This window comes from Falco rusticolus, chromosome 4 (genome assembly GCF_015220075.1).
Source record: "Falco rusticolus isolate bFalRus1 chromosome 4, bFalRus1.pri, whole genome shotgun sequence".
Classification (NCBI taxonomy): Eukaryota; Metazoa; Chordata; class Aves; order Falconiformes; family Falconidae; genus Falco; species Falco rusticolus.
In genome coordinates, this window is record NC_051190.1 from 74,021,023 (window position 1) to 74,309,380 (window position 288,358).

At 40.3% G+C, this 288,358-nt stretch overlaps 4 protein-coding genes and 1 long non-coding RNA gene across 14 annotated transcripts in view; 2 read left to right on the plus strand and 3 right to left on the minus strand.

Annotated features, from left to right (window-relative positions):
• The window catches only part of LOC119147779, a 4,985-nt gene extending 4,383 nt beyond the window's left edge, over positions 1-602 (minus strand). For both annotated transcript variants that reach the window (XR_005104148.1, XR_005104147.1), the window contains exon 1: positions 223-602. This is a non-coding gene — a long non-coding RNA (uncharacterized LOC119147779). The remainder of the gene's footprint in view (positions 1-222) is intronic.
• A 625-nt stretch (positions 603-1,227) lies between these two features.
• DBF4 (DBF4 zinc finger) lies at positions 1,228-17,755 on the plus strand. The gene is given in 14 exon segments (XM_037385733.1): positions 1,228-1,349; positions 1,519-1,611; positions 3,862-4,040; positions 5,919-6,113; positions 7,307-7,357; positions 7,932-8,001; positions 8,147-8,223; positions 9,739-9,769; positions 10,046-10,088; positions 11,867-11,998; positions 14,305-14,419; positions 15,246-15,370; positions 16,540-17,401; positions 17,403-17,755. Coding segments are annotated over 13 exon segments (2,064 nt in total). The 5' UTR covers positions 1,228-1,349; positions 1,519-1,565; the 3' UTR covers positions 17,541-17,755.
• Positions 17,756-28,317: 10,562 nt separating this feature from the next.
• Positions 28,318-163,398, plus strand: ADAM22 (ADAM metallopeptidase domain 22). Of its 9 annotated transcripts, none has more exons than XM_037385247.1 (33): positions 28,318-28,724; positions 28,856-29,016; positions 45,719-45,795; positions 90,648-90,714; positions 104,764-104,846; positions 109,387-109,450; positions 110,021-110,090; positions 115,277-115,347; positions 116,593-116,667; positions 118,202-118,273; positions 119,296-119,462; positions 121,392-121,476; positions 121,910-122,000; positions 123,791-123,842; positions 125,677-125,776; positions 129,488-129,559; positions 130,065-130,157; positions 132,290-132,370; positions 132,591-132,641; positions 132,936-132,999; positions 133,540-133,645; positions 134,749-134,865; positions 135,573-135,741; positions 136,667-136,775; positions 137,746-137,836; positions 139,147-139,164; positions 142,035-142,229; positions 145,085-145,185; positions 145,762-145,828; positions 148,959-149,069; positions 151,149-151,235; positions 159,051-159,174; positions 160,475-163,398. In XM_037385247.1, the coding sequence occupies exons 1-33, from the start codon at positions 28,667-28,669 to the stop codon at positions 160,493-160,495; spliced, it is 2,970 nt and encodes a 989-aa protein (XP_037241144.1). In that variant the 5' UTR covers positions 28,318-28,666; the 3' UTR covers positions 160,496-163,398. The 9 variants fall into 9 exon arrangements, with proteins under 9 accessions (XP_037241144.1, XP_037241147.1, XP_037241146.1 ...); XM_037385250.1 differs by having other exon boundaries at positions 142,035-142,142; XM_037385249.1 differs by lacking the exon at positions 151,149-151,235.
• A 7,778-nt stretch (positions 163,399-171,176) lies between these two features.
• SRI (sorcin) lies at positions 171,177-180,153 on the minus strand. The gene is made up of 8 exons (XM_037385550.1): positions 179,884-180,153; positions 178,645-178,728; positions 175,247-175,316; positions 174,494-174,537; positions 173,315-173,462; positions 173,042-173,155; positions 172,518-172,576; positions 171,177-171,873 (listed from the first exon to the last, which is right to left on the minus strand). Exons 1-8 carry the CDS (start codon positions 179,932-179,934, stop codon positions 171,847-171,849), a joined length of 597 nt encoding a protein of 198 aa, XP_037241447.1. The 5' UTR covers positions 179,935-180,153; the 3' UTR covers positions 171,177-171,846.
• Positions 180,154-197,530: 17,377 nt separating this feature from the next.
• Positions 197,531-218,237, minus strand: STEAP4 (STEAP4 metalloreductase). The gene is made up of 5 exons (XM_037385496.1): positions 217,988-218,237; positions 202,518-202,973; positions 200,612-201,139; positions 199,841-200,005; positions 197,531-198,813 (listed from the first exon to the last, which is right to left on the minus strand). The coding sequence occupies exons 2-5, from the start codon at positions 202,971-202,973 to the stop codon at positions 198,544-198,546; spliced, it is 1,419 nt and encodes a 472-aa protein (XP_037241393.1). The 5' UTR covers positions 217,988-218,237; the 3' UTR covers positions 197,531-198,543.
• Between the last annotated feature and the right edge of the window lie 70,121 nt (positions 218,238-288,358).

Below are 288,358 nucleotides of genomic sequence, written 5' to 3' on the forward strand. Positions count from 1 at the left end.
GAATAATTAATCTGGCCTTCCTCTTGCTTCTGTCACTCCTGTGAAAAAAATCCAGAGGTCTGTCTCCTGGTTGATCCAACATTCACAGCCTACTAGTGATGACCATATACCCTGGCAAGCTCCTCATGCAATAAACAGTGGCTAACTAGTATTAATGCTACCATTAAATATTAATTCCTTGAACAAATCCTGCTGTATGGTTGTATAGGCAAGGTTCCATACCTTAGGAACATGCAGTATCTAAACCCAAGGAGCTTACATACTCCTAGTATCTGCAACTAGCCAGGACAAAAGAAAAAAGAACAAAAACATTTCAGGACATAAAATCCCCAAATAAAGGCATAGCTTTAAAATGTAAAGGCACGTTGTGCATATGTAGGGTTGTAACTTTATTAGTTGACACTGAGCTAAGCTTTTTACTTGCTCTACAGGAACATTATTTTTTGCTATTTTCACTAAGTTTCAAACAAAATATAAGAAAGATTAAGCTGAATAAAACAAGATTTGCCTCTCAGATGCTAACAACTACTAATTGGGGGGTGGGGGTGGTTTCTTTTTAATGTACTTTAACCTACAAAATCACTTTAAATATACTTTTTATATATATAATGTATATATATATATATAAATACATATATTTTTATATATACAATTTTCCAGAATAGCATATATAATTTATAAGCAGCGACGGGGTCGTGATGGCCGGAGGCAAAGCCCTCCTCAGTAACAACGTGCAGCACCCTCGGCCAGGCCCGCAGCCACTTGTCACAGCCCACACGTCCCCGCACAGCTGGGTCCTGCGCCGGGCCCGCACCCCGGCCCGGGGGAGCCGTGCCCTCCCCGGCCGGCCCGCACCGCGCCTCTACGGGCGGCAGGGTGGCGCTGCCGGAGCTCACCGGACCAGGCGGCTGCCTAGGAGCGCCCCCGGGCCTGCCGGGAAGACCCTGCCCCGCGATTTCTGCCGGGAAGAGCGCCCACCGCTCCGCCGATCCCTGAGGCGACCCGAAGCGAAGCAGGGAGGCGGGGGGTAGCCCTACCCCCGCAGTAACGGCCGCCCGCCTCCCCTGCCGCCCTGCCCCTCGCGGGCGGAGTCCCGCCGCGGCCCGTCGTGCCTCCCCCTCCTTCCTTCCCTCCCTCCCTCCCTCCGCCTCCCTCCCTCCCCCCGCCTCCCCGCCGCGGCCCAGCATCCCTCAGCCCGCCCCCGGCGCGCGGCCCTAGCCAGCCCGCCCTCTCCCGCGTGCGCGCGCGCGGGGCCGACCGTTGGCGAGGCGCGGCCCGCGGCGGGGCAGCGGCCGCCGCTGGGTGCTCGGCGCGTGGAGGCGCGAGGCCTCGCGCTGGCGGGAAGCCGGGTGAGGCGGCGCGGCACCGGCGGGGACACGCTCCGGCTCCCGCTTCGGCGGCTGCGGCGGAGAGGGCCGGGGGCGCGGGTGGCCGGGCTGCGGCGGGAGGGGCGGGCTTGGAGCCGCTGGGGGAGGCGGGCTGGCGCGGGGAGCTTAGCGGCTCTGCTGCCCCCCGCAGGTGTGCCGGCGGCTGGAGAGCAGAGGAGGATGTGACTTCGCGGGAAGATGAAACCGAGCGCTGTGGAGACCACCGCCAAGGGAGCGCCTCCCCGTAAGCGGCGAGTCGCTGGGGGTGACCGGGGAGGGGGCGGGGGGAGCTGGTGCGCCCTGGCTCGGAGCTCGGGGTGGGGGGTTCCAGTCTGTTCGAAAGCCGGCGGGATCGCTTTCAGCGGCCGCCGCCGCCGCCTTCCCGGCTCTCGTGAGATGCCGGCGGCCCGCCGGGTGCTGAGCTGGGTCTGGTGGGCGAGAGCTCTTTGCGCCGGCTTTGTTAGTGGCGGACAGTCGAAACCACCTTTGCGTGGTTTGAGGAATTAAACGTAAAAGCGTGTACCTGAAAAGGCAGCTGGCGGACTTGCTGTCTGCTGCAAGCTGCTGGCAGTGCAGAGAAGCCAGGAGCAGAGCTGAAATGCGCTAGGCCGCTGCGCCGCCGGGCAGCTCTCTGCCGGTACCGGGGTGGCCCCGGGGTATTAAACCGCAGTCGCTTTGTGAGGGAGACTCTTCACTGTTACTGCGGTACTGCTGACTCGCTCCGATCTTTTTTATTATCCCTAAGAAGTTTAATATGTATTTTCCAATCGTAACTCCAGTATTTAGTGTGTTAGTTTTTGAGCTGGCCTGGCCATCACGTGTGCGTGCTGGATATAATACCATATTCGATCCCTGGTCATGTTCGGAATTTCACTTGCACACGTGCAATCAATCTTCTCTGTTCAGATTCTGAATCAGTTAACACTATCCTAAGATTCCCCATTTCCCTGTTTCTCTAATTATACAAATCTGACTGCTGTTCCTGCTTCACTTATATGTGTGTTCGGAATCCTGCAGCGTGAGTAGTGGTTCTGCTCCCTCTCCCATCTAAGACCATTTCAGGGAGGGACTGTTTTGCATGTTGGTTTTTTGTCTCCAGAAGAGGCCTGCTCACTGCCTGTAGCAGCTCTCATTGTTTCTTCTGAGCTTCTCCAGAAGAGAAGCAGCTAGAAGTAGGGCATCAGGCAGTGGGGAAGAAAAGACAGTGTAAAACTAATGATGTGCAAATCTTGGGTGGTCCTCTGTCATTGTAAATGGATTCCTGTGGAAGTATGTATGAACAGAGAAGGTACAATTACTGTCACCTAATAATGTTCAGGTTTTCAGCTGTGTTTAGCTACAGGGACTTCATGGGTTGTGTGTTGCTTCTGTGGATTTAGGACCCCTCAAAGTATTCCTCTTTCTTGTACTTGTGCAGCCTCCCCTAGAAATTACATCTTCATGTCAACAGTATTCTTTGGCAGCAAGCTACACAGGGTTGCCCTGTTGCACAGAGAATCAACTCCTGTTTTTCATTTTGTAGCTGACTCCTATACCTCTTCTACTGGAATAGGCTGTTTAGCCATTCTGTGTTCTTGATTTTGTATATCTGTATTATTCCTCTAAATCTCTTTTGCAGGTTGTATTTAAGCTGTGGCTGAGTACTGCATTTATGAAGTGGCATAAAAAGTTTACCCATTTTGTTTTCTGTTTCTTAGCAATTTCTTTTTTTTTTTTTTCTTTTCTGATTGCTGCTCAATATTGGGCTGATGTTCTTGTAGAACTTTACCACACTCCAAGATCTCCTGGAGAAGTGAGACTTATTTCTCACTCAGACTGAATTTTTTTTATTTGCTTATTAAAATGTCTAGCCTAACAGTTAGGTCACATGGATAGCTCTGCGTTGAGCATCAGGAAAGTTCATCAGCACAGTTTAATTGCTGTATGTGGTTTCTTAGTTTTAGAGTAAAATACACTGGGACAGAAAGAGTGTTCATAACTAGAAAAGTTTAGTTTTCCTGTGTCTCTGGTAGATGCTCAAAATTCAGATAAATAGTAGGATCTAGGTCTTGTATTCTTTGCTGTTTCAGTTACTTTTGACTGTTTTTTGTTATGGTGAGTCTATATTAATCCTTTCTGTTTCAGATGAATGAGACAGATTCTGTTCTAAAATAGTGTTCTTCTCAGTGACTGTGCAAGTAGCGTATGTAGTGTAGTAGATCGCAAATACTTGCCAGATGGGTGAGAAAATTGATGGTATTGTATAGCAACTGAAATAAAAAGTCCATTTTAGGATGTGATTTTAAGAAGACACCTTTAAGGGTTATATGTAGTATTATTATTAATGATATACTGGTTTTGACGTGTTTAGCATACAGCTATTTTTTCCAAATCCTATATTGCATGGAAGATTGCCCTGCCATATCCATAACTTAGGAATTTTCCTTTTTAAAAAGTAAAAACCAAACACAGTTCATAAAACACAGTTCTTTTAAATTCCCTTTTCTTTTTGCAGCAAATGGAATGCAAGCAAAACCAGAAAAGATAAGATCTTCTCTGAAGAATGTGAAAAAAGATATAGGAAAACCAGAAAAATATAAATACAAGCCTCTCACTGGGAAGGTGTTTTACCTCGATATTCCATCAAATGTGATCTCTGAAAAAATAGGAAGGGACCTCAAAGAGCTAGGAGGGGTAAGTTAATGAGCAGAGACCTTTATGAAACTAGAAGAAAACTGCGCATGTGGAATGCCTTTTCCATGTTTTTTTATAACTGCATTTTAATATTATTTGTATTTTATAAGTGATGGAATTCTCTTTTATGCTTGTCTTAAGCTAATTGTTTGTATTAAACATTATGAACAAATTATTTTGGTTTTTTTGCTAGAAGCTGCTTTGCGAATTGTAACGAAAGTGTTTAATATAAATGCTTGTTTTCATTTGATTATTAATTTGCTTAAAATTTTATCCAAATTAAGTTTTATTGTTTGAAATGATTTTTTTTCCTGCTGCTTCTGACTATATTGACATGTTTACACATTACTAACAAAAGTTGCTGAACTGAACCTGAAAGAGATTAGAGGAAGTGTTTTGCATATGCTTACTAGAAGTTGGTAACTTCAGTAAGTACTTTCTGCACAGAGTATGTTAATGAGTATTTTTAAATACTCTTATTTAAATAATAAATTCTGTAAGCATCTTAGTACTTCCCCCCCAATTCTCTCTCCTGTATGGAAGAAACACTAATACAAGCAAGTGCATGCTATGTTAGTAACACTCAAGCAATGCAATTGCTTAGTCCACTTTAAAGTTGAATATTTTGAATTAGTGTTGAGGAATCTTGCCAGTTAAATGTCCTGTAACCACAGAAGCAAAAGAGATCTGCTTAAATTGCTAGATAATACTGAACGTGGCTTTGGCAATACTACTTTGACCTCAGAGCTGCACTGAGCAGTTTTATGGAATTGAAACTTGTAAATCAAGATGCTGTCTGAAATTATAGTAGAGGCAAGGAATAGCGATAATGTGGTTTCAAGTTAAATGCATCTCCTTTACATTTAGCATTAAATAAGTGCATGCTATCATCTGTCTTTCTCCCTAAACCAGAATTTTAGAAATTCATATGTGAAAGGTAAGGTTGCAAATAAAAGACTGAAAAGGAAGGTTTTCTGTTTTATTCTGAGGAGTATATGCCTACCGAGGTGTTCAACACCCTCAAGTTCAGCTGCCATGTGTGTTTTGTTGTTTCTTGTGTGGAGTGCATGCAAAAGTGCCTATGTCCCCATTTCTGTAAAAGGTACATAAAGCGGAATTGGAAGGCACAATTTCAAGCTTGCTGCCTGTGTGATTTGTGCTTTCCATACTGATTAGTAGAGAAGAGGAAAACACTTCTAGCCAGTTTATGTAGCTTAAAAGTAACAAGGTAGATAGAGCTGATAATCACACAACGGTTGGTAGTAAAAGACTGAAGGAGCAAAGTGGAAGAGAATAAGCACAGCAAACCCACATATTCTAAGATTTCCATATTCAGCAAGACAAAAATCTACCTAAGTCTTCTACCTTTTTGAGAAGTATTACGAATACTGTAGGTGTGAAACGTAACTAACCTGAAGTTTTAATTGTTCTACTGGTTCTAAACTCAGTAAATTCATAGCTGCTTGCAAACTCTTAAGTTACATTTATATAAATGTGCCTTTAAGTTTGGCTGAGCAATTCTATGTAATTTCTGTTGCATATATAAACTCTGATTTAGCTTGAATTCTTCTGTTATTTCTCAATGCAGTGTTTGAATTTTTCCATTTGAAAAGTGTTACAGGTAGATAGTTCAAAGAATGACAATAATCAAAACAGAGCTTGATAAAGATTACAAGATTAAAAAATTGAAATTGGAATTTGTGACTAGGACTACAGCTCAATTGTAATAGTCATCCAGATCTTTAGAAAATATCTTCTCATTAATTCAATGGTTTTTAACTATTCTAGAAGCTTTGTCACTTTAAAGTATGCAATATAAAATTGAGTTACTGATTTATTGTCTTGAACTAATTATTTGCTTTATATCTTTATATTTAGAGAGTGGAGAGTTTCCTTAGTAAAGATATCAGCTATCTGGTGTCTAATAAAAAGGAGGCAAAATTTGCACCATCTCTTGGTCAGATTTCTCCTGTTCCTAGCCCAGAATCTGCACATAATGGAGGAAATAGTTCACCTCATCCTAGCAACCGAAAAGATCGACATGACAGAAGTTCATTTAAGATAGGAGATACAGTAAGTTTCTTAATAATAGAACTGCAAATCGGGTACAACCTGTGGGATATACTCTTATTTTTTTCCTATTTTGTTTCCTGAAGATGGCAATATATTCCTTGGGTGAATAAGGTGGTTTTAAACATTTATTTTTTTTAACAGGTCAAACATACTTTTAAACTAGTTCAGGCTAACTTGTTAAACCTAACTAACTTAAACTAATTAAGCAGTTTCAAAAAGTAATTAAAAAAGGAGCCTTTTCTGCAAATAAGCAGACTACACTAAAATCTGTTGTAATATAGTACATCTGACACAATTAAACATTGACATTGTTATGTTTGACAACTGAATCAATTATGGGTAGGCTTGCGGTGTCATCCAGTGAATGGTTCCTGTCTCTTTAGCAACACAGCCTATTAAAATCTGGCTGCTGTGATGCTGTTACTGCAGGTATCTACAGAAGCACTTTTTGATAGTAGTCCAAGGAAATAATTAAAATTGAACATTATGAATATTAAGTTTTTCTGAGCTCTTTCTTAGAGGATCATGTTAATTGCAATAGTTAATATTTGAATTCATGCAGGTTTACGTGAAGTTTCTTACATGGGCAAGTCTTACGCCCTTTCAAAATACAGTTAGAAACAATTAGCTGTACTAAATACACAGTGCTTATTTAGGAAGTTGACTGCAAGCCAGTCTGTGGGATGGTTTTAGTGTTACATTGGTGAGATCACCTGATTTTGGAAATAGCCTGGATAGGTAAAGACATGCTCATTATGAATAAATGGCATACAGTACAAAAGGAGATGCACTGGTGAGAGAAAAGATGGGGATAAGACCGAGGCTATGATTATATTCATGACTGTTAGCTTAATTTGGCACAGGTCTAGCTGGTGAAAACTCATGGTTTGCTGTGTGTCGCTGGCTGCTTGTTCTTACCATCTGTGTTGTTCCAGCACTAACACTGCTTCAGCCATGCAGTGACCTTCTTTGGCTGAAAATAAGCACTTGTTCTTTTTTTTGACTCTTTTTTTTCTTCCCCCAGACTGTATCAACCATAATCCTGTGAGGAAGATGTGAATTAATGAAAAATAGCAGTACAGTGAACAAAAGGAGATTATCATAGCTGAAATATGTATTTGTTAGCAAGTTGTAAATTGTCTTTTTTGAAATGAGTTCTTACCGGTTAAAAATGTGTTTCTGTTTTAATATAGGTAGGTATGAGCAGAGGAAAATCCTTAGTTGAAAAAGCAATCAAAGAGCAGGTAAGCCAAGTAATTAACAAATTTGTGCTTGAGAAACTTCAGGTTTGCTCTTCTGGAAAACAAGCAGTAGTAACAGTGATCTTGGAGTTCTAAGAGAGAAGTCCCTCATGGAATGCACAGGCAGAAGTGAAGGGATTGTCCTAAGTAAAACTGTTAGGTCATGCTTTCTGGGTGCTTCCTTAAGAGTTGAAAGTCTGTAGAGTCTTACGACTAGTATTATCATCTAGCTAGCATGTATATATATATGTGTGTGTATATATATATATATATAAAATAGCTAATGTTTGAGAAGTGTTCTTGAAGTTAAAGTGAATGTATAAATTCACTGTCTTAAAAATCTTTCTACAAAATGTGACAATAGAGAACAGTTTTGGCTTTTTGAAAGGTTAAATACAATCTTTTGATAGTGAAGTGCTGTGACACAGAGGAGAAGTCAGTTGAGGAGAGCAGTAGTCCTTTGGCAAGAAGCAAATCATCTGCACTTTGATCTCAGCTTTTCAAGTACATGTTGTAATTATTTGACATAATCAACTATATATTGTTTAATATTACTAATATAATTTATTGTTTGCAGGACTTAATCCCCTCTGGTAGTATACTGTCCAATGCTTTGAATTGGGGAGTGAAGATACTTCATATTGATGGTAAATATTGTTGTTTGATGAAGCCTAACCTGAACTTGCAATGTTCTTTTAATTATTTTGTTGAATTCAAAATACTAAAAATGACATATTACTTCAAGCATACAAAATAAACTCAGCTGAGTATAATTCTCCCTCTTTTTGCCAGATGTTAAAAATTACATTGAACAAAAGAAAAAGGAGCTCTACCTAATCAAAAGAGCAGGCAGTTCTTTTAAAGATGTGGTAAGTGGCTCTTTGCCATTTGTGAAAATGCAGTTTGTTTCATTAACTGGGAAAACACAGGTGTACGAAATACACTGCAAGGCTGTGAGCCTTACAGATTTTTTTTTAATAAAGTCTTGCTCATGTTCAGTTTTTCCCAGACCAGTGTGTTGTATGAATTAATTTCAAAAACATTTGAAAAATAGCAGTATTATTAACAAATAAATCCCATAGTAGCATTGATTAAATAATGTGTAGACCTTTACTCTTGCAAAGGATATCTAAGAATCAGAAGTACCCAACTGTCTGCAACTTCCATTCTGCCAGCTTCAAAAATAATAAGTAATAAATTTGTAGTTTGGTTTTAGTATAATGTAGATTGTGGTTAAATTCCCTTGTATAATTTTCCCTATGACACAGTGTTTAGAAACCCTTCCCTTTTGATGGACCATTTTGAAGAATCACAGTTACATTTCCTGAAGAAACTTGTGTAGAGAATCTGTCAGTTGCTCAAGTCAGCATCTTTTCGTTCCTAGTCTTTTAAAAGAAGTAGCATAAAGTATCTTTGAGCTATTCTGCCAATAATGCAGTCAGCATGTGAAAATCTTGATTTCTCCAGATTTCAGTGTCCCACTATCATACACTAAAACTTTTAGCTGTTTGTGTGCTCTGTCTGCACTTGCTTTGTAATATAAATTAAACATGTAAAGTTGTACAGTTATCTAGTCCAGGTGGGGATCTGTGATACGTAAATGGAAACATACCATCTAGTGTATGTTACGGGTTTTTTTGGAATGCAATATTGACTGATTATTGAGGCCACATGAAATCTCCTGCTAGATCATCTGTGTGTCAGTGTTTATGGATAGAAGGGTGTGTGTGTGTTTGCAAGTAGTCTAAGATACAAGTTTGTACCTTTACCAGAACCAATTACAGCTAAATGCTGATACTTGAATGTAAACTTTACTCTTTTCTGAAAACAAAATACTCCTTTTAATTTTAATCTTAATTGCTTTAAAAAACAAAACAAAACACAAAACCAACCTGTGTGAATACTTTCAAATGAGTAGATTTGTTTTAATTGGAAGATGTTTCTGTCTGCAGTTTTTGGTGGCAGTTTACAGCTTTAGTTAGCTAGCAGTGTTGTAAAAATGTTAACTGTATTTAAGAATCAGCTTTCAACCATGGCATGATATTTTGGGGGAGGAGAGAGGGTAAGGGTATAAATTTACCTTTGTGTGGTTTTCATTTGATTTTGGGTTTAGGAAAAATAAATGTCTCAAGGAGAACACTTTGTGTGTGTGTGTGTGGTGTAAAAATACATATATATGTATTTGGGAAACATGTCACCATACTTCTGAAGTACTAATGAGCTTAGTTTCCTGGAAAATTCATTGTGACTGTGTATGAAGTCATGATTAACACAGGCAGACCCTTGTAACTTAATTAGCTACAGCTAAATCTTTGAGTCAAGTGCAGAATAATATTCACAGAAATTTTATGCCTTCTCCTTTTTTTTTTTTTTTTTTTCAATAGGGGAAACAAATTGCTGCTCAAAAGTCAAGAAGTAAGTATTTCAGAATTTGTAGAGGTTTCTGTTTCGCTTTATTTTCTGAATGCTTAAAAATGTACTGCAGTTCTCATCTGTTCAAGTGTGCTGCTGCGTTCTAGTTTGTATGTTGAAGGAAAGCATGTAGAAAAACTATTGAAATCAAGAGTTTGTCAAAACATGTAGATAACAAGTTCTAAAATAATGTCTGTTCAGTTACTCCGCTACTGGAGCAGCTTGCTGAATGAAGAAAAGTATTTCTCTCAATTCCTTTTTCTTCCCCCCGTTGAGCAGGTAGACTGAAAAATCCATTTGTCAAGGTGGAAGACAGAAGTTGGTAAGTGTTGTCTTCATGCATCAGTAATATGGTTCTCAAACAGTTAGTAAGCCTTAAGGAAGTAGCCTTCAGATTTCAGTTCCCTTTTGGCTTCCTGACTTTAGATGCCAGCCATACTGTCCTGTTATTGTAAGACAGAATTTTCATGTCTGCATGCTCTGCATAGCTATTTGTGTTTAGCCACTGAATGAGATTGAGCAAGTAGTAGTATGGTAGGGAACATTTACGATAGGTAACGGAAGTGAAAAGTTAGTATGCATCTCCAGTTTGTAGATCATGAGAGTGGGTTTCTTTGGGTTACGTTCTGCCAAGAGCCATATGAATCAAAAGGAAACGTGGAAGCTTTGAACCTTGACATCTTTTCTTAGATCCATATCCTCTAGACCAAAACACCAGTTAAACTTTGTGCTAAATTCCAGTCCTGTAGTCTCAACTCAATAAAATTCATCTCCTGCAGAGATTGTTTAGGTGTAAGGAAAGGGAAGTTGTTATAGTTAAAATCATCCCTTGATTTAGGTTTATTTTCCTGTTCAATCATTTCTTTTTTTAAAAAAACCGAAATTATTTCAATATCCGCAGTAGCATGAAATCTGATACTTTCAGCCTTTAAAATTTTCATATCTTTCTGGTCCTGTAATCAATCAGACCTGGTTGTGTAAGGAGGTACCAGTTTGCCAGAAGTGAGAGAAGAATGAATTATAAAAAATGTGCAGTTCTGCACAGCATATTCTGTACTTTACATTCTGAACTAACTTCTGCTTTATGATGATCTTCATAAGCTCCAAATTCTTTGACCTGATTTCTTTGACACTTTCCTAAATTAAAAGAGAGATCTAAACCTGGTCTTATACTGTGAGCTGGTGTAGTAGGCATGAGGGGCATGAGAATAGGGGGAGAACTGGACAATCACAGTTCTAAGTACAAGAAATTGGTATATAAATATGTATGAGTTTGACTTCTGAATATAGCTGGGTACTAAACATCTGAAACACTTTTAAATGTTTATGTAACTTAATGTTTTTTAAATTTTTATGCAATGTAAGTAACAGTTTGGAAGCAGAACAAGATGCTTAGCTGTCCCTATTATGTTTTTCCAGACTTGCTCTTTTTCTTCCGCCTGGGTAGCTTGTAACAGCAATGTGGGGAAAAAAAATCAGACTGAACTCTGCCATCAGCATTTTGGTCACATGGTTCAGTATGTGAATTTTGGCATGTCCTATTTTAAACATTTTTAATATATTCAGATCACTGGTACAGTTGCTAGTTCTGAGTGCAGTGGTGTACAGGAGAATTACCTTTCTAGAAAATGAAAAGGTCAGATTTTATATTTTGAATGATGTATTGATTAAAATTTTTCAAAAAGGGAAAATGGTAAAATGGTAAAAAAACAATGCATTGGATGTTGGGAACTGCTGTAGCTACTTCCACAGGAACACAGTTGCACAATCATCCAAATTGTTAGTTTTATTGGTTACCCAACTCTCAAGTTGGGTAGACATAGATAGGCAAGTAAATAGGCACGAAAGCCATACCCCAGGGAATATGTGACACCTATGGAAACTCAAGGCAAATTTATTTTGAGAAAGTATCAAGTTTATAGGAAAGAAGGAATTACTTGTTCTAGGATATTTATCTGCTTAGCATTCTATGTACATTAAGAGAAATACTTCTTTTCAATATTTTTGACCTGATTGTAATTTGTGCTGTTAACTCCTTTTTTTTTCATTTCTTATGGTTCTAATGCATTGCTGATGGTTTCAATGTTTTGTCTAATACAGCCACTACCGACCATTTTATCTGCAGTTACCCAGTTTTCCAGTTCTGAACTACTGTGTCCCAAAACCGTATAGTCCATTTGAGGTGGATAGGAAGCATCCTGCTGGTCAAAAGCAAACTCAGTCTAAGCAAAGGTTTGTTGAAAACTTGTAATTGAGGAGTGGATAGAGGAGAGGGTGGTTCTCTAAATTAATCCTAAGTAATTGTTTCCTAAAATAAGTGCTCTGCTTCTAATTTTGTGTGATATTTAATACTAATAGCCATGTCTGAGCTGATGTGTTTGCCACACTGTAGCTGTTCGTGTCTGTCTATCTTTCTGTCCCCTCTTTACCTGTCTTTAGTCCTTTTTTTGGACATACAGATGCGTACATCCAAAAATGTGGCCTTGTCCTTTCAGTGTGGGTCAGCATAAGATATTTTTTTCCTTTCTGGCACTGGTTTCTTCTTTGTCCTCATCTTGGATGTCATCCAGTAAGTATTTGACAGGAAGTGGATTACTAAGTCATCTTTTGATACTTTTTGGTATAATGCTAAAGTAGGCAGAAAAAAAAAAAATAAACCAGTGACTCACAGTGCAAAATCATTGTTGATAAAAAGTGCATGTTGTTGATAAAGTCTAATTCATAGAAATTAGACTCTGCAAATATGGCTTCAACTCTTCAGAGATGAAAAGTGGATGCCAGCTGCCTAGTAGAATTGCAGTTGGTCTTACGGCAAGTGTTTATATGATAGATTTTGGTATTCAGGGTCTATTTGAGCACTCCAGGTGCAGTTAGAACTTTCAGTAAATCAATTTTACTATTTGAAACTACTTAGGGGAGTCTTAATTATCTGGTTTTTGGTGAATCACGCTATTGTTTTGAATTTCCTCTACCTAGCATATCTGGAGTATTAATGATTCTTTCATTGATTTCTAAAATTGATTCACATGAGAGGCTAAAGATATTTAGGTGAAAGTAAGCTTTGCTGTATGTGGAACTTTGAAGTGTTAAAAAAAGGGAGGAGAATATTCCTTTCGTTTATATGGATACAAGGAATATGATACATTAAAAAATTCACGAGTTACGTTTGAATAAATATTCCTATTTAATCTTTCAGGCTGGCACATGCCAAAGAGGGATTTAGGTGGGAGATTTTTTTCATATTCTGCACGTAAATGTGAGGTATGTCAGTTTCAGGAGAGAGTAGGGGGGAGTGCTCACTTGTTTTATTTTATCTGGGAGAAAACCATGTTGAGGTGAAGTTGTCAGTTCTGCTTGGTTCTGTGTTGGGTAAGACCTGTAGATGTTACTCAATCTTCAGATGCTGAATTCTGTTGCTTATATCCTGCTTTACTTGTTTGTTGTGATTTTTACAGTGGTAAAGAGGGAAGGTGGAAAGGCTGGTGTAATAGGTGCCACCTAACTGTGTACGTTTACTGTCCTGTGGAACCCAGCAAATGCTGGGGCAGGCATTACCAACTTAAGATTTATTGATTGAAAGCAGTATACCCTTACTATGCCGAGCAATACACTGCTATGCTTTGTAAGTTAGATTTTCAGGACAGGTTTTTTTGACGTAAAGTCCTGAGCTTACATCTCTGCACATGCTTGGTAAAGTCTGTCAGAATGATTTTTGGCTAGACAGGGAGATGGCACTATTCCTCTGGAGTAAAAGGGAAGTAGACACTGGTTTTGCTTTAGCACTAGTTGATCATCTTTAGGTGGTTTAATAGTGAATTGCAGGAAACAGTAGCTCTCCCCAGATGAGGACTTTGAAGGTTGTGGAGCAGCTATTGAAAACCTCTTCATGTTCTAATCTCCAGGAACACCTTTAGGTTCATTTCCTCATATTTCCACTTAGCCTGTGCCTATAAAAACAGGTCAAAACAGCATTTGGTCAGCATATTCAAAACCTGCCTATAACCAACAAATGTGACTGTTCTTTACTTTTACTGAAGAATGAGAGGTCATCTGTTAGACCAGGTGGTTTTGCTGCATGTTTTATTGGCATCAGAAATACTGACAGTGGATGCAATGTTAGAAGACTTTCCTTTTTTTTTTCTGGTTTGATTTTATCAAGTCTTTTCTTTTATCAGCTATGCCCAGAGATTTCCATATGTCCTTTGATTTGTCAAGTGAGGGTTTTTTGGTTAGCAATTTTGCATTATTTACTCTGAGTCAGTGATAGTAGTACATCTGTACTAACCTGTATGTTTTATGCTTACGTAGAGTTCTACAGGGTCTGGCTGTCTTTTTGCAGTAAATAATTTTCTTTTTTTTTATCAATATGTAATTTTTCTCTGTTTTTCCTAAGCATTGATTAACAATGTAAATAATTTGAGGGTAAATAAAGCTTTTGCTATTTTTTTTAAGTGAATAAGAATGAACGTACTGTGAGAGGCAAGTATAGAGCTCAGCTCCATATTTGATACTCATTAATATATCTTTTCTATTAACAGAAACAAAATAAATAGTGAGAAGGACTGTGGAACTCCTGTTCAGCTCCCTCAGAAGGACAAAAAAAAGAGAGGATATTGTGAATGTTGTGGGAAGAAATATGACGATCTGCAAATAGTATGTGAAATGTCAAGTATATGCTTTGATACAGTTATTAAAGAAATTTCTCCACCCTATGCATCCTGTAGTGGAGCCTCAGGAAGAATCTTAGTTTATTTGGCACAGTGGAAAGATGCAGCTTGAGCTGGATGCCTCTGGAGAGGGACCCTGAATAAAGAAATCCCTGGGCAATTATACCCTTACAGTCTTAGGTTTTCCTGCCCCTCGTGTGACGGTTCAGTCCAATAATATTAAGGTCTCGGGTCTCCTTGTTCTTCAGTGGGTCTTGTCATTGTGTCTCAGCAGACTGTTTCTTCCCTTATCTCTGAGGTGGCAGCTTCTGCTGATGGGGGGTAGTGGCCTTTCTTGATTCCTTATCTCCTGGCGCAAACCAGCTCTGGGCCTCCTTTTACTTAAATAGGCAGTTTCAGTGTATTAGGTGAAAGTTCACAGCTTGTGGCCTAAGGCTTCAGCAAATTTAGCTACTAATGCTAAGCAGTTAATTCCAGCTGGTTTCAGTCCAGTATTCCTTAACAGCAGTCATATTTCTTAAGTGTGGTATCAACAGTGGTTTCTACTTGCTAGTTTAATGTATTGTGTATCTTAAAAGATTTTTCTGAATATATCTCCTAAAAAGCAGCAAGTGGGTATTTTTTTCGCTTGTAGGTTTTAATTCTTGATTGCTGCTTCATTGTATGATACCTGAAGGCACTAAGTAGTTCATGTCTCAGAGACACTGGTAATAAATGAATGATATTTACTTACTCCTCTATATTGTACTGATGACTTGTATATTTATATCTGTAGTATTAGATTTGTTTTCTGTTTTTTCTTTTAATTCCAGCATCTTGAAAGTGAACAGCACCAAAATTTTGCGCACAGCACACAGTACCAAGTTGTTGATGACATAATCTCAAATTTTGTTTATGAGTTTGTTGAATACAAAGATGATGCCAAAAAAATGAGAAGGTAAGTTACATGTTCTAAAATTTAAATACTCTTGAGTTAAAACATTGAACATAAAGATACTTTGTTCTGAAATTGTGGATTTGGTACAGAATAAATTAATATTTTTTGCTCTGAAATCACTGAAATTTGCAATGCAGTTGTATCTGGGAATTCAGTTCTATAAAGCAGAAATTAGAAGTGCAGATGGCATCACAGGAAAATGAGAGTGAAAGGAATTGCCAAAATTTGTCCTGCCTATCTTTCTGCCTCAGAAAAGCAAGATCTGCTGTACTAAAATATTGGTGACAGGAGGACAGCAATGTCTGGACATCTTGCTCTACAAACTTTGTTGTCATTCTTAGTGGCCTAAGAACAGCAGATGGTAGCCTCCTCAGTCAGAATGACCTTACCAGTGGAAAAACTTTTCCTAGTCTAATCTAGGTCTTCCAATCTATACTAAGCTCTCATGGCTTCTATCCTGTCTGTGCTGGACAAAGAAAGCAGATTTTCCTTTCTTCATAGCTCAAAAGCTTAAATGGGAGAGAAAGACATGTTTTATGTCTTGGACTGTAGGCATCAGTATCTTCATTACTTGAAACAGTAACTCAATTCAAGATTGCTCTGATTTTTTGGAAATTATTTGGAAGATAAGGAATAAGTATTTTTTTTTTAAAAAAAAGACAAAGATATTCTTAGTGACATCAAAGGAAACGCAAAGAGTCATGCAACTGCTAGCCTAGTGAAGGCAGGCCTTTATTCCTTTTGTGATTTAAAAGTACTCAAGAGTGGTTAGGTTTGAAATACTGTGTCAAGAAAATCATATAACTATGCTAATTTTGTATGTATATATCATAGAATATTTGTAAGTATTTGTAGAAATTTTGCATTATGTTCATTAACTTTTGTTCTGTATACTACTGTGAAATTTTACTGAAATAATAGACTACTTTGTGTATTTTTAAAACAATTTTATGAGTTGCAGAAATCAATAAGAGAACATCAAATTCAAATATAAGGTGCTCTGTTCCTGTAGAAATAATGTGTTGCTACCCTAAATATATCTTCCCTTTAAAGTAAAAGCAAAAATTGCTTTGTCAGTTCAGTTGATTTTCTAGAATCACTTGCATATGGAATTGTTACCCATGTTTTTTTGAAGTGTTCGTTACTGATTTTAAACAATTTAATTGTAGGTCAAAATGTAGTACAGGATGTTTTTCTTCTATTACTGGAAAGATAACTAGACCGGATGAGCTGAAAGAACAACTGAAAAAGCAACGCATTTCATTGAAAAGTTACTTGTGGAAGGATACAGCAATGAGGGCGCTCAAACTGGATCACCAGCCTGCAGAAGTACAACTGAATTCTGTACCAATACCTACCCCTGTTTCTGGATCTGTCTGTTCAGTTCTTCATTGCCATCTGTCACAACCTTCAGAACTAAAAAGGAAGATCAGAAATAATGATGAAAATATTGAAACTGATTGCTCCTGTGCTGCAAACTTAAGAGAAAATGTGGTATCATCAAATTTCTTACAGCCACCCCCTCAGAAGGATAACAATGCATGCATGGAGAACTTGCCTCAAGCTTATGATCCATTCAGTAAAGAAATACTGGAACCAGAAGTAAATAAAAAGAATTTACAGTGTTTTCAGGAAGGCATGTGTACTTTATATTCTCAGACTCCAGTTACAGATTTTAGTGATAAAAACCTATCACAGCCAAAACGAAAATTAAATAATGCAGTAGTTCTACCAGCAAAGTGTTTGAAAAAAACAGATGCCAATCCTACGTTTGTCAAGAAGCATCGTGATTTATGTGATAATCATCAACAGATGCAGCACATTGTAGTTCTGGAGGCTGAGGTATCTGATACTGCTGTAAACAAAGAACTTAATGAATTGTCTGCCAGCTCTGCACACAGTTCACCGCCTGGAAAGCTGCACAGAAAAGTAAAGCTTTACTTGGGAAGAAACAAAAGAGAACTCCGGAAACAGGATATGGAGTTATGCTTAAAGTATACAGATGGACTGTCTGTTTCCGAAGACAAGTTCTTGTAGCTCACCAGTGCAGGCCCTACCAGTATCATTTCAGACAAGTGAAAGAAACTCAGAATTTGGAGGTTTTTCAGGTTACACTGTAAACATCAACTGGCATGAAAGCTATGTGGGGAGGGCAGAATATAAATGTTAGGTGGTTATTATTTTCCTCTTCATCCCCATTTGCTGGATTTTAATGCTGCTTTATTTAATATAATGATTTTTCAAATAAACTTGCAAATTTAAGATTTTATTCTTGGAGACTTTAATCGTTGTATTATATGTACAGATGGTTTGGCTTTCAGGTTTTTTAATGCAAAAACTTCTGTATATGTAAGTATGAAAAATAAAACTAAGGTGTTTTGTTTGGTTTTCTTAAAAGGTACTGCTTTATCACAGCTAGTAAAAGGCTCTGACTGCAAATTTGGGGGTAAATTAATTGCCAGGCAAAACGAATAAGTGTGATGTAGCTGCATTTGGATGGAATAATTTTCTAAAGTCATTTATTATGGTACATTCTAAATAACCACATTATAAATAACTGGATGTTCCATTGTAAATAAGGCAGTCCGTTACTTATGGACTACTGATGTTTTTGAGATTTGGTTGGTTCCCTTCCCATTCCTTCTGCTGCTGCTTTATTAGAGAATGCAAAACAAGATGTATGTAATCACAAAGAAATAGTATTAGGAAAGCATGTTATTTTTTTGCCTGCTCTGACATAATTTATTATTAGACTAAAACTAGCTGTGTTTTGTATTTCATCCAATAGGAAAGCAGTAATGTATACTTTTATTTTTCTTTTTTTTAAAAAAACAAACACAAAAGCAACATAGCAACAACGACAAAAAAACAAGCAATGGGTTTCTGATTGACTCTAGTAACTTGTTTAGTTTGGGGGTTTTTTTCTTTCAGAGTGACCAGTTGGTCTGACTAGCTTACAGGCACAGTGACAGACACAAGTGAGAACAGAGAAAGATTTGAAGTACTGACAAAGTTTTCCCAGAGCTGATGTCTTTCAGAACTTCTGTACTTGTAAATCAGTGCAGGGCGTGGGTATGGAATTACAGGAGGTAATTGCAAAGCTTTATTAGTAAATGTAAGTGCCTTAAGGTCATGTAAGAGTTTTAAACCAGCAGAAAATATTCCTTGCTTTTTGCATAACTTGTTTGCATTTTTATCTGTTGCCCATTTAATATTTGCAAACTTACTCTGTCAGTGTTAAAGTGCTTTCAGTCATTGCATACTGTTGTCTATCCTTATAGGATATTTTCTACAAGGAGTAGGTAAAGCTTGGTGTGCAGGAATGGGTGAAGAAAATGATACCAAATTACTATCCTTTAAAGAACATATGAATTGTAAGCTTAATGATGAAAGTAGCTGCCTAGGCTGTTGCTGTCACCCTGAAGGTGACATTCCTTATTCCACTGTTCCTGTACTTGCCTGTAGAGTCTGGTAAGAACTGCTTTTGGTCACTCTGTCTTACTGGTCACTTCTGGCTTGATTTATAGTTTCTTCTGGTCTGGATTCACATAAGAAAATTCTATAGAAAGCCATTACAAGAAATGAGCAAAATTAACATTTTAAAAAGGAGTTGATCTTGAATATATGTATCCATAGATATTTTTTGCCTGTATTTTACCAATATATAGTGTTTAAGGCATGAGGCTTTAAAGTAGAACATTGAAGCAATTATTTTGTTCTTCATTTTGAGTGATGCTTTAGTGATAAAAGGATTGCAGTCTGATTTGGTGAATGCAATCGTATTTTAGGAACAAGTGTTCATTTTTCTTGAGAATGTTTTTGGTTGGTTGGCATTTGGGTGAGGGTGGGGTTTTTTGTTTCTGGTTTTTTTTTTTGCTTTTGATTCAGCACTAAAGTTTTAAGCAAAACTTGCATTTTTTTCGCCTAACATCACAATAATCTGTCAGTACGTACCTGTTGCAGACATCTCCCTTGTCCCACCCAGAGACGCGTATTTTTCTTGGTGTGGTGGCCTCCATCCGACTGGAATGTATATGCGTGGCTATTTGTATATATAAAAAATACTACAGTAGTTAAGGGGAGAGGTAGTCAGTGTTAGTAAATTGACTTGTCAGATAATCACTGTGTATGTTTTGCAGATGATTTGATGCAATACTAGAACATGTTAGCTCAATGGGCACTACAAAGAGGAGATTTAAACACATGGGAATCTGGCTTTAGAATCTTAAGGGGAAAAAACTAAGAGGTTTGTCATTAAAATCGGAAGACTACATATGAAGACATTGCAATGCAGAACAAGATTGGAGAGTACACTGCTACACGTAGCAAAAAGCACTTCTAGTCCTAATGCAGGTGATGTTTACAGATGACTAGTCACATTAGTGCTTGCTGAGTCCCCATTGTGTGTAGTATAGTCAGTGTCACAAACCACATAAGCCCATTGAACTGTTTCTAAAACAGATTTATTATCTTTCAAGCTTGTTTAAAAAAAACCCTAGTTTTTACAAAAATCCAAAAGGAATGATACTACTATTTGAGAAAAATAAATATGAAAGGCTAGGTATTGGGACATTTATCCATCTCTCTTGCTTGCTCCCAGAGAAGAGAATGAATATTTTCAAAGTATGTCAGGGATGCTGAGAAATGCCAAAACAGTTCAGACAAACACTACCACAAGTACCTGTAGTCACTAGAATAAAGGTTTAGCATTAGAAGTGCATTGTATCTGTTAAGTACATCTTTTTGATCGTTACATACTATATAATTAGTTTGAATTCTTCATAGATGCATTGATTTCTTCTAATGCACTTCTGGATTTTCTTTCTGTGAATTTGAGAAGCTCGTGTAGGTAACATATTCTATTCAAAACCAGTTGTTAGTATACTAACACTTGCTTCCTTTTTGTGGTGGTTAGAGAAACTTGGAGCTATGTTCCTATACTCTGCAGCATGCCCTTACACACAGCATGGGATTCAAGATGTTAATGCATCCAAATCTTCAGTTACAAAAAAAGGTGAAAGCTTTAACCCTTGTTCTGAACTTGTGCTACTTCATTTTAAAGTCTGAATGAAAAAAAAAAAATCCTGTGGGCTTTTACATTATAAAAGTACTCTTAATAAAGTGCCTATTGTATAGTTTAATGATCTTCGTTGTTTCTCTTTTATAGGTGTGGCAAGCATGTTTCTGGAGAAGTGGACTATGTTATAATCTTCAAAATGCTGAAACAGAAGGTGCATGCACACTTACCATCACTGAAAGCCTGTGCAGACACTATTGGTTTGGTACCTCCGTGTAAAGGTGAGTTGTAACTTGTCTACTCAGACCCACTTTATTTCATTACCATGGGAGAGAGCAAAATTATTTTCAGTAAAGACTTTTAACATGGAAACTAGCTATACAATACAATGTTGAAGTAGTAAGATGCAGTGGGGTGGTAGTAACATCAAAAGAAATGCAGGTCTTGAAACCTGCTTTTAGAAATAAGGCATTAGAAGAACTAGTGTATTACGTTGGTTACACCCCCATAAGGTTAGGTGTAGTATCTTTGCAGTGGATGCCCAACCGCTGCATAAGGCTTTGCTCCACATTATGTGTTTTATCTAGAACAGAAATGTTTCTCTTCAGGTAAATTTATGGCATGGCTGAGGGGATAGAGTTTCCAAGGGTTGGGAATGCTTGTGTGCATGCGCACATGCGTATGTGGGTACATATAGATACTCATATGGGTGTATGGTGATAACGGACTCTGAAACCACGCACATCTAAGGAAGTTCTGCGATAATGTCAGAGTTGCCTGCACTCGGGTAAGCCCTATGCTCGGCAGCAGGATCTTCAAGCAATGATCTCTGTTGGCCAAGATCCGACTACAGAACACTGAACACGAAGCAACAGGTAGGTGACTGACAAGCTGGCCTCCCCCTTTGGAGTTGGGGGGGGACGACACTTGGTTACAACCGGAGGACCACTGAGCATGTTAACGTCGGTTCTGTCCTTCAGGGGCTGTCATTGTGCACTGAGGTGGTTGAATCCATGTTCCACCTCAAGCTTGCAACTTTGGTTACCCATTCATGCCATCATCATTCTGTGTTACCTGCCAGCCTGCATGGCTGCAAGGCATATGACTCCTTAGATGCACCTGTCGGGGGTGGGTGTGTGCCTTCACCCTGTGCTCAGAAGAGCCTTGGCTGTGAAGGACTCGGCTAATGTAACTGGTGAAGGTATCTATGAAGCTCTTGTGGTGGTCTCTTGAGTGCAAGAATGATGGGGGGAAAAATGGTGGCTGCTCTAACCGACGTTACAGTGGGGTATGTGGACAGAGGATAGAAATATGAATCGCCCTGTACTCCCCAGCTGGAGAATCTCTGTGAGCTATATGGCCCATGTGACCTCTGGGCCAGTGGCTGATGAGCACCAAGGGCTGATGAAGGCTGCCCATGCTGGGCTTTTTGATCACATTGATAGCTGATACCACAGTAGCATCAAGTCACAGGCTGTCTTGGTCTTACACTGAGTCTACCCAAAGGTGGAAGTCACTTCCTTGCCCAAGTTTCATTCTGTAGATGTTCTGTATCTGAGATTAAGACATGCAATTAGATTATTAAGAATTATGGGAAATTCCTGAAACAGTGAAGTGTAAAATAAAACTACAGTCAAATGTGAACGAGCATTCATATCATTCTTGTGTGACTAGTTTGGATGTTACTTGCATGACAGCAGGAGATGGAGTCCCCTTTATCCCTCTTGTTTTTTCTATTTTGTTTATCCCTCTTGTTTTTTCTATTTTGTGTCATCTCATGAAAATACATTTCTGAAAAAGAAGCTATTTTTTTCAATTGCTTGCTGCCACTCACATTTAGCTGTAACCTCTGTATGCCTCTAATCCCCTCTCTCAAAGACAACAGAGGGGAAATTTTAGCAGCCAATCAATCTAGAACAACTTTACAGCTTATTTACAGAGAATATACGTAAGTGGACTAGAAAACAAATGCCAAAATTGATTTCTTAGAATAACTAGTCTTCTGGACCATGTAAGGAGATTGTTTATGCTATTAAATGCAAGTGTAAGTAAAGGTAAATGCCATTAGTAATTCCAGCCAGTAATAATGTCACCTGACACCTGTAGCAGAGTGAGGGTAGGTGTGAAATGAGTTCGTTAACCAGATTAACATCTCTGAAGGATGTGAGATTAATATTTGGTGGGTTTACCATGTGTTCTGTAAATGTTACTGTTTGGTTTCTGATATTCAACAGTGTATCCACTTTAGAGAATGCAGCTATCCAAAATAAATGCTGAGCATCCCAGATATAGCACCATAAAAAGATTTGGGATGCAAAGCAGGTGTTTGGGTTGAGTCCAATTTCATGGGGATAAAGCAGCTGCAGATTTGGGTGGCTGTCAGATTTGATCAAATTTTTTTTTATTGTTTTTATTTTGAGCTGAGGGGGGATCTTACTTAAAGATCTAGTGTCTCGAATATTCTTTGATATGTGGAAATTTTGACTTTAGAACCCAGGCTTTCTCTGTGACCTTCAGAACAGCTGTGCAATGTGGTACTCCAGTAGAATAGAGGTTGAGAGCCACACCATGGAAGTAATTTGCCAAGTGATGGTAGTTGCTTGTGTGGTTCAAGCCACCAGCTAGAGTAGGAATTTGGAGGTGGGTCTCACATTATTTCAGGAACAGGCACACCATCCCCAGATGTCACTTGGGGTTCATCTTTCAAGTACAAGGTGTGCAAGCAGGGTACTTGAGCCTCAGAAGCTTCATGGCCCTTGGAAAACGACACTTTTCTGGCCACAGAGATGCATGAATCTCATCCTGTAACCTGCATTCAGATTGGTTTAGCTCAGTAGCTGTTTAGCTTGTTTCTGAGGATAATTTTAGCAAATAACTTGCCTGACATATTTTAGGGGTTACTACAGAAGATCTAACCTGGAGGCTCCTAAGTGAATGCAAGTTTTCTATGTTGTAAAACATGCATCAGATCTCTGAACGTTTTCTACTTTGCTGGTGCCCTGATTTCCAAACCACTTGCCATGAAGCCAAATGATTCTTTATTGAACAGAGATATAATAATATTTATCAAATGAAGATAAATAAAAACCTTAGCTTTCTTTACATCACCTGATTTTCTAAGAAACTCATGGTACTAAACTCTACTTGTAGTTACCCAGCCCAATCTCCTAATTCCCAGAGTGGTGAGCAGCAGTAACAAGATGTGCGAAAAGGATCCTGTGCAATGACTAGATGTGGGATGAAACCAGCACCAAAAAACTTGTATTTGTACACTCAGAATGAAAGAACTAGACAAAGTCTGAACCACTTTTATCCAAAACGGGCTGTTCATCGCTGCTTGTCCAGTTGTTTTTTCAGTCCATAAGAGCTTCCTGTCCCTCTAGATGCTGAGAATTTTGAAGGTAATTCCAAAGTACAGCCCAAGTAAAGACTTCAATGGACTAAATACTTGTTGAATGAAAGCGTATTTCTACTTATCAGCTTTGGATTTACTAGTTTTAATTCAGTTGACTTTTGTCTTACTTGCGCACTGTGCTGCCAGAACAGAAAGCACCAGCTTACCTTCCCTGTACTATCTATATGACATTTTACTGTGTTTCTATCCATTCATCACCATCTTGAATGATCCTAATCTTTCCGGGTTTTGTCACTGTCTTTCTCTGAGCCTTGCAATGTCCTCATAGGCAGTGGCCAGTGCAGTGCTCCAGATCAGACTGTACCTCCAATTTAATGTCGAAACGGATTCTGTGTGATAAGCTCTCTATTCAGATGACAATTGCATGTGCTTCCTGTTGCGAGGTGGTATTCATGCTCTGACCTGAGTAACCAGCAAGGTCAAATGTTTTTATGTACGTTAGTCAAAAAGGTCAGTGCTGTATCAGTCATGCAGTCAGAATGCACTGTTGACTGTAATTGGATGTGTAACTGGTACTGATACAAGCAAATCTAATTACCACGTATTCAGAATGTAAGTGTGGTTTTCACATGGAAACATTTAGGGTGGTACACTTACGGTAACAGGTGGCCAGATGAATAGAGACAATTACAAAATATTCATAGATCTGCCTCTTATCAGGAAAGTCTTACTATGCTTTTTATAAACTTTTATGACTGAATGTTGACCACTGAGAATGTGTTTGTTAAAAAGTGCCCTAGTTTGCAGTTACAATCTGGTATATTTGAGAAACCAAAAGTTGCAGTATGTTGGGAGGAGAGTTACATTTTCCACAGCATTATGTTGCTGTAACATTCTTTTAACTGGAGTCAGCGTTATTTTTCTGTCATGTCTATGCATACACAGGGCTCCACTGTGTATCCCTCAAAGCAGAAAATGTAGATTTCATTGGAATTATAAAAATACAAAGCAATTTATGTAGGTTTTTTAGCATTTAAAAATGTGTTACTCTTTCAGCATGTTAAAGTGGGCTAATTTCTTCAGAACTTTAGGCAGTTTAAAACTGTGAATCATGATAGCAGTCACTACTACTTACCATAGTGGTTACACCAAAGCTTCAGTTTTACAACCAGGAGATAAATTCCAATAAATTAGAAGTACAATGTCAACAGAGCTGTTTAGTCTGTGTATCTGCCTTATCTTCTGTGGAAAGGAGAGAAGTAACACTTGGATGTTAAAATTAAGTGTTCAATTATGACTTGTAAGTAATTATGCTTCAAAAATAATATTTGGAATACCTATGGTAAATCAAAATCTGAATATCTACTTATCGCATGTTTTTTTCCACTTTCTCTTGATCCTTTGAAATAATTGGCATATGCTTTTCAGGCTTCATTTTTCTGCCATTGTAGTTCAGGTACAGAATGTGCTTGTTATGTTTGGCAAGTCGTGAAGATGGGTTGCAACATAGGGTAGAGCTGTTCTTGCTCATTCAAAAGAGAATTGGCCTAAATTTTCAGTGTAATAAAATTCCAGAGACCGTTAACTGGCAAGAGAATGAACATGGGAAAGTTGGCCTTCGTTTGCAAACAACAATTTCTTTGGGCATCCCAATATAAGAAGGATATCAAATTATTAGAGTGTGTCCAGAGGAGCGTGATCAAGATGGTGAAAGGTCTTGAGGACAGGACTTACAAGGAGCAGCTGAGGTCACTTGGCTTGTTCATCTTGGAGAAGAGAAGGCTGAGGGGTGACCCTGTTGCAGTCTGCAGCTCCCTCAAGGTGTCTAGCAGAGGGGGAGGTGCTGATGACCTCTCTCTGGTGACCAGCGATAGGACATGAGGAAATGGGATGAAGCTGCATCAGGTGAAGTTCAGATGGGACATTAGGAAAAGGTTCTCCACTAAAAGGGTGGTCAGTCACTGGAACAGGCTCCTCAGGGAAGTGGTCTTGGCACCGAGCCTGTCAGAGTTCAAGGAGCAGCTGAGCCAGCGCTCTTAGTCATACGGTTGTTTTAGGTAGTCCTGCGAGGAGCAGGGAGTTGGACTCAGTTTCCTTATGGGTCCCTTCCAACTTGAGATATTCTATGATTTCCTGGAAGAAGAAGAAAACCTGCCCCCTGATGTGAAAAAGCTTATTGCTCAGAGGTAGACCATCTGCCACAGTCCTGAGCAATGTCAAGGAGCTTCCAGTGAAGTAAGAGCAGGAAGTGAGTATCTATGTTCTGTGCCTGATTTCCAAAATGAACCTGGAAAAGGGTTCATTTCATAATCAATAAATTAAAACATTATTTCTCTGAAGGATTAATCCCATCAAATCATGCATTTTTAACCACTGTGTACAATGAAAGGGGACTTCAGGCATGCTGATCAGGATTTCCTTCATTGTGATTCAGATCCTCCAATGTGATATAGAAAATTCCTGCAATTTATTTAAGCCTTCTCTTTTGAATTAATCTTCAATATTTATCATAGAAGTGCTTTCCTAGCCAAATGGGAGAAGGATATAAACAGGAGAGGTTTGCAAGGGGAGGGACATGAAAACTTTTTTCAGCTCTGTTTTGGCCAATTGCTTCTAGCGCACATACTTTTAAAAATGCCTTTATCTTTGCATTAGTTCGCTGTATTTCTAAAAAACGTTTTAAAAATTATTCTTAAAATTAGTGAAGGGTTTGATCAAAATAGAGTTGGCATACTAAAAAAGTCCCAGATCTATGAAGCTACTCTCATCGTACCTCACCACATCCCCTGAGCCTGGAGATGTGCATTTGTAGTTGTTGGCTTAAGGCAGCCGTGCCTTGGCTAGTGCATCTTCCATGTGTGATATCTACACCGAACCTAGATGATGGTAATGGCACGAAAAAGAAGAAATATATGAGGTACTGATCCAAGAAAAGAGTGTTTAACTGTACTGTGTATCTACTGCGTAACTGGTGTAATATATACCCAATGTCATGAATTCTCACAGGAATGCTGACAGAAGCAGCTGTGGAAGAGTGTGCCAGTGGGGACAGTTTGGTCTTACTGGGAATAACTGTAGAGGCTGGCTGCACCCTGAAACGTAAGGATTTACAAATTTTGAGAAAAAGGTTGAAACATCATATTGTAGTACTGATTTTTTAAATTATTATTTTTTTAATAAATAGCACTTTCTTGTTTTCTTTACCTATCCCACCCGTGGTTGTTCTGATACCCTGCAGCAGAGTTTTGTAAGCTAATAATCTGCTGTTTCAGCAACTGCTTGAGGATTTAATGGATACTTGGAGGTAATATTCCATCTTGCCTGTAGTGTATGACTGCAGTGTAAGCAGGGCAGCACAAAACTTATTAGCCACTTTCTCCTTGAAGTTGATACAGGCTTGCAGATGCAATACTGTGCTCCTACATTGTCTGTCTTACTCCCATTCTCTGCTTGTTGAACCATCATTTTGTCTGGTTTTATGTCGTGGAAACAAACTGTGAGAAACTGAGTTTCCTTCACCTGTCCTCTAACTGCTTCCCTTACTAAGATACTCTATGTAAGCAAGGTAAGACCTACAGAGAGATCAGGCCCGGAGCCCTGACCCTTCCCAGCAGTGGCTCCCTGGGAGCGTGGTCCCTGTGTGGGGGGAGCCCACTGAAGGCAGCCTGGCAGCCTGAAATGCGCGTAAGAGCAGAAATGGAGGTGCCAGGTGTCCGGGCTGTTGCCAGTGCAAGCAATGCCATTAATATTGATCTTCATAATGGTTTTAAGATTACGGCATCAAAAGGTTGCTGGTTGGCTTTTTTTCCCCCCTTCATTTACTCTTCCAAACTATAACGAGCAGCAGTTGCAGTGCCCTGTCCTGTGATGCCACCTCCTTCTTTATCGCTTACCACTGGGGCAAACCTTGCAGCGGGGGGTCTGACCCCGCAGCCTCTTGCCAGGGTCGGGAGGGAGCTGGGAGCTGCATCTGCCCCCGTTCTGCCCTGACACTCCTGCTGCCCTCCCGCCTCGCCCTCACCGTGCGCCATGGCATCCTCGGCTTCGGAAAACGCCGGGGAGCGGGGGGGCCTTAGACAACTGCCGCTCTTGTCCCGTTTTCAACACGAAACGTAGTTGGGAAAGGTGGGACGTGCGGGGTGCTGGCAGGCGGCACTGCTGCCCGCGGCCTCCCGGTAGGTGGGAGTGTGGAACCGGGCTGCGGCTGCGGCCAGCCCTGGGCCGCGGGAGAGCCCCGGGTGTGGGGCGGCATGGCGGGGACCCCCGGCACTTCTGCCGCTCGCTCCGGCCTCTGGCTCGGTCCGGGAGAGCGCGTTGTAGCGTGACGCGAATGACGCCGCGTCGCGATCCTTCCCGGCTCTGTCCCCAAGCGCCGCTCCAGTGGAGAAAGCGAGGAGGGGGTGGAAATTTAAGGAAAAAAAGGTCATAGAGAAGGAAAGGGAGGTTTCTCTGGAGAGGAACGAGCCGCGGAGGCGAGCGGGGCCGGCGGCGGGGCGGGGCGGGGGCGGGAGCGGAGACGCCCCGGGGCCCCGCCCGGCGGCACGGGCTGGCGGCGAGCGCGCGCCGTGCGGGGTTCCCCGGGCGGTGCGGCAGCGGGGCCGCCCCACGGGGTGGGGGCGTGGGGGGCAGCTGCGGGCGCTCTGCGGCGTTCCCCTGGCTGCGGGGCTTCCCCTCCGGTCCCGCGCCGGTCCCTCACGCCCTGGCAAACGACTACATTTCCCAGCACTTCCTTCTTCCGAGCGGGCTCTGCGGGGAGCATCGCCGGCTCTCGCCATCTCCTTCCCTCGCAGGGGGCTCGGCGCGGCGGCGGCGGCGGGGCGGAGCTCAGCTCGCAGTCCCGGCCCCGCGGCAGCCGCGGCCCCGCAGCGCTCCCCCCACCCGTGCAGGCGCGGAGCCGGCGGCGCACGGCGCGGCGAGCAGCGCCATGCGGGCTGCCGCCTGCCTCCTCTCCCTGGCGCTCTGCGCCCTGCCCGCTCCCCCAGGTGAGTCGCGGCCGCGGGGCAGCGCCGCCGCGCTCGGGGCGGGCAGGGGAGCGGGGATGCTTGCGGCGGAGCCCCGTGGAAGCGGCGGGGCCGGGGGCGCAGCGGGTGACGGGTGCCTCTCCCCTGCCCAGGAGGCGCCGGGCCGGCGGCAGCGACAGCGACGGCGGGGCGGCGGGGCGAGAGCCGCTTCGCGGAGCGAGAGAGCATCAGGCCCCTGCGGCTGGTCTCCGGCGGCGGCGCGCGGCGGCCGGCGCTGAGCACGCGGGTGCGGAGCGGCGCGGCGCGGACGCAGGTAGGCGCCGGGCGGGGGGAGCCGCGGCAGCCCCGGCACCTGTCGCCGCGGCCTGGCGGCCCCGCGGGGCGGCGAGGGGCCCCCCGGGCGGCAGCCGAGGCGGTAGTGCGGCGGCTCGCCCGCACCCCTCCCGCGGGTGGGCCCTCGCCGCGGTGGTTCGGGAGCGGTGCCCGGCGCGGGGCCGGTTTTCCCGGGGGAGCGCTGGGCATGCCCGTCCTGCGGCAGCAGCGCCGGGGCGGGCTGCGGCGGCCCCCGGGCCCGCCGGTCCCCTGCCCGGGCCCGCCGGTCCCCTGCCCGGCCGCCGGCCGGTGCTGCGGGCGGAGCGCGCTGCTCGCGGCTGCGGGGGCTGGGGGAGCCGCGGGGTGAAAGTTGCGGTGCCTTTGCGGCAGCTGGGGTTGGGTCGCTGCGGCTTCATTCCGGTTTCTGGCTTGAAGAGAGAGAGAGAGAGAGAGAGAGAGAGAGAGAGTGAGTGTGTGTGTGGGGGGGGGGGGGGGGGGGGGCCGGGGGGCGTTTTTAAAAATAGAGGCTGGAAATGGGAAGGGAATTGCTGGAAATAGAACGCGAGCTTGGCATCGCGGTGTGGCTGGGGTACCGCTGCCCAGGCGGGGTATGTTTCAGGTTTCCCTCACGTGAGGACCAATCCCTACAGCTTTTAACAAAGAGCCACCCCAGTTCCCTTTAAAACGCAGCGATTTCCATCTCAGTCACTGAGCAGCGTATCCGAGGTGGGCCATGGGTGTTAGACCTAGGACAAAACCACATCGAGTCTGTGCTGTTGTAGATGAAGAACGTAAAAAAATTGCGCCTTTGGGGAAACAGCTGACATCCAAGATGAGTTGCAGGCTTCCCTTTCCTCCTCTTCCAACTGACTGCTGTCCATTTAAGAAACAAAATAGCTGACAATATTGTCTCGGATTTCTTTTTATAATCCATAAAGTTTAAGCACTGATAGCTTGTATTCTTTTTGTGTCACTAAATAATAAAGGCTCTCGATAGTATATGTATTTGCCTCTGAATGTAACTTCACATAAAGATTTCTCAGATGTGAGGGCCATATTTACAGTGCAATAAAATAGGATTCTGCAAGTTCCAGATTGGATGCTTTGTTTAAAAAAAAAAAAAAAATCCTCTCAGCATTTTGAAGGCCCTTGAACACCCAGAAGTTCAAGTGCTTTGTGACATGTCCATTTAAAAAGTAGTAATGATTGCATTTGGATCTAATATTAAGATTCGAATACCGGTCTTACAGAACAGGTCATTAGTTAATGGGTTTTGCTTCTCTGAATGTCTCAACTTTTGTTCACCAAATCCTATGCTCATGAAGAATTTTCAAGTTATCCTCATTTAGTTGTTAGTATTAATGTTACTCCAACCAGAAAAAAAAGTGACACTACTGAGTTAAAAAATGGTTAAATGTTTACTTCACAACAGTCTTCAGGCTAAACTGAGCTTAAATTTGTAAAGCTGTGCATGCAACTACAACGTTTCCTCCTGATAACAAGGTTCCTTCTGCTGCTTAAAATATCGACAGTCTCTCTCCCATGGTATCTGATGGCTGTTACCCACAGAAGGATGCCGTCACTGGTAGTGATTTGGAGGAAGAAAATTACGAAGCAAAAGCTGGCCAAACCGTGTGGAGCTGTGCTGATTTTTTGTGTTCCTTGCATAGGGCAGAGTTACATCCTAATTGCAGGATACTGCATCCGTTTCCCAGAGATCTGAGTCAGCTCGGCAGTAGTGGACCAGCAGCACAGCTGCCTTTGCTTAACTGAAGTTTTGTAGAAGCTGCCTTTAGGAAGGTATTTTTGCAGTAACAGTGTGAAGTGTGCTGAGTAATCTAGTATACTGACTGCTCAAGTCTAACATCCCATAAAAAAACCAACACCCTTACCTCTGCCAGAATGCTTGTAAAAGTTATGGACTGAGTTAACTTTTATGGTTGATTTTGGGTGGCTGGTAAAAGTCACACGAAGTATAAAGATGCAGGGTGCTGGATTCTGCTCACACATGAAGAGGCACCCATGCCTGCCCTGAAGAGTTAACAGTCAAAGATCTGTGGCATCTAAAAGCACAGCAGATGTGCCCTCTCCATCAATAACATTTTCACGTGTCTTTGTTTTATGATTGAATATGCTCTGACTGCCTCCATGCCCTATTCTATCCATTGCTAGTAGTCTTTGGACAGCTGTGTTTCAGAGTTAGAAAAAACTGGTCTTGAACAGAGATTTCAAACCAAAGCTAATGGCCTTGTGGATTAGTTTAGGGAGGATGCTTCTTGGAGGAGGTTAAGGCATTCAAGAAGTATCTCTGATGGCTGAAGGACAAGCAGCTGTGTCTAGAAACGCAAAGATACCTGAATGGGATGGTGCAGTCAGAGGACTAGACAGTGAGGCTGTAGCTGTTGAATTAATGTAAAACAATGTAATTGTGTTTTGAATTGGATAAAGATAAAAGGAGAGAGAGAGATAAGCTGGAGAGAAGGAAGTCGCATTAAATCGGATTGGATTCCTTTAATTCCTTGATGAAAGCTTTAGTTGCAGAAAAGGGCAGAAGTTGTACAAGAGGGATGCAAGCCTGAGTTTGGAATTACACAAAGGGAAACTAAGATGGTCATTCAGGGTACAGCTGAAGGAAAGCGTTGCCTTTGCAGATCAGGAGTTTCAGAACAGGCTTAACGATGCAGGAGAGTATTATGAGAAAAGGAGGCGAAAGAAGGGAACCGAAGGCAGAACTGACTGGGAGGTAGGGTTTTTTCAGCATTTTTTGAGGTTCTTCTCTAGCAGCCTCCTTTGTTTTGGGGATTTTGGGGCCATTGCCATAACTATTAATGACTTCTCTCTTTGATCTATTAAATAGTAAAGGAAATAGTCTATGTACTCATGCTAGAAACCCAGAATATAATTGCTTGAGAAACAAAATCAGCATGTTCCCAGTTGTAGCAGTCCAAGATTGCTGGACTCTGGAGCAAAGCACGAGGCAAATGTTGTAGGCTATTATATGTTCATGTAATTAATGTTTTAATGTACAGTATGTAGTGGACATTGGAGAATTCACGTGACTTTGGGTTTCTGCTTTTAATTCCATTGCAGAATAGAGTCACTACCAGTATCCGTGACGTTCCTGTATCTCAGTTTCTCTGTTCCCCAGAGGGGGCCTATTAGCAGCTGCACAGCACTTAATCTAAAGAGTAATCAAGATATATCTGAGAATATGCTAATATTAATATTATCATTAATGCAACCCAGGATCTTAGCAATGGACACTTAATTTGCTGTTGCATAAATAAGCCTGTTAGATGATGAATGTCCTCTATGGCAAGGACATTTAGTGAAGGCTAAGCTAAGATTTTTGTGTTCAAAAGAAAGAAAGCTCCTACTGTGGACATCTGTAAGGAACCTCTTACCTCCACACCTTGAGACGTATTTTAATTTGGTATTTTAAGAAGAACATGGGAAATGACAAGTCTCTTAGTGATTTCCTTTAGTGAATACTGTGCAGGCATGTTCTTCATTAAAATGTGTGAATGTGTAAGCATTCGTCTGCACTGCCTGCATTTGTTCTTCCGCCTGTGAAGGAGACCAAAACAAAGCACAAAGTATGCCTTTACAAACTTGAGTTTGTACTCTATGTCAGCACCTGGTTTGGAGGACCTTTTTCTCTAACCATATTCAGTGGATCAAATGTTGTGGTTGCGAAGATGAGATTCATTTTTCGGCTGGACATTGGAGTACCAGACCTCTACATGCCTTCACCCAACAGATGCCTGCCTTTAACTTTTACATGTAACTTAATAGTGATCTTGCTCTCCTCAGCTGGACACTGCCAGTCAACACCAGCGGAGAAGGGTCCCAATTCTCCTTTGAGGCCAACATTTTGTGGTCATGCTAGTAAGTCTGCACACACAGTCTGAGGGACAATATTGTTCCTCTTGTGGCTTTCATTGCATTACTTGTTTTTGATCTGTTTAGGTGTTGCTATGGAAATTTGGGAGATTTGCTATGATTTTCAGTGGGAACAAGGTCCTGACTCAATGATCTACAGTGGACATGGATTCACTCATCTCTGCTGGCTATGAAAAACATTAATAGTATAGCGACTTCTGTTTCTCGGCCTGTTTTTCACTTGCTTGTCGCCAGTTACCACGAAGGTATGCTGGATTCCTTCCGAGTGAGTAGAAGGGCTGAGCTGGTTGTAGGGAGCTGGTGTGAAGGGGCTCCAGGACTGAACTGTCGGGAGACAGAAGTATGTGTTGTTTGTAGTCCGGAGTGACTCAGTAGTTTTCAGCAAAGTATTTATTTGTCTTCCACAGTCTGTATTTCCAAATTGTTTGCGACCAAATTCCATATTTTGATTTGGGAGCATGGCTTACAGATTTCTTAAGTAACTGCTTATTGCTAATAATCAGTTGCAGAGAAGCTCTGCTCTGTCATGCCGAGCTCGCATAGCTCTGCTTGAACTTGGAGTTGAAATCTACATTAGTTATTCATGTGTTGCCTGGTCTTTGCTATTGGATTCTCTGACTTCTTGGCTTCCTGCTCTAGTCTTCAAACAGGACGTCCCTGTTCTTTGCAGGTGCTTCTGAAACTGCTGACTTTATTTAAACAAATCTCACTTTCTGTTCTGATGCTGTCAGCTTCTGTTGGTATTGCAAGTTCCCATGTTGGGTAGCTCAAACAATTAGTCATTTTTTTTTGTTGAAAAATGAGTTCTAGCTGTTGAGGGGCTTATAGAACATCTCTAGAGTTTGGGACTGATGGATGGTGACTGTTGGAAAGAGAAGTGTCATAAGAAGTTGCGGAATTTTAAAAGTGCTTTTCTGCCCACTTAATCAAATGATTGCTGTGTCTTGGAGACGCTTAGGTGCAATTTTTGGTCAGCCTATCGCAAAACCAAAGGGAGAGGAGGCTAAACTGGGACTGAGGCCGTAGTGAGTAATAACACCAGTCTACTGCCAGATTTGGTTTTCTTCCTGCCATGTTGCCTCCCTCTTTCCTTAAGGTTTATAAGGCATTAGGCAAAAGGTGTGTGTACTTTACTGTGTGTTGAATGTATGCTGTTCTGCAGTATTAATGTAAGGATAAGATACTTCGGTCTAGCAATATTTTATGAATGTGTGAATGATAGTTAAAATACCAATACTCTTGATGCAGGTCCTGCCTTCCTGAAGAGGAATAAAAGTGCTGAAAGCCAAACCTTGCTATAGATTGCCATGTGATGCAAGGGTATTGAGTGCCCTTTGATTTCTGATGTAAGAGGGACTTTCAGATACACCTTTTTATAAAATATATGTATTCATAGTGTGTTCTAGTATTTTATAGGCAAAGAATATTTCAGATTTTTAATTTATCCTTCTTTGCAAGCTCATTTCAGGGAAAGTCTTCCCCTACTTGGTAATGAGATTTGTTATGACAGTAAATGTGTATGTCCGAAAAATCATCCAGCAAAAAACCTCTGGTAGCTGCAGCTTCTTCAGAGTTCATGTTGCAGAAATACCATATCAGGACTCAGATTTTGAGGGGTGATTAGGAGACATAGGTATCTTTTGAAAATCCTAGTCTGGGTAAAAGGACTGCATGGAAATCTTTGTTCTGTGATATCTTCTTATTGCTTTTGCTGTAGCAGAGCTGAAAAGAGAGATATTCCAAAAGCTATGGCTTAATCTCATAAAACAGGCTTATATACAGTCATGAAGGATCTTAAAGGCTCAGGTGTAACAATCCTTATAGAAAGTATTTTCCCCAACATTTACTTGTTGCCGTGATCATTGTAGGAACTGCAAAGCCTGATGGAGAAATCCTTTCCAGCTCTGGTAATCCATGTATCTGTATTCGCTGCTGATCTGTGTTGGTGCCCCTTAGTGCACTGAATATTCTTTGTGCCACTGTTTCACTGAGGATATTTGTTTTGGGACCCCTGTTGTGGCTAATGATCTGCTGTAACACATGAGTGATGCAGAAGTGTGTTGCATTCCAAGCGGCATCATGGTAAATCTTGCTGAGATTTACCCAAATTATGGAGGAACTACATTTGAAGTTGACATTCACTCTGAAATGTTTGCCACAAGAGCATTATGTATGTATGCGTTTTTCTGTTATGGTAGATCTGGTACTATATTATTCTTCTGGTACTCTGGGTCCCTTTTGTAGTCTTCTCAGTAATCATACCAGTCTTTAAGGGACTCAAGACTAACAATGTTTCTTAGGGCTCTGCTTGGTAAAACATTATTGAGTTCTCCTGTCAAACACTGCTTAAAGGTCAATCGAACTGTGTAAAACCTTCAAAAGCCTGATAAGGTGCAGCTCTCTAGATTGTGGGTCCTTCTGGCTAGTGCTGTCTCAGTGTTTTTCCCTCCCAGTTCAGCTCTGCTGAGGTTTGTGGTCCTTCCACTTACTATGGCTGCGTCCTGCCAGGTTTCTCCCCTGGAGAAGATGGGGATCCTTGTCATCACTCACATGGGTTTGAGACAAAGCCATTTCTCCTCCCTCGTAGATTGCCCTCCTGCTTTGGGGGAAGTAGCTCACCAGGCTTTTGTCGGATGATCTGGTTGCTAGCCCAGGCCCACGACTGCTCTTTGCATCTGGATAATGGTGGATGTGGAGCGTGAAGTCCAGTACTACCAGAGGATCAAGCCCACCGCTCTTGGACACAGGATTGTGCTGTCTTCCTATGCGATATCTCTTTCTCATTCATCTACTGATATGGTTCATTTTTTTGGTCCCTAAATAATCTTTTTTCAGTATTGTGTTTTCTAGAGATGGTGTAATTGTTGGCTTCTTTCATGTTAACTGAAACTACTATATTTACCGTCTCCAAAAGTCACAGCGGCTCCCATCCTCTCTCGTTTTGACTGATTTACTTTAAACTACATCAAATTTGCTATGATAGTCTGTGGAAAACTTTCAGACAAGAAAGCCTTCTGAGCCCTTGTAGTCGTCTTCCCTTTGGCTTGCCAGTGGCCTCCTGGGTGGTGTATGGATATGCTTTCTGAGGAGATGTCTTCTGGAGTTATAGAGGGCTGTCAGATGGTGTTTTGCTCTTCATAGCCTCAAATGCACCCTGGTAGTACTCCTCTGAAGCTGTTGCAATATTTGCATTCATCTGAAGAGGAGAAATCATTGCTGCAGGGATGAACCGTGCAGCGGCAGCTGTGCTGAGCCACAGCCAAGCATGGAACCATGTCTCTCTCCTCAGATGGAGGCATGTTCAATGCAGAGGAGAGCTTTGCGCACATCAGATTACATCTGTGCAAGCTTTTTAATGCTTTAGTGGGATGACTGTGTGAGGGAAGGCTCGTGTCTTTTCCCAGGAACTTTTATCATGTGAACGTTGAGCAGCAGAGGTGGCTGAAGAGCTGTATGTGAGTGCTGAGCGTGTGGACAGGTGGGTTCTGCCAGGCTGTGGTGTGCACTTCCATGGTGGGGGTTGGCTGGTTGGGTAAGTTCAAGTGGAAAACCCACGTCATCTGACATTAAAGATGTGGTTATGTAGACATCAAAGAAGTGGGAAATGATGTAGAGCTGTGTAACTGTTGAGTCGGTAGGAGTCCAGCCTGAAAACTGGATTCAGTTAAAAGAAAGTTAAGAAGCACAGCACTGCTGCAGGGCATTTGCCATCAGACAGTGGAATCTGGTGATTCGTCTGGTAATTTCACCAGCTCTTATTTGTCTACCTACACCAAATTCACTCTACAATCTCTCTCTCTCTCTCTTTTTTTTTTTTTTTTTAAATGAAATGAATGTTACCAGATCAGAAAACTGTAGCAATTGACCATGCTTTAGAAAAAGCATATCCCAGAATGTAGCATTAATACAAGCTTTAGAAAAGGTTTGTGTGGGTAATTGCCTTTTAATGGTGCTTTGATGCAGAAAGTGTATGAGTGTGGAGGCTACAGCCCTGACTTACAGCTCAAAAATTGGGCAGAAAAATAGCGGTGTGTAGGAACATAGTCTGTTCCAGAAATGTCTCCTTGGAGTATTTCAGCCCCTGAAATTCTGTGGGAATGAAAAACATTCATCAGCTGTTTCAGAAAATATACAGTGAAAATGTATATTCATTTTGATCTCCTAAGTTGTACGCAGAGGACAAGGAGTTTGGAACTGTGCTTTTCTCATACTTTTCAACTTTAAACAGGACTTTGATACTTGAATGTAGAGGGTGGGTCATACTTAAGAAGTGTTTTCTGTGGAGTTGATTGAGCAATGTAGTGGCACGCCTGAGAGTCTGCAAGTTTCGTCAAGCTCTTCGTAGCCTGTGGTGCTGACAGAACGTTAGTAAACTTTCTGCTGTTGCCCAACCATTTCTGGGAAGAGTTAGCCATGTTGGTAGGCTCTTGGTGTCAGAGTGCTTGTTACTTCCAGTGGGAAGAGCTAATCTTTTGGAAGCTTTCTTCTGTATACAAACTAAATGTAAGACCAGTTGAAAATGTTTGGAATATGTTGTGTTGCTGACAAATGTTGTATAAAGGAGCAAACTTAGTGTGCACTCTTTATATTATGTTTAAATGCTTTATTTGTAACGTAAAGGTAGTGTGAACTGGTTTTTTTTTTGCAGATTCCTTCAGTAGTAGAACTCTGTTCCTTTGTTTCTGAAGCCTACAAGAGATGCTGAAAAGCAGGCCTTTCTCGAAATGTTACTGATTCCTTTCAGAGCTTGGAAAACATGCAGCTAAAAGTGACCTCAAGGTGCCATCTGCTTCGGCGAGGGAAGTGCCTTGACTGTTAGATCCATGGAGCCTTCCTTCTTGCCGGAGTGGTGTCCTTGAGACAATAGTCCTTTGTGCAGCTGAATGACGCAGTGATCCAGATGGATTCATCCTCAAGTGCTGCCTGCACTTGCTGCCCTTATTGTGTGTTCCCTCCCCCTGCAGATGCGTTGCGCCTCGGTTGTTTGCCCCTCACGCTGCAGCTGTGCAAGAGTAGTGGCTCGTTTGGGTTCTGCCCGCTTGAAACTGCCAGGCATCCTTGGGACGGGGGATATTCCATTGACGAGAGATTTTCCTTGTTTGAATCCTTTCCCTCTGACCTCACGCTTCTTCACAAGGAAGAAGATTCACCTGCACAGTCCAGACCTGTAGCATCTAGTGAGATAGATGGGACACATTGCTCTACTGCTGCTATTTCTAGCACTGCTCTTCGTGTTGCATCTGACCCTTTGAAACCCATGCTTGCTGTGGGGGGCAATGGAAACTGCGGTGTCCCTGCGTCATGGAGCTGTCTGTGCTGCTCCCTGTCTGGTTTTAGAAGTGTGATCTTCAACAGTCATCACAGTTTTTGTATGAATTACGGTAGGAAAACGCTCTGACCTTTGCAAGTTTTCATTCATGACTTTCCTTTGTTGCGTATTTGTAACCCAGTACTTTATCAATTACCCTCGTAGTAACATACTTGGTCATACTTTTCCCAGATATTAGTCTTTGAGGAAGAAACTCGTCAAATGCATTTGAAAAACAAGAGGTTGAGCAGTCACCAGTTTTTCTGGGTTTGCCCAATAGCGATGTATTTAAGACCTCTTGCACATTAGTTAAATATGACCTTTTATACCTGAATCTTTGCTGCTTTTCTTTCAGAAAAAGGAAAAGGATCCAAAAAGGGAGTATGACTTCCCAAAGGTTCTTGTGGTTCCTCCATTCACTAGGATATGAAGACTTTCACAACAACAGAAGTTACAGTAATTGGTCTCATAGGAAATAAAAAATTATAACTAAAATTTTCTTGAAGTCAAATTAACATCACCCTCTATACTTAAAAGCACAGTGAGTGTAAGACCTGGTACCATGGGATTTTCCTGGTGCTGGAAACAAGTGTTAGGTTGCCTCTTGGGAAGCAGCATCTTGCCCATTTCAAGTACTTAAATTTGTCCTTTTAGATCTGTGAGATCAAATGGTAGTTTGTGCTAAATCTGCTGGCAGTGACAGCCTGATAGTTTTCCTGTCTTCATTGCTCCATCATTTAACCTTGGGTGAATTTTTGAGGGAGATGAAGTGGAGGCAAGGAAGGATAGCAAGAAGAGAAGTTTTCAAGGGAAAATAAGAATTATTTTTCCTTAGTCAGTTTATTGTAACTGTTCAAAGATGCTCATGGTTTTGGAGTGCCGGGTGGAGGTCTAGGGTGAGATGTGCGAGCAGATACAGCCTAGTCCATTGGAGCTTGGCATCACACCTCTGCAGAACCTCAGAAGGATCCCTGCTGCTACCCGGGCATTGGATCTGCTGTAGTGACACCTGCGTAATACATTGCATTGCTTTCTGCTCAGGGCTGCTTTATCTTGGTGCAGCTCCCCTCATCCATATTTTTCTGGGTACCTCTTTTACTTTACCATATTGAGTAAATTCAAACAGCCTCTGATTTCAAATCCATAAATAAATAATTTAAAAATATTTATTTTTTTTTACTATTGAGAAGAATAATTACTGGCATTTTAGAGGTACAAGTAGTCCTTGCTTCTGACTCTGATCTCATAGATACTATGATGTTTATGCGGAGAAAAGCTATTTTAGGTCATGTTTACGACTTTGTCAAGATCTTCAACTGCCGAGAGCTGGCAAAACCCCACCGAAGTGAACTGAGCCATGGCACCACACTCCGGCTGATGGTGTTTAACTCTCCCTCTGCCCCACCCTCATTTGGCATGGAGAACAGGTCTGTGATCCAGGATTCAAAAATGAACACGGACCTCCTAAAATCTTTTCTTATTTCTAGGCTTTCCTCAGAATAAATGACTTGTTTACTAAATGTACCGCAAAGATGCAGCTGTAAAAGCCTTTTCATCGAACCATGATTCTATTCTGCAGTTTTTTCATTAAATAACTTGCTCCGCTCCCCCCCCGGAAGCCCCATAGATATTTAGATTTACACAATGGCTAAAAAGAGAGAGCTTGTATGAAGAATGACAAATAATGATGATTAATATGTTAAATGAGTGCCTATAAATATTTTGAGAATGCTAGGGCAAGTAAAAATGAGATTTTGCAGTTCTTTAATATGCTGTGATATGTGAGTCCAGTTCAGTGACACTGACTGTTGATTAAAACTAGATGTTTGCAAATGGCAATAGAGAAGACCTGAGTAAATGACGTTGCATCTATAATTTATTGTGTATTTTTAAAAAAGATTATTTGGCTTGGAGATATTTATTTTTATTATTAGACCTAGTGCCTCTGAGCAAAGTTTTTATTTTTTTTCTTCCCATTACAAGTAGAAAAGTTTTTGAACACATTTCTTATTTTACATACCACAAGAATATACTGCGTAACTCTGGATTTATTACAACACAACTGAGGCTGAAAATAATCTTTTTGTAATGTGTGCATGTGCTTATTAGCACTATATTCCTTTACAGTAGCATAAATTTAAGTGCAACAATTATTTTCAAAACCACAGTTACCAATTCTTTTTAGATACATCTGCATAAAATGTTTAATTTTTCATTTAATATCATTGACGTATTTATTTTGATTTCCCATGGACTTACTCGTGTCCTTACTGAACTTCAGAGACAGTCATTTTACACACTTAAAGGGTTGTTAACAAGCTAATGGTTTCTGTTCTCCTATTAAAATGGGGTGGAGGGGACATTAAATTCATATGTAAGGAATCTCTTATTTTATAAATGTGACTGACTCCCAGAATGTCTGCTCTAAAACCTTGTTGTTCTTACAAGCTCTGAAGCATAGATTTTCTTTTTTTGCTGTAACATTCTGTATTATTTTCTCTCTTGATTCTCTTGATGCTTTTCCTTCAAGTCTACAAATTTGATCAGAATCTTCTAATTAGAAACCACAATGCTATAAATAGTAGTAAATGTAAACTTTTTTTACCTCGAAGGTCAAGTATATAAATAGGATTTTCTCATCAATTTTTTTAAAAAGGATGTTGTTCTCTTTTGATAGAAATTGTTGGTATCTCTTCCAGCAAAACTTACTAAGAAACATCTAAGTGCTTTATGAATGATACTTCAGAAGTAAGAAACATCTTTTATGAGGAATTGCACGTTATATCACAATATAGTTTGAATTCTCTTTTTCCTTATTTTAATGAGGAAAAAGATTAGTCATCATGTTAGTATGCTGCTTTCAACACCCAACTGATTATACACTATGTGAGGAAAATTTCTAAAATACTTCCTTTTAAAATTCTTGTTACTTTGATTATTAAAGAAAGTGTGAAGTCTGTAAATATTTCAGTGCTGGTTAAAATATTTGACCTATTTAAAATGAAAGTCTTCCAAACGTATTTAAGGTTGCCTACGGTACAGTGCTATGAGTCTTACCATTGACCTGCAATGATATGTGTTGGTCGCGGTTCATGTATGTGTGTTCCCTTTGCAGGTGCTTATTCTTCAGGGCCAGTTTCTGGAGAAAGCTGATCCCCAGCAATGGTGCTGAAGGGGCTGTATCAGAAATTATCGTTATTCTGTTGTGTTTCTTTGTAATAATAAATAGTCATACTTGCTTACTGATTGTCCATCTCCTCTGTTACTGCAGTGATCCCTGAGGCACGGAGCAGGTGATTTAAAATAATTGGAATTGCATCCCTCTTGGTTTGGCAGGAAGGTTTGCATTCCACTTTTGTTTTTCTGGGATTCAAGCTTTTAATATTTGTTTTAGATAAAATATCTTTGTGCTTAGTGATTTGAAATAATCCTTTTCACTCCATTTACTTTTGCTTCCTTTCAAACGTTCACTGAGATGCTTAAACTTCGCAAATTTTGACAGAAGTTGGCTCTCACATAGGGGCATTAGATGCATGGGATGCTTAGTGTTTTCTGTAGAAGAGGCTTGCAGGGTAATATGCTTTATGTGGTACTAGAAATTGCATCTGCAATACTGCAGCTAATTTCAGAGTTGTTATCAATATTTTCCTTTTTCAGTTGCATGACATTAAAATTTCAGGACTTTTTGATTGTGTCGGAGGCATGGCACTGCGCTCTTCCATTAAGTCGTTAGGTTCTCTTTTCCTGGCTCTTGTTCATGTTCTGCATTGAATGCATCCCTCCTGGTCTCCAAGAACTCCCTGTGACTCAGTTGTCAGCTGTTGATGTGTCATACCTATGGCTGTTGAAAAAGCCTCAAATTTTCTGAGAAGGTTCTTTGGTTTGAGAACTGAATGACATAATTGATTGTCTTGCTTCAGTGGTTCAGAGGAGCCTTTGCAGGTGTCTGTCTTGTCACTTCTACATGAATGAGGTGTTATAGGTGGAATAAAAGTACTTATTTCTTTGCTTTGGGCTCTTTTATTGACGAATGTCTGTAAGTGTAAGCTTACTTTTCAGCTGGCCGTTTAACCTATTCACTGAGCAGGCAGGCTTAAAAATAGTGTAGAGCCAAGACTTTTTAAAATACATTTCTTTATTTTGTGGTTCTTAATTAGATATTCAAGGGAATTGTTATCCTAAGAAAATGTACTGGCTTGCACTCTTAAGGTGCAGGTTTTTGTTAGGCTGAGTGAGATATTAGTTGTCATTGAACGGGGGAATCTCTCTTCCTCTTCATTCTCTCTTGCGCGTCACCTACAGCTTTGTTCTATTGCATCTATACAGTCACAGCATGAGTAGTTCATTTGGATCAGCTTATTTGTCCAACAGAAGATGGATCCACTCTATTAATGATTAATTTTCTGATGCTTATCGGACGTTCTAGGCAGTCACATGAGTCGACAAGGGAGAGCAGGTGGGAACACGTGGCCTGGATGGGGCAGAACTGCTCATTTTCAGCAACAGCCCACAGTATGCAGTGTTGTGGTGTTTTACAACCACGTATCGGAGTTGAAGGAAGGGCTGCAGTTTCTGGAAAGGGCTGAGTTTGTCTGGCTATCCAAAATGTGCATCTTGGTGTCTCAGTAGGTTTGAGATACAGTTGAGATATGCTTGATTGCCCTTGAGCTTAAATCTAAAGGTAAACTTCCTGGGTTTGCACCGCTTGTCTTGGAGGTGGTTACATCTCTGTAATGTTTTTCATCTTCATTTATTAATAAGCATTTTTTCCCTTAATTCCACGTTAACAGCTTCTGTCAGGGAACAACTGTGGTCCAGGGTCACCTCAGAAATACATTAGCCTTGTAGTTGTTTATCTTAGAGACATATTCAAGGAAGGAAATTTCCCAGACCAAATCAATATGATGCAATATCCCTAGCATTTAAAAACCAAACCAGACTGAAAAACCATAGTCATTTTTGCTTTTATAGTGAATGGGGTGAATACATTTTGATGACAAATGCTACATTTAGTATATGTACATTTAGAAATTTAAGTTAGGCTTTTTCTATTCTTTCTTACTGAAAAATTCTCTTTTGGTACCAGCATATGGTCATGTAGAAGGCTCAGTTATACTGTGTGCAGAGATCTAAAGATGGCATATGTAGCTGTGTTAACAAACAAAAATTAAAATGCTGTAGAATGTTCTTTACGTTTATTAATGTAATGATGAAAAGTGAACAACTGGGCTGCCATTACACCTTTGGTCAGAAATGGTTGTTGTGGTGCAGGTAGGCAAATGAAGGTTAGTCAAGGTCTGCAGACGTGCTGCAGTGGAACAAGGAAATGACAAAACCAGCATCAGCCCCTTGTACCTTACTTGATTCTCAGCCTGTCACATCCTTTTTGTGAGCAGCAGCCTAAAACTAGCAAGACAAGATGGAATTTTAAAATCATTCAAAGCAAACTCTGCGGCCTGAGAGTTGGGAAAGAAATGCAAATGCTAACATGATAATTTGTTGATTTTTTTTTTTTTTCTGTATTTGTGGCTGCGCTAACTGCTACAGGGCAAAACCAGCTAAATGATGGTCCTACATTTGGGTGTCCATATGTGCTGTGGGTATCCATCGTTGTAGATACCAGCTGGCTGTGTCATGGGTCACTTGGGACTAGCTTCTGTTTTATTTTTTATTTTTTATTTCTTTAGGCTTTTTTAGATAGTAAGTAGACTTTTAATATCAATGGTAATTAATCACTGGAATGATTTACCCAGTTAAGGTAAACTGTATGTTATATTAAGTTAGTTGGTCAAAGATTATATATTTGTTCAAAGGAGTTGCTCTTAAATGATCCAGAAATTACAAGAACCACTTAGCGAAGACCGGTGGCCTGTGCCACAAAGCAGGTTGTATGTAATGGGGATAGCTGGAAGGATGTCTGACTGTGTGAATTTTATCTACTGAGGGGGCTTCTAAGAAGCTTTCCAGCTAATACTGCAACCTTCTGAACTGTGATGTAAATATGTGGAATTCCTCATTATGCACATGTAGGTGTGCTGCAGTGGCACAGCTAGGCAGTTTTATAGAAGGCACTCAGCCTGAGCATCCTCTAATGAGAGAAGCTGCCTTCTGTTTTTTTTTTTCTAAAGGAATCGACTGTTTGTAAATATGTATTCATGGTTATTGTCTTTTTTACTTATTAATACTTATGCTTATAGATGTAGACATAAAAAAATTTCTGCTGTAGCACAACTAAGAATGTAATAAACAAAAAAGTCATGATTCCCTCAACTTTCTGTGTCCTTGCTGCTGTTCTTTTCCAGGGAAACTGGTATTGTCAACCCTTCTGGATTTAATGGCTATTGAAAGCCTGCCAGTAGTTTTAGAGAGAGGGAGAATTTGATGATTCACATTATCCCATCCTGTCCTGTGTTTCCCAGAGTTTTCAATAAATCATTTGTTACATTTGTACCAGTCTGTATTGTATTTATTTAGAGAAGTGTAGTTTAGAGTTGTAAGTGGTTCTTCAGTGTTTCCTCTTAGATTCCTCTGTCTACATGCTTCAAATCTTAATGTGCAGATTTCAATGGAAAGAAAATAAGAACAAAGTTGAAACTGATCCAAAATGTCTGAAAGTAGCTTTTCTTATTAATTAGTTAAATAACATGGCTGTTCCGTTTCTTGGGAGTTTTCAGGTCTGGAAACAACTGTTGCGTTTCCATTGGATAGCTGAGTGTTTTCTTCCACTGCTACTAGAATAAATGTTCTATTTCTGGCAGATCGAGTTACAAAGTTTTCCAGTGTTTGTCCTCTATAGGACTGAATGAAAGCAATTAACTCAGGGAAAATGTATGGCAAAAAGAAAGAAAGAAGGAAAGAAAGAGATGTTTCTCTAGCACCCATTTTTCATTGGTTTTAGTGACTGCTCAGGGGGCTCGTGTTTTGGGAGCCTTTTGGAAGAGATACGGGCTACAGGGTGGTGAGTCAGCTTTACAGAAGATGCAACTAATCAGATGTTAGACCCCTGCTATCACCTTGCTATATAGGCTTAAATTAGAGTCTGTCTGAATGAACAGTTTCTTTCAGGTAGTGCCAGTGAGATTTGTGAATGTATCCTGGTCTGACCAAACCAGTAGCATCGAGCTGTCTTTCACCGGTGTGTGTCCAGAGTCAGGTTAAGGAACCAGTAACGCATTAGCCGGGGGAATTCTTCCACTTAGGGTTTTGCCCAGAATGGAAGTTCAGAGAGCCATTGCCTATGGTGTGAATGGGCTGAGATGGGGGATTACTCCCAGTCATGGGCCACATTGTTGGGAATTCTTGAATAAGCCTTGTACATTCAGAAAACAGATCTTTATTTGTTATCATGGACTGCTTTGTCTGTTTCGGTGCAGTTTTATTTGGTTAATGGTATATTGTTCCTTAGTAAATGTATTTAATTTCTGCATTCATAAACCTGTACGATATGTTTTGTTGTGGCTGAATACTAATTCCAGTCTTTTCAATATTGCAGTCTACCCACATTGCTCGAGCCAGCTTCCAGGTTGATGCTTTTGGATCATCTTTCATCCTAGATGTGACGCTAAACCAGTAAGTAATGACTGTATGTTACTCCACATTGTTCAAGACCTGGTGGCTGTGAAATGTAATTTTCCAGTGGAGGCTTTAGAGGCTGTATTACAGCAGAAATGCTATTTCTAGGTATTGAGTTCATCTGTTAGTAGTATATTTTAAATTCTTTTGTTATTTTCTCAGGTACTCTTCTAGGCTTTGATACTCCTATTGTTACTACTCAGTAGCTATTGCAGTGTAAATAATGTTTCAGTCTTATAATACTTTCATTTGTCATCTTTCAGCTTACCATAAAGGCAAATGACTATACTCATGTAGAGACTTCCTGGATATTAAAAGATGGATTTGCTGAAAACTGGTAGCTATTAGCATTCTAATAACCTAGTGTAAAGTATTGGAGAGACAGCAATTGCACAACAGCTAATCCTCAAAAAAGAATGAGATGGATAGTTGGGAATGAAGTTTCTCCGGATGTGTTTACGGTCTTTTGGGAACAGAGGAGCATTATAAGGCAGTAGCACACTGTGAACTCCAGTCTACGAGGAAAGATTGAACGATAGTAGAGTTAAAGTGAAACCTGGTGTAGCTTTCAGTAAGGAGTTTTTGAAATAACCTATTAGCACAGGTGTTTTAAAATAGGAGTTGCTTTGTTTTTTTGCTCTGAAGTGAAAAGATAATAAATAATATAGTAAATAGAAATGCTTTGTTAAGTAATCTAGCTCCTAATAATTGATGTTGCATGGTTTAGTGTAAGAGTTTGTGCTCAATTGCTACAAGTTTTTCTGCTATAATGATGAACCTTTACCGTTTGCTATGGGAGACACTCAAATTTCAGTTTTTTTCACTTGCAAACACATTTTAAACACTGGCAATTTCTTTATGTGCACTGACGAGTTAAAAACCACATGTGAATCCTTGCTGGTTACAGATGACACAGGCACTGTGCTGCTGGAAGGAGAGGGAAAGAGGCTGGCTTAAAAGTATGATTTTATAACAAATGCATTTTAAAAGAATTCTAGAGGGAAATTTTTCTGCTGAAAAGCACCAAATCCTCCACATTGAAATGTTTGTTGGAAATAGCAATTTTGTATGCATGTTTATACCTTAGTGAGAGTACGTTGCACAAACCTATTTATACTTTGGCTGTCAGATCAGTGGTGTGGTCACAGTTTCTGAAAGATCAGGATTGTCCTTACAGTATGAATTTCAGGTCATCTTAAAAGTAAAGATGTTTATTAATGGTATATGAAAAGGATATGATTCTATGAGCTACAGCAGTTCTCTGTGGGTGCATTCTTTGTTTACACACATGTACATATGCACATAAACACACACACAAACACATAAGTTTAAAATTTGATTTGTTTTGAGCTGGATCCTATTTTTATGTAATTCTTTTATTGTCTTTGTTATTAGACCAGTATTGGTTTGAGTAAGACTATCAGAATGTATCCTTATTGTTCTTAAGAGTGCCATAACCCAACTTAAATATGAACTTTTCTTGAGGAGCTATGCTTTTTATGATGTGAAAAAAGTACTCTCACAAATTGTGGAAAATGAAAACAAGAAGGCAGCAAGGAAATCAAGATGCTTGGCTTCAATCATGGTATTTGAATCAAATTTAAACTACCTGTGAAATAGCATTTGCAGATCATCAAACAAAAAGAGGGGCAAGTATACCAGAGCAACATTTAAAATGTATTCATAATTATTATTATTCCTGTGAAAAAATCTGTTTCATTCTGTATATATTTTTCTTCTGTTGCAATTCTTACTATCCATATTATATTCTGTATGTATTTTTTAAGGTTCTTGAGAGAAAATCACTATTTTTTTTGAGAAGTGGTTTGCAAATTTAGCCCACAGTAGCTTTATAGTCGAAAAGTAGTTGAATTCTTGTAAGGAGCAAGGTTCAAGTTCTTCTCTGGAAAAAATACCAGCTTAATATTTATAACTGAACCCCTGCTAACACCAAAAGCGTGCTGAAGCAGGCCCCTGTGGTAAAATTAGCTCTTACGTGTAATACACATTTGAGGACTGTTAAAGGAGGTATGGGGGACAGAGCGGGGGAAAAAGTGATGTAAAATACATAGGAGACTGACAAAGGCAGCAAGAGGCTCTCCTTTCTGATAACCTTTCTGGAGTCTCCATGCTGTTTAAAGATTGATGTATACAGCTTGTACATCCAAAGATAAGTGAGGAGCATCTCTAGTTAGTGGTGGCCAGTCACAGTGAAAGTGTTCGTTCTTCCATATGGTTCCCCAATTTATGGAAGAAAAAAGTTAAAAATTATAGTAGCAAACAGAGAGCTTTAAAAAAAACCCAGAAACTAAAATATGCCTCTGCCCCCCTAATGTCTGTCTGCAAATAGATTTTCTTCTTTTGTTGTTTTCTTTGTGGGCATTGTTTTCTCTATTCCCTTCAAATCCATCTTTCTATCTGACAAACTGTTGCTCTGTTTCCTCAGCTGCATTTGCCTGTGCGTTGTTATACATCCCCCTGTTACCTACCTTTTTGTATTTTGTATTCTGTTGTGTTTGTGTATTTCCTATCTCTGTTCTTACTCAGCTTTCTGAAGAGTCACACACTGCTTTCTCTTCTTTTTCCATCAGGGATAATTGTCTCCTCTGCCATCATCATAGGTACCACTCAACTTTCTTGTTTTTCGTGCAACATTTTTCTTGACAACTCTTTGTACACTCACCTTTGAGGCTGGCAGAAATGTTTATGGTCTCCTACTTGTCTCTCTTCCCCCATTACCTGATACTCTCTGTTTTATCTCTCTGCTTCACTAAAGGAGATGCTACTGTTGAATCTGGGTGTTCGCTGAAGCAGCTTTCGTTTCCTAGTCCCTTCCTCTGCCAGCTCTCACAACAGTGGCTTGCAACCAGCAGCTGATCTCTGCAGTGGGACAAGCTAGGAAGGTACAGGAGGTGGGCAGGAAAATAAAAAAGCAGACCTTACACTGACCCTTCAGACATCAGCAAAACTGAGGCCCAGGAAGGGAACGTTCTGCCAGTCCTGGATGCGAGTGAGAGGAAGGAAAAAAAAGATTTCCAGCTGGCATTACAATTTAATTTAACACTGAAATCTGCATGCTTTCTTCTTGCTTGTTTTGGATCTCAACCAGTTTTGAGTGCGTATTTGTTCACATTAAATGCAGATGTGAGATACACTGAAACATTGCCTTGAATGATAATAAAAAAATAATAATAAGCTGATATAATTACAATGCAGTACAGTTTAGTTTCAGTTTTTGCAGTGATGGTGGTATTTTCTCTACATACCTCACCATTCGTTCTCTCTTCCTTTCTTCTGCGAGTTGCCATAGTGTCTCTACAATGAGGTTTTTTTTAAGAGAGTGTTTCTTTTAAAACTTTTTTTTTCCTGTTCAACTGGCAGAAGTATTTACAAAGGAGCTTGCAGATCAAATCAGTTGTATTTTTAAAAGGTTCAATCCCTGACGCAAAGGTTTGGGGTGTATTAGTTGCCTCAGTGTGTTTATGAATCCGTTGCCTTGGTGTCCTGCATCCAGTGGAGCTGTTTTCGGTGCCCATTTTCGTTATTGCCGCCTGCAGGATCAGCAAACCCAGGGCCTGATTGCTGGGCTGCACAGGCAGGTGCTGCTTGCAGCCTTCCCTCCTCCAGCATGTGTCCGGCTTTGGCCATGGAATTATAGAATTGTTTAGGTTGGAAAAGACCTTTTAAGATCATAGAGTCCAACTGTTAACCTCGCACTGCCCAACCTGGAACTTTGCAGGAGCTGTGTAGTAATCAAATATGCTTATTTGTTCGTTTTCTTAATTCCTTCCCCTTGAAGCTTTTAATGCTGAGATGGCATCTGTGGCTTAGCAAATGGCTGTTTCTTTTTTTGTGCAGAATATTTCTTCTTAAATGTAGCCACATGTCCATGTACACTCTCACCTTGGGCTGTAATTATGCAATTAAACAGCAGAGCTCACTAGGAACCTGTGGACCACGTGGATCTGTCTGAGGGGACCTGGGCCAGGGTGTGTTCATCTGCCTGTGAAACAGCAGAGAACTAATGGCGTGATGGCCCAAGGCAAGCTGTGATCATGGGGTTGGATCGGGCAGGAGCATGCTGCAAGTTGGTTAATTGGAAAAACTATGTTTGTCTGGAGCGTGGAAAGGCCCCGGCATGGGGTGACCACCTAAGGTTCACTTTGTGGTAGCCATGTTGGGCAAGAAGGATAATCAAACTGCGGCACTAAGTTGTCCTTCCTAGCTGCAGCATCATCCTTCATACGAGGGCTCTGGTGTCTCCTGTCATGGAGACGAGCAGAGAGCGTTTCCTGAGTCTGAGTCTGAATCGTGGTCACTTCTGAGGTGCAGGGTGGACACCAGCTGCCCTGCTCAGGAGACTCTTGGCCTTCAGAAAGCTCCTGGGAACACCTGGCCACCTGCGTGTGCCCTGGTCCATCATGCTGTAACAAGAGCAGCCCTCCCTGATCATGGCTTTTTTTAGTGAGGGTGAACACACTGATAGCCTGAGATCCTCAGGTTCGTGGTGATAGGGAAGTGCTCTGAAGGGTCACAAGCATAAATAAGTATTTCAAGCTTATATTCAGCACTTCAGGACTGCTCTGTCCTTCCTGGTGACAGTCACTAGGATGGAGCATAATTGCCACCTGCTTTCTCTTTTTGCAACACAAATTTAATTCCTTTGGTCCATGTGTTAGTGGAAAATAACCTACAAAGAAGTAGTAGGCTGGGCCAGGTGTGCTGGGAAACCCTACCCCTTCAGGAAGCTCACACATCTTCTGTTACTGTCAAGCACCTGACTGTGTCCCAGAAGAGTATCAACACTGTGTATAAATCGACGGTCACGACGATAAACTACCCTCACAAGGCTGAGAGATTTCAAATGAGGCAATTTTTATAAATTCTGCAATCACTTTATTCTCTATGTGGAAAATAAATGCCCTTTTCTTTTAGTTTATCAAAAGGTAGGCAAAACCAGAGAAGCTTCTTCAGAAAAGATTGATAGATATTTTGTATATTTCAGTCTTAATTTAAATTATTTCTGGTAAGTGCTACTAACAGGCAGGTTCCTGGCTCTCTAGGAATTGATTATTTTGCCTTGTCACTGAATGGGTTTTGCAGCTTCTGCTGAGAAGGATACAGACATTCCTCGTGCCTTGTGGGGAATTTTTATTAGGAATGTCTTTTAACTAGAGTTTTGTAGACCTTACAGAATCAGTTCATAAACTTCATCAAAAAATCCTGAAAACAGAACCAAAATAAAAGGCAGCTTGACAGACAAGTGCCAGGTTTTTAAGAGACAAACTGCTGAAACCTTGCCTGTAATTTCTCTTGGCAAATGGTCTCCAACACTAATATCAATGTGTCATGTAAGCTGTAAATGAAAAACATATTCCTAAATTTGCTCTAAATTGTAAACATTTGGCTGCATGGAATTCAGAAAGATTAGCTTCCTGATGTGGTTTAAAAAATGCAGTTACACCGTTTGTGACACTTAGAATTTCTGGTAAGTCTGTCTCCTGCGTTGCCCCGGGGGGTCTCGCACTCCACCTGGGCACCCACAGGATGGGTGTGCGGTTGCGGGCCTCTGTGTGATGTGACGTGACCTGATGGGTCGTGCTGCTGGGTGTGGGAGGACCCGTCTGCCTTTCCTGATCAAAAAGTACTCCGTGCTTTATATCTCCATTACTCTTGTAATGGCTCCTGGTAACAGCATGTGGTAAGTGATGGTCAGATCAAACCTGAGGAGGAGTGGTTCTTCCTTGAAGCTGTTTTGGGTCTCCCTAAAGTTCAACTCAATCCCTTATTAGGTATTATAATGAATACCTTGGCTGCACACAGTCCCAGTTGTTCTCATTAGCAGCTGGAATTTATTGGGATGGAGGGAATTCAGGCTCTGTTCGCTTTCCTTATTCATGCCCTATGTACCCAGGCTAAGGATCCCCATTTGGGTATGATCACATTTTGGTAATTGATTCTTACTTAAAATAATGCTGCTGCTTCCCCCCCCCCCCCCCCCCCCCCCCCCATATGAGAGTGCTCTGAAAATTTAATTATAATATACCAATTTACGGGTAGCACTATATAGACTGAGTTCAGCTTTCCTGAATGAGCTACTGAATCATGTTCTGCATTATTTCTGAATTATTTGTTAAGTCCTCTTTCTCATGTGCTCTGTGATCAGAACCCCAGCTGACCCAACAAGATTGTTCTTTCACAACCCCATTTTGCAAAGTCATTTCCTCCCTCTCCCAGTCTTTGATGGAAAAATTGGTATGGGCATAATGGCAAACCAGACTTAAGAAACACTTTCTCCCTGATACTATTGCTTAATTTCAGAGGTTGATTTTGCTCTTTGGGAGGCAGTTATTCTGCATCTCCATTTGTGTTAGCATGCTTTGCTAACACATACTTTGTACAAACTGTTTTTTAATGTTTTATAGGGTTTTTTTTTAATCTTTAAGGAAAAATGGCAGTTCTGTAGAGATTTCTGCCAACTAATTTCATTTGGCTGAAAGACAAAGAAAGGTAAGACAAGCATTTAAGGTTTTATTAGTCTATCACTAAACATATCCTAAGGCTAGGGAAGGTGCCTGGAATTATGCAGTTAGACCTACGTAGCATTATCACTAAGGGTTCCTGCCCTTTGTGGTTTGATATTTTTATTTTTTTTTAGTTTTGTGTTGAAGTATGGGAATGAAGAATTTGTCAAAATATGAATTGCTTAAATAGATAATTACCCTCAGTGATAAAAGTTTGAACATTGGTTTTAGACTAAAAAAGCCCTGTAGCATTGAGTTTTCCTCCCACCTTGGTATGTATAGCAAGCATATCAGCCTTCTTTTTGTTATATTAAATAGGTTCAGCTCCTGGATCTTTGATAAAATGGCATCTTTTAAGTCCTTTAATAATTTCTGTGCCTTTTTGCCAACCTCCCCGGTTTATCAGTATCCTTGCTGGATTGTAGATTCAGTACTGCGTTTTGACAGTGTCATATATAAAGGTAGCACAACTTCACCATTCTAATCAGTGCACGTGTTTATGTAGCTCCCAAGATTTTGTTCTCTTTTTCTTTCTTTTTTGTTCTTTTTCCTTCTTTTTTCTTCTATTTTTTAAAAAAACTTCCATCTTCCAAGCTTGGAATTGACTTTTTAGTAAATACAAACTTTTTTCTTTGATCTTACTGTATCATCACTATTACTATTATTGAATTTGTAATCCTGTACAAGAAAAATATCAGGTTACTTTGACAAGAAAAACTTTCCATAAGCCTGTGTTGATTATCTGTAAGTTTATTACCTTGCTTTAGTTTGTTTTGTGGAGTGTCCTATTATGCTTAAGACTTCTTTTGGAAAGGTTAAATTGCTTTTGGTAAGTCCATTACATTTTATTTCTTAATACTGTAATTTAGTTTTAGGTTAACACATTTCTGTTACAATTATTTCTCTATTATTGTCAATAGGTTTTTTTTTTTGTTGATTTAGCACCAACTACTGGTAAAAGCTGTTGAAATCAACATGTTTGCTACTGAATTAGGTTGGATGGGGATATGGAAGGTTTCAGTGGTGTCTGTGAAATGCTTCCAAGTGCTTAATAGGTGTTCTGGTTAAAATGAGAACAAAAAAGGTAATTTGTTTCATTCATCTATTATTTCCAAGTATGTCACTGTAAGGTAATCCTAAGCACCTGTGAGAGAATTCCCCTGATGTTTCTGAAACACTTAAAGCTCGATGGTTTGTGACTTCTGAGGAAAATAGCATTTGAAGATATATGCGTATACAAAATCTGTGCATCCCCTCTAAGCTACTTTCCTAGCTCATTAAAAAAAGTTTCTGGAAAGGTCAGTCCTTTGTTTTCCTCTGAATGGATGTGATAAAGAATATTTTACTGCTTTTAGGTAATTGCATTCATTGGAAAAAATATTTGTTGTTTTAGAGTAATTAAAACATATGGTATTATCAGCACTGAGTAAATTGCATTTCCATGGTCTGAATTTTTTTGACACGAAATTACAGAAAATGTATTACTGTGTATTTGCGTGTGTGTGTAGGAAAACAATTATCAATTATTCTGGCAAGATATTACCATTCTATTACTATATTTTTTTCTTTCTTGAACCTATTTTTTTGATTACCAGTTCACTTAGGAGCTATGTCTCTTACACACACATATACAGAGATACCTCATATGTACAGATCAATCGTGCTATATTTAGCATCTTCTTTAAAGTAAAATGGCTTAAACTAGAGAAAGAATCAAATGGCTTAACGTGTTTCAGTGGCTATGAATTTATCTTCTAAGTGCCCAGTATCTCCAAAATGGCAGTAACTTTAACAATCACATGACCTCTAGCCATTATGGAAGACTTTAAAATTAAAACTAATTGTATTTTTGGTTTAGTCTTTAGGAAGTAACTATGATAGTCAAAGTGTAATTTCTGGATTTGCTGTTGAAATGGAATTACATCCTCATATGCTAACATTAATTTGGGTACCAGAGCTTTTACTCGAATGTTTTGGATTGTATATACGTTACTGCCACTGCTGTAAACAATACAAACCAAACCATTGACCTTTCCAACAATTTCCATATTGGGTTGTGGTTTAACAGGTAGAATGGGATTTGTGTTTACAAAAGCAAGCAACAGCCATAGAAGTTGGTCTAATAGAAGCAGTTATCTTTCTGTCACTTAGATTGTCAGACCACTGTGGCTCCAACACTACGACTGTCTTATGAATTGTTACATATAAATACTAGTCAGAGTAAGACATATGAAGAGGGTAGTAAAGAGGAGAATGCTTGAACTGGAATGAGAATAGCAGGTATTTTCTATGCTGTCATTTATAGGGCATCTCCTCTGAGTCGGCAGCCTTCCTGCTGGTACAGTTCCCTTCATTTGCCTCTCTCTGTCTTGTCCAGCTGCTTTGCCCTGATTTTTACTTTCTCCTTGAGAACTCATTTGGCATCATGACCTTCTCTATGTGTGCATTAAAAATAGCACTTGCAGAAGCAAAGGAAGTGCTGCGGGCCTCTTCACTTGGGGCTCAGGTACTTTCCTCAGCAAAGCAGTGAAGTGAATTGGAATCCCCTTTTCTAGACAAGGAGTCAAGTGATGCACGGAGCTAGGATTGAAGATACAGAGAATGAAAATGGAAATTATTGGGCTTTCTGGGGGGAACTGGAGGACCTAATGGATGGCTGAATAACCATCAACGTACAAACTCACAGTCTTTAATTCCATGAGGTCTTTATGTGAGCACTAGGTTATTCAGCCCTCTTCTGCTCGGGATAGTAGTTCTACTTAAGAAATGTGGTTTCAGTCCAGAGACTGAATCAACAGGCAGCATTAAAAAAAAAGTTGTTAACATACAGAACGTCTTCGCAGGCAAATAACAGCGCTTGACTTGTGCACATGAACTCTATTGTATCAAAGCAATGTACTCATTTGCTTGCTTTGCAGTATGGATTACGGAGATAAGGTACTACCTGTGAAGTCTACAGTCATTCGTTTCTGTGGCATTGTGAGATTTATGTTGCATTTGTTTAATGTGTTTTCCTGGTAAGATTCAAGATGGGTGTGCTGATGTTTCCTCACTCAATGGCTGGAAACAGGCTTTTTTCAATAGACTTTATGGTGTGCAGTCTTTATTGTAATTGTTTTCATTTGGTTTGGGCCTGCTAGTGGCAAAACCTCATTTACAGACAAGTGCGTCATCTTAGTGCAGAAAATTTGTTTCCTCGAAGAAAACCACGAACAAACCAAATTCTGCACTTTCAGTTGGAAGGCTTTGCCCACATTGCTCCAGTTCTCTTCCTGGCTGCATTAGCATGAGAAGCACACCCAGTGTGATGAACCCTCCATATGGGGACACTTCTTTCCTCTTCCAAAACATGCACAAAAATCAGGTTTTCAAATCCTGGAGCACCAATTAGCACACGCAAATCTGGTAGGAAACTACTGATCCTGCCCATCACCCTGTTTCCCTTCTGGCAGGGGTGCCATGGCCAAGGCCGCCAGATGCACTGCTCACCTGTTGGGGTTCATTCATGCCTGTCCCACCCTGGGCCGAGTCAGGCTTGTTGCCTTTTGTCAGAGGGTATCCCCCATGGAGGATGGGTCAGAATTGTCGACAGGCGTGTTGGAAGTTAGTTTTGATAGGCAAGTTTCCTACTGGTGAACCTTTCACTTGCATATAACCCAAAGATACTGTTGTGTCGACACATCATAGGTCACGGTTGGCTTGGCTGTGTAGCCTGATCCTATATTGGTTCAAACAGCTGGACTCTTCCGATGCTTCCCAGGCCTTTGGACTTCACAGTCTGTGATTCACTGTTACTGTGATGCTTTAGTAATGCCCCATCAAATTTCCTGTTTTTTTCAATTATATGATAAAAAAATTTCCTTTGAAATATCTTATGATTTGAATGGAACTCAGTATGTCTTTCAAATTCTTCAAATATGTAATTGCTTCCTATTTAGTATTAGTTCTTTATTGTCCAAGTTCCATTAGAAACAGTAGTAGTTGAATGAAGCAATGAAAGATACCTTACTTATACTGCTTATCAAATAGGGCATTAAAATCTGTGGTTTATGGGAATGTGAAAATTTACTTTGCACCAATATATTAAGAAGTAGTGTAATGAAATGAACTGTCAGATAATCCTAACAGAAACACTGAGGCATGTAGCTGTTTTATGGTATGTTATTGAAAAGAACTCTTTTTTTTAATCCCTTTTCTGTTTCTTTTCAAGCATTTCAGTGAAGGAGGATGAAATGTACTTGTATTACCATAAAAATACAAAAAAAAAAAAAGTAGGCCAGAAAAGATCCCTTTATCAATTGACTGAAGAAGTGGTTGTATGATAATAGTTCTATTTCTTCAAAAAAATAAATGATGAAACAATGTTAGAGAGTATTTATCATGTATCTTATGTATCTTCATTCTGTTCCATTTACTTTATTTCTGCAATCTCAGAGGAAATAAAATGCTGTCATTTGGTGTGATACACAGTGAGATGAAGGAGAAGAATTATCTTGTACTTTTATTAAAGATGACCTTCAAAGAGATACTTCTTCTAAATTGGGCTTCTGCCCTTTTTTGAGATGTAAAAGGTCAAATGAAAAAAATCTCCACAATTTTTTGCTCCTGATACTTCTTCCCTTTTTTAAAGAAGTAAAACCACTTAAACCCCAGCTTTTTAAGAGCCAAATTTATTTTTATGCCATTGGTGTTTACCTCATATCAGATTTCCTTGTTCTTGCTGAAGAGTCTATTGTGGAGGGTATAAATGTACAGGAAGAGTTGCAAATGTGTGGGATGTACTCATCCCCTAAAGTAAACCCCCTCCTGATGACATAGTGAAGATTGGCCTAAATATCCAAGATGTGAGATTTGCCTCAGAAGAACAAAATGAAAGCATCCATGTCCAAAGGGCATGACAGGTTTTAAGCCCCTGGTTGCATGTTATCAAATATACTATAGTGACAGTTCTGAGACTCTGGAATGTTGTGGAGATTACTTAATACATCATTTCAAAAGAAAAAAAACCACCACCTTGTCTTGTTGAAGATTGTGAATATTTGCTATCTTTTGGTTCTCCTAAGCCAGTCAGCCAAAAATTTACATCTTACAGATTTTTCCCTCTACGAAGCAGTTCAGTTAGGGCAAAACTGTGCCTTTTCTCACTATAAACATGGTACTCATCGTGGCACCCATTCAGTCTTCCTTTCACAGACACAGCCTTGGCGGTGACAGTAGAATTATAATTGTCTCTCTGCTTGTTATTGCTCTTATAAGGAATCACACTTTCCACTTGGTCTGTCAAATTTTTATAGTAGTCAATGAAGTTACGCTGAGAGAAAAGGAGAAAAAATGAGCTTGATGTAATGTATGTATAATGGAGTTATGCATGTTTTCAGAGTAAAGTAAGGAAATCAGATGTATCTCCACTTCCTAAAGGGACAGCTATTTCTAAATGTCACTGAAGGTACAGAAAGCTTTTTGTTATGTTCATGCCACGTGTTTTAGCATCACCTCTGTTTTTACTTAATTGTCAGAAGCAAAGGAATTCTCCCAATGACTTTAGAGACAGGAATCCATCCCAAGGCTTCAGATTATCAATGCATTTCTGTGTATGTCAAGTGGCCAATTTGATTACAGAGGAAACTTCCTAGAAATTAGCCAAGGAATAAATGTGGTTTGTTTTACTTCACTCTGCAAAGTTACTCATCAGTAAGTGGAAATCACAAAACATGAAGCTGCAGAGAAACAGCAAGAGCAAGCTGAATATGATACTGTAAAGAGCTGCCAAGTCTAGCTAAAGAGATTGATATAAATACATTTCCAGTGTTAATGAAAAACGGTGGCTGGAGCTTTTCATTTATATATGCATAGCCTTTGCTTTGGTACAAAGTAAGAGGGTTTCTTTTGTCTTTCTCTTTTTGGAAGAATTGTTAAATCTTACATTACAATGTATTTTCTGGGTGAGCTTGCTGATCTTTAGCCTGTACTTATCCATAATCACTCTTTGATCTTAATTTCTTTTTTTGGTATAAGAGGATGTGTTTCCCTTTGGTGGTTTGCCAGAACATCACTGCTAATGGATTTCTGGTGTGCTAGAAATTTTACAATAGGAACAGATATAATAATGTTCTGATGGTTTGCAAATATGTGATATGTTGCCACTTGAATTAGGCAGCTACGCTTTTTGGGTCTTCCCTTTGCCTGTCTCCTTAGATAGACCGTGGGAATTCAAAAGGTGCAATTCATCACTTCTTACTGAATGTGCTTATTTTCCGGTTTTGGTGGTATGGTTGGGATAGTTTCGCAGCTGGGCATCTGAAAGACTGGAGCTGATACTAATGAATTCCTGCTGTTCCCTTGATGACCAGGTTCTTGCATGCGTGTTTATGGGTTTTGGGCTGTGAAGGTCATTTGAGTTCACCTTCATTGCAGTCCTGCTCTGTCTAGACAGCAGGAATGAAGCACTTTAGGTCCAAGCGTACAGGTTTGCTGGCTGATGCCATTTCAGCCCTTCCCATCAAAGTCTTATTTAAATTAGCCTGATAAGATCTTAATCATATTTGAATGCAGACCTTCAGATACTGAGTGTTGGATTTCACTGGTATAAAAACTGGAATATGACCTGTTTACCTGAAGGGCAAAAGATGAACCTTTCTTTATGATTATGCTTCTAACAAATGAACATTTCATGCTGAGGTCCTGTGTGGCTTGCTTACCCCAAGAGCTTGATGGATAAAGCTGCTGGTACCAGATTTCAAGGACATAGTACAGAAGGGGGTTGGTGATAGATGTGTGAAAAGAAACAAGATGATGTTGAGGTAGGGAGAGGTGGTAGCATTTTAATCTTTTGCAGTATTCATGCCAACACAAATATGGTGAGATAGTAAACTTGCTTTACTAAAAGTATATCTTTTGGGTTTGGGGCTGCATTATTTCAGTGCTGAGACACTTATTGTGAGCTTTCTGCTTACCTGATTTTCTGGAGAGGCTAAAGTATTTTCTTACAGCCTGAATACAAATTGGTGCTGAGACGTATTCTTCTACTTCCCTACCTGAGGTGTGTTGAACCACTTCAACAATTTTTTTCTCTTCCCTGGTAATCTACAAATATTTTACTTCTTGTCTTTTCTGGGACAAGAAGAAAATGCTCAGAAGGAGAGCATGACCCATATCCATGCCTTTCTTCTGTGGAAGCAGGTAGGGTTGTCCCCACTGCCCAGCCTCTCCTCCCTGCAGAAGCAGATGCAAAGTTGGGCTAGAGGGGGGTGGATTAGACCTCAGAGTTGTAAAGTGCACAGCAGCACCAAACTGCCATCTTGGGACCTCCTTTGTGTTGGCACCATGTACGCTGAGAACTGAAATATTGCCTGTGTAACAGTGGTGGGAACGGTGGGGAAGAAGGTGAAGACATGTAACTTTATATTTAGTCTTTGGGATTGCTTAATCTTTCTGGAATTTACACTTCTACATTTAATTTGCATTTTCAGAACTTGTTTCAAGAAGTGTTAGTTCCCTTGCAGGTACATACTAGCATATAGCATAGGAGAGTCTTACCTTTCATAATAGTTTCCAATAACCCAGTGCATAAATATCCCTGTGCCTGCGCAGGTTTGAGTGCTGTGTGATACATTGTGTGCTTTAAAACCAAATTTCCCTGAGGCACTGTTGCATTTCTTTTGAAGTGACATGTCAACTATTTAAATGTGACTTTTTTTCTTTGTAAACTTACTGAGGGTCTTATTCCTGGACTCATCATTGAAATAAAGTAATAGGAGTTTGTCATTAACTGACAAGTTTTATATTCTTTTCCTCTTTCCTTAAAATCTCACATGTTCACTAAAACGAAGTTTTCAGGTAAGTACAAACAAGGGAGAAAACTTCACTGAATGTCTCCTTAAGATGCAGTGCAATTTAAATTTGAAAGATCCTGAGCACTCGCTACTCCTATTGACTTTTTGGACTTTGTACAGAAACAGGTCTTCAAAAAAAGAAAAAAAACATAGAGCAAAATTTAGATAGTCTATTCATAGGTATTTATCTTTGATTTGTTGTGATAGCATTCATGTTGGTCCATGCTGTAATGCCAGTGGTTTAGACCAGTACAGTATACTAGCTAATGCTGTCAGAGTCCAGAGATGTGTGTTAGTTGACAGTTTTTCACAAATAGCACAATGAATTGCATTGCTAACTTCAGTAAGTTACTCTGTGCTTTTTAAAAAATAAACCTATATTTATACACACACATATACATACATATATATATGTATATATACACACAGAGGGATATTTCTGCCCTCCCTCTCTCTTTATAGATAGGTCTGCATTTAAGGCTTGTAATAAGTAATTCTTGCACAGCTCCTGTTCCTAATAGTAGCATAGAGAGACTGTTACAATAGAATTGTCTAGACATTGTCTGAGTGTGCAGACAATAGAGCAATGTAGGTAATGCAAATTCTGGACTTGGTTTCTCATATGGGAGATGTATTTGAACACCTACCTCCTAGCAGGATTCTTTCAAATTTTGGTCCCGCCCTGCGCCCCAAATGAGCAGATTGAACAAGAGGTACTTTGGCACTTCAGAGGAGTGACATCTTTACTACTTTTATTTCTTTTGCCAATAAATTCTGAAGGGTGGTTGCTTGTTTTGGAAACAAATACTCTGTTTTTATTTTGGTTTCAGTTCTTGAACCTTGATAATCATGCAGATAATTCATAAGAGCCACTCACATTTCTCATTGAATGAACACAAGAAAAACAAGGCAATTACTGCTTGGTTCTTGCAAAGTCTGTCATAAAAAAGGATTTGGCTTTAACTACATTGGTTTAGGACAGTATGACTGAGATTATTATGTGGTTGTTGGTTTGTGTTTTTTTTTATATTTTATTCTTTCTGCACCTCTTTCTGTTACGGAGAAATTAAAGCAACAACATGCAGACAACATGCTGACACTTTACTGTGCCAGCAGATATAATAAAAGAATCAAGCTGACCTTCAGCAAAGAAAAAAATGTGGACATTCTCAGTATTTTTTGTATATTGAAAGCAGCTTTAAGCTGTTTACAGAATCATTTGCAGGTTACTGTAAATCACCGTGAACATAATCCCTTCGCCCCATGTTGCTGGTAACATGAGTTCCTTCCTACTCGCACTGAGAGAAAGAAGACCACCATGGTGCTGCCTGATTGAGGGTGTGAGGCTCGGGGGAATGCCTGAGGAGTGAGCAAGGTCGTGAGTTGCTGTCCATACTGTTGGCCCACTAGTCCTTCAATATTTCTAGGCAGAAATCTAGTCATCTGTGTCACCCCAGCAGAGATGCTAATGGAGTAGCACGTGGGCTATGGCAAACTAAATTATGCTCCTGCACTTGTGCAACTACTGCCTTTCAGTTCTGCTTTGTCCAAACCTAACAGTTAGTTTTCAGTTATGCATTTCATATTTTCCCTATTTAGACTTGTGTATAGCATAAAGTAAATGTTGTATGTCAAATTTTGCCCTTGGATAAACATTAGTAGTTCTGGTTGACTTCAGCAGGAGCTGCAGGCAAACATCCTAAAAAAGAACTTGGCCTTCGGTCTAAAATCCCTTTCACTGCATCCTATATTCCAGGAATGCGTATCTCTCTTGTTTTCAAAGTACAGCAGTTACCAGCATTGTTAACAAGTCTCTTTCAGTTGTCCTTGGAAAGCCAAACAGAAGGAGCTAAATACTATATAGGAATAAGAGGCCAATGTTTGAGCACCTTTGAGGTTCCAAACTCTGAGATCAGCTGCCACCTAACCAAAGCATTTAGAATTGTGTAAGTGTGTGTAGACAATTAATACCCTAATCAGAACAGAATGATCTTAACAGCCATCTGTAGAAACTGCTATATATATGCTTACTGGGAGAGGGTAAGTGTTTTGTGTAGTTTTTAAAGCTGCATTTTTTTTTCATTGTTAATGTATGGTAACTATGTAGTCCCATTTTCCCTGGGGTTTCTGAATGTAGCTAACAATCTCTGCTGTGGATTACTGTTGTTACTTAAGGGAAGAGGCAAAATACCAAGATGGGGGAGGCACCTCAGCTGTCAGCAGGGGAGCTGGCAGAGGATCATGTCAGAAACCAAGAAACCTTTCTCCTCCTCTTAGACTATATGGCAGCCAAAATGTTCCAGGTCACTACAAAGGAGCCATGAGACAAACCAATTTAAATTGCCGTCAGAGGAGGGAATAATCAATACACAGAGAAACCACCTGGAGAAGCTAAAAGCCTGAAGCTGCATTCGGTATTTCACAACAGATACTGATAGTAATTTCTTGCTGTTGTAAATGGGTAAAGCCGGACTGCCTGCTTGATAGTAAACTGGGAATGGTGTTGTCAGCAAACTGAAGCTGGAGTAAGAAATGTTTCTGTGTTTCTACAAGTTTCCTCATTTAATGGGAGGGAGAATTCCCAGTACCTGATGCAGGACTTGGACCAAATTTGCCACCCCAGTGGCTGGCTGCAGAATTTGCTGTTCAGGCACGATGGTTGCTCAGTATGTATAGCAAATCAAAAGCTTTCCTAAAGGACAGTGTTCAGAGCATTGTCCTGTGATGCTGAGAAACCTGATTTTGAGGTTTCTTCTGGAAGTCAGCCTAAGTAGGGATTTTTAAAACAGGTCTGCTAGCTGCCTTGTTTCCTTAGGTGTTTATTATTGTGTGAGAGTTGATACTGGGTAGATAATAAATTGAGATAGAGAAATGCTTCAGTAATCTGTGGCAGCTGTTCAGCGATTAAGATGGTGTCAGCATCAGTCTGAAGAATAAGGATTTGCTGGTATAGTGACTAAGAATAGTTGCATTAAATTAGAGGGTGTGGACAGATAAACTCATAACAGAGTTTATGAATTACTGTTTTTTTCCCTTCTTTGCATTTCCTTACAGATACCTCAGAGATGCACTGAATTGTTATTAAAACCGTTATCCTGTTTAGCAATTTGCAAATAAATGGTCATTTATTTGCATAATGTATCCCAATTGTATAATGTAAACATCCCAATTTGTATAATGAATGGCTAATAAGATTATTTTAATGTAATATCAGGGTTGGTATTAGTGGTGTGCATGAATGCCACAGTTTGTACTTTCATTGACCCTTGGTATAATAAAAAATGAGATATTAAGGATTTTCTCAGGACAATTACAGAATCACAGAATGGTCAGGGTTGGAAGGGACCTCTACAGATCATCCAGTCCAACCCCTGCTAAAGCGGGTTCACCTAGAGCAAGTTGCACAGTCACATCCTGGTGGGTTTTTAATATCTCCGGAGAAGGAGACTCCACAACCTCTCTGGGCAGCCTGTTCCAGTGCTGCGTCACCTCCAAAGACATTTTTTCTCATACTCAGATGGAACTTCCTGTATTTCAGTTTGTGCCCATTGCCCCTTGTCCTCTTGCTAGGCACTACTGAAAAGAGTGTGGTCAGTTAGTCTGTTAACAAGGGTTTTCAAACAGAGTTTGTATTTCTGGTAAGGATCCATAGAAGCCTTTAATGCAAGACTCAGTGATCTTGTCCAGCCCCCTTTGCATAAAGGTAGTTTTATCCCTTAGTACAAGTTAAATGTCCTCAGGGTTACTTTTTTTTTTTTTAACTGCAAAATGTTTTAAAAAGTTTTTAAAAAATTTAAGTTTTTCAAAGACAAAAAAGATTTTAAACACAAAATGTAGATATGAAAAAACCAGCATTAAAATAATGCCAGCATCCCAAAAGCGTCAAGCTGAACATCCAGTAAGAAACCAGGAGAGCTTTAATGACCTTTGAAAAAATGTCACCTTTGTTTTTCAGCCAGTGACCAGTTCTGAATGAGCAGGATCTTAGAATTTTCAGCTGACTCTTCTCTTGTCCTTCAGTGAGGTTTGGTTGATCAAGTATCACACAGCTTTTGATCTTTTTCAGTATCAGTGCACCTGTGCTACAGAGGCAGCTGATGCTGCGGTGTTGATATTGTCATCGTTCTTTTCACGCTGGTATTGCTAGGTCTCAGAAAGCTTAGAAAATGATTGCTTGCTTTTTCTGTTCTTGCTTTTACTTGGTGCAAATATTTACTCGTTGCTGCTATTGCTTCTTCCATTGCATTCTTTCTACTCCTATATTGCTCCCATTGATAGACCTTTTCATTATTCAATTATTTTATTTTTTTCTTCCTCCCCTGTTGCTTTCCTGGTATCACTCTGAGCCTGGCTGTTTGCTGTTAAACCAGACACTGTTTTCTGTTTGTCAACAGTCAAATGCAACACTTTGAACAGTATAGCTGGAGAAGCTTTAAGTTTCAGCGTTTTTCAGGTGCTCTGTCTATCTGATAAATTTTTCTTGAGCTCCGTGATACTGAATGTGATGGGTCTCTGGGATTAGACACTTTTCAGCTTCAAGGAGAATACTTCATGCAGGAAAGTATGCCCTTTAGTCAGGTGGCCCTTTGAACTCTTCCAGTGTGAGTACTGCAGTTATTTGGCTTGACATCAAGAGCAGCGTGACATTGCTCTAACAGTCTCACAAGTGATTTTTTTCAACAGTACTCCTCCTCCTTCTCTTGGGACTTTGCCTGACTGTTGTCTTAGCTTGTGCGCTGCATTGTCTCCTCTCACATATGACTGTTTATGTCCAGGACATCAGGCCCAGTACATTTGTGTCCCTCAACTTCATGGCACATTAATTTCAAATTGCATTTGCACTTGAAAAGAATGAACTGTCTCCATGCTGGAGACACAGTGATCTGAGTAACCAAAGTTTTTTTTTCATCTTACCCTAACCTTTTGCTGAAAGTTTTAATGTGGTTCTCCTAATTTGTAAATTTGCCTCTTTTCCTTTTATTTTTAACATGTTATTCCTTTTCCTGGCATGAACTCATGGAGCTACTCCTCCAGCCATGTCTCTTCTTTCTCAGTGACTTTCTTCTCTGCTTTTTCTTCCCATTTAAAATCTTCTGTCTTCCACCAATTACCAAACGTGATTCATGAATTTGTTTTTAGTTATTGTTTTGGAGTATTTTTGTATATGTATATACAGTGTTGTCTTAGTGTGTTTTATAGTACTGTTCTCTCTTCTCTAAACAAGAATAATATTTTTTTCTTACCTCTTAGAACTATGCAGCTTTTAATGCTGGTTTTTTGGGTGTCTGTACTTCAGAGATCGTTACCAGCAGTACTTTCCTTCAGCAATCCAAAATTAATTTGCAGGTACCATGTGGTATCTGTGGCACTACAGGTGTATTGCACTCTCTACAGATATTAGTCCTGTACCATTACGCTAAAATACTGCGGATTGTATTTTTGTATTCAAAAAATAGTGATTTCAAGGTGACCATGTAGGTGTATTTATACACAAACATTGTTTTTTCTATTCTCTTGTGTCCTTAGTGTCTGTTAAGCTTAGAAGCCGCGTGGCATTTTCACTGCATGCTCTTGCACTGACTTCTGCTGCCTCCCACAGTTTGGGGGGTGCCTCTTTAAGAAGGGGGTGACTGAAAACTTTCTGCAATGCATAAACATCAAGTCATTATCTTGGCAGCAGCCCCAGCGATTTAATCCTCACCACTCTGTCTTGAATTGTCCCAGGGTCTTTGTCAGCAGCTTGATGTTGATGTGGGGGTTTCTTCCTCAGCAGTCTTGGGTTTATTTGGAGTTATTTTTATATACTTTCAAACTGTTAGAACACTCTTGTTGCTATATATGGGTTTATTTATACAGTGATTGCTTTGTTTTCTTATGCCTTTACCATTTAGGCTATTTGCCATACAGGTTCTACATATTACACTATACCTGAGAGAAGGACTACCTATCCCATGTTGAATTTTGAGGTATGTGGACTGCTGGCCCCCTGCTTTTTTTTTTTTCTTCTTCTTTTTTTCTTTCCCCTCTGCTTTCTTCCTTAGGAATAAACATTTACAGACATCATTTAATGTACTGTCTAAAATCAGTATGCAGCTAAACTCTAGAAAAATGTTTTGGATGAAAATTAACATATGTGTGCTTGAGTTAGTCTCTCTGGCCATGTGGAACGGTCTTCAAGTTCTGAGGTATACATAGTTTTTAGTGGAGCTCAATGCTGCTGCTTTTATAAATGGAAGATTATTAAAGTACTTCTAAGCTTGTCTTCTTCTGAACTTCTATTTACCGATGAAATAAAGAGTCAGGATCATTGTTGATTTTAGATGGGCCTCAGATACTTCTGATTCCTTCCCGTGTATCTTTTTTGTCTCAAGTGCCTGAGGAAGGCTTGGTGCTTGCCCCAGTTTGTGTACTGTATGTTTAGTGTGTGCGAGAGCTTCTTTCAGCTGCCTTGGCAGACCACCCACCCTCCATGTCTAGTGGTTGGTTGCAGTTGGAGGAAGAGCAAAGGTGATCCACTAGCTAGAAACACCCCATGGACTTTGCAGTCCCCTGGTCTACTATGTGCTTCACTTACAGTGTTGGGCAAATCGCTTCATCCATCGTAACTCAGCCCCCATCTGTCAAACAGGATAATAGTTGATCTGTAACTTGAAAGGGTGTTGTGGGCTTTAACATGTTAAAGTGTAAGGTGCTCGCCTAGTAGGTGAGCTCAGATCATGGGGGTTGAACGCAGAACTTCCAAACCAAAAGGCTGTAGCTATATATATATATATATATATGTATATATATATATATGTCCCTGGACCTATAGTGGTAGTAATTTGCTGTCTGAGTGGTGCACAGAGGGTTGTAATATGCACCCTCAGGAATGAGCTATCCTCAGGTACTTTGATGGTGCAAATGGGTGGGCATATGCCAAAGACAGCTAGTAAATTTAAATGAAAACAGGAGAAGGCTCAGATGTCTCGCATGCTGAAAAATCCACAAGAGAAGTGTTGTGGCTTTCAGCTCACTGCTTTTCCCATTTTCCCTTGGTGGGTTAGAGCTATTTTTAAACTCAGTATCTTTTAAATAATGCATAAGTTAACAATAGAGACTTACAGTGCTGGGAAAAAAACTTGAATGAGCTTAAAAAACTCAGAAAAAAACTCAGAAAATCCTACCCAGACTGCTTCCAGGAGGGTCTCTGGGAGGAACATTTGTCTGTTCAGTTTCCAGATGTCTTTTGTGAAATTCCTTTTTTAGAGCAAACCTCCTGTCTTTGAACTGAGATTTTTCATTTACAAAGTGCCTTTCCTCAAAAACCAGCTGAATAAACACTGTGATGAGAGAAGTACGTTGCTTTGTGGGCCATATGTTTTGACATAGAACGGCCCAGTTTGGCCGTGCAAGTACCTTAGCACCTTTATATGTCAGGAGAAAGAGCGTCAGGAAACCCCGTCTCCTCTGGGAGCAGTATGCATGAATGGTTCAGCTGAGCCGTGCAGCTGCAACTAATCCTGTTTTTCCAAGCAGTGCTAGATCTGTGCTCTGTGGCTGTCCTGTGCACAGGCAGCCAAGCCACCGCAGCTCATGTGTGCATATGAACGTACAAGACCTGAAGCGCTAAATGGCTGCCCCGGGAAAGGTGGTTGGCAGGGGTGGTTACAGCCGAACAGCTTTTGCAGCCTGTTGCCAGTGGCCGTGCTTTGTCTCTGTAGCTGGCACACATCCGTGGAGAAAGGAGCAAGGGAGAGTGGTGGCTGGGAACGCTGTCACCACCAGCCCAATTTATCTGACCCCTATTGCTCTGAGAAGAAAGAAGTTGCAGGGACCGAGCCTCTGGGCAGATTAATTATCCTGGCAGTCTGCAGATTTGTAACCTCTGTGGTCGTGAGGACAGTGTAAGCCACAGGAGCCTGCGCCTGCGTGTGAACCCTGCCAGCAGGCAGAAACTGCAGAACTGATTTTGGTTCTTCTTACATGCTAACCTCAAAGTGTTAACCTCAGCTGGGCCAGAGCTGGAGGATGACAGCCGCTCTACTGTGCTCAGCCAGTGGCACAAGCCATGGATTTAGAGATGGAGCAGGACTGCGAAATTAAGAATGTGCTGGGGATTTGGGTCTGCTGCGTTTTTCATGTCATCCAGATCCAGTTTTGCTAATGAGACCTCTAACTGAAGGAAAGGGAGAACGTCTGTTTTCAGTAATCTCTGTTTGCCTTTGTTTCCTAAAAAGTGAACTCTGATGATCTTAAGGGGAAAAGAGGGAGAAGCACAGAGTATTTAGGGATCTGGTATCAATCATGTAATTTTATTCCCTTTTGCTTGTGTCAAATGCTTTTATACCATCATGTAGACAGTAATAAATATTCATGTGGGTGGAAAGATAGCACCCCCCCAAGTACATTTGGAAATAATTTGCACTCTAGTTGTCTGAAAAATTACAGTTCCGTGCTGGTTTTCAGACACATTAATACTTTGTGAGATATTTTGGGTAAAATGGTTAGCTAATTGGAACTGTTTCATTGTAAAAATTCTCTTTTCTCTCTTGAAATTTCCAAGAATCTCTAATATGGAAGATTTTACTATTGATTGTCTTCAAAAGAGCAGAGTTACTGATAAGTGTCTGTTCTTAAGACATTAGTGTCTTAATATTAAATCAATAAAAAGTGTACGCAGTATGTTAGCCATAGTCCAGTAATTGTTGTAAGAGATAGAAGTAATCATCAGCCTGATACCAACACAGGAAATGCTTTTAAGAATAGTTGTAATCCATTTTTGTGTCACCACATTGAATTTTTAACTGGGGATTTGGGTTGTCGATTGACGGTGAAAATTTGTGATATCTGTTTAATCTAGAAAAAACTAAACATAGTGATGTGTGTAATCCATGTTGTTTTTCAGGATACTGCTCATGGTTTAGTGTCAAGGGGAGAACCGTAAGTTTTAGGATGAATTTCAGCGGATAGTTAGAGAACCTATTCTTTGGGTTACATATTAACAATGGGGAATAAGGGCTTTAGTTAAAAATCAGTGTGCCAATTACAGCGCACTTTGTGGAGGTTGTGAAGAAGGGACTGGTTTGACTTCATCCTGCGAAATATGTAGTACTCTGTTTTTGTAGTATTGCACGTATGCATCTCCTTTGGGTGCACGTATGCATCTCCTGTGAGCATGTGCCCATATATACCACGGTGTGTGCATGGGCACTTCAAACAGCGGCAGCCAGCATCGATAGGCTTTGCCTTTTACGGTCTCACAGGGGCACGTGTGCCTTGCCTTGCCTTGCCTTTCCACATGCTGCGGGCCTAAGGGCAGAAAAGGTGCAGTGTGCTTCCAGCTGCGCCCCTCATCCAGCCTTGGCAGGGGACCATATTTTAGGATGTCCATATGGTCTGCAGCTGTTCCCAGAACGTCTACTTTCCCTACCCCTCCCCTCCCCCTTTTCTTCTCATATTCGAGTCTTTCAGAGTCTTTCTCCCTCTTTAAGCCTGTCACCAGAGGTTAAGTGACATGCAGCAGTCTTCTGGCCTCTGCCCTATGGCCTGCATACAGAAGTGATGCTCCACTTTGACTTTTCCAGGTTGTCTGACTTCAAATGGAGCACTAAAGGTTGTTTAGGTGCACCACATCTCCATGTTGTACATTATTTGTAGTATTTTATTCATTTTTCAGACCCAGAAAGACACTTTAGACCAAACTCCAAGTTTACCTTGAGGAGGAATCCTTGCCCTCAGTTTCTAGTCCCAGAGTACAGGGCTGTGCGTGAAAACTGGAAGAGCATCGATGTCTTCAAACTTGGAGAGGTCTTTGTCTGCGAGGATGTTCCCCAAGAAGGAAAACTATCCCCAGGGTCTTTGTGAAGGCTTTCTTCGCTCTCTCCTCACTTCCCAGGCTTGGAGACCTTGCAGCCTCATGGCAGCATTGTCCGTTTTCAGGAAGCTTCTCTCTCTCTCCAGGGCATGGTGTATGGAACAAAACTGTATCTGAGCATAAGTGCGGTGGATGGTCGTATGCTGGTGCTTGAGCCTGTGCCCCAGCCCTACTTACTCTGCTAGGGGAGATTTCATGTGGCACCTCACACCTACTGGTTCTGGCTTTTTCAGTGGTGCTGCCGGCTAACGACTCTGAGCTGGAGGGATTTCTTTTACACACCTTTTCTGTATATACATACACTGTATTGCATAGCCATTCCTTTTTTTGCTTATGACGCGTTGTTAAAAATGTTAATTAGTCTAATTTAGATTAAAATAAAACCTGCTTTTGATGTATTTATTTTTTAAATGGAAAGTCTTCTCGTCCTTGAAGATTTTGTTGGTACAAATCCACCTCAGAGTCCAGGTCAGTTCTGGTCAGGTCATGGTAGAAATCTTCCATCTGTAAGATAAATGTCTGAAAGTATCAATTTTTTTCTGTTGAAATTCTGTCCAAATAATTTTTGAAGTTGCGTGAACTAACTGTATTGTGAACTTCTGAAGTAGGCTTGCCAGTGATAATCTGTGTTATCATCAAAACTAAAACAAGTAATTGCTGTAAAGATAAGATGTTTTTCTATCAGAAAAATAATGTGTATGTTTGCCAAAAATTTACCTAATTTATCAGTTTTCATGACAAAATAACAATAAAGAAGCTTGGAATTTTTTTTGGTGATAGTTTCTTTATTTTCTTGATGGATAAGAAACAGTAACAGTGGAGGAAAGGAAAACAAAAACATTCTTTAAAAATATTACAAAAGCTCTTGAAGTCTTGGCTTAAACCAATATAATTTATAACATTTTAAACATTTTCTAAAATTTTGATTTAACAAGCTAGTTTACACTTGTGCTTATTATTCTTTTGGTTGTAATCTTTGTCTGCAAGCCTTCCTTACTCTTCATGGATGAAATACTGCATGCTGTGTTTCACTATTTAGTGTGTTGCTATTACCCAGTCACTGACTTCTCTTCGGTCATGGTGTAGGGTTCTGTGCTGCGCAGCTCTGGAAAACGTGAATTTGACACAAGAGTGATATTGTGCTTTTGGAAATGATATTTTGCAAGTCTGGGATAGTAACTCTTGATTTTTTCCATGTCCTTTTATAAACCCATATCAATAGCACTGCTAAAATACGTACTTGTATCCTGACGAAGTTTCTGGGGCTCAAGTGGCCAAGTAGCAAAGAATAATTGCTTATTTTGAATTGTTTTCCAGTGCTTTACAACAAGTTGCTCATTCAGGAAAGATGAATCAGACTCTATTTTGGCGTGTTTCTCTTACTTGAGTATCTTTGAAGATTAAAAAAAGGAATTGCTTGGGGGAGAAAACTGATTTGGAAAAAAACGTTAATACACTCTTCCTCATTAGACTAAGGGGTCTGGTATTTGTGTGTTGAATTACCACCAGTGAACGGAAACTGTCCTGATAAAAGTGCAAAGCATGTGTGCTATTTGTGGTCCATTTACAGCATGACAAAGATGGCAACAAAGTAGAACTTTCTGAGCTTTCACTGTATGATACTTCCTGTGTCTTAAAATACACTGGGGAATGAAATGAAAGGATTTTAGGGATACAAAATTACAATACTGGACAGAACTATATCAACATGCTGCGGGCAGAAACATTTAAATACTTGGTTGGTATTTAGATGGGGGGGACAGGGATGGGGACAGGGATGGAGAATGATGCTCAGATATCCTAGGAGGCTTCCTTTGGCTTCAGGGCATAACTGGGTCATGGTGGCAGTGGGAGGAGCTGGGAATGGGGTGACTCCTGGGACACTTAATGAGTTTGTCCTTTGCTTCTTTCTTTTGCAATTTCAGTTTATTTGCAGTTTTAGACCTTTTATCACCTTTCTGAGGTGATGGTGTGATAGCATAAATAATACTGAGTTCTTTCGCCATCATTTCTGTTGAGTGTGAGGCTGGGGTCCTGCCTTGCTGCTGAAGGAGCAATTCCCGTGCTCTACTGCACACCAGTGCTTTTTAGTAGCAAATCTAAGTCTACATTTTCTGAGTAACTGTCACCTTCCATTTCATTTTCTGTGAATGAAGCTAAAGCACATACATAGATTCAGGCGGGCAAACCCGTCTATGCTTACAGTCCCATTCTTGTAATCTGAAATATGGCTGGCATGAGTAGTGTCTCATTTCAGAGGGCTTAGTTCTTTCAGGGGCTGAGTGCCCTTGATTTGCACTCATTTAAGTGGAAATTGGGCACCATCACTTTGTGCATGCTCAGATTGCAAGGACTGAAGTACAAACTTTGTATCTTAGAACAATATCATCATCCTGTGTATAAAGAAAATTTCTCTAGCGGCTCTTGATATCTGGAATAGCACTTCCATCTTCTGCTTTTCGGTTACCTCATTCCAAGATGAAAATATTTCCTCTCTTCACCTTGTTCCTAATGTGCACTTCCTGCTGATATTATATACTGATATTATATATTAATTCTGCAAATGCATTATTTAACTCTAAAGAGCATTTGAGGCTGCAAGCTGTTAAAAAGGGAAATAACTCAAGCATCCTTTCATAAACTAAGTGAGAATAGCTTCTGAAATAGCTAGTCTATTTTAAATTTGTTTAAATAACTGTTAATTTTATACTATTATGTATATGGATTAAGACTTTGTAGAGAATGTCTTGTTGCATTGTAGGAGTTTCCTAGTGTTTCTGATGTTAAATTCAGCTCTGTTTGAGGAGATTTTAAACTCAAATATTTCAATCCAAAATACAAATCCATATATATTTGGATAGTTTCTGTATTATTTTTCATGCTTTCTGCAATGAAAAGCTGTAGGGTGTATTGTACCAAAATAAAATGAGTTTTGCAAATGCTGGAATTATGCACGAGAAATTTGTCTATAGCCCAGAGATTGTGCATCTCAATGCAGAGAAAGCCATCTGTATTTAGAAAAGGGTTCTGCTCTGTTAGGATTTCTTTCCCTTTAAAATACTTCATAAGATAATGTAAGGTCAGTAGATTTTAATGATGACAGGCACTTCTTGTTATGAAGAATTGGTAGCAGGTCTTTGCTCTTTGTAAGCAAAAATACTAAGCTGTTGTGCAAAGCCTGAGCTCTGTGGAAGGTGATGGTGCAGGTGTTGGAAGAGCTGGAGTATACCTGTTCTGCAGTGGATCACTCATCATTGATTTTTTATTATTAATTTTTAATGTAATAAATTATTATTGATATAATTGGGTTTAACCATGTTTTCCCACAAGGTAAATTTCCATGAAACGGGCATATCTCAAGGGTTCCCTTTCACATTTTTATCCTCTTGTTTTGTTTTATTGCTTACATATTTTTGGCCAAAAATATCAGTCTTGAATGCTTGATCCATATTCTGTTGTTTAAATAGAAATGGACTGGTTTTTGAAAGTGCAGCCTATTAATACCCTCTGCTTTGTTAACAGATATAATGAATGCTTAGCAGCTTGGAATATCTCATGTGTAGGCTCTTGAGAGAAAATGTCAATTTGGGAATAAAGAGGGTAGAGAACTGATAGTATGTCCATGAGACTTATAAGTGAAACCTGTTGTACCTCAGATTTGCTGACGTTTTTCAGTTAGTCTTGTCTTTGTTTCCTTTGGTCCAATGAATCCCTTGTTTGGCACAGAGTGGAAATGATGGAATGGATGCCAGCCCAAGAATACTCTGAAAAGCAATGATTAGGGTACACATCTTATTATAGATACTGCAGTTATACTCCTTGATCTGAATCAAGCAAATCAAGGCTTTGAATGTGAGTGTACAGAGTTGTGCAAGTCTTTGGCTATATGGAGATGTGTTTTGAAAAAAAAAAAAAGATTTTGTTTAAACTGCTACATTTCTGATTAAAGTCTCACTGTGGAAAAGTTGGAAGAATTTTTTCAGTGAAAAGCCATTTGCTGGAAATTTATGACCAGCACTAGTTAAAAATATGTTTTTAGGGCGTCTGAGGTGTCACAGACATCTTTCTATCTGGTCTTATGCTCTGATTCTCTTAACTGCTATGCAGCGTAGTTGTTTCTACCTCTGCACATCACTGGTCTGAAAGCAAAACAAATGTAAATGGGAAATAGGCATTTTACTTTTGAATTATCTTTTCTGTAAGGCTATATATGTATTTCTGATTATGGCAATCAGTGTTTGAGTTTACATCACCTGTCCCCAAACACTGATAGCTATATGCAGAATCAATTAGCTTCTAAGAAAATATGCATCAATGTGTATGTATTTGTGATTTAAGAAACAGCTATATTTATTTTTCTAGCTTTCAGTGTAATACTCATCTCCAAATAATAAGATAGGGCTGCAGATTTCAGTCATACCAGCAGTGTTTAGCAGATGTACTGAAAATATTCCCATGAAAAAAAAAATTACAGGATTGATTAATTGGTAGTATCATTGTAAATACGTCTGCCTCTATTTCTGTGAGCAGGAAAAACAAATCTGGGTTAGATATATATATAAAAACATACATACATATATACATACATAGATATATATATATAAAACCCTGTAAGAGTCTTCTAACTTAAAAAACCATTAGCATCCTTGGAGGTTGGTTAGCTTTAATTTATAGTTTAGCTCAGCATTAAATTCAACAATACTGTGTGGTGGTTTTGGAAGGCTTTTTCTTGTTCTGCTAGCCACATTAGCCTCCCTGATGACGGCTCATCAAACACTGTAGAACTGGAGTCTTAAATCCAATTTTTATTGTAAGTAACGCATGACATGTTAGAAGGACTATTTTTAGAAGCATAAATAATTTAAAGTATTGAGCAAGATTCTAGAAGCATGTAGTAAGGAGGATAATAAGGTATCCTTATACATTTTTGTACTGAAAAAAAGACAATCTTGAATATGTGCTTGTCAGTGTGAGCTGTAGGTATAAACAGTGGTGCCATTTATCTAAATTAACATTTGCAAAACCACACATGATGCTCCTTAAGAACTGACAAGCACTGCTGTAAGTGAGAGGCTCTTGAGCCCTGCACTGAGGTACTGGTTTGTATTTCCAGGGGTGTTCTCATCAGGCAAGATGAACAGAGGCACCTAAATTAGGAGGCAGATCTTCCAGGATCTCTGTAGCCAGTAGGGAGAGCGTGGGCTGCAGCAGAAGGTGGTCGCGGGGCAGGAGGCTGGCAGGAGGGCGATGTCTTGCCTTCCTGAGCAACTGCTCTCTTCCTCTGCTGATTGTGTGGAGGGGAGCCCCTAGGGACCAGCCTCGCAGTTGGGTTTACCATTTCCCCATGGCTCAGCAGAGTGAAGAAGGCGGAGATGATTTCCTTGTCTCTTTAAAATGTCCTTCTATAACTGCTCAGCTGCAGAGGTTCCTCTAGGACACCAGGTTAGCTCAGGATGAGGACAAGTGAGGAGCTGGAACAGTTCTCTTGTTAAAACAGCGTCAGCACATCACTGAGATGCCAAGCAAAGATGACAGGAGATTTGAAAGTAGGTTTCTTGTAGAAACGCTTGGTCAAATTCAAACTTGTTGTTCATTGAATGAGAAATTTAATTAGAGGCAGCTCCACACTCAGACACAGATCGTAGCTAGAGCCATCTGTGTGTGACTATGTCCCTGGCGGATGGGATGGCTTTACAGATGCTGGGTGTGCTCCTAGCCGCAGACCCCATCAGCCAGTTGTGTTTTGCATCTCAGTTCTGGATGTGTGAGTGGACCAGTGGGTGGGCAAAACAACAGGAGTGCAAGAGGGGTGGTGGCACTCAGAAGTGATGCTGAGGTCTGTATTCCCTGTCCCTTTGCCTAGCAACAATGGCACTTTTGGCTATCAGAGGCCTTGTGGTGTAGTGCTGTGAAGAAGCCATTCAGGGTTACTGCGTCAAAGGCTCTGAGGGGGAATACGTTGCGCTCTTCAGGGCAGTGCTTTTGTTCTTTCAAGGCTTTCTACCACACTGCTATATAGCATTTAAAAGGGTCTGCAGCTGTTCTGCACCTTTAGATGTTCTTTTTTTTTTAATGAACAAACATCTGGCTATTCAGTTGCTTTATGAAAATTAACTCTAAAGAGACTTACCTTTTCACCTCAGTTACATTCAGCTGTTCAGAGCGACATGGACTTGGAGCTCTCTGGAGGAAAACAAGGCCCATGACAAAATGGCAGAATGTGTTACTGCTCACTTCTGCAGCTGCTAGAGTTGCTTTCATAGTTGCACCTTTTAATTCTTCTTGCACTGTTACTGCAGTGCTTTGCTGTGCCACATTCAAAACATAAATGTTCGATGCCAGATAGTTGCCAAATTGCAAAGAATACCATTGTTTGAGTCCTACAGATGTGAGATGGCTGGTGCTCAGCCTGACCTACAGAAAACACAACAATCTTGGAAATAAAACCTAGGACAGGTAAGTAACCTCTGAATGAAGAGGTTAGTCTTTTGAAAAGTGATAATTGGAGTTGGTGTGCTCAAGTCTGAAGATGCCTTTCCATCCTGAAGAGAGTACTTCAGGATAAAAATAGGTAAGATTAATAGATAATAATAAATAAGATACTTCTTAGAAATCTATTCTTATTTTATAAATGGGTATATAATGTTTCTATCTGTGGGCACATCGTGGCTGAAAGATGAGAGGCTACAGGAAAAGAAAAAATAGTCATAAGGATTTGCATTATGACAAAAATAAAATTTTGACTCTTTGCTGGCACCATAAGCCCACTTCAGAGAAATTGTTACGGCAAATGTTCTGGGGATGTAAGGAGATTGTGATTTAGATTTAAGACACTATGGAAAGAATGTAATATACTTGTGTGTCCTTTCATCCTGCCAGTTTTTCCATCCTGGATACGTATCTTCTGAAATTTAAACCATTGTTTAGGCAGCATGAGAAGTTGCAGGTAGTTTATTTTTGAGCATGGCTGAATAAAGTATGTCAAATTCTGAAAATCATAGAATGGTTTGGGTTGGAAGGGACCTTAAAGATCACCTAGTTCCACCGCCCCAGCCTTTGGCAGGGACACCTTCCACTAGACCAGGTTGCTCAAAGCCCCATCCAGCCTGGCCTTGAACACTTCCAGGGATGGGGCATCCACAGCTTCTCTGGGCAACCTGTGCCAGTGCCTCAGCACTCTCGTAGTAAAGAATTTCTTCCTAATATCTGGTGTAAATCTACCCTCTTTCAGTTTAAAGCCATTCCTCCTTGTCCTATCACTACATGCCTTTGTAAAAAGCCAGCTTTCTTGTAGGCCCCCTTTAGGTACTAGAAGGTCTCTGTGGAGCTTTCTCTTCTCCAGGCTGAACATCCTCAACTCTCTCAGCCTGTCCTCATAGGAGAGGTGCTCCAGCCCTCTGATCATCTTTGTGGCCCTCCTCTGGACTCACTCCAACCAGGTCTGTGTCCTGATGTTGGGGGCCCCAGAGCTGAACGCAGTACTCCAGGTGGAATCTCACAAGAGCAGAGTGAAACGTCTGTTAGGACATTTGACACATTAGTTGGCATGCAGGATAAAGCAATTCGGTCTGCATTTTGAGTCGAGAGAGAGCATGTAGTCTGCTGTTTTCTAATCGTAGGAATTTTGAGCTAGAATTCTCCAAACAGACAATTCTGCAAACAAGGCGGTGGATTTGTCCTGTTTGAAGAGAGGATGGACATAAAAAGTGAGAATAAAGGGACAGAAAAAGGTGTGGTGAAGGAGCATGAGAAGACAAATAAATTGGGTGTGTAATGCGTAGGGTATTGCTGACAGGTGCCTCCAAGGGATATAAAATATATCCTATATAAAAGCATATGGAAATATAGCATATAGAGGGTCTCTGTGTGTGTGTGTATTATATATATGTATGTAAGAAATGGATGGTAGCAGCAGAGCACCAGTCAAATGAGAACTTCTGCCAATGCTGTATGAGTGAACCAGCTACAAAGTTCAGGATTTTGTTTATAACTTTTTTTGCCAATCAGTGCACCAATTTAGGTGCATATATGAATGCTGTTAGTAGTGCCAGGGATTTCATCCTGTTCCTTTTTTTACTACTTAAAACCCAGCCATAGTTATGTCACTTGTCAGTGTAACTGTCCCTAGTACAGAGTTTGGTTGTCATCGAGGAATGTGAAGATGGAGAGTCTTGTATATAGAGGAGTGAAGCTACTGTTAGGGTAGGAGGGATGTGAAACCTATGACACTAAAAAGGGGAGATACTTGAACTTTGCAGGTGTTTTGCTGTAGGATTGTCAGTATGAGTTGAATCATAGCCTTATCCCTGCAGAAACAGATGGAAAACTGTCAAAGCTGCATTTTCAGACATGGATCTCCAGTTACAGATGTGGAGCAGCCTCTGCAATGTATGCAGCTAGCAGGGTGCTGCTGACCACTGTTGCTCTGTACAGCTGTTGTAAGTTACGTGATGTTTATATGAACCATATATTTAAAAGCAAGCCTGTGCTGATATGTGGAAAATAACTGGGATCCTATAAGCACAAATATATTTTGTCGCAGAGTTTCAAGAAATTACTTTGGACAGAAAGGTAATTTTAAAATATCAAATTACGGTATTCATTTTACCCTAAGGAGCAGTGACAGTGATTAAACACAAAAGAAACGAAACTGTGTCACATCAGTGGTTCATCTGTCCTGGCATTGGCAATGGGAGATGATGTGAAAGAGTACATGGGCTGGGCCACTTTCAGGATCCATTCCACTCACCGCCTCCCCTCAACATCCATGGCTCTTTGTTTAAGGATGCCAGACAGCAGGCACATCTCTGTGTATGCCTTTTAGTAACTGTTTATGAGCCTTTTGTCCATAGTAGCTTCAGTCCCTTTCTGGAATACCTTCTGATACTGTCTGCCTGTACAGCCTCCTGTGGCAACATGTTGCAGAGATACACAACTTGTTGCATGACATAGTGCTTTCTTTGATCTGTTTTAAATTATTTTCTAATTTCATCAAGTACTTCCTTATTTTCCTAATGTGGAGTTAGGTGAGTAACAGTTTTGCGTTAATTCTGTCTATGCCCACATGATATTGTGAACTTCTACCATATTCCCCCATCCTCACCCCATCATCTTTTTCTCCAAATTGAAGAGCCTTTTGAGTTTAGAGGGCATGATTTACTGGTAGGTAATACACAGGGAAGTGAAGGAACCTGCTGGGTCATCAGCAATTCCAGAGCCGTCTGGCAAGCCAGACAAATCTGACTTGGAATAGCATTAGGAAATGGATTTTTTTTGTCTCTCTGAAGCTAGCTGTTCTCTTGCAGTTGTATATGCTAAATGAAGATTGATGATTGTAAGTTTGGGGAGCTGTGATAATTCCTTGGACTGTGGTTAAGTGATTAGTGTTGTCTCAGAATCTGGCTCCTGAGGATTCTGTGGTTAAGGAAATCTTGTCTTCCCACTCTTCGTTAATTTTTAAGATGAGCCATGAATTTTATTTCACAGAGCTTTGTGTCATTTGTCATGTGTGGATATTCTGTGATATTTTCCTGCTAATGCAGACTGCTTCTTCAAGAGACTTCTTATCTCTCTTAACTGTGCATTTAAATTTGTTTGCATAGTTTCAGACTAAAACCCTGACTCACCCACAAATGCAGTGGAGACCTTTGACTGATGATCTACACAAAGTTCTGTGCTATTAAAATGGACATTCTTTATCAAAAAAGAGAAATGAAAGTGCTACAGCAGGTACCTGTAATTTCAGTTTCTTGCTCTTTAATTTACCTGCCATTGCAGATACTTTTCACCTCATGACTCATTTTTCCTTAGCCCCTCTACCGATATAACAAGGTTTTTGGCAGTCTTTGTAGTTTCAAGTTCATTTCCATCTTCTTGAAATTCTAGCAGATTTGCTCCATCAGAATAGTTTCCAGAAATTAATTAGTTTCTAGGTTTCTAAGGTTTACTATCTTTAGCATTAAAGCTATTTTCAGGTATACTCTTTTCTAAAGTTCACATGTTTTGGGGGGGAATTAATCTTCACCATTTTTTTTGATCTCATTTCTGAAACATCTCAGGTACTTGAACACTTGATGCATTCATTAGATTAACAATAAAAACAAACTTCTCCATAATTTTTCAATCCGTATATGCTAATACTCTTTAAATGCATAAAAGTGCATACTGTTTAGAAGAAATTATTCTTCTTGGTGATTACTAAATAAGAAATTCTTGGGGCATGAGCAACATTTCAAATTTCAGGATAAAATAAATGCAAGTTCTAACAGCAAGTAACCATGAGTGTAAGGGGGTGATTGTCCTAGGGTGCTTATAAAAGAAATGACAGCACAGCAGGGGAAAGCTTTGCTGTCATTAAGAATGCACATTTTGGGGTGGATGTGCTCAGTGTTAGTGCAAACTGTAAATGTAACCTTGACGAGATACTGACTTCTTTGCTCATCTTTCTTGGCATCATGCAGAAGCGGGAAGCAGCAACTTGGAAATACTTGTTTGTAAGAAGTGGTGATGGGCTGGGGAATAGAGGAGGAATAGGTATGTGTCCCGGGAGACCTGAGGACGGAGGAGGTGGATATGGGGATGGAGAGTTTGGGAGGAGATGATGAAACAGGCAGGAGCTGCAGCAGCTTTGCCCCCTTTGTATTCCTATTTTATACAGCTAAAGTTGTTTGTTTTTTTTTTTATTTTATTTGTCTAATCAGATGCTATTTGTTGCCAAAGTACTCTGGGAGTAAAGCAAGGCTGTGCTGGCAATGAGGTGGTTTGCTGGACAGTCCCAGTTTACCTGTTACTGGGCTGGGAAGTGCATATGTGCAAAGCTAGTGGTGATGCTGGGTCCCTTTGACAGCGATTTCCTGCATGGCTCTGGTCAAGCATCCCCCAACGTGGTGCGTTCACCATTTGTTCTAGTGACTGTCCGTTGTTCTTCGGGCAACCCATGAGCAGGACACTTGGGATCAACCCTGAAGAACTCTGAACGTTTATGAGTTGTCCTAACTGCAACACAGGGCAGGACGTATCTGAAATGTGTTGCGATGAAAAAGATACTGTGTTTCTACAATATATGGCTCTGTGAATTTACGGCTTTCTAGTACTGAGGAAAATGCGAACACCTACTTCCTGAGGGGCACTGTGTCGAGGACTCAGCATTTGTGGTTTGTGAGTACTTTCAGAGAGCATCGTGGAAGTGCCCATGAGTACAGAAATAATTTGTGTATTTGCTCCAGGGCAAAATGATGTATACAGTAACTAAAATTTGAGGGCAAATCTTGAAGAAAACTATCAAATAAAAATATTTAGTAATGTCCATTCACTGAATGGTAAAGGTATCCTGTGCAAAATGTATGTGCTTGTATTTAATAGCATAAAGTTATGTTTGGGCTACATTGAGATGGCTGGTATTTTATAACACTTCTTAATTTCACAGTTTTTCTCCTTTAATATCGTGTTTGCACACAGTACACAAATATGAGCAAAGAGTTGGGTTGAAATGTGCTTGAAACCACAAGTGAGTTTACTTGGGAAGTGATTTTTTCCATATAGTATAAAACAGCTTGACTAGATGAAGAGACACATTAACTAGGATTAGACCATACTAGTAGATTTGTGCAGGAAAACGTGTAGCCTGTGCCTCTTGTGTGCTTGCCTTTTCCTTTTATTATTAATTTACGATCTTCTCAAATACTAAAATTAACTGTATTTATCCTGACTTTAAAAGTAACAAGTGTACGAATGGCATTGAGGAAACTGCTTTGTAGTAGTGGTATGAACATGGTGTAAATATATCTGCTGAATTTAATAGGACTCCTGAAATTTCTGTAGGAAAAAGAAGTAATTTTGCCTGAAGATACACTGGTGTAAATTATTCATCAGCAAAAGCAGAGTGCAGTTTTATTGACACTTGCATTGCTGTCAGTCCTGTAAAGAAAACTAGATAAGGAGCCCAGTGAGTGAACCTTGCCCAGGCTGCTTTCAGTTCTGGTTAGGAAAAGAGAAGTTTAGAGCTAGAAAAATCCTGGTTCATTTTTCTGCCTGTCAAGAGTCTTGCAAACAGCTGCCGTCTACTCTTTATGCTTGTTAAAGTCTTCAGTTTATTCTTATGGCATCTTGAGTAGCACTGGCTCCCCTTGGATACTGGGAAGAATCTGTGTGTGAGCGCAGCTTCCTTGTTAGGGCAGTAGATTAAATATCCCTGTTGTCTAAAAGAGAGGACTGTAATCACCTTCCCTCCAGCGGCAGCAGGATGAATTAACTGATGTATTGAATTTATGCTCTTTGCAGTGGTTGTGACACAAAATGTTTTAAAATGCTTTATTTAAAAAAAAGCATCTTCCTCACATATCACATCAGATTTTATTTACTTATTTCAGTATTCGTATAGAAGAAATGTTAATATTGGTGCAAACAATAACAACAGTAATTTGATTATATTTAAGTTGTGATAAAGAAAGGATCTGAAATTGTGATTTCAGAGCTGTTTTTGGTTTGTCTGTTCTTACTTCATTGGGGTAGGGAGCTATATTCAGGTTTCATTAAAACAGTGAAAAGAAATGTGTGGTGATATGACTCAGTGAATGATTAGTTTGTAAATGTCTCTCTTCTTAGCTGCAGAACATTAATATAAACTCTTATTTTTTTCCCGCAGAAAATAGAGGCAGTATCTGTTAATCATTATGTGCCACGTTTATAGTAATTCCTCATAAAATTTCCCATATGGTCATTTAGATAGAGGAGAACAGACCGAATTACAGAGATTGAAAAGGATGGGCCAAGAAGTCCGTGATGTAACGGTAGATGGACAGTGGCACCATAGAATGCCTGCTGGCAGTGAGAGCTGGATGTACTTGGGGTACAGTTCACTTGCATAAGGTATGTCCAGCATCAGGATGTGACCACACCAGCACTGAAACTACTGCTGTTGCTTTACAGGTTTTTCCTTGCAGATTTTGTTGTGTCCTGTCTCCTTTTTTTATGCTAGTAGTAGGAACCATGTGCATAACAGAAATTTAGTGAAACTAAGCGAATGTCTTCAACCTGCTTAAACCTTTTTCCGTCAAGAAATGAAGCCAATCAGTAAATCAGATGCATCTTTTTGTAAGCCAGAGCTGTAAGACTTGATCTCTGATGCTAGAGGTGGAGGCCCTGTGCAGGGCTGCGGAGTTGCTCTGCAGTTTGGTGTCTGCACTGGGGTGCAGGGCAGTTGCTGTCGTGTCCTGCAGGCAAATTAGCTATTAAGGGATAAAGGGACTAAGTGCATTTTCAAGTCAGATGGCATTAGGGATCAACAGAGAACTCCTGGAGAGGAAAAAAATAAAAAAATGTTAGTATTTGGAATAAACTTAATCAGAGATTCAAGTTGTGTATCATTGTCTGTTACTGAAATGTGAAATTAAGCTTCAGGAAGCATTTGTGATAATCTCTTGAGGACTCAACCCATTCGTAAGTCCCTGATTTCTTTTTGGAGAAAGTCTTAAATAGTCAGTAGGAGTAGACACATTAAGAAATTACATTCTCCTCTGTCCCCTTCATGTTAGCAGCAACAAGAACAGAAAAGCACAGTAAGAATATTTTAAAAAGGGGAGAAGCTTCAGTTTGTGCAGACAAGAACTGGCTCTGTTTTTCTGAGTTGTTTTTTCCTTCCTCTAAGTAGGCACTGTGAAAACTGCTGCTGTATCAAAGAGAAGCTACCTAACTCTGATTGATTCGTCCATTTGGCTAACTTAACAGATAACAGTCATTAAATTAACTATCCACATAAAAAGGAATTCAGCAATTCTTTTGAGGGGAAGGAGGGGATGAAAGTTTTAGAGCTGTGGCTATTGAAGCGGGTAGATTCACGGAGTATGGAGATAGCTAATCCCTCCTGGAGTGCAAGGAAAGATCATGTATGAGCAGAGAGAAGTTGTTTGGGTAGGCACGAGGATAAAGGAGAATTAAAATGTCCTAGCTAGTCAGGTACAGAAATCTGCTGCTAAGTGGCTTTTTTCAGTTTGTCTTTCTGCATTTTTTAGTTAGCTCATGGCTGATACTGAAAATGTTTTATTACCATACTGTAATGCAAGGTAATGCTAATTGTCCCTTGTATTGTTCCTGACTGGCAGATAGAAACATGCCTTCTGTTCCCTCTCTAGTTTTCCACTTTCTTTGTGCTTGTTTCATGATAATAATCAACCTGCCTTCTCTTTCCTGGTGTATGGGCTGTTCTAAAACATTACCTCCCCTAATCACTGCTCCAGTATCTATTACCCCTGTTAATAAAAGGAGTCTTTCAGCACTTTTCTTAAAGCAACATGCTGGTAGTTTCCCATCTTCTACAATGATCTCCTTATATGAATCTGATTCCCTCCCTTTTCCCTTTTTTGAGGGGGGTAGATTCCACTTTTATAATTGAATTATAATTTAGACCTTTCCCAGGTTACTTGGTAGAGGATGTACACCACGGGGGAAAAATCTACTGCTTGATGGGAAGTTTCCTCATCCACATGTGCTTGGTACCCAAACAGAGCCTATTCTTTTTACCGCAGCCCTCTCAAGTGTGGTGTTGCAGGAGGCTCCCTTCTCACAGCTTGCTTCTGCAGCGTGGGTTAGCATTAGTTGTACAGTTGATATGGCATCTTTCTCTTATCAGTGTCTCCATCATTTCCCCGAATCCGTTGTTCTCTAGAATGTCTCCATATGTCTGTTGTCAATTTCCTACTGGCATTCGACCCATCCAGACCTTTCAGCTGCTTTCAGCTAACACTCTTGTCCTCCTTCTAAGTAATGCATCTCAGCTCAGATCTCTCATTTGATGTCCTTGTCTGGCATCGTATTTGGTCTGCAATTTCAGGTGTACATAATAGAGCTGTGGAGGCAGAAATGAGGGTAAACAGAGAAGAAATGATGAAGAATTCCCCCAGTGACAAAGGAGACACAGCAATGATACCAGGTTATCATGAAACCAGCCATTTCTGTCATTTGTAACACTGATATGCCAGCAAAGATGCATTTTAGTACTGTGATTATGAACTTCTTTTATTTCTACCATCATTAAGGTTTTAATTCTTCCTATGGCCTCTGAAGAGTTCCTTATAATTTCTGCTGGTTTTCTTCTATAACTTTTAGGCATGCCATCTTCACAGTCTCTTAAATGGAGCGTTAACTTTTGTTCAGAAGCTGGTGATGGGCATTTTCCTTCTTTTCCTGAAAATGAAAGTTTCTATTTCATTTCCAGGGATAATTCCCACTTTGTTATCCATTTCATATTCAAAAGTAAATCTGTTGGCTTTTAAAAAATCTTTAATGGCCTCTTTTTGATTCTTTCAAGTTGAAGTGCTTTATAATCTGGTTTTTCTTTCTGTTTCTTTAAACACTTGGCCTGTTCTGTCCTCTTTTCTCTTGCCACCTCATTTTCCCCCCTCTTTTTGCTTCCTAGAGCAGCATCTTTCTGCTGGGGAACCCATCTTTCCAAAGCTCATCTGTTTGCCTGGGTTCCCAATCCCGGCTTTGGTTTGGTAAACCTCATATGCAAATGTACAGTTAATTCAAGGTAGAATTTAATTGCCTATACATGTATGATTTTGGATAGTTTCCTTAGTTGGGGCCGCCTTCTGTATGAGAATTCCCTCAGCTGCCGCCTCCTGTGTATAATTGTTGTGACTGTTTGGGAGAGCTGGAAGAGCAGAGAGGAGCTTGCTCATTTTTTTTTGTTCTGGCTGTTATGCTATTGGGTCTGTATGGGATGGACTCATATGGTTGTGACTTAAGATAATGCTCCAAAAAATGCTGCTGCTGTAAACAAAACTACACTACTTGATTTCTGTACATTTTAAAAACAACAGACCTCTGAAAACAGAATTGCTATTATTAACATAGCTGGTTTTTCCTTGTAAAAGCCACAGATCACATGTGCTTCTTTCCTGTGAAGTGTTTTATTTTTAGGTCTTAACATATGCAGGTTTTTGCCGTGCATTTTCAAAGAATTTGTATCAATGCCTCAGCAAATGTTTCTGAAAATCTCATTCTTCAGTGTTGTCTTTTATAGTGTAGGTATTTTTTTACTGGAATTGTTTACATCCTTTGTGCTTCTAGGATTTTTTTCCTCACAATCTGTGTTGAATTTTTTTTTCACGTGCAGATTTTCTTTACAATTGATACCAAAACTACTACTTAAACTGACAAAGATGGGTTTTAAGAGAGATTGGCAGGCAAGCTAAATTATTCCAATTTTATGTCTACCATAGGAAAGGGCTGTACAATTTATGTTGAAATGCATGTTATTTTAATGCTGATTGCTCCGTGTCTTATGTTGCTTAAATAATTTTCATTGTGTTTCACAAGTGCTTCAGTATAGCTTTCTGTTTGTTTTAAAGTAATGGCTTTTATTAAAATGACACAGTTCTGTGCCTCACTGTTACTGAAGACAAAACATTATTCCACCTATAAGATGATTTCATGAGAGAAGCATATCTTTTGGCATAAGTTTCCAAGACCGCAAGTAACTGTGAGGCTGTAGCTTAGTTTATAATAGGGCTGATGGCATTATTTGATCTGCAAGTGTTGTGTTTTTTTATATTTTCCATGCAGTGAGTCATAATATTAGTACTACTAAAGCATAACATGGCATCATCTGTGGCTTTTTCTACTAATAAAATATTCCTAGACGTGTCCTACCTGCCATGTTACTTAGGTAGGCTCTAAAAATGTCTTTACATTTCAGACCTATCATCTGTTTGTACACTCTGGGCTTGGTCCCCAGAAGCTGTGCAGGCTGGCGACCCCATGGCGTTTCTCTTCCAGCCAGGCTCATATTGGGAATGGAGGCACCTGCAACAGACCTTGAGAGGCAGGGGGATGCCAGCAGCTCCCCAGCCATTTCCAGCCCTTCTGTCCCAAAAGCAGGGACTGAGCAGGACAGCGAAATGGATGGACCTGTTTAGGAATTGTTCTCTTGGCCTACTCTGAAAATAAATACAACTTGAACAACCTGGGTGTGTCCATCAGAGGGGTGGGTGGGTGGGAGAAGAGCAGCTGACTGACCACCAGCAACCCTAGAGCTGGATGCCAGGGGACCCTAAATAACCACCAGGAGAAACAGGACCCTGCCAGCGTGCAGGCAGAGCAGTCCAGGTCAGGTCAGAGAGGTGTGTGGCCAACTGCCCTATCCCAGTGGCCCAAGGCAGATGCTGAGATAGAAGCAGAAGAACAGAATAAGCATGTATGAGGCTTCCCCAGAGTCCTTTTCAAGCACTCCAAGATTTTCTCAGTCAGGTACAATTTCTGTGGATTCGGCAGCCCTCAATTATGTCCATAAACTTGTCCATTCCCAGCTTGAACCAGTACAGACCTCCAGCATCCATGCTTTCCTGTGGCAAGAGGTTCCACATTGTAACCAGGGGCTGTGCCAGAAAAGATCTCTTTTTATTAGTTTTGAGCTTACTGGCCTTTTCTATTACCTCCCTAGCTCTTGCATTGTACAAGGCAGAGAATGATCAATTTCTGTTTTCTTATGCCAGACGCAGTTTCCAGATCTTGGAGAACATAACGTGATCTTCCAGAACATAAAGATATTAACAGCAGTATCTTTTAAAAAGAAGTAATTTTGTCAGACCCATGTGAGAAGACCCTGTGCTTCTCCTTGTTAGCCCTGCAAATACAACTGTAAACCCTCTCTCTGAGTTAAGTTATTCTGTTCGATCTCTGTCTTTTGTACTGTATGATTACTTTAATATCTTAGATTTTATAATCTCTTGCATCTTCCTTGGCACAAAACCCTTTGTGGTCAGATAAGGATGACCTTAGATTAAATGAGTCCCCCAGAAATAACTGAGAGTAAACCTAGAGCCCTAAGCTATAGAACTGGCTTTAGTGAACATGTGGAAGCATAGAACTTTGCTGGAAAGTGTAGTGAAAGCCGAAAACTATGTATCTAAAGCAAGCTAAACTAAATACATTTTAAGAGAGCTTTTGTCTAAATTCCTGAATCTGGAAAATATTCAGACCTTATGGGAGTCTTTGAGCTTCCCCCAGGTGGATGAGTATCTTAAATATTTAATACTCACTTCTAAGATGAATTAGAGGATTGTAATCAGTAACTCAAACAGCATCTTCTAGTTGCCTTTCATAATGGGTTACTTGCCGGCTGCTGTGCAAAGCATCAATAAAGGTATATGGGCCTGACCAAAATTAAGGGGGTACTAGAGGTTGAATCTGGGGGCAGTTGGTCGTGCTGGTTCTGCGGTGGCCAGAGGAGTTGCTTGCTTTCTTTCTCCTCTATTGACAGCTGTTCAGGTATGTTCCCTCTCTTGCGTCAGTCCTGGAGCTTATTGTACCTCTTTACAAAGGACTTCAATTACCTAATGCAGCAAAACCGTGGGTTTGTTGAACCATTTCAGTGTACTCTGATGAGTGCCGATACTGACACCAGGAGTGTCTTGATGAGTGTTAGTTCTGACACTGAGAGTATTTCGATGAGTGCTTGTGTTGACACAAGATAGGTTCAGCACTTGCTGCTGAGGAGCCGCTGAGACCTCCTGCCTTCAGCAGCAACCAGCTGTGAACTCCCAGTGACTGAGGAGACACCACTCCATGGACAGTTGTCCCATGGGTGCTCCCGTTCAGAAACTTACTAGCATCCCTCTTTTTGTTGCCTCTGTTGCTTACACTTAGATAAAAAGTTGTTTGTTTTTTTTTCTAACATCAAGTTTTCATTGAGTCACTGACAGTCCGTGTACATTTGAGGTTCTGCCAGTGTCTTCTGTAACCTAATTAGCTACCTTTACATCTTGGTGTATGAACTCTGGTGCACTCATATCCCCTCACAACTCAATTTTTCGCTAGACTTCAGAAGCTTTCCATTCCCTGGTTATCCCCAGAGCCTCTCTGTGCTTCCAGGTAATTGAACTTTTTAGCAAAGCTGTCCAGTACCTGTCTTCAGTATTTGAAAAGAGGTCTCCTTTGGACAGTGGTATTAATCTTACCTCAGTTTGACTGGAAATACATCTTCTTTGATGTATTCTGGGATGACAGTTGTGTTTTTCAGGAAGACACCATATTGATCTGGCAAATCATTTTGCCAGAAACAAGTGCAGTCATGTCTCTCTCCTTTGTAAACCAGGCCCTCCAAAACAGCATAACAGAAATTCCCTCCAGCCCTTAAGTGCATAAATTTGCTGTTTGTACAATTGAATTTGATCCTGTTTCTAATATGAAGTCCTGAAGATCATCCAGCTCTTTCCTGTGGGAGTTTTTCAATATTCTTTTTTATTCCCCATGCTTTCCAATTAGCTTTATCAGCATATTTAACTAGACCGCTCCTAGCTTTTGTGCCTGGGTTATTAATGCAGATACCAAGCTGGCAGTTTGCAGGGCTGATACTGAAGGACCCGTGCTACCCACATCGTCCTGCTAGGGGCTTGCTCTGTGCCTATGTGAGCTAAAAAGTCTGTGGCCCTTCTGCCTGTTTAGCCAGGGCCAAGAGCAGCACCGGGTGGCTGCTGCCCTGGGTGCCACTCAGCTGTCCTTGCCCTCGACAGCACGTCAGTTCACCTCTAGCCTGGGTATTTTGTTGTTTGAAGGAGAAATGTTTGATTTTGCCTCTTTTGCTGAGAAGGTCCGTGCTCGTTGCCCTCTGTCCCATCAGTCAGAGTGCCTGTCGCCATGTTTTCTTTAACAATTCTAAATCTTTTCCAGTTTAATCACCTCTGAAGTGGGACAATAGCAAATCTTTATACAGATTTCATCTCAGTAAAATTTTACAGTCTTTGAAAATGTTGGGTGAAGTTTCTGATGGAGATCGTCTGCTTGCCTAGAGAGTAACTTACAAGAGAGAGGATTTGACTGGGTTTAGCGTTGATGTTTCTTAGTAAATACAGCATGCCTTTAGCTTATAAGCATTTGCCTCAGGTCTGATTGTTTTTTCAGTGTTTGTTCCAAAGCCTTGTGTCCTTTTGAGGCTGGGTTTGCTGTTGCCTGGAGCGTTTCCCTCTGGCATTGCTGCAGCTGCAGGGTCCCCAGGGTGGGCATGAGGGGGGGTGTGTGGAGGCCTGGCCTGGCAGCCCCAGGGCAGCCTGGTGCCCACCCGGACACCTGCACTGAGCCTGGGGTGCGGTGCAGCCCTCTGGCTGGTGGCTTTGCCAGCCGATTTAGTGTGGTCCAGGGCTCACCATATTGGCATTACAGGGTCATTTCACTGCTGTGCCATTGTGTCTTTGGGAGTCTGTCAGAGGCAGCTGCCATTTTCCCCTCAGATGCAGCCTGCCATGGGAGTGACTATGAGAGGCTTCTCATCATTTCTCATCCTTATGCTTTTTTTTTTTCTTTTTATGAAAGTTCACCTAACTTCCATACTGTTCACTTTTAGCAGCAAATAGAAGAGTCTCTTGAATTGAAATCATTGTCAGTGGCTGTTTGTGAACCCTCTGTGAAGAACCCACCCACTCACCCCTTGGTTTTCCTTGTCCTGCCTTCTGGTATTAAAAATCAATGTGTCCCATGCACTGTGTAACTGTTGGAAGCGGCTGTTTCAGTGATTTTTATGAACATTTTAGGAAAAGTATCCTGCAGGTTTTGCCCTTTTCAAATGTAAATGTTTAATCAGTGCTTGCTGTGAGGGAGTGCAAGAACACATGCACAAGGCTTATGGTTCTTTTTTTCTTCTTGCAGTGACCTGTTGTCTTCTGAGTATCTTGAGAGGCATATTGAGCAAGGTGGCAAGACAGTGGAAGTTAAAGTAAGAATTTCCTTCTTATGCTTTGCTTTTTTTAATTTGCTTTGCTTTTGATCTTAATGCAAACTCACTTATTTTTTTGAGAGATATCTGATTTTTTAGGTGATTTGTTTTACTTTTCTGAGGCAAGCATGTTTCACGTCTTCTAAGATTCCAGCTTTTTAAATAAGAAACTTTATTAGCAAATTAATACATTGATGTTTATATCAAAATTGTATCTATTAAAAATGTATACATGGTAGCTCTTTTTTCTAGTAAATAAAATTAACTTTTGATGCCTATTGAAGAAGATCGTTCTGGTTTGGTAGCTAGCATTTCCTCATTGTACTAAACCCCAAGTGTGTTGGTTTTAATGAGAATAGCAGGATTTATTGTATAATGTTTCCAAATATCTAGTCCATGTCTCAAATGGTGGATTTCTTTCTCTGGATATTTGTTGGCATGATGACGACAAGGTCCTCTTTGTTGCAGTTGTCTTCCGTGAAATGTCCCACTGCCTTTGCAGGAGTGTTTTGTTATTTGCGTGGAACATGGGAGAACTTTCTTGAGAACCTTCTGTTTGTTAGAACAGTATTTTGTAGATGTCAGGTATAAAATTGCTTTAGGTTACACAAAATGTGCATGAATGTAATATATGCTGTGCATAATAGAAACTCTTCGAATTCGCCTATCAGGCCAAATTTTGTTCAATGTTTACATTTTATTAAAAAAAATCCGAAAGTCTTTTACTAAATCTGAGATCACCTAAATACTCTGGAACAAATGCATTAACCCGTGTAATGTGAAAGCGGAAGTGGACAAAACAATCCTTTAGCCATTGAGTAGCTGAATCCTTCAGCCACTGAGTAGCTGAAGATATGTTTCCTTTGGTTTTATCCCTTTCTGGCATTTGCAAACTTGAAATCTGCTTTTTTTACTCTCTGATAATAGTCTGCATACATTATCAGACTGAGGCAAACACAGAGGTGTTCTATTAAATTGTAAAGACTAATTTCTCAGTCAGCTGTGCTCTGCAATCAAGAAGTCTTGACTCAGATTCAGAATATGACTCAAAGCAGGAATAAAGATAATAGCTGATATTAATAAGAACAAAACAATCCATTTGTCTGCATCAAGGTATATAAGCAAGTTAGCTAAGTTAATCTATCTGAGTCCCATCACTGAATTAGGACAAATCTGTTTCTGATGAGTAAGCCTTAATCAAGCAAGGAAATGTTTGACATCAGTGGCTCTTCTCTGTGAGTACTCTTGAATTGCATGGGGAAGAGACAGGAGGATCAGGCCTTTCAGAGGAAGGGTCATGAAGTGTCTTCTGGGCAAAACATCTCCCAGTCTCCAGGGTCCCAGAGATTATTTCCCCTTAAGTTAGTTGCTGTGCAGGGTCATGGTATACCTTCAGGATGGCTATCACTGCTTCAGTCGGTACTCTTTACATCTGCTTTAAGTAGAGAACTGGTGTTGCTGCGTTGACCCTTGATGCTTGAGATGAACTGAATTGGGAATGGAAGGGTCACAAGGATGCACTGCAAAGGCAGGGCATTGCTGCTCAGGTGATCTGTTTCCTTCTCCAGGCTGCTTTGCACCTTGTGCACTGAACCCAGGGGTGCAGGGGTGGCTGGGGTGCATGGGGGGCTCTTCTGCCCCCTCCTTACCCACCTCTCTGGGAGCTCGGCAGGCAGCAGGCCTATGGAAGCACGCCAAGAAGGTGGGATGTGTATTTTTTGCTTGTTTTGCTGCCTCTGAGTGCCTGGGATTGGAGGAGAGGGGAGCAGCTGCTGTGACACGTCTGGAAGGGCCCATTGGCCTCAGTCATGGGCACGTTTTCAGAAAAGTTCAGATATCAAAAGATTTTTGGAAGAATGCAGGCTGCTGAGTACATTTCGGTGCCAGACACTGAGTGAGGCTAATTTCAGTACCCAATAGCTGTTTAAAAATAAATCTGGTTCCCTCTAACCAGCCAGTATTTTTCAGAGCACCTGTAAATGCCCTGGAGAGCCCTGTTTGTTGAAGAGCCCAGCAGTATCTGTTTTGCATTTGAGAAACTGAACTCTGGTTTTATATCAAATGTTTTGAAAATATTACTGGGAATACAAGAATTTTTCATAATGGTGATTTAGTACCTTGAGTTTCTATGGAAATCATTCACAGTAACTGGTAAAACCACCTTGAAATCAGTACTTACAATACACACCAGGCAAAATATAATTATTACACTAAATTTTAGGGATTGTGCAGATTGCTCAGATACTTACTTAAAAATAGCTAGTAAAAGGGTGCAGTTTATAAATAAATCACAAAATATGCACTATGCTACACAGCATATTCCTTAGCAGAAGCAGGAGAAGAGGTATTTCAGAAAGGACCCAGGTTTCTGTCAGTTGCTTCAACATGCTGCTTTTCACCCACCTCTCTGCAATTTGTCTTTGGCTGTAGGCAGAAACAGAGGCGGCCTGGCAACACCTCTCTTGCTGCTTTGGTGGGAGAAAGTGAGAGAAAGAAAATGTCTATCTGCCATCCACTGCCAGCTGCAGGCTTTGAGCAAGCCTGTTTATACAGCAAAAGTGCCTCCTCTGTACTTGGCTGCCTCAGTGACGTAAGGAGAGGTGTATTTTAAAATCCATGTGTTTCCCCCTTGCATTTCCCAGTGCAGGAATACTGCACAAACATGCAAATTGGCAGTGCTGCAGTTGTGCCATCGGCAATATGGGAGAAGACAGGAGCTTTGACTTGCTGCAGGAATGCAGATATATGTACACTCAGCAGTTTAGGAGTGTTACAGGCATGAATGTGTCCGGGAAGCAGATGCCTGCCTTGGCTCATATGCAACGTGGAGTTGATAACTACTTTTGCCACTCCTCCCCCTCTCCATCCCCCCAGTAAAACTTCCTGTGCTGTAAAGTACATATGGATCTCCTGCCGTTAGTTAGGATGCTTCAGAGAGGAGAGGGGGGCAGGGAAAGGGAGGAAAAGGGAGAAACATTCAGATCATTAAAAACCACTTTGAAGGAGCAAAAGGATTTTTATATGGAGGAGAGTTCACAGTTTAACACAACTTTTTATTAGAAGAGAAATTTGAATGACATTTGATTGCTGCATAATTCGTTAATACATTGGACCGTTGTGAAGGTGGAACATTACACATGTTTTTGCAGGGTGCCAACATTTAGCAGCTGCAGAAGAGAGGCTTCTCTGTTATAAGTCCTTGTTGATTTGGCACAGTTAGGCAGCACCTAAGACATTCTTATTAAACCAGCAACAACATGCAGCACTTAAGAAAAACAAAAGGAGGCATATCTTTGAATCATTTCAGTGTTGTTGTTCCCCCCCCCAATCCTCCTTTAATTTAGATCATGCCTCTAACTGCTAGGAAAGCAGCAGTATTGGCCTAAATTCCCTCTGGTAGCAAAGAGAATAATCAATTAATAAGAAAGAGAAAAACCCTTCATGCATTGCCTTTTCCCGATTGTGTCAGTCCAGATCATCCTATGCTCACAGCACATAAATACTCAACTTGTGTATACTTAATGTTGCCGCAATATAGCTCTGTGTCCTTTTATCTTTCTTTCTTTTTGGGTTATCATTCTGTCACTGATGCTGTCAGTAAGATGAAAGGAAAAAAACAGCTGTAGTGCTCAGTAATTCACATTGCTGGGTTTTTCTCCCTCAGAAGGAACTGCTGATATCTATTCTGTGACATTTTCTCATATAAAGTGTTTCAGTTTTCCTCTTTGGAGAATGTAGAAATAAATGTTTCTGCCTGTATTCCCTCAAAACGCTGGACAATTCTATGGGTTCTTAGAAAATTCCTTTCTGAAAAAAAGTAGACAATGAAAATAATTTAGCTCCCAGTCAAAGAACTTGCACAGGTAGAGTTGTGGTAAACAAATGTAATAAAGTTTTGATGACATGTTTAAATATAACTAGAAGGAACTATATTTCATAGGCAACCCTAAGTTCTTAAGTTTGGTGGTATAAACACAATATGTGTATTATGGGCACAGTATTACAGCAAGAGTGCTCACAGCATAAAAGAACATTGCTTTTTGCTTCTACTTCACAGCATGTGCATAATCGTGACATCAAACAACACAGTTAAATTCTAGGTACTGTTTTTCTCCATTGTAGGTGTTGACAGAGAAACTTTGGCCAAACTTGCCCTGTGGCTTAAGATTGCCTTGTGGCTTTGTGTCGCCAGCTGTGCTGAGCCATATTGCTGGCCCCTGTGGTGCTCAGCCACTGCTGTGCGGCAGCGAGCGTGGGCAGGGCAGTGCCCAGTGCCCTCCTTCAGGCTGCCCGCAGCCGTCCTCCTGAGCTGGGGTGCCCTGGAGTGACCTTGTGCTCTGACGTCGTACTAGCAGAGGTGCTGTTATTGCAGTTAGGGGAATCAGGGTTGTGGGGAAAATGCATTTTAATCCTGCACAGCAAAGCAGAGCCCTTAGTTTGCAAAAATAGTCATTATTTCCCTTTGCTGTGTGCATTTGTTTGGCTAGTAGCATGCGCAAAATGCCTGTTACTGTAGCTTACAGCTGTCATAATGCCTGTGCACAAGAGGGGAAAATTACTTCATTGCCCTGCTGTGATTAAAGTCTTGGCTTGATGTGTATTTGAAGGGCTCTTTAAATGCCCTTTTAAAGGAATATAATATAGAAGGGAGAAAACCACTAAAATCTTGAAAGGCTAGAGAGGACCGGGGACCCCTGACATGATGGGTATTGCATTTTCTGTTAAGCTCCCTCCTTCAAATCTTGTCTGCTTGAGGAGGAGTTAGGGTACAGTCCCTTGACTGAGGGCAACATCTGTGTATGTCTTAGGGCCTGTATTTGATGAGACCTTACCCTAGAGTAACATTCCAACATTTTGCTGTATCACCACAGGTTTGATCTGTTCAATTGTAAGGCCACTATAATTTGCAGTGTGGCTAGTAAAAACACGGAGCCAGTGAGCAGGTAATTTTTATCATTGACTTACACGTTTCCAATTTTATAGCAAGGTGCTTCTACCAGCATCTTCCAGTTTTAAGGACATCCACTGTCAGAGCTCCGTAGAAGAATCTCTTAGTTTTTCTTCAGCTTTTGATAATTCACCATTTTGTAACCAGAGGAAGGTGTTTTGACTTGCCAGAAAAGCCTGTATGCTAAACAGGCGTTCCTGTGAGGGATTACATTTTCCTCCTGAAAACTGGAGCACCATTTTGGCTGGCAGGAAGGGGTGGGAGGGGAGTGCAGAGAGCCTCTGCCCTGGGACGCGGGAGCCTGGGGCTGGTGTGGAGCTGCGTGTGCATGTACCCAGAGCTTGCACAACCTGGTGATGAGCCCCTGGGTGAGAAAAGAAATTGGAAAGGAACAAATCATAAATAATGCAGGAATTATATATGACTATTTCTGGCAGGGCTTTTTCCACTGTGTCCGGAGACTACGGAAGCTGTTAGTACCAGAAAAATCACTCTCTTGCTTGTTTGAGAGAAAATTTTGCATAAGGGTTCCTGTTATGTCATCAGAGCTCCTCTCCTCCCTCAACAGAGCTCTGCTTGCCTCATGGCAAGTTATTAAAAATCTAGGCCATAATCTACTTTCTACTGATAGCAGTAAACTAGCCAAAGAAGAGCTGACAGGGAGTCTTTGAGTCTGACACAGTTTAGCAGGGGATTCCTGCAAGGTTGATCTTCAGACTGCTCTCATAAAATATTTTTATTAATGACTTAGGCTAAAAAAAAGAAGTGTGTGTATATTAATGAAATTTGCTAGCAGTACGAAACTGGAAAGCATTACAGTGCACAGAAGGATCAGATGGAAAACTGGCTATCTTTGACCGAAATGGGATGAAATCGGATAGAATAAATGGCAAATTCTTTCACTTAGGGACTAATCATAGGTGTTTTTGATGTATGATGGGAGTTCATCAATTGAAAGTTTCACAAGGGGAAGATCAGTGTGTAGTAGTGGAGCAGGGAATGACTGTATGGTTCATACCTTAGAGGATGCTGCCATCGCAAAGGGAACTGTGGTCTCAGAGTATACTGGTCAAATGGCTTCCTGTAGATTTTGGCTAGAATTAATGTTACTGTATGTGCCCTGATGCTTTCACAAAATTTTTAGATTTCTGTGTGTTTTCAGTTATTCTGGACATTTTTTTTTTTTTTTTGAGTCAGTGTCATGCTGCCACACTGAGTTGATAGGTATTGAGAAATATCTCACTTGCCTGTTTTAGCATTGTTTGAATTGTGAAGGTAATCTCTTTGGAGGTTAGTAAAACATAGTATCCTTTGGGGGGTACCAGGGCAAGATAATCAGCCATCACATATAATGCATTTGCCTTACCTAATGATCCTGCAGGCTGGCACTGTTAATACACATTTGCATTAATTTTTTTTTTTTTTTTTGTATCTGTTTATCTCCTTGCTATTACCAGCTTACTTTCTACATGCATCCTGCTACTGAGAAGGAGGAAATCAAAAGTGCAGCTTTCAGTATTAGGAGTCTTTCCCAGGCCATGTTTTTGAATATGCTATGCTAGAATGAATCTCAGATAGTGACTCATGTAGGATTTTGCAGGTTTAATTATCTTGTCTTCCTTTTCTTTGTGACAAAAAAAAAACCAAAACAAAAAACAAGTCCTGTGTTTTTTGGCTAGTCCTGGGAGGGGAAAAAATTGTCAGAAAGTGGAAACCATCAAAAGCTTAAAACATACATCCCATTGTGAATGTGAGTCCTAGTGATAAAGTCCTGATTCTGCTGTAGTGAGAAGCTGGGTAACTTTCAGAGGGAAGGCAGCAGTGCAGTGCTTGAATCTGCAGAAAAGTCCTACCAGACTTTGTGCACCTCATGAGTTACTTTCCATGAGCTACACACACAACATACATAGGCAGAGAGTGGCATCAGCCAAGTGTTCTGTAAACTCTGTGCAAGGACTGAGTATAGCTAAGAGAAACTAATTATTGCTGTAACACTAAAGAACATTAAATCCCTGTGTAGATGCTCTTATTAAAGAATAAAAGTATCATTTTGTGTTTAACTTAATCCCTTTGAAGGGCTGTGAAGCTAAGCAAATGGAAGCTGCTGACCTTCTGAAAGAGTGCTCCATGCAAGACTTCAGCGTACTTTAGCCTGACATCTTTTTTACTTGATCTTAACTTCTGTAAATAGTTTTGCTGAGACTCATCTGTTGTTTCTTATGGATACTGAGCCAGCACTGTATTATATACAGTAGGTTAATGTTTCTGGACACAGTCTCAAGCTCTGTGAATTCTCACTTAAAGAGAAGTTTCTGTCATTCAGAAATAATAAGCCAATAAGGAAATCTAATTTTTTCTCCATTTTACTCAGAACTTTATCTTCTGACTGACTGGTATCCACGTAGGCGCATGCCAACATCTCATCTTCTGTGTTGTGTTTATAGTAACCTTGTACATCATGTGCTTATAACTTGGCTTCAGACTCGGGCTAGGCTGATGAGCTGATGTGACAGATTAGTATGAGTAGATTATAAAGGATTTTCATATAGTCCTTTAAAATATTTATTCTCTTTTCCCTACATACAGGCAGCACTAATGGGGCAAAATGACTGTCATTAAAATTACTTGTATGCCGTGACTCAGACACACTAGGCACTGCTGCAGGAGCCAACTTAGAGACATCAGAATAGACAGGAAGAGGTAACCAGCCCTGTTCTCCTTTGCCTCATCTTTATCCAGCAACTGATAAATAAAATAATTTTCCCTAAGACCAAGGTGTAAGGCAAGGCAAGTCAAGAGCCTGTTTACCAAGCAGATGCCAAGGCAGCTCCCAGACCAGATGGTGTTGCGCTGGCATGAGCTTTCTTTCCACACCCTGCAGCTATGCTCATGCAGCATCATCTCTCGTAGCTACTGGGCAGTAAACACAAGCCTCATTTGGCCTCTGAACTGGGAAGCTGGGCTGATAGCACATGCCATCTGCTCCAAGCGCCTACCATGAGTCACCAATGGCAGTTGGAGTGAGTCTTCTGTGTGCAGGATCCTGTCACATACACATGTGTCTATGTTTTTTAAGAGTGCTGCCAACAGTCTTTAAACATGGGCATTTTGTGGAGAAGTCCTAGAAGTGGTGATGCTTTATGCTAATTTTGGAATCCATATTTCTGATTTCAGAATCTGAAATAGCATTATAACCTGATGTCACTACAGCATGTCAGCTCTCAGTTGTGTGAGTACGTGATAGCTGTCCCCCTAGAAAGGGCGAGCACCATTCACATTTTCAAAACACTTGGCTTTCATGAGTCTATAGTACACTGTAGCTACATCCAGAGACCTACTCTGCAAAGAGGTGATGCCAGGGTCCCTGGAATTGTTGCTGAGGTGTGTAAGGGCTGAGCCCAGGGCTCTGCTGCAGAACAGCACAGTCCTGCCAGCCAGGCCCCTGCCTTTGCTGAAGCACATGTCAATTAGAAGAGATTTTCTCTCGATGCAGTTGCACATGTGAAAGTGCCATTTTGACTTTTCTATTTACAAATAGAAACCCATCTGTAACGAGTCATTTTCTGCTGTAGAAGTCAGCAAGAGGGTGAGCATTTTCTTCTGTTCCTTTTTCTCATGCAGTCTTAGTTATCATTGGTTCAAAACTTGTGCAAGCATCAATAATTTGTAAACAGATCTAAGTGATTGCTAAGGAAACAGTATTAAAACTAGTGACCCCACAGTGGGTAGCGCTTTAAAAAGCTAATCATTATCTGGCACTTCACACAATGGTGGTGTGGTCATTAGCTGGCCTTCTGGGAGCTTTCTGCTGCAAGGAAAGAGGAACGGTGTTACTAGGATCTGAACTAGATGAGCAATCTTCTTATCCTTTGGTGTTAAAATAGGAATATGTTTCCTTGAGTGTTAAAATAGGAATATGTAGCTGCTGGAAGGAGGAAGTTGTTAGTTTTAGGGTCAGTGCTCGAGTGTAGCGTAAGTTTTAGTGGCTAGCACCAATCCTAATTGCAGAAAATTGCTTACTTGGAGATCTGATTTCGGGTGTTACTTGAAAGCAGATGAATGTGCATCCTTAATTTTCCTCCCCTGGGAAGGTCATAGTGTCTCCGAGGTGAATAACAAACACTGTCAGTGTATGGTCAGCAGATGATTTCTTCACTGAGACTGCAAAGAAGAGTGAACCGCCACCATCACTGACTGTTGTGGCTGTTTTCTTCCTTCACTTGTTTCCCCCCTTCATTGTGAGTATCAGTGTACATGTTTTTCGTCTCTTTTGTGTTTACTCAGCAGCTGGTGCCTCTCTTGGCAGGGACAAACTATCTTAAAGGACACAGGTGGAAACAGATTTTACTTGCATTGCTAACATCTCTGCCTTCTCATTTTTTAGTATCTTTGCCACTCTACCTGCCCAGATAGGCTGCAGGGAAACTTGGACTGACATATGCAAGAAGGGTTGCATGCTGGTTGGTGGGGAGCTGTAGCAGTTCACAGCGCAAGATACTCCTAATTCAGGATTTTTCTATAATTATCCAACTTAAACATCAAGATGAAGATTAAGTCATAAACTTACCAGTGTCATAATGTTTTGTTTTAACTGACCCTGGTGTCATTCTGATATTTTTTCTTTTTTGGTAGGATGTTACTGCATTTGTAGCTACCCAAATCAGTAGACTTCTTATTAAAGATTTGTATATTCTGTATTGCTCTTGGAAGTCACGGTAAGGCTGAGAGGTTTCATGACGGAAAGAGAGCTTACTGAACTGAAGAAACGAAAAAAAAGAATGCCATGGGCATTGGCAGAAAATTCGCCTTGCATCGTGCTAACCACAGCATGAGCAGTGGCTGTGTGCCTTGAGGAGACAAAAATATTGAACTTCTCTCTGCTATAGCATTAAGACTGCCTTTGGGTACGGCATGAGTGTATGTGTGTTGCAGGTCTGTGTCACAGACATTGTCACCAGGCTGACCTTGTCACATAGGAGATGTTATTTAGCCTAATTTTCTCCCATTGACTCGACATTGGCCAGGCTTGGTCTTAGAGCAGGAAGGGGTAAATGTGCTGCTCTCTCTGAGGCTGACATAGGTTAGAAAAGCTGTTTTATTTTCTCTTTATATTAACACCAAACCATTCCCCAGTAGCCCACAGAGGCCAGTGTGGAGGTTTGCTTTGTTGAGATGGTCCATTATTGTCTGCTTTTGACAGAGCAGAGTGGGACTCTAATAGCTACAGAAAGCCAGTAGCTTTTCAGAAAACACCCTTGATGCTCTGGATTGAACTGTTGTTGGTAACATGTGCTGATTTCAGCTCTTGGAAGAACTCTTAATTTTCATATATGACCAGAATATTTTTAGGAAAAAAAGATATATTTTTTTTTTTTTAGTTTCTGTCTCGCTGCTACAGATACCAATAGAGAAGAGAGACAAGCTTCAGTATTTCTAAGAGCAGAGTAAAAGAAGGTAAATGTGATGATCACGTTTAGTCTCTTGGTGGTCTTAGATCTCCCATATACTGCAATTCTTCCTGCAGTACAGTGTATTTGATTGCAGCACCTGCTATAAAAGAGCTTTAATACTGAGTAAAAGAGTCTCAGCACTGCAGGCAAGCAACAACAGGAACCTCTTGTCCAAAATTGCATGTTTGAAAAGAAAACACTGACCTGTAGAGCCCCTTCAGTTGTCCTGACTTTCAGTACAGAACCAGTTCTAGACTTTGTAGCTTTAAGTGCTTCTCTCTTCACAGGTTTTGTGGACTGTTAAAAACCAGACCCCCAAAAGTACAGTACAGAATTGGCACCCTCCCCACCACGTGCCACATGTTGCTGGCATGTTTTATCTGCTTGCAACACCATTAAGGGGTGCTAAGCAATCACTCCCAGAGCCGTCCAGTGGTACTGCCATCTGGTTTCACTGCAGCACCTCTTATTTCCTTGCTGAGATTATAACAATCCTCAGGACTTCATTTAGGAGCATCCTGACAACAGGATTTCTTACACTGGGAGAGTTCTTTCCAGAAAAACAACCATCATACCACTAGTGCATCAAGTACTTGAAAAAAGCGATTTTTATTTAAACCCCTTAAATTTTATTAACTGGTTTGAGGTGACTTACATTATGTTGATAGGAATATAAGTCTGTATGTAAAAAATATCCCCCCGATGTCAGCATGTAGAAGTAAATGTTTTATAGTGATAAGAATCAGTCCCCAAGACTAAGAAGATCAGTCATATTTCTGTCTCCACCAGAATTACTGTGAACTTCAGTAGATCAGTGAGTTAAGTAATTTGATTAAAGAGAGTAGAATTTGTGTGTCAGAGTTGTGTTTTTCCTAGGCAAGAATTTGAGCTCCTTTTCTTATATTTTTCTTTTCTAGATCTGTATGCATAAAAATTTGTTCATGGATTTGTTATGGAATAAATTAATTTGGAGCTACTATCATGAAGCATTTATTTGATTCTCATTAAGAAGATCAAAACACACTTTTGAGCCACAGGCTTGGATTCTTAGTATGAAAAAATGTTCCTTCTGGTTATAAAGACATGGTTTTGCAAACTAATGGAGCCTGAGATTCTACTTCTGGAACATATTAACTACATTTTCTGAGAAAAAAACCTAATTTGTCTAATTATTTCAAATTCCTTCCACAGCTAGAACTCTGTACAACTCCCTCCTGATAGTTTTTTCAATATTATTCCCATGTTAATTTACTTACTCCAGTTATATCTTTTACAGGAATACTACTGCAAAAGTTCTGTTTAGAGAATATTTTATTGCTTACAAGGTTTTAGCTCATCCATATAGTTTGATTGTTGGTTTTGTTACTAGATTACTGGAGTCTGTTTGTTTACTTTTTATTCAGGAAAGACCTGAAAGCCTTAAGTGGTACTGTGATCCTATAGTGGGGGACATCCTACAGACTGAAAGAAAAATCTCAATTGAAGAGATCTTAAAGTAACTAAGATATAGGAAGTAAGTAGGTATAAAAAAGGAGAAAAAAATAGAGACAATGAGCCAAGGTTTTGGGAAAAACAGGCTAAGAGGTAATCTGTCTAAAATCCCATGTAACTTAAGGTATTGGTGGCAAAAATGCATGAGTGCAAAGCAGAAACGCAAACCATCTCCTTTTCATTTGTATTCCATCTGAGTCCAAAATGCTTGGTGGTCCTGAGAAATGCTGGTCCAAAGGTGGTGGATCATACATCTTATGCCAGACACCCCACTGTAGCCTTGTGTGGAGGATCAGCCCTGGAGCTTCTCACAGACATGAGCCGCGTAAACATCAGCACAGCCTGCTTGAATATTATCTGCACGACACCGGTACCATTTTTGTGCAGACATCTTAGTAGAGAGGTCCCATGGTGGGTAGCACGAAGGTCCTCCTGAAGGTCAGTTCGGTGAAGGTGTTCTATATCTGTACTAGATACAGAGAGAAGACAACACCAAGGTGGAGAGCAGCAGGAGAGGTGGCTGCTGTCACTGCAGCAAGTGGAAGGAAGAAGTGGTATGTAGAAGACAAGACATAAAGAGACTGAAAGAAATTGGGCTGGGGTGGGGGTGAAAGTGACACTTAATGAAAGATATGGCACAGGGATTCTCCTCACAAGAGTGAAGCAACAAGCCTGCCAAATAATGCGAGGCTCGCAGCCTGTCCTATCAGGTGTTGCGTTTCTCTGTGGTGCTGCTGTTGCTGGTCATGGCAGCTGCGAGCTGCCCCCGGTGCGCCACACCAAGTGCTTTGGGTCCATGCATACAGGAATGCCCTAGAGAAGATTTTGAGGAGGAGCTAATGATTTTCAGTGGCCAGGTTGAGAAGCAACGGCAAGCACCCACACTCTGACAAGCAGGCTCCTGTCATCTCTTATGGAGAGCACATCAAAACAGAGGCACCCTTGTAGTTGCTTTCAAAAATAGTTTGCGTGCCTTGCAGAAAACAGAACAGGGCTTCCTGCTCAACCAACATATTTATGTGTTTTCTTACCTTTTGCCTGATGTTGATAATTTTTTTCATTTTTCATATTTGAAAAATAAAATAGAAAAGCATTTAATGTCAGATGTCTAAACTGACTGTGCTATGCATCATGCAAGTGACTACTGGCTTCTGAAAAAGCAGTAATTATACTGCCTTTCCTTCCCTGCAGTAAATGGACATAAATGTTCATATGACTGGGTACATTAGGCTAGGTGGATTATTCATACATGTGGTGGTAGAGAATAGAAATAGTAAAGTGTTGCTATTAGAAAAAAAAAAAAAAAGCAAGCACTGAAAATCATCTTCATAATCCTTTAACTAACAGTAGTGCAGTAATATAGCATAGCTGAATTTGGCAAGGCGTCAATAGGTAAGTTCCTCTGCAGGGTAGAGTGGCAGTGAGAATTTAAGAGATGCTTAAATTGTTTTTCTAATTTTGTGTACGAATATTGACAACGTACAGTACTGAATACATTCAGTGCATATGCAGTAGGGCTTACTTTGCTGTCAGTGTGACTTCTGTGAAACTAAGGGGGGATTTTTTGAGTAAAGTCTGCTGGATTTGATTTTAAAGGTGTATATTTTATTTGCAGAAGAGAAGAGGCAAATATTTGTTTTCATTGTATTGCTTTACTGCTTCGTTATACATAAAGTTTCCATTAGTTTTGGAGCACTAGTGAGCACTTCTGATTTGTTCTGTTTTAATCAGGTATTAGTATTATTATTTGATAAGCATACCTTTCTCCTCAGAAGCAGGGAATTGCCTTACCCTCCGAGCAGAGTTCATCTTGTCTGATGTAGCCATGTGCAGACCAGGTGTTGAGTCTAAGCCCCCTGTTTCCAGCTTTTTTCCTAGTCATTGAAGAAAGATTGGCACTTCTGGAGTCATTTGTCTCTGAAATCTGTCTTGGGATGCCAGGGATTTCACACTGAAAATACCTTCATTTGGTGTAGAAAGTTGAAATGATGATGTTTGTTTGGCTACCAAACCATGGCTAAAAGGAGGTGGGATGATAGTCAATTCTTGGTGCCATGTCAGTGGTTTTGCCATGTATTTATGAAAAATCAGTGTTTGATGGGATGGGCTGCGATACTGTGGGATGTCCTGTGGATTTACAATCTCAATTTCCAATTTCAGGGAGGAGAACATTGCTATTATCAGGGAGAAATTAGAGGAAATCCTGTATCATTTGTTGCCTTGTCAACATGCCATGGATTACAGTAAGTCTGCTGTTTTGTTTTTACTGGCCTTTGATTATTAGTCCTCTAAGCAAAATAAAGATTATAGTAAAATAAGTGCCATTTATTTTACTACTAGTTTTTCACCAATACTAAGTACTCAACAATCTTTAGAAAAGATGGTTCTAATTTGAACCTTGCAAAAGCCTTGTTTGCGTGTTTTCAGAACTTACTGACAAAGCATGCAAGTTTCTTTCCTTTTTTTTTTAACTGAGGACGTATGACAGTGGCCAGTTACTGTTTTAAGATAGTTTGTTATAAAGACGGAAGAGTAAAAGTAGCTGAAAACATCCTATTCTACAAGAATAAAAAACACCACCAGTATTGACATGATTGACATGAACCATTTGGAAATTATGTTCTTTTCTTGTTGCTACAATTCTGTATTTTATCTTTCTTTTCTACTCTCTTTACAAAGGAAAGTGTCGTTTTAGAGTTTCTCTTGTCCTATCCATTTTCTTCACAGAATTGCTGGCCTTAGGCTGTGTGCATGGGATAATACTTTTGATATAGTGAAATCTTGGAACATCTGCAACAAAGGATATAACATTGTGTAATAATAATTTTTTTAAAAAGTGCATTATTTTATTGACAATATAATTAAAGTTTCTGTCATCTGAACGTTATGTGGAACTGTGTGTTGACTGTACAGCTTTTGGACCTGTCTGCTTTTGGCACTACTGAAGGATGCTAGTCAGGTTTTCCGAGCAAGTAACTTCAGTGTCTATTGAATCTGGGAAGTAGGGGATCTCAGTGTTTTTGATACTGAGATCAGCTTGAAAAGTCATGGCAGCAAGTGTGCCTATGTGGAGATTACCTGAGCTTTGCCTTTTTCTGAGGAAGCAGAGCTTAGTTGGTGGAAATAATCTTCAGCTTACTGTCCATCTCCAACTATTCGGTAGTTTTGGTATCAGACACATAAGTATACATATTTAAGTAGTGTCTTTCTTTTTCATTTGCATATTCTTTGTTAGGAAGGGGGAGAATGCATGCAGAAGATTTGTCATCCTTGTGTTTGTCTGATTTACAGCTGTGTTTATCTCTTTTTATGATTAAGGTTGAGCAGCTGAAGAAACCTGAGCCCAGTTTCAATATGGACAGTGAGCCTAAAAATAGTAGCATCCTAATGCATCCTGAGCCACTGCATGGCTTCCATTAGCAGTGATCCATTAGGTCTTGGCCCCTGCTAAGTCCTAGGAGAAAAAGCAGGAAGGAAGGAGAGGATGCGTGTGTCCTTTCCCGCCCTCCCTTTGCGGGTTTGTTCATAAGACTGACCCTCCTGCTGCTCTGTATTATTAAATTGCCTGATACTCAAATTGGTCTCTTCTAACACAGTTAGGTGATGAAAGATGCATTTTTCCCCTGTATAATTCAGCTCTCCCTGAGAGGTATCATTTTTTCCCCCCTTTTTCTGATACAATAAAGTTTCAGCAGTTACCCTTCACACAAAATACAATATGAAGCTTACTATAGCAGGCCGGTAATTCCAGCATCCAGTATGATAAAGTAATGTTTTCCTGAGCTGTATTAAACTCACATTCTCTGCCACTGCATTGCCATCGTTACAACTAGCTCCTCCACAGTTGATTTTAAATGCTAAGTAATTACTAGAAACTTACACTGGCAATCAGAGCTCCTTAGCTCCCGCCACAGTTTGGAGCATCTCGCTGGGGTAAAGGAAGCTGGGGACCGTTATCTTCTTATAAGGTCTGCAGGGCAGGAGCTTTGCTTTCATGAATTTTAGGAGGTGTGTAAGACACAACAGATGCCTATAACAGAATAAAAAGCTTCATATTCCCAAAGTTCATGCTAATATCCTCTTACTTACCCCTAGATCTTGGCCAGTAACAGCAGAATTGTTCATATATGTGAGAAAATCTTGTGGGTTTTTTAATCATAAATTATGAGTCCTTCTGTTGGTAGTGTCTAAGTTGTGGACTTCCTTTTATGAGTTAAATTAATTGTATGACTGGCTGGCTGACAGAATAATCAAAATTATGAATTTCTTCTCTTAATCAATTTAGTAATGAAAAACGTATCTCTGCAACCTTAACTCCAAGTGAGCCGTTTATTTTGGTTGGGGTTTGTTTGTTTGTTTTCTGTGGGATATGCAATAACCACAGTTCCCTATGAGTTAACACAAAAAACTTTGACTGCAAAACGCAGTGGTTGCTGGGATGTGAATAACTGTGATCAGGCACGAGGTGGGCACCTGTGTTTCAAGACCAGTGGCACAGACACCAGGTTGGTCTATGATTTTGCTGCCCACTGGTGGTGAATATAAAAACCGCTCTTATTACTGCAAATCAGATTTTCACAACTTCTATTTGAATAATATGCACACTCAAAATCCAGGATTTTAATATGGCCCGTGTTTTGCTATTGCTTTATAACACATCCGTGAGCATGTGATTTGTTCACAGAGCACTGAACTATTGAAGTCAGTTGGAAAAGAGGCATGAGTGCTTTGAGCGGGCAAGTCAGATCTGTAGGTCAGCCGTGACTGTTATTCTTGACGCTATTGAGTGATTTGATCAGAGGTCAGTGCAGCTGGGTGCAACCATTGCATGAGAAGCCATTTGCTGATAGCGCTTCGTCTTGCAGATTGTGCTTAAGTAAAATTGCAGTTAGAGGGAAGGAAGTTTTGCCTGAAAAATTGCTGCAGGATGTTCCCAAATCTCATTTTATTCCCAGGTACAGAAGCTTTGGCAGGTGCTAGAATATTTATTTTAAGATGTGTAGGCAGTATTTATTTCAAAAGAGTAGGCACAGGTAATTTGAAAGGTGAGGCAGCTTTAAATTGTAGATATACTCATGATCACACTTGATATATGTTATACAGCCAGTAACTCTAGGTACTTCTGTGAATGTCAAATGGTTAACCCCAGAAGTGAATAGTATTAAGAGAAGTATGCTCATTAATTAATACCTGTAATTGTTTCCAAGCTTAAAATATGTTTATATTTATTAATAGTTACAAAAGGAATGACACTGTTTTACTGACTGCATCTGGTCCTGTGCAGAACCAAAATTAATATCGCTGTTAAAAAAAAAAAGCAAAAAAACTGCATAAGAAAAAAGAAAAGTATCTGGTTTTGTTCTTTATAATTCTGGTGGAGGGTTTTTGATGCCTAAAAGTTTGCTAAAGAGTAATCTAAATAAATAAATGATTTTGCTTTCATGCTGCTGTTGTCCTGTGTGCCAAGTTTGAACTTACAGTTTACATTTATGGTCAAGCTTAAAGCTTTTAGTAGTGCCTCTTTGAAAGGTACGTGCTGATACAGTCTAATCCCAACCATGCGTGCATGCCACTGCAGCGGAGACAAAATTATATTAAAAAATGCTGATTTGATTGAAGAACAGAATGGTAGTGATATAAGAAATGCTCTTTGGCTTTATGCTCTTGCAGGGTAATGTCTGTATCAACACTTTCTTCTAAGGTGCAATTCAACCACACTTGTGCATCCTGCATTATGTTAAAGACTAAACCTCAGTACACTCTTTACCTTAGTAAACTAGACGTAACACTTAATAGAAAACATCCTTACAGGAACAGACCACACCTTTGCTGTACCATTGAGTGGTAACGTAAAAGCATCTGATGTTACTGTCACAGACTATCTTCACCTATTTAGAGAGCCTTAACAGTTCAGTTTGTTCTTCATTTCAAGTTGAATTGTGTGTTGGAATTTAGTATGGAAAATTGGTGACTGTATGTGGGCAAGCAAAGTGACATTTTCTTAGATATGTGGCAGTGTGCTTATCATGAATGACCTTCAAATTTCTGTGGTTGAGGAGATTTTATGCCATTAAGAAAGAGACCATGAGTACTTTTCCACAACCATGGGAGAAGTTATAGTCCTCTGTATCTCTTTTCACCACAAACCACTGGAAGCCTTTCTGATGGGGTTTCCTGTCTCCTTATCGTGAACATCACATAATCTCCATATTGGTATGTTAATGTGTATACCCATTAATGTTTAATGGAAATACAAACTAACTCAATTCAAAAAGAAAAGCCATCTATCATAATTATTATTGCTGAAATGCCCAAAACAGCCCTCTATGCCCAAAAGAGTCAATTATGACCTTTGTAATCAAAAACATTAAAACCCAAGGATCAATTCAATTCAATAATATTTGTATTCGGGGGGAAAGCTGTATATGTTCCTAAAGACAGGTGCCTTAGTTACCTGTTGCAGGTAGCTCTCTCTTGCATGGCAGTGGGGGCTCTGAACTGGATTTTCAGGTGGATAAATTAGCCAATATTTGTGGCCTTCGCATGTGTTGTAGAGAAGCTTTGGGAAAGAAAGAAGAGTCTGTATCACCAGGGAGAGAACATCTTTCTAAAGTGAAGAAACAAAAGATTGACTCAGAATTATGTTCATTTCCTGAAACCATTTTTAACTGCTTCCTTTTCTAAATATTTAAATTTTTAAAATATATGAACTTCTTAAAATTACTTCCATGTTGCACTATATTTGTTTATTAAATCAGTATTTACATTTCCTGCTCTTGACAGTGGGATGTTCTTTGATGGAAATCATACTTACCTTATTGAGCCAGATGAAAACTACACTTCAGATGTAAGTAGAACTTAATTAGTGCTCCAGTGTTGTTTGTTGAATACAGACATTCATGGGCACAGGGTAGGCATAAGGCTCTGGGAGCTCATACGGGAGTCCCCATCATCACAGACAAAAATAGACCTCCAAAAATTAGATGGTGGTACGTGTGTACTGTGTAATGTGTAATGCTTGGATGTAGAGCGTTGCAGCACCAGAGGGTGATGAGGGTCCTTTGGCGCCAGCTGGAGAAGCCTCTCAGTGCCCTGTCCCCTTCTCCAGCACTTCCTGCTCTGGATTCGTTAACATCCCTCTCCTCCTGTTCCAGCCTTTACTCTAGTTCTGGAGCTCCCATGACTCTCATGAAAGTTCCCTGGGCAGCTCTCTTAGCTCTGAGTGTGCTCAGCCACTCAGATGATTAACTGTGGCATTAACAATCACATCACAGTTGGGAAGAGTGTAGAGTAATGGTGCCTTGCAGCTTGCATGTTCTCTAGTGTAGGTGCTGGATAACAAGGACCTTTAGAACTTTCTATTTAATGCCCATGAGATGGATTAGTTTATAATACATGCAATGATTTACTATTTCAGGATGACTTCCATTTCCACTCTGTTTACAAATCCAAGTTGTTTGAGTTTCCTTCGGATGATCTGCCATCTGGTATGGTTTTTTTTGATATTCATGACTTACTGACTTGTCTTAGTTTAAGGCCAAATTCGTTAAACATGTTTGATAGATAATATTCTGATAGTATACTGTTTATTTGTATATCTCTTCTTTTTCCTAATTAAATAAAAAAGCACTGAAAAAAAAAAAAGAATATGAAACACTGAAAGCACTGGAAAAGAACCTGAAGCACTGAAAAACCCCTGATTCAATGAATGACACCTCTCCTAGACCTTCATGTTCTGATGTATGTTTCTCTTAACAAGTCATGTGGTCTCTGGACTGCATTATATGCTAGTAGTTGTAGACAGGAAAGGACTGAGGTAGCCTAAAGATGTTGAGAATAAACCCCACGTTGCCAGTGGTTGACAACTCTTAGTGGATTTTTCCTACTTTGAGATAAAGGGTGAGTACCATGGTGTGAGCAGAAGACTAGGAGCCAAGAATTTGCCAAACACCATTGCTGTTCAGTGACTCTCTCATCTTCAGTCCATTAAGCATCTTTCACAGTACTGGCTGCAGTGTGGGTCATGTATTTCAGTACAAATTAATTTGGAGGCAGAAGCAGTTTCAAGTGCTTTGTAGTGATGAATCCCCATAAACAGTTTATATTGTGTGTGGATGGAGAAGAGGTTCTTTTAAAAAGATATTCTTCATCTTGGAAGTTGGCTTGATATTTAAAGCTAAAATTGCAGTATTCGTGGCATATCTGCATTCTGTCATGGATTTGCCAATTTTACAGATGTGTTTTCCTACTCTAGAAAATATATCTTGGATAAATAAAACTGTTCTTCATAGACACTGTCATTTTGGTAGAAACCACCTTGGATTTCTTCAGGAGAATTACAGACGTCTAATCATCTTGTTACAAACTGTTTGTCCTATGGTAATAGTTGGATCTGGGATCTTACGGTGCTGTGTACCGCACAAAGGTGGGCCCTTCCCTGCAAAACAGTGTGTGCAGGTTTGCTAGTTGTTAAGCAATTAGAATCATTCAGAGAGCTAATGAGAAAAAACAAGGGAAATTGCTACTGTTGGGGCACCTTGATTTCAGTTCTGAAGAAGGAATCTTTTAGTCTAAACAAAATTAGTATCCCAGCCTGGTGCCTTATGTCCTCTGCTGGTGATTGCCCAGGCGAGGTGGAGAAGGCATTGGGATGGAGGGGGTCAGGACAGAAGGTTCATGCAGTGTGAGATGTCAGCATCTGTATCATGAAGCTTCCTAGGTATGTGCACCTTAGACACATACCATGGTTACTCCCTGTACTTGTCAAGATGGTAGTGTAATGGCAACACTTTATTTAGCTTTAGGCCGAATAATAAAGTACATCTTTTATCACACTTTCTTGAGGATATGTCATTTGAAAGGTTGGAAATACTGCAACCACTGCTGAGTTTAATATGAATCTTCTGTCACAGGTTGTTAAAGTAGGAGACTGCTAGAACTGGTACTTAGTAGGTATCTATCAGGTTTCCTAATAGTGAAATTTTATGTTTTCAAGATTTTAGAAAAAAAATATTTTCTGCTTTTAAATGATGAAAAGCAGTTAATTGCAAATATAATCCACCAGTGTCACCTCCACCAAAGCTTCTTGGTTTTCAAAAAACCTGTCAAAATAGAGCTACAGGATTTTTTTTTTGTTTTGTTTTGTTGGGGTTTTTCCCCCCATAAAAATCCAGATACACTTGTGCAGTTTTGATTTTAATGTAGATAAGAAGTAAATAATTGCTGGCTTTGCTGTACAAGGCCCAGCATGTGACATAATGGAAGATGTTGCCATTGGATTGAATTAGAATCACCAGGTTGTAGAAAAAGTTAAAAGATTTAATTGTGGAGTGCTAGTCTTAATTATACAAGGTAAGATGCTAATCTTTTTTCGCTTTATGTTTTAGCATCCCCTGTATGGAGAAATAAACTTTAACTCACAGCCTGCTTTCCCACATGCCCATGCTTGTTATTGTAAGCCTGTTTGGAAAGGTTTTTCTGAGGTTTATAGTGAAAGTTTTGATAGATGTAATAGGTTATATCCTCATTAGGATTGCCAACATTTTTCTTTGTGATTATTCAATTTATCTCTGTCTTTAAGTCATCCTCCATGCATAGCTGCAGCTCCAGAGGATGAGGGCAGCCCACACCACCTTCTGCTCCCCCACCCTTCTCCCTGTGCCCACAGGTGCCCTATCGTTCATCCCTCAACCTGCTGCACACCCTGCCCCACCTTCTCTTTCGCTCCTTGCACATGCTGCCCCACCAGTGTTGCTGCTTGGTACTGCCTCTCCCTGCCAGTCTGGACAGTGCTGACTGTTGTCTTGACTTTTTGTTTTTTGTTTTCTTTAAACAAGATTTGCAGTTAATTGTATTTGCAGCTAATAATGTTATTGTGATTGATTTTTAAGTACTACAGCAGAATCATTATTATTAGTAGCGAGCACTGTGCTAGGTTATGTCATCAGTATTTCTTACATTCCTTATTACTCTCCTAATTTATCAATTTGCCCAGCCTGAGGAGATCTTCCTTGATGTCAAAATTTTCTTCTTTAAAAGAGTCTGTGTGTAAGCTAAGATTTCCACTCAGCACTGTGTTAGGAATGGACTGGATGTATCATTAACTCCAGTATTGATATTAGAAAGGAAAAAAAAAATCATGTAACAGGGATTATTACTCAATATCAGTGATAGTAAAAGCACACACATATACCACAGTTTGATAGCAACATACTTTTTACATTCTTTTAGTCTTTGGATATTAAAAAAAAAGAAAAAAAGAAAGCTATCCAGAAAAGAATTCATTGTACTGTACTTTGCAGTGGTCTGACAATGTAATGAGGACTTTAAATAAGGAAGGCTTGGATGAATGACTTGGCATGCTTAGAGCATTTGACTTCATAATTTAGTTAGACTATTTTTTCTCACAAACTGTATTGAAACGTACAGTGCCCTGACATGGTCTTAGATAACACTGCTATTGAAGGTGATGTTTTTTAAATAATGCATAACAAATGTCTTTTTGAGATTACTTGAAGATGTGTGTAGATGTGGCACCTAGGGACATGGTTCAGTGGGACTTGGTAGTGTTAGGTTTACGGCTGGGCTCAAGGATCTTAAAGTGCTTTTCTAGCCTAGATGATTCTATGAATACTCATTATACTTTTTCAAGGTAATATGTTCTCATCAAAATTCCCCCTAGGCTTTCTCAGCTGTCTACATTTCCTGTGATTTTGTTGGTCATGTTCTTTTGCCTGAGGGTCCCTGGCTGGAAATGCACCCTACATGAATTCATCAAGCTTGTGAATTATAGCACAGTGTTAATGTGTTACGTTAATGGCTGCATCATTTCCCTCTAGAGATGACTGACTTCCGATGGTGGGTAAAAGGGTCACATTTGCTGGTAAAGTTATCTGAGACCCTGTATACATATTATAAATTATTATTTTATTGATTGAAAAGTTGTATTTTTACCAGTTTCATTAGTTTCATTTAGGTGATATAACACCTAAAATGACTGGTTGAGAGCCAGTTGCATAGCATTAGAATACAGACTAAATTAATCAGCATATGTAAAGTATAATCAAAAGCAAATTTGTTAAAAAAATTTCAATATTTAGTTTCTCATCATTGTGAGCTCTAGAGATTGCAGGTATTTAAGCAATAAATAGGGAACCCTGGATTTGATTTGATTTGATTTATTTTAGGTCCTTTTTGTAAAGAAAATCCTCAAATGCACTGGTGTAACAATCAAAACATTTTTAAGCAAAGGGCCTATGGTTTTCCAGGCCCCTCCATAAAAAGATAATCCTCAGACTTCACATACCAAACTGACAGTATCTAAGTCCAAGATTTAACCATGAAAATACCAGTCAGTCATGCTTTGCTTTCCTGGTTTGTGTTACCAGTAACTAGCCACTCCTGGTTAAGATTAGCACTTATGTCTGGTAATGTTTTGTCAGATGGGCAATTCAGCTTTGTGTTTAAAAGTTTTGCTGATATGGCAGCCCTGTCAAATTCCTATCAGCATTGGTTTTAATCCTGTTGTTTGAACCTCATGCAGAAACTATAGAGTTAATGTACAGCGGGTGGGAGGTGGAGCTGTGAGAACTTACGTTGGCTCACCAGTGAAACTGAACTGTTCAGGATTTTGTAACACAACCAAAAGTTGTGCACAAAGGTATGTGAACTGGAAGTCCCTTAATTTACGCAGATCCTATAGTATTGTCTACTTCTCTGCAGGAATACTGAAAGCAATTTTCAGTTCCTGGAGACTGAAAGGATGTCCAAAGCTGCAGAAAGCACAAAGGAGGGAATGCAGTCAAGGGAAAAAGACATATTACAAAATAAGTAACTGCAAATGTTTAATTTAGGTGTCTCAAAAAAAGATCTTTTGTGGGGTTATGTGAATGGTAAACATGTTTATACAAGGTAAAGAAATTTATGTTGTATAGGAAAAAGTGAGGCAGGGACTATGGATCTAAAATTAAAGATGGAAAAATACTTCTTGGACATTTAAAAGGGTGAGAGCAAATAAAACTTCTTAGTTTATAATGTGTCCCTTTCCATGAGCAGCTAGTAATAGATTTGGTGGAAGGGATTTGGCAAAAGAATAAACTACTTGGTGCTTATGATTAGAGGTTTAAGAAATTAAAGACACAGTGGGATTAGCAGGGAGGAATATTGTATTGATAGCGAGCATTGCCAAAATCTCTTAAGGTTTTGCCCAACTCTAACATATTTTACTTTGTGAATATAATCGTCTTAAAGCATTAATTCTTCCTTCCATGCTCTTATTAATTTAGGTAGCTATTGCAAGAGCTGTGTGAATGTCTGCTGAATTCCCGAAAATGTGATTCACTCCATGGAAGTGCTGTGTTAATAATATTACATGCCCAGTGTTGGTGAAGTTTTGGCGTAGAACATCTGCTGCGCTTTCTGAAGCGTGACACCCACAGATCATCTGTTTCAGCAGACTGAGATTATCACTAATAAGAGTTTTTGATAAGAACCCTGTTACTGGGGAGCATCCGTAACGTTGCCTCCTTTCTAGCTGGAAACTTGAGAAAATGAGTTGTTAGTACACCTGATGTGCCAAAGAATGCCACGCTACTGTCACGCGGCATCAAGGTCACTAATGGTTGGGCTATATTCTTGTAAACATTCAATGTATTTGCCTGTGTTTTCTGCTTAGAGTTCTGGCAAATGAATACTACATCACAGAAGTTTGTTGTAAAGCCGAGACACAAAAGAAGTAAAAGGCAGGTATGTGCTAATATGCTTGTTCATAAGTACTATGCTGTCAGGTTTGTTTCGTGTCTGCTGAATTAATTTGTCCAGGTGGAGTCCTGCTGCTACTGCTGGTTTGGCACGAGCCCTTGGTGTCAATACAGCTGTTACAAAAAGAGGTATCTTAACGCTGACAAAACATTGTTGGGTTCTCCTGGACATTGCCTACCTGAAGAGTTATAAAATTGTTAAACACTGCTAAATTGCAAATGAAAAAGTAGCTAAAATGTTTTCTCTCATTTTGAATATAGAGTTTTATCAGAAACTCCCAATTAATGAACCGTTTATGGTTTGCAAAGTAGCTACTTTATCTCACTTGACTTTGATTTAAAATAAATACTTTAAACTGAGAGTTCATTAAAGTGGGGGAGCCACTAAGTGCAGATGTTTGTCTGTACCCTGGAAAGATTGCAGCAATTTTTTGCATTTTAGGAATGGAGTTCAAATGATGGTACAGGTTAAAACAGAGCCAGGTCAGGGGAACTGAACAGTGGAGGCAAAAATGAAATACTGAGAGCAGTGGGAGGGGGAAGATGGCTTTAACATCTCTTAACTAATGCACGCCTCTCAGAGGCACAAGATGAGTGAGAAAGATATAGGAGAAATTCTAGAAGTCATTCTTGAGGGTCTTATTTTATTATATCAGGTGGTTTGCTAGCTTTCTATAAACTACCCATTACTCTGCATTTTTAAGTCATAATGATGTAATAACTCTCCTGGAAAACCCAGGAAAACAAGGACACCATGAAGCAGCACAATCATAAATGTTTCTAAATGCAAAGTAAGCGTAACACAGAGGTGGATACCACATTCCCTGTATGAATTGAGCAGTGTGTGAATAAATAATAGAATTGTTACAGAGAATTTTCATAAAGAATGCAGGAGGGATCCCTTTCTCCATGGGGAAAAAAATAGCTGACACATGCAATTTTTAGAGCTATAGGCACCACTGAGTATTCTCTTTCTTTAAAAAAACCCTAAATTTGGGATTAGATGGGTTGAAAGACTTGATTTCAATGTTTAGGGTCATATGATGTCCTGGTGGAGGTGAGTTTTTCAAAATGATTCAACTAAGCACCAGAAGTTTCATCAATATCTGAGACCAGAATTAAGACAATAGAAAAATGTATGCAATGCAAGTTTGGTTTCTGAAGTAACCTCTAGTTGCCAGTTACACTGTCTGTACTTGTTAGACTCTCTTATATTTGTGTTCTCTTGTAGGTTCGTCAGATTCCACGTAAAGTTGAAGAGGAAACTAAATACATTGAGTTAATGATTGTAAATGATCACTTAATGGTAAGACTGATGCACTTCAACATCTTACAGAAGTTACCATTAACATCAAATTATCTTAATTGGTCCGTAAAGGATAACAATAGAGAACAATATATGGCCAGAATAAATTCAGTATGCCCTTAAGAGAAAAGATTACGGTCTCATTAATCATTGGTGAAGTTGCTTCTGAATTTTGGCAAGGTAATTTCACCAAGACTGCAACCAACTTGTGTATCAGAAAGAAGGGTCATAAATTAAAGCTTTGTGTTATAAAGTAACTAATGTCAGAGTGACTTAAGCTGATGATTTTCTTCCTGGCTTTCTTGAGCACTTATCTTTGTTATAGTCACTCAGCAATCAATAATGTAGTTATTGCAATTGTGCAGCAGCTGTTGACAATGGGGAGATTAATAGTGACTAGATTTTTTTGATACGTCCAAATCAATATAGAGAAAATTATTTTGTTAAGCTTGTATACTTTCTGTGGGAGAACATAAATAGGCTCTTTAATGCAGTGGAAAGAGACATAATAAAGATTAGCGTATTGAAGAAAAAACAGCTCGTTCAAATGGGAAAAGGGAGGAACAACCCCACGCACCAGTACAGGCCAGGGGTTGACCTGCTGAAAAGCAGCTCTGTGGAGAAGGACCTGGGAGCCGTGGTGGACAGCAAGGTGCCCATGAGCCAGCAGGGTGCCCTTGGGGCCAAGAAGGCCAGTGGGGTCCTGGGGTGCATGGGGAGGAGCGTGGCCACCAGGTCGAGGGAGGTGATCCTGCCCCTGTGCTCTGCCCTGGTGAGGCAGCACCTGGAGGGCTGAGGCCAGTGCTGGGCTGCCCAGTTCAAAAGGGACAGGGAACTGCTGGAGAGGGTCCAGCAGAGGGCTATGGAGAGGATTGAGGGATTGGAGAATCTCCCTTATGAGGGAAGACTGAGACCTGGGCCTGTTTAGCCTGGAGAACACTGAGAGGGGATCTGCCATTTTGAGCTTTACAGTCCTGTCCTGTTTTTTTTTACTAAGTGTAACTTTGTAATTTTTGGTATTCCCCCCCCCCCCCCCCCCCCATCCCCCCCCCCCCGATTCCTGCTTGAAAGCATGCCTTTCCCACTCCCTAGTTGCTGGGCACTTCTTGCCCACTAAAACATGGATGCGGGCGCTCTTGGGCTTACATCCCTAAAGGAGTCTCAACTATGGAAGTTGTGTTGCTAATTTCTGTGTTGGCATTTGGAATTAACTTTAAAATTGCCAATAATAAAGATAGTGAAGACAATAACATTATGTTCCTGTTCCTATAGTATTTTTTGAGTAAAGATATTCAAGTAATTTCCAAACAGGAATTAATGAATCCTCACAGCAGCTGTTGTAAAGTATACCAGTAATGTGCATTTCTGAGCGATTTTCTACTATCACTTGTTAACAACCCATTCAGCACAGGAGACCGAACCTTGTGCAGGGATTTTACTGTTGATGTAGTTGCTCTTTACTTTGTACCTTTTTGGAAATGGAGCTTCTTTTTTTGAAGCCTGTGTATGTAACTTCCCTGTGTTTGTTTCACAGTGTAAAAAGCACCGCTTGTCAGTTGGCCATACAAACAGCTATGCTAAATCAGTTGTGAACATGGCAGATTTAGTAAGTATCCCTCAAGTAAATGTTCTTTTACGTGTGAGATGATTCTCGTGCCAATAGATGCAGGAGTTGTCAGTTCATGGTATACCTAATCATAACATATGTGAAGATCACAAATTTTCATTTAGAACCACAGTCAGCCACATATAAAGCCTTTGTCTAACATAAAGCACTAGAGATTTCTTGTGGCTTCAAACATCCTGCTGGATCAATCCCTTGAGCCTGAGTTTTAAAGAACACCTTAGATGTGACAGTTTTAACATGAGACCCCTATGTTGACAACCTGAAACCCAGAGAACATTAGAATACACTAAAATTTCTCCAGAAACAGTGCATTTTAGTAAATAAGTTAGAATAGGGACATACAGATGGATTATGTGGATTATATTTGTGATTTACTGCTTGTGCTAAATTGGATGAGCTGCTGGCTCTTGCATCTCACCCCATAAAAGTATTACTAGGGAAAAAAAAAGAAAAAAGCGGTTCCCACTCATTCATAGTATTTGGTGTGGAGTATTAACCCCCAGCATTGAAAGGATGGCCCTTTTTTTTTGTGATTCAGCCTCCATAGGGTTAAATACTCCTGTAGAGATGTGTAACAATGAAAACTGTGGTTTTATAGATCACTACTGTAAGAGAGCCCTTGTGTATTGCTGGGGTGAGCTGGATGTTATAAAAGACCCATTAATTCCAAATCTTTGAACTATTTGGAATGGTTCTATAGTAATTTTTCAAAAATCCCATCTCTCTTCCATGCATCTCTGCCTGCATGCATCCTGCAAAAGATCTTTTTGCAGGCTGAGATAGCTGAATGAAGAACTAGACCTAAAATTTAGATTTTGCTTTTTTTCCTCATGTTTGTTGGTTGGTTTTAAGGGAGATAAAATCACCTCAGAGAACCTAAAGTGTGCTGGAACAAGCTAAATATTTAGTTATGTAAAAATGCAAGCTATTACAAAAAAGGGGTAAACCTTACATTTATTCTATTTGACATAATATATTTGTTCATTCTGTTAATGTGCTAGATATATAAAGAACAACTTAACACCAGGATAGTATTGGTTGCCATGGAAACCTGGGCTACTGATAACAAGTTCACCATATCTGAAAACCCCTTGGTGACCCTACGTGAGTTTATGAAATATAGGAGGGATTTTATCAGAGAGAAAAGTGACGCAGTTCACCTTTTTTCGTACGTAACCTCATGTGATGTTTTATTACTGGGTTTGTTTATTTATTTCCTTGGGGGTTGCTTGTCACAAGTGGCTGATGCATCTGCTTTCTGTTGAGTGTGTAACCTACAGTATTTCAGAAAATAATGTTTCTGATGGGGAGGTGGGAAAAAGTTAACACACAAAGTGCCTGCCACTGCAACTAGAGGTTTAACTCTTATTTTAATTTTTAATGCTAAGCCCAAACTGCATGTGCTGTAATCCTTGGTTATTCTGTGCAATTACCTACTCCTCAAGTGCAGCTACATAGAAGGTGATGCACGGTTGGTTCCACCTCAGAGGTTGGCTTCTTTGGCAGTAGAGCATGGACAGCTCCGTTGTGTTACTTAAAAGCAGAACACTGGTTTTGAAACCAGTGAGGTTTCCTGCTTAAAAAGCACCATGGCCTGCTTCACTTTGTTGAATGACTTGCATGCTGCAGGACTACTGAAGTGTTTCAGATCCTCAAAACAGTTTGTTTTCTGGAGAGATATGTGCTATAAGAAGAATAAGCTGGGAGGAATGTTATTTTCTCTAAATATCTTAATTGTTTTGGAAGTAAGATTGATAGAATATATCTATAAAAATAGAGGAGATGTTCATGGCTGAAATTGTTCTAAATGAGTCAGGCCAGTTGAACTGCTCTGTTGGAGTCCTTATTCCTCTCTGCTGACTGTTGTAGGAGCCTATATGAATAAACTTAATCTGAACACCTCACTTCCACATGACTCTGGTAGGGTGCCAGGATACCAACCCCAGTATCCACCCTCTAAGAATTTTTGTGCATGCTTAACTACTGTTGTTGACTTCTGCTATGAAGGGAAGTAGTAAGATCTGCTTGCAGATTTTGGTTTCTCCGTGTCTCAGTTCTTCATCTGTAAAATGAGAATCAGTTTTTTTCACGTCCTTCATGTATCTTCTCTAGTGATATTGTAAGGTCTTTGGGGGGAAGTCTTGTTCTTATGGATATTTGTGAATTGGCTAGGACAAAGAGGGTCTTACTTGCCCTGTGAGTGGGACTCTCGATACCACTGTAATTCTAGTTCCAGTGCTATCCACAACACCACTATCAATGGTGTCTGAGGTATTGCATTCATAGATTGTTTAGAAATATCAGTTTCTGAAATTGTGTCTGTGAGTGAGAGATAGCTCAGTTGGGAGGTGAGGCTGGCTGCTGTGATGGTACAGTGGTTACAAGTGAACTTCCACCTTCAGCACAGTTAGCCCGTTGTATTGTTTCTTGATGTTTTTCTGTTTTCCTTTGAAAAAAACAATTTGCGCAGCTTGAATAGATCAGTACTCTGAAGTGGAGCAGAGTATATTTTGTCTCCAGTAACTGGCAGTCATGCTGACATAGTCAACACCAAAGTGATGATTAGTTTTAGGCTCAGAGTGCATTTGTCCCTTGGATGAGATCAGCAGCAGCTCCAGGGAGTTTCGCCTGCCTCTGCATCAGAGAGCTATTAATCCATGCCCCTTTGAGTTTTAACACATCAGCATTATCAAACTAGACACATGTCTTTTTACTAGTCCCACATGCATTGGCAGCATGGTGGCCTCTCCTGTGCTCTGTCTGTAGCACATGCCAGAAGTCGCTTGCTGCCATATTACATCAACGAACAAAAGGCTAGTGAGATTTAGGTGGTTTGGCAAAATAGTCCCCTTCTTCTTATGATTTCTTCTATTAGGTAGTCTGAGAAGGAAGAGATAATTTGTCATGTGAGGTTTGTGAGTGGTTATCAGTCTTTCCCATTTTGTTTTTGCATAGTTTGTTGCGTAGTGGTGGCAACCAGCATTTACAAATGCCGGTTTCTCATGAGGAAGTCAGAAGGGTGAATACTGGCATGGATAGATGCAGAACTCATGGACTGAGCAGGGTAAACTTTCTTTTCTTTTCCTTTTTGTCAAAGGGGGAGTCGATTTCAGAGCAGTCGAAGTGGTGTAGCCCACACTGGTGGAATCTGCTCCTTGCTTAAAGGTGGAGGTGTGAACGAGGTAGGTGGGGATACTGGTATGAGCAAAAAGTGCTGGAAATTTATCTGTGCAGACATGTTTCTCAAAATACCTTGCTGCTTCTTCGCTGATGCAGGCTTTTAGTGCAGCTCTATAGAAGGGATGTTTCAATGAAGAGCGATGAGTGAACAAAGTCAGATATGGATTCAAATACACTTTTTAGCAGATTCTGCAATATCCTGTCATTCATACTTGCAGCCACAACAGCAAGAAAGAAACAGACTTGCTCCTAACTTGTCCATAAGCCAGCATTTAGTTTTCTTCACTTGTCCATTATCTATCTGCTCTGAAGTAAGAACTCTAACACAAGCATCTGATTTTGCCTTTTATTGCCTTGAAATGAGAAAAGCCTCACTTGTATCTGAAATACCTGTATGTAACTGATTACTCTTCCTACCTTGCTTGTTTCTTTCAGTTTGGAAAGCCAGACTTAATGGCAGTTACCCTGGCACAGACCTTGGCCCAAAACATTGGCATTTTCTCAGACAGAAGAAAACTTCTAAGTGGTAAGGTTGTTTGCTTTTTCACTCTGTCTCAAGAGAAAAATCTTAAAAAGTGGAGGATCTTATCAGTGTGTCTCTGATAGGTATTTTTTTCCCCATGTTTCTCACATGTTGGAATATTTTTATTTTTCTTGTGATAAATACCCTCCTGCCCATAACTGCTAGCAGCACTGGTGTCACCATTTCATTAAAAATAAATCATAAAGGTGTCTGCCACTTCCATTCATTTCAGGGAGATTGATGTCAAACCCACAGGCCGAATGGCTGCTTTCTTATGGCACAAAGGTAGAAACATGTTATTAGACCTGGGGTTGTCGAGGAGCTGCCTCAATCCCGTTACGCAGGATGGTTTTAACAAAAAAAAATTTTCCCTTCTTGCCTTGATTTAATTCCTCTTGCAGATTGCCGAAATTACCTGTATTTGCCTACTGCTAACATTTCTTTTATGTAACGTTGGCATTCAGCTTCTTAGTAACCCCTATTTACCTGCAATGTTTTAATTCAGACCTCTGCCCCGTCCCCCGCTCAGCAGGCACCTCACCCTCCCTGCTTCCATGTTATATGAAGTCCCAGCTTGATATGATTAAAATAATAATAAAGTTTTGAAACAATTTAGATGATGGAGTGCTTAGTTTTTGGATCATGTGTAGTTATGTGGCTTACATTAAAAAAATAAACTATTGAGTATTAGAACTCTGCTTAGGTGAACTTTGTTTTCAGGCATTGTAAAGACAGTATATAATGCAGAGATATAGCTACATGTAAAGGTTTTTGCAGTTTATGTAACTTTATTTTGAAAAATCTTCAGAAATGCAGGATGGATGCTCTATGCTACTGACATGTTCACTTTTCATGTTCCAGCTGCATACTATGAACCTGCTATAGGGGCATGGTAAAAGTGAAAATTGTCAATGGTGATTCTGCTTCCCTTTCCCATTGCTGAGGAGAGGAGCAGGACACTTTTGGTGGGGAGGGAGGAGAATGCAGCTATTGGACAGAGCCTCATTTCCTTTTTAATTGTACTTTTAAAATGGAAGCAAACTGATATTCATGTATTACAGTAAGGAAGATTGCAGAAAGAGAAAGTATACATACAAAGCATATGTACATAAATAGGCACAAGGCACATTTTTGAAAGCGGAGGGCTGTGACCAGAGCAAAGCAATCCCAGGCAGAAGGGAGGGCTGCCCTCTGCCTGCTGGGGAGTTGCATGGGGAAGGGAGGCAGGCAGGGAAGGGAGGGAGAGTGGAAGAAGCTGCTAGATTGTGCTGTACTGGCTTGTGTTTACTGACCATTTTATGTGGTTTTGTGTACGTTATTGTTGGTTTGGGTCGTCCGCCCCCCCCCAAGTGAAGATTTCCCCATTCACATTGGCATAACTGAAAGAGAACTAAAAAATTACAAGAAGGGTTACAATTACTCTTTTTTTTTTTTTTTTACTCTGAAAATTTGGGAATCAAATACCATGACACAGGAGAAGGCAGAAGAGCTGACTCATGATTTGCAGGTGCTGCAGGCTGACACTGCCATTTCCCCTAACTTCACTTTAAGAGGAGAGAAAAACAGGACATATTTTTCAAATCTCAGGATTGCATATCATGTATAATTTTTGAAAGAAAGTTTGTCGGCATGCCCTGATACACTTAAACTAAGGTGTGGAATAAACCAGCACATTCTCAACCTGTATTTAAATATGAAATGGAATTTACTATAGTGTGTTTTTTTGTGAAAAGAAATGTGTTATTTTGGACTCACAAAACTCATGATGTAATTTTTTTTATTGTTGTTGTCAGGTGAGTGTAAGTGTGAGGATACGTGGTCTGGATGCATAATGGGAGACATGGGGTAAGGCATTTCACTAGAAGAAAGTCATGTCCTTCATACAATGACATAAAGGAGAGGTGTGAAAACATTTGCCTTTTGTGCTTCAGCAGAATATTTTCTGTGAATCATTTCTCAGAAAGTAAGGTATTAGCTGTATAACATATATATAAAAGATACTTTCAAAGGAATGTGAGACTAAGTGAGTTAATGAAAGGATATGTGAGGATTTTTGGAGACTGTTCATTTAACTCACGAAGCACAGGGCTCAAAACCCAAGCTGGGTCATTGCAAAGAACAGAAGAATGCTTAGCTTCTTTTCTCCTGCAAGTTTTCTATTGAATTGTGGGAGCAAACAATGACACATCCTACTTCTTGAAATCCTATTATCAAATTACTTAAGTATGTCTTATTTTCAGTGTTTCTGTTGGATTCCTTTAATATATATCTATCATTTTTTACCCCTCAGTTTGTGTGATAGCGTTAGAAAAACTGCTCCCGTTGGAGGTTGAGGATGCTTATACCTACATGTAATGTCACTGGAGAGATTTAATTTAACGTCTAGTGAATCAGCAAGTTTTTCCTGGTAGATGAAATCTGATGCTTTCTAACATGTGCATTCAGACCTTAATTCTTCATATTGAAGGCCTGTCTTCTGTCATGTATATGAATTAAATGTAGTCTAGTTTTACGTATGGACAGTGCTCCAGATTTTTAAATTAATTTCAAACTGACCTGCAAATTTTCACATCTTTGTGGTCAGAACAACTTTGAAAAAAGAAACATATTTTATTCAAAGCTCTTTGGAAGTATGAGTATGTGCCTTTTTCACCTTGTCTACCTAAAAACATACTAGGTAGGATTTTTCTGATTTTTACTTTGTTAGAAAGCCGACTGAGAAGCATTCTTGATGCTTGTAAAAGGGATTACTTATCTAATGGTCTTTAAATACTTTATCTGAAGTCCAAACCTTTCAAGTAATTAGGTACACAAAAAAAGCTTGTATTTACCTAGCTTATTGATGAAGGTAGGTGAATCCCATATTCATTGTAGTCTTTAGACCTAAATCATAACAGTAGAGATGGAAAATGCCCATTTATGTTTTGCAAGCCATCACTCTTGGCAATGCAGGATTACTTTGTGTAGCACTTCTGCTAATATTTTGTTATTCAGTGATATGCTGATACAGGAAAGCCCTTGAGACTCCCCAATCTGCTTGAAGCATAAGTACTTTCATGACTAAGGACCTAAATATAAAGATGACTTAAGTTACTTTGGGAAAAATTCTTTCCCTGTGGAAAGGATCCATGCAAAGATTCTTTGAATGAAATTGTTTTTAGGTGGTGCACTTTGCCTTAGGTTGTCACTCTGAACTCGAAAAAAATTTGTTCAATAGGGCACATGAGAGAGGGAAGGCAAAATGTTAGCAGCATGTTTTATAGTGGTATAAATCTATTATATAAAAATTCTGTGGGCCAAGAGAGCAATTTCATCTAAGAAGGAAATGAACTATAAGCAATATTTGTCTCCTGCAGTATGTACGGGAAGAAATAAATGTATTTCTGATATCAGGCCTGTTAGTGGAACAGGTCGTGCTTTTGAGAACTACACACTGTGTACTCAGATTTCTGGTATTTGGCATGAAATAAGTTAGTAAAATATTTTAGACCTCTTACTTTTCATGAGCTCTGTGTCATTGTTGAAAGTTCATTGTCATTTACTAAAATACTTAACAAATTAGAGTTACAGGGAGATAGTCACTCTGATTCTGAACAGTGTGTTTTTGTACTTTTTGAAAAAAGAAAATACAGTGTAAAAAGCACTGTAGAAGTAATCCTGCCACCTTATCTCTGTGCAGGTATTATCTTCCAAGCAAGTTCTCCAAGTGTGATATTGAAGAGTATCACGAATTTTTAAACAACGGAGGTGGAGCATGCCTTTTCAATAAACCAACCAAAGTAAGCATTACTTTATTATTGAGTATTATTTCTATTGTATTTCTAATTTAGATGAAACTGAGAAGAATGGAAACGTTTGGAAAAGATAACGCCTGTAATTTTGATATTTCTGCTTCTCTCTAAGTTCTAAATTTTCTGGTGACATAGGAGTGAAGTAGCTGATTTTGGTTCATAGTGGTTTGGAAATTATATTTAAATAAATTTGTAATAAGTGGTTTTATGTCCAACAGTTCCCACAGGCTTTGATCTAGAACCATCCCTCATGCGATTTGTTTTGAATATTGTAAATACATTATGTTGCTGAACTTACTTGCTGAGGTTGCAAGTGTCTTGGTAAATTTTTGCACAGCTTGAATTCTAATTTGTTTGAACTGATGCCTTTTGGTACAAATCTCTGGAAGCTGAAGTAAGAATGCTTTTATTTCACATCTGTCCCAAGATGAAGGAAGGTAGGCTCCTAGAGCCTCTGCAAGGGGTGCACTGCCATGCAGCCCAGCAGCTTTGCAGGCACCAGCAGTTACAAGTGGTTGTGATATTCTCCCTGTTTGGAGAAGACAAAGTTTTTACAGTGGCTCTCAGAACAGAGTTGGAAAACTGGGACTAGTTTTTCTAAAGCCGGAAGAGACAGAGCGGTAGAGAAAGCCCCAAGGAGTAGGGGGACAGACATTAGGAGAGCCCATGGCTGCTGAGTGCCTGTCACACTCTCATTCCCCAGACGCTACCCACATCATCTCTGTCAAAAGGGTCTGTCATCCCCTGAACTGCATGTGCTGTGGGAGAAACGTGGCTGGAGAGAAGAGCTCGTCTTAGCCCTGTGTTAGCTCCTTCCACGCCAACACATGCTGCTCTGCACAGCCCTGCCTTGTGCTGGGTAGCCCCCTAGATGGGGAGGGCTGGTGGATCCCTGCGGGCCCCTGTCCACCTTGCTTCATCTAGCAGGGTGCGTTACCTCCCTAAAGGCTTGGAGGCAGGAGGGCTACAAAAGCATTGGGACCCACTTAAATGACTGACTAACCCCCTCCAAATTTGCCTCTAAAGTATGAAATCAGAGGTCTTGCTGTACAAGTCGTGCAAATCAGGAGAAGTAGGGAATATCTCTTGAGACAGTATTTGCCTTTTCTTTGCTTCTTTTGTCTCAGTGTTGGCCTGCTAAACGCTTGTATTGATGTGAAGGATGCAAAGAGTATGGAATGATTAACTGAGACATTTAAGGGAGATAAATACAAAACAAGGCTAAAGAAACTCATGCACTTCAACAATGGAGGATTTGCTGCAGGGTTTAGGTGTATTCCTGCTGCATTTACTGAAGCATGTGTTAAAATGTAAAATAATCCGGATAATGATTTTGACTCTTTACTATATATGTTTAATGTTACCGTCTATTTAAGGAGGAAGCAAAGGAAAGAGGCTAAGGCAGAAAGACAGTCCAATGTGGAAAAAAGACTTCATAGCTGAGGTGGTCACAGCTGTAAAAGAGAAAGTCAATTCTGGAGTGATGCATATTCCTCTGGAGCAGCTGAGGAAAAACTGCATCTTCCAACAACTACAGAATTTTAATAAATGTTAGAGAGGGGGGAAGAGAAGGCATCAAATCTGATTAAGCCGAATCTGCTTATTTCTCAAAGACCTCCTTTTCATGGAAGATTGTGTTATTGAAAGTGGAGAGAAAGCACTGTAATTCGTTAATAAGATGTAAGAATTTCATTCTTTAAAATGTATCTGCATCTTGGAAATTTGTTTTTTTACCAAGAAATATCAGTGGCTTTATTTCATTGCTGAGTGAATTGCTTCCACAGTGTAATGTGTCTTAGTTGGGCTTGTTTCGGTGATTAGGTTCGTTTGCATATCTGTCACTTGGAGAAAAAAAACAATTACACCCATCTCAGTCTAGATTGGCAGAAGTTACAGTTTTTACCAATGGCAGGTTGAAATGTGAAAGTTAGATGTGGAGGCCAGAGTGATTTAGACTTATTTATGTATTGTTGTTTGTGTTGGTTTAAAATTATTGTTAGTGGATGTCTGCCTAATTCACAAGGCTGTCAAACACATGTGTTTCCTAGCAAGGGCGGTGAAAAACAAACTTACTTGTGCTTTTCAAGAAATATGAGATAAAGGAAAACTAATGTGACAAGGTGCAGTGTTTGACAGTGCTTCACCATAAGATCAGCTGTGAACCCAAAAATTACATCAGTGACTGCTGGAGCAGACTGACCGTATGCTTTTTTCAAATGAATGGATTAATTGCATGATTTTGGGGGAAAAGTTATTGAATTTGCTTTTCATGATTTTTTTTTCTTCCATTTCGTATTTAACTGTCCCTATATATTGCAGCAGACGGACTCAATGTTTCAAGGCAGAACCCTGTGCTACTGCCATCTACTTGTCTGCATTGTGCAGGACACCTAGAGATACTGAAGAAGTTATCTGGAAAAATGTGTAGGAAACAAGCAGTTTTAACAACTCTTTAATAATTCTAGAAGACAACTGCTTGATTACATTTAATGTTAAATCCTATATATGCATTTCATGCTGCAGTCAAATTTCCATTTTAATAGGGGGATCTAATAATAGCAGGTCAGTCTGTGCCACAGCCCTCAGGCTGGTTTGTGGCACAGTGAAGTACATGGGGTGATGCTCCATCCTGTGGGCTACTGGTAGAAAGGCAGCAGCTGGAGAGAAATGTGCTCTACACCATAAGCAATGTCCTTGTGCAGATGGCTCGTAAGCAGAGTGGTTTCTGGAATGATCCTAGTTTAACTGGAGAACAATCCGCAAAACTTTAGTCTTGATGACACACCTATATGCTTTTCTCATTTATGTAATAAAAAGCTACTGTTAAGTTTTCTTGTGGCCAAAGGAAAAAGAATAGTTTATTTTTGAAGAATTACATTTAGAAATTTTAGGAAAACAATGAAACTGGAAAGAACAGAGTATAAATGTCCATTAGCAGAGAGCATCACGTGGTTCCTGTGTAAAAAATGGTAAATGAATCTTGCCTCTGGGAAATAAAAATACTACTGCAAATATACAAATTCAGACATTTTAAGTTACAGTTTAGTGGGGAGGCTGAAAGGAAAGGGAGGAAGCTCAGCAGCTATACTTTCTCACTTGCCTGTGACACACAGACTTATGGAAAACTGCTGAGAGTTCTCAACTGTGGTAGAGGAAGAGGGAAGGAAAAAGCATCTGACTACAACAAAAACTGACAAAGAAACCCAGCTTCTCCCTTTTCCCTGCATTTCTGAGCCACATGCTACCAAAGGGCAATTTTTTTTATGACTATTCCTTCTGAAGTTACAATGCAGGCTTCAACCTGGGGCAGAGCCTTCATCCCTTGAATTCTTGAACAGCAGCAATTGCAGCCCCTGTGATGATGGTGAAAATGTCATATTGGTTTAAATTTTTTTCCTTTATTGTCACACCTTTTGTTTTTTATTGTGTCTTCTGCTCTAACTGAATCTGCTGTAAAAATGGCCCTCATGCACAGATGCTGTGTGACTCGACAGTATTGCTGAATTAATTCACAGCATTGTTTGTTCTCTGCACATTTTGTTTGTGGTGTTCCTAGTCTGTTTATCCCTGAGTTGTGGGTACTGTTTTTCAGTTAATGCATTTGGAGTGCTAGCTAAAAAACCCACGCTGTACAGAGTAAATATGACAATGATTCCCTTAGGAGAGACATGCCCTTTGATTTCTGATTTTGCCCCACAGCTTCTGGATCCTCCAGAATGCGGCAATGGTTTTGTGGAAGATGGAGAAGAGTGTGACTGTGGGACGATAGCAGTAAGTGCAATATACTTAGAAACTAGATTCTCCAGGACTTGGTGCTGCCCATCACTGCCATTAAGATTAAGTGGGGGAAGACAGGCGATGCTAAGGTCCAGTGGCAAAAGTTTAATCATTTTTACCTTTGCCCATCATGTTTAACACAATGTGGGCCAGCTTTTTTATTCTATCACCACATAAATTCTGAAGAGTAATAGTAATAGCTACCTGTGCAGAATCAGGCCTTAAAAGATGTTGAAGTAGTTTCCTAGATGGCAACATGACTCTGGTCAATGCTAAAATGTCAGTATTTAATGATTGACACTGAAGTTAGAAAAATTATTTCCTATATTACGTAGGAAACAGCACCTTCATGCCCCACAGTGCATGCCAGTTTCTTTCTCCGGGTGCCTAAAAGCCTTGTTAAAGATCTGTTCAGGTAGCATGCTAAGATGAGATGTACTAAGAGAGCTTGGGGCTCCTCTTTTCCATGTATTCGATTACAAGTGTGTGTGTTCCTCAGGAGTGTGCCAGTGAAGGAGGAGAGTGCTGCAGTACTTGCACCCTGACGGCAGGCTCCCAGTGCAGCAATGGACTTTGCTGTCGGAAGTGCAGGGTAAGGGCTGTGACCTTCAATGCAGCATCCAGGTGGGAATCCATCCAGGTGGCTACAGGCACCACAGCACGTCTTTTTCCTTGCAGCCCTTGTGATTACTTTTCTGAAAGCTTACCTTTTAAAATTGGCTGAAAACTGGTTTGTCTGGGGCTATTCTCGGTCTTTTAGGCTTGGCTTCTGGGGGCAGGGACTGTGATCAAATGCAGAGGTGAATTAAAGCTTTCTGATTTCAGGCAAGTTTGAATCAGGTTGAAGTTCCACAAGGTTTCATTAGATGGCCTTGTTTAAACATGCACATCCTTAATCATGGGCTGCCCCCAATGCCTTGCATGTTGCACTCGATTTGCCCCATGAGACTGAACGCGGAAATCATACCACAGAGGGCCTGAGAGATGGGTATAGTAAAAAACCCACAAAATGCAGTTAGCAGAATTATTGAGAAGTGTTCATCTAGAAGACACCTGCCTTCACTTTTGGTTAGATCTGCCTATGTCTCCTTATGTTTGGACTGACTGAAATCCCATTGAGTAAAAGGAATCAAGCCCTGTGTAAACTGTAAGGCGTTCTTCCTGATATATCAGTAAATAGTGAAAGGAGGTTTAGCCAGATCTTGGCTGTAAAGGGAACCTAGCTAAATATGACTTCAAATAGTTGTTTATACTCATTTAGTAATAATGATAATTACCATCAATATTATTAAAACTGTTGTGTACTATGTGTGATATTTTTATCTTTGTCTGTGGGCATTTGAGGGTTTCATTTCCTTAGGAGGAACATTAGTAATAACTGCAGACCACATTCTTGACTTTGTACTCATCCTAATGTTAAAAAAAGAAAAAGCACAGATTATGCTGGAACAGATCACATTTCCCTAAGCAGATTCCTTTTTGCAGATTGCCAGTGTGGGTGAATTTTGTTCAAGTATCCAAGTCACATAGGCACCATATTAAAGACTATCAGAAAAAAATTAAGCTTCTGTGTACCTACATTATTTTTGCAAATGAGATAAGGGTTTATCTGCATACAGAGTGGTGAGGGTGAGCCAATGAAGAGAAAGGCAGAATTTTGCAAAACACATGTCCCTAGAAGGTGTTAATCAGGACAGATCAAAAGACCATATATAATAGTTTCCAAAGTTGGGGGTTACCTTCCCCTGTAATATCCTGCCTGAAAGCAGGAGTGAAGGAGGAATTGCAAGCAAAACATGGTGAATGTATATCCCAGCATCCTGTAGTGTCTCTGACAACATTCCTGTCTGTCTGCATTTTTCCAGAGACTGGTAGGAAAAAGATAAGCTGAAGGCCAAGAAAAAGTACCAGAGACTAGCTCTTCCACTGGCATGTGCCTGTTCACACCAGCTGTGGAGTTAGCAGTTGTCTCCCAAAAAATGTATGTGAATGCAGATCCAGAAAAAAAGTCAGAGAGCTGCAAAATGTATCACAGTCTTAAGAAACCTTTCAGGAAAAATAAGGGGTCTGTAGTACATCCATGACCAGCAGCACTAACAAGTGCTGGTAATGAGATGTCTTCCTGCTTTTACAGGTCTTGAGACAGCACTGAAATCTTTAACTGAAATGCTTCTGTTAGGTCACTGGTACATTTTCCATTGTCTGTTCACCTAAAAATGGTGTCAAACTGTACAGAATTCAGTTAATTTATTAATGGTTTCTGTTCTGCAACAGTAATGGGGCATTGTAGTAACCATAGTGTTTATACCTAGAGCTTTGCAGTGTTCTTCATCTCTAGGGAGATCAGGATCACTCTCCCTGTTTTGTGAAGAAGAGCTAAATGGTCACAAAAAGGCACAATGACCTGCTCAAGATAATGCTGCAAGCCACTGCAGTACTGGTTTGATAAACTCCAGGGGTCCTGTGTCCCAGGAGAGCACTTACCCTGCTCAGCCCTGCACTTGATGCACTTGGGAGGGGATGTCTCAGAGACTGATACCACTTGCACCAGTAAATGGCTGGTGGCTTGAGTGGTCCGGTGCTTGCACCAGGGAAAGTCTTCCCACTTCAGTCAGCACCTGAAGATTTCCCATTTTTTATTTTAGTTAAAACTCTAAGGAAGCGTTGAATTTAAGGCAGGACATGGAGAAACCAAGACTCTAATTTTCTGTCCTTTTTTTCCAGTTTGAACCTAAAGGAGTTTTGTGCCGAGAAGCGGTGAATGATTGTGATATTGCAGAGAACTGCACAGGAAATTCCAGTCAGGTGATTTTTGTTTCTTCTATCCAAGAGATTAAAAAAACCTACCTGTAGTCTCTCAGTCACTAGAGAGAATGTTACTGCTTTGTATGGTAAGATGTATAAAAATTACATTAAACCTTCTGCTACTGAAAAAAACAGTATGGTACTGAAATAATTTACCATATGACTTGTATACTTTCGCTTGTCTGCTCTATGATCTATTAGTTATTTTCTCTTTCTATAGTGTTCTCCCAATATTCATAAAATGGATGGATATTCATGTGATAACAAGCAGGTAATTAGCACTTCTATTTGTTTTACATTCTTTCTGCTTTTATAGATTGCTTTTTGTAGATTTTGGTTTAATTTAGATTTTATAGATCTTTGGAAGTCTCCTGGGACAGTTCTGCTAAGATTCTTGAGTTTTGGGTGCTAGTCATGTTTTGGAGCTAAGCATTTAAATGAACAGAAGGTAGAATCACATATTAGTTGCCTCAGTAGAAAGCATAGAACAAATCTGTATGTTAAACAAATACATATTTTGGAAAATCAAGTTATTTGAAACTTTTCTGTATCTCTTTCTTCCTAGGGTATTTGTTTTGGGGGAAGATGTAAAACCAGGGACCGGCAGTGTAAATATATCTGGGGTGAAAGTAAGTGAATGTTATTGTTTCTAAGTTGGTGGTTGTTCATGTGGCTCGAAAGATTGTCTTAGCTAAGAAAAATTATGGAAGAGGCATATTCAGAGCCATTAAAACCAGCTAAGACTGTATGTCACTCTTCGCTCTCTTCCCTTTTCATTTTGTCTTTCCATTCTCTTTTCCAGCTCTTTCTCTAGTGTTGGTTAACTTACTGGTGATTCTTCTGAAGTCTTAATTTTAAGTTCTTATTCACTACCACCTAGGGAGTATGTACTCATATTTATTGATTTATTTCAGTGGTTTCTGGACATTTTTGACCAATAAACCCTAGTCAATCTGAACAAAATTTTATAACAGTCTTGTGGTGCCAACATAAAACCTTTTGTTGAGAACACTGTGCAGAATTTCACAGGCCACCTATAGACCATGGTACTGCTGTTCACAGTACACAGGTTGGGGAGCTCTGCTTGGTTTGATTGTGCATCCCCAGTTCCCAGGTCCTGACCTTTAAAAGTCTTCATCATCTTAGAAGACATTTGTTTCTGTTTTTAGAAGTGACAGCTGCTGACAGGTTCTGCTATGAGAAGCTGAATATTGAAGGGACTGAGAAAGGAAACTGTGGAAGAGACAAGGACTCTTGGATACAGTGCAATAAACAGTAAGTTGATACATTTAGAAAACAACTGGTATGAGATTTTTTTATCCCTGATCCAGTTCTTTAGCTGCCATAAAAAAGCCTCTATATGGATTAGATGTCTGGCCGCCTTCTGCAGACCTTAGACGTTCTGCTGCCTTAGAGCAGGAAATTCTATAGAGATTGGAGTGTTGAGAGGAGGTGATCTCTGAACAAGAGAGCACCATCTGAATTTTGGTAGCACTTGGACCAAAAGTGCTTCTAGTGCTCTTTGTGAGGCTTAGCAGCACAGAGGAGAGAAGCCTGTGGTTTCACATCTCGGTGTGGTGTTCACCTGTTATGCTGTGCCGTTGCATTGCTAAGTTGTGTTCAGTTTTCATCATATTGTAAGTTTCCACATCTTTTCCTACAAGTTGCTGCTTAAACCATTGTTTCACATTCTGTATTTATGTAGTTGATGACTTCTGCCTATTTTTGAACCTTTTACCATTTCTTATCAAACCGCACCTTGTTTTTTCAGATGAGTTCTCCATTCTGTCAATGCCATTTGAATTCTAGTTGTGCCTGCAAGTGAACTAATGTCCTTTCCCACCTTTCTGTGGAGATTTCATAATGTTACTTTTGCTTCATTACAAATCCATGAGTAAAAAATATTCAGTAATATGGGAGAGGCCCGACCCCTCTGTTCTGATGGTGCACAAGTCTCCACGCGAGTCGTAAAGTTCCTTCAACAGCTGAATTAAACTTGATGTCTCTAGTTCCCTTACATGTGTGCCATTTGAGAGTTTGTTTAAAGTCAGTATATACTGCTTCTCCTCTATGGGCCAGTTACTGTATCTTAATAGGATATTAAATCAATTTGATATGGCTTGTTCTTGACAGCTCTCTGCTTGCTATTACTCAGAGCATTTTTGATAATATATAATGAAAAAGACTTTTCCTAGTCTAAGCTCTGAGGAGAGTAATTTTCTTGGGAAACAAGAAATTTATGGGAGTTACTGTCAGTGGGAGAAAGACAAGGAATAACAAACACATTACAAAGCAAGTGAAGAAGGCCATATTTTTTTGATCGTCCATTTTAATTCAGTTTTGGTTTTGGTGAGTATCTGTTCATTCTCTCAATACAGGGATGTGCTTTGTGGTTACCTTCTATGCTCCAATATATCCAGTGTGCCCAGACTTGGAGAACTTGATGGTGAAATCACATCATCAATCTTGCAGTTTGGAAAAGTCTACAATTGCAGGTAATTGGAAGTCCTGAAAACAGAACAGAGACAATCAATATCCATCTTGCATAGAAAAGCAGCTTTCTCCTTCCTAAGTGGAGAACAACTGTTTCCATTAATTATTTTCTTCCTGTTAATGCATAGTCATTATTCCAGCAATTATTATTAACAACCTTTGTTAAGCTTCAGGAAATGGGCTGCATGTGAGGAGTGCAGCTGTTTTGCAGTCCCCTCTGTGTAGTAGTTAATTTTGCCTGTAGAGTTGTAATGCCTCTTCTCTGGTCTCTTGATTTTACATTTCTTAATGTTTGTAAAATACTTAGACATATGCCTGTACTGCCAAAGCTAACTGGCAGCTTAATACATTGCCGTAAGTTAACTGATTCCCAATTATAGACCTGGTGTGTTCTTATAGCTTCACACAACTGTAAGATAAAATAAAGTTCCTGCACAAGTAAACTTGGTGTTTTATCTAACACTAGTTCTCACACTGGAAAAATGGTCTTTGTTTTCACCATTACATTTATTTCATGTAGATATACTGTGGTTTTGTTTGTTTCACATTAGAACCAGTGAGATAAAATTAAGCCAGTGCTTACTCTTTCCTGGTCCTGGGCATCATATAATGCAGACAGAAATAAAGGCAGCAGCCCAGAGCCCAGTTTCTCAAGCAGTCCCATCTAATCACAGCACAAGTCACCGGGGTCCCCTTGGTTGTCTTGCAGTGGTGGCCATGTGAAGCTCGATGAGGAGACAGACCTGGGCTATGTGGAGAACGGGACACCGTGTGGGCCGAACATGGTGTGCCTTGAGCATCGCTGCCTCCCCATCGAGGCCTTCAACTTCAGTACCTGCCCAGGCACCACAGACAGCGAAATTTGTTCAGGACACGGTGTATGTTCTTGTACTCTTTAATCCTTTTTTCTGTTTTTGCTGAGTACCTGGTGTTGTGTAGTATACTAGCTAGACCTTTTAGGGTGCCAGAAGTGTGACTCTAGAAGTCTTTATGCTAGAGAAGCTTTCGTAAAGGAAAAGGGAAGGAGGCACATAAGTAAACATAATGCATACCAATCAAGGCATCTTAAACAATGAGCCATTGTAAGCATGTATTAGTTTTTAAAAATTTTTTATCAATCATTTCTTTTGCTATCACTTCATATTTCCTCAGGCAATGTACAGGAGAACATAAAGGTTTTGTGACCCGAGAAGCCTGTGTCTCTGTTCTTCCAGATGCTCTTTTTAATTCCCTCTTTATTGTGTCAGCAGCCAAGAAGGTTCATAAAGTTGTTGGGTTTTGTTGGCTGACCTAGTGAAGAGGGCAGTGAGCTGTCTCTTGGCTAGTGCTCGCTTCTCTGCTCTCAGTGCACAGCCGATGGCTTTGCCGTGACCCTGGCAAGTCCCCTTGTCCTTCAGTTTGAAACAGTGTCCAGGTCCCTATGGCTGAGCTGAAATCAAAGTTGTTGTTCTCTCATAATGTCTTTTGTCTTTTATACTGCGTTAGAACTCCCTTTTTAATCTGAAATCAAGCACTTCATATTTTGAAAAAATAAAAATAATTGAGGTTCAGAGTCTCCCAAAGCAATTATAAATGGCTCTATTAAATATATTGCATTAAAATACATTAATATGCTTAATAGGTATTGCATATATTTATATATAAAAGTAGAATAGTATATTTATATCTGATATACATTAAATTTTCTGTATATTAAAAATGTGTTGCAAAATTTTGCAGGCAGACTATATCTATACTGTAGGTATTAATTACGTGAATACATTGATTTTATGATTTTATTCTGAGCTACATGTTTGGCTGCAGGTTTGTAGCAATGAAATAAAGTGTGTCTGTGACCGATTCTGGGGAGGAGATGATTGCAGTTCTCGCATCAAGGACGATATATTTTTTGATAAAGATGCCATCAATAAAGGTATGTTGTTACCATTTTTACCAATAACTGGAAAATCTTGGATTTGAGGAAGATTCATTATGCAAAACTAGATATCCTAATTTTTTAGGTAGCATACAGCACAGTGCACCGTTAGGAGCCTCATTCCCTTCCCTTCTTCCCACAGCAGAAGCACTTGGTGTCTGTGAATTGAGGTCTCAGAACTGGGGCTAGATGCGAGCGGTGCTGCTTGCAAGCACTCAGTACACCTCTCAGGACTGGTACCAGTGAGGCTGGTTGTACCTTGCTTGTCCCAATCACCTGAGTGGCCTTATTAATATATTAATATTATTAATAATTATTAATATATTGATAGAACAGGTCAAGCAGAAAGTTACTGGGACTTCTCATATCTAGATGGAAAGGCAGTGTTACTTGCATGACTGGTAGAGTAAATTTTTATACATGGCCAGTATGCAGAATGTTGGCTTTCACATTTTTTGAGTGAAAATTTTTATTCATCTTTAGGCTTGCATACAAGAGAAAGATGTATTGTGGAAAAATGAGGGTGTAAATGTTTTTCATTATAAATCCTTGTGGGGGGACAGCTTTACCATCTTCCAGAATGTCTCTTTTGGTTATATTTATTCAGCTATGGAAGGGATTTGAGCAAAACCAGTCACTTTTATTCCAATGTAAGCATGTATTTGCTAGGCAAGTTGTAAGGATGTAAGCTACAGCAGTTTAGTATTGATAAAGTTATATTGGCATACCTGACACAACTTTCCCATGTAGCAAGTGTTCAATAAAGGGAAATGGACACAGAGGCCAGAGCTTGATTTACAAATGATCTTTTTATGTCCGTGCTATCTTTCAAAATTTTATTATTGGTTACAATTCATCAACCTAGTGCAAGTTGTCCAAGCAGGTTTTTGAAAGACAGTGCATTTACTGGTTTTGTGTATTTTTCTCCTAAAACCCTGTGTATTTTTCCCCTTTCTTGTGTTTCCAGGTGTTGTTAGCACAAATATAATAATAGGGGCTATTGCTGGCACCATTTTAGTGTTGGCTCTCGTTTTAGGAATAACTGGTTGGGGTTACAAGTAAGTAAATTGTGTTCTTCTTAATACAGTTTAAAAATATGTATATTTCATCTGATAGTTGATTATGTTATGAAAAGAACGATTCAAACATAATCTAAAAAATCCATATTGGATTATATCTATATAATGACATTTTTATAGTGTTAGCATTTTTCAAGCAATTCTTCCATGTGTGTGTGGTTTTGGAGAGCCTGATCTGGGTTTGAAATTTATTTCTAATTTAATTCTTTTTTTTTTTTGTAGACGATCAGATTGTGATTTTGCTGTATCTGACAAACGAAATACAAGAATAGTCTGATTCAGTTATAAATCTTTCCTAATGATGAAATAAATTTAGCAAGATCGGCCTTCAATCAGTCAGTAAAGCACTAAACAATAGGCTTCCTTAAACAGATGTTTATATTGTCAGCTTAACCTGAAATTAATTCAGGCACGTATTTCGGTAAGAGAGAAATCTGTAATTTGCAAGTAAGTTGCAAGTTCTCCCCTGATGCAGAACTGTCAGTGTTCTGCTCACTGAGAGCCAAAATGGATTATTTTAGCCTGACTGATCTTTTTCAGTTTTTCTCCTTTTGTGAATTTCCTCTAAAACCAGAGTGGTTTAGGGTTTTTTTGTATGTATTATAATAAGATTCAAGGTACTTTGTCACCTGTGTTTGGGTAAGTGGCTTTTGAAGTCCTCCTGCACAGATCCTTGGTATGCTTGGAGGGCAGGGCAGGTTCAGCTTCAGGCAATGCTGTAGCTGCGACAGGGTCCCAGCGGTTTGGCATAACAAACTGTCACATCCCCTGCTGGTTGTTAGACTGAGGTGGGCTGAGAGCAGCTCAGAAATACGTAAGGAAAGAAGCATTTGGAAAAAAGCATGAAGATTAGTATAGTAGAAAGATAGGTTATGCTGTCTTGGTATATCATCCTCAGCTTCTGGCAGCATCTGGCAATCTGGACTTCTGAGTACAACTCCGAAAATTAAGGGCTCATTTTGAGATCACATCTAGCCATTGGGATTAGTTCTTGGAGGTGGAGAGCAAGAGGGCACCTTTCACTGGCAGCTTCACAGTGAATAGATTTAAACTCATCATGAACTGCAGCTCCAACTCAGCATTGATTTTAGCCATCAACATGAATATATTTTCCTTGTTTATTCTGAATTACTGTTTGTTTATTTTAGAAGTGTTTTCTGTAGAAATATTTTGAGTAAAAATTTCATTCTGCCTACATTGCTTTTCTCTTTATTTTTTTTCTCTTACTGACCACGTATACCTGCATACTGATAAATCATTCTTTCTTTCTCTTCTCTTTGTATGGAAAGAAACTACAGAAGACAGAGGTATGTGATAAAAGTAATGGAATGTATCTTAGAAAGCTCTGAAAATAGCTTTTCTTCTCTCTTGCTCATTTACATGCTATAAAGAAAATACAGTGATGAGTTACCATATTGTAAAGAATATTTGCTTGAATATATGAAACTGGTATTCTATGAATACATTACTTGAAATATTGATTTCACTGGACTTGGTAGCAAAAATAATGTTTACTTCTGAGATAGACTATTTTATTTAGGAAAACAGGAGAATATTTCCAATAAGAGAGACTGAAAATCTGTTAGAGATGAAAGCGTTCTTGAGAGGCTGAGAATTGAATAATTAATATTAACATGATGTTCAGGAGCCTTTTGAGACAAATTCATTCCTGGAGCTTCTTTGCAGTTAAATTGCTGTGCGAATGAACAGCCTATTTTTTCCTGCCAGCCTGCTTGATTGATTTGTAGCTAAAGCATGATACCATCTTCAGCACAGGACTGAACTTTTATCATTTCAAGCTTGTGGCCAAAACCCAAACAGTTCCTAGTGACTTGGGTTTGGCGCCTGGAAGACCGCCTCCCTTTGATCAGTCATCTGCCAGGCAGATGAGTCTTCTGGGAAGGAGTTGGCTCCTTCTTCTCTGTCCCCCACACATTAGAGGGTTTCTCAAGTTCCCCTGTTTTCTACCTGTATCACTGCCTCCTGGTCCAAGCTGCTGCTTTGTTGCCGCTACCTGTTGTGCTTGTTCTCCATTTCCCCTGCCTGTGTAGCACTTTCTCTGCCAGGCTCAAAATACTTGCAAAAAGCAGAAAAGCGCTGCCGAGTGCTGGTTGTGTACTGCAAGGGTCAGGTAGGTGGCAGGAACAGTAATAGGAAACAACCAAAGGTATGGAGGTCAAGCCTTATGGAGAGGCTGATGGATAGGAAATGTCACCCAGCACAAGGAAGACAGAATTTCAGGGTTTGGTGCTGCTTAGCGGAGTGTGATGTATCTGTAATTGCAGACTAACATGGCCATCAAGTCACTCATTATACTGTGGATGTTGCAGTGTTGGCTGAGGACAGAGCAGCCAAAACCTTGAAATACAGAAAGAGACAGCCCCATGCATGTTCACGTTGGAGTATTAGAGAATCTAATTTTTTTAAATTCCCTCATCTCCAGAAATCAGTATACGGACAGAGAGCTGTGAGTAAGCAGTCAGTCTGCAGCTGTGTCTGTGGGCATGGGAAGAGTGGAAACCAGCATGAGCTGAAGCTTTTGAAAGTGACGGAGGGCTCCATCACTTTAAAGATGATGGAGATACTTCGTAACTAAATCTTCTTCATGCAGAAAATGAAGTTCTGTAGGCTTGACATCTAAATAGAATAATTTTGAATATTTACAAGGGGTGATCCATAAATGGAAAAATCAGACATCCACCAGAGTGTCTTTTTTTTTATTATTAATTGTTTATTATTACTCCTTAAATAAAGATGAAAACAAGCCATTGAGGTATTTCTGAGCATTACGTAAGGAATGATACTTGGTATTACTAAGAACTGAAATGAGTAAATGGAAATAAAAAGAGCCAATTAGCAAGGGTTCTGCCAGCTGGGATGGTGTGGCTATAAGGGCACAGCTACATGGGAGAACTTATTTCTGACAAAGTAGTGAGAGACAGTTTGCTGGAGGAACCCTGGGAAGCAGAGCTGCCCACAGTGAATCAACTCTGAATACACCCATGTACCAGCTGGGGAATGGGACAAGAACTGAGACTGGAGAAGTGTTAGATGAAATAGTGTGGAAGTACTGTGATAATGATTTATGTGCCGTATAATTATATATTTTAAATACTTTAGAGGCATTAGAAATTCAGATACAGCATGAAGAGAGGCCAGTTCAGGTCTGTAGTTGGACACAATCTGAATGTGAATCATGAATCAACCTTCTGATAAACGCACATCTTAATAGGAGCAGACTGAGGCAAAAAGGCCTTGGAAAGTGCAAGGCTGAATAGATAATTCAGTTTCTGGTATTATGATATAGTCAGCTCTCAAAGTAGCTACTTGTTCTAGGGAGGATTTTTCAACCTGGTAGAACTATAACTGGAATATTTGCATGACCGTTTTTCTGCTGGCAATGAATTCACTATCTGCAAAAAGTCACATAACTTGATTAGGACTTTCTAATGCATAGATAGTTTTATGCACCATAACCAAGCTTTTGGTACTGGAGGAGGATAAACTGCTGTCAGATAGGTGTGGCATTATTTTCTTGTGTCTTGCAGATTGAGTCTACTGTGGTAATCAGGAGTAGCTGAGAGCCTCTGACACTGGTGTTAGTTCCCTTGCACAAGAAAACAGTTAATAAACTGGAGGTTTTTCTCCTCCTCATGTGGTTTAAATAACTCAACAGGTTGCTGTTTATGAATTTTGTAATGATCACAACATTTAAATGAAAAGTACTTACCTCAGAAGGAAAAAAGCATTCACTTTTCCTGAACTCTTTTTTTGACGCAGGCATGCATTCAGCTCAGGCTGCAGTACTCGTACTGCACCTGGGGATGCTTTTAGCAACCAGTGTGATGAGGCATCTGAAATGTCTGAACTTGGTTATCCAGTGCCTCAAGAACCACAAACTATTCACTTTAAAAATTGTGATCAGCGTTTATCAGTGAAATGTTCCTTGTTCTCCCATACCAAAACCACATAATCCACTGTTCTGCACATATCAGAAGCATGTGGGAATCTCTCAGATGGTTGAATTATTTATTAATAGGCTTACTGTGTGTGGTTAACAGGTTTTCTCAAGGAACGCTATCCTTGCCACTTGCTTTTAAACTCACATTTGTGCATGTTTGTGTGTGTGCTGGTTCCTGTCATGTTTTCTGACTCTACAATGTTTATTATACTTTAGACAAATACCCCAGGGAGATTATGTAAAAAAGCCTGGAGAGGCCGACTCTTTTTATAGCGACATGCCTCCTGGAGTCAGCACAAACTCTGCATCTAGTTCTAAGAAGAGGTCTGCTTTTCTGTCGCATTTTCAGATTTCTACCTGTTCCATCACCCATTATTCCATTAGTCAGAACATTTCATTGTTTTGCAGCAGGTTTGATTCTTTCTTCTTTCTTTGTGGAATGTTTGAAATAACATCCTTTGTGCTTTGATTACTGATTTTTCTCACATGCACTGAGCTGCTAGTTATTACAATTAGACCAAAATAAATAAGTTTTTTATTGTAAACCAATTTTCAGTTAATCAGATTTTCATGATCTCCCTGCTTGAGAATTGTTTTCAAGTAGACTGTAATAGTAATTGCTGGCTCAAAAAAATAATTAGTAAAATACCCACAAATGTTTTTTTTAATCATGGTCATGTAATCAAAGAAAAGGAACACTGTCTTGCTTTAATAATAGTTATAAACATAAAATGTTCAATATAAATGTTATTTTTATATCTTTATTTGTCAGTGTCACTAATTCACTGAGTTGACCTAGACTTCTGGATAATAATTGTGCTGTCTCACATTAAAGATGATAGTGCTTGCATTTTATTCCACTTACTAGACTAGTATACTTAAAGGTCAGAAATTGTTATCTTAGAAAAGAATTCTACAAAGACTTTCTGTATTTTTGTGCTTGCCTTTAAGAGTAACCATTAGATTTTGCCCTTAATCAGATTTCACTAATTCTGTTGTTGTTCCAGTTACTTAAAAAAAACCATCAACATTTTACAATGGAAAATTCATTGAAAAGCATTGAGAGTCATTTGTAATTTCTAAGATCATTAGGTCATGATGCTCACCATCCCTTTGCGGTTAGAAGTCCTTTAATTGTGAAAATCTCCAGCTGTCAGTTTAAAACAATTTATGAGAAGCACTATGTTGTAGGAGGGATAGACAATCCTAAACTGCTTCATAAGAAGCTCAGTTCTTGTCTCACTGAGCAGTCTGTAACTGCGCAGCTGATGAAGCCATTCTCTTGGTTCTAGTTTCAAAGAAAGTAAAGAGAAATGTATGGAAAGGGTATATTTGCAGTAACATTTGCTATTTGGATATAGCAGCCTGATTCTATATGCAACTTCTTTCAGTCTGTTTGAATATGTTATTAGGAAAACTGTAGTAGTGATTAATTAATGATTTCTAATTTTTAAATTAAGCTTTTTAGATGTGTGAATGGAGAATTATTTTTTTTTCAGGGAGGAAGTGTTAATCTTAAATGGTGCATTATTTGTGTTGAAGAATCTTTTCTCATTTGGATAAAATTTTGAAAAAAGCATTGAGAAAGCAAGTTTCCATAGCTTTGTGTAAGCAGGTTGAAAAAACAGTTAAGAAAAAAAGTGTCTTTTTAAATGAATGTCGTTTAACGTGTTCGTTCTCCCATTCAGTATCTGTCTTCTCATATTTCATTTCTATCATGTGCGTCTATTTATTATTTGTTCTGAAAAGCTAATGGTTTCTAAGGTCTGTCTGTACTAGAGAGTTTTGTTGTTTCCCAGCACCAGTTCAGGTATGTTGTGCCACTGTCAAGTCTGGAAAAGTAAGTCTGACAAATATTCCATTAACATTGTGGTGGAGCTGACATAGTCCTTCCATTTGAATGCCCAGAGTGCTATTTCCTACCTTCCAAGCGGGTTTTGATTTGCTCAGTGTGCATACATGGATGGCATCTTTTGGGAGATGTTAGAGTGACTGGGCCATTAGCTGCCTGGGCTTCTCCATGCTGGAAAGCACTATGAAGTGTTAGTTGGTATTCGGAGGATGTTCAGGGATTAAGACATAACTTTTTGATAACTCTTGCTGTTACGAAATAGCAAACACCAAACCCAGTATATAGCAAGACAATCCTGAACCTGAAAATAGACCTTTAGGAGGAGAAAATGTTTTTTAAAAAAATAATCTGCCACTGGATCTGTTGGTTCTCAGCCCTTTCATGCTGTAATTAGGTTTGAATTAATGAAACCCTGGGCTTAGTTCACTGTGGCGGCGATTAGCCTGGCCTTCTAGAAGCTGAAGAACATCTCTCAGATGCCTGCCTTCCAAGGAAAGCAGAGACTGGAAAATGCAAGAGTATCCAGACTTGGAAACCACATAAATAGTTCCTTTGAGCAAAACTTTTTTGTAATAAATAAGCTATCTATTCTGACCAGTTTTCAACTTACTCTTGTTTTCCAGAAATAATTGTAGATCTCATGGCAAACAGCTGAGCAGCACCTCTGGTGCAATAGGAGGGAGCCAGTTGCAATGCCTGATGTGTTGGACATTGCCACACACATCTCTGGCTCTTAGAGGGACTACAAGAGGAAAGAAAAGCTTTAGTTTGCACCAAGCACCTGGCTATAAAGATTGTTTCTGGCTTTGGCTTTAGCATTAGAAGTATATATTGCGGTAACTGGCTGGCAAAGTACAATAGAAATTCAAAATCAGCAAAAATGAAGCAAAATTACACCTCCATTGGAGCTAACAGCTGTGAGTGGGAGAGTGTTCATCACAAACTCCTGGGCCCCTGAGACCGGTAGCAGTGGGGTGAGGGAAGCAGTCCAGGCTCCTGCAGCAGCAGCGGGAGGGAGTGGGCAGCCTGCAGGCAGGATGTGCTTGACTGTGAGATAAAAAAACCTTGAGAGGAGCACAGCTGGAAGAGCATCTTCCAGCTAAGAACTAGAGCAGACATGCAAATCCAAAGGAGATCTGGTGTGCACTGCTGTTTGTGCTTTCCACAGCAAACACGCAAGAAAGCAGTGCTGGAGCCTGGCTCTTGAACGTGGGCACACGGAACAGCTGCAGGGACAGCTGCGAAGCCTAACTGCAGGGTTTAACCAGAAATCCCGATCGCTCTGCTAGTGCAGACAGACCTTAGGCTGTGTTATGTCACCAGCCTTGGGAATGTGACTCTGTGAACTGCTGAGCTAACACTGATGTCAGACAATGCCCTTAACAATAACCGCATCTGAGCCCTCCTATTCTAGGTCAAATGGATTATCTCATTCCTGGAGTGAAAGGATCCCAGACACAAAACATATTTCAGACATTTGTGAAAATGGGAGGCCTAGGAGTAATTCTTGGCAAGGTAAGTGTGAACCTCCCTGCTGGCCACAGTGGAAACCAGCCTCTGGGCCATTGCCGCTCTGCTGAAAGTTTAGCTGATCTTAGGACAGCAGCATGACTCCTTAAAATTGTGCTAATTGTTATTAACCTGGAATTGGGATTTAGCAGCACCCTACCCAAATAACTTTTTTACACAATGCTTTGTCACAAAGAAACAACATTTAATTTCTCCCATTCCTCTAGCGTGAGCTAACGTGAAAAAGAGGAAAAAGTCTATTCACTCTTGCCAGCTTTTGTGATACTATCAGGCAGTGTTTAGTGGTTTTTGAAGTGTAGTGATTTTCTCAAATGAAAGCGGAGATTAAGGAGTTTTTTGCTCTTCACAGTTGCGGCGAAAAGTAGAGAAGGGTCACCTAAGTGACAGGTTTAGCTGGTCTGAGGTAAATCAAGAGGGACTGACCTGTGAATTTTAAATGGTTAAAGCTAATGAGGCAACGACATTTTTGCTGGAGATGCAAAAAGAATGTAGAGTTTGGCATGAGATGCAGGTGAGTTTCAAATTGTTTTACCATCTTCTTTATCCTTTGATTTCTTTCAGGTAATATAGGAGGAAACAGAAAGAAAGTCAGAGGCAAAAGGTTTAGGCCACGGTCTAATTCAACTGAGTAAGTCTGAACTTATAAAAGCAAAGCCAAAAATTACAGTTTTCATATTTGTGTTTTCTAGATGGAGATTAAGAGTACTGAAAAATAGATAGCTGCATTTTTGCTCTGTGGCCCATTCTGATTGCTGACTGATATCTGATAAATGGTTTGGCTAATGTATTTCAACCTCTTTTTATGTATTCTTTAAAAATTAACTATCAATTTTCTTTTTTATGTAGGCTTCCTCACAGTCGTTCCCATAGCAATTCCCCATGATGATGGCAGCCTGCACCATCACTGCAGGCTTTTGTCTACAGTAAACTGCCATTGCTGAGTGTATCCTGGTTCAATACTGAATTTCTGATAACCTGTTTTCTACCCTTGTCTTCACCTTGGGTTGGGCCATTGCAGAGTTAGAGATTTGTATCCCTGCATCCTTTCCTGGAGGTTTTAGGAGACTTATCTGTCTGCTTTGAGAGTACCCTCAAGTTTATTGATGTAAGCCTGAAACAGCCAGTCTTGAGTAAGCCCTGCAATAAATGGGTAATGAGAGCCCTTACCAAGTGACTGATCCTCACACCTTTCCAGTATGGCTTAGAGTTTTTTCCTTACTGATTTATTGGCTACATATACTAAAGAGCCCCTGCCTGCAATGTTCCCTGTAGGGAGAGAGCCTTTTTTATGTACTTAAACCTGCTGGTTCAGGCTCCCTTTGTGAATGAGTGGTGAATGGCTGGAAATACCATCTCTTGGCTTGTCTAGCACTGGCCTGCTCTTACAGCACTTACGCCACACGGGAATGGCCCCTTCTTTGACCATGGTGGCGATGACAGTGCCCATTCCCTGTATCATTAGTACTAACTTTGCACCTCTATGGGCAAATGGGCTTGATACCAACCCTGCTGGAAACTAATAATGCTAACTACTCTCTGGGCCCTGCTTTCTTTGGGGTGGGGATTTTGAGTTTGTTCTGAAACTTTTCTTCCACCTGCAGTGCACTGTCTTGAGGTGAGTAGACTCAGAGAAGTTTATAGAGAAGACCCTCTGTTACAAGTTACAGAAATAATAGTTTGATACATTGCAGTTATAACATTGCATGGTCAAAATGGCCACATGGAACCAGAAATTTTAGCCCTAGATTCCTTGGAGCAGTTTATCTGTCAAGTGCCCCTGTGCTCTTGGTCTTTGTGCTGATAAACTCTTTACTGAAACCTTATTTTGCTCATTTTCTTTTCTCCTTGCTTGAGACAGTTTGATAAAAGCAAAATTGGTCTGACCAAAGTGCCAAGAATACAAATGAGGTTGCACATTCTTCTTTAGAAATTTGTCCTGTGCTTTCCTTCATTTTCCAGTTGTATTTCTTAAAATTGGTTTAAAACAATATTTTAAATTAATGATACCATTATTCTTTCGTTCAGCAGAGGTGTACATTGGGGCTGAATTGGTGCACAAAGGATAAAACCAGATCAGCTCTTTTTAGCCTAGAGTGAATGTAACTGCATGGGAAGAGTATTGTTTTCAGTAAAAGCAAAAAACCTCAATGGGCATATTTTTCCTCTGTGCTGCTCAGCTGTTGTATTATACATTTGCTCTGAAAACTTCAGAGCACTAAATGAATGGGTAGACAGAGAGTGTGTGAGTTAGAAATCCTTTCCCCTGTAATTTTTGTTTGTTTGTTATAAAGGTGTCCTATAATTTTCACCTAATTCTCTGCTTTCCTTCTTGCTGTTTGTTACAGTCTCTCAACCCAACAGCAGCCCTGGTGCTAGAGGGAGGAGGTTTGTACTTCCCAGGGGCTGTGCAGCAGTTTGTTAGGAATGGTGCACAGTGTGTGTTCGTGGGAGAGGCCTGCCAGGCAGGAAAATGCTCTTTTCTCCTGATGGGTTCTGTCCTGGGCTGCACAGGACTGCATGGCTTGCCTGAGTCTCTTTGGCAAGCCTGTTGCCCCTTGGAGAGAGAGTTCCCACTGAATTTTCCATGTGCAGTGTCGGTTTTGTGGGAACGGAGAGAACTGGCGAGAATGCACAGTGGCTGTGGTTAGAGAGAAAACTTCATTTCTGAGCAGAGAAAATTGAGAATAATCTAATCCTGGCCAGCATTTACTCATTTAGGAAAACAAAAAGCAATGTCAGCTGCTTTGAGGATGCCTCAGAATACATGAAAGCTCTCCCCAAATTTACCTGCTTACCTTCTTTGGGAAATACTGAAGAATATTGAATTGTGTTCTGAAGTGGTGGGTGGCATTTGGAAAGTCCACCTGTGTGCCCCCTGGGAGTCCAATGAAAAGTACTTGTTGAGATGGAAGGAAAGGGGTAACACTGTTGGTCTCCTGTTAGTAATAGAGAAAGTGTAGTTAACCACTAGAAAATCAGGTTCATTTGTGGCATACCTTGTGCAGAATTCAATTTGTTTATTTTTTTTAAGCAGGTGCACACTAGTACAGTTGCCTACAAAAGTATTAGACGTGCATGAGTCTGCAGTAACTTCATACATTATGCACAAGGGTTTTTTCTTTGCATACAGCCAAGCGCCAGGTAAAGATTCATGCCATTAATCATTTAAGAAAAATTTCTTAAGAGCTAAGCAAGGTTTGAGCTCTGCTGCCCTCAGAAGCAACGCTGACAGGAGGGTTGCAAGCACATCAGACAGTTCCTGAAAAATGTTCTGCTCACACCTTTTTTCGACCCCTTGTATCTAACAGATACATGAACAAGGCTTCTGCTAAGTGTATAGCTCTATGGAGACTGCTAAAGCTCATTTGAGATGTTTTAATTGTTTCTAGATGTTTTAAAATAAAACGTGTTCTTTACTAAAGGCAGATGGTTCAGTTCACGCAGAAGGAATGGCAACAGGCCAAATGTTTCTGCAGCTTTTTCAGAAACAGGGTTGATGAAATGGCCTGATGATAACAATTTTTCTACTGAAATCAGGGTTATCCAGGAATGATAATAAGAGTTTTCTGAATAAGCTGGCAGTTTAATTGGGAAGCTTGTGTTAAAACGGGTCCCAGGGAACATACGTTATGCCAAATAGTGATTCTGACCTTTGTTAATTTGCACTGCTTTTCCTGTAAGCGTTTGTCTTCCTCGTTGTTGTAACTGATACAAACATCTTTGGTTTAGACTTTCTGTTATATATTGTCTTTTTGCAGCAGGGTAACTCATGCATCTGAGCCTGGGCTTTCTCTCGCCCACCAAATCCCGGCCCAAGGCATAAGCCCAGGGGGTTCTGACCACCCCCAAACAGGGAGTCGGGATCACAGGTCAGTCTCACCTGCCCCTGCATTCTGGGCTGCCATTTTATCCCGTAAAAAGTCCCTTCCCTCAGTATACAATAGTTTCACTGCGGCAAAGCACCGTGACTGCTTGGAGGTGCTCCTGCTGATGCAGCGCTAGCTAACCTTCCTCCTCGCCAGCCTGAGGAGTACGAGTACTCTTGAGCCCAGGTCTTTTGCCTTGTTGCATGTTGCGCTACAAGCCAAATCGAGCTGTTGGTCTAGCTGTAGGCTTACCTGTAAAGGCCACTTGTGTTTTAAAGTGGAATTTCTCACTCTGAGAAAATGCGGATTCTGCCACGGCTAAAGAACACGTGGCCAGGAAGATCAGCCTGAGAGCTTTCTAATGGTATCGCGTAGTGATCTGCAGTAACTCAAGTTTAACCTTTCTGTAACAGATGAATTGAGGTGGTGAACGACGGTCTGTAATACAACCAGGAAACCCTGCAACACGGTTGTGCAACAACTGCATGCTTTGGTACCACATTACACTTCGTTTTGTAATACAGGAAGCCAGATTGGGAGTGTTTCATGGTTACCAAAAGACTGTTTCAAATGAAAAAAAGCAAGTCAAAAGTACTGCAGCAAGTACAAGAAACTGTGTAGTTGCACCTTTAATTAAAGCTAAAGCAGAAGTTTATTAGTTCCTGGTGATGCTGGCGTCAGCCTGTTGCTTCACTTTGGTTCATCTGTTGCTGTGCTACCACTTTTGACCATTTCTTTCTCTAAGAGCCCCAGCTGGAAAGCATAAAGCACTCCTGATTCCTGATAAATAAGCAAGCTGAGGAAGCTACTTAGAAGCACTTGTGGCTGAGGGCGAGTACTTTCTGAGAGCTGTGGCTGTGCTTGTGCGGGGCGGGGAGGAGAAGTTCCAGAGCAAAAAAGGAGCAAAAGAAGTTGAAAAAGTGCTGCCGCTTTTGTCGTCAACGTGGTTTGAAATATGGTGGGGGTTGAACAACACGATCTAGCCCAAAGTTTACTCATCCAAGCAATCCCTTGTGAGGCCTGTTCCCATGTGTGAGGTCATTGGTGTCACTCTTATAAATAAGGGTGGCAAGAACTGGCCTAGAAATATTGAAAATAATGTAAAGAGGAATTTTCTTTCCCTTTTTCTTTGGTTACAATTTGTTTCCTATTTCAGAGTGCGCTACTCTCTATTATATAAAGGTGGTGATCACAAATAATCATTAAACTGTTGCCGTTCTTATACAAGAACAGACTTTAAATTGAAGCAGGCAGACTCCTGTTTCTGCATTGCCCTTTTTTTCTTGACATGACAGAGCCAAAGGAATTTGCTTGTTACTGGGGGCTAAGGGAAACAAGTTACAAAAAATTATCTTCTTCCCTGGTAATATTACTGCCAGATAATTAAACACTCTCTTTATTTCATAGTTTCCATGTAACTAATATGAGTATGTAGCTCAGACTTTTTCTAGAAAGTGTGGTTTTGGTATCAAGATTACTTCTGTAAAATGTGAGGTAGCTTTGCAGCCCACCTCCAGTAAATCTTCACGTGGTCCTACAGAATAAATGATCATTGAAAAATCAGAGGGTTATTTGCACCCAAGTGTAAAAATTACTACTGTAGTGGCAAATGATTTGAGCCTTTTAACACACCAAGGCTGAAATTCACTCCTGTAGAAAGGGCTAAGCCCAAGTTTCTGTGCTCATTTAGCTTATGTCTTGCTATATATTCTAGATGGAAGCAAACAGCAGGATTGGAGCACAAATGCCCCTTCATCCTTATTCTGAGATCATGAGAGGAGTTCAAACCATGAGCTTAATGCTGGCCCTCTGCACAGGAGTGAATTTTACCCTTAAGATGTTAAATGAATGATGTATCCCAAGGAGTTTCCAGATTAAAACATATGAGTTTTGTTATAGGTCAGATTTTCTCATGCAGTTGTACACATTGCCTAGTCCTCACCCAACATCCGTATTGATTTATTTGCCATATTCACTTGCATTTTGGGGATGAAGACATCCTTGCTAAGCTTGTGCTGTGTGTTCTCAGATTTTCTATTCTTGTTCTTCTGCTTTCTCTGTTCCCTCCATTGCTTTCTGCAGGTATTTAAACCCATGGTTCAAAAGAGAATGTAATGTAGCTAAGTGGGTAGAAGATGTGAATAAAAACACTGAAGGACCATACTTTAGGTATTTTGTAAATTAATTCTATATAATTTTTAAGAGCTGTTCCAGCATATACAAATATCTTGGGACTCCTACCTTGTATAAATCAATACAAGTTACTGTAGGTGCAAAGGGCCCCTCTTTTTTTGCTGCATTTTGATGTCTGTTTTTGGCTTCATGTGCAATTTACAATTCTTTTCCTGAATGTTTTAATGAAGCCATTGAAAAGGATGTGTGTAGTGCATGCGTTCCCACCATCATCTATAGCTTGTAGTAGCTTTCTCATCATTTTATGCCAAGTAGTGTTTTATGGGCATGAGACATATTTATCACTAATAAAATAGTATTAACTTAAATAGAATGTAATTTACTGAGGCAAGTGGTTTCATAACACATTGACTCTACCCACTGTCTTATATAGTGCATACTAAAATTTAAATGAAAAAAGAATAAAAAGTAGTGGTATTTTACGCTCAGCCTACAATGAAATAATTCATATATTGTAATTGGAAAATTAAATGTATGAGAATATACCCTGTGCTCTATTTATCAAACCACTAACGAATCTGTTACAAGTGAGTGTAGGGTTCAACCAAAAATATTACTTGTTTTTGAAAGGGGAAAGCGTGTATTATTTGATACGTTCCAAATTAAAGAGAAGAAGCATGCATGAAGCTGGCCTCTCTGTTCTACATGAAGCAGGAAACTGAGAATATTTTAGTAGATTCCTAGAAGACACAATCCCACAGCTGAGACTGTTGCATCTTTGCTGAAAAAATCAGCTAGCAAGCCATGAAGCTTTAAGTTGACATATCAAAAATGAAGCTGAAACAAGAATTGTAGAAACACAAAGAAAAAGAATACAAAGCAAAATTTTTTATCCAAAAGAGTGAAGGATGGTACGAACAAGTAAATAGAATCTTAGCAGTAATTTTGCTACACAAGTAGACCCAATAATAGTGCAAATTGCAGAAACATATACTAAATATGTCCAGTGTGCATTTGGGGAAAAAAAAAAAAGTGATGGAGTTGTATCACAAGATGCTAATGAAACACTTCTATTCCAGTAGTGACACTGGTAGATATTAAATAGCAGGGTGGGACTTCAGTAATTTTTAGAACTAAAAATGTCCCAAAGTCTTACAAGAGCATAAAATTGTCACTTTTTAAAACCATTTATGTTTGCTGTCAAGAGCTCTTAAATCACAAAGCTGCAGACGTGAATCACAAAGGCTTTTCAGTGAACAAATAGGGCAAATGAGGTAAATTTACGCCTGCCAGTCCTGATGTCTGTCCTGAACAAGGAGTGAAAATCCCTTACAGAAGAAGCCATTGCTTACAGGAGGTTGTTGTGATTGTGCCCGCCAGCATCAGCCAGGTCTCTGTGCTGGTGCTTGGACATTCAGGCAGGGTGTATTGTGAGTCCAGTAGTTCTACCACGGCTGGTTTTAGTATTGGGATACAGGGTCCAGTTCTGGTGTCTGCAGTTCAACAAGCATGCTCAAGAACTGGGGAGACAGAAGCCATGAGAAGCATTAGAAGGGACTGCAGGGCCTCAAGCTGTTCAGTTTCATGGAACAGCTAAATGCTTACCTGATCGTGAAATCCACATAGCTGCATATGGAGCAAAATCTTTGTGGGATGTCCTTTAGACTAGCAGACCAAGACTGATAATGACCCGAAGTCACTGGAAGGTGAAATTAGTCAAACCAACACTAGAAAATGAGGTGTGTTTTTATTAGCAAACCTTTTCCTAAAAATACCTTCTTGACCTTTACTGTTCAGGCAAGGCCATCAGTCACCCACCATAACCTAACCCCACAGCTGTCTTTCAGGGTGTTTATATCAGAAGCTTTGTGGTTGTAATAAACAAAGACATTGCTGGAATATGAAGATAGCACTAGTTTAAAATATGTTACTTTAAATGGTTTAGTTAAACAGGTTTTAATTCCTGTGTGGATACTCTTAATTTGGTTTTCATCTTTTAATATCATATATCTTAATTTAGTAACTAGATTAAATTGATAGGAGCATACCCTGCCCCTGAGAGTTTTTGACTGTTGCACTGAATGAGTCACATTTCTAATTGTGGTTGATATAAACCAAGAATTTTTTGCATGTAGATGAGGATTAAGCTGACCCATTTGAAGTTTAAGGGCTCTGCTGTATCAGCAGAGATGAAACATAAATTAAAAATTTTACACCATAGAAACTTACTAATCACTGCCTGCAGCAGTAGCTTTAGAAATGAGAGAGAAACTAGAATAAATTTAGAAACCTGTATTTCCTAATTAATTGAGGTAACCATGGGGAAGTATTCTGCAGCCATATTATGGAAGGCAAAGGATCAGATCTTCTGGGATAAATTGCCATGGGCATATGAGAGGTTGAACTGAACAGTTTCTCTCCAAAACTCAGGTGCAATTTTGATTAATCTGTCATGGACAAAAAAAAACATTGTTCCTAAGAACAGTGTGTCTGAACATCATATGGCTGGGTTTTGAAACTGTGAAGTAATTCACTAACAAAACAAAACAAATCTTGTTTCATAAATCAGAAGGTGGGGCTGAAGTCAGGCTGTCCAGCTGAGACTACATTTTAGGAATCATAGCCCAGGATAAAACATTTACACCATATAATTAGCTGAGTGGTATTTTTGTCGCTAATCATCTTTGATTTTTCTTTTAAAGATGTCCTGAAAGTAACAGTGCTGTTTTGCTTGTCTCCCTATAGTTTTAGGCGTAATGTTTCGATGACTGGTGCTCTTGCAGGTAGAGTTGAAGTAGAATCAAGAAAAAAGGCAAAAACACTCCCTGCAATTCCTAGGAACATTGCAGATTTTCAGAAAATAGAGATATTAGTTGTCACAGAGGCTTCCTCCATCAGCTTAAAAAATCCTGTATAAATGAAAATTTTTCTCTCTGACACCTGCTGTCCTAGTTATTTAATTTTCTTTCTAGTCTGCAGGTCTGATGGGTATTGCTATATAATTACTTTTCATTAATGGTAATAATAATAGCTGCTGTCTCTGGTGCCAGAAACCTCCCAGCTGTGGGCTTCCCTTCTGTAAGAAAATAAGATCTTTACAGAAAAATCTCATTTTCTTGCTCAAAGTCTAGGCTAGATTTTAATTTTACGTGCCAGGCCACAGCTGTGTAACCCCAGCAATAAACCCAGGCAAGAAGTCTTCTCCTGATACTGACTTTGCTGCAAGAGCCGCTGTTTTACCAGTTTGATACTCTCACTTATTTTTGTTACTACCAATTACAGTGGCTACTGCACAGACTGACCTTATGAAATAAGGTTAAAGACTACTTGAAATCCTCACTGAATCTTGAAAGACTCAGGAACCATGATGGTATGGGAAAATAAACTGTCAGAATCCCAGAATGTGGCATTTCTGTAGTTAATTCTAGACAAAAAAAGCCTAGAAGGCACCTTCTGAACCACTGAGCTACCTATATTTGATTTGATGCAAATATTTACAGCAACTTACATTCTGTAGGAGTTGCTTAAGTATAAAAATAGTTTACAAAGAAAACAGGTTTTTTAGACAGAGATCCAGGACACATACCCAGAAGGAAGAAATGGCCATCGCATACCAGAAGGGCACTGAGAAGGGACATGGAAGGGAGGAGACAACAGGCTATCATTTCACTCCTATTTTTAATGTGCTTTGGTGTTTTTGCTGTCTTCTTCCTTGATCTCTTCTCAGCTCCTCCTTAGCTGATCATTAGCCAGAGTTGATTCATCTGCTCTGCCAGGTCTGTTGCCTTCCTCCGTGAGCATCCAGCTGAGGCCAGGGCTGTGATGAGCCATTAGCTCCCTGCTCTTGCTAAGGCAGCTCTAGACTGGGTTTGGGGGGGGGGGAAAAAAAGTTTTCCCCATTAGAACCGAAGCAAAATATTGGCCTTGTTGGCAGATAATGGAAAAAAGCCTGTTGGCATCAGTAGGATCAGGATTTCATTTCAAGAATTAGAGAGAATGGTTCATTAAAGTGTGTGAATGCTGCTCCTGAGGCACGGCTGTGCAGTGCTTCTGGTGGATAGCTTGAGCCACAGCCTTTGCCTCTTCTGCAGCCCCCCACGTGCTGCAGCCTCTCCTCTGCTGCTGCACTTTCAGCGGAAACCTGTGCACACCTGTGGTTTTTAAAAGGAACTGTATTTAAAAGGTTAAAATGTTAAAAGTGTTTTTAGAAGATCCCAACTACCTAACGTGGGATAATTTAGGCTGATGATGTCCTGCAAAGAGCTGAACCTGTGGCAGTAAAGGTCAGGCTAGGCTGATAGTATCAACATTTGGGCTTGAAATGCTTTCACCAGGTTGAACGTTAGTTGGATTTCATTGAATTATTTTCAGTCTGCAAAACAGAATCAGGCACAGCTTATGAACAGTTCAGTCTGTCAGGGCCACCTGCCTGGAGTTCGGCTAAAATAACACTTGGAGTCGCAAGACATTTAGTTGTGTGACCAGGTGACGCATTTCACACCATCTCTTGTGGGCCAGCACTCTCCCCATTTAGGTGACAAGAAGGGAGAGTGGGCAGGTGCCTGGCTGCAGGGGAGTGCATGCAGATGTCCTCCTGCTGCCACAGTGTTCTCTTGTGAATCACAGCATGGTCTCCCCACACTCTTAGTTTCAGCTTCCAGGACAGAAAGATGGAGACAAAGTGGCCACATCTTGCTTTCTGGTCAGAAATTAAAATTCTTGCAGTGCATTGAGGTGCATGGCTTCATTTGGGGATGGCAGTAAAACCGCCGAATCTGTTGTGTGTACAGGGCAGAACGTGGTCCTAGTTTCTTGTATAAATTGCAGCTGGAAGTGACATTTGGCATGAAAGGTAATGGATTTGGTAGCAGGAGAACTAACACCCCAGTGAAAGCTAAGTGGATCCCACCCTTGACCAAAACTGCAAAGTTCTGCCTACCTTTAATCCCAGCATTACCTGCAAGTGTCCCTGAATGCTGTCTTTTTTCCATCCTGTAAATGAGAAAGGTCATGCCTGGCTCTTTCTCATTTAAAGTATATGGAAATCTGGGATACACAGCACATACACAGTTGCAGGGCGTAACTTGAAAGCTGATCAAAACCACCTCAAACAACTATGCTTGTCACACAAGGCACATTGTAAGATCTGTGAGCGTACACTTAGTAGTGGTATGTTTTCACAGTCTCAGTAGATGGCACTAAAGATGACAAAACCCAGCATGCAATTGTGTAGCAGACATCAGTGGCAAGGCCCTGTGAGGGGAGGGCAAGGTCATTTCTCTAAGTGTGCAACTGCATTCTCAGTGTATTTGGCTGTACCTTTGCACGGGTCGGTCAGAAGCAATGGGCACATCAGGTAGGTGTGCAAACCGCAGCTGAGCAGGCAGCACAAAGGGGGGGTTGAGAAGAAGGACGTGGAGGCAGCTACACTGGAGGTATGGGCTTCAAAATCTTTTGAAAAGGCAGCATTGTGTTTGAGTTATGGTGCAAAGCTGCCTGGCTAAAGGCTTGGTTAGGCATCCTGGTCAGAGGACCTGCTGTGCAGGGAAGATGTTCAAGATGCCCCATCCTTGGGGTGCTCCTGCTCCTTCCAGGATCACATGCTCAGGCTGATGGACAGATAGATAGGCTGTGGCTTTCCCGCTCACCATGGCCTTCTCTTGCGGTGCCTAACATAACCGGTGGGAAGAGCCTGTGGTGTGCAGGAGGCGATGTTGTGACACAAGGGATGGGAGATGCCTTCATTCTGCGTGCCACCTCCTGGCTGTGGTACCTATATAAACAGCTTTCTGGTGGGGCTCGCCAAGCCAGATCCAGCACCCCCAGTTCCTTGCTTCTAATCTCCAGGGGCATTGTTATTAATTTAAACATGAACATCTTAAATTCTGCTGCAGCTGTGGGGCAAAATTAGTGAATAATTGGATAATTAATAATAATATGTAAAATCTGCTCTCATCTTCCCTCCTTCTCCTTTTTTTCTTTTTTTTCCATTCTGGATTCACTAATAGTTTGTTGATCCTTATCAGTCCAAGTGTGGGCAGAGATGAGAGGACTTGTACAGGCAGTGAACAGCAGAGCACTTTGAGAACTTTTCCCTGGATTTTTTTGGTAAAAATAACCTGTTTTCTTGCATGTGCGCTTTGGTGCCCAGATCTGTGACACTGGACATACAAAACCTTGTTTTACACTTCAGTAGCTGTTTGAAATTTTCTTCCTGAAAACATTCCTGTATGTCCAGTTCATCTTAATGGGTGATCAAGGTGCATGTGCTGAAGGATGTACTCTTCCATGTTTGGATAATTGTACCGTGCTGTTGAACAGGCTACCACATGAGGCATTAGAGCACTGTGAGCCAGACTGGAGAGCTCTTACCATATTATCTCCGTTGACACCTTGTTGCTCGTGGCTACCATCAGTCATTGTTTGTATAGGACACCAGAGATTGTGCTGTTGTAGGGAGCTACAGGTACAACAAAACGATACACTAATCCAAAATAAAGAATAATTATTTAAAGGTAAATGAGTTTCACTTAGTAATAGAGATACAAAGCAATTCCAGACACAAATCAGTCCCTGCCTTGTCTGTAATCCTCTCTAGATGAAAGGACTTGATCCTGTAAATCCCAGAGCCAGGGATGCGGGGCGCTCTGCCAGGGGTGGCTGCTGTGGCTTCTTGGTATCAGTGATGTTGGCAATGGTGCTTATCACTGCACAACATGCAGCCCCCCTGCTGAATTTCAAAGGCTTGGAAGACCTGTCTGTAGAAACTGAGAGAAACTCTCCATCTTCAGGGATGTGTAAGTTCAGAAATTAGTAGGTAGCAGTGCTCAGGGAGGGTCTGGGTGATGTGCCTGCACTTGTGGGAGGCCTCCTTTGAAAAATGCCGTTAGTCTGCGAAACAGAACAAGAAGGCTAGTGTAGCTCAAATTTTCTACTTTGAGGCTTCTTTCCCTTTTATTCTGCCCAGATTTAAAGCCTGATAGAAACCTCTCAAGTGGGAAAAGTGCAGAATCTCAAAACAGAAGCATAAGAGTTTTTCTTGGGTATAAAATTTCAGTCAATAATGTGCTGCTGCCTTATTGACATGAAAAGAATGCCTTTCATGTGATACAAACATTTACTTGCTCCTGCTTACTCTACTCACCTTGTACAGAAATGCTGATTGCCATTGACTAATCAGTCCATTTTTGTATATTCTCATCAGACTCTTTCTTTGGCTGGAACAATATGCACTGTATGATGCTTGCATGTATAATAATTTGTTATTAGCACTTTGTATATGCCTTTGTTACTTCACAACTAACAGTTTGGCCTCCAAGTGCATGCATTTGTGTAAATTAATGTGTTATAAAATAATAGATTTATTTGCTGTGTTTATATCGATATAGGAGATGCGTAAGATATTCATAAAGACACTGATAATTGCCATTTAGTCACTGGCAGAAGACGTTGTTCAGCTTGTATTTATACAATTACTGTTTCTATTTAGGCTTCATAGTGCCATGTCTATCGTTTAGATCTGTATTTATTCAACTGCAGATTCTGTTTGTTAATTTTATAACAATTAATTACAGTACCATATAAAACAGTTTAAGAAATCAGTTTTGTTATGCAGTTCTAATCAGAAGTAGGATTTTTTTTTTTCTTCCAGAGTTCCGGAAAGCTATAAATACATTTATTCATGTCATGAAATTATTAGGCTACTGAACAAACAACTTTATCCCCCCTGATACTGAGCTAATAATAAGCTATATACTTGGTTCTGAACCAAGCTTCAGAGTAATGGCAGTTGCTGTTGCAGTGCTAGGACCCGAAAACATCACATTTATTTTGTGTGTTTCAACATCTCAGGACACTGTCCCCTGCAAAGTCTCCATCTTCGTCCACTGGTTCTATCGCTTCCAGCAGAAAATACCCTTACCCGATGCCACCACTTCCTGATGAGGAGAAAAAAGCCAACAGGCAAAGTGCCAGGGTAAGTGTTCCTCTTCTCTGTGCATTTTGTCAGTGACTTGATTTACTGGTTCTTTTTGAAAAGGAAAGTGTGGCAGATCAGCACCTTTGGCTGACAGTGTGAGCAGCAGTGGCATTTCCTTTGTACCCCTAACTCCAGAAGCTTCTGAAGGCTGAGCTTCTGGCGGTGCTCAGGGCAGCCCCGGTGGCTGTGTTTACAGATACCTGTTCAGGTTGCTCTTAACGCTGCCCTGAAGCCCACATTTCACTAGTTGTCTTATTTCAAGCTGAGAGTGTGCCTGGGGCAGTCTTTGGGCTACGGAGGACAGGCAGCCCTGGAGCAGGCGGTATGCCTGGCTCTCCTCTTACCCTGCCGGGGGACTGACACTGCCAGCAGCTCTCCTTCAAGCTGGGGGATAGATGCTTTCCAGCTTTATGGAAAGTTCCGGTTAAGGAGGAGGGGGAGGGCTTGCATCAGGCTCTTGCAGACCTGGAGGGACTTTGCAGCTGTGACCCAATCCCCCCTGTCCCCCCTCCCAGGGTGAGCAGGAACCACTGGAACGTGATGCTCCACACGGGGAGGTTTCTAGCTGATGCCAAAAGGCAGCGCTGGCTGTTGCTTCCTTTGTGTCAATTCAGACATAGCAGGTATTTGAATAAACAAAAAACTCCCGACGTTTACTTTAGGGGCTTTACTGGTGATAGCTTTAGTTCATGTCCCTGATGCAGATGAGCTTCCCGTTGCTGCTCTGTCCTTTTTTGTCAAGAAAAAAAGCGAGTGGAGTGCTGCTGAGGGCACCTGCAAGCTACTGCCCCCAGTCCTGCTTGGGACAGAAGGCTGGGTGAGGTGTGGCACAGGGTCCCCCAGCAGAGCCCAGAGACAGGGCTGCACTGGTGTGTCTCAGCCCTGGAGCTGCCCTGGCACCAGCTCAACCCCACGGCAGAAAGTCATGCTGCTCAGAGCAGAGTTAGGCAGAAGAGAGTGGGAAATTATCTCTACAGCAACATTAGCGTACCTGTAAGGTAAAAGTTGTCTAGCACATATTTGAAGCTACACTGAATTTTTTCCTTCAAACTCTCTGCAGTCCCAGCTGTGGACATTTACTATGCTGACTGCAATTCATGCTGAAATGCTTGACACTGTCTGGTGACTTTTTGGTCTGAACAGATACCCATGAGAGGCTGGGAGACCAAGAGCATAGCTTTGGTGACCCAAGTGATGCAGATGCAGTATCCCAAACAAGCCCCTCACACTCTTTGGGTAACAGCCAGTTTTATCTTGGTGTTCAGTGCGTATTTGTGTTCCTTTTCCCCCTCTCCAGCTATGGGAGACATCCATTTAGCTGCACTGTTTTCCTGGGGTGACATCAGAACTGCTTACTTCGAATTTTACAGAAACTCAGCATCACTGAGTCACTGCACATTCAACTGCTCTTCAGACAATTCGAAAGATCAACAGAGATGCCCGTGATCACAGTGAGAACCTCCTGTCATCTGGAAGGGAAAAAAGCAGTCTTTTTTCTTTCTTTCTTTTTTGTTACTGGTATTTTATGGATTTGGTGAACAACCAAAATCATAACAACTAACAGGGACATGACAAGGCTATTCCGCATGATCACAGGTACACTTACCTAGAATCCGAACTGCAGTCCGTTTGCCAGTCCCACGTAAGAGTTTTTTCACTGGTTTATTGCAGTCTCAAGTCAGACCAGAGTGGAACTGGGAATGCGCCTCCTGGAGAGCCCAGCTGATGTAAACTTGTATGCTGTATGCATGAACCCATGAACCTTGTGTTCTTTACTTTCCACATGTAAGGGATAAACAACATACTGTAGTAGAAATTAGCATGCAGGAGTAAGAAATACAGGATTTTTTTGTGACAGGATTTCAAGCTTTGAAAGGGAACTATTTGACACAAATGTCAAACAAGGATTATATCTTTTTTTTTTTTACCTTATGTGTTTATAATCTCAGTATAGGGATTGTATATATGTAAACATTTGATAATGTCAAAAATAGCTGTTATACATAAGCGTATTTTGCCAAATGCCTAAAGAAACAGTCATGACTAACATCATCACACTTCAGATTTTCTAATATTATGAGCAGACATCTTTGGAAATACAGAAGGTACAGTACTGTAAACCATGTCTCTCAGAAACTGGTGTTTGACCAAAATCTCTAATGTCTTTTCAGTATCTTATACTGTCTTGACAATCTCAGTTGTAAGGCAGGCTGCAGAAACAACAGCACTTTGTCTTAAGTCATCGTAAGAGGAACCAGCTAAAATCCCTTGTTCAGTGAGATGACCAGTGTATCCTCTCACAGGTGTAATTAAGAATGATTTGGCAGACAACAGAGACAGCCTTTAAGTAACGCGCACTCCGAACTTACTGGACATTTGGGAATATTTCTAAGTTGTCAATTCAGAATGTGGTGATGTGAAGTCCTTCTAGTGAGAGTTGCTGTGTATTTTTGATAGAGCATTTCAGACACTGTTCTAGACGGCAAGGCATAGTTTATGGGAAGCATAATGGTTTCACTGCACTAGATAATAACAGTGCTGGGCAAGCGGCCAGTTTCATTGCTGTCTTTTAATTTTTATTTGTTACTGGAATTGCCTTTATCATGCGCTTGAATGCTATGCTTGCTGCCCCTGAAGCCCCCCTGGCAATTTTTGGGGGCATTAAACCGAGTACAAGTGAATTTAGCCTAAAAAACCGGTGGGGAACAAACCCTTTACTGTGAAGATGTTAATCTTGTGTATAAGTGGATGGTTAGATTTCTAACACCTGAGACTTCTAAAGGCTGTTGTAAAACAAGTCTTGATTGGGAATTTTCGGTCAGTAAGAAACTGGACTATATTAAATCAATTTATAATTCTCTCCAGCTTTCAGAAATTGACTAATTCTTAGCTTCAGGTAGTACTATTGCAGAATAAAACGCCCAATTCTGTATGGTGCAGTTGAATACCTTGCCCAACAGCCGTATGATCAATTAGGTATTATTGTAATGGGAACATCTTCGGTGTTTCTGAATCTTCTACCTCTTTCATGTGTTTCCTTTAATAAGTGAATCCAACACTTGCAGCCTTTTAATATATTTTTTTAACTTTTAAGTCTCTCGATAAAGTCAGATATATGTAAGATTAAATTAAGAAATGTTTAAAGATGTCAGCAACTGTAAAGTATATAAGATTTTTAGAAGCACTATATTTTATGGTTAGGCTGTATGTTGGATAATGACATAATACTGGCCTTGGCGCTGAAGTGATTTTCCTTCACAGTCTACAGGTTCTGGTAAGTATTCTGGAGAAAGACAAATCTGAGTGAGCGGTAGTGGATGCAGACAGACCATCTGGAAGGAGCCAGTCACTTGTATTTGCTTTAGGAAAAGATTCTGCACTTTTGTGAGGAGTGAATATCCATCAGCACTGAAGAGTATTTTTTGCAAAGATTTATTTTGAGTGTAGGTAACTGGATTAAAGGTAGTTGGTAGCATGTAGCTCATGAAATTAGGGTCTGAGCCATAATCACTTGAAATCAGTATGTTGTTTATTGATTTCACTGAACCTTGAGCAGGGCCGTCAAGGAGGTCACCCACATTAGGACATTATGCTAATCTGATGGTTGCCGTGTTACCTGGTTTTCCTTCCCATATTAGTATCTTGTCTTTAGTAACGGGACTGTTCATCATGTGCCTTTTATGGCATTTTGTTTGGATACAAACCGGCATGTAATTTTGAATAATCCTGTTAGATTTCTGTGCGTATTTTATGTTTACCACTGTTTACTCTTCCCTTTCCGTTTTGCCTTATCAAGAAGCAGCAAGATTTGGCAGACAGAACCGGCTATAACATACTGGCTCTTTGTGTAATGTTCATAGCTTCTTGTTTTGCAAACAAATGGCTTTCTGACTGTGTTTTCAATGTAGTATGTACTTTCGGCTTCTCTCTTGTTTTGGTGTAATTCCTTTGTAGCATATGATGATACAGTTACGTCTGTAGTGTAACTTTAAACAGTCACTTTCACATTTGGAGCTAGGAATTCGAGTTATGAGCACTAAGTTTTAAGTTAAATAAATATTGACTTCCACTTTGACTGTCTAGAGTGAGAACATCACAGAGCTTGGGTGTTTGCAAAATTCTTCTGCAGAGAATCTTGCATCAGGTTGGTAACTTGGAGACCTTGTCACACAAAACCTGAACTGGCAGGGCTGTGAGCCACTGAAGCCAGCAAAGGTCAAAGAGAGAAATTGTTTGCTTACATTCTGTGGTTTCCTACTTCTAAAATGTAGTGTGTCAGAAAGCTGCCAGATCAATAACCTGGAAGATTGCAAATATTTTTATCCGTTGTAGTTACACTGGCAATAGCAATACAAATTGCCGCATAATACCTCATCCAGTCTAAAGTAGAGTACTTGTATTGTCAATAAGATAGCTCAGTCATTTTGACTCACGGGGACTCATGCTTTTGTTTTGTTTTTAATTTTAAGAAATGAACTAGTTATTGCCAGCTATGCTGCAGGTGCCTATTGAAGTGGGGACGTTACCAGTTCTTCTCAAATAGAAGTAACTGTCCATATGAATGCAGGACCTGCAGGATGAGCTATACTTAGTGTTATGTTTTTCAGTGTGGGAGAAGAATCTGCTATGATTTAAAACAAAATTAATATGACTAACTGATGGAGACTGGAAAATAGAGATCGTATCCAAATAATAATGCTGCACAACGATGCCAGAGTTAAACAAAAATTTACCTGCTAATTCTGGATTTGTTGACATAAGAACTTCAGTAATCCATATGGTAGACTTCTGGTGAATTTACTCAGGCAATATACTAGAAATGGTTGTGATTGATAATTTACATATATTTTTGATTTAAATAAGTTGTTTTAAGAAGGTTGTAATTTTATACAGCCTGTCTTTGCTTAAGTTTTGAACTTCAGTCACTACTTGCCAGTTACCTGATTTAAAGTATGATTTGACTTTGAAGGTAGCTACTTCCAAATGATTTAAGAGTTCCTGACTTATGAAATGTTGAACCTGCTAAGCTGATGTACTCATTAGATAATTTTGATTGTGCTGATGAACAAACAGACCTTTGAGCTAAAATCAGAAAGAAATTGTGTCAGTAGCTAGTGTACTGAAGTCCTCTCACGTGAATTCCTGTTGCTTATTTTAAGTGACCCAAGTGGTCTTGTCAACACCAATGTGACAACCGTTTTCAAAACCAGAGCTAAGAATAGGTACATACGCTATTACAGGTACGCATATACTACAAATTCTTCTGAAATTTGCAGCCATTTCATTCATTAATAGGCTAGGATGTAACATGAAAGAATGAAAGTTAGCTCTTAGGACTTGCTTTGTCATTGAATCCCATACTAGTTGTTGTGAGCAAAATTATCGCACTCCAGTGCAAAACGCAACAAGCTCCTGTTCTCTTCTCTTCCAGTCCCTTTCTGCTCCTACTGAAAAGCATTTCCATGAATGATAATTACATGCACTAACAGCCTCTTGTGCAAGTTGGCCGAGATCAAAAAGCTGTGAAGTTAGTTGCCTTTCCACGCAGTGTCCTGGACAAGGTCTTTCCAGTGCTGTTAATACATCATTTGCTCTTCCTACAGCGTAGGTGATGGAGCCTCACGTCTTTCGTGCAGTTTGCACTGGAGTGCTGGTTTGGGCTGGGGGAAGAGTTAATTTTGCTTCACAGTAGCTACTATGGGGCTGTGTTTGGGATTTGTGCTGGAAACAGTGTTGGTAATTCAGGGATATTTTAGTTATTGCTGAGCAGCGCTCACACAGAGTCGAGGTCTTTTCTGTTCCTCACCCCACCCCACCCGTGGGTGGGTTGGGGGGGCACGAGAAGTTGGGAGAAGACAGAGCCAGGACCGCTGACCCCAGCTGACCAAAGGGATATTCTATACCGTATGACTTCATGCTCAGCCATAAAACTATGGGGAAGGCTGGCAGTAGGGGCTGCTTCTCAAAGGCTGGCAGGGCAGTGGCTGGTTGGTGGTGAGCAATTGTTTTCATTTGCATCACTTGCCTTTCATGTTTTGTTTTGTTTTGTCCTGTCTGCTACTTCCCTTTTCATTACTGTTTCTTATTATCATAATTATTATTACATTTTATTTCAATTATTAAACTATTCTTATTTCAACCCACAAGTTTTCTCACCCTGCCCCTGTGGGGGGAGAGTGAGTGAGTGGCTGTGTGGTGCTTAGTTGCTGGCTGGGGTTAAACCATAACTGATAAAACTGGTAGCTCAGCCATCCTATGGCTTTCTTACCCTCTAGCATTGCTGAAGGCTAAGCCTCTTTAATCTCCAAGGCTGTGAACCTAAAAGTTGTGCTGTGTCCCATTTCTCTTGCTTCAAGTTTGAAGATCATCCCTTTCTTTCTCAACTGAGTATCTCTATCGGTAGCATACAATTTGGGCCGCTGTCATCAACCACAATGCAGAGGTTATTTACCTCATTTTTAAAGAGCATGAGCATCCTGGTCTCCTCTGAAGTCAGTTTTTTGCCCAGAATGGAATATCCATCAGTGTGCTGAGCTATGACCCACTATTTGCATGGCTTCCAAACCAGGTGGCATTTATCACCAATATGGGATTTGATTTTGATCAGATTTCCTGAAGACAAATACGAATAAACTGCACACATAATGTACAGCTTGTCATCCCCTGACTGCGTGGTGGGATAACATTCTTGTGTGGACGTAAATGTTACCCTAATAGAGCAGGCAAAAAGGAAACAGTGAAACTGGTTGTGTAGCCATAGCTGCAATACAGACGGGACTCTTTGAAGTGTGATTTCACCAGAACAGGAAAGGAAGCGATAGTTCCTATCATTTACACTAAAAAACTCCTTTGACCTGAGCAGTTTCCAAGGCAGCTTCCAAAAAACAATACTGGTACCTCAAGTATGGATGCTGATGCAAAGCTTTGGAAACAGTAGCTTATATACCCAGTGTATCTTGTCATTCCACAACAGTTTTCTGCAACTATTTAGAGAAGCACTACAACAGTCAGCATTAGTACGCTATCTCAGCCAAGCAGCCAAAACAAGCAGTAAAAATAAGTTCAGAACACAGAAATGTGGTCGTTTGCTCGCGCTTGAGAAACTTTATTCCTGACTTCAAAATTGGCTCACCTAGCCAGGTCTGGCTCTTTCAGTTCTCTAAAATCCAATCTACACCAGTTTCAAAATCACTTTAGCTAAGCCAGCTTTAAACTATTTAAAAACTTCTGTTATGTAGACAGGCTGTGATTGCAATATAATGCAGAATGAGATGAGGAAGATTGGAGAAAATAAGCACAGAGCAGTTAAAAAGAAATACATTCTCTAAGGGAGAAGTACAAGTGTCTGTCTTACACTATTTTTAATTACTAGAGCATAAAGCGTCAAAGTAACAAGCTAATATTATTTTTTCTGTTTCTGTGTTCCTCTGAATAAAAAAATAAAGTTTTGGTTAAAAAAAATCTTAACATGAGGCCTTATATATTCTAACTTTAGCATGGGAAGTCTATTTTTACAACCACGTTAGAAATTATGTATATAGGTCTGACTGACCTTGTAAGTGTAGTGGTGCGAGCAGCTTATCATGCAATATTGTAAGGCTCTGTATAACAGTAAATGCTGATTTATTTTGATTATTGGTACAAGGACTCCTGCTCACTGCCTGTGTAGACTCTACGTGTAATTTTATGCTTGGAAATACAGTCCAGAACATACTCAAACTGTGAATATATAACCTCATTTTTCTTTTCTTAAGGGTAAAGATATATTACAATAGGTAGTGTTTTTTATAGAATACAGTACTTATTTTTATCGTTGCATAAATGCAAAGTATTTTTTTCAGAATAGCAAAGCATTTCAGACTTTTTAATCTGCTGGAGAAAACACTATTTACAATATGACTAGTTCTTTCAGCAAAGCTTTCAGGGTGGTATATACTAATTGGGTCTGCCAGCTTCATTTTTTTGCTAATGTTTACCTTGGGCATTGCTGTAAAAAAAAAAAAAAAAAAAAAAAGGTCTATTTTTTCACTCATACTAGCCCTTATTGGTAAAAAACTAAAAAACATGTAGAGGCAAGGAGAACTGTGTTTCACCACTGGGTCTGGGCTAGCTAGTATTGGCAAAAACAACTGAATACATAATTTTCTTGTCTTCGTTAATTAAAATCCTTTAAAAATCACACCTGATATAGAAACGTAAGATTTTGACAAACACCAAAATGAAGCATTGCGATTTACAATTTTCCAGCTTTGAGTGTGGTATTTTCGTTATAAACATTACAGGCATTGGGCTGTTGAAGTGAATGAATCTGGCTTTCATGTAAAATATTGCTTTTTATAAAATTAAATCATTGTAATTTGGGGTTCTAAATTACTGCTTACTTTTATTAACAGCATCACAGTATCCACTTCTATGAGAGTAATACAAATGCCTGTGGTTTTCAATGTTACTAACATATTGTAACATCAGTAAAGTGACTTTCAATGACAAAGACTGTTGTGTGTATTTTGTTTGCCTAAGTCCTTATGTTTAGCATTTCCTGTTTTATAGGTCTCTGTAATAATAATAAAAAAAAATACTGCATGCATGGGGAAAAAAGGTTAATGGCTAGTAGTAGAATACAGATGCTATTTTTCATAGAATACAGATGTTATTTTTCAAATTCCAAGGTTGAAAATGATCCTGTGAGCTTCTCTTAGGGTCCTACTGTTCTCAAGGCAAATCTAAAATTATGGTTCCTTAGACCTGTGTGTCAGGGCAACCTAAAAATAATACCTATGTTCTAAACTACACCCAGTTGTTTCCACAAGGGTCAAGAGCAACCACCCCACTTGATATTGTATAAGCATCCTTCCCAGTATGCCTTGTGGGAAAGAGAAAACCTTAATTCTGAATTACAAATAACTCTTCTCTAAAGCAGGTAAATTGTGTATTCAGATTGCCCACTGAATCTGCTCCTCAAGGGGAAGCAATTTTCAGATGGCCTTTTTTTTAGCTAGATGACAGCAAATACTGTAGTTGCTCCTTAGCAATCACATTTATTCTCTTAGTTTATGTCTAAACATTGAAGATTATTTATCCTATCAGTCCCTGTGAATACCATGGATTTTTGAAACGCTTATGGAGAAAAAAAAGCAATTCTTCCCTGGCTAAGCTAGAATTTGTTCCTGGTTTTCAAGCAATTTGGTTTCCATTTTTCTCTGATTTGTGTTTACCATAAGACCCTGAAGAAAACGCTATTGGTTCACACTGTTGTTCTTGCAGTACTTCACTGCCCAGGAGCTGGCTGGTGCCAAAATAGTAATGCAACCTGAGGAAATAAACTGAGAAAGACTCAGGTTTGTCATTGGTCCTTTTCCTTCATTGCCGCAGACACCTGTGATGCCTCTCATTACAAAAATGGTACACACCCCCACACCCCAAGTAGGCAAAATAAGCTAAACGGATTTTCAATCCAAGCTTTCATTTATAGATGCAATTTTACTCCCACATACTATTTCATCAATAATAGTATCAATCAATAAAAAATCAAAATGATACATTGCATAACTTTATACCTGTATAGTAGTGTGGAACTTGTGCAGGGTCTCAGATGATTTAGTAAGTTATCCTTATCTACAACAATATACTCGTTACTGCCTGATGTTTTCTTTCTTTCCTTAGTAGTTTCAGGCCTGTGGTGGGTAGTGACATGGAAAAGCAGAAGCAACAAACAAACAAACAAAAGCCAACCAAAGCAAAAAAGCTTAGTAAGTGAAGGAAAAAAAAGAGGTGGGAAAGCCATGCAAAGACAGTCTGTCACTGCCTCTGTCATGGTTTAACACCAGCTGGCAACCAGGCACAGCACAGCCACTTGCTCACTCCCCCCACAGCAGGATGGGCGAGAGAATTGTAAGAGTAGAAGTGAGAAAACTCGTGGGTTGAGATAAAGGCAGTTTAGCAAGTGAAGCAAAAGCCGTGCACACAAGCAAAGAAAACCAAGGAATTCATCCACCACTTCCCACCGGCAGGCAGGTGTTCAGCCATCCCCAGGAAAGCCGGGCTCCATCACACGTAACCATTACATGGGAAGACAAGCACCATAATGCCAAACATCCCCCGCTTTGTTCTTCCCCCAGCTTACATATACTCAGCACGATGTCCTATGCTATGGAATATCCCTTTGGCCAGTTTGGGCCGGCTGTCCTGGCTGTGTCCCCTCCAAACTGCTCGTGCCCCTCCAGCCCTCTCGCTGGCTGGGCCTGAGAAACTGAAAAGTCCTTGACTTGGTATAAACATTACCCAGCAACAACAACCATCAGCGTGCTAACATTTTCTCACACCAAATCCAAAAGACAGCACTGCATCAGCTACTAAGAAAATCAACTCTATCCCAGCTGAAACCAGCACAGCTTCCCACCAGCAGACCAATGACCAACCAGTCCCCAAGCAACAACTCCTTTGGACAGACTTACCCACCCCTACCTGAGGTTTATTGCTGACCATGACATTACGCGGCACGGAATATCCCTTTGGTCCATTTGGGTCAGCTGTCCCCACCATGTTCCCTCCCAGCCTCTTGCCCACCCTCAGCCAACTTGCTGTGGTTGTAGAGTGAGAAACAGAACACCCTGATGCTGTGCAAGCACTGCTCAGCCACAGCTACAACACTGGGGTGTTACCAAGGCTGTTCTAGTCACAAATCTGTAACACAGCAGCCTATGGGCTGCTACAAAGAAAATTACTTTCATCCCAGCCAAACACAGTACAGGACCAAAAGCAGAAATATGCAAAAGTCTAAGAGAAGAGAAAAGCTGTGTGGGTAATGAACATTTTGGTAAAGATGTCTCATTGTCTTTAGGGTAAAATTAACAGTTTAAGGATCAAAATTGTCGTTATGCAAAATGGTCTAATCAAAACCCCACAGGGAAGAACAGCCTTTGCTTCACATTCTTACTTACCTTGTCAGCTGTCAAAATTTTTGAACTGCAGGGAGAACTGATGCTGGCTACTTCACTTCGAGAAACCTTTATGGACTTTGGTCGTTATATTAGAAAAGCTATCTGTAGTATTCCATGTCTGTTTCTCAACTTCATGTGCAACAGGACAATGTTCAGAATTATCAGAATGTGGAAGTATAATCATGTCTATGCCTTTAAAATTAATTTTTGAGGGCAGAAAGAGAACTAGCTTCTGAAATGAAACTAGAAGCACTATCCAAAGGATTCCGAGTTACTTGTTTAGGCGAGACCAGCCAGCTTTGAATTTATAGCCCAGAAACCAGAGGCCTGGATTTTACAGCACTCTTAGCAAGCTGGGGTATAAAATACCTTCAAGCAACACTTCTGCTCTGAGGATTACTTCTGTTTGTCCAATTACATATATGCATATGTATCTATATATACACATACAGGTATCGTTTTGCTTTTATTCCTTCGTGCAAAAACTCCTCCCCAAAAGTGCTCTAAACCACTAATACAAGAAATATACTTCTTTTAACGTTCTTCTGGCATTCTTTGCATTTACAAGGCTAGCAAAAGAATATCTACCACTCCTCTGTAGTAGGTAGAAGTGACCAAAATTAATGAAAGTTTCATTAACTCACTTCATTGGAAAAAAGTCTGAACTACATACAGTTATGCTGCTCCTTCTTCCATACAACATCAATCTTCCTTTCAAAAAAACCCAACCAAAACCAACAACCAAAAAAACCCACCAAACAATACTCCCCTGTTTTTTCCTGAAAAATCTCAGGCAAAATAAGTCTTTGCCTTTCTGTATCTGCTTTTATGTAAATTCTACAGCATTGGTAATTGCTGCTGTGATCTGAAATAGTAATCTGGCAAGAATTTTTTGAAGTGGGTTTTGGCCCTTGTGCATCAGTTGGCATACAGAAGCAAGAAGGCTACTTCTCAGGGTTTAAAGTGGAGAAGACAGAAATAGTAATTTACACATAACTGAAGTGTGGCAGCTTAGTTCATTGTTAAAGGAAAAGTTAAAGTATGAATCGACACAGCATAGGTTTTGTATGTTTAAAAGCGTTTTATATAGTGACACAAACAGAGCAAGCATGTTACTGGAACAAAAGTCCCCTATACAAAAGCACACTCCTAGAAGAGGTTTTGGTTTATGAGAAGTTCTAACAGGTAGTCTTACACTCTGCATGGTGTCACAGACTTCCATCTTTAAAATAGCTCACTGTCAAAAATATGCAGCCCAAACTTACTGATCTTCTACCAGATCAGCATAAAATGACCATTCCAAAAGCTCTTTCAGTTTGTACATCTATCTTATGCTGTCAAAGACAAAAGAGCATGTATCATCTTATGTCATATGCATGACACTGTTTAAGATAGAAAAAGTTAAGCTGCACTCCAAAACCTGGTTTTAGTGAATCACAGGAAGAAATTAAACACATTACAGTATCTGCATAGTTTGAATTATACAGAGTGAATTGCAAGTTTATGAAAATAAAAACATCTTTAAGTCACAGGTTGGAAGTTAAAAGACAACAGTACACTAGTAGATTATATTCATTGTCAAAACTAAAAAAATGCAAGTATGTAAAGTGATACCTTCACAAAATATGCCATTTCCAATACGGAGATACACAATCATTGGAAGATTTGGCAAAGCAAAACACAGATTGGAATGTTAATCATGATCATCCCCGGCTAGCTTCTTTTTGATTTAGATGCTCATAACACACTGTATGAACTGAAAACAGAATAACCACTTATTAGATGCATGGTAAAGAACAAGTGTTCACTTTTTCTCCTAAAATACCCATTGTCACTACCCTTTTCTGTAAACAAATTCTGTCCATGAACAATAAAGCTTTGAAACTAAATATGAGAATTAGCTAAGAGTTATATAAAAGAAAGTATCTCCTTAATAACAACAAAAAACCTCCCAGAAATACTTGAATTTAGTGTTCTCCTTTTCCTGCACAGATACAGCCAGGAAGCCAAGACCTACAAGCCTAACTGAGTGTGACTTGTGTCTGTTCCCACCACACCTCCCCAGCCTTTCCTGGAGAAAATGCCTACCAAGCCTTCAAACAAACAAAATAAAAATGTTGCAGAAAGTGATGCTAGCAAGTGATGTAGCTTCCTAAATCTTCTTGAACCATGCTGGTAAGAAATCCAGACAAAAATGCACAACAACCTTTTACAGAACTCTCTAAAATATGTGAGAACTGAGAACTTTTTGAGACAACACTCAAATCCCAGAACCTTTGTGCTCTCAGTAACACTATAAGCATAGGGAAGAGAGGCACAAACTCAAATCATAACTGTTTGCCTTCAGTTTTAAGTTTTTCTTTGCCCTGTATTTTAACTAAAACCTTAAAGTTCACTTACATCATCATACTGGAAGTTCACAAAACCCTGCTGAGATGTATCCCTTCTTCTAAAACATTCTGCAAAAATGCATTATGAAAACAAAACAGAAACCAGGTAAGAAGAATTACAGTTAATCAATTTTTTAAAAAATGCATAGTATTTTCATAACATTCCCCAAGTCACATGAATGAGAACTCATGCGAACACTGCAATTCGTCCCAAGATTTAATTTCTTGTTCTTAATTTTTATATTTATCATATACAACCCTTTATGTTCTTTTAATAAATACAGTTTCCCAATTTTGGTAACATTACTCTTCTAGTCTCTGGAATAAACCCTGCACTAGTTTTAAGTCCATTTTTCAATGGGGATTTAAAAAATCATAATCTGTAACTGTTACAGTTCTGCTCATAAACTCCATTGAAAGAAACCTATTTTCTGGTATGTAAAAGTTAAAGTTGAACTTGAGATGAGGAATCAGATTTTATTAAATAAAAATATATTATGGCGATGACAGTAACAAGGCTATAAGCTGGCATACCAGTGAGAGCTCTCAGTTTCACACAGCAGGAAATGTAATCATCAAATGTAATCTTTCCGTGAGTGCTGTATCGCCTTGTGATTGCAGTCACTGCCTGTGGGCTCAGTCTAAATCCTATTTGAAAATAAAAAGCCTGTTTTGAAAAGACATGTAAGTTAACAGAATCTAACACATTTTTAATTGGAAATATCATGTCAGTTACTGCAGGATGATAACTGGTACTGGGAAATGCTGTAAATCAAGTGTCAGAAGCAAGAACATTTCACAGCTTACCCATATTCATCAAGGCTTTCTCCAGTTCTTGACGATCCACTGTACCACTACTATCGCTGTCAAAACTCATGAAGTGTTGCTTCCAGCCATTGACCACAGCCCAGAGTTCTTTAAACTCATTAAATCCCATCGTGCCAGACATATCCCTCTGATTCCAAAGCTAAGAAAACATTTCTTAACTTAAAAAAGATAAGAAAAGCCCTCTCTTCAAAGGAAATTTGTATTATTTTTATCATCTGTAGTTAAAAACTCTCTCTTGAAGGTCCATATTAAGAATTTATTTTTTTTTCCTGGTAGAAAACTAACTAAAGCATCCCACAGTACAGACAGAGATAACACTACTAACTAAAACCAAAGGTCAGAGAACTTGCTCTCCCCACTTCTCAGTGAAACCTGATAAAACTATTTGCTCTTTGTGAATTTAACTTAGTTTACACACTTTTCTTTTGCCTGCCACAATGTAATTTTTACCAGTAAAATACATATCCAAAATAAAAATACTGGCCAAGGGAAAAAGGAAGAGTATCAGTTCTCTCGCACTCTTAAGTGAGTTTGTTCAAGGTGAGAGTTAACAGCCCTTCCAGTTTCATTTCCACTTAAAAAAAACCCAAAAAAAACAAAAAACAAAACAGCAAAACTTTTGAACAAGACAATTTAAGTTTTGGCTAAACGAACTCCAAAGATTCCAACCCTGCACAGTATACTTAAGTCTTCCATAGGTCCTACTGCTGAATGCCATATACCATTCCATTAGATATTCAACCTGATTAATTCAGGAAACAGGATTTAGGGGGGCCTTAGACTGTATTCAGGCTGTGTAGTAGAAATGCTTAATTCATTAGGAAGGCCTAGAAAAGTCCAATTTGAAAGGCATAATGGGCGGTCTGCCTAAAATTCTATTCTAGGCTGCCAGACCTGACTCTTCGTACATTCAATGGAGAAAGTCCCCTATGCTTACAGGGATACCACTTGTAAGATCAGTCACAGAGAGCCTCATTTATTATTATTTCATCCTGTAAAAGGAATAAGAATGGAATTTTGTAGTTCCCCAGTCATAATGATCATAATACTTATTAAGTAAGGGCTGAATAGGAATTACAAAGCATTTCCCAAATTCTGGCACCCTCTCATCTTTGCTTACATAATGCAAAAATCTTTACATTTCATAGTAAAGGATACATCCAGCATTGAGATCATGAGTCTGCAAGTCTCTAAGTTGAAAGCTGTTTAAAAAAAGAGACCATATCAAAAAGATAATTTTTTCATCTAAATGTAACATTTTTAATTGTTTTATATTATATACTAATAATATTAAATAATTGCTTCCACTGTATACAGCCATACCATATTTTGATCCAAGTAAGAGCTTTTCACCACTACTTGTCAGAAAAACTGACAGCAGACAACCTGGAGGCAATTCAAGTTACATCTAAAATTAATTTGCTCTCATCTCGATCCATAAAGGTTTTGGGTTTCAGTCAAAGTGGTCACTTGTATTTTACCACTTGAGTAAGCCAGTTTTACTCAAAGGAGCTTGATTTTGAAAATTGAGCACTATGTATCCCGACAATGAGTCCTGCCACATAATTTTTTGGTCAATATCAAAGCTCAATTGCAAAACACCTTTTAAAGAATTGGCTGTCCATTACAAAACAAAACACTTCTCCAACTGCACAGCTCAGCAGTGGGGAACTAAGGAGGCTGAGAAGGGAAGTCCCACATGCACAGAACTGAAGACAGAGAATTTACGTTTCAAAGTAAGTCCATATGGAAAGAAAGCCCATTTACCATGCAAATAAAAAAACCCCAAACTTCTGCAGAAGGCACAACTGTAAGTGTTTTCTAGTAGACAGCAGAAGAATTAGTATGCTTTAGGACTGGGTTTTTTTGATGGTTTGTGTTTTTTTTTTTAAATTTAAATCATTAACTTACGTTTATATGCTCCTGCAATCCCTGACTGGGTGAGACATCTCTGTAGCTCATCAGCATCTATTTGTCCATCCTTTCGATAACAGAAGATGTATCAGCTATTGTTTTAATTCCCTCTTCCAGGCTGATTATTCCCAGTACCCACTCCCTTTTCAGTGGCATTAAATTAGTTACCCTTTCAAAAAACAAACCAATTATTTGTCTGCCGTATGACAGAATCTGACTTTTATAACCCGTATCTGTAATGACATTTCTTTAGTTGACATTTTTGCAATATGCATTAGCTTTCCCATCTAACTATGTACTAAAAAATAAACAGGATTGGCAGGTTTGCTCCAAGCTTTACTTAAAAAAAATATATACCCAAACAACAAACCCACATCAAATATTGGTAACATACTTGAGAGCCAGCTGCATAGAAACCAAGGTGCAAAATTTTGAACAGAAAGACAGCTTTCCTTAAAATACTAAATTTTACTTAGTGAGTATTGCAGTCACTCTAGTTCATATGTTTATGTTCTCACTGCTACAGGAGGAAACTTGGAACCAAGATCACACATACTCTCTTCTCAAGACAGCCTTAAGACTACAAATCTAAAAACTCCTGCGTTCTTTTTGAATAGTAAGTTAGCAGAACAAACAAAAGCAGAAAGCAAAGAACTCTGAAAGAAAAAAATAAACAAAACCAACCCAGAAAAGATACCTATCTGCAAGGTTTGGAAAATTACTCACTTCCAACACATCCTGCTCAGGGCCAAATAGAGAAAACAACGGCCAACTCATGGAAAGCAATGAGCTGTCAAAAGAGGAGCTGGAATTCTAGGTCACATAACTCACACACCCAATGTAAAGTTCAGTTCACAAAGAGTTTGAGTGTAATTTAACCTCATTCAAGGATGGAACATTGTATCTGCAGATACAAAAAATGATGTCACTTTTGTAAAGCATTAAATAGTGAAAAGGGACTTGCTTTAGATTTGAAACAAATTTATTTGCCTCAGTGTTTTCCTGATGTTTTTAAATCTAGTAAGCATTTTTTTCTTCTTTGCTGTAAGAACAGACACATGCTACTACATGGCATGGTGGGAATGGCACAGCCAGATAACTTTCAGAAAAAAGGTATCATTATTTATAGGAAAAACTAGTTATATTGAATGACATTTGACAAGGTCTGAAAAAACAGCAACAACATTTTGATTTTATGTGAAATTAATATTCACAGGAAAATAAAAAAAAAAACCAAGAAAAAATAAAGATTTTAAATAGCCATGCATGTTAAGCAGCAAATCTCTTCAAAGGCCTTTTACTTTCTGAAACAAAGGCAGGATCTGCGTAATTTGAAAATGGGCAGGAATACAGAAAAGCACAATTTGTAATCATGATTAACATCACCAAAAAGATGCCTGGCTTTTTTTTTTTTTTTTTTTTTTAAAGTAGAACTTAAAGTGTAGGGGCTTTTCAAACAGACTGAAAAAAAGAAAACTATTACTTCCTACAAAGGCAGACTCAATTAATTGAATAAAGATTTGAAACAATACTTTTTACTTTCTCCTGTAAACAAAGAAAACTAATTCCTCAAATCTAAGACAAGATCTCTGTTGTAAACTACTTCCAAGAAAGCTCAGAGATATCATTACATATTATTTAGGCACAAACCCAACACAGTGAGCAGCAAACCATAACCAAAAACTTTACAAATTCTACAGTACATACTTAGAGAAAACTGTGAGGTGTGGCTTTTCACAGACTTGCATGGACGGCTATAAAAGCAACTGGTAAGTTACCTGTCACATTTCACGGTCTCCTTATAGGGTTTTTACTTCCACACAGCCACTGGTGTCTGAAATTGACTCCTCCAATTCCAAGGATAACATTTCAAAAGCTACCCAGTTTATTTCAATAATGAATGATTTCTATGAATATAAAGTATTTAAGAGTACCAAAGTGCTCTTTAAGCACTAACTTGATCATATCCATTAGCTTTCAGTTTCCCAGCTTTCAGTAACCATGCCTCACTTGAGAAGCCTGGTGATGGTCTACGCCTTGCTAAGGTTCAGCTCCTGTCACCTCTTCTTCACTGCGCTGCATCTCATTTGCTGTTACCACCCTTCCTCTTTACAGCAGGAACTTACTCATTTTTCCAGCACTGGTTCCACTGATGATTCCTGGCACATGTCCAGGTGGCACCTGGATTCAGAGGCATCTCAGCTGGCAGGCAAACTGTCAGCACATTCGGCAGAATTTAGCTTGGGCTCCACCTTAACAGAGAGGCCTGCCTCACTGCACAAGGTCATTCCAGTGTTCTCCTTTACTAAGAAAACACTTGCTCTGCATATTTTCATAAGCAATGTTAAAGAAGTAATATATAGGCTGTAAGATGCATTATTTATTCAAAAGAATAATGTAGAGAACAAAGCCAACCCAACCACAGTCTTAAAACCAGGAAATTAAACATCAGCCAACTGTTGAATTTACGCTTTCCTGTCATGGTTATGTCTACCTATGGATAACAGATCCAGGAGCAGAGATTTTAGATATGCACACCCCCTAGAAGCATGTAATAAATAGCTATACATATGGCCAACAAAGGCAGAACCTCAGCTCAATAAACCTAACTTATTTGCTCCTAAACTTTGCAATATAGTTCAATAACTACTTATTTCTAGTAACATTCATAATCATACAGAAACAATACACGACACAAAATTACAGGCAACAACTTAAAAATGCAGTGCATAATGACAGGGAAGAAAAAAGAAAGGCCTAAATCAAAGTTGTAAATGCCATTTCCTCTATAAGAATTATCACTCCATCCTACCGGCAAACCCAGATATTGGCACAACTCAAGACTGCTTTTCCATGTGTGAATGTATTAAGTCTATTAACATCATCCAATGATATCATTAGCATTTCTTGTTCTTAGCCAGGCCATCTCCACAGCCCATGCTTCCCATTGTTTCTGGCTTCTTTCTCCTGAAGGTGACAGCATTCTCCAACCCAGAGCTGAGCCACAGTTCAGTTACAACATTTCCTGTAACTATATAGTTCCTGTATATACTTACGACAGGAACTGTAGCATGTACATACACACAAATGTGTGTGTATATATATATGTACGCATGTACACACACCCCCACGCACTCTATAGAGAAACTAACAGCGTTATTTGAACAGTATAGTTCCTGTGTATATATAGCTATATAGTATAGCTATACAGCTATATATAGAAGATAGGCTAAGTAAAACCATTCCGTTTTGGTTTTTTGTTTTTAAATCTTGAAACAAGTTTTCCTTACTAAAAGTACTAGGCATTCCTCCTTCCAAAAGGTAATGCAGAAATTATTTCCCAGAAAAAAGATAATAATACAAGAAATAACAACAAATAAATAACAGAAATTTACCTGCCCTGCTACTGCAGCAAAATAACCATATAAAGGATCCTGAGCTTGTCCAGGGAATGCCGGTCCTCCTGGAGCTCCTCCATACTTCAGAAATCAAGAAGAAAATAAATTTTAAATCAGTGATTCATTTAACTGTTAAGAAACTGCAATATTTGTACTTAAGAATCAACTTGTGTTTCTATATACACACCATGCAAAAGAACGTGAAACCAACCAAAAAGGAACTTCCTTATTAAAAAAAAAAAAAAAAAAAAAAAGACACAATCTTGGTATTGATATACTCATTTACTATAAGCAGATCTGTGTAAAACCTTGCAAAGGAGCAATCCACTGAGCTAGATGCAGCATGGTGTATCTCATCAAGGAATTTTCGTCTACTACTTGCAGAAAATGAGGTATGAAAATAACCACTACTAAGGCTCTGCAGATTTTTCTTTCCACTTCAGAAAAGTTGAGCAAGATAGATCTTTAGGGAAAATACTTGGAAGAATATGCATTAAGCATGGTAATTTTTTAAAAAAATATTAACTGAAAATCATGGAATGACAGAAGTTAATCCTGTCCGACAGAGTTGAAACAGCCACCTGTGTAACGGAGTGTATACCCGACATTAACTGAGAAGAATGCGCCTGCAGGAGGCAGCCGGAGCTGACCAGGTGCACCTTCCCCTTTGAGCCGCTTTGCTCTTTACCTCCCCCCCAGCACACAGAGCTTTACGCCAGGTGTCGGGCACAAGACCTCGCTCGGGGCACGGCGTGGGGAGCCGGCTCGGGCAGCGACACCGCCGGCAGGGGCCCTGCCCACCGGCCGTGTGCCGCCTGCCTCCCCTCTCCCGCGGGCGGGCCGGGCCGGGCCCCCCGGCTCACCGCTTCGCCGCGCAGCCGCCGCTGCCCTCGCCCCGGCGGAACGTGCTCCCGCCTCAGAGCGCCCGGGGGCGAGGGTCGCGCCGCCCCAACTCTGCCGGCCGCTCGGCCGTCGGGCAGGGCCACAGCGGACCGGCGGGGGAGCGAGGCCGGCGCCCCTCACCGCTGGCGGGACAGCCCGGAGGGCGCCTCAGGGCCCCGGCAGGGCGCGGGGAGCGGGGGGAAGGCAGGGAACGGGCTGCCCCGCACTCGGGGTCGTCGCCCCCGCCTCAGCCAGTCTGCCCCGCCGCCGCGGCGGCCCCGAGCCCAGGCTCAGCGCGGCCGCGCCCCGCCAGCCCCCGCCGCCCGGGCTCAGCCCGCCGCCAGCGCCGCTCACCCCGCCCTGGTAGAAACCGCCGCAGGGCGCCGGCTGCCCAGGAAACGCCATCTTCGGCTGGCGGCTGCCCCCGCCAGGCCGGCCTCGCCCGGGCGCAACCACCCGTCCAGGAAGGGGGGACCGCGACGGGCCGCGGGCTCTGGAAAGGGCTGGAAGCGCTGTCACCCGTGCGGGGCTACCGGCTGCCCCGGTGGCAGCCGGGCAGTGCAAGGCGGTGGCGTCGGCAGCTGACACCCCCTACGCCCCCGATCGTAGTGGTAGGGGCCGACGGCCCGGAGCCGCCTTTTCCGCCCCGCAGTAGCTGGGCGGGGCGGCCCCTTCCCCTGCGTTTTGCGTCGCTGCCGGCGGGGCTGGGGCTGGGTGCGGGAAGTTTGCGCCGCGGGCGGCGGAGGCGGCAGCGTCAGGCGCGGGGCCGGCGGGGAGCAGGGAGCGGGCTCGGGCCGCCCGGCAGGCGGCAGCGGCTGCGGTAACCAACCGCACAGCGCGGGTGCCCCGGGCGAGCGGCGGCGGGCAGCCCGGCGCACCGAACGTGCTCACTGTGAACCGCCCGCCTTGATGTCAAGTTATTTCGAAATCACCCGCGCGTGATGTGCAGAAAGGCCGTAAAGCCCATAAACTCCGCAGCCCGTGCGTGTGTATCGTGTGTCACAGAACGCTTTCTCCTGAGTCTGAGCACCTGCCCCCGATCGCCAGGGGCGGATCCCATCGATCCGCTCTACAGTTTTCTCTTGGCCCTGTGGGTCCAGGTTCTCCTGGGACAGAGGTGAGGGGGGATGGCCGGGTCCCCCGCAGCGCTGCCCCTGCGGCCGCCCTGGCGCGGGCAGCGGGCCGGAGCCGTTCCCGGAGCCCCTGGAGCAGTTCCCGGAGCAGCTCCCAGCTGTGCTTCAACAGCCGCCTCCAGGCTGGAGAAACCGGTACCGCCCCTGCTTTAATCCTACTGACCCGTCGTTGCTGCCGTACCCTAGGAAGCGACGGCGGCTGAAACGGCCACGGCTTGGTCTGAGCTGTTTATCTGCAAAATACGAGAACTTCCTCGTGTTGGGGGGTATGTAATGAAGTTGCCGGAGGATGAGAAATTATTTCCTAGAGTCTGTATGACTGAAACCAATCTACTGATGGAGAGACCTTGCAGGGTAAATGGTCTACTGTCAGAAATCTGGAAGCGTAACATTTTAACTTTTGTTTGTTAGCATAATTTCCGAAGAACTTTATACATTTGAGTAGGACCTTACTAATTTGATCTCTCTAGTTTATAGTAAACTTTTCATTAAGAGTGAGTCACCCTTCTCAGCTTCTAAGTCGTCCAGTAAACAGCTTTCCTACAATGTCTGTATAGCATATATTTTTATTATTTCAGCACTAATTACACCGATACTGTTAATAATTGCCAGTAACATGAAAACAAGTACTGTGGCGTTCTGTGAAATTTAATATTCTATAGAGTTGCCAAAACCGAGAAAAATCATTATTTAATACCTTCATCACACAGGATAGCATATAAGAAGCCCATCCTTTCAGGGTAGCTGAGAAACAAAGTACTGAATCTGGCTAGCTTTTGAGCTTAAGAAATGCCTATATCACAAGAGTATTTGATTAAGCATCTGTTGATACCAAACTGTGCAGTGGTCAAATACTTTTATTTACCAGACTTAATCATGTGCAGTGTGGGTCACTGGAGATACTGTGCTGAACCTTTTTAGAGTATATGTATTAATGTCTGGGCAAGAGCATTCCCAATTAAAATAGGATCTAGGTACAATGATAATACTAAAAGCTGGAAAGATTAAAAATAAGTGGCAAAATATCAAATAGTATATATGTATTGTCAATAGCTTAAAGATAATAGGAAGGAATTTTTAATGGCTTTAGTGAGAAAAAAATGTAGGATTCAGACCAGCTGGTAGATAAAGATACTAAAACTGTACAACAGTAGCTGTATAGAAAAGGTAGATGTGTTTTATAAGTTTTGGGTTTTTTGTACTTGAACTCAGCATAAATACCTAGCCATCCTGCATTTGCAGGGCTTCTACTGAGACTTCTGGTAATGAACACTGCACTCAGTAGTTTATATTTGGAAGATCATTTAAATTCAACCACACATAAGCAGAAGTGCTTGGCGACAGTTGTAACAAAGTGATGTATTTTACCCTGTGATGGGTAGGCATTTTGTTGGCACTGGTGCATTTGTTTATTTGGTATTCATCCAAGGATAAGGAAGGCTGCAAAGGAATGCTGTTTGAGATTGTGCACATCTGCCTTTTGAAGGGCTACTGAGCTATGGGTGACCTTTAAAGTTACAATAAGATGATCACATTAGAAATACACCAGTCAAAAATCTGTATGGAGTAAATAGCTATTATTTTGCGGGTCTCAACGAATATGTAATCCCTTTAGTGGGAAGACTGAAGTCGAGCAACACAGAATACTAGTACTATTGCCTTTTGTTGTTGTTGTTTGTTTGTTTGTTTTGTGAGATAATTCAGTATATTTTCCTAAGAAAAGACCTAAGTAAAATAATTTTGTTTAGGAAATGAGACTTATGTGTGCAGTTTACATTCCATAACTTTGCTGCATTCTTTGCAATAGGATGTTAAGAAAGAATTCAAAACAGCTACAGTAATAGCATTACTGCCTTAACATCTGATCACAAGTCACATTCGTTGTATGTACCATGCTTTCTCACAGTGAAAAAAAGGCTAGCATAAACCCACTGCAAATCACACGAACACCTGCCCTGCTAAGTCTGGGTACATTTAACCCTGACATGAGCTCACATATGATGTGGGAATTCAGCTGCCCTGAACTGAAAGCCTTGAGTCACCCGGTGCTGCCAGTTATGTTCCCATCTGGCGTAGTGGTGGGGAGATCAGTGGTGGCGTGCTGAGGCCTCAAGCTTTCCTGGCAAGCCAGGTGTGGAATTTGTCCTTTTCAGAACTGCAATAAAAGAAGCTAGGGGCGGAGACGGGGAAATTAAGGTGTAAAGTTCAAATCTCCTGAGGTGTTTACTTAGCACATCTGAGGGGATAGAAAACTTGAGAATAAGTGTATTACTTAAGGAGAGACAAAAAATAATCTCCTTACCATTTTAATTGTCATAACTTGGGAAGAGGCGTAAATTAAAACAGTGGAAAGGTAAAAATAGTACAGACCAGAGGTCTTTATTATAGTGCCTCGGTGCCTGGGAATGGGTGGTGCTCCACTGTTCTGCTGCCTTTTCTTTGACATCACCCTTTCTTTTTCTATTTACTGCATGTTATTTATGCTCAGTTCTGCAGCCAATTACTTTCTACAAGGATTTTCTGTAATACCCAAGTTTTATGTTGGAACCATCAAATAAATGTACTTGCAAGGATGCGGGACAGGGGGAAGGCATTTCTGTCACTTTATATGTAAAGAGAGGATGGAGATTAAAATTTTCGATAAATTTTGATTGTCCGGTTTGAGCTACCTCAATTTTCTGCAATCCTATATGACTTCTAGACTTACTTTTTGCTCCCAAAGTAAAGCTTTGCTTTCCAAAAAAATTTCCAAAAAAATTTGCTTTCCAAGAGATTGGAATCTCTTTAACAGATGGTTCAGTGGTGACTGACTTCCTTACTCTGTACTCCTTCCCTTCTTTGTTTGGTCTGTGTTCAGCACGGTGGGAATTCATCACTCACTGGGCATCAGCAAGAGTATCACTGAACGCCTAAACCAAGATAACTTTAATTGTGGATGGTGCAGCTAGTGAGGTTTTGATACTGAGATTTTTGAGGTTAACAATCATACTTATTCCATGCAGTACAATAACAAAATTTACCACATCTTTTTCATTATAAATACAGCAAGTCGTGCGTACCCCAGGCATGAGTTCTCTACAGAACTAAAGCTAAAATGCAGGTTTTCTGTAACAACATTAGTTTCTAAGACCTGGCAGGTTGCAGTTGAATGGTTCCCAAGATGGTCTTTAACTGAAGTTATAATTACAGTATAAACATATCTGAAGGTAACAGTGATACACACCTGTGATGTGGGGAAGACATTTACAAATCTCGTTTCTTTGCTTATCACTTTACAACTGAGCTTTATTTCTTTACCATGTACCTTATTTCAAAACCTTCAGGACTGAAAATTTGGATAATTTAAAACAGATTGCTGAAAACTAGAGCAAGTCATGCAATCTCCTGTAATCTTTTGGTTGAATAACATGGGGTCAGGATCCACATCTGCTGTTTTCACCAGACAGAAGCCAGATTATGAAAATGAACTGTGTATAAATGATTGCAGCACAGAAGCTCAGCAATAAGGCATCTGATTCCCTCTGTACAGCACTTCTTGCAATCATATGTGTCAGCATATATGTTCTGATATAAGTCAGAATATATATTATGCTACTTTACCTTCTGACAGGGTAGGACTCAGCTGTACTGGCTGGAAGATAAGCATTAGTTTGTAAAACTCCCGGGTGCAGGTGGAAAGAGCTGTGAAGCCTGATCCTTCTGAAGCAGTGTTGCAATTGTCTAGCTACAGGAGGGTATGCCTGGTTCCCCTCCTATTTTCTGGATGATTACACTGAAAACCTATGGATAGCTAATGAAAAAATGGACAAATAGTCCAGGAGGCCAAGCCTGAAATGCATATTCTGTGGGCTAAAGAAAAAGGTCCTACTTCTTTGTTCTCTTGGTTAGACTTTCATTTGCACAGTGGCTTTGCTGTAATACATGAGCTGAAGCATGTTGTCTTAAAAAATTCCTTTGAGCTAGGAACTTAAAGGAGAGCTTGTTCTTAGGTAGCCTAAAACTCATTTCTTCTACTTTGTGAGTGAACCCCCTAAGCATTAGGGGTTGGTTATGCAAGAAAAAAAAAAAAAAAAAAAAAAAAAAGGCATTGTGTTGTTCCCTGCACCATGTTTTGTAGTGAGCCCAGTTTGGCCAAGTGATCCAGTTGGAGGATTTAGGAATTATGCTCAGCTTGAGTACCAAAATGGTGGTAGGTGGGAAATAAGCTCAGAGGTGGTTAGTCAGCCATGGGGCTATGCTTCTGGGCAGAAAACCAACATGTAGAGTGTAGAAATGATGTTTCAGGTGTCTAAATTCTGTGATTGTCACCCATTAGGTGCCTGATGTCCATTTGGGCTCTCATTCTTACCTCCTAGGTTTCTTGGGAATCTAGGCAGATAGCTTTTATTCTCTCCACGTCTAATGCTTGAACTGAGCTAACACCATTGCAGTGCTGCCAGAATTCATCTTCGTTTGCTGATCTGTAATTTCCATAATCAATGAGACTGGCAGAATTACAGGGAAATGTCTTGGGCTGGTTTGCATGTGACCCACAGAAGTGGCATGTAAATAAATGACTCCAAGAAAATAAAGTTTATTTTTTATTTGCTTGCATGTTTAAGCGCCCCACTACCACAAGTGATGCAATGGAGTTAGCATTTGGGGAAATCACAAGTTTCAGCATGCTTGGAGTGAATCACTTTCCTGATCATGATGTCTTCTCTTGGTGCCTGTTTTTGTTACTGTTTTTGTTACTACATGGGATGGGTGTTGAAAATTCTTGGGATATTGCAACATACATCCCCAAGTGGCCAACATGAGACCTACTTGCTGTTCCTGTCACAAAATTGTATCATACTTGAGTGCACTCTTAAAACAATACCAGTGAACAAAAAATTTATTCTTCTAGGTGTGCCTTTTGTAAATATTTTTTCTCACATGTATAGGCCATGCTGTTTTTCTTGTTCCTTATATTAGCTTTTTTGCTCCTTTTGTTTCATTTCCTACGACCTTTCTGAATTGCTAAAGAGCGAAGGAATCAGCCTATTGCTGTGCCAAACATTGCCCACCAGATGTCACACTAGTACTTCTAGTACGGGTACATGGGCCTGTGCTTGATGGCGCTCTAACCTATACCCGGCTTTTAGCATATACAAATATAAGCTCAGCCAAAGGTAGAGACAGCACCCACCTAGAGAGGTCTCAGGTATCTGCTGCAGGAGCAGCTCCTTGGGTCTCCGTGCTGATCTCTAATAGGAGTTTGTAATATTCCCAAGCCATTCTTTGTGCCGAACTCCCTTTTTATCTAACAGTAGTTTAAGAGTTCGTATATAGTTTTTTCTATTGGAAAAAAACTTAGTATAGGTTCATGCATTTTTTTTAGAAATCCACTCTGAATTTTTTGGCTAATATTTAAAAGTTTGGGTATGATAGTTCTAAATAACCAGATTGTTTAAGCAGTGTGGTTTCTAAAATTACCTATAAGTCTATCACTTAAAGTATTCCATTTTGCCATATTTTATATGAACTAGATAACAGGGAACATTTCTCCTCCTTCTGTTTGGGGTAAGAATCTTTTTGTCCACCCAGAAAGAGTGAGCACTATCTACAAATGAGGTCATGATTACTAAAGTCAAGTCAGAAATCATTAGCCACCTATGTATAATAACGTATCAAAACATCGTTATATTTGATGCATCAAGCTTCAGGACATAGTATCATGGCTGTTAGGACAGCTGATGCTGTACAGATTGCTCTTATTTCAGATTTGTCAGGTTTTTCTTGTAGACTTTTTTTTTTTTTTGGTCATATTGATGCTTCTTTCTTGTCTAGTTCTTTCGAGGCTGATCCTTTCATGTGTTGTTAATATGTACATTATAGGTGATTATTCCTATTCTTTCAGTAAAATTATTAGAATTTTCAGGAAAATAAGATAAGGTTTCTACATCACCTCTTAGTAAAACATCCACTTACGTTGTTCAAAACTATGCATAAAGTTTATGAGAAAGCAAAGGTATGAAGAGACCAGATGGGCTGTCAGTTGCTGTACTCTGCTTCAAAACGTTTAGGGCTTTCTAATTAAAAAAAGCTACAGAACTTTTGTTCTTGTTGTTATTCTGATAATATATTGTCATTAACAACAATACATATTTTTATGTAATCTAACTGCTCCAGGAATATCTACAGATGCATATAATCACTTGCTGTTTTGCATTTGAGTTGTGCATGCTTGATGTTACATCCAGGAATGAAATGGCCTTGAGCTGTCTAAGAGAACTCTGCCAGTTTACAGCAAAACTTTCTGATTCCCTTTGAATTTTATTTAAGCAAGAGTTAGAGTAATTGTTTGGTGGCAGTAAAAACTAAAAAAAAGGCTCTTTGGAGTTTGCAGTTGCTTTCCATGTGGTACCCCAGTCTGAGCAGTGTCTGTCCATGGGTGGGATTCCATTGCTGGCTAAAGCCCTTGTGAAGCCAACAAAGCTGTGGATATGCACACTCATTTCCACACTCTTCTGAATTCGGGTGTTTGTATAACTCTGTAAGGATGTTCCCATCCCCTTCCCTTTCTGCTTTCATCTACAGATTTTGTGTCTTTGTTAATTTCTGGTGTTTTTTATCACCTCTCGTATTAGCTAATATCTGAGGATTTAGCTTAACTCCAAATCTAACACTATGAAGCACTGTCAGCCTTTCACATACATATTTCACATACATCCTTCACAAAACTGATCAGAACTAGTGTCCCTATCATGTTCTAGAATGGAAGCTAATGAAAATACTAAAGACTGGGGAAAAAACCCTAAAAGCCATGGTCTAATAAACCCACAAATGCATGCAGGGCAGAGCCAACCCCATAGTAGTTCTGCCATGTGAGATGGTTATGTGCTGGCTTATGACCATCATTATCTCGATGTAAGGGGCCCCAGGTCTTCACTGGTAGTGGGCACAGGGAGTTATACCTGCATAGTCCTATTTTGCACAGGAACTTAAAACGCTACAAAGACTGAATCAGTGAACAGTCTTGTGAAGCTCTCTGCTGAAAACCTGCTTGGGACCGGAGGTCACAGATATCTATCATTACCCTTGTAGAAGTGGCCAGGCTTTTTCTATCTGAGAAGCAAGTAAATCTGCTGCCTCTGGAGGTTTGCTTTTTAAGAAGTGAGAGGGTGGAGGGAGGGAGGGAGAGGAAAGTAGAGAATGAGTGTGGATTAAGGGCTTTGTTTTGTTTCCCTCATGAGCTCTGTTAATAAAACTAGTCAGAAAGCAATTCTCTGCAAATACTGCCCTCTTCATCTCTGGAATAAAACATGAAGACATGTTAAGGGGTATCGTTGTCCTGGTTTCAGCTGAGTGAGAGTTAATTTTCTTCTTGGTAGCTGGTGCAGTGCTCTTTTGGACTTGGTGTGAAAACAATGTTGACAGCACACTGATGGGTTTGGTTGTTGCTGGGTGATGTTTATACCAAGTCAAGAACCTTTCAGTTTCTTGGGCCCTGCCAGCACAGCTTGCCACAGCTTGGGCCAGGACAGCTGGCCCAAACTAGCCGAAGGGATATTCCATAGCATATGAAGTCATGCTGAGTATATAAGCTGGGGGAAGAAGAACGAAGCTGGGGAGGGCGAGGGATTTGGCTTTATGGCATTTGTCTTCCCGAGTAATTGTTACGCGTGATGGAGCCCGGCTTTCCTGGGGATGGCTGAACCCCTGCCTGCTGATGGAAAGCGGTGAATGAATTCCTTGCTTTGCTTTGCTTGCATGCACAGCTTTTGCTTTACCTATTAAATTGTTCTTATCTCAGCCCTCGAATTTTAAGTTCTTTTCCGATTCCCCTCCTCATCCCTCTGGGTAAGCGGGGAGCAAGAGAGCGGCTCTGTGGCACTTAGTTACCAGCTGGGGTTAAACCACAACAGTCCTTTTTGGTGCCCAGCATGGGGCTTGAAGTGTTCAAGATAATGACAGGTTTGACTGGAATGAGCTAGTTCAAATGTATAGCTGTTATTGCTGGTTAGGTATTAATCGTCAGGTTTCTGTGCTTGCCATGAGACTTGCTTGCCCTACTGTATATTAGAGCCTAGTGCTCATTAGTGACTCCTTTTTGCTTTTGCTGCTTGCTGAAAGATCTGATTTTAAAAGTTGTCTCCAATGCAGATAAATGTTAGATATAAATACTTTGTACCCAAAGAGAGTGACTTGATTTTTTTCTGATGCAGGAGTTAGAGCTCAGGATGTCAGTGATGGACAGATGCCTCTTGATTCTCTCTACCTTTGAACACTACCTCTTTAACTCCTTGTAAACAAGACTTTCTCCCCCCCCCCAAGTCTTTCCACCTATGTAATTTGTAAAATCTTCAGGTAGGACTTCCATACATAATTCACAGCATGAATATTCAGCAGAAGTAATCTTATTTAAGCTTTTGGCTTTAATAATTGCTTTAAACTGAAAGAAGGTAGATATAGATTAGATGTTAGGAAGAAATTTTTTACTGTGAGGGTGGTGAGGCACTGGCACAGGCTGCCCAGAGAAGCTGTGGATGCCCCATCCCTGGAAGTGTTCAAGGCCAGGCTGGATGGGGCTTTGAGACACCTGGTGTAGTGGAAGGTGTCCCTGCCCACGGCAGGGGGTGGAACTAGGTGATCTTTAATGTCCCTTCCAACCAAAACCATTCTATGATTCTATGATTTATTGCATCCAAGATTGGTATGTGCATTAACACTGCACCTACTTCTTGCACTCCAATACCTTTGTAGCTTGCTTTTTCTGCCATAGGTAACAGATTGAATTTAGTAAGTTTATTTTATTATTATATATTTTCTAAATACTAACCATCCTTACTTAGGAAGTTGTTACTGTATTTCCCACTAAATTTATTTTTACTGTTTTTCCTAGCACATATCTGACAGAAACAGTGTTTGAACTGATCACTGAAACTTCTTTCTAGATAGCTAAGGGGAAAATCCACAGCTCTTTATTTACACATACTCTGTGCTTGTGCTAGAGCGACCTACTTAAGAAACTCTTCACTTTTTTCTTTCTTGTAACCATGTGGGGAAAGAAGCAGATGATGAAACAGCATGATCGTTTTTTCATTTTTCTGTTTTTAGGAACTCCCAGAAGAATAAGCAAAAGGTGTGCAAATGGTAGCATTCACACTCTCGTTCCCACATTTTAAAGAATGAGCAAGCGTTTTGTGATGTAACCTTCTGCATTATGCAGGCAATTAATATTTCATTTAATGCTGGTATCCCTGTGCTAAACTCAGTGATTTAGGTTTGACTAAAGCATCTGCACCAGCACCCATGTTTGATCTGTTTGCAAGAGACAGTGAATCTACCTATGCTAAAGAATACTCAGCTGATAACATGAGGATAATTATTCCCAGTGTTTTTGTCTTCAAGGCACAACCAGAAGGTTTTTAATCTAAATTTGCATGGCTTTAACTCCAAGTATTTTTGTTGTATCTTTCTCATGTTGGGATAATGATATTTGGTACTGGTGCTTTGTCTCTCTAATGGTTCTAATACTTCTCCTAACCTACACTTTTACAGCTTATTAGTCTTCATGTTCTTTTCCTTGGAAAGAGGAGTTGCAATGGAGCCATATATTTCCTTATGCGTGTGCTTTGAAAATAAGTGCAACAGCATCAAATGTCAAATACCTAAACCTGGGAAGAACTAAGTAAGTTTCTTTACTCTCAGCCTCTAGGTAGAGTAATTTAAAGAGAGTTGCGCCTTTAAACCGAGTCAAAGCTGCCTAAATGCACTTGTGGTTTTATCTGAAGCTTATGATACCCACTGTATGCTTCTCTCACACCTGCTGCCCTGTTAAACAATCCCAGAGTTACATATGTTTGTATAGCTTGTGGGTTTTTCTGCTCTTTCATAGAAGAGACGAGCTGCCTTCTCCCACTCCTCCAGTTACTGGATTATAAAATTTCATCAATAGGATAGTGACCTTGGTGTGTTTCATTGCATTCACCTCTAACATTTTTTGCTGAAGTGAATGAAATAAATTCCTGTAGTCTGTAAATACAAGGAATATATCCACATTCTTACACCATTTTTGGTGTGATGGACTTTTCTCCAGAGTCTTTATTGTCCCTTTCACAGTGTGAAAAAGAACACAGCTACTGCTCTCTGCAGCAGTTAACTTCCTTTGCCTTTACATCTGAAAATCACAAGACTCTTAGTTTTTTCTTCTGTCCTCCTTCTCCTACTACCCTAGAGCGTTTGAACGTGGTTCATCACCCTTCCTAGCAGGCCCTCTGTGAATGGGTTTCAGCTGGTGCTTCCCAGGCTACATCTCCTTGGGCTGGGAGTGTGGCGTGCAGTCTTTGTTCCTCTATGATTACCTTCTGCCGAGCTGGAGTCAGTGGTGCTGTGGCTGAAAATGCACCATTCAATGAATTGGTTCTGTGTGTATGTGTCCTCATTGCTTGTAAGCATTTCCAGGGTAATATAGCTTGCACATTTCCTCAGCGATGATTTTATGATTGTTTAGACTTGTTATGTGAAATGATGGGCCTGCAACTATTTCCTAGAAACTCCCTAGAAGCCTGCTTACGTGGTAGTTGTTCTCCATATGAATTTACCAGAGTAGGCTGTAAAACCTGTAATCTTACAGGTAACATAATAGCTGTTTTCACAGTGTTATTAACAAAATTTTATTAGCATTTGTTTTTTTGTGAAATTGTGTTCAAGTTTGAGATTATCTGCAGTGACTTAACATTTTTATTTTTTTACTTTATTTAGGTTTTTTTAGTTTTAAAATAAAAAAAGTTGTAGTTGGAAATACCTTGAATCTTTCATTGTAATCATCAAGAGACTTTAATCTGTGGTTCTATTTCTACATATGCAGTAGGACCAGTATGATTTATATTTCTCCATAAATATATATATGTATAAATCACATTTTTTCTTCTTCCAAATGAGATTCTTCCCCGGGGTAAAATATATGTTCCTTATATAGCCACCGTTCCAGACACTTCAGATAAGTCACGGAAATCGTAAGTTATGTTGGCTGAATACTACAGTTAAAAAAAATATCAGGTGATCTCTCTCTCTATATATATTATTATATATATTGAAGTGAGGGTAATCAGCTGTCAAAATCATTTGCCAAAAGCTGTGGTGAGTTTTCTAATGTTTAAATCAAGTTCAGCAGTTCTTTCAGAATATCTTTAATTCAGGAGTTTTCAGCTCATTTTAATAGATTACCTGCCAGCAATAACAAATGGTAACTAGGATAAAACTGCATGTTGTCAGGAAGCTTAAACTTTACAGCAATCTGCATTAATGTTAGAAAATTTGTAGGGGTCTGTGAACTGAAAAATATGACAACTCCTGATAATTCAGAAAGGAATTAATTCAGGCAGTGTCTACAACCTGTGTTCTGCAGGAAGAGAGAATAGCTAATCACAAGGTTGCCTTCTGGCTCTCTAATCTGTAAGGCTCCTCATAATTAGAGAACTATTCTCAGCTTTAGGAAACCTGCATCCAATTCCTCTCCTTGCCTCTGACTTCCTTCATGATGTTGTATGAGGCACTGACACAGGGATCATTAAAGAAACTTGGGATAGGTCTGTAATGACAGTGAAGTGTGAATCTATGTGTCGCTGTCTTTGTAAAAGACAGGGAAGATGGCTTTTCCAGGAAACGTTGTGTGTGTGTGTTTGAAGAAGAGATGCTAGAAGGTATTCAGTGATTCAAGGTATTTGGTGATCCTTGGGTATTCGGTATTGTCCCAAAAGTCAGCATGTAGCTGCACAAGCCCCTTCATCCCTCTCACACTTCTGTAACTGGACAAGAGGTATCCCTCAGGCTCTGGCAAGACTGAGTATCTCAAGTTGTTGGATATATTTATCTCAACAATGCTAGGCAGGCTTGGTAGTAAAGCAAGGCTGGAGTTTCTGCAGTGTGACTTGAGGTTTGACCTTTAGACCAATCCAGTTTAAGATGTGATTTGGTTTCAAATCTTTGCTTATGGGATTGGAAAACAGAAGCTACAAGCAAAACAAACAAACTATAATCTTGTATGTATTTAACATAATTCCCTGCAATTACTTCTGCATCCATCCCCTCTGATTGCCTGGGCCGGTTCTGAGGGATTGGGATGCTGCATGTGTCCCGTCCTGGGTCCCCCCAAACTCTGGTTCATTGCTAGCCAAGCAGGGAGGGGGAAGCTGCCCTGACCCCTCCTTCCTCCCAGGGACTGCTCCTCTGGCCACCTGCTCAGTTTTGCTCACCTTCTCCGGCTCTCACTTGTCTTCTTCACCGAGTATTGTAGTGCTTCCTTTGATTCAAATTTTCATGCCACATTAATGGTTTGCCCTTTCTTCAGTGAGATCCTGTGTTTGATTTTGCTTCAGTTCTTTAACCATAAAATGAAGATGATGGTGTCTCACATGGAAACAGCGCAGTCCATTAAGCAGTTTCTGTCCTGTATCTGGCCGGTTGAATACTGGCATCTCTCCTGATTCTTTTCCCCTGGGGACAGTTTTCCCAGCTATATTCAATACTGAGCCATGTGCCTGAATGCACAGCTGGGTTTGCTACTGCTGCTGCTCAACAGTGAATGGTGTGGAGAAGCAGCTACCGTTGGAAGGGTTGTTGTAAAGGATGAGAAAACAGGCTGATGTGTTCCGATTTGGACTGGGGAAAGGCGGCCATGGTGGGGTGGGATCCCAAAACCTGGGTTAGACTCCCAGGACTGGCAAGATCAAGCTCTTAATTTGGTTATTTATAAGGTACTGAAATAATTGGTACCATGGAACCAAAAATGTGTGACATTTTCTGTCATGGAGCCAGTAGGAAAGAAGAAAAACAGGTTTGTCTTTTCCCTTCTTTCTTTCTCTCCTTGTTTCTCTGTCATTTTAATATTTTTTTACTTTTATTCCATATACTTTTCTCCAGAATGGTTCTTTGAAAATACCTCCTTCCTCTATGCTAGCACTCAGTCATAGATAATCTGTACCAAACATGCCTGTTTTGGGACTTTCTGTTTTGGTCTAGTGGTGTTCAACCACTTGTGTCCTGCAATGATAAGCATATTACAATAACTTACATTTTTTCATTTTTTCATTTATCTATTTTCTGAAGTCTCTAAAGAGAGATTTATAGAGACTACACTTTCTTATCTTCCATAAAACTGGGGAAAAAATTAATGGGTAATAAACTAGGAAAGACCTCTGTGCTGATGTTTAATAGCTTGAGTCTACTGATTGCAGTTAAGCTTTTCCTAGATTAAATCTGAGCAAGTGGGAAGGGAAGCAAACACAGTGAAGGGTCTGTAGTTGAATGAATCTCAAATAATAAGAGAATCTGGATGTGGAAGCAAAAAGAGACAGGAAAAAAGAATGTGTGTGAACCCACATAAACAAAAAATTACCACTTCTGGTTTGCAGCATTTGGAGACATTAGCTGTTTCATGCAATTTTCTGAGGTCTGTGCATGTCCTTTCAAGATTCCGCAGTGTATTTTTTTGTAGCACTGCGGTTCTTTATAAGAAAATAATATGTCAGGGGTCTAGTCTTGTCAGAGCTAGTATTTATATCAATTCTGGATTCTGAGATTCAAGAACGTTCAATTAAGGCAATGTGCAACAATAACAGATGTGCAGTTTTCCTTATCACGATATATACACATATTTGTATAAAAATATAAGAATATCTTGAGGAATGCCAACTTTCCTCCAGGGAACAAATAATTCATATTAATGTCAGGAATTAGAGATATAAATGGAGATCCACAACAGAAGCATGTATAATGCAGAGGAAAAAGGGAGTCTCTGTAGGACAGAAAAGCTTCCATAGTGTGTGGAAGAGAAGCCATATTTGGGCTATTATGGGAACACTGAAGATTTATTACTTATGTTAATCATAGTATGGAAGAGCAGCGGAATATGGGCTGCATAGTTCCTGTGAGTGTGCATACTATTCACTAGTTCATTATTTTGACTAGTGAATCAAACAGGCTTTTGAGCCTGAATCAAACTGTTTGAGACAAGAGATGCTCTTGTAAAATCTTGTGTCTGATAGGAGGTAACGAGCCAAGCTGCAAAAACCTGGCATGCTGGAAAAAAAGGGGTTTTCTAGACTGGGTCATGACCATGTCTTGGGGTGAGAGGTGACTGTTAGATAAGGCAGGGAAGGCTGACAGAAGGTAATGCTGCAGAGCAAAAATAACTTGCAGATCTCAGGACTTGCAGTGTGGTGTGGTGGAAGGGAAGGGAATTGCTCAGATCGCCAAGGTTCAAGATCCATCAGTATCTGTGGTGTCAGCTGCATCCCCTGGGGCCGATGCGTATCTGACATCCCATTACTGTCTCAAATAAATCTAATTAATTAAAATACTTTATTTTCAATAATAAGTGCGTATTTCTTTTTTCGGTTGAAATGGATATTCCTTAGGTATAACAAAAAGGTAAAATGAAGTTAAATTAGCCGCACCACACAGGATGTAGAGGTCTAAAAATCACACTGTACTGTAGTGCTCTCCATCAGAACATATCTTTCTTATGCAGTGGAATCCAGGCTTAGCTGATATTGTGACAATGTCCACATGACCATTTATTTTAAAAGCTGTAATTTATATTTTCTGAGTGTTGACTCTGATTTAGAAGTAGATTTGAGAGTCAATGCTTTATTCCTGCAGGAATTCTTAGAATGACATTTGAACATATGCACATAAATGCTCTTCTTGGCTTCTGGGGACCATATAGAAAACACCCTTTCCAAAATTCATGTTATGATCCTTCTGATGTCCTCTGTGACCGGGTTTTGTCAGTACATTAGAAAAAAAATTATCATATGAAGAGTTCAGCCACGAGAAATGTATACAAGCTACCAACGGTTTTCATAGCACTGGTTATTGTTTTCAAAATATTGCCATTGAACGCTTTTAGTTTAACTATCATGTAAGATTACTGAAGGAAAAGGATTTTTTTTCTCTACAATGTTCAAGAAATAAATATGTAAATTTGTGAAGCAAATACTCCCCAGCTGCCCAAGAATAACAGGATATGAAATCCCTCACTTTGACTGGAAAAACAAGTGCTGCTGGAGATCTGACGTATTATCTGCTGAAGTCAACAAAGAGCCTGCTGCTGACTTCAGATGTGAGATCTTTGGATCAGCTCCTGAGAGCTGCCGCCAGCACCCCATGCAAACAGCCTGCATTGTCTCCTCGGCTTGTATGCAGCAGATACTGGCACTTTATTCTTGGAGTGAACAGTAAATTGCAAATTGTACCTAGCTGCTTAGCATTTTCCGTAAATCGCAGTTGGTGTTTTGGCGTAACAAAGCAACGTGGTATCAGTCCCTGAAGAAGTTCTTTTGTCTTTCCAGCCAGAACTACAGTCCTGCTTGTGTCTGAGACTATGGTTCAGCGGTGAGTGTATTCGGTCAGGCCACAGTTAGCTGGCACTGATTCTCAGCGAGGGTAAAGAAGACCTGGTTTGGCCTGTCCTCTTCAACACAAGGCACTCGGAGACACACAGGAGCCTTGCTTGCTGAGAGGAAAGGAGGCAGGGTACTTGCAGTGTTTGTATTTCAGAAAGCATAGCTTTTAAATGGGTGTTACTGGCCCTGACTGTTGCAGTTTAAACTCCAACCCATAGGTTCAGCTGTGAGAAAGAGAAAAGGGCAGTTTTTAGATATGTATCAGGATAGGCAGAAACCCCCAAAGTAAATCCTTTAAAAAGTAATAAAACCCCCACAATCTGTATCAGTGTCTTGGAACTATCACTATTTGTAATAACATAAATCTGGCATAACTGTGTCACTGGGACCAGAATTTGGCCCCAAAATGGCAAATCTAGAGGATATTCACTCAGGCTGCTGCTACTATTTCTGCTGTGTCTGTCCCTTTCTCTTCTACCTATATACACACAGTGTCTCTGTCTCTCTCGCTCTCCTTCTCTCTGCTGCTTCTGCCTCTCTCTCCCCTTCTTCAGGGACCTGTAAAGTGGTGTTATAGGCAACCTCACAACAGTGTTGTCCCTTAGCCCTTTTGAGCCCATACCCAACCCCTTCTGCAGTAAACGATTCTGTAAGATTAACATGGAAGGTCTTTGAAGGAAGCTTGAAACGGAGTATTACACTGTCATGGGTCAGACCAAGGAAAACTATACAGACTTACATCAACGTATGCATATCAGCTTATGACATGCCAAGTATGACATATACATCAGTGCTGGTTAGTAAGAGTACTATGGTGCCAGAATTATTTCCAAGAAATCTGACTCTATAAATTGCTGGTATTTCAGGGTCCTTTACCATTCTTTTGTGTAGTAAGAACATGTTCTTTCTGGGCCAGAGGATGAAATGAAGAGGGGATGTATGTCTGGAACTAAAAAAGACCCCATTGTTGAGGAATGTTTTGAGAAGTATTGTTCAGATAGTTTTGTTTTGTTATTTAAATCTGCTTGATAGTGCTTGTTTGAAAGTACAGTTAGCTATACTATATAGTGTGCTCATACATTTCTATTTGTATTTATCCTCTCTATGGACAGGGAGGAGAACAACAGAGAGACAAAAGATAGTAAGCAATTATTTTCCTATAAAAACAAATACGTTCTGTCTTTTCTTTATTCTCCAATGCAAAGGAGGTTGTCAGATCGTTTGCAATTTAACATGAGGTCACCATCCCAGCTGAATCCTGTTTTTCCACACATCCTCAGCCCGCTTTGATAACTAAGCAAAGATCTGCTTATGTGAGCAACCAAAGAGCAAGCAAAGATGGGGGGAAGGTGAGCCTAAGCAGCTGGCTGAAAACAGGATCCTATTTTATTCCTTGCCCCAAGGCCCTCTAACATCTTCAACACCTTTGTGCAAATAAGCATACCATCAGCTGCATTGTATCAAAAGAAGTTCCAGAAATGATGACAAAGCTCAACACTGTAATAAAAATTCTTTATTGTGGTTAAAATATGTATATTTTCATGGAATAGCTGTAATATTGCATCCAAAGATTTATTTTTTGAAAACCCAACAATATTATCTTCATGAGATATAACCATGACATATAATACAACCCCTTGATATAATAGGTTTTTCTTTCAGTTTGTTTCTTTACAACTCACTGCTTGCACAAAAAATGACCACTTTTTGCCTGTACTTGACAAACTTAGGCTTGTGAGCACATCTTATGCCTTTCTGCCATTTTGGTCTCTCCTCCATCCCCTTGCCACCTGAGTTTCTGGTACAGTGGTACAAGCAAGAATTCAGTAATCCTTGTCCCATACACTTCTAACATTAGAGTTCCTGTGCACAAACCAATCTTACGCAACTGTCTCTCAGGTATGAACACAGGTTTCTTTTGGATCGGATGTTAACGGAGGATAAACTAATGCTGTGAAGAAGAGAGCTCTTCCTCAGCCAGCAACCATCCTGCACCCATTCTATGGGTGCTGGTGGCTTCTGGGGTGGAAGGAGGGTGTGCGTTCATACATGTGTGCGTTGGATCTGTTTGGATGTGTGTGGCTGCATGTAGACCTCAGTCCCAACAGGCAGGATATGGAAGAGGAGCAGATGCCACCTAATGCCAAAGGTTAGTCTGGTTTTGCCCAGCCTTGGGAGGAGGTTTGGAGCAACAGGGGAGGGACATGGAGCACCACTTACTTCTCTCATACTCTTCTTAGTAATGGAGGGTGAATAGGCAAGGGGCAATATACTGAGCAAAAGAGAGGGCCAACACCTTGTGAAAGCATGCCTGAGGTGCAGGAACTCAATGGCCTCACTTGATTTGTATTTTAAGCACGTCATTAGGGTGGCTTTATTTTACTCAGGGCCTGGCCAAGTTTTTCACTTTTTCTCTCACTCCCCAGATAAAGGAGGCTCAGGACTTCATTTTGATATGCCTTCATGATATTTTTTTTTCTTCTTTTTGATAATTCAGGTTAGTCTAATTATACAGCAGACTTGTTGATAATGTAATTTGACTGTTCTGAGTACTGGGGATTCCTCTCCCAGCCCTGTCGAATTTGTGTGAGAGGTTTGTCCAGACAAGGAAATATCAGGAAAAATTTGATGAGCAGTACAATACATGGAATAATGAGGGAGAGCATATAGGCACTTGGAAGATACCATCTGTACGATGATGGGTTCAGGAACTGTTTTCCACCATAAACCAGGGTGTGTGCAGTGCACAAAGTCAGTGTCAGGTATCCGAGTTTGGACTAGGGGAGAACAAAGGAAAGAGAAGAAGAAGTGGAGGTTAAAACAGTAAATTAAACCAGTACAAATGCAGTCTAAAGGACACGGTAAGCTTTGTGGAATGTGCCAATTTTAGGAATAATTGGGGGCTGCTGAAATGGAACTGCTTTATATAATATAAAGGCTCTTACTGTTTTTTTTAATTAAGATTCATTCAAATAGATCTAGGTGAATCACACTTGTTTTTTTCCTCCATCAACTATCCTGATAATTTTTGCTAGCTTACACATACTGCCTAGTGGTTATCATGTTTGTGAAAATGCAGAGAAAATGCTGAAATTCAGTAGAGAGATCCAAGCTTTTATATGCTCTAATGCTAATCCATCCAGAACTACCATACTGTGCAAGTTTTTGGCCTTGATAAAACATTCATTGATAGTAATTTCCCCTTCCCTTGCCTCCCCTCCCCTCCCAACCCAGCTCCTGCAGAGGCATGGCAGCTTGCACCAAGCTTCCTCTGAACGGGGGGCTTAGATTATAGTGTTATCAAGGGCAGCCTGTTTATAGGCACAGCGGTTTTTAGATTCTGCAAAACCTGCAGATTCTCTTCAGATCCTTGGCACTGAAAGGATCTGAGTTATAAAGTCTTTTTTTTCAGACCTATTTTGAGATAACTGAACTATCTTGCGAACCAACAGAATTAGCCCAATAAATAGCTAAAATATTTTGTGACTTAGTATAATTGTGGAATTTGGTAATTCCACAGTGTTGGTTTTCTCTTTGTCATTTAGGAGTTCATTTCTTCCTAATTTTCTCTTGCTAATGCAGTAATCCCAGTTGTAACATAAGTAGCCATCAGAACAGTTGTGGTTTCTTACAGGTGAGCTGTATAGCCATGTAGATTTTTTTTAATTCACTATGTGATGGTGGATAGTGCACACATCACATTTGGAGATACTAGTGGAGGAAGGCCCTAAGTCTCTAGTAAACCTGCCTGTGGTCATAGTTTATAAGGGAAGAAGTTTTTTTTAGAATAAGTCTTTTTCTTACCTGTACAAATCGAAATTCTCGCCAGTTGACGTTGTTGCTGACTGAAGGCAAGGAAGTTATTCCCAGAAGAACAAATAAAAAAAATCCTAAAATCCCCAAAGCCACGTAAGAGTCACTAAGCCAGGCATTAGTGGTGTTGAGTGGTTCTGTTTCATTGTTCAGTGCCTGAGGAAAAGAAGACCAGGTACACCTTAGTGATAACAGTTTTAGAATCAATGCAGAAAAAATATCCTTTAAGGTAACTAGGAGATAAATGTTATACGTTAACTCTCTGAAAATAATTAGAGATTTACTTGGAATGCCTATTCAAAAGCAGAAGAGGCATTACATTCCATATACATTCCATGTACCTGTAATCATGGTGCATGTTTTACACTTCTGTAGACCTGCTGTTGAGGACAGGTATGTGATCCTTTCTTGTTAAATAAGGTCAGGAAGTCAAAATATGTGCCATTTTTAAGGTAAAAATACGTGTCATTCTTAAAGGTATATGGAGAAATAAGAAAGTTTCTTTAAAATACTCTTAATGTTTACATTTTCCCTGCTTATTTTATTAACATGTAAACTGTCTAGGAGGAAGACTGAGGCCAGAAATCCCCTCAACTCAACATAATACCATCAAAATTCAGATATACCAATAGTTAAAAGGAACAGAAAAATTATGAAAATAACCTTAGTCTGTCCATGTGAATTTCTGAAGCTCAAGGTAGAAGGTAGTATTTGTAATATGGCCCAAAGAAAGGCAGGCATAGAACAGGGGACGAAACTTACCAGGGAGATGATTCGACTGCTGATTTTCCATCTTACGAAGGAGCGAATTGGGATGACAAGAGTGTACAAAACATGCAGAGAAGCAAATGCCAAGGCTACTAGTCCAAGTTGTTTCCTACACAGCATCCATTTGTCCAGCCAGTCTGGGAAACGGTGGTATTTGGTACCTCTGTATAACTGAATAATTGCAGCAAACACACCAGGAACATAAACCAAGGAAAGAAGGATGAGTGCCAATATAGGGCAGATCTGATTTGGAATGGAAATTGCAATAAAAAATGAAAAGTCTTTGTTTTCATTAACATAAGGGTAAATTACCCTATGAGTCAAACAGTAGAAGAAGAAGAAGGCGGTTAGGCCAAGGGACAAAAGGATGGGAAACTTCCACATTGGAAACAGCTGCAGAGGGTAATTTTCTATTTCCTGAGCTGCCAAGAGGGATCCCTTATCTAATGGAGTGAGACCCAGTGCACGAACAATATCCATCACCCTTTGTTTAGCTTCCATGTCATCTCCACAGACAAACACCTGCAGCCAAAAACAAACAACAGTTTTATTTAGACAGATTTTTGTGACATTCTCTACTGCCGTCCTACCTGGATATGGACGATGAGCACAAGTTTCCTAGGCTACTTGTTGGATTCCCTACTGGCCTTAATTTATAAAGGCAAAAAGTAACCTACAGTTACTTTCTTGGCCAACAAGTGCAAGAACTAAGAATAGGAATCTTTTATTTGGGGAAGGAGATAGTTTCAAGTGGCAAAATTTTGTGTCTGAAAGGAGTAATGTATAACACACAGTGCAAGTCTTTGCCTGAAAGACTTGACATACTCTTCTGAAGACCTGCAAGTGGTTTGTAAGCACAAGATTTTATTGGAGTAAACAGGAGCAAAATTTTCAATAGGAGTAAATTGGAGCACAATTTTCAATTGCTCGTAGAGTGGTCTGTAAGTACTCGAGGGAACTGGGGACAGAGGTCTTTAAAACATGATTGCTCTATCACAAAAATAAATATTTCTTTCCAAGTCTAGTAAAATAGTTAAGAAACCATCTTTTCTGTGAGTGTGCAAGACAGTACTTCTTTGGAACTGGGAGAAAGGGGGCAACTTCTACTCCCATTGATATGATAAAGGCTTGTACAGCCTAGGCTTGGAAGTCCTTGGGTCTTTGGCTAAACGGTTTATTTGGCAGCAGAAAGCAAAGCTAGTAATGGTTTGGGTTTGAGTGGCTGGCTGGTTTCGTACATTCTTCAAGAGCATTGTCCCTCACAGCAGTAGAAAACAGAGTAATAACAAATTACTTGTCTTGAAGTAAGCTGTTGTGTTGATTCCTATGGCCTGTGCTCACTGGCCTGTGGTTAAGGAGCTGGTTAAAATAGTTTTCACACACTGTTGTCATATTAAACTTCTATGATGATGGATTCCAATTTAGAAAACTTAATTTATTCACCTTCCAGCTCACTTCTGCTGCCTATACTCATTCTGTTGCCCCATCATATCACTTGCCTCCCTGTTTTTGCTCTCTTCAGTTTTATTCTTACTTTGATGTATTCTTCCTATCTCCTTTCTGTTTAACTTTAGAACCTGGTAAACAACTGATGCAACCCTCATTTCCTCCTGATTTGCTGTTTCTCTGTTTGGAGCTCGGCTATCTTTCTTTCCTTACTTCTTTAGTGTCTCCAAACGCTGAGTTCAGAGGCAAGCTATTGATATTCCTTGTCGTGCCATATTACAAGCCAAAAGTAAGTAAGTTTTAGTTCCCATTTAGTTTGAAAAGGGTGATTATAGTGAAAATACCATCCCAACTTTGTCTGATTTGTATGTCTCGTGCGTGTTCTGTCTAGCTGTTAAGAAGCCATATGATACATAACTCTATGACATAGGAAACCCCCATTGCTCAGTCTTACCTGCCGGCTTGCATCCAGTGCACCTGACTGCAAAGCCCAGGCTGACACAGTGTTAAAGGCTTTCACAACCTTGGCACCAGGCACCAGCTGAGCGAGGTACTCTGCATTGGATTCAGGATACTGGTTTATTTTTAAGTTGTTGCTTACGTCCACCAAGATTTTTCCATGGAGAATTTCTGCTAGTGGTGTAAGGAAGTTGTAATTTTGCCTCTGGATTGCTATAATGATGATGGAAGCTTTCTGTGCTGCCTCTGCATGGCTCATCACCTTTGCATCCTTGGGAATAAGGCTGGATCTCTCTGTGCTCCGGCTTCCAAACACAATGGGGTAGCCGGACTGAATCATTTTTTGCCCCAGAGCTCTTCCAAAATCTCCAGTTCCAAATATGCACACTGTCTCTTTTTTGTTAGAAGTGTTGGGAGCCAAAGCCATTATGTTGGAAGAATTTTTATTCATCTGTTTAAAAAAAAAAAAAGTTATGAGAGCAAACTAAGTAGAACATCAAGCTCTTGAAAATGGAAGGTTAGCAGCCATTCTGGCTATATAAAATAAATAACTGAGTTTTCTTGCCTCTTAATGTGCTTTCTGCACACTTTTCTGAATACACACTCTCAGAAGATTTCTGTACAGTTTTTAAAAAACAGTTCTGGATATTCACCTCTCCATCTCTTATGGCACCCTCTTCTCCATCTATTTTGTGGATTTTAACATTCAGCTGAACTGTTGCAGTTTTCCTCTCTCAAAAGGAAAGCAGGATAAAAAGATACCGGAGCACACTGCTTACTTGTGCTATAGAAAAACATTGAAGAGGAGTGTGTTTCTAGTTTCTAGTCAGATTAGAACCTGGAAGGTCTTTTGTGAAATACTTGAAGAAGAGACACTGTAAAAGGTAGCTACAAACCTATCTGTTGTCCTCAGTATTTCCTTAATACAACTAGTCAGTGCCAGTTTGTTTTATTGTTGTTCTTCAATTTCCTCAAGAATGTCCCATTAAGCATTTGGATAGTGGAATTGGAATAATTCATGTTGAACATAGATTTCTGATATTTATATATTACTCATAATAAAATTCTCTTTGAGGTTTTTATCTGCCCTCCTTTATCACTGTACCTGGAAGCTTCAAAGTCTTTAATGTATTATCCATGCCATAGCAGTACGTACGCTCTGTACTTGCAGAGTGAGACCCATGATACAAATACAGAATCAAAAAGGTCTGCTCCAGAGGTCTTGCATTAGGTCCACATGCTGTTGTCCTCACTTTACAAAAGGTGAACTCAGACCAGAAAACCCAAGGCCCAAAGGAAGACCTCCAGCAGGAGACCCTGAGACACCCCTCTCTTGGCCTGGCAAGCATTTTAGTACTTAGACCAGCCATTTAATTTGCAGGAGCCCTGATTCAAGTCTTTCACTGCATCACAGGTAACTGTCTTAATTAAAGCTGTGGGAATAATTGATTTGCCAGTTTGCAGGAAAGAAATGCATGAAATGGTTAGCTAGACCCAAAACAACTGCTTTGCTACTTGCTGTTTATTAACCATTTGCTTACATTCTTCTGTGAAGCACCATTCCAAATGAAACTGCCATTTAAAAATACTGAGATGATGTTCTGCACTTTATTTTACATTTTTGTCTAGCCAGAACAGTTTCTGCTTTTTAAAAATCTGGCATGATTTTAAATTGTTTGACTCAAAACTTGCATTTTTTTTGCTGAATAAAAAAATCAAGCCTGAACTTCCCCTTACCCTGCTGTGACCTAGAGTTGAGGACCGTGAATCAGGGATGCACACATTTTTGGCCTGTGCTGTAGGGTGTAAGCTTCAGTAGCAAGATAGGCAGAGAAACGCTTGTTCTGAGAATCATGTGTGAAGATTTTGGCTTGAACTACCTCTGTATGTAGCTAGCTGGCCACCAGTTGGCATCAGTGCCTGCCCAGCACGGTTCCTGCAGTAAGCTGTGGAAGCCCTAGGATTTAGAGAGCTGCCAAGGGAGTTTGCTTCTGGTCATTAGGGGAAGGCATCAGTTCAGGCAGAGAAGAGCCCGAGGATCTGTGTGCTCCGGGGCTGTGTGGCTGGAGCAGGGCCCCCGGGAGGCTTTGCAGCACAGCAGGGTGTTAACCCCAGCTCTCCTCAAGCTGCGGTCCCAGCTATCCAGCTGGACTCTGTGTACTTCATCAAGTAACACACTGAGCATGAAAACAGATCTTCAAAGGGACCCATCTGAATGTCTTTTGCATATTTGTGTGCTCTGACACATGCATACAAATGCAAAGTCCTTTTTGACATATGTAAAAATCCTTCTCTGAGGGCTTTATTAATGTCCCATGAGGCTCTAACGTGACTAAAGCTATGAAATTCCTTTTTGGGGTTGGTCCATATTTCCAAAAGAACAGAAGAACTGCATATGCAATATTAATAAATGGTCCAACTAATAAGACTCAACTTTCCTTTCTTAATTTTTCCTTTTAACAAAGTAGGCTCTTTTCTAAAATGGAAAGTAGAATTTAGTTGTAGCACACGATTGACCATTTGAAAACTTTGTTATTTGCCCTAAGAAATCATTAAGTTATTGCTGAGTGAACTATGCAGATCATTCTCCTCTCCAAAGTAAGACTCGCAAAAACCAAACCTCAAATGGATGTTATCACATAGATTTGGTAGATCAGTTAAAGTTATGTTATGTTTGGGCTTATAAAAATATTGAATACAGAAATGGATCCACTAGCAAGAAATAAGTCTATAAAGTGCTTCTGATGTTCACTAATGCTGAATGTCTCATTTACTAGGGAACACTTAACTCATCTTGCCAGAAAACAGAAAAAGAGGGAGATGAAAAGAAAAATTAATGTAAGGAAAATTCTTTTTTTTCAAAATACAATTTCTTGGAGTACTATCTAAGATTTAAGGGGACTTGTACAAGGAAGTGGATAATATTCCATAGAAGGCTGAAGAGAGTTAAAGCTGTCTTTAATACTGGTGATCTAATTTAGCTTAATACCATTTTTACAAGAAGGACAATTTGCTTGAATAAAGTAAGCAGAATTTACCTTTTGTTTTTAAGAATTACTTAATGGGGATGCCCATAGCTGTTATGATGGTACATATTATATATTAGAAATAAACAGGTCACTAATGAATTTTTAACAGATTAAGTTATATTGTAAAACTGATGTGAATTTAATATTTATTCTGAAAAATCACATGTAAGACAAGGTAAATTTGCTTTTAAATCCCAGGCCTTCTGGACCATGCCTCTTTCTAACAAAGACAGAAATGAAATTAATTTTCTCCGTTGAAGCCTTTTTTTCCTTCCTTCCTTCCTTCCTTTCAACACATCTTTGTGCCAGCTGGCTGTTGTTGAACTAAAAGAAGCTTGTGGGTTTTGCAGTGATCTTCTGGAGGTTAATTCAGGCGATAGGTTATGAGCACATAGACAGTGTGTATATAAATTCTGACTTTGCTGTGTGTATTTGAAGAAAATGCAGCCTCTGATGGCAACTGGGTGGGTGCAAAGGCAAAACAACGAAAATGGCCTCCCAGAGTCCATGATGGCGATAGCTACAATGTGAAAAGAGAGTAATTTTCTATAGGACAGTAATTTTCTACAGGATAAGGTGTTTTATTGTCATATGTCAGTGTGAAAGATGGGAAGCAGAAGTACATCACAAGGGACAGAGTGCCAGCCTGGTGTCTGGGAGCTCAGCCCAAAGGTTGACACTGGGGTCTCCGGAAGTAGCTGATGACACTGGGGGTCTGCTCCATGCCCAGGGGTTATGCTGAGCTCTCTCAGTGTGCCAGAGGAAAGCAGAGATACCAGTAATTTTATATATGTAACCATGTATTATCTGAAAAAAGCCATAGAGATTTGTGTTCATACATAACCTTTTTGCTTATGTCCATCCCCCTAACATAAGAGCGCTAGTGATGCCTTTTGTTATTTGAAAGATATTCCTTGTAAGCTTCTGTAATGATTAACTGCATCCTTTCTCTTCTGCATTGTTATACACTGACTTATCCTATTTGAAGGAAAATGGTGGTAATCTCTGAGTTTACTTGGTCAGTAATGATAAAAGGAGGTGCGGAAAGAAAAAAAAAAGAAGCTAACTGCAGAACTGTTGCTTCTACCCACTGCATAAACACCAGGGGAATTGAATGAAGGTTCAATGTTTAGTTCAGCAGTTATATGCAAGTACTTCAGTTATGTAGGAGTGTGAATGGAGACAGGCACATTGCTTCACACGTGGGAAAAAGGAGGGATTTCCTAGGGAAGCAATGCCACAGATGAAGTACAGTGCCAAAAGTGGAAAGGCAGAGATGGGACTGAGATGTAGAGTGGGATGGATAATGGAAATATCAGAAAGGTGTAAGATGAAATGGCAGACAGAAGATGAGTAAAATGATTCAAAAGGTAGAAAGGCAAGATGAAAGGAGCAGGAAAGAGTAGTTTTACTATTTATATTTTAAAAGGAAGCAAACCAAATAACTGGTGGTGATCTCAAGAGATTATCTAGTCCGTGTCCCTCCCTAAGGCAGGATGAACTATGCTTAGACAAAGTCTGACAGGTGCTTGTCTAACCTGTTTGTAAAACCTTCCTGTGTTGTGGATGCTGAAGTTTTCCTTGCTTATTGCTTTCTGAGGCAGATTTTCCTATATGTAATCTGTGTCACCTCCTCCACAGCAGATACAGGTGTCAATTTATCCCCCTTCTCTTTGCAGCAGCCTTTGTTGGACATGAAAGCTGTTACCATTTCACCCTTTTCTTCTCTAGACAAAACAACCCCAGATCTTTCCCTGCAAGTCATGCTTCTGAGAGTGGTAATCTTTCTCATGGCTTTCTTCTGATCTTGGTAGGCTAAACTGCTCCAACTGTTAATTAAAAGTATGGTGCTAAAACTGAATGCAGTACTCTTGCTGAGATCTTACCAGAGAGAAGAAGATCCACTTGCCTCATAGGCAACACATCATCCCACTGTCACATTTGTTTTATTCACAGCACAGCTGATTCATAGTCAGGTTGTGATGCATTAAAAGGATGAGTACTTTAACAAGTAGTGTGTGGCAACAGGAACCAAGATGTAGACTGAAACAGCTGGTGCTGAGCACATGTTGTTTACACTATCCGTGTGTCATAGACTTCCACCTTGGACTAGCTTTGGTTTAGTATTGCAGCCTGAGTGCCCACTAGCAGCTGCAGTGCTTTGGGGTGCACCAAAGGCATGTCTTCTGGCTCAGCTTTCATGGAAAGGCATCGAGTTTCATAAGCTCTAAAGAGTTCTCTGTGGTGTAAAGCAAAGCTTGAAAAGTGGTGATCTGCTTCTACATCTGATCAGATCTGGAATACTGATATAAATGCATCCTGCTACAGCCAAATCCTTTAATTGGGCTGCTCCTATGTCACTTGCTCCATCCTCAATTTCTGTAGTTTTTCTCTGACTCAGAGCTGTATTGTGCACTTGTCCCTGTTGAATAGCACCATATATTTTCAAACTGTAGCTTCAATTTGTCAAGATCATTTTGATTTCTAAGCCTGTCCTCTAATGTGCTTGCAGCCCTTTTCAACTTTGTCAGATTGTCAGCTTTAATAAGCACAGTGTCTATTCTGGTATCTACACCATTTAATGACATTCTGGAACAGGACTTTTGCCAGGAGAGACCTCCTGTATATCTGCAGTAAATGTAGTCTTCTGTTTTGACATTGATTAACTGAGAGACTGAAAATGTTTCTCTCACTAGTTCTGCAGAACCTTACCTTATATTAGTTTAATCTAGGCTGTGTTTTCCTAGTATGCTTTTGAAAAATCTTCTCTAACATTTACCATAGTAAAACTTCACTTGTCAAGTTGTATAGCCTCTGTGATTCACAAGGACTGTTATCCTGTTATAAGAGGAAATGAGGTTGGTTTGGAATGATTTGTTTGTGATTAATCCATGTGCCTGTAACCCATTTCTTTCTTATCTTCCCTTTGCTTCCTCTGTTTGAGAATTGTACTTAAATGTATTGGGCCATAATTCTGCACCTCCTCTTTCTTCTTACTTTTAAAGATAGCTGTTATTCTTGCCTTTCCAGTCTTTCAAAACTTCACCTCTTCCACACAGTTCTTAAAGATAGTTATTAATGGCTGTGGAAATGCTTCAGTTATCCCCTGAACAATGTGAACTGAATTCCATCAGCCTTGCTGATCTCAGGTCATTTAACTCACCTGAGCACGGCCTAATCTCTTTTCTGTCATCTAGCGAGAATTTTCAGTTCTTTGCTACTGATGTAAACCCTTTTATCATGGTTGACCCTTCTAGTGAAGAAAGAACAAAATAGGCATTACAGAGGTGGCTTTCTTCAAGTCATTAATCAGTAGCTTTCTCTCAGTTGTGGGGTGGATCAGTTCTCTCCTTGATTTTCCTTTAACAGTTTATGTTTTTACAGGAAACTTTTTGTTATTCTAGAGGTACCTTACTAATTACATTTCTTTTTGTGCTGTGGCTTTTCAAATCTTATCAACATATTAGTACTATTCTTCTGTGCTTGCCCATAGATTTTGATTTATGTATGCTATTTAAGTCTGAAGTGTCTGAAGAACTCAGAGTGCCAGCCATGGTGCTGTCTTATTGCAGTCCTTGTTCTGTGCTGCAATCTTTATGTCTCTGCTTTTGACATAGTTTCTTTAAGCAGCTATCAAATCTTCTAACTCCATTTTGCTCTCAAGTTGTACTTCTCATGGAACATCACTTTCCCACCTTCAAAATCAAGTATACTCTGCTTATTATTCTGCTAGGTGGACAAGTCCATTTTTGACCACTTGATCTCGTCTGGTGACCTGTGGTAGCTCCCAGGTGTTGCAGAACCTCTGTATTTTCCCCTCTATAATTTTCAAAAGCCTTCTACTGGATCTATTTTCTTTTATCTTTTGATGCAGGGCAGGAGTTTAGGAGACGAAGAAGAATATGAGAAGATAAATGGCCAAGGTATCACCAGGATTTTGATCCATAGCCATGTAAAATATAGGTTTGTAAGTAGAATAAGAAAAGAGTTAATGGACAGCACACCTGTGATCCAGGTAGGTTATGGTGTCTGCTATGGGAACTAGTCTTAAGATTTACAACACTGATCCATTTATCATCTTTTTCTTTTTCTTCTTTTTAAGCTCATTGTAAAAATCATAATCCCAAAGGTGGCCATAAAGATTATATACAGAACAAATATTATGGGAGCATAACTTTAAAAAGTGAAGTATCAAAGGCCCTCTTTCTATGTAAACTAAATATTTTGACTGCTATTTCCTTGTAAGTCACAGCAGAGACTCTGATACACTATGCAAATAATAAACAGTGCTAGGCATCAGAATGGCCTCTCTGGAGCAACTTGCCATTGTTCTAGTACAAAATTCTGGAGGCAAATAAAGGTCCTGACGTAATACATCTGGCCGATTATATAGCACGCTTGGGGTACATTCACCTGCGTGAATCTGTATACAGTTACACAGGAGTCATGACAACAGTATTGACTGCATATCCAGTGATTCATGTACTAGAATATCAGTACAAAAAATCTGTTTTCTAGGTTCACCTTTCTAGAAAAAATCTTGTTTTACCAGACTTCAAAAGGGTTATTTTTCTATAATGATGGGGAGACACTTGGGTTGACACTTTGGCGCTTATTAAGTTTAGTACATTGCACAGCTGAACTATAATAGTATCCTGCTGCACGAAGAAGTTAATTCTTCCCTCAGGTTCACTAACCTGTGGTGTTTAACGCTGCTTGTACAGTACTGAAACCAGGACATCTGGGATAAGCAGTCTGGGTTCAGACGGTGCCCTCCTGTAGACCTCATTTTAAGCTGCTGACATGACTTCTCACATGTCACCTTAACTGCAGTGCTTTTTTAACACAGAGTATTTGTCTGTTTCTGTTTTCTTTTTTTTTCCCCCAAATCTCTCATCATCACAAGGATCAGCTGAACTTTCTCACACAGCATCCACATACATAAGTCTTCAAGCCCCTGCTAAAGGTCTTTTTCAGCCAAAGCTCTGCATCTCTGCTCAGAAAGCACCTGAAAACATGCAGTTCCTTACATGGATTTAAGAACTTGTTTACGTAGTTTGAACCACACAGGCAGGGCTGAGCACACTGCAACTCATTTCACCGACAGAGGTTCAGAGTGTGCCTTACACTTTGAAACCAGGTTCTCACCACCACTACAGAAAGCCAAGCACGCCGTCGGACTTGATGTGAATACACATCTTAATCCTGCTGGGCAACTGTGCACTGACCTTGAATTGGGATTTATGGCTTAACTGCTGAAAATATACCCTTTGGAGGTGTCCTGCAGACCTTCCTCATACCTCGCTGAACAGACTGAACAGGTTCCGTCATGTTTGCTTCCCCATTGCCTCTGTGTACACCTGGTCCTTCCCTGCCTGATAAACATACCTCCTTCTCAGTCATGGGTGGGCTGCAGTTGTAACCGTGGTGCTTTGACACCGTGCTGGTGGCATGTACTCATGCTGGTGGCAATCAAGAACAGTGCCTATAACCAAGAGTATCAAAGGCAGTGGAAGTGGTAATTTTTTCATTTTTTCCTTAACATCGAGTCTCTTTTTTTGTTGTTTCCTTCAAATCCCTGCATACCTGTGGATGGGCATGGTGAACTTCAAATAAGCAAATGACTACATATTTTTGCTTGGAATTATACTTTTTTCATTGGTAATTTTTAGTTTCCCATGCTGTCAAGTTCTCCAAAGTCAGACAATTTCTTTCTGGAATAGGGTTTATTCTCATAATTGTCTTAGCTGTTTGTTACATGTACTGGCAAGCAGAAGTCATCCCTGACTGTTGTGTTTTGGGTTGGTTTTTTTTTTTTTTCAAATGAGAATCCTGCTTTGTCCTGTCATCTATGATCAAAAGGTGTATATTAGACAAAAATGCCCTAATACACTAAAATTACATATAGTAACCCATTAAATATAGTAAAGAAAGAGAGTGATTAATACTTCATTTCTTACATATGTAGTGCTGCAGCTTTGGAGGTATTTTTATGAGTATATTTCACACGTACATGATACTCATTAATCCTGGTGTAGCTTGGAAAACAGGTGAAATGTGATTTAAAAAGTCTCCTCAGAATGGCCTGTACACTACTCTGAGGCAATCTCATTTACTTAAATTTTCATTTTACCATTCCCACAGAGAGAGAAAGAAAACACACTACAACAAATACTGTTTCTTACAAGATGACAGTTGTAGAACCAAATCTGCTGTGAATTATAAACTGCATTTTCTGTTGCTTGATACACCTAAAACTGAAAGGCATGTGGCTAAACTACTCTCCCATGATTAATCCAGTACTGAAATGCATAAAGAAAAGAGCAGAATAGCTCTTAACAAACGTATTACAACAAATTATTCATGAATTTTCTTTCAAGCGAATGAATATCTGCTGTTCTTCTCAGCAGAAAATCCTGGGCTCCAAGTTTTGACAAAGCTGATAAAAAATAATTGTTTGAGACAATAAATTTGCCTACAGAGGACATTGCATTTCCCACATCTTCACTTTTTATCAGGAGAACACTAAAGCTGCCTGGAGGCTCTTCAAACAAATGAAGTATAGGCCTAAATAGATGTGCTTAATGTTGTCTAAATCATAGCAAAGTACTGAGAGGGCTGGAAATCTCAGCACCTCCAGCTGCTCCCATAAACATGTAAGCCTCAGCTATAGCTTAAGTAATTTCCTCAGTCTTTTCAGGGCTATTGTACAGTTCTGAGGTGTGCAGGTATTAAGCTTTAATCCAGCCTAGCCAACTGCAAGGAGAATGAAAAGTATTTCACAAAAACCTGAAGGTGAGCAAGGGTGAGAAGGAGAGACAGTCCTGTCTACAGTGCAGAGGGCACTGGATTTAGCCCAGTTGGCCCAGGAGATGCCCTGAGACTGTGAAAGGTGTTTTCACATCCACTGTGCATGGAGAAGCACCTCCTGGATTCCTGCTGAGTCCTCCCCTCACTGTGAAGTTATTCTTCTGAGCATCTTTTATCTGCCATTTAGAGACATTAACAAATAGCTCTATCTCAGAGAAATAACACTAGAAATAATGAAGCCTGGCTTCCTAGGGGTTTGTGTTTCTTGGCTGATTACAAGTGCTGATTGATGCCGTTTCCAATCACAGAAGATGACTCCTATAACATTTCTTCTCATGGATTTTTGGGTCTTTTAAATGTATATAGTCACAGTATAGTCTTTCATTTTTCAGGACTCTTCTGTGGGGTCTTCAGCTGCCTTTTTTCATGCAACACAAGGAGAATGGAGCCCTCTCTCCTCCTGGCATATTTGTTTGAAATCATCACTAAAAAAATGATTGAGGAACACACATAAACATACATACACTCACATGCCTCTGCATGACCAGAGAAATCTCACTTCCTACAGAAATCACGCTAAAATAATGGACATCCTATAAAATTTATGTACACACACCCACGTGAATGTCTGTACCACCAAAAGAGAAGGAAACAAGTGAGGAATGGCTCTTCAGTTGTGACCCTATGTTGTTGTGGTCTGTAGAAAGATACGGAGGATGAGGCAGGGGATGTTATTTGGGATGCTTTTACTGATAGCCCATCAGTAGGATACACTGAGACTAGAATTAGGTGCATTACAGCAGCCACCAACCAAAACCAGACCTTCAGAATGCTAAAAATGTAAGAGTTCAAGCCACGTATTTATTATGAGCTCTAGGACTGTGTGACAAGCCTGACTCTCTTCCCATGTACACTAATGGAATTGTTGATTTTCAGTTAGCTTGCTTTTGGACCAGGCTGGCACAAGCTGGAAGAAAAAGCAGCCCAGTTATTTCATAACACCTGTGATAAAATCAAAGGTGAGGTGACTGGTGTGGCACTGTGATGATGTTCTTAGCTGTCTTATCCTCTTAGAAATCTGAGTAAGAGAGAGTATAGTGAAAGATTTAAGAAAAAGGAGCATGAATATGGAGTTTCCTTGCCAAAACAAATATGTGTGGATTTGTAACGTGTCTGGAATGGGGCCAAGCAGATTTTACAGAATGTTCATTCATCTGTGTTCTTGCTTACACAAGCCTATACACTAAAATGTGTTTAAAGGCATGTGATCTAACACGGGATAACTTTATCATCTCCCTTATTCACTTAATATGAAGTACATTAGATGTATTTACTTGTTCCTTTGGTTTCCTTTCTTTCTCTTACATGGACTTGAAGATTTTCCTCTTCTACTTGACTGAAGTAGAGTGGCATCTGCAGAGACATGCCTGGCAAGGAAAAGTTCTTATCAGGCAATCTTTTAAGAACCAGGCCTTTCTCAAGATGGAAGAAATTCCCCTTCATACTGAGCTAATTTTGTCAGGTCTTTTTAAGAAACAACCTTAAGCTACAGGCTTTGAAAATTAACTGCTGAGAAGCCTGAATTTAAAAACATTATTATAAAATTAAAAAAAAAACCCAAACCAACCAACAGATGAGGTTACTAAAAAATTTACAGAACTGTTCAGAGCAGCATCCTATACTGAGAAACAGAAAGATCTAGTTTGTTTTGGGTTTTTTTTCCAACCCAAACTTCCTTTGAGTTCAGCTCAGGTTTTGCAGGTGCTTGAGCTGCTGCTGGTAATTCCCCAGCCTGGCAAATGGGGACGGATGTGTGCAATGTGGGTCATTACCTCGGCTCCTAGCCCAGGCATTGGTACAAATGAAACCTCTCTGCCAGGGGATGTACAGCCTGTGAGCTACAGTTCTTGGAGCAAAGCATTGTGACCAAATTGCTCGCAGTGCAGCACAGGGCAGCCAGAGTTATCCTGTGCCACGGTCCACTGCACAGGGGCATAGGAAACCTTGAAACAAGACCTCTTAGAAAACTTTGCTGCCTGAGCCCTCTTATGCACAGGCTGCCACCTTCACAGAGAAGTCACCCTGGTCTCTGTCCTCTGCCTGCTCCTGGGTCTCAGCCAAGGTTGCTGGGTATCTCCTGCTCCTACCCTTGTGAAGTACGTGGGGTGAAGGCAGAAGCTGCTCTCTTGGTTTTGCATGTCAAGGCCATGCAATAAGCAAGAAAGGAGTGTACTGGACCCTATCTATGCAACTGAAGTGAAGGAAAAGGTGGATATTTGGGACATGATATGCAGCAGAGACAAATGAAAAGCTTACGTGTTCTTACTAAAGTTAGTCGAAGAAAAAAGAAGAGGGTGCCAGGACATGCGAAACAAAGTGTCATGCTGATTTTGTAATTGCCTAATTGGACAAAATAATTTCCTCCTGCAGGGTGGCCCTCTCTTGCGGCTCCAGCAAGGAAATGAGGAACTGGATTTTCTGAATAAAGCTGTTGTCTTTATTGCATTACCATTTTATGCTATTATGACTATTGCATAATTACCCACTTGTTGTGAGTACTCATGTCTTTTTACATATTTCCTGCTCTCACAGCCCTTGCAGCATGGGACCACCCCAGAGAAATCCTTTGTCAAACATTCCTGTGCTCTAATGATGCCAGAAAGCGTTTTGCTTTTTTGCAATCAATGTCTCCACTAAATTTCTTAGCACTTAAGGCTTGTTTATCTAGAGGCCTACAGAAACTTGTTCACATAGTTGGTATCCGTAATGGAGTGGTGACAGGCAGCAGTAAAACACTTTGATCCTAGTCCTCAGGTGCTATAACTTGTCTGAGGTGGATGGCTGTGCCGCTTCCACCATTGATCAAGAAGTTTGTAGCAGATTATTATAATTAAGCACCTTTGAAGTGCCAAGTTATATGAAGCTCTGGTGCAGTTCAGGTTGTAGAATTCAAATTAAGTTTATTAATATTCTCATTTTTATGGGATATCATGCTGTTTATGGAAATGTTTTTTTTCTTCATAGATTTGTCTTGGTGAGGCTGCTTCTCTTGGGAAAAGCACATGGAGGGAAACCATCTGAGCTGAGAACGTGTCCTCTCTCCTGATTTAATCCTAACCTCATGTTTTCCTAAGCAAGTCATGGGATCTGCATCTCCCAGTGGAGGTTTAGACCTAGCCTTGTCACTGAACCAGGGTGATACTTTGCCAGCGTGACACACAAGGCAGCTCAGCTAAGCACAAGTGGAGCGGTCCTGAGCTGGGTAGCCTGAACCTGTGCCTCTAGCACACCACCACCATGAAAGTTAGAGCATTCCTCCAGTAATCTGACCAGGAAAGGGTCATCTCAACAGTTTAGTAAAGTAAAAAAAAATAGCTTGATGCCACCTTTGCAATTGTGTCTCCAGGGCTGTACTCAGTAGTCACTATGAGGCTGGGAGGCAGCTTTGTCAGTCCTCTAATTAATGCCTTTTCTGGCAGCTATTCCCACTCCCTGTCCGTTTCCAAGAAGCACCAATATAACCAGCACTTACTGGAGCTGCCACCCACTGCCTGCCACCAGCCTGACGGAGCACCCTGTGCAAACCGTGGCAGTGGGTGGGAGAGAAAATGCTCCACAAGGACATTTGAGAGCGCACCCAATTGTCACAGCCCCGTCTACAACCAAGCAAGTGAATTTACTGACCCTTTCGTCAGCCGTGCTCTCACTAAGGGGAATACATGTTGGAGAAATTTTGAAAAAAGTATGTGGGTCTAACAGTGCTGTCAAAAGAGGAAAAAACACCCTGACTTTTTATTTTAGAGCATGCAGGGACAACCTTCCCCCACATTTGAACTGCAATAACCATCTGTACAGGTGACATTCAGATACCTGTCCCTACCTTCTCTTGCCCCAAACCAGCTTTCAAAGAGGTCAATATACATTAAAATCTGAGTAGGATAAAGTAAAAATGCCAACATATATAAAATGTTTTAAAAGTTGCAGTTCCACTCCACTAGCACTGTAACTAAGAATGGAATTGGAGAAATGGTTGGCTTAAATCTTGGAGTTACCAAATAAACAGTTTTTAATACAAATAGACTGGGAAGCAGTGAGGAAGGTCTTAAAATATGCAGATTTTAAGCACTCTCCCTGAAAGCCTCAGTTGCTGTCTCTATTTTTGAGGGATTGGGTTTATCGGGAGGAAAAAGTGGTTGTGAGCACCCAGCCAGCAACCCATGCTAGGCACATTGCTGGGGTTTTTATTTTGGACTAGCTCTGGTCTTGTCCTGTGAGCTTAATTGCCATTAGCGGTAGAATTGTTTTGATTCATGCAAGAGCAGCCGAGACTGTATGTCTCCAGCTTGCTCTGTGATGTGAAACATGGCATGGTACGTGGCGGAGGGTAGCAGAGTCGGTTCCCAAGAGAGATCCTGCTTTGAAATAAAACACTAATGTAGGCAACACACTTTGTTAATAATTTCTCAACACAAAGTAGATTCCTGGTCTGGTTATCGTTTCTGCCTGTAACTAAGTAATATAAAAATGTGCCATCTGCCTAAAATTGTACAAATATGACAAGCGCTTGATATGTTTGTATAAGAAAATTCCAATATGGAGGAAGAAAGTACAGGGATGCTTGATTTCTCAATGACTACTGGAATATTTTGGTATGTAGTTACAGTACTACTTCATGCTAGTCTAAATCATTGCTATTAACAAATCTGGGAGCTTCAGGAAGGCCACGTCTGTAAAAGAATTTACATCTTCCACTAACGGCGTAATTTTATAAGGTCTCAACAGTCTTGAAATTTGGCCTATAGTCTGACTGACAGTTTGTGTTGCAGATTTAGAGGGGATATGAAATTTTCCTATATCAAAGCTGAAGAACAGTTCTGACAGCTGCAAATGTTCTCTGAATTAATAATGTGGAGCTGTTATAAGACAATATTTGAGAAAAATCCATTTCTTTCTGCAGCATCGAAGCCCCTTGCTTATAAAATATTAAAGAGGATTAAAATTGGTATGCTGCTGCTTGAACGGGAAGAGAAAACAAGAAATCCACATATGAATCCAGAAGTGAAAAGAATCATTAGTTCCAACTGTTATTAGTCATAACTTATGATTTGGGGTAAATCAAACACTCTTGGAGTACCTGGACTTGCTACTAAAATTCAGACCAGAATTTTGGCTCTGGCTTAGGAAAGAAAATCCGCTTTCTAGCTTCATTATTTAAAACCCACTGACCAATCCTTATTTGCAGAAGCTTTCTCCACTTCTTTAACTAAAGCACACACCTCTGGAAGATTAAATAAACTTGTTATCTGCTGTGTAAGCTCTCTGAATACCAATTGACTAATCTAAAGTTCTGGTTTGTCCAAACTTTAGAGATACAGATCCTTCCCTGTGTCTCAGTGCTTCCTTACATCAGCTCTTAGTGACTAACAGGTTGTATAATGTCAACACAAAACCAGGAGCTATGACCTGGCTTTGTATTTTTTTTTTTTTTTTTTTGTCTAGCAGGGATCAGGAGATTAAAAAATTTAAGTTCAAGCCTACCGAAACTTCTCAGGTTGACAGTTTAGCCATTTTGTTCCCCGTTCCCACCTGCAGAAGTGAGAAGCCTGTGTCTCTGAGTAAAGCTCACCTGTGCGCTCAACCTGCTGCAGTTCCCCCAGGCAAGCTGGTGCTTCCCCAGCCGGCGGGATGCTGTTTATGCTGGAGCAAGAGAGACCTCAGGAGCTGCAGAGAAGTCCTGTTGCCCGGAGCAGAGTGCAGAAACACCAACAGCCTTGCTGGCACTTATCTAGGGGAAGCCAGGGCGAGCGCACAGGGGAGGGTGAGACCAAGGGATGTTGCAAGCATTGTCTGGCTGAGCGGGTTGAAAGAACTTCCCGTCAAACTCTCAGGGAAAGTCCCAGGCCTTGTATTTACAGCTGAGGTAAAGCTGTGGTTGCTTTTGTCATGCTGGCACTGACTTGCCCCTTGGCTATTGGCCAGAGCTAAGGTTTAGTTGCAATCTCCTACTTTTTGAAGACTACCTGAGAATTGTAGAAGCACAACAGCAACTATTTGCTTGGAAGGAGAACTGCTGCTTTTGTGTCACAGCTTTCCTGTGCTGTTCCACCTATGGGTAGGGACAGTAAGAATGTCACAACAGATGAAAGGAATTTGGCATGGGGACGGTTGAAAGTACCTGATCTCTGAGATTCTCTAGATATTCTTGGCAGCTACAGCAATTCTGTAGAGCCAGAGCCTGTGACGGATAGGTATTGAGAAATGAGTCTTTAAGGGATAAGCCCATGGGAGCATGCAAAGCTCTTGATGTTACACATCTCTTTGGAATGGGACATAATTCTAAACAGATGCCTTGATCAACAAGAGATCACTGGACTGGATCATAGTCCAGATAGGAGAAAGGGGCTAAGGGAGTCCTACTGGCACTGAGATTTTATAAGTTTAGAAAATGAATTGAAGGGGATTTAAATAATACTGCAGTCCAGATTTGCCCTGTCTGCCTGTAAAGAGGAAGATAGTAAAATGAAAATACTTGTTATGTCAGCTTGCCTTTGGGACACTTGCTGAAAACTTACTAGAAAAACAAATTAAGAAGGTGTACTGGGTCTGGCCGAGCCCCACAGCAGCCTCACAGTGCTGTGCTTGTGCTGGTACCTAGAAGGGTGTTAACACAGCAGTGGTCTGGCTGCTGCTGAGCAGCGCTGGCACAGCATCAGGGCTGTCTCTCCAACCTTGCCCCCCCCCCCATCACCAGTAGGCTGGGGGTGGGCAAGATTTTGGGAGGGGACACAGCCAGGACAGCCTACGCAAACCGAGCAGTGGGATATTCGATGCCATATGACATCTGCTCAGATATAAAAACTGAGAGAAGAGAGGAGGAAGGGGGGCACTTGTTATTTATGATATTTGTCTTCCAGAACAACCGCTACGAGTACTGAAGCCCTGCTTCCTGGGAAGTGGCTGAACTTCGCCTGCTGATGGGAAGTAGAGAATAACATCTTTTGTTTTCCTTTGCTTCCATTCACGTGACTTATGCTATTGCTTTCATTAAACTGTCTTTATTTTGACCCACAAGGCTTTTTTTAAATCTTATTTCCCCATACCTCCTCCCCCGGCTCCCCCCCCCCCCCCCCCCCCCCCGATTCTGCTGAGGAGGGCAGCAATAGAGTGGTTTGGTGGGCACCTGGCATCTAGCCAGGGTCAGCACACCACAGAAAGAAATGACATACAGAACATAAGACGGAGGTAATCTCTAAAAAAAGTTTCATTCAGAACAATCTGTAACTGTACTAGGGCTGAAGAAACAATTTGTGAGAGCTTGAGTGAGAGCTTGAGTTCTAGACAAGAGATCAGATCATGTTTGAGATTTAGGACAGGAACAGCCTGTGGCACTTGTGCACTGTGACAAAGAGCACAAGCCAACGTGATGCCTTACCCACTGGAAAAGATCCAGGAACTGAAAAAGATGATATTGATTTGGAAAAGCTTGGAAGATTCAGCAAGGTGCACATGACCTGGCTCAAAACATCTTACAGGAGCAAAGGACACTGAGGCAGTGGATGTGTCTGGGGTTAAACAGTGTAGTATTCATTTTCAGATGATCCATCAACCAATGCTGCCAAAAATAGTCTTATTACACTTAAAATAAAACCTACAGGTAGTGGAAAGGAAGGCAGTTGGCTCACAGAGCTTAAAATCAGAAGGCTAATCCTACTGGAGATATACGAAAAATAAATGTTCAAATTCATAACAGATGGAAAAAAGGGGTAAGTGCTATGCCCTTCAGAGCATCGAGGTGATCTAAGCATTTAGATCCTGTGTAAGAACACGAGCACAAAAGCTGAGAAATAATTTGAAGCTGTTTTCCAGTGGATCAATACCTTATGAATATTAAAAAAATGCAGGAAAGGGTTGAATTGTGCAACAGTTCTCACACCTATGTGATTCCTTCACATTGTAAGGCCATGCTTTAAGGAGGAGCTGAATACACTCATTGCTCTGGGATGACTGGAGGAGCTGACAGAGCAATTCTTGTGGTTACAGAAAAGATGGATGAAACTCCTTGCTTGTCCATAGTTAGACCTGAAGGAACAAAACAGGTCTGTTACAATACCGAGGCAAGATACGGTCAGTGACAAATACCTCTCTGTCCCTAGTGCATCATGGGGCTCCTGGCAGATGTTCAACTTAGGAAAAAGAAAAGAGGAGGTTTATTTGAACTTTCATGAAACCTTTGTGAGTGCACTGTTTTCTCAGATGTCTATTTAGGCTGCATTTGGCACCTGAGGAAAAACGTGATAAATTTTTCATGCCTTTCAGATTAGCAAGATTTATACAGATGACATTTAGATCTGATGAAAAACACTGGCTTGGAGCAGCCATGGAAAAAATAAAAACCTGTTCTGGGATGAAGCTGGACAAACAACACTGTAAATGCCATGTAACACAAATAATAACATACCTGAAGAAAAGTTAGCACAAACCCCAAGTAAACCACCAGAAAATATTCAGCAATTTGTGTTCTTCAACAGTATTTAGGTGCTGAGATGTAAAGAGAAATGTGTAGCTTCTTGAGAATGCTGTCACAATGATCTCACATGTAATTATTGAAAAAAATGAGAAATAGAAGGAATTAATTAGACATTTCATACCTGAGGGTAAATCATCTGTGAAGGATTTTGAGGCATATGTCAAAGTTGTCTTTTTAAACAGTGTTAAAAAAACTAACGATCACAGTAGTTTATGAGTTAACAAAACTTAGGTATACTCAGAGGAACTAAAAAAAAGATGATTTAATCTTATGGAAATAAACAAACCCATACATTTTTATTTACTGAAGGCCAGTGCTGTTCGAAACTGATTATAAATCATAAGGAATTACCGAAGAGAGCCTGGCCATTGGTTATCTTTCACTTTTTTCAGTTATGGAGTGTGACTTGCAGCTTCAATATAACCTTGAAATTGCAAGCAGGATTTTCAGAGCATTTGACAATGGAACCAAATCCAGAGAGGTATTTGTACATCACTCTCATTGCAACAATGGTTACTGAGGCTGAGATACTTCAGAAAACAATTCATATCATGAATACAAGATTAAATTTAGCCTGAAAACATGAGAGTGGTGAACTTGACAGTACTACTGGGAAAGATCTTCCAAAGCATACATGCAGTTAATTTCAGGATTCAAATGTGTAAGGAAAAGGTCAGGGACATCTTGTACATGAGTCTCAGCTGAGCAATTGTGTTTAGAAAGAGAATAAGGCACATCCTATGTAGTGTGGCCATGGTGAAGGCTGTGTCTAGTGAAATAGTTTACAGAAAAACAGGAAAAAACCTGCATTGTGAGAGGATGTGCATATCTGCGTTTCCTGTGTTTGTGTTCCAAACCATTATTCTCCTTTTCCTGAGATAGCCTTACTATCTATTACTATTTGCCCTTGATAAGAAGACTCCAGAAGACCGTGGTGTGTGTCAAATTTCTTTTTGTTGACCTACCATACCTGACATTAGGAAACTGTTCTGCAAACACAAGCTTAAACAGGGAATTATGCTTTTGGAGAGGTTTTGTCCGGTCCCTCTTGCTCAGTCCAATAAAGCAATGGAAAAAGGAATCAAAATACCATGTGGAAGTACAGACACAGGTGAATTGCATCCGCGCAGATGTCCTCTGGGGCCCTGGGAGCTGCTGGTGTTTCACGGGCTGTGTGAAGCTGAGGCAGGAAAACTGGCCCCAGCACAGAATGAGCCTGGCCCAGGGTGCTGGAGCAGTTGCAGGGCAAATGGGGTTGCTCCATCCTTGCCCTTCAGGCAAGACCACTGGCAACTGGCCTGTTGGTCCTGCCCTGCTGCAGCAGCCTGCACCCTGCAGTGACCCTGGCCAGCTCAGGAGGGGAGCGCAGGGCTGCTGCTGGCTGGGCTGGACAGGTCTGGGGTTGGTCATTAGGTCCTTCTGGCCCTGGAGGAGGAAGGGCAGGGCCATTGGTCTGCACACACAGCTGGTCCCAACTCTCCCTCCTCCTGCCCTGCAGGCATTCTCCCTGGAGCAGGTGGTCTGACTTGGGGAGTGTCAGTGTGCTCCTACCTCTACCACCACCAAGAGCTTTGCTGTGACTGCAACCCTCTACTGTCCCCTGCAGTAATCTGCCTTCTGGAAACTTCTTTGGGCTGCTGGTCTTCCTGCAGGACCTCCTCCAGACCTGGGATGGGAAGCAACTGGGACCCCTGCAGCCACCAAGAGGCTCCCTGCCACCCCTCCTGCACAGCCTCCACCTCCATGTGCAGGTAAGAACACCCCGTGGTCCCTCCTCTGGCTCCCCCAGTACTTCTCACAGCTTCTGGCTCTGCTCTGCCTCTCACCTTTCCATTTTCACCTCACCCATCCAAACATCCACTGAATCACAGGACCTGCTTGCTGAAGTTCTCCTGGCTCTGGCCACTCTGTCCACCTCTACCACCAGAAAGGAGGAGGGCAAGGGGGGCGATGCTGTGACCACTGGGGTTGCTTACCACTCCTAGACAGCCAACAAACCCAACGACCCCCAGCAGCCTGCTGGGAGTGGTGTACTCTGTTCTGTGTCCCTCTCTGGGGTCCTTGTGATACATTTTTGAGCTCTCATCTCTCACACTTTACCCTTCCCTTTTTTCCCCCCATTTGTTGTCTCCTATCATCACTTGCCTGTGTTCCTTTTTTTAGGAAGGAAAAAAAAGAGCAATGGTGTTACAAAGCTGCGTGCTGTTTGTAGGAGGTTGTTTCCCCAGGCTCAGAGATATTGTAGAAGAAGAGATGACAACCTTCTAAAAAAAAAAAACCCAGAAGGGAAAGAGAAGAAAAGAGGCACAGAGCCTGTCACTTTGTGCTGCAAAATCTCCATCTGACAGCAAACGCACACTGAGACCAAGGAGTCCCAAGACACACGAGTAGGATCACTGCCCCTGGGAGGAGCAGTCCTGGTGCCCTAGGGGAGCCAGCGTGCCCACAGGGACACTTCAGGGTGCCACAAAGGCTGATGGGAATTTACTAATAAATCCAATCTCAAGGTTGGTGATAAACATTTGTAACTCTCTGTTATATCACTGTTTGAAATATACTTGTTTTTATGTTTTCCTTGGCAGGAAAGGTATAGTCTTGGGACTGTGCCTTAAAGTTTTAGCATCTGAAGCAAAAGTTCTGGCTATAGCATTGTAAAACCTTTCTTTGTTATGTGCAGCCTTCACAGACTGAAGGACATAATAAACCAGATCTTTCTGAGGTTCAAAATTGCAAAGGTATTCAGGATGGATGTCAATGCATCTTTCAGGATTTATACATTAGAGATCACAAAACACCATCAAGCACACTAGTTAACCCAAATCTCAGTGATGCCAGAATAGGACAGATTTCTACCTGAAAACTGGGCATACAGTAGCATGTTTTTTAAAATAAGTTTGTCTTTTATTCTTTGCCTCCTAATATGTCATTTCTGCACAAAGCATAGTTTGTTGGGAGTAAAGAACTGGATCCTTAGTGTTTAGGGATAGCTGGCTTGACATCAGCTTTCCCAGAACCAGTAAACATATGATTCTTGTACCCTTCACAAAACCACAGATGCAGGTCTCACTGTTAAATCAGTGGGGTTTCCGTACAGTGGCATTATCACTGACTGAAAACAATTCAAAGTAACGTCACGCTCCTTTGCCCTGAAGCTATTCTGTGAAGCTTGATTAAAAAAGAAAAAGTGGTGTTTAGGAGGCAGATTAGATCATATTCCCTTTCCAATAAAGTCAACAAACTTTCCTGAACTTTGCTTGACACTATTTCATGTGCTGGTTTGCTTTCTTCATGTGCTCAGGCTGATGTTGTTAACAGTAAATGTTTGCTGTCAGTTTCTACAGAGTGGGAATATCCAGACCTTTGCCAAGCGTAAGCTCTAGAACTTTTGACAGCTTTAGTTTTCCTTCTTGCACAGTGATTTATCTGTAAGACTGTAAGGGAAATGCTGGGTGTGCAAGCAGGTGAGCAGCACAGGTCGCTTGAAGTTGCAGACCAAGATAAACAGCATTTCATAAGGTGCTCAGCAAGTGAAAACGCAAGCCAAAAATATACGTACAGAGATGAACTGTGGTGTGATCAGATGTTCAAAGGTAGAGAACAGGTGAATTTTTGGAGGAGACAGCCATTTCTAGCTTCTTTCTTTCTATATAAATGACTAACCTCATCCAACCTTTCTATGCTTCATTTTGACCATCTCCTGAGAAAGTGTTTGAGAAGTCAGGAGTGTGAGAGGGGGAATAATTTTTCTTGTCAGAAGTGAGACTGCCACATGGGAGGCTGGAATTCAGTAATGACTGAAGCATATTTCTATTCGCTGTTCTCAGCTTGGCCAAAGCTATCTTGGATTCCTGCCTATAAAGTTAATATCTGCAAAGGAACTACATTCACAAACATATGTGTGAGATGTCTCAGGTTTTCACTGCATCTCATTAGTCTTCAATGCACATGAGAAGATCAGTAAAGATGATCCTAGAGGGATCTCTTTCTTATAATAGTGTCAGTAGGAGATGGGAAAATGAAACTATATGAGCTGTTCTATTTTTGGTGTTATTTTCTAATTTTTGGCTACCTGCCATTTTGGGGTTTTTAGTAGGGATTAAAGGTACTGAAAACACTTGCAGCTAAATATCAAGTTTTGTGTGCTAAATAGAGGTCATTTTGTTCAGGTGCTATTTGTCATCTATTCAGAGAGTGACACTTCGTTTCTGAGATAACTAATACCATTTGGTATCAGCCTTCCTTGCTGTTTCAGCAGATAAAGCTACCCTGTGACCAGAGAGAGCTCCTGTGCGTGCATTTTGTGAAGGCTACTCTGGGTTCCTGCTGCATTCAGCCTTGTTGCTTTGTTTCTAATTAGTTTTTCCTTAAATTACAACAAATATGCAGCACTATCGCTCACTGAATTTATGGGAAAATACTCTGCTGACAAGAGTGCCTACAAGGCTGCCAAAACATCCTCTGACATCTTCGATGTAGTTAACTGTTTGATGTGGAGCAATATGCAGGATTTTAACTTCCTAGCATTTCACAGATAAACTATACTGTGATTTTATGTGAGATGGAAAGCAAAATACTTGTAACTGAAATATTCTGGGAAGAACATCCCAGTACAGTGAAAAAAAAGACTTCAAAACAGATTTAAATTTTTCAGTCAATGACCCAAAACAAAGCCTAGGTTCTGAGCTCCTGACTGATCCTTTCTGGAGTTGGAAGGGCATATTTTTCCATGGCATGTGGGGAGGTATGAATGTTGCACAAATGTGATGGTGTCGTACTGGGAGTGCTTTATTTTTGTAGAATGTCCTCAACAACTAGGGACATCATGCTTTGAACTTCACAGGAATGGGTACCATATTTTAGGTTGTGTGTTCCTGTCCAGTACAACTTCAAAATGGGGCTAGGAAAAGAAAGGGTAATTTAAGAAATATTTATTTATAGACCATAATGACTTTGAGCTGAAATCTGCCTGTTACTTTGAATAGATCCTCACTGTCTACAAGACGTGTGTCCAATGAGTCATTCCAGTAGACCTAGTGTTTTCTTTTAAAATTTTATGTATGAACATCCATAGGTCAGGGATGATGATTTCTCCCCCGCTTAGTACTTCTAATGAACTGTTATATTTAGGGGAGGTTGAGAGGTGTTTGATGTGTTCTGGAAAGCTGAATATCTCTTCTGGATGTTTATATACCTGCAAAATGTTACAGATCTTTCCGCTGAAACTATTTTTTAAATTTCACTTCTGAAAAAAACATTTTGTATTTTCCCCACATTTGGAATGCACCCATATTCTGAAATTTAGAATTGCTCGTGAGAGGGAAAATAAGCTTTTGAACTACTACTGCCCATAACCATACCAGACTATTGTATTCTATTTATGTAGTGTCTTTACAGCTATCATATAGCTAATTAAAAAGTGAGCCACAAGGAGAAATATTAACCCTAATAATAACAGAATAGAAAATTTAGTGAGATCAACCAATCCATTTGCTGAACTCAGAAAGAATACAGAAAACCTAAATGCATTTTGAGCACTTCACTGCAACAGCTAGATAATCACACCACTGGCATAGCCAGAATTTTTGCTGAGTTCAATTACTAACAAAATCACCCCTGCTTCTAAAATACTCAAACGTATGACCAACTCACAGCAGTGAATTACTACGTATCAGTTGAGCCATAGTATCTCTTCATGTCTGTGATCTTCACTTACTCCAATGAATACTACCACGTTAGTTTAAATCTCTTCCTCTGAGCTCTGCAAGGCCTAAGTCCCCTGTCAACCTAGCTCTGACTACATGTGCATAGTATTTATGTCCTACTTTAATCCTTCCTGACAACTTGTAAAAATAAATTTTCCAGACACAGACTTCTTAACAGATATTTCTCAGTATCATCCAGCACAGGAAGAGCTTGAAAAGCATCGTTTTTCTTCTAGGCTAGTTAGACATATATAATATATTCTTGTTTCCCTTTTCTGTGTTTCTTTTGAAAACAAGAACTTCATTGTCATGAGTAGTAACCAGCAGCCACAGAAAGAAATAAAAGTTAACATTTAGCCTTGGAGAAACTATTTTGATATCTTTGTAGCTATGCTACAATAAGAAGGGTAGAACTTCTTGTCCAGTGGTACATTTATGATATTAAAATTAATCAGAGAAAAAGGATTTGTACTGAATTATGAGAGCAATAATAAAGGGACATGAAAATGAATAGGCTACTTCAGTGAGTAAATGACTTCTGGTGCCAACCTGGAAATGACAGAGAGGACTTGAATGTCTCTAGCGTTATCAGGTCTCTGAGACTCATCAGTAGTTTTATTGGGGACTTTTGAGTGTTATGTTATCGCTGGCCATCATTGCTATGCTTGGCCACCAAGCAGATGACAGAAGAAAAGTCATTTGAACAATGCAAGGAGCTGGTTTCACTGGGTAAGACAGTTGTCTGCATGACTACTCTCATTTACCTAGCAGGACTTGAGCAGTATGGCTCAGATTACTGAAAGTAAGGTCATGAATCAGTTCTTTAAGGAAACCAGGTTGCACTTGCCAACACTATGTGGAGAGTGTGTTGTGTATACAGCAGCTTTAACCAGTGCCAATCCTGTCACCTGGAGAGCAGTGCAGAGCTGGGATTGATCCAAGGGTGAGCAGACCCATGTATGTATCCCACCATCTCTCTCCTCTTTCAAAATCCCAGAGCCCGGCTGATTGAAAGGCTGTTGCTCAGCTGTCTTCATCTGGATTGAGAACATGAAGCCCTTTGACCTGTCTTCATGTTTTTTGTAGAGTGAGTAATAACACATAACCCACTGGGAAAGGTTGAGTTTGAGTTCTTCAGGAATGACTGTGAGCTGTTATTAAATGGCATAATTTTTCCAAAAGGCCTTGCTTGTTATCTTGGCAGAACAACAAGTGTTCTATCCTCAAAGCCTCTTCCCTTCACACTTTCCACTCACTGACCTCACAGTACTGACCATGCTCTCTCTGCTTCTCTTATTTTTTTTCTAGCTTGTCTGTTTGTTCTTTCAACTGTTTTTAAAGTCCAGTTTTTGCTAGCAGTGAGCTTTTCTCTGGTTTCTTTGTCAGACAGTATCTCAGCCACAGTAAGATTTTTTTTTTTTTTTTGTGAAGGTAGTGTTTACAGCTAACTCAATGAAGAGGGAATGAGAGGTCTCCCAGAAAAAGTAAAGATGCAGACTTTCAGGTTTCACAAGTAGTACTTCACAGGCAGGTGTGCTCTGAAAATAATGCTGACAGCGGCCCTAAGAGACTATATATAAAAAAGAGGACAATTTCTACCCAGTTCTTTCGGGCCTTTTGCCCTCCAGCCCCCAAGTCCACTTTGTTATTTAGAAAAATCAAGAAGCAAACAGGCACAAGGTTCAGGTAGACTCTATGAGATACTAGTAATGGAACTGGAAACACCAGTATTACATTTTTATTATTACAGTAAAGCTCTTTTCATCTTGACCATTCTCATCTACATCCTGTTTTTTTTATAAGTAGTTAGTTAAACATGTGCATATACCTTAGAGGAGTACTCTGTGTTTTGCATTTTTTTAAAGGATGTCAGGAAGTTACAATAAATATCTCCATGAAATTTGCTTAATAAGAAATTTCAGAAGCATTTGTCATATTTCTGCTAGCAAAGTCAACTGAAAGGCTAATTTTAGCAATGGGAAAAGCTGCTTCTATTGTGACAAAAATTGTGGCCTAAGGGACAGAGCCACCCCCTCTAGAAATTAATACTTACAAACCCACATTTCTTTCAACAATCTGATGGCAATGCTATGGGAAGCTACTCATGGGAAAACAGAGCTGTCAGAATAAAAAGTGTTAATCTTCTCTAAACCAAGGAGGCTTTATTTATTCTTCCAAGCGATAGGAACAACTGAACTGCCTTCTCTGAAATCTCTGTCTCCTGTAGATAATATGCTTGGTTTAGTACTAACTCATACTTTAACTTCTGTCTCATGCCCTTGGTATTTTTTGTCATCATGTAGACCATATGCTTCTGGGAACAACAACTTACTTAACGTGATTTTATGTTGCATCCACAATTGCAACTAAGCTTCATGGGTACAAAATACACCAAACAAAACACACCATGCAATTTATGTGGGCTAAACCCCCAAACCTTACATGTTGATCCAAGAATTAATTAAGGTATTAGCAGTCTAATCAAAAAGTTATTGTTAGTCCCATTTTGATAAAACCAACACTCCAGATTTTCCCATTACTCTAGTCGTGATGCAACTGATAATTGTACACACCAAATGCTCATATCTGCCCTTTTCTCCAGTGTTACGCTCACCGTTCCATTGGTCCTCAAGAAGCAGGGGAGAGAGTTGTTGGCATCCTGAGTTCTTCACTGGAAGTAGTATGGTGTTGCTGAGGATTTCCTCCACCTTACTCCAGGATCTGCTTGGGGCTATATTTATATCTTTCTTAGCACGTACTGCACGTTCCTCTTTCTTCATTGGTCCTTAATTCCACTTTACATCTAAATATACTATATATAGTATGTTTTAATTACATATGTTGTATATTTGTTCTTTGTTCCTTTGTTATCTCTAAAGCCAGTTTTACTGGCCTCCCAAGGGTTTAATGACCAGTAATTGATCATTAATGATTTGTTTATAGCCCAGGAGCCTCTGGTTTCATCCTGCCTCCACACTTATAAAACTGCTACTATAATCTATTACTTGTATAGTCCTCGACATTAGTTTTATTCTAGGTCATAGCTGCCTCTACACAAAATAACTACTGTTCCTTGACTATTGTATACAGTAATCTCAGAAGTATTATAACAATAGGAATTAAAATACCCAACCCTACAAAGCTAAACTAAAAGTTTAACAAATTAGGTAATGTTCACCTGGCAGGTAAATAATTGCTGTTACAGCTCAGCTAGCTAAAACAAAGCTCCATGCAGGCCAAGATAATCCAAGCAAAACTATCTTGATGTGCCCTAGCTCCAAGGCTTTTCAGACATAATACAAAGGTTATGGGCTCTTACTAGCAATGGCAACACCATGCTTGCTAGGCTGTAGGGCTCTGCCCTGTGGAACCAAGCAAAGAAGTCTTGGCCATGGGTCTCATCAACCTTAGGAGGTGAGACCCAAAGACTCGTGGTGTTCCCAGTCAGGTGAGAAGATGGGTTCCTATATTCTGGATTAGTTTGTATTGTCTAAGAACTGGTAGCTCTGGTTCCTCAGTTGTACAGCACACTGCAGTCAAGCAAGCCATGATGTTCAATATAAAATCTCCTAGGTGAAAAGGAAATGTTAAAAAGGACTTGCGTAAAAGTAGCCCCATTTTCACACCTAAGTCCTACTGAGATCTGCAGCTTATCTCTTCTGAGGAGCCTGATCTGAGTGACACATATAATGACTAAATACAGACGTCACAGAAATGAGGGCACAAGGAAGATTTCTAACCATGGAGCTCCATAGGAAAACATTCCTTCCAGTCTGGAGCTTTGTGTCCCAGTTTGTCCTTGGGCTAGTCCAGTGCCTGACCTGGATGAGAGAAAGTCAAGTTTCAAATGGGGAAGAGGGAACAGTCTGTGGTGGACCACAAACCATTCTTTTCTGTCAGCACTGACTTTTCGCTGGTTCCTGTCCAGAAGCACTGTTTGAATCAAACACAAAAGAAAGCAGAGTGGTGGGCTTTTTGTTTCGAAAAGTTAATGTTGTTTCCCAGGGTTTGTGCTGTCTTAAATGCAGCTTCCTTTTCAGGGATTTGGGTGAGGGCAGAGGCAGATGGGACAGAGGCATGAGTGCTGCCTGGGCACAGGGTACGATCGTGGATCCCCTGGATGTGTGCTGGGTGAGGGAGCAAACTGCCAAACTTCCCTCGTGGCAGTGAAAACCCAGCTCTTTGCTATGGTGCCATGAGCTATGAGCACTGTCAGGGAATCCTCCGGCAGATTTCTTCCCTCCAGATGCACATTGGGCCTTTTCTGCATCATGCAATGGCACTACACAGTAAAACTCTGGTGTAATATACAACATGAATCATAAAACATCTGCCAGTAAGGAAAGTAACTGTCCCAGCTAACTGTTGCAGGCACAGTGGAAACTCCTGCTGGTTTATTATAGCCAGTTTATAGGATTTATTTCTGTTTGACAATAGGAAAAATGAAGTTCTCAAAACATCTCTAAAACATTAAATGTTAATTTACTTCTACTGTGATGGTTAATGTAAGCATCTCACATCAAGAAGAGAGGTTGGATTTAATCAGTTTTTTAAATTCCACCTTAAATCATCAGAACAGCATATTTTTTTTGTACTAAATAGAAGAATATGCATTTCCCATGTAGTGTGTTCTGTTTCCCATATAAAATGACCTTTGTTTAGAAGATCCAGGACTATAAAATTATCAGGGAAAAAGGAATTAAATGATTAAGACAATAAACATGCTTCTTTAAAAGAAGACAAACAGCCTGGTACTCTAATCCATTACATGCCATGTGGTCACTTACCTCATAACTTCCTGATAGCCACAAAAAATTACTGTTTTGGTCTTGTAGAATGTAATCTCTATCCTGTATCAACCAGTCTGTGCTTGTTTGAAATTAAATCTGTAATAGTTTTGGGGAAAATTTGAATAATATTAAATTTTACTCCTGTACTCAGGTGTACACATAACTGACGCCCAGTTATGTCATGTTGATGTGGAATTGTATTATGTGGACTTGTTTCAGAAGTGCCACTAGGATAATATAATGTTGAAAGGTCTTTTTCCCTAAATGATTTTTTCCTGCCTATTTTAGCAATATTTGGGAAAAAGAAGAGGGGAAAGTTAAATAACCTAAGCAGAAATTATCCAGTTTCAATAGCAGAAGTCCAATAGGGAGGTGGTTGTTGAACATGTGATCTTCACAAAAAGTTGTTAACTTTGATCATCACAAGAAATATTCATGTGAAGTGCGCTCATATATAGCACACACGAGGGATATACCTTTTAAGTGACAGCGATTGAACTGGAGATTAAAAAAGCATTGTATTATATATTAAATAATTAATTTTGCAATGATTCATTATAAACTCAGAAGTGTACATGTGCATAATTGCAAATGGATGCACAAAAGGGAGACGAATGGCATGTTGGTCATTTTATTATAACTGTGGCATCTGAAGCCTATTTTATGATATATATTTAGACACCTATAGCCAGCCATCACTAATCAAAAATCTCAATCATCTACCTAGAAATCTTCTAAATTGGTCATAGAACATGCTTAATGGGAGTGAGACTTTACAGCATACAAAATACATTGCAGAGTGGGAGAAAGCATGCCAGACTGAGCAGGTCCCTCACTCTCTCCAGAATTATTTTTCTGTTGTAAACAGGCAGAAAGCAAATACAGAAATACAGGCCAGCAGTGAAACTGCAGGTGTGCAAGACAGCAGTGCCACTGAAGCAAAAATAATAGCGTTCTTTCTTTTGAAGACATTGTGAACATAAATGCAAATGCAAAATACAAAAAAAAAAAAAAAGTACAAAGGAAGCAATCTGGACAGTCCTGGAAACCAGTATACAGTCCTGCATACCTACTGAAAAATATATTATGAAATACATACTGAGAAAGTTTGTATAGGTGTAAGTAACACTATGTTAGATTTATAGTAGGAAATCCTTGAACTGTCAGAAGGCATGTTTTCTGTAAAGACAGAAAAAAAATGCACCACACACCAGAATTTTCTTCACTTTCAGAGCTTTTGTGCTGCTAGTACACCATTTCATGTTGTAGATAACTCAGCTATCAAACCCTTCCTGGAAAACTCTTTGAAAGCAAACCATCAGTGCCAGATCACTCAGCAAAACAGGATAAAGTACTTTGAAAATTGTGTGAATAAACCCAAGAAAACAGTTGAAAGATCACCTTGATCTTAGTCTTCTTTAACTCAAGAACAATGTAGAAGTCTGCTACGGTCTAAGGAGCGTAGCACACTGTTGTAAGAGCTTACTCTTCCCAAGAACAACTTCCCAAGAACAACTTCAGAGCAACAGAAGCATGTAAGCCAACAGCTTAGATGATGCTTTTAAAGCCTTGTGCCAACGTTTTCAGGGTGTGACAGAAACTTGACCCCAATCAAGCCAAACAATTAAACCTAATATCAATATATATTTTCTGTATCTTTTTCATTGTTGAAGCAAAGTGTTGACAATAGTCACTGTTTCTTTGCATCATCTATGCAATCTAGTATAGAAAATGTTTAAGCTCTGGTATTTTGGTGTGACTTAGCAAAATACTTTCCACCTGGCCTTATATTTCTCTGGGAGCCTAATGGTACTGACTAGCACAAGTGGGAAGACCTCATTTCCTTCTTACAAAGAGGCCTTGTGAGAAGTCAGATATGTGATCGAACACAACATCCTTTCATGAATGTATATATATTTCAAGAAAAACAGTAAATAAAAAAAATAATTTGCATTTTTCTATGACAAATAGAAAGCTAAACTTTTTGGCTCCCAGTGTTTTAATTGTACCTGTTACCTCTGACGACTTAGTGATAGTGTCACTAGTACTTAAAACTTTGGTATACATTGTTATAGTTAGAATAACATGAATCAGTAACCTGCCAGTGAAAATTGCTTCTCTTCATCTGTGTCTTGTATTCTAAAAATCACAATGTAAGAATTGTCTTTAATTTTAATTATGTGGATATGATTAACAGTAATACTATGCTGATGCTGGTGGAGTACTCATCTTTTAATTTTGGCCAAGGATGCAAATTGCCTAGAAGCCTAGTTATGCTCCCCTGAAAGTTCCCATTGACTTCAGCTGTGTAAATTTGGAAACACTAATTTATGTATCCCTTCATCACACTGGCTGGATTTTTTTTTTTCCCCTGTGTGTTACTCATTGCTTCCTGATTTTTTTTTTTTTTTTATGTGCTTACGGGTGCCAGTAGGGCTGCAAGATCTAACTGTAAGTAATTGTATTATCCCAGCTTTAAACTGGCAGGTTAATATTACTCAGGAGGTGGTTTCACACAAACAGATAAAATCCGACAGGATTTTACTGGGTCTCAGTTTGCAATCAAAATAAGGATAAAGGATATATTCTTAAGTCATACAGCTGTGTGAACAATTGAAATCGATTGGAGCTGTTGTTGAGCTCACTTGGATCCCTAGTCACACAGATATTTTTGGAAACGATTACACAGCTAAAGTAGCAAAGAAAGCATTAAGAAGGATTATGCTGATATTCTAGTTTTACTGTCTAGGGGTGAAACCACATCTCTTATCTACTCAAGAGCAGTAAAACCTGCTCTTTTAGAAAAAAAAAAAAACAACCAGTGATCAATATAGAAAAGATTCATTGTATAATGTTCAGGTGTAAGCCAGAGACTTGGCATGAAAAAATTCAATAGAAAGCCTCATGATTGATTCATTAGAGAAAATAAGACTAGATATTTATTTTAGGGGGTTGGCCTATTGTTCACTTGGTTTTATAAAGCAGATGATTTCCTGTTTGCTTATCCTGTTCCATTATCCCTCCTGAAACTCTTTGCTTGAAGGCTGCTGTTCATTCCCCAGTTTGGCCGGTCCCACAGCCTGCTGTACTTGATGCTGCTATTAAGCCTTTTGTTTACTACTGTCTTGGGTTGATAGTAAGCAGGTTTGGCAGTGCTTTTGCAAGGAGTGCAAAGATTTGAGAATACTCTGTGTCGGAAGATAAAGCCCACATCAAATAAAGACTATTTCAAGTTTCAGTAATCTATTTAGAATGCCACTCTGATGGCTTGAGAGACTCTTACTACCTACAGCTTAATTGACCTAATATGAAAGTGTTTGGTTTCCGTTTATGGCACTGTTATAGCTGGATATTACTTGGGCTGTCATTATTGATTATCAGTGCTGATATTACTCGTTAAGGCTATTTACAGAGAACACCCAGCTGCTCCAAAGAGCGGTTTGCAGCCAGCAGGGCTGCCCAGGGAGCGAGGGGCAGGCAGGTGGCCCCGCCGCCAGCTCTGCCGATGCCGTGACCAGGCGCAGGGTGGTGGGGTGGTGGCTGGGTGTGCACACAGGCACGGCGGCACTGGGGCTGCTCTGGAGGCATGGGGTGCCTTTGATTTCATCCGAGGTCTGCATGCAGAGTGGCACGTCCACACTGTCAGGCTTTCTCCATGGAGGAGAACTGTACATGGGAGACACAACCGTGAGGATGAAGGGAGCACTGAGGTGCTATTGCAACAGGATATTTAGCAATATGTATAATCGTTATATAATTGGAGAAGGTCTTCTGCATCTGTGTCCCACTGTGTGCTGTTGCAGTCAGCAGTAGTTTACCAAATCCCTTTGTAAAATTTTCAATCTCCATTTCCACCTGGCTTTGGATTTCTGTCTTCAATGCTCCATTTAAGGAAGCTGATACAATACCTTATTTTCTGTTGTCTGGGAAATTTGGCTCTAATTTTTGGCCTAGACAGTCCAAAGTGATTTCTAATACTTAATGCTACCAGCTGTTAAGATATACAAGTAGCAGTTCCTGTATGTGAGAAGAAGCATCAAAAGAGAAGAGAATTATAATAAAGGACATGTGTGTACCTGTTTTCTTTTGAGAAGAAAAATGCTGATACCTGTTCTGTGATTGATAGCAATACATAATACATAAATATCTGTGGTTTCAAAAGCTGTTGCTAGCCATGACAACCTTGCCTTGACTGATGAATGTTCAATTTCTGTAGAGATAATATAATAACATATTAGAAACATCCTTTAAAATAATAATGACTGACTCCATTTGAATCATCTGAAAGCCTTAAAGAGGGAACAAATGTGCACTGAAAAACACTACAATGCTTCTATGCTCGACAGTTATAAATATTTTTAAAGATCTCAACTAGTTGCTTAGCTGACAATTCAATTATTCAACCTTGTGCTGGCGAATATCATAACAAAATTTGTCTCTGTAGTGACAACGTAGTAAATCTGAACTAAAAGATGTCTTTGGAATGAACAAAGAATCTACTTGTTAATTTTATTTATGTGATATCAAAGGAAAAAACAGCTGATTCACCTACTCATACGGTATCTCTTGTTCAGCAGTCTAGCACACAAAAGAGTAGCATTTTCATCCTTCCGTGTTAAGAGCTGTCTCTTTTCTGACTGCATGGTAGTTCTTTGTGTAAGGTTTGTACTGTGTAAATGCTGGGAAATCAGCCCTCGACAAATCATGAGCTCCAAAGACGACCTGCACGAAGCTGCTGGAGACAGAGCAGTGCCTGTGGTGCTGTGAGACCCTGAGCTGGTGCCTGCCCAGCTCAGCCAGGAGCTGTGTCACTGTGGATGTGGCCAGTAAAATGTCAGTCCTGCCTGGGCTTCCCTTTGTAGACAAATCCCCACACCTTCTCCACACACAGGACAGTGAGGCACTGAAGAGGATCTGCTTTTTTTATTTTTTCCTGCAGAGACCAGCTTCAAGAGGAGAACTAGTCATTATCACCATGTAGGACAGGTTATCTCCCAGGGGCGAGGACACATTCCTACGATGAGTACTAAAGCCCCGAGGTCTGACAGGACCCAGGTGTCCTGGTCCGATTTTATCAGCAGGCTGCCAGCAGCTGGCCCTGAGGATGTGACTGCCACGAGGCAGGTGTGGCCCAGCCTGGAGGGGAGGTTGGGGTACGGGGTATGGGCAGCCTGGGGCCGGCGCACTGGGTCTTTCTGGGTCTCAGAATGGCATGAACATATGGCAACATTTCTTAAGTTCTTGCATTACTTTGCATTTTCTGGTATCTTTCTCACTCATGTTACTCTCTGCAAAGAGGTTTTGTTATTTTTATGAGTATAACTCTCATAGAAAGCATTGTGCTGACAAAGATTAAAGGATTGTAATGTAGATAAGACAGGAGAAAGGAGTAAAAGATGTGTTTCCAGAAAAATGCAGTAGTTCAGTTAAGTGCAACGCATTTTCAGGGGCTACTCTACTCATAATTTATATTTCTTGTATGCATAGAAACAGGCAATATAAAAGTATGTTTACAATAGCACTCTTAATGAATAAAAGTTGAACTTTAATATTCTACCATATCAGCAATAAACGGAGAAGCCAAACACTGTATTTATATTGATTCCTTTCTGAGAGCTGGTGAGAGAGCTCCTGTCGGTTAACTTTATACACACTATCGACTCTCCCTTTGCCAGCAGAGCTGGAGGATGGAGCTCTTGATAAAGGCTGAGGAGGGAAGTATGCAGAAAATCACCAATGAGTCAAAGAAAATGCTCACGTCTCAACAGATGACGTTGGGACAAGCACGTAGGTCTCAGTTCACCTTTGTAAGTGCAGGTGAACTTTGTGGGCATGGTAAGCTGAGGTGAGGGCAGCCAGAGGGGGACTGAGCACCACTTAGAATCATAGAATGGTTTGGGTTGGAAGGGACCTTAAAGATCATCTAGTTCCAACCCCCTGCCATGGGCAGGGACACCTTCCACTAGACCAGGTTGCTCAAAACCCCATCCAGCCTGGCTGGCTCCACTTCCAGGGATGGGGCATCCGCAACTTCTCTGGGCAACCTGTTCCAGTGCCTCACCGCTCATAGTAAATAATTTCTTCTTTATATCTAATCTAAATCTACCCTTTTTCAGTTTAAAGCCGTTAACCCTTGTCCCATCACTACACACCCTTGTAAAATGTCCCTCTCCAGCTTTCTTGTAGGTCCCTTTCAGGTACTGGAGGGCTGCTATAAGATCTACCCAGAGCCTTCTCTTCTCCAGGCTGAACAGCCCCAACTCTCTCAGCCTGTCACCTCTCCTAAAAGGTGCTCCAGCCCTCTGATCCTCTTCATGGACCTCCTCTGGACTTGCTTCAACAGGTCCATGTCCTTATGTTGGGGGCCCCAGAGCTGAATGCAGTACTCCAGGTGGGGTCTCATGAAAGTGAAATAGAGGGGGAGAATCACCTCCCTCAGCCTGCTGGTCACGCTTCTTTTGATGCGGCCCAGGATATGGTTGACTTTCTGGGCTGCAAGCGTACATCGTTGGGCTGTGTTGAGCTTCGCATCAACCAACACCCACAAGTCCTTCTTTTCAGGGCTGCTCTCAATCCCTTCTCCACCGAGCCAGCATTTGTGCTTGGGATTGCCCTGACTCATGTGCAGGACCTTGCACTTGGCCTTGTTGAGCTTCATGAGGTTCACATGGCCCCAGCTCTCTAGCCTGTCAAGGTCCCTCTGGATGGCATCCCTTCCCTCCAGTGTGTTGGTGTTGATGCTTGCTGTTGACACTGCTGCTTCTTCTGGGGACATTTACATGCCAAGCAGCAGTATCGTGGGGTGCCGGTGGTGAAGGGTAAAGATTCCAGCAAAGGTACATAGGTACCAAGGGCCTTGTTATTACCTTTTTTGGCTTTGTGAGAAAAAGAGCTTGACTTTAATCAGTACTGTACAACAGTGCCCTCCTGTGCAGGACGGCAGGTCAGGCCTGGACAAGCAGCAGGGAGTAGGGGTCGCAGACCTGGAGTCTCTGGGCTGTGTTTCCATCAGACCTCTGTGCTTACAAGTCTCTTTGAGTAATGGTTGGTGTGAATGACATGAACAGGGAGATGAATCACAAAGAATAAAAGATTAGCCTGTTAGCTGGAAAGAGAGCTTGGTGGTGCATATGGAAACACTCTGAGTTTCTCACTAGCTTCCTTGCTTTGTGAATGCAAATTATTCTTTATAAATCCTTTGCTGCACTACGTAAGGGTTAGAGTAATTGGGTTTTTTTTCCCCCTTCAACTGATTGCTCATCATTATAGGAAAAAAGCAGGGAATTGCTTAGAAGGAAATCCAGTCTTGTTAATTCTTTCCTTGACTGTATTAATACATTCTTTATTTAGGCTTTTGTCAAAAACACAGTTTTATTACTGCAAATATTACTACATCCTCTCACTATTCCTGTTTTATTGAGTTCTATGACATTATCTTTGTTTTGGTGGTGGTTGTCATTATGTATCAATTCAAACAGGTCCTCAAGGAATATTGTGCTCAGGTTGTTTTCTCTCATCACAGTGGGCAGCTGCTTTTCTTTTCTGTTTTCTGTTAAGGTGCCATTTCTTTCAGTCACAAGGGTGCTTTTTTGCTGGTGTAGATAATAAGTGCAAGATTAACTCACAAGGCGGGCACTTGCTGGGAAGCTTAGCATTAGCTTATGAAATAGGGAACTGAACACAGTAACTGCCTATCCTGTAAAAACTGAAATTAAATGAGCTTACATTGTTATGACAAAAAAAGACCACAAATTGTCTTGAGAAGTATGCATTCACATTCTAAGAAATGTATAATTTATCTAATAAATACATCATGATCCCTATACATATTATCATATATCTCTCTCATTTATATATCTACATATCTTTCTCAAAATATATGCATCAGAACCCTCTCAAATTTTACTGACGATTTTGAGTTCTCAGCACTTGTGACTTCTCAGTGTTCCTGAAAAGAAGCAGCTGATTTTCAGGAAACAAAACAAACTCACCAGTCTTATGCCTAGTTTTGGAAAATTTCACCTCCATATTGGGAGCCGAGCATCTGATAATATTAGGAGTAAATTAATCATTCTGAAATAAATATATATAGATTAAACCCTGAACTTTTCTTTTAAAGCAGATAACCTTAACCCACAATATTTTACAGTAGATTTCCAAGGTTTTTAGAAACATTAATGAATAATAATAGTATATTTTGTTATGTGAATAGAAATAAAATTATCATTGGTATTACTCCTTTAAAGTGTCTATTTTAAAAGGCTGGAAATTTCAGAGACTGGAAGAAGGCAGTTCTGTCATCGGATCTGGTGCTGTTTTTATCTGATTCTATTCCTAAAGAGAAAGGCAAAGGAGTTTTAAAATTCTCCTCTCTAGCTGAAACTGGGTGCTGGCTCAAAGACACAAGCACATATGCCCACAGAGGAAAACCAAAATGAGATATGGATGCTAAGGCAAAGTCTACCCCACTCTTGAGACTGTGGCAGATGCACTGTGGGGAAGGGCAGCTGAAGCCATGGTTGCTCTGTCCTGCTGACAGATATCTTCCCACTACCACAGGAATGACTGATATTCCATATTCCAGGTAAACCCAAATCAGAGTCCATCTACTCCTCTATGCTAGGCTGCAAGCTATTATGCTACAGTCATTGATTCCCATTAACACACTTGTTTGCTGGGAGAGACCAATGTGTCTCAAAGAGATGCAGATAGTAGCTTTGGCAGTTCAGTTTTCAGCTGCCACAGCATGTCCGTCATGATGTCTACCACAGCGTGGGCAGAGAGCCTCCTTGGTGGGGCTCATGGTGGCGGTGGAACCACCCTGGTTCCCACTGTAGCGGAGGTGAGTGCTTAGTGCTCCAAGAACGTGGCATGTAGCATAAAGCACTGTGGAAGCAACCGTTTTTATTAAGAGACAGGGCTGGCAATGGAGTAAGTCCTGCTTACAAAACAGCTTATGAATTTTACATTGGAGGAATTGCTGGATAATGTACACAGATGGTGTTGGGAGCCTGGTGAAAACATCAGCGTTCCATGTAGTGTTGTCCAAGTGAAAGCAGATGCATTTAGCCTGGTATTTTTCTGAGTTTTGGTTGGCTCTTCCAATCTTACGTATTTGTAAGTGTCAATTGAAGTCGTGCTGACCTGTTTTCTTGGGGCTTAAATGCTTATATAAGACAGATGCCAAGCCTGTAGGGTAATTACAGTACTAATTACTACTTTTGACATATATTTCTAGTGATGAGGGTTGTTTCCAGAATGCTTTTGATGCTATTTTGCAAGGGCTCTGAGGCTTTCTTTTCCATATTATTTTTCAATGCTGACATTTGCTTGTTCTGTACTTTTAGATGTAGCAATATAACAGTAGACAGTAAAGCAAAATCAGCCATAGGTTTTATATGTAATAGGAGGCATAAAGTAAACCCAGCAATAGATTTTTGCTATGGGGAAAGGATATTTCTGGTTTTCTCAGTAGTTTTGCTATGCAATACCCTTATTTAATTTACTGTTCTTGTATCCTTAAAAGAGAGGATAAGAACCATCTGAAGGTAAAAGAAGTTGAGAATCATAACTAAACATAATCATGGCTCTTCTGCCAGTTTCCAACAGCAGCCTTCTTGTCCGTAGCCTTTTCCTTACTTGCTTATTTTTGCTCTTGTTATTGAGAAGAGACCTTGCACACGTGTATGAAAACACATGTATCTTCTGCCATTCAGTTATCATGAGATGATAAAAGCAAATACTGTAAAAAATGCCAACAAATATAATAAATCTATAACAAATGCTGAGGTTTGCTGATGAGGTAAACTCATTAGACCACATCTGAATTACTACAGCCAGTTTTGGGACCTCAACAGAAGAAGGACATCAGTGAATAGCACCGTGTTTAGCAGAGGGCCCCTGGAGTGGTCAGGGCTGGAGCACTTGCCCTGTGGGGAGAGGCTCAAGGACTGGTGCTTGTTCAGCCTGGAGGCAAGATGACTTCAGGAGGGAGCAAGCCCCCCCACTACTGACAAGGAGGTTATAAAAACAGAGCCAGCCTTGTCACAGAGGTGCACGGTGGGAGGGCAGGAGACAAAGAACATAAGTTTTTCAGCGGTGATCCTGACTGGATACAAGGAGAAACTTGTTCCCCATGAGGACAGTTGAGCTGTGAAACACTTCAACCATAAAAGTTGTGCTGTCTCTGTCCTTGTAAGTTTTCAAGCACTGACTAGACAATGTCCTGAGAAAGCTGTTCTAATCTCACCCTTATCCTTGCTTGAGCAGGAGGCTGGACCAGAGACCTTGTGGGGCCCCTTCCAGCCCGAATTATCCTATGGTCCTTTAATTCTGTGAAAAATACTTGATTCCTATTCAGGGATGTGTTACTTCAAGGAAGCAGGAAAAGGATTGGGAAATCAAGGAGCTAAGGCAGATGGGAAGCATGTGGTGAATGCAAGGCTGGCTGTTTCTGTTATTTTTTCTTTTTTGAAATGCACCTGACTCATCTTACTGTTTTGAGCAGCATGATCCTTACAGGTTTTTTTCTTCTGTAGGACTTCATATGCAGGTGAATAAGGAGTGCCGGATGCAGCACAGTTTCTAGTGGAGATGGGTAGAAAAGCAACAGATTGTCCAATACTTATTTTCCTTTTGTGAATAAGTGATGGGTTTTTTAATGCCTAACTTACTTCCTAATGAGTCTTATGGAGTAGCATTTCCTGTCCTTTACTAACAGTGCTGGAACCCATGGCCTAATTGCAACCAAATCTGATAGAGCAGCCTCACATATTAAGTTTCCATGTCTTTAATGAGAGGAAGTAGATAGGTAATGGAGAAGGACCCGCTTAGTGTCTCTGCCATCAGCTTAGGCGCTAACTGGGATGAAGGTCTGTGCAGGGGAGATCAAAGGTAAGTAAAGGAAGATCTGAGACCTGCAAGTGAACTCAGGCAGTGTTCACGCAGCTGTGGGTACCAGTCACAAAACTATGGGGCATGGGTCTGCAGTACTTCTGTGGCTGGTGAGGTGGCCTATTTGGATCTAGAAGGCCCACACTCCAGTCCCAGATGGACAGTTCCTTGAAAACTGCAATTTCATGCTGTTGAGTTTTCTATCCTTCCTGGCTTCTCCCTGTAATGAAGGCTATAACTGAAGAGGTGTGTTAGTTCACTGAAATTGGGGAGTTTCTCCATAATTGCAAACATATTTGCCATTCTTTTGGCATGTGCCTTGGCACTGAGGCTCCCTGAACAGATTTCCTTTCCTTGACCCTGTATGTGCAGCTCAGGGCCGGCTGCAGGGTGTCTGTCGTTCTCAGCCACATAAACCTGGGCAGTCTGATTTCTGATCAGCTGAGTGGCTTCATATGGGATATGAAGAGTGAGAAAGAAGTCAGTATTATTTGGTTTGGATCAGAAGTTATGCAGAAGCAGAACCCCCGAAGGTCCACCTTCTGGGAGGGTTACTTCCCACTGCTACCCCCATATGAGACCTGAATCACCAGATACACTCCCCAGTGTGGGGCCCATGCCATATGGCAGTATTGCCATCCTAGTGAAAGGCTATCTTTAAAGGCCTCCATCCCACTATACATCAGTATGTTGCTTTTCTCTGGCACGAAGACGAGTGGGAGCCTCAGTGATAACCCACCTCTAGGTGGCATGATGGTACTATAAAATGTTCAAGATAATTTTTATATATTAAGCAATCATTAAACCATGGTCATGGTAAGAACATGCTCCAAAGACCAACACCCAGGACCAGTACTGGATGATACTGATTCAGAGCATGCCTGCAGGTATCATGATGCTAATATTGGAATATGGATTTGAAAAGCCAAAGGAAAATTGCTAGACATGTACAGTAGCCACATTTTCAAATATTACTTAGTCATTCACTTTTCAAACACTAAGAGGGCATAGCTCACAATTTATGAAAGCATCAGTTCATGATTCAGTTTTTGTAGCAGTCATGTCTGGTTTAAAAAATACAAAATAAGGCTGCTGTTGCTGAACTGCCACCATTTTCATTCTCTAAACCTACTTGCATTTGAAAGGATATAAAATGCGATAATATCTGTATGTACTGGTCATATAGTTTCTAGCACATCTGCAAATAAAACATCCAGAGGCTCACAGAAAGACATTTACACTTCACTAAGCATAAGCATATGAAACTCTTAGCAACTGCAATGGGAGCGGTGTACAAGTGTTTGACTGCATTCCTAAATTCTGCTTGTGGGCATGAAAGAAGTCCAAATGATAATTTTCAAGGGAAAAAAAAAATAAACCCACCCTAGCTTTTGGGCTTTTTTTGTATTGCTTTATTTTCAGGTTGGTGCTTTCTCTGAGCTCTTCAGTTCGCATATGTCAAAGAATGCCCCAAATGCCAAATCCTGAGTAGTATTCACTTCTAAACCATCAATGAAATGAGTTCCATAATGAAGTAAGATTTCACACTAGCTCAGGAGATCCCCTGTGGTTCTTTGCTCTAAATAACAACAAAAATGGGACCTAGATAAATAGAGATAGTATATTATTTGATAGATCAAAACCTGTGCTGGTGAGAAATTGCTTATGAAAGCAGTTGAAGAAATGAAAAGTACTTATTTGCTGCACAAGAAGGAATAGTTCCAAAAATAGATTTCTGCTCGGCAGTGTCCTATGACACTAGACAGACTTTTTTGGTCCTGTCATGTTTTGCAGCAGCCTCTCTATGTCTGCTCCAGGATTTAGATTGGCACTTTTTAAACCAGACCTGCCAGGCCGGAGATGAGATACCTGGTTTTGCAGACCACTCAGTTCTTGTGTCTCAGGTGTGACGGCTCCTTACACCCTATGATGACTTTGCAGGAAAAGGGAAGCATTTCCCAGTGATGCTTAAAACTGTTGTGCACTGACTCTGAAAATGAGCTTATAACATCACCCTGCAGTAGTTAAATATCCCAGGCTACTTTGGTAAGAAAGGCGATGAAGTGACCCCAGTGGCATCTGCACCACAGTTTGCATAATTCCTCTATTCCCCTATTCTATTGCCCAGTAAGAAAATACTAAAGCACAAGTCAAACTTGGGAAAGGTGGGAAATGCTAGACTGCAGGTTTTCTTTGCAAAATAAATTCAGCTGCTTTGGATTTATTCAGCATGTTACTGCTGTGAACTACATGTTCCTTTCTGCCACAGGAGCCCTTGTTCATTCCCTGTACAGATAACAATTGAATATTTCTTTTTTGCTTTCTTTCCAATAGTGTTATGTTTTTAATGCCCAACCAACTAAACTAATAAAAACAAAAAACCCCACCAACCTGAAGACACAGAAATTCCATCGTATAATAATGTATAGACTTATTCCTAAGGTCTGCCAATGTAAATGCATCCTTATTTGTCCTTTAGCCATTGTAAAATCCATTAATATTCTGAGTGCCTCAGTGACAGCAGACCCTCACAAGGCAGAACCATGCAATGAAGCTCCCAGTCACTTGCTCAGCTCACACTTAGATGATGGATTTCAGATGACTGGCCCTCAGGATAGACCCATATGGCGCGGTATGACAGACTTGCTGTTTTTCCAGCCTGGCTGTGAAAAACAGTACAGAAGAGAAATTAAGAAATTCAGAACAACTGTCTCTAGTTCAGGCTTTCTGAGGAATGCCCTGTGCTGTGTGTCTTGCTCTGCCCCCTCCTCCAATCCCTCTGCAGACTTGTGCCCTGGCCGCCATCACCACTCTGCCTCCAGGCCATCCCCTGCCATCCCATCTGGCCTCAAGTCCCCTAGCTCTGTTTTGTTTGCCGTACCTCAAAAACCAGCCATCTCTGCCACTCTGCTAATGAAGTGTTGTGTCATGTGTCGTGGCCCCCCGCCCCCATCCTCAGCACTTCCCCAGAGGTACCCCTCCTGAGATTGTCTCCGCTCTTTACCCAGGGCCCTCATATTTTTATGACAAATAAGATTTGCCCTGCAGCCTTGTAGTTTTGGTTAAGCTTTGAGTTCTCACAGGAGCGCTGTCATTTCTGACACCTCAGTGGCCCCCCTCATGCTAATTTTCAAACACTTCATTCAGAGCTTAGGGGCATTAACCACAAAACAGCTGAGAATAATGTATGGCCCAAGCATATTTTTTCCTTATGCTCACAGTACTGGTGGGAATAGTCCTGTGGCCAGACCTGTGAAGTTGAAGGTTTTATTGCCTTACTGTGCCTGCGTGAGCCTTCCCAGTGGTAGCTGATGGTTGAGAGCTCTATGGCTGCTGCAGTGGTAACTGAAACCTGTTGGAGTGGTCATTTCTCAGACCACCTGAAGCCAGTTGCGCTCATGTCACTGGCAATGCCCTTGTTCTGTGAACAGTGGAAAAAAGTTGATCTGAAGCTTTAACTCAAGACAGGCGTCCAGGACAGAAAACCTCCCACTCAATGGCTAAATTAAAATCATAAGCAAATGAATCCAGAGCCTTAACTGTAGGCATTGGTCCTGGTTTAGCTTATAATATTTTACTTTATATTGTGTGTCCCTAAATCCCCCTGCAGCTTCACTGGATATATTCTTGAGTGTTTGGTGCTTATAACTACTGCGTAGTGCTGCTGCCAGTTGTGAAAGGCTGCTCCACCAAGCTGCACTGGCTGTAGGGATTTCTGTAGTGCCCTGTATGAAGGTGTGGGTGGCTGCGAATAAGGAGCTTGTTGCAATTTGAAAGCACTTTAGGTACCTGAGCCTGGACAGAGCAAAATGAAAGATTGTGAGACATTATCAGAACTGGTTGCGTGTCTCTGTTACATTACTAACAGTTATTTAAAAAGAAATTGCATATACAACAATGTGAATTTCAGAAAGTGCTAAAGTGTTTCCTTTATTTTTATTACAACAAAATCTCAGAAGCTCTAAACCCATGAAGAATAACAACAAAACTCTTCAGTAAAGGATGTCAAAATTCAGGTTTTGTAGTAACACCTAACACTAATACATCCTGTTCTGCTTCTGCTGGGAATGTAAAAAATTGCAAAAGCAGCCAAAGCAATAACAACACAGTGTTTCTCACTATGACTAACATAGATTGAAGTAGTGATTTTCTTGTTCAGGAAGTCAAAACTTAACACATTGTCAATAATAATACATTGGTCTGGTGGTACTCTGAGCAGATTCAGCACTAATATTAGGGAGGGCAGAAAAGTGTGTGTGGGAGCAATGTAACTCTGTTGTTTCCTTCCCCCTCATTTATAAGGGAATATAGTAGGATTCCCTATACATATCTGAGAATGTGAATGTTGGTTTATCTTTCTAGAATACCTGGAAACCAATACATAAACAACATTGCTGTACGTATTTTCCCCTGATGTATAGATAAAAAAAAATATATGTTTTTTTAAAGAAGTCTCACATGTTTTAATATCTTCCATACTTAATAAGAAGGGTTTGCAACTACTGCTGTCTTCTGAATGCATGGATTCATACACCTTCCAGTGGAGAGGTTTTGTACACCCGAGACAGTGTGGATCTGGTGATGGCTATCTAGGTGCTGATCGCAGTCCAGACTAGAAGTTGGGAATTCCTTTTCTTACAGGTAATTCTTCATCATCCAGTCTCTTGGAGAATTATAAGGTCCCAGTCTTGTTACATCTAATTCCATTATACTACATTTTTTTCAGGCATGAGGAAAAATTATAGGCTCTGGAATGGATTCTAAGCCCCATTCAGAATAATTAGTTAAGATAAATTATTGCTTCAACATGGATTTTCACTGTTGTAAATTAGGTCTGATTCTGGATATATTTCTTTTGAGCAGAGTTCCTGGAGTCTGAAAATAATGATATCTCTCTGTGCTGAGGCTATATTTCTGTGATGATGTCTCTGTAATTTTCTTTAGTTGAGGGACATCTGTTATCTCCGCAGTGCATTAGCGATTCTTGTAGCAATGTTTAAATCAAGGGGAGTTTGAGTGGAGAATGTTGCTTTGAGTGCATCCACCACCTTCTTAATTCCTTGAAAAAATCCTGTATCCTCATCTGTATTTTAATCCTAAGGTTTTGAATATAGCAAACACAAAGCTGTTTTCTTCTTCAAATTTTCATCTCACATTAATTATTTTCATTAGAAAAGAGAAATAAAATTGGCACGTGACCTTTTTTTTTACCAGTTTCCTTGCTAAATCTCTAAGACAGCTATTTCATCCCATTTGGACACCACCACCCTGTACTGGTCTTTCAAACAAACCTGCTCCAAAACCATAATCTTAGTGCCTTCTCTTCCTCTCCTTCAACTAGAAATGGCTGAAATGGCTGAACAATCTGGGCGCGTATTAATTTGGTTGTGGATTTTATGTCTTATCTTGATTTTGCCCCACTGGAGGTCAAAGCACTAAATGGACACTCAACAATGTCGTCTCATAAAATGTCAGAAAATTTGCTGCAGCCAGTGGGAGCTGTGAAGTGTGTTTACATACTGTCTGTGCAGATTTCTCTAGTCCTCACAGTCTTGCTCCAAATTGACTCCTGTTCTGTAGAACAGCCTGGTAATGTCAGCCATGCCCTTTTTTGCCACTTGTTCCATGTGGTGGGTTGAGGAAATTATTTAACCTGCCTGGAGTTCAGTGTCTTCTGTCAACATGCTACTTGTATGGATACCATGTTCACTAAGAAAAGCACAACTCTTGGTATTTATTATTCATGCTTAATTAAAAAATGATCTGATATACTCAGTAATAACTTGAGAACTCTGTTTTTTTTGATGAATGATAAGCAAAAGTGGTAAAAACTGAAATTAAGAAAAAGTTGAAAAATGTACAGCTTCAGATCCAGCTTTTGATTTTGTTTCTGCGGTAATAAAACCACACTACTTTTGCCCCTGTAGTGTTGATTGTTGTCTAGGACTTCAAATTTCTGTCATTAGGAAAATGCAGGAGGCAACATACTTGTGCATTTATGAGAAATATAAAAAGAAGGGATCCAACTGTGAGTGCATCTCCCACTGAGTCAAAATTTACTGTGTTCTTCTTTCTTTTCAAATTGGTCTTTTTGCGACATCAAAGAAAAGTGGAAAACGAAATGAAAGTAGCCATATTTAATAGAGTCTTCATTGAAATCCGAAGAACAAAAACTGTTCTTGCTTAAATTAATGCAGGACAGATAAATAATGCCAACAGAGCAATTAACACAAACAAAACAGCTTGCAATTTAACTACTGCATAGCACACTCAGTGTCAGTGTTAATTAGTTGGGACAAGACTGCATCTTTGTCACAGGATAGCAGACCTTAAAGTTTTCATATTTTCAAAACTGTCTTTGCCTATTAATTACAGGATATTCTATGTCAGCAAGCCCATGAATGACAGGACAGTAAAGGACTTCAAATAATGTATTGAAGACTGGAGACCTACAAAATATTAAACATGACTTGGATGGAAATCTAGTAAGAGCAAGCGTAAGCGAAGAGAAACCTGAGGTTATCATGTATTTTGAGTTGGAGAAAAAGTGTCATGCTAGGACATTGGACATTTTGCTGGATCTAGATGGACCTTTGGTTCTCAGAGAGGCTGGAATTCCCTGCAGTGAGTGCGTGCATACTGTGGCATCATTGGTTTTATGTGTTTTGAAAAGACTCGTCAACAGGAATTAACCTATTTCACACTGTTTGCCGAAGAGAAATAAGGGTTTACAAGGTTCTTTTGTAAAAGAGAATTGATCTGGCAACTAACTTCAGTTCAGGAGGGACAATTATTAAATAATGTGAGTTCTTATTGCTTGATTAAAATGACTGAAGAAATTAGTTGTGATTGAAGTCATCCCTTGGGACTTTACATAATATAGTCCTGCAATTTTTCTTGTGCTAGTCCTTCCCTCCCCTCTTAAAACTAGAAGGTTTTCCTTATCCTTAGGAAGCAAAATAAAACATGAAGTATGTGATGAGAGTAGGATGCAAAGAAACCTGAAACACAGGGAGAAAATGTAGGATTAGTAATAGATTCAACTAACTTATATTTTCAGTGGGTTGTTTAGGTAAGACAATTTAACTTAGCTATTCTGCAGTCTAAAGTACTGCTGGTCTTTAATTGGCCACAAAATAAGTAACCATATATTTAATTGATTAGGCAATTGCATACAGTTGCATGTTAAATAAATAGATCATACAAAACAATTAGAGATAAAAAGTTAATGCAGCATAAAAAGAGTTTGTCAGCTGGTGCATATCATGCAAGCAAGGTACTCATCAGCTCACCTTAAAAAATACACTGACTTGCCCAGTCCTTTCTAAAATATATCAAAGTTAAAACTTGTATTTATGTGCAGCACTGGAATAGCGAAGAAAAAAAGGAAGCTGATGTGCCATTTTAAAAATTTCAAAAAAAGTAACCTCAGTTCTTGCTTAACACACTGGACATGTGCTCCGGTTTTGCAAAAGATTTACAGCAGAGTCCTGTAATGTCTGATGTAACATTTGATTTCTTGCAAAGATGGAATCACAAGCTTGTGATAAATCCTGAATAACTAATTATTGTGTGTCACTTCATCATTGTAGATCACAAGAAATAAAATGGTTTGGTTATATCTGGTACTTGTCACCTAGAAATATTGTGTAGTCTTCTTTGCTAGGATTGTAGGATGTGTCAAGGTTGTGAAGTTGATCGGGTCACTGCAGATGTAGCCCTGTATTTGTTCACAGGTCCTTCTCAAACCAGCCTTGATTCCTCCAGCTACATCTGTTGTTTCTAGCTATTTATGTGCCAGGTAGTCTGAACAGAGTGTTTCAGTCCATAAGCTTCTCATGAACTGCTTGGTCTGGCTATTTTCATTTTGCTCATCATAGGATCTGTGTCCTCACCCAAGTCACCTACAAAGATAGATCTGATTTTCTTTCTCCAGTTGTTTATTTACTGTACAGTGAGCTCTAGTAGATGAGTAAGGTTTGAACAGAGGTCTTCAAATACAATAAAACTTATGAATGTTAGGAGTTGTTGTGATCCAAAAACTTTAAAATCATAAAGATACAGAGTGATTATGCCTCATGGATTAAATTTTGATCCTTATTTAGATATTTCTATATTCTTTTGCCTGTGGCAACTAGCTGTAGGATATCGTCCATCCTGAGCAGTATCAGCACCTTGGGTTCTACCTTTCTGACTTCATCCACAGTTCAATTACAAATATTTAAAATCAGTTTCAGTAGGAAATTTCTACATACTAAGCCTTAGGACTGCCACATTATGCAAAATTTTGTCTACTTCTATGGCTTTGCTTTTTCAGGCTTTGTCTTATATTTCACATAGGTAGTTTCCTGGTTGCCTAAACACTCTCCTAAAATAATTTGGTCACACTTTTATTGTCTTTTCCGTGATATGTATGTGAAGCAATGTTGCTTTTTCGGCAGCTGTGTGGCTTCCTTTTCTGTGCTTCCTTCTGTTTTAATCTTCTCTGCTGCATTCATTCTTTCTTGCCTAAAAAACACCCTTCCCAAAGCTGGACAGTTAAATAAATTACATTTCCAATGTCCAAATTCTATTGATGGGATCAAACTCATCACCCCAGAAAATCATATTTACTAACCTTATGTGTTCAGGTGATAGGGGAGAGCAGGAGTGATGGCTGCAGTCTATCCAGGTTTTATACTGCACCACTCAGTTCAGACTTAGTGTCTGCTCTATCCCCCAGGCAGTAGTAAGCTCCTAGTGCCCATCTATCCATCTTCAGCAGAAATGCTCAGCACCCTGAATTCCATGTGTAGGAGGATTATATCATGCTGAAGAAGGTCTAGAAGATGGTGGTGAAGTGTGTTAGCTGCTGAGATGTATTGGTATCTTACAGAAGCTGCTGTCATTGCATTTAATGCTGGTTTTCTAGCTAGACTTTGCCGTAGTCTTTCCCATCAATGAGTGAGCAATGTGTGGGTCTGTTGTCACCAGCTGCACCTTGGTGTCTGTCACTCAGAGAAGTCCTCATACTGAGGATGAGCAGAGCTCTATGGACAGCAGGGGTCTGCAGGCTGGCAGACAGCGGGAGTGTGCAGGCTGGGAGCTTCTGCACCCAGGGGTGGCTACAAACAAACACACACGCCTCAGGAGAAAATATTCCTCAATGATACATGTACCTCTCTTTACACACTTGGATTTTATTGAGTGATTTTCCACCTGAAGAGCAAGGATTGCAAGCAACGTGTAGGACTTAGGGTATTGTATGTTCAGAACACTGATCTACCACACAGTTAGTACAGCAGGCCTTCCCTAGAGAAGAAAAAATAAGAACAAGGTATTTACAAACTGCAGTTGTAAGATACTGCTGGGAAGTTTACACAATCTCTGCTTTTGCTATGAAGGGTAGGTAATCCCTATTTGGTGATTTCGTAAGCAACAGATTCACAGCTCATTCTGCAGCAAAATTTCCCGAGAGAGAGCAAATTACAATAATAAAATCAGTATTGTAAGGATAAGATGCTAATGCTATGTAGTCATAGAATAATTAAGTTGAAAGGGATCTCTGGAGGCCATCTACTGCAAGCTCCTCTTCTGTGTAGGGCCACCCTTAAAGTTAGATTGGGCTGCTGGTGGACCTATAAAACTGACTTTGGAATACCTCCAAGGATGGAGATTTACTACACTTCCATTAATAAGAACTGCAAGCGTATGTCTTTGAGTTGTATGATGACAAGTGTTGTTTTTCTGCAATCATTTGCATATAAATCAACCAATAAATGTTAAGATTAGTATATTTTGATCCAAACTTCAGTTCTGAATAAATATAAATGTGAAAAAACTGAAAACAAGTTACCGAGAAAAGTGAGTAACCCACTAGAGTTTGAACCTTATGGAGGCTGCTACATGTACCACAGAGAATCAAAAGCATAAAAAAGATCTAGGACAGGGAGGTAGACTCAGTTCAAAGGTTGAGACCACAACAATTAAGCACATCTGTCAAACCACTCAGCCCCAAGCAGTGACTAGTATTTGTAACAAACATGCAAGAGCTAAATTGTGTTGATTTGCTTTGATGGGGTTTTCATGCACAGGCTGCACAGAGGATAGCAGCAACAATATTACCTCAGAAAATATATCATAAGAATCATTGTCAATATTGCAGCAAAAGCTTGAAGAACTGTCAGCATGAAAGGAAATAGGATATTTATTAATTTCAAGCTGGATATGATATGGTGCCAGCAGCTGAGATATTACTTCTGAAAGAAAATCCACAAAGAGTAGAAGGTGAAGAGGTAAAATTCATGTTTGCTGAGGTGACCTAACCTCTGTAAGGGAATATATGAATTAAATTTATTGGTAAATAAGCTGGAACAGATGCAATTTTTAATACTACCAGGAAATAAAATGCCCATTATTAGTTTAAGAGCATGGAAAATCCTTGCTTTCATTTGAGGGTGTGTTCATTGGAAAGGGAGTTTTATGTCAGTGGTGAATAAGACAGTAAGCACCAGCCTGTCTGGAGGGCACAAAGGGGGAAGTTGCCCCCTCTTTTTTTTTTTTTTTTTTTTTTTAATGAAACCTGAGGTGGCTGATGCTTTCTGAAAGTCTAATGGATTCATTTCCTTCGGACCAGCAGGTGGGAGGGGTGGGAAAGGCCAGTATCTGTGTGATGGTAGGTGTGGGGCACATGCTGGCAGCAGGCACATGAACACCCTGGGACTATATTGCTCAAGCCTACTAAGGGAGCATAGATGCCTCCATAATTAACTGAGCGTTCAAGCTGGACACAAAGCTTTGTATGAAATACCTAAACCTTTTTTCTGGGTCTGAACCAGAATGTCACAAAACTTCCTCCAAATGGAAATAAGTTAAATGGGCAGGGGAGGTTAATTTGAGATAGGTTAGACAAGGAGTAAATGTGTGTACTTACTATCAGTATTGCAGGTTCACAGAAGCTTTTTCAAAATGTTCGAACCTAATTTAAAGTCAGAATGAAAATCTGACACTTCTCTTATTTATAGACCAGGCTTGTCAGCACCAGGATGTGAGCTATTGCAAAATTCCTCTCTCAGCCTATAAATTGTAACCGTCAGCTGTGTCCACAGTTGCTCACAAGCTTGAGGAACTGAGAAACTGAGGCTGAGAAGAAAAAAGCTAGTGAAGCTGTGAAAAGTACCTGTCTTACTCAATACAAACTACAGCTTTTGCCAGGCTGCTTGCTTTGGTTGGGCTGCCTCATGTACAGCAGTTAAGAGCAACCAGCTTCAGTGCAGCTCAGCTGCATGATGAGGTGGATGTGTCTGAAACTCCATGTCTACATTGTGTGAAGTCAGTCTGCAGCTGGACAGTAAGTCTGGTGGGCTCTGAGGTGTCAGACATCTCCTGTGTAGACATGGAACACCTCTGTGCAGCTGTGCAGTGTGTGCAGAGGAAACCAGAGAGGTTCCAGTTTGGTGAAACTCTTCTAGTGATGGCATGTATAAATTATGTAGAGCAAGATATGAAAGGACTCATATGCAATTCTCATTAAACCATGAGTTAACCTTGATTTTAACTTCCCTGGAGTTAGTCTTGTAGGGAAGGCACAGCATGAGATAGGACTTATATATTTTGTCTCCTTGAACTCCACAGTGCAGAGGATTCAGAGCTGGTTGAGAAAGGTGGAATTTAGGCACTAAACACTCTTACAGTGTCTAAAATGTCCCTATATTCTCCAACAGTGTCAGTGGCTGCCTGCCACAGGGATTTCTGCTTCAGCTTTCTCAAGACCCATCATAAGTAAGTTACAGTTTTAGAGGACATGCACGACAAAGTACTTCAGAGACTAGACTGTTCACTCCTGGTGCAGGAGGCTTGGAGAACTGGTGTCTTCAGCTTAAGGGGCTGTTTTCTTTACCATGGTGGTGATTTATCACCCTTCCTTGCTTCTTCAGCTGCATCCAGTAATGAACATTTAGTTTGGCCACTGTGCAGGGTAGATTACAATTTCTATGTACTCAAAGGATCAGACTTAAATGATGGCTCATTTGAATACCTAAATTATTTAAATGCGTGGTGTAAGGGGAGCTGCCATCCAGTTCTGTGAACCTCACTCTTTCATCAGAAAACCTGCAGCTTTGTAACTGTCAGTCAGGTCTTAAAAACAGGATAAACACTTATTTTTTAAAAAAGCCTTAAAGAGGAGAAACCATTTAAGCCCAGTACATGTCTCTTCATTTGTCGTATGTTACATTATCAGCAGTAGAATAGCTTTTGTTGATGTCTGCAACTTCAACCTGTCAATAAGTAAACAAATAAAATAAAAATATCCTTAATGCTTTCAGTGACTTATAATGAAAGACTCACTCACTTATTAAAAAAGGAATACTTATGCTCAAGATTTCAGAAGCAGCCGAGTTAACATCTGGGGCTTTTCACAGGGGGAATGCTGGAGCTGGACACACATATTGAGTCAGTCTGGCATTGATCCACATATTGTGTGACAGTAATGGCTGAAGGTCCTCAATATCTTCTATATTTCTTTTTGAATGACCTCATGACAATGCAGCTGCATATTTGGTGTGCCTGCAACCTGGGGTGAAATAGTAAAGGGAAGCATGGTAGTACTGTTATTTTACCCTTTGATTCCTTTGCAATGTTAAGTCCCTGAAAGCCTGTCTTCCTGGAAAAGAAAGGAAACTTGCCTTATTCCTCAGCTTGTAATGAAGGGTGCATGCTGTTAGAAACAAAAATTGCTTTGAGCCCCTGCATGTTCAGTCAGTACTTCGAGAAAGGTAGAAATCACTGTCATCAACACTTGCCTCCAGCTTTGTATTAACGTATTTTTAAAGCTGTAACTTTTCTGCTTCCGGTGGGTGGTTTGTGAGGGAATAGGTAGGTCAAGTTAAAGTAAGTTCTTGCTTTGAGTGAGGCAACCTGTGAGACTGTTGATTGTTGATGTGACTTAGAAAGAAAGACTGGAAAACAAGTGGAAAACAGGGAAAAAAGAGACAAAAAATTGCTGGTATCACACTTGTCTGTCTTATTCATGATGGCCATAAAAGCTGACATGCATTTATGAAAAGGCTGAGTGGTCTGCTGTCAAGTACAGCTCCATCTTAGTCACTAGTGGACAACTTTTATGGTATTAATAAACAATAACCTTGTTATTCAAACACTGATCTATCTAGCTTAGTATTTTGCCTCCAGTAACAGGAGGTACCAGATGTGTTACAGAAATACAAAGCTGCAGTCATTGAATATTTTGAGTGTATGGAAAAATTCTTTTTTATCTTCTGGAATGAGGAGCTGTTTTGTACCTTGAAGAAAGAGTGAGAAGACACATACCCACCAAAGCTTTTGGCACTATGATACCTCTGGGTATTTTCCTTATCAGTACAAACGCATAAACGTTTGGGGAATCTCGGAAAGATGTTGACATAGCGGAATATCCTGAAAGAAGTTGGCCACAGGCTAATCGCGGCAAAGTCTTCCTTATCTGCCTTTCAGTATTAGGGAATGCCTTTTTCTCTTATATTAGGAGAGAGGACAAGAGAAACATGAGGAATCATTTCAGATGTTCTGTAGGAGAGAAACCCAAATGGTAATCAGTGGAAAACATCAGAATGGCTCACAATCAACACTGAAGCTCTGCTGCTGCGAACCCCAGGCTTGAGCCTATGCTCATGTGTTTTTTTGTGAAGTGTTGTGGTATTCGAGGGGAAAACAAAGATGTTTTGTGAATGGGGGTGAAGAGCAGAAGGGACAGTTGTGCCACTGGCGACAACACATAAGGCATTCTGGCTGTGTCATTTGTATGCTGGGCCTAGCACCATTCTGGCCTTTCTAATCTTCCCTTAGTTTTCTTTTGCATAAATGCTGACTTTTACAGAATAATACTGAGAAAGACCAAGAACTGTGTGAAACAGACAGCATGCAGCAAGTATGTCATCACTGAAACCCTGGAGGAATATAATAATTCAGGCCATAAATCAGGCCAATGACTTTTAGGATACACTAATGCTTTTTGCTTGGATCTGAATACCAATGTGCTTGAATTTGTTTTTTTCTCTGTTCTAATCACAATCACTACTACAAAAAGGCCTTTAAGAAATTATTTCTGGGCATTGGTCATGTTCAGAACCTGACTATGAATTCCAGACAGACACTGGATGGGTGGAGTACTCCAGTATATTCCAGTATTCATATGAGAAGTGGGATTTGAATCCAGTGAGAAGTGAGTCAAAATGTGGCCTGATCAGTCTGGTTAGCCTGCGTGGTCTCAGGCATAATTACTATTCTCTCTAATGCTGTTATGAGACAGACCTTTATTTCTAATCCAGACACACACAACAGCAAGGATGATGGAGACTGTTTCTGCAGTTACTTCCCAATAACCCCTTCGTAATGGGCAGATTGTTGCTCCCAGGTCCTACATGTCAGGAGCACACTGGTGCTGTACCCCCGAGGCTCAGCGGTGCAGCCCTCGCGGCCTCTCGGGGCATGGTGCCAACCTCCAAAACACCTCGTATACACAGAAACAACTGACCTAACTTCTGGAATAACTGTGGGAGGACACTGAAAAGATGTGTAGCAATGAAAAAGGATAAGAAAGAGATTCCCCTCACAAAATGGTAAGAGAAGTGCAACAAAAAGAGCTGGGGTAGCAATTGCATTTGCTATACAGCATTGCTTTAGGGATACTGCCCTTCTGAAGAAAATCAGCATGAGCTGGACCACAAAGGGAGCACTGCTGGAGGGACGCTGAGCCCAGGAGGCTTCAGGGCTCAGCAGCGTTTTCCAGGCTGCCGTGGCTACCTGACATACACATGAGAAACACAAACGGTCCTTCCTTGCTGTTCAGCTGGGATCAAACCTCGCTAGCAGATCTCACACCTGCCCCCACAGCCATGCACACACAAACACCAATGGGTCTTTCTGGCAGCAGGTCCGTCCCTGTGGTGCCCCCCACCCCTCAGCCCCCTGGGTTGTTGCGCGGTAGCTGGCTCAGACCTATGGTCCCTCTGTTGGCAAACCCTCATACTCCTGGTATCTACCTCTCAGACTTCTACTCACTGACTATGCTGTCTTGAAGTTCTCTAGAGTAGATCTGCATGGCCTGGAGAGCACTCTCAGCCAGGGTAATATTTAGGAATGGAGTGCAATGACAGGCTGCAGTGGTCAGGCACAGGACTTGGCCACTTTTATCTGTCTTAATCTCCTTTACTGGTCCTCCCCCATCTACCCTGATGCTTGCCTTTTCCCTTCCCTTAAATATCCCATGGTAAGTTTATCACATTCCCACAAATTCCCTCAAATATCCCATAAGAAGTCAGCTTGTGCCCTTAAGACCCATCGTAATCTTGCTTCCCCCTCCTTATCAGTTACAAAGTTCTGGTTAAAGCTCCTCAAAGCTTTGAATGGTTCCTACAAGGTCCCATCAATAACCAAAGTGAGACCTCTGGTCTTTAGCAGTCTCTATTTTCTCCTAATCCTTCAGGGTTCTGTGTCTAGGTTTTTAATTTATTGCTTCTCTTCCTGCCTCTTGTCCCAGTCTTTCATGCTCAACAGCCCTTAACCCAACATTTTCACAAAGCAAATAGCCTCTAAGTCCTCGCAAGGGTATTTTGCAGTCTTCTCTAACAGACATTCCGAGGATGTTGCTGGAGCTGGAGTGGGACAGGAAATAGCTGTGTTTAATTTTACTCTTGTGTGAATTTTGGACTAAAAATATATAGTCTTTCTATGGCAGCCCAGCAACTTTAAATATCAAGAAATCAAGTTAATGGAGGGAAAGAAAACTAAATATAAGCTTTGTATTAAGGCTCATTAAATTACAAATCATTGAATGACTTGAAATAAGATTAAAATGTGAGTTGTCTAGTCTATTTTTAAGCTGTTCTACTGTTATGGTTTTTTATTGTATAAAAGTTAAGCTAGTCATTTATAAAATCATCTAAATGCACCTTTTTCACCTTCTGTTCTCAGATTTGGCAGTGAAAAATTGTTCTGATTGCAGTTTCTTGAAGTGTAATTACTTTGTCAAAGGAAAATATAATTAGAACTGATATTTAAAATGCACTATAATTGTATTTAAGCCATTTGATAATTTGGTCACGTACTGGATGTTTTGTTAATTTAGCAACAGCTAACAATACTGAAGTTGGAAAATCATCTGACAGTTTCTCTTTCCCATTTTAAAGAAAGCATAATTTGCTCTACCCTTCCATCTATTCACAGAGAGAAGCTGTGGACACCCACTTTCTGTGACCAGCTTCATTGACGGCACAATGAATTGTCCAAAGAAGTCATACTCCCGTTGATCGGCCTGCTGGATCAGGTTCTGCTTGAACCACAACTTGAACTTAATATTTGACCTAAGATTTTCTCTCTTAGGAGACAAGTGTTATATGTAGGAGAGAAGTGTGATACAAACAGCTGGTTGCGGGCTGGGAGCTGAGTTTTAGTTCCAGCTTTGACGCTCAAGCAAAGTGATGCTTTTCAGCTTTACCTTCTTGTCACACAAGGTTGTCAGATGCTTACCAGCTTCTCTGAGTGGTGACAGGGATCCAACAGATGGTAGCTTTGGAGCTGTAAATAGCTATTTTTGTATTAGTTATTTTCTCTATTTGGAATGAATGGACTCTTGATAATGCAAAATAAGGAATTCCCGTGACTCATCTCTTACGTGTCAAAATACTCCAGGCAGCACTTGCCTTTCCTTGCAAGCCGTTCTATGATTCTATGATCATTCATCACAGCATGCAGATCTGCTGAATCTTCTTAACTTAGTGAGGAGCTGCCTTCTCACATGAAGTCAGTGACATGTCCTTCATAGTGACAGCATCCTTGGGTCAAGGAGATGGTAGGCATTACCCTGCAACTGCAACCACAGCAGTGGACACGTGGGGGTCCTGTATGTTTGATCTGGGAAATCCAGACCTGTGCATCTCTTAATGCCTGTACTGTGACCAAAGACATGTCAGGCATATCGAATATAAGGAGTGACAGTCTCACACACAGATGGATCGCACTAAGCTCTTGGTGGTGGTGACTATGCACAGGCAGCACTAGGCCGTTTGGCTGCTGCTTCAACTAGCTTGCAAATAACACAGTGCTGCACTGGACAATACTGATGGTGGGGGAGGATCAGATGTAGTACCCATTACTGAGTCCCAGCTGAATGTTCAGGAGCAGAAACCACATATTCACCTCAGCAACAGAAGCAACAGAAGGCAAGCAATTCAGAGACAGCTGCTACATTAGCCATCATGAGCAGAACCAGAACAGGCTTTTGGAAAGGAACCAAACAGAAGCTCCCAAAGTGATGGTGGTGGGTGGTGAGGGCAGAGGGTGGACGCATCTGTTTCTGGTCTTCATGTAATGGGGGCTATTGCACAATGTAAGGCAGAGATGCACACATCTGCAATGCCTTTTAAGGGTGGTGTTCAATGCTGCATGGAGCATCCCTTGGGTGCTATTTTTTGTGATAGTATTGAGAGAAGAGGCCCTCATGAGGGAGCTTGCAGCAAAGAGGGACATTAGTGGGTGTAAATGTGTCACCAAAAGAAAGAGACTGGCAGGCAGCGTTGCCTCATATACAGAACTAGTATCAGTCTTCTTACCTTGAAGTGTTTTCTCTAAAAGACAGAAAATATCTATTCAGTCAACTTTTCTAAAAGCTCACTTGAAAACTCTTGTGGAGTGTACATAACTCAGTGGCAGAAGCTGCCTGATGTGGATCTCATTGCCCAAGAAGGAACTTTGCTTGCTGAATGTGTCCTTTCATTCCATCTGCAAGTAGGGAGCTCCCACAGCCACATTCAAGAGCCAATGCTATGCTGTAGTTTATATAGTCTTCACTAGTGCTTTTCCAGATGGTCTCTCACTGGCTGATGAGACTTAGAAAAATGTTCAAAGAACTGGTAGGACTGAGTAGCGTTGTGGGCAGAGATACTGATTTGTTCACCTTTTTTTTTTTTTTTTTTGTATCAGAAGATCCAGGTGTCTTTTTATATTAACAGTTTTTGGAGGAGAAAAGCCACTAACTCACTCCCTCAAGATGTTTTTTTTGCCACTCTGTAGTATTTTGCTCTTGGAATTTTTTTCAGAAGAGTTTCATGGTCCCCATTAAAGTAGTTTTGATTTGTTTGAGTCTCAGGGTGTTTCAGCCTGTTATCACTCAGGCAAGTTTTCATTTCAGGCAGCTGAACAAAATTTAGTAACACTACAAATGTGTTTACTTTTTTTGTTGATAAAGAGGTCTGGTCACACAGCCCCTTTACCTTGAACAATATTAAATGTCAGCAGTGGAAGACCACTCACCTGAACACCAGATCCAAGAAAAAGCATCCCTATGAGCACAGGGAGACAGGAAGATCTGGCCTTAATGTGGTGAGGGCCAGCAAACTAATGATTCTGAGGTATCCATAGGAAAAACTCCCCCTCACCTGAGGACCTTTCCTGTAAATGTCAGGGGGTGCTCTGCACCTTACTGCCAGCTCTAAGTGCTTGCTGGTGCTTGGGGAATTTTAAAAGGGGACTGCAGCCCAGGAAGTTTATCATGTTTTCCCACACAGATTTGGGTTGTGGTTATTTCATCCCTCCATCTGTATTGCTTTTTCCTCCTTCCCCCCCCCCCCCCCCCCCTTTTATTCTTTCTTCACCACTTTTGCTCTCAACAAAATCCCTCCTTCCCATTTATGTGCCTCATTTCCATCTTTTCAGATCTCTTCCTGCTGTGTGGTGAGCTGTTTGCTTTTAACTAGTGATAGGTCCCTCAGCAAGACCTCACGGGTCCCCAAAGCCCACTGGGATCAGACAGTCACCTCTGATCTCTGGTAAAATCTGTTGCTCTGTTATTAAACAAGAAGAAAAGAGGCGGAGAGGAGTCTCATAGGCTGATGGGCTGGTGTGCTCCTCCAGTCTCTAAACATCCATTTCTGTTGGGAAAAACAGTTCCTCAAAAATGTTGTTGCCACCTCTCCATTCCCATAGCTCCCGTGGCTCTTGCTTTAACCAGGATTGCTGTGCTTTTTTACTGAACAGGAGTGATTACAAGATTAAGTTCCAATAAGTTTCAAGAAATAAGGTTTCTCTTAGAACAGAGAGACCCTATTAATAGCTAGAGAAATGTAAAACCATAAGATCTGTGACTTCAATAGTTGCTGTGGCATTTTATAACACTCAGAGCATAAGGGCAGAGGCACTGAGGACAGATGAGAACAGAAAAGACGAGACAGCAGACAAGGCAGGCTGGTGTCAGCACAGCCTTGTGTACCAGAGTCATCAGAACCTCTTTGTGGTCCAGTTTCTAAAACAAATTGTTCATTATTAAAATGAAATTTAAATTAAATATTTTTATTTTATTTTATTTTCCTTTTGCCATATAAATACACTTAGTGTTTTAGGTAAAGTTGGTGACTAAGAAATTGAAGACGCTTTCTGGATGATTTGAATCCCTTACTTGAATCTCTGTTTCCTGGTGGGACCACAAGGGTATCTCATACACAGGATGACTGACAGTTGTCACTGAACTGACCTTTGGTTTTTTCTCTTCTCTCTGGTTGATGGTTATATAGTATACATGGGTATAGGTTGTACAAGGCAGAATTAATTCCTGAGCAGTGCACTGCATTGCACAGCTGGCTTTCACAGCTGGGGGGCTTGTCTGCCATGCACAAAGTAACTGCAGTACAGAGTATTGCACACAGATTTACCAGCCTCTCAGCTGGTACCTTGAATTTCCTGTGACTGTGGGAATAGCTTTTATCCATCTCTAAGTAATATGCTCCATGCACAGGTTCAGGTTAGGATTACAGGATTGTTAATGAGGAATTATGGTGCATTTGTAGTTAAACACATAACATGCAAGTAGTGCTATTTTAGTAATAATAATGCTGATGTCTTGCATTGTGCAGAAGAAGCACTGCAGTGATACAAGCTGGTTTTCCTACATGATCTGAAAATTTCAAATTTTTTACTGTACTGACAATTTAAAGGGTAGAAAACATAAAATGGCTTTATTTTATTTCCTTTTGCTTAAAGATTAGCTTGTGTTTCTTAGTCTTTAAGTAACTTACGGTGTGGTGATGATCTCTTGTGATTATAACACAATTTTAAAACTACTGCTACATATGAGAATTGCAATGTGGAAAAAATAATCTTTTTTTAAGTGATGTTATAAATTGTCACTCTGTTGTAGTGAGACACAGAAGAATGTTATTCCATCAGTTTCTTTTCTGTGATATTTAGAATGATTTAAAAATATGCAAAGACCCAGAGAATTCACAACTGGTTTTATGTGTATCCAGACTTCATTATAGACTTTGGCAAATACTTTTTTTTTTTTTTTTTTTAATGAGCTAAGTGCAGCTATTCTACCACGGGCAAGTTAAGCCAAATTAATGTCTCTGTTTTTCTATTCAACCATCTTCTCTCTTTTTCTTCCTTTATCTTCTGTATCTTTCTCTTTGCTCACACATAATTCTTTTTCCTTATCTAGCATAAAGTTCCCATTAGTATACTTGTTCTGTAGCTTCATTCAGCTATCTCATTTCCTTGCAAGATTTCTTCATTCTTTTTTTAACTTCTTTCCTTTTAAATATTGCTATTTTAGCTCCATAAACAGAATTTTTAGAAGTGTTTTACTGTAAACTTTCTGCCATTTTTCCAGTTTTGAGTCTGACTCAAAACCCCATATCGGGTGACTGGCCTGTAGTTCCCTGATCTTCCTTTCCCTCTCTGAAGACATGTGTGATGTTTGCCTTTTTCCAGCGATGGTGAATAGTTTCTCTGCTTAGGTGTCCAAAAATATATTAAAAAAAAAATTGATAGATCTCTAGTTGAAATGTTGCTGAATCACCTGTCCAGATGCAGAGCAGTTAGAGCTCACATTAGAGATGTAAGAGATAAAAACCAAAAGCGATGGAGGCATAGTTAAAAGCAGCTGTCTCCTCATTATCCAAATATCCCCCAAACTTGCACTGATTAAATGTTTTTACATGCAAGTCTCAAATGTGCATTGTCCACCTCTAAGGAATAGAAAATAAATTAAAAAAAAAATAAAACTCACAGAAATAATTTGAGATTCTTTGATGAGGACATATACGAGTTAGGATTTAGAGCTAACACAGCAAAGCAGGAAGGACAGAAGCGACTGAGTATTTCTGTGAAGGACAGTGTGGTAGAACAGCTGTCAGGGAAGAAGTGACTGTTCCTCTGTGAGGGAGACGAAAGCCTCCTCCAGTTCTGACTTCAGCATCTGTAGCTCTGTTTCTCAGCCATGGCAAAGAAAGCAAGCAGCTTTTGTTGAGGTACTGGACTGTGAACCTGTAATTCTGGCTTTTGTTTCTGGTTGTGCTGTAGACCTTCACCCTGGTCTTTGATGGCATTTATCTAATACGAATTTCCTGTCTATCAAATGGGGAAAATAACAATTTTTCTCCAGATTAATTTGAATGCCTGGTGCTTAGATACAGGACTTGTGAAGGGTATTTGAAGACCTTGACCAAAAAAAAATATTTTAAATCCTCTTGTCAGCCCAGACAAAAATGCTGTAGCTTCTCATCGGTAACATTTGTTACAACACTTGAACTGGGTGGAAGAAACCAGGTAGGATGTCTTTTGGGAACAAAACAAGAGAAGTATGCAGTCATTTGACAATAAAACAAAGTAAGCATAATACTCAGATTTATGGTAAAAAACCCCATGTTCATTATATTTATTTTAAAATATGTCATTAAAAAGAAGCATTGTTACTATGCTAATTTTTTATTAAGTTGGACAATATTATCTATTTGAGGGTGGAATGGAATGAGAAAATGAACCAGGATATCTTTCTAGAAGATGAGAAGAATTTAAGTCCTTCTATTTAAGGATTTCGTTGAGAAAATAGCTGGAAAACAGTTTTTGTCTCCATATGCAGTGTGGGATATAAGGCAGATACAAGATTTGATATAAAAGCCCCTTCTTTGTGAGTGTGTGTGAACACCTACTGTAGGTAACTATGTGTGTGGATGGAGAAATGATTACCAGAAACAGCAGCTGAAGAGAGGAAAGTATGTGCCGAGAAGTAGCGTGGGAGTCTACCTAGAAGCAGTAAAAGGTCACATCAAATCCACCAGAACTGATACAGCCCCCGAGTCGGCCAATGCCACAGGAGGCCATGGCCCACCAGCATCAGCCAGGTGTTCAGTAACTTAGGCCATGCCTGAGAGGGCAATAGCTGCTACCTGCTGAGAGAGGCTACAGAGGTCACATCAGATGCAACCAGGGACCCTATGAGGGACTTTCCCAACACTTTCTAGAAGGCACTGGTGTGCCAGTGCAGTTGTCCACTTCTGAGTGAACATCTGGCATTGTCCTTCCAGCTGTTCCTTCCACTGCATGACTGTGAGTGAGCACCTGTGGGCACTGAGGGAACTGGTGACTTTATTGTTCAAATAGTTACTGCTATTAACAACAGCTTCATGGCAACTCATTTAACAAAGTATGTTCTAATAATACTCGTTTTGACCTGTGTCTTTCTCAGCTCTCTCTCTGATCAGGGAAAAGGAGTTTGCTACATATTCATGAGAAGCAATAGAGTAAACCATGTGATAGTTTCTGATAGTCACACATTTATTTTTGAAAAACTTGTTATTATTTTATTGTTATAAAAATTATATAGAGCTGTTTCAGGAAGTGTTCCTCTGGGTGTTTATTGCCAACGTGTCAGGAAAACTCCCAGAACATGGTTACATTGTTAACAAGATGATTAACAGCAATTAAGAATTTTAACGAGGATTAAGAAGCCTCTTGCATTTCAGATTTGCTGCACTGTTAGTCAGGCTGCAAATATAGCAAGATGGTTAGCAAGAATGAAAGAGAATGTGATTTATTGTTTTTCTACACTGCATCCATATTAGCTGGCAGTTCAGTGCAATGCAAACAGTTTTGTATGGGGGCAACGGTTGGTGCTGAGGACCCAGCATCCCTGGCTCATGCATGTGGACTAACTCTCTCCTGGTCCTGTGGACTGACTACCCGTCAGTGGCTGGAGCATATCAGGTGAGCTTGTGAAGTTCTGATTTTCATTCAGGCTTACACAAAGAAATGGAGTTTGTGTGCTCTCAGGTCATGCTGAGATGTGAACCAAAATGGGGTAAATGAGAATGGCAGGAGATTTGATTCAGAAACGTGCTCCTGCTTCAGGCTATCACATTACTGTAGACACACAAAATACTAATTATGAAGTAATGGATCAAATGGATTGAAGGGACAGTGAACACATAATCGATACAGTAATTCCTCATATATTATGTCAGGGCTTTTATATTTTTATTTTTTAATCAATTTAAAACAGTATCAATTACTAGTACAGTATTAATTACATAATACTGAGTACGGCAGGGAAATATCATCCACCTGTATTTTGTAAGAATCCCTTGATCTTCAGTAAGATTTTCTTTTACTTTCAAGAACGGTGTATCAGTAGTTTTATAACCTCTGCTCAAATATATTCTACGGCTCTTAAAAGACTGTAGTACTTACAAGCCAAAGGTCCAGAAAATAAACAAAATGGTCTTAAATGTCTTCAGATCACCAGTCATCTTAATCGAAGTACATCAGACTGACTTAAAAATGAACTGGATGCTTGGAGACTGTCATTTCTGTAATTTTTCCTAGGTCCCCATGACTACTCCCCATCTCTCTTTCTCTCACTTCTTTCCCCTGCAGTTTGTTTGAGCCATGCAGTTATGTGGATCTACTGGAAAATTCCCTATAGGCTGTATTTACTTTCCAGAGGAAGCACAATATAAGGTTGTTACCAGATGAGCTGTTTGTACTTTTATGTTTTTCCTTTTCAGAACTCCGAGGCTGCAGTTTTTGATGGTATTTTCTGTATTATCTTTGCCATGCAGTTGACTGAGCCATACCAAGTACCAAAGGCACATGACTTTCTGTGTGAGATTTGGGACTGTACATCTAAGCTAGAAGACTTCCCTCGGGTAAACTTCAATGAATTCACAGAAAAGCACAAACCTGAAGCTTCCATTTGATAGGAGTATGTTAGTCCTTTTGAAGATTTTAATTTCATGTTTATATAATTAATTTAAAGGAAGCAACATGTGTGAGGACAATAATGAATTTAAGGGGAGCATAGTGAGATGCTAAACGCTGGGCGTGTATTTACCAGGAAGGCAGTAGCTTTTATGGTTCCTCTCTCCCTTAACAAGGAGCAGGTAGTGTACTTGTTTCTGGAGCAGTCCCCACAGGCCTGCTGCAGCAGAGCAGCCCACAGGGGTGTCTGCACTGAAGGCATCAGCAGAGAAGATGCAGTGCTGAGCAGCAGTTAGGGACTGTTTCATGGTTGGACCCTTTCAATTTTCTCTCAATATGCCCAGAAAACGGGTTTTGAATTTGTCAGACACCACTGAGCTGTAGAAAGTTGTCAGCATGACAGGAGCCCTGTCAAACTTGTCCAGATGGGCTCTCATGCCTATACAGTTTTCCACACTCTCTTAAATTTTTGCTTTTTTTTAATTAAAACTAAAATAAGAGCTGGTACTTTGGTCTGGGTTTATCCTAATATACGTAGGTTCACCTCTGTGCTCCGTTGCACAGCCAGGCAGTCTGTTACCAAAGACATAGAAGGAATGTCTGTAAATTAGATTCACTGCACTATCTCCAGGGAAGACTACAATTGTCAGCTCTCTGTCAGCTAAATGAAAATAATGAAATGTAAGTTACAAACAGCAGCAAAACTGCGTGAGTCATTCTATTTATACATGTAATTACATCTAAAGGTCCAAGTATCTTCAAATTAAAAGAAGATTGGTTCTGTCAGGTGCTTAACAAGGGTCTTCCTAGAGAAAGCACTGTGGAAAGCATCTGTGTCAGCAAAGCATCAACAGCTTGATAGCGTATGCCAAAATTCAAGTGAGATAACGCTGCAATACACATGTGCATGTTACTTCAACAAGCAGAGCTATGTGACCAAGACAGAGAATGACTGCCGTATGAAGCTGTGTTTTCCTCCAGTTCTGATAATGATCATTAACTGAAAGTTGACAAAAGGAGTTGGAAAATGCTGAGGACACGTGGGATCTCCTCTCTTCTTTCTTTGAATCTCTCAATAGGCCTTGGGGCCCTGGAAGCTTGGTATCAGGATGCATTGCATATTAATAATATATGAAGCGCAATTAGCACACATGGTGCTTTGCAGGCATGTAATTCATGCTTGGCTCCAAAATTCGGCACAGCACTATGGGGAGATAGGGAAGAGCTATATCATAAATACAAAATAATGTATTGATGCATTATTGAACAATTTAGTTCAACAAGTCTTGTGAGCACAGATTTGAAACCAAACCAAACCAAACCAAAAAAGGTTCTGTGAGATATTAATCCAAACAAAGTAATGGGATTTTGAGGATAGAAAAATAGCTACAAAGGGTTTGGGCTTTGTTTTCATTGAGTAATTATAATTTTCTAAAGTAAAAGCTTGTAGGATAGAGATTGCATATTGATGGAGAGACAACACCCACAGCTGTAGCATCAAATATGAAAACAATATAAATTGACCTTTCCACATGAAAAAGTATAATATTGCATAACCCATGTTATGAGACTGGAAATCATTGCCTCCCAGAAGTCCCGAGTTTTACAGATATAATAGTAAGCATCAGTAGGCTGATGTATGACTTATTTTGTGTGTACATTATAGTATGGTGATTTTACTGACATCCAAAGTGCTTTAAAGCCCTGCTAGTTGGCACCATAATTCGTGATGCATCTTAAATATTCACTTACAAAAATCGAGTATTGGATGTTCCTGTTCATATAACGTGAATTTTTAATGCTTTTCAAATAGCTGAAAGTGAGCCCATGTGGTACTTTATAATGGCAGTTTATATAATAGATGTAATAGATATGTTGTGGAGCATGCTTTCAATGTCCATTATTGTACTTAGGAGTATATGTGTTACATTACAGATGTAATTTGTCAGCTGTAGCACACTTGCTGTAAGAAGTTGCTGAAGGACTATTAAGACCGTGGTTACCAATTATTGGTCTTAGATTCTGTCTGTTGAAAAGATAACTAAGCAAATTAATTAGTCAAAAGTAACAACAGGTTGCCATATGAATATTTGTGTTGTTCTGTTAACTAGATTTGATTTTTGCTAAGAAAAGATCTAGCTGCTTAAATGTCTGTTTGAAATGTGGAATGCTTCAGTGAGAGAGAAATGCAATATGTGTTTCTTTTCAGCAACAAAATAAAATATGGACTGGTTTTCATGACTTGTGCCTGCTAGTAGGGTATCTGCACAAGGTCATTTGTGTATTCATCAGTATTTTACTTTGTAGAGATTTTGAGCTAAACTTTCGTTCCTTCAACTGGTATAATCTGCCAAGTGAACCCCAAATTTTTATGACTTTAAATCTTTTTCTTTTTTTTTTTTTTTTTTTTTTTTTTTTTGTGACATATCACATTTGAAAGGTTGCAGTGTCTTTGCAAAGCTGAATGGTGTTCAGCAGGTCCATTCACATGGGAGGGTGCTGTGGCCTTGGTTAGGTGGACGTGGTCAGAATCAAGAATCAATTTACCAAATATACTGGCAAATCCTGTCACTTACAGAATTTTAGGACTCACTGACGTTTCAGAAGTTTGTGCTATTTCTCTATGGGATCCCCCAATTTAAATTTCAGTGGAAACAACTTTATTTATTGCCTGAACTAAATATGGCTGGTCTACCTGCAAAATGTGTCCCAGAGCCTCAGGAAAAAGACAACATGGATTTGGTATGTATTTTAAGTACGAGTGCAGCAAATGTGCTGTCAAATTTTTTGAATGCAACTTTTAGAACCAAATTCTTGCCATCTGAGTCAGAGCCTGCACTTTTGCGTTTGGATACAACAGAAGTGGTAAGCAATTTGAAATGTGTCAATGGAAGGAACTAAGCTTACCCTTGGTGAACCCCAGTGTTTTTGATGGTGAAGCTTTAAATCGTCCTGCTTTTGTGGCCCACAGAAGTGCCCTGTAATAGTCCACAGAGACAAATGACCTGTCTTTTGACAAAATGTTGCTCCCTTCTGATTTCTGATTGGCTTTTTTTCAGGAGTATGAAATACCATGTTTGCTAATCTGTTGGGAGTCTCCACTACACACTGAGTACTCTCATTTTCCTATGTTTTCATTCCATTTACATTTACCTTGCTGGGTTAATGCAAGCTGTATTTATAATTTTATATATAAAAAGCTAAACATTGAGACAGAGCAGAACTACTGTTGAAGAATTAGTGAATTCCCTGACTTTTACCACTATTTTGACAATAATAAACAGTGCATTAGGGCAAAAATTTGCATAGATGTTTTTGCTTTAATATTCAGAAAATGTTTATCTCCTTATCTAGCAGCTTTCCCACTGCCTTCCCTATTCATTCTTCTGAGGAATCAGACAAAAATGAGTAAGACAGCATTTATATTGAGGGACTGCAGAAGGAGGTTTACATTAGAAACAATCTTGGGAACGACAGAAAGATACATCTGTCAATCCAAGCATGGTACCTAGAGGGATCTTAGGTTCTGAATTAAATCAGGACCTGCCTTTAACATACTTTAAAGCTCACCGTCAGGTCGTATCAGGCAGGCCAAGTGGCAACACGGGGAGGATCAAGATCTTGAAGGCGTACTTCTTTTATTTCTGCCCTTTACTTTTTAGGCAGGTAGATATTTGCAGCACTTGGCAGCCACAGCAAAGCCAAGTTGTTACAGATTTGGGCAGCAACATTTCACAATTACTGATGTTGAAAGCTTTCTGTCAAAGAAGAAATTGCTCCACGTTTTTCTCTTCAATCAACAGCTACAGGAGTCCACTAATACCTTACGGTATAAGTGTAGGCGTTTAACAGACTACCTGTAGGTGAAAGGTTTTTGCTTCAGTAACTCATCATATTTTTACATGTTACAGACTTTTCTATCATACTGGAATATTACAAACTTGTAGGACCTAGCGCGCATCTGTGTGAGGGTGCTCTAGCTAATGCTTCACACTAAAAGTACCTTGTATTTCAGGATCCTGGGCTGGTTGGTACAGTTTAATGAAGGAGCAGCCTGCTAATTCATAGGGATGCTTATATTAAATAGTTGGTCATGTGGGAGTATACCAGATCTCTCTTTACAGACCTCTATTCCCCAGTGAATTTAATGCCAGTGTGTTGCCACCTTAACACCAAAATTTGCTAAGGTAAAAGACCAAACACTTTTGTAGCAGTCCAAATGCTAACAATGCAGCTCACTTCTGTATGTACAATTGCATAGAAATGAAAGAGGATCATACCTGGCAGAAAATCCGACATTGCAGGTCAGCCATGAAAGGTTTTCTTCTGTTTTTCCCAGGTAAGGGGCTGAAAAGATACTGAGCAAATATTTACTCTGAGATCCAACTGTTAGACCAGATCCTCATTGCTGGCTCTGCTTTCACCGAGGAGAACTGGGATTTTGGACAAGTGCAGCAGTTTGTGCTCACTGTCTCCTTGGGGGTCTATGCAAATTCAGATCACTTTCCCCGTGGAATTCAATATGTTTGGTATTTAGTTTTTTTTAAATCTGGCACTTAATCAATACATCAAGTTACATTACTACTCCAAAAGTGTTACTGACTGGTTTTAGACTGCTAAGACCTTTGGACTCTGCAAGGTAGAAAAATCCGATGGTGGCCATATAGTAACGGAACTGAAGCAGTGACAAGCTGAGTCTTAACCCTACTATAAACAAGCTGCTTCTCCATTGCAGAGGTAATGTTTCCTCCTTTTGGTCAGGATGTGATCAGCCCTGTCTACTTGCTAGAAAACTTGTTGTATACAAACACATACACTGACAATCACAGTTTACATTAACCATCATGGCAAATCCTACATATATGTGGTATCCCTGTAGGCAGTAGGTAATTTTGAGGTAATCGGAGGTCTGGCATAACTTGCTTTTCACTCTATATTGAGGGACACCATGGCATAGAGATAACACTAAAGGTAGTTTCATACTTGCTGGGAATACATAATTTTGGGTGTCTGTATGTGTTTAGATAATAAAATGGTTAAAAGTACTTATAAATCATTGGGCTCTGGCCATATAAGTCTAAGAGAGGAAGAAATTGCCAGATGAGTAGAAAGTATGTGCGCTTATGTAGGAGAATGTGTAAAGCTAAAAATTGTTCAGACAATAGCAGTTGCCAGAAAACAAACATATATCAGAAAAGTCACATAGATTTCTTTCTCACAAAGCTTTATCTCATTAGCTACTACATACTTCTATACCATATTCACACACAGAGTATCAGGCTTGCGTCAACTTTTATACTCTCAAAGTATCATACACATTTTCCATTTTTTTAATGTATATACTTTGATTATATACATGATACACCTGGATAACAAAATTGTTGCTAGGTTACTGTATAGTAAAGACTCAGATACTGTTGTGTAGCCTTATTTCTAGTGAAGAAATTAGTTGATTCATTGATTAATGTTGCCTTTTTAATAGTAAGTTCTAGAAATTATTGAAGATTGCAGTGTGTGATCGTAAGCAATGGCTGAAGTCTAACAAAACAAAGATAAAATAGCAGGGAAGCAGTAGCTATCAATGCAAAGATCACATCCACAAATGTAGTATTTATTAATTACATCTTGTTGTATTGTATGTTGTTTTTCCACATTTGGTCAAGACAAAGGAAGAATTTGAGTAGTTTATGTGCATATACACATTTTCCCTTGCAGCTTCTCAATAAACCCTTTAAATTAATGTCAGGAAGAAGCATAGGCTCTGTGATGGTATATGGGAGACAACGCATGCCGCCTGAAAGTCAAAACATTGTTTCCTGGGTCTTGTCCTTTCTGAGGCGTATGAAGAAAAGAGTTTTCAGATGCTTATCCCACCCATTAGCAAATCGCATGCTTTAGCTGAGTCCTATTTAGGTGTACTCCTAGCTCCGCTGAAGGCAATTGCAAAATTGCCATTGGCTTCAAAGCAGACAGAATATTACACAAAGCATTCTTCAAGAGGATGAATCCCTTGAAGTCCAGGTGTATTAGACTAAGAATACAACCCCAAAGGACTGAAGAAAGGATGATAGGAGCCATGCTACACTTTCTCAGCTAGTAGTTAATGAAGGCATATTTTGAGAGTATGATTCTGGTTTAGAGGCACTCCTATTTCTAAGTTCTGTGCTAGAAACGTATTAACAATATTATTTTGCCTCAGTTACTGGGGATTTGTTTTTATACATACATTCATTTCCTTTTGTGAGGTTTTAATTTTCACAAAACAAAGCAGGGGTAGCTCTCTATGCTTTGTTGATTTGAGAGTCCTCAGAAGCTCAAGGATTATTAGCAGCATCTGTGAGACACCCTCACACACACATGCATGCGCACCCACACACATATCTCAGGTAGCAGCTGAAGTTCAGTGGTTGCTTTTACAGTGAGCAGTCTCCTCTGTACTTTCTAAAGCCTCTGGTCTCCTGAGGCTGAGATATCCAGATAGTTCTTGTGAAGTAATTGTCTTGTTTTGACAGATATGTTACGTTCACCCACACCTCTTGGTAGTCTCCTCTCTAAACTTATTGACAAATATTTACCTCTTAAAGTGGACAGTAAATAGGAACAAATTCTGATAAATGATAAAAAGAAAACCTACAAGAAATCTAAAATTGGTTGTACCCTACATGGTTTTCTTACTTATTTACCTGTTCCTGAGGCTTTATGTAATTTTGTCCTAGGACTTTTATCCTTTAGAGCGGTTAACTATGCCTGTGTGCTCTGGAAATGCTCAATGTACACATTTTCAGGGCTATCAACTCTTTCAAATGACAAGTGCATGGCATCCATCAATGATGAATTTAGACAAATAACTAACAAGAATAAATAAACCTGGGACTTAGTGGATGACAGACAGCTGGAGTATAACTGCATATGCTTTTGGAGATCTGTCTGTCCCTGGCTGATTTCATTTCCAGGACTTAAACATTGTGACACACGGCTATTAGATTCATTTTTGTTTTACTGTTAAAGGTTCTGTGTATTTTCTGATTCTCAATATTTTCATGTAGGCTAAAACTGCTGAAAAATAATGAAAGATGTTTTAAGTTTATGTATTCTGCCAACAGTTAGCATAATTTTTGTGTAGATATGTACAAATCTGGGCATTGAAAAGCTTGTATGGCACATCTATGTTGGTCTTGATGGGCAGACTTTTTAGGGGTAGCCAAATCTGGTGTGCCTTGGGACCTAAGGGATTTCTCCTTGCCAGCTGTTAGGTCATACAGCCAAGGCTGAGAGTGTACATACACACACAGACAGACTCACACTCACACATACACTACATACATGGCCTGCTGTCACACAAACCAACATAGCGAGAGGGAGACCTGTTCTTAGGAGTACCCACACAACCCCACACAGCATGGATAGCTCCATCCTGCTCCTCCTCACCAGCAGATGAGGACTGAAGCCTGCTAACTGCATACATGCACACACACATGCACAGACACATTACATGTGGGTGTCTCCAGCAGTTGTTTGTAGACACTTGGCCTGGGCAGGCACCAGCACCTTGACCCCCTGGATCCCTCCTGGGTGCTGGCCCCGAGCCCCTGAGTCCCCGAGGTTTGTGGTGCCTCTCCACTTGCTGGGACTCAGACTTCTCGTCCTACCCAGTGGCTGCTCTGGCTTGAAAATCACTGGCATTCACACAAAGAACAGGGCATGTACCACAGATGATAGAAATGGGATTAAATCAGAAAATGGGATAGACTTCTGTGGCCAAGCACAGGGCTCGGTCAGACAGGTGAATTGACCCGCAGCCTGTTGACATGATTTACCCCTTTTATCCTCTTTTCTCTTTCCACTTTGTTCCTCTCTTATTAACCCAGATCCCTCCCTTTCCCAAACTTTGGTCATTCCTCTAAACATCCCATAGGAAGCCTTGGACATTTCCACAATCCCCTTAAAAGATCCCATAGTAAGCTTTGTATAACCCTCAAATTCTTTTCCACCACATCCCACAATAAATTGTGCATCCCTGTGGGAAGCCACACCTTAGCTTCCATGGCATGGCTGGGGAGAGAGAACTTGTCCTTGACCCATCTCAGAGGATTTCACTCCACGGACAGTGGTCTCCTCAGCCTCCTCAGATGACTTTGGAGTAGCTAATTTGGGGTGCTTTGTTTTCACTGATTAGGCTACTGGGGTTACCTCACCTGTTGCTGTTCCTCTGATTCTCCTTGGCATTTCAGTTTATTTTGATTCATTTATAATTAGGTCACCTGACGAAACTCAACAATCATACAGGTATGTATATTTAGCCGTGGGTAACCTGTCATTCACTGTGCACTAAGCCACAGCCTGAAATATTCCACAATGATCTAATGAGGTTGCAATGCACAAGCAATACTATTTTATAAGCATCACCAGCCTAAACCTACAACTGAGAAGGTTTATATTGTAGCATGTGACATTCAAGTTACGCATTTTCAGAAAATTTTCCAAGAGAGGTGGACCAGCAGAATAGCCTTTTCAAGGACACTGTGGTGTCTCTCAGTAAAAACCTTCAAGCACAGGCTTGACACACGTATGTTGGAAACAACCTGTGTGTGGCAGATCCCTGAGGATGGCCTGGGAACAGATGAGATGACTTTCTGAGGTCCTTCACAGTCCTGTGGCCTTATGAATAATGGCTCACTCCTCATGGATAAGAATTCCACATGTGACTCGTGGTTTAAAAGTTTGGACACAGGTCCAGCTAAGAAATCTGTAACAATTTGAAAAATAACCAGAAACATATACTATGGAGTGCACTATGGACCTTGCAAACATACTTTAAAACTGAAGGCATCTTTGTCAGCTATACTGCTCATAGCCAAGGGCTTTTCATAATCCAGGACTTGAGTACTTTGTATGTCTGTGATCTGTTACCCAAAAAGAACGACTACACTTCTTGGAATATAGTCTTGCCTTTATTCAAATAAAATGATACTAAAAATGTGTATAGATCTCTGAGGAACTTTCAGATTATTATCAATTACTTTGGGTTTTTAAAGTATAAAATCAACTTTTGGTTGATTATTTCACATTTCATGCTCTGTATATCAGAGCTACAGACTGTCAGACAGTGTAAGGGTATACAAGCTCACTTACTTGAAGGAGATCAGGAGACAAAGAAATCTGGAGGCCTGGAGTTGTCATTTAGAAGCAAACAAAACTCCAAACTCTGCAGCTTTTTCAAAGCTCATCCAAAAAGCCAGAGTCTGACTTTAACAATGCCACTGAAATATTTAGGCTGGTGTTTCCATAGGAACCAAAGTTGAATAGTTTAAAGAAAAATAACGTACCTGAAAATCTTCTATACCTTATATAGTTTGTTTTGTTTTATACATTTATGTTTTCTCTATTAGGCAAAAATAGTAGATGGCAACTTTGAGGGAGTAATCAAAAAATCAAAGATCTCACTTTTTGTTTATTTAAATGGAAGAACAGTAACTACACACAGCAGATAAAAACTGTTTCCTCATTTGTAATACAGCTAAACTGGCTGGGAGTCACAACTCACTGACTGAACTTCATCTGGCACTGAATTATCTGGGCACATTTAAGCACATGCAAGCACAAATAAAGGCTTTTTGGACTTTTCGTTGTGCTTGTACATGATCCTACCTGCCAAGTACATAAAATGATCCTTAGTCATACATCTCGATATAAGAATAAAAAGGGTAAGAGTAAGAGTAAGACTAAAGCTTTGAATAAAACCAAGTTAAATCAACTATCAGAAGAATTGCAGTTTCAAGGTGACCTCTAATTTCAAGTGTTGGATGTCAGCTATTTGGGGCTTGTGTGCTGCAGTGCTGAGTAGCCATGGACCTCCCTGGGTCAGAAGCAGCCAGTGCAGCACCACTGACTTTGAGGGAGCTGTTAAGCTGATGCAGGGCAGGCTGCTATAAACACAAGTCTACTTGTGTATATGTGTGTGTGTTTAGCGTTTGAGAGGCCGTTGAGGCCGTTGCTGACAAACTAGTCACCTTCCTTATCATCTCTGCATCTGCATTAGCTGCAGGTGGTTGTGCCAGTGAAATCAGTGAATTGAATTTAGCTCTAAATTCAGTTCACTGATCAAAATATGACCTGCAGTATATGCAGGTACACTGAAAAATTACAGTGTCATATATTTCATTTCTCAGCGTTTGGGGATTCTTTCAGCAACCCTTCCATAAATGATACTATAGCCCTAGAAAAGCTTGTAACAAATCAATTCTGACACACTGAAAACTATCTTATTCTGTTTTAAAACTGGGCAGTGGTTTAGGCTTTTTTGGAGCCATGAACTGGCTAAACAAACTGCAGCTGCTATAAACCAGGATCCAGAAGTACTTGTAAATAAAGTGAAATGTTAGATGCAGGGCTGGCAGCAGGTGAGGCCACATAGATGGGGAAAAACATCCTTCCCCTCTCCTGGAAGGCAGGGGCTGCTGGAGCCCACCCTGGGAACACAGCTCCCAGTTCTCACTTCCTGACTTTCCTGGGTGGTCTTTGGTAGACAGAGCATTTCTTAATGGTGGAACATGGGCATTAATAAAAACTCAAAAGTGCTTACATTTAAAGCAGTCCATAATTTTTTTTTTAAGCACTTATGGATGCATTTTTTCTCTGTGCTTGAAAAGGAAACTAAACCCAAGGAGAATGCATTATTGCTGTTATTATTTACAGTTGGTATAATCACTTTAAGTGGAACTGATGCATCCAGAGGAAGATTTCTCTAATGGCAGCTCAGCCTGTCCTGCAATCGTCCTCGGTGGATTATGAGGCCGTTTAACACAATGAAATGGATTCCAGTGGATGTACACTGGTGCCACTAAGTGTTGCCAGTGAAGAGCCCCCATCATTTGTGTGCTATAACTAGACACTATTAACAAACCTTACTCCCAAAAGCTTTCAGTGTGTAGTGCCATTCTTTAGTGTATGCATTGTAAATGCACTGACTGTATAGGGTCAAAGTAAAACCACATTACATATCAAAACTACCCCACAAATAATCTTTCTTTTAGTAATTTTAAATCTAGGAGGACAATTAGATTCCTTTCCTAACAAGCTGCAAGGGAAAAGAAGTTAGAAAAGTTAAAGGACAAATACCTAATTTGAGGGCTTAGAAGATGAGTAGGAAGATATTACTGTAATACTTGTTAAGGATTCTACAAGGTTGCATAAGAAAAAAAATGAAATGTTTCGTAATTAGGCTGAAAGTGTCATCAGGTTCTTCATTTTCTACTGAGACATGAAAGCGAAAAAAATCTTTAAACCTATTTCTGAATCATATAATAGATTATTTTTCCCTCAGGTCAGGAAAACATTGTGTGTCTTAACAGAAAAAAACCCACTTCTGAGACTCCTGTTGAAGTGACTGCTTTGATAAAGCGGATGAAGAGGAAGAGAGAGCACTTGCCCATTTTGTCAGTGCTCTCAACAGGTCTTGCTGTGTCTCTGTCAAGCCCCTCTCTGTAATTCTGACATAGAACTCACTAAACCTAAGGGGTTACATCTCTATTCAATAAGGTCATGAGCCAACTGCAGCCCTGAAGGCATATTGGAGGTGCAGCTATGTACCGTTATAACCATTTCTCCCTGCAGCTCCACTATTTACACTAGACCAAATGCAGGCAGCCCATGTAGGGATGCAAAATAAGAAAAGTTGTGTGTATGAGAGGGGGAAGAATAGCACAGAATATTAAGATGTGTCAGATGTAAATTATTTCATGTAAAAGAAATAATGAAAGAGGTTTATAGCATTCCTCTCCCCCCACCCCCCCACCCCCCCGTTCTGTTGAAGGAAAGGGAGGTTTTGCAAGAGTGCTACAGCTGCCTGTTACAGAAGCTAGATGCAGGGCTCCCAGTTAAAAGGTGACACTCACTATGTGCTGCCCTGCTCTTATTCCTCCTGTTTGCAGAAAACTCTAGCAATGCCTTCAGAAAGATGGCAGGTGTCTCTGCTGCTGCTCCCACTGCAAAATCCCCTGGCCAGTGAATCTGTATTTCTCCATTACTGAGGAAAGGAAGTAATACTGTCCTTCAAAGCCAAGAGAAGGAGAAGTGCATGTGTGCTGGCCAGTCCCCACCATGTGCTGCTTATTCTTAGGATGCCTAGAATGCATCACATCTTTCAAGAAAATTAACCAACATCTGGAAAATAAAAGATACAGCTCAGTTGCCCATTGTAATATTTTTGAGGCTGTCACTAGGGCTGCTAGGGAAATTTATTCAGCATTTTGGTATTTTCTTTTGTCTTTAGTGGTCCTTTTTTCTGTCCTATTAACCTTGTCAGAAAAATGGCCTTTATTAGGATTTTCCTAATGCTGAGATATTCTTATTCAGTTCATTGTTGAAGACAGTATTATCTCAGTCAGGACCATATCAAGCTGACTGCCGCTATACTTTTTTTCCTTTGTCTGCTTTAAATTGTTGTAAAAAGTCCTGTACTGTCTGAATTTTTGGTAGGTAAGATTGCTTTCTGCTAATTGTTTTATATCATGTATACCACTACAGATTACATTGTGAGATCTACCACATTTTAAGTAGCAATGATCTGAAAAAGAAATAATTTTTGTGACAGAATTTACTCGCTTTATCCACTTATTCTCAGTTTAGAATCACTCTGATTGATGAGAATTTGCAGCCTACAGGGTGGGATGTAAACTTGTTCTTCCTGTCACCTCACCTCTTCTTTCTTTCTCCTTACTTAATGCCACTCTCTCACTGTCTGTCTTAATATGCAGTTTTTCATTCATGCCTTTAACTCCTCCACTTTCTCCAGTGACCTATTCCTTTCCTTGTGTGTCGATGTTCTCTTTACATTCTCTTTCTATTATGACTTTTACCCTTGCAACAGACTCCCATTCTAAGAAAGCTCATAAACAGGGAAAAGCAGGAGCCAAAGACTCCTGATCTTGCCCTGTTTTCATTCAAAATGCTGTTGAAAAAATAATTGTCTTTATCTCTTGCTTGATCTCTGTACCCCTGTTTATATCTTTCCCTGTGCTCCACTCTCTCTACTACAACGCACTCATGTTCTTTGGGTTTTTTTGGTTGTTATTCCAAGACCTTTGATAGCAGCCCAGTTACCCCACTCATTAGCTATATGCTTTCTCCCATTCTGCCTCTCACATTTTTGCAGAAGAATTAATCTGCAAAGCTACCTCATCACTGTCTTATGTTATTCATTAAAAGAACAAATAATTTTTTATTCCCCTGCCCGCAATTTGCTGATAGATGGGCTAGTCATCTGTTGATTCTTGCTGACATACTGACCAATATTGATTACCTTGTCATTTCTGGTGTGACTCCATCAGTTTTTATTCCTTTCCTCTCTATGTTGATGGTTTATCTGTACAGTGTGATGCAGCAGAAAGATACCCAGGCAAGCTGTAACTGAGCTACCTGGGGTACAAGAAGATGGACAGTGTTGCTAATGCACTGCTATCCTCACTTCATTTTCCCTCCTTTGAAGCTGACATCCCTGAGAAGGAGGCTGTTTTAGGAAGTGTGGTGTCTTTGGCTCATGGAGCTAGGCCAGTGCTTGGGTTAGCCTGGATACACCCATCAGGGAAAGCATTGTGCCGTGCTGTTGGGTCGTAGGCTTTTGGGACATAACAGTCTACGCTTTTATTTACTGATCACAACAACCACTGACCCAGGTACAAATCAAATTTGCAATCATAAAGCAAACAATAATTACAAATGCCTCTCAAGAGGGTAAAATGTTCTTGTTTCTAACTTGAAGTGTTTAATTGAAGGCTTTATGATTTTATTTTTTCTCAGTATATTTTTTCTGTCAAGGGGATTTTCTAAAATCAAATTAAGGGGTTCTGGAGAAATCTTGTTTGTAATAATGTGTCATTATTTTTAGAGGTTTAAACTGTGTTTTATATCTGGGGAGGTGAATCACTGTCCTTTAAAAAGAAAATACAGAATAAAATCCTCACTGCAGGATCTCTGCCCCAAAGAGCTTATTATTTTTTACACTGGTTCTAGGGAACAACAGCCTGCCAGTTGTTTTCCTTGAGAGGTCTTCTTTGATTAAAGAAAAAAAATCCTCACTCTGTTAGCAGCTGAGCTCACAAGCAAAGTGGCTGTTTTATCTCCATTATCATGGTAGTTTTACCTCACACCTCTTCCAGTCCAGCATACACTGCCACTGTAATATATTTTGGTCTTACCTGAGTGAATGCCAGCTATATAGTTGTTTCTCTATAACTCAGTGAGGTTTTTCTTGTTCTTTACTTGAAAAGATTTAAAACACCCATGGCCTGGACTGAAATAAAAAGGGATTTCACATACTTAATTCCTTGAAAACTGAGCAAGTGTGTGGGTCTTAAACTAAGTGCTCAAAACAGTTTTTAAAATACTTCTTTTCAAAGAAGATCTTATGTTAGCTGTATCATCACCCTTTGCTGGCTGCAAAGAAGGAAATAAACTAAAAACATTCCTTTAAGGTCTCATCATTCAATTGAGTGGCTTGAAACTGGTTTTGGCTGGGATAGAGTTAATTTTCATTATAGTAACTGGAGCTCCACAGGAGGCTGGGAGGGGACACAGCCCGGACAGCTGACCCCAGCTGAGCAAAGGGATACCCCATACCCTCTGGCACCATGCTCAGCATGTAAAGCTGGGGGAGAAAGAAGGAAGAGGGGGACATTCACAGTGATGGTGTTTGTGTTTCCAAGTAATGGTTACACGCGATGGAGCCCGGCTTTCCTGGAGATGGCTGAACCCCTGCCTGCCCATGGGAAGTGGTGAATGGTTCAACAAGGCTCAGTGCCGGGTCCTGCGCTGGGGGCACAACAGCCCCACACAGTGCTACGGGCTGGGGAAGGGTGGCTGGGAAGTGCCTGGTGGGAAAGGACCTGGGGGGGCTGGTTGACATGTGCCAGCTGCACATGAGCCAGCAGTGTGCCCAGGTGGCCAAGGGGGCCAGCAGCATCCTGGCTGGTGTCAGAAACAGTGTGGCCAGCAGGGCTGGGGGAGTGACTGTCCCCCTGTACTTGCCACTGGTGAGGCTGCACCTCAAATATTGTGTTCAGCTTTGGGCCCCTCACTTCAGGAGAGACCTTGAGGTGCTGGAGCGTGTCCAGAGAAGAGCAGCGAAGCTGGTGAAGGGTCATAAGCACAAGGCTTATGAGGAGTGGCTGAGGGAACTGGTTTTTTTTTTTTAGCCTGGAGAAAAGGAAGCTCAGGGGGGACCTTATTACTCTCTACAGGTGCCTGAAAGGAGATTCTGGTGAGGTGGGTGTTGGTCTCTTCTCCCAGATAACAAGTGACAGGATGAAAGGAAAAGGCCTCAAGTTGTGCCGAGGGAGTTTTAGGTTGGATATTAGGAAAAAAATTTTCACAGAAAGGGTGGTGAAGCATTAGAACAGATTGCTCAGGGAGGTGGTGGAATCACCATCCCTGGAGGTGTTTAAAAAATGCGTAGGTGCAGTGCTTAGGGACATGGTTTAATGGTGGACTTGGTAGTTGTGGGTTAATGGTTGGACTTGATGATCTTAAAGGTCTTCTCCAACCTAAATGATTTTATGATTTTATGAATTCCTTGTTTTGCTTTGCTTGTGTGTGTGGCTTTTACTTGACCTATTAAACTGTCTTTATCTCAGCCTGTGAGTTTTTTATACTTTTACCCCACCGATACTGTCTCCTATCCCACTGTGGGGGGAGTGAGTGGCTGTGTGGTACTTAGTTGCCAGCTGGGTTTAAACCACCGCCGGTGAGTATTTTTTTCCCAATACTAGTGATGCTGAAATATGCAAAAGGCTGTACCAGCGTAAGTATCTATGAGGTTGATGGTTGGTTTGCCTGATTTCTACCCATCTTTTTCACGTTGATAATTTTTAAGAGATGAAAAATTAAGACATTGTTTTAAACAACATCATGAAGCTTTTTTGATTGGTAATGAAATAAGTTTAGAAAAGATGAGAAGAAACATGACATCCCTCTGCATTTCAAGCTGAAAAGCACTTCAGCCTTTACACAGATTACCCAACAGTAACAACACCTTTGTGATCTTTTCACTTTTTTTTAGGGTTCCTCATTGCTGACTTGTACTGTCTTCTCATGCGAACTGTCTTAGAGGCACATATACAATCCCATGTGGCCATCTTCATTCCTCACTGACAACCTGATCGATCTTGTTGACGTGTCAGGGTCACTTCTGGATCCTGCAGCTTCGCCTAACCTGTGCGGTATGGAGACATCCAGGCTGGAGAATCTGTCCTTTCCACATCTCACACTCTCTCCTCATGTCCAAATTCATCCCCTCTGACATCCAGCACTGCAGAAGGACCTCCCACACTCAATCACAGAAACACATATCCAAAATTGAAAATCCATATCCCAAACCACAGGAATCTTTTTCCTCTGCATTCTCCACTACATGTTTTAGAGCTCTGTGCATTCATATGCTGCACTCATGTACCTGCACATGCATCTCCCTCCGCATGGCAGGGTTAAGCAGGACCAGATGCAGTGTTATTCCCTTCCCCCTCATTTGGCCTACCAATTCCTAGCCTACTGCCGCTTTGGAAAGACAGAGCAGGTTTAGCAGAGAGTTAGGATGCAGGTGCTCATAGCAGACAAGTTCATCAGCAAACCTTACTCCTCATATCAGCAAGAAAGACACAGGAGATAAAATTACAGAACTGCTTCCAAACTTCCCCTGGAGTAAGGTGACAGTACTTCTTGGATGGAAAAAAGGGACAGACAAATAACAAATATAGTTTATATTAAGACATACTGGAGGAGAACACCTTTCTTTTTTAAGTACGGGATGCATTTTTTCTTAGGTGGACATTGCAACTGCCCTCCAATACGCAATTCAATTACCGTTAGCTGAAAGGCACTATTTCAAATGGCACTTATGAGCAGCTTTGTTAAATACCAATGCATCTTTAAAAACAATTCATAACACTTTTTGCATCCATAATTCAAGATAACTATTTCAAAGCTCCTAATTTTTTTCAGTCCACCAGTCTGTTTACATGGAAAAAAAATCTTTCTGCTGGTGCATTTGGCAAAGGAATAGGTGTAATGTATTCTGCAGGTTTTAAGAAATCAAGAGATCCAGGATTTGAAAACAGAACAGTAAATCCTTATCTCCTTTATCTGATATGAGATTGCTGAAGCACTAACACACAAGATACTGACTGTTCAGTACACAGTATCCTTCACTAAAAAGAAACATTCAATCTTTTCTTAAACTTTAACTCTTTAACATTGTTTCTAATTTCCTGACGACATTTTCTAGGCAAAGCCCAAATCAAGTCAAGTCCATTTTATTTGATAAAATCAAAATGTGAAATCAAATATGTGAGAACTGACATGTACTGCTCTGTGAAACAGTTTTTTTATTTTATTCCACTATGGCATGATGCTTTTAGGTAATACTCTGGATAACTCTGAAGGATCCTTTTTCAAATGCATTAGTGGCCACCTTTTCACTTTCTGTATTTTTGTGTTTTCAAAGACCCCCAAAAGTTAAGAGTTTTGTACTGAAATTTTGGGCTATAATTATTTCTACATTTGCTTAATTCCCCTGTCATATAATACCTGTTAGTGCAGCATAAGCAGTTTCCCAAGTACATTATAATAAGCCAGCGGAGAGTGGATGGCTTGTCATACACAAGGAGCCACATACAAGATTCATGTGTGAGAACAACCCTGGAGAGTTTGGATAACATGGCCATGTTGCACTTGCCATCTTCACTGGTACATGTAAAGTCACTCCTCCACTTGCTCTGGACAGGGTGAAGACTCCTTTTTCCTGACTGGGCAATGGGAAAAGCAACGGAAAGTATAGCAGCTACCTCTAGCAGCTGTGATCTGTGTAGGGCTATAACTCTACAGACAAAAACCCATATAAACAGTATTTTTTAATATTGGATCTTGGCTTATGAAAATCTTGGTTAAGCTCTAGTGTGCAGGATTGAAATAAAGGTCATGCAGGAGAACAATGAAGGAAATGTTGACTTGTATTCATGCCCTTGCTCTGACCTACAGAGAGCAGGGGCGTTTGACTTGCTGTGTTGCAAGGAGAGAGATCACATCATTTTTAGGAGGAAATTTTACTGAACCACCTGAGCTGCTCCATCTGTGCTAGAAATATCTATGAATAACATGGAGACCTGTATCATGCAGAACATTGAAATGACTCAAAATAACTGGTAACACGCTGATTGTTTAGGCCAGCTACCTCAGCAGATCACAATGTGCAACTTCAGCTGGACCTGCAAGCATCCTATTCCAACTTTTTCCTTTCAGCAGAAAAAGTCTTTTAACTAGCATCTTTGCCTGTAGAAGTAGATTCTCTTTCTTCAAATTTCCTGACACGGGACTGGGACTAAGAGATCTGATCTCATTTTTAGGACCCCATGGCACCATCTTGAGAATGTTTCTCTGTGCCACTTTGATGTCAGTTGTACAAAACTTCCTGTTCACAGAAAAGATCCAAAGTAAATGATTTTTTAATATATTTTTTTTAGCAGTACTATTGAAATTTTGTTTAAATAGGCAGGAAAAAAGCAACTTAATTCTTCCAGTGACTCCTTAGATGTTCCCCGTTGTTTGACATTTGATTGATATTTTCAGTGGACACATTCTCTTTCCAATACTTCCCCTAATAATTACATGAATTCCATGTGTGTGGTCCACATAGATATGTTGCTGACGAATTCATGAACCATGACTGTTACAGAGGAGTAACAAGGAAGTGCACAGGTAAGAATAGTGTTAATTGAACTTTGAGTCACCAGGAATGAAACACTGCCTATATATTCAGAAGCAGTGTGTCTTGTGCAATTCCAATAAATAGAAAACTTGTGCAATGTCCATTTTAACACATTTAACATGCAAACAACTAATGGAATACATGAATGCAGTCTTACATGAAACGGGTGAGATTTTTTACTTTCTTAAAGACACATACAATATATGAGACAGATCGGTACAATAAGTTGTTCTAATGCTAGGCATGAGAGAAGTCTGGATATGCTTTTGAAAATAATTGCAGCATGAATAGAGTTAACTGAAAATGAATAGAAATGTTCCAGAATGTGGATAAGTGAAACACCATTAATTTTCTAGTAATTGGGAAAAACAGTTAGCTATCTTTCCACTTAATATTTATTATAACACGATTTCTTCTTAGAAATGAGCTGAAACATTTCATTGAAGTGCAGCTCCTACTTAGCATCAGCGTGCTTGCAGAATAGAATCATTTGTGGTAGAAAAGATTCCTCTTGGGTCATCTCAGTCCATCAGCCTGAATCATTGGTGGATGGATTTCATTATTCTTAAAATAGCTTTGAATATCTTCAGTGATGGAAATGCTGTAACCTTCACTGGCAGGTTGTTCCATTATGTAACTGTTCCTCTAGTTATAAATTTTCCCTGCTGCATTTTAATCTAGTTGTTAGTATTTCTTGATCAACCTCATTGACTAATGAGAATAACTGGTCCTTATTCTCTTTATAAGTGCTCTGTTAAGAACTTCTCATTGTTTGTCTTCAACTTACTTCTCCCTAGTTTTGCATACCCATTTCTTGTAATCTGTCTCACATATCTGATTATCAATCTTTTCTCATATACATTTGTATACCCTTTTCATCCCTCCCTTTCTGGGGCACGTTTTTACTAAAAGAAAACTGAAAAAGAATTCCTATGGTGACTGCAGTAGTATGGAATTTAGTAACACATCACAAATCATTTAGTCTGGATACGTGGTATATTTAATAAAGGCAGCTCAATGCATGGGACTGGAGAGACTCCTGGGAGTCTGAACCAGACAGTTCTATAGTGTATGGATGGGTAATCCCATTCATAAATTTATCAAGAACCATCTTAAAACCATGTATGTTTCTTGCACTTTTACTCCTACCAAAAAGCTGCTTCATAATTTCTGAAACCGAAAGCTTTTTAATATTTCCATTCCTGGGAGTTTATATCCATTTTTTCTCCTACCAGCATTACCCCATATTTTAAACATATTTTTCCTTCCCACTATCCTCCTTCCTGCATCCCTTCCAAATTCCCTCCTGTTTATCTCCAACACATACCTGCAGACCACCCCTAGCCCCCCACCCCCCATGCCCTGGCTTTAAACTCCACTTGTATTGCAAGCCAGCCTGCCCATTCACCTGGTCATCCTAGCAGCCCTCCTTTGTGTGAATTGCAACCAGATTCAATTTCCCTTGAGTACAGGTAATGAGAGTTGTTTTCCACAGGCCTGATGAGACTGAGCCAGTTCTTGTGCAATGGCAAAAATAAGTCTCTCTCCTGGCAGAAAGACCTCACTTAATGCTTCTTGGGATCACTGCTTCTATTTCACCCCTCTCTCTGCAGTGAGGGTTCACTGTGACCCTCACTCTACATAGTGCAGGTCTTTTGCCCCCTCCATTATTGCTGAAGGATAAGCTTTTCCTTTATTTCAGAAATTCCTGTTATCAGGTCTTGGTGCATGACCTTGGTCTGTGTGCTGCTAAATTCCTTGCTCCACGTATTCCACCTCAGTTCACATATTCTAGTCCCGAAGGACTCTTCATATTTCAGGCATGAGGTTGGGGATGAGCTGGCAGGTGACTGAAGCCTGGTATCTGCTTGCAAAACAATTTACTAATTTTCAGTTCCCTTGTCTTCCTGCAGAGATGTGCTTTACAGCAACAGCTGTGTAGGTAGCCAAGGTTGACCTTGGCTGGTTGTCAGCTGCCCACCAAGCTGCTCTCTCACTCTCCCTCCTCAGCAAGACAGCGGGGAAAAGTAAGGTGGGAAAGCTTGTTAGTCAAGACAAAGACAGGGAGAGTGCTCACCAATTATCCTCAAGGGCAAGACAGACTCAGCTCAGGGGAAGATTAATTTATTGCCAATTAAAAATAGAGATAGTGAGCAATAGAAACAAAACTAAAACCACTGCCTTCCTACTCCCTTTCTTCCCAGGCTCAACTTCACTCCCAGCTCCTCTACCTTCTCCCCACTGAATGATGCAGGTGGATGGGGAATGGGGTTAGTGGTCAGTTCATAACACTCAATCTCTGACACTCCTTCCTTCTCACACTCTTCCCCCCATTCCAACATGAGGTCTTATCCATGGTATACAGTCCTTCATGAACTTCTCCAATGTGGGTCCTCCCCATGGGCTGCAGTTCTTCAAGAACTGCTCTATAGGTGCCCCATGGGCTGCATGTCTTGCCAGAAATCCAGATCCTGTGTGTGCTCCTCTCCACAGGCCACAGCTCCTGCCAAGAGCCTGCTCCAGTATGGGCTCTCCACAGGCTACAGCTTCCTTCAGGACACATCCACCTGCTTAAATGTGGAGTGATGACCTGCCTCACCATGATCGTCACCATGGGCTGTGGAGGAATTTCTTCTCCATTGTCTGGAGCACCTCCTTTCCCTTTTTTTTTCACTGACCTCAGTGACGGCATAGTTGTTTCACTTCTTTCTCACTCCTCTCTCTTACAGCTGCTGAACAGCATTTTTTACCCTTTCTTCAATATGTTATCAATTAGGTGCCACTAGGGTCACTGGCAGGCTCATCTTTGGGCAGTGGTGGGTCTGTTTTGGAGCCAGCTGGAATGGGCTTTGTCCAATACAGGGCAGCTTCTGTCTCTTCTCACAAAGACCACCTCTGCAACCTGCATGGCTATCAAAACCTGGTCATATAAACCAAACGCAGTAGGGAATGCTCCTGTCTTGCAGTGGATCTGTCTACAGCCTTGGGCTGAGGCCCCTGAAGCAAACTGGTCTAACAGCCTTTTTTCCTCCTCTAATTCCCGTGATTGAGGTACATGTTGGGTTGAGCAGTTTGAACAGTATGAGCTTAGTCCCAGCCTGATACATACAAGCCACAGTAGTTTGTGCTGGGCAGCCTGAACACTCTCCATTGTGCTTGCTGGTCTCTAAGAGTTTATTGCAGTTAAGCACAACCATCTTTGAAAGAAGAATAGGTGATTCTGCACTGATTGTGGTTTATGCTGAGGCATGAAGATTGAAAACTTGTACGTCATGTAGCCATCGTTGCTTTCTAGGGGATAAAGTGAGCGAGCAAGCGGTTTTAATAC

Coding starts and splice junctions, on each gene's coding strand:
- ADAM22 (XM_037385247.1), top strand. CDS start 28,667: ATGCGGGCTGCCGCCTGCCTCCTCTCCCTGGCGCTCTGCGCCCTGCCC. Junction 121,477..121,909: donor AAGGTGGAGGTGTGAACGAG/GTAGGTGGGGAT, acceptor TGTTTCTTTCAG/TTTGGAAAGCCAGACTTAAT. Junction 151,236..159,050: donor ACTGAAGGACCATACTTTAG/GTATTTTGTAAA, acceptor TCAACATCTCAG/GACACTGTCCCCTGCAAAGT.
- SRI (XM_037385550.1), bottom strand. CDS start 179,934: ATGGCGTTTCCTGGGCAGCCGGCGCCCTGCGGCGGTTTCTACCAGGGC. Junction 173,463..174,493: donor TCATGATCTCAATGCTGGAT/GTATCCTTTACT, acceptor CTTTGGAATCAG/AGGGATATGTCTGGCACGAT. Junction 172,577..173,041: donor GAAACTGAGAGCTCTCACTG/GTATGCCAGCTT, acceptor GCATTTTTGCAG/AATGTTTTAGAAGAAGGGAT.
- STEAP4 (XM_037385496.1), bottom strand. CDS start 202,973: ATGAATAAAAATTCTTCCAACATAATGGCTTTGGCTCCCAACACTTCT. Junction 200,006..200,611: donor GCAGTCGAATCATCTCCCTG/GTAAGTTTCGTC, acceptor TCTTTTCCTCAG/GCACTGAACAATGAAACAGA. Junction 198,814..199,840: donor GAGAATTTCGATTTGTACAG/GTAAGAAAAAGA, acceptor GTTCTCCCCTAG/TCCAAACTCGGATACCTGAC.